Here is a 288,358-nt window from a genome sequence, read left to right on the forward strand (position 1 = left end):
GTGCTAGCCTTGAGTTGAAGAACCCAAGCCCAAAGTTCAAGCCCCACAACCAACAAAACAAAACAACAAAATACAAACAAAAAACAATTTGTATGGGTATGGGAAGGTGATTCAGTGGTAGAATGTTTGCCTCACATGCATGAGACCCTGAGTTTGATTCCTCAGCACCATATTAGCAGAAAAAAAAGTTAGTCATGCTGTGGCTCAAGTGGTAGAGTGCTAGCCTTGAGCTGAAGAGCTGAGGCACAGTGCCCAGGCCTAGAGTTCAGGCCCTAGGACCTTCAAAAAAAAAAAAAAACTACAGAGGGTAAGATTTGTAATGACAAAACCATCTACTATTGAGTTTTGAAACCCCAACTGATTAAATGGTTTAGTTAAATTTTAATTGGATATAACACTTTAGGATACAAAATAAGATTGATGGGCTACGAAGGTGGCTCAGTGGTAGAGTGCTTGCCTCTCATGCATTTGGGTTCAATTCCTCAGCACCACATAAACAGAAAAGGCTAGAAGTGGTGCTGTGGCTCAAATGGTAGGGCTAAAGAGCTGAGGGACAGTGCCTAGGCCCAGAGTTCAAGCCCCATGACCGTCACCCCCCCCTCAAAAAAAAATCCCATGCCAGGCACCGGTGGCTCATGCCTATAATCCTAGCAACTCAGTAGGCTGAGATCTGAGGATCACTGTTCAAAGCCAGCCAGGGCAGGAAAGTCTGTGAGACTCTTATCTCCAATAAACCACTAGAAAACCAGGCGCTCTGGCTCAAGCAGTAGAGCGCTCGCCTTGAGCTGAAGAGCGCAGGGACAGCTCCCAAGCCCAGAGTTCCAGTCCCATGACTGACAAAAGAAAAAAAAAAGAGTCCTCCTGCCTGGACTGGCTTTGAATCGTGATTCAATCTGAATCCTCAGATCTCAGCCTCCTGAGTAGCTAGGATTATGGGCATGAGCCACGGGCACCCAGCAAAATTTTTCTGTAAAAAACATTTTTTAGTTGAGATTAAATGATTACATAAATTTCATAGTATTATGAGATAGTGATACTTAGTTAAAGTAGCATACTTTAATCTTCACGAAACAAATTGTCATTATCATGATCTATAATATTTGTGATTTTTTTTTTTTTCGTTGGTCATGGGGCTTGAACTCTGGGCCTGAGCGCTGTCCCTCAGTTCTTCAGCTCAAGGTTAGCATTCTACCACTTGAGCTACAGCACCACTTCTGGTTTTCTGGTGGTTTATTGGAGATAAGAGTTTCATGGAGGAGCTGGGAAGGTGGCTCAGTGGTAGAGCACTTGCCTTGCATGCATGAGGCCCTGGGTTCAATTCCTCAGCACCACATAAGCAGAAAAAAAAGCCGGAAGTGGTGCTGTGGCTCAAGTGGCAGAGCACTAGCCTTGAGCTGAAGAGCTGAGGGACAGCGTCCAGGCCCTGAGTTCAGGCCCCAAGACTGGGCCCTAAAAAAATTTATTTTAAAAAGGGGGAGTTGATGCAAGGGCACTTCTCAGGCCTTAACACCTCTCCCATAGAAGCACAAAGCATTGAGTTCAAATCCTAGTATTGTACAAAAAGAAAAACATCCTTCCTGCATTTTTAATATGTTACCCAAGTAATTTAATATTCTGAATTTTAGTTCCTACTACCCATTTTCCAGGGCTCTTGTGAAAATTATAGAAAGAATTTACAGTAAGTATACTTTGAGAGCTGAACAGTACTTAGTAGTATTGGGCTTTTTTTTTTTTTTTTTGTCAGTTGTGGGGCTTGAACTCAGGGCCTGGGCATAGTCCCTGACTCAAGGCTAGCCCTCTACCACTTTGAGCCACAGCTCTACTTCCCATTTTCTGATGGTTAATTGAAGATGAGAGTCTCCTGGACTTTTCCTGCCTACACTGGCTTTGAACCATGATCCTCAGATCTCAGCCTCCTGAGTAGCTAGGATTACAGGCGTGAGCCACGGTTACCTAGCTAGTATTTGTGAATTCTATAAGCTATAATTCTATAATTCTATAAGACAATAATTATTTCTTCCACATCAGGTGATATGTACATTTCTTTCCTTTTGCTTAGTGTAAGCTGTTTCCTCTTTCCCTCTCATTCCCTCCCTCCCATAGAGTTGCTTAGTTCATTTTCATCAATGTTCAGTGTAGCTGATGGGTCCCTCTCTTTCCTTCTGTTTCTGTGTCTTTCTCATAGCTTCCCTTAGATGTGCACATATATATATATATATATATATATATATATATATATATATCATATATGTGGTCAAGAACATGGAGTCATTTACTAGTAATATGACAAATTGAGTGGAGGTCCTTTGTTTCTCAAGTCCTGTTTACTTTGTCATATCTTCTTTCATTTTGGATTTAACATCCACATATCAGGGAGACCATGTGCCATTTGTCTCTCTGCCTTTGGCTTACTTACCTTGCTCAAAATGATTTTTTTCTTTTTTGTAGGTCGTGGGTCTTGAACTCTGGGCCTGGGCACTGTCCCTGAATTCTTCAGCTCAAGGCTAGCATTCTACCACTTGAGCCACAGCGCCACTTCCGGTTTTCTGGTGCTTAATTGGAGATAAGAGTCACAGACACTTCTGCCTGGGCTGGCTTTGAACCGCTATCCTCAGATCTCAGCCTCCTGAGTAGCTAGGATTACAGGTGTGCGCCATCAGAGCCTGCTTAAAACAAAATTTTTGACAACAACAAACAGAATTTCTTACAGATAACCAAGAACAGAATATGTTTGGACATCTGTGCTAAAAAGCACATTAGATTGTTGGGCCTCGGTTTCCAGGTCCTGTGAAGATAGGCAGCAAGTCTGTTGGCAAGGCACATTAGAATATGAATTGATCATCAAATACCTTTTAAATCGCTGGAGTAGTAGTAAGCTTGGTAGAAAGGGTCAGGATCAGGTGAGGCTAAACCCTTAACCAACCACATGGCCAAGACAGTGAGCTTCTGAACAAGTCATGGTGGTAAGAAAACTTAGTGGAGCTTTATTAAGCAAGCAAGCAAGCCGACAGACAAACAAAAAGAAAGGGGCACACTCTAACAGAGTGTGGGTGCTCTTGAGGAAAGACAGTGAAAGACAATTTTAAATTATCCACAGGACATGAAAGAGACACACACACACACACACAGAGAAAGAGGTAGAACTACAAGACAAGGTAAATTACCTTTCTAGATAGAAGAGGTGGCTACCAGGTCAACAGAGGGAGTTTGCTTCGAGAGACAGAGAAGGACTGTCAAAGAAAATCTGAATCTATGAAGACTCTGACCATTTACCATTGCCTTGGAAGAAATTGTCCAAATCTTGCAATATTGTGGGGTCAAAAATGTTTTTGTATTTAAGTCAGTGAGTGCAATTATCCAATGGGTATTAAGGCCAAATTTTTAAACAGTTAAGCTTTTTAATTTTGCAATTGTCCAGTTGATACTGAGGCCAAATTTCTAAACAGATAGTTTTCTTTTAATTTTAGAACTGGTTTCAAACCAGAAGGGCTAGCCTTTGAGGGGGAAGCTAGAGGAGGGTCCCCGGGGTGCTTCTACATTACACTCTCAAGGGCACAGCAGGAAGGTGGGGCTAGTGAGACGGATTTTCTAGCCTATAAGGCATTTTGACTTGAATAGGAGAATATCTAAAGGCTGAAGGAGATATCCCAAGGGAGCGTTGTGGCTCTGGCATGACCAGTAGCATCCCATTGGAACCAGAAATGTACGGAAGGAGTCAGGACATGGAGGTGGGGGGAGTTCCGTAGAAAGTAGCAGGCCATGGTCCCATAGGATTTAATGGGGCATGATCCATAGGATATAGAAGGGGAGGAGTCTGGTGAGCATTAAGAGGTTATGGATGGAAGGTGCCCCTCTCCACCTGCAGTGCCTCTTTTAGAGTGAGGGTTAAATTCCCCAATTTAGGTGTCCCCAAAATGGGAAACAACAGGCCAAGGAGGCATAGGGACCCTTCATTGTGGTGCCACATCTAGACAGAGTAAAGGGCTAGTAGTGTAGACACTCACCAGACATAGAGGGGAGGGAAGACACTCACTAGATGTACAGAGGAAACAGTGTGGTAGATGCATAGCCAGCAATGGTAAAGGCAAGCCACTCACCCAATGTGGAGAGGACATGGTGGGATGGATGCACAGCCAGCAATGGTAAAGGTGAGAAGTCCAAGGTGGGGTTCCTCCAGCTTCTGGCAGTTTGGTCCAAGGAAGGGCAGTCAAGGAGGTCGACTGACTTTCAGAGAGAGCAGGGCACCCAATGATTCCTGACATGATCCTCTCATTTGGGCACCAAATGTAAGGCTTACCGAAAGAAAACATCCACATGGTTCAGGCAGAAAAGAGTTTATTGAAGGGAGAGCAAACTGCCAGCCCACACCAGATGGAGATGTGGGGAGAGAAAGTGGAAGGAAAAAGAGAAAAAAAGAGAAGGGGTCCTGGGAAAGTGGCTTAGTGGTAGAGTGCTTGCCTAGCATGCATGAAGCTCTGGGTTCGATTCCTCAGTACCACATAAACAAAAAAGGCCAGAGTGGAGCTGTGGCTCAAGTGGTAGAATGCTAGCCTTGAGCACAGAGAGGCTCAGGGACAGTGCCCAGGCTTTCAATTCAAGCCCTAGGACTGGGAAGAAAAAGAAAGAAGGAAAGAAAGAAGGAAGGAAAGAAAGAAAGAAAGAAAGAAAGAAAGAAAGAAAGAAAGAAAGAAAGAAAGGAAGGAAGGAAGAAAGAAAGAAAGAAAGGAAGGAAGGAAGGAAAGGAAGGAAGGAAAGAAAGGAAAGAAAGAAAGAAAAGAAAGAAAGAAAGAAAGAAAGAAAGAAAGAAAGAAAGAAAGAAAGAGAAAGAAAGAAAGGAAGGTAGGAAGGAAGGAAGGAAAGGAAAGAAGGAAAGAAAGAAAGAAAGGAAGGAAGGAAAGGAAGGAAAGAAAGGAAAGAAAGAGAAAGAAAAAGAAAGAAAGGAAGGAAGGAAGGAAGGAAGGAAAGGAAGGAAGGAAGGAAGGAAGGAAGGAAGGAAAGGAAGGAAGGAAAGAAAGGAAAGAGAAAGAAAGAAAGGAAGGAAGGAAGGAAAGGAAAGAAAGAAAGAAAGAAAAAAAGAAAGGAAAGGAAGGAAAGAAAGGAAAGAAAGAAAGAAAAAGAAAGGAAGGAAGGAAGGAAAGGAAAGAAGAAAGAAAGGAAGGAAGGAAGGATGGAAGGAAAGAAAGGAAAGAAAGAAAGAAAGAAAAAGAAAGGAAGGAAGGAAGGAAGGAAAGGAAAGAAAGGAAAGGAAGAAAGGAAGGAAGGAAGGAAAGAAAGAAAGAAAGGAAAGAAAGAGAAGGAAAAGGAAGCAGGGGACTTTTGTTGAGCCAGATTACATAGGGAAAGGCAGGAGGTGTGACCACAGTGGATGTGATCTCAGAGCCTGGGAAATCTCTCACTGTCTGAGAGAGGCATGACTGGAGCAGTTCAGGAAGTGACCTCAGTGGATGAGGAAGTGACTTCAGAGAATGGGGTCCTTGACCCCCTTGCTGACTCAGCCAGGTGATTGACAGGTGATTACTGGTTTTGTGCAGGTGAAGAGGAACAGGAAAGGGGCTGTTCTCTTGGGCAGACCTAATAAGAATAACAAGCACCAGCACTGTGCCAAGAATCCAGACTTAAATCTCATATACTTTTTATTTTTTAAAAAAGTATGTATCTGATTGCAAAATAGCATTGAAACCAAATTATATCCCAAGCAAGGGCAGTTTTAGAAATACTAATGACATCACCCACTTTACCATAAGCTTTCCAGTGTCCATCTACAAGAAAAAGAGACAAAACAAAGATGGGCCATTTGGTCCATCCTATAGAATGGGCATATACCCAGGCTGGGAAGGTGGCTCAGTGGTAGAGTGCTTGCCTTGCATGCATGAGGCCCTGGGTTCGATTCCTCAGCACCACATAGGCAGAAAAAGCTGGAAGTGGTGCTTTGGCTCATGTGGTAGAGTGCTAGCCTTGAGCTGAAAAGCTCAGGGATAGTGCCCAGGCCCAGAGTTCAAAACCCATGATAAAAAAATTAAAAAAAAAAAAGAAAGAAAGAAAAGGAAAAAAAAAGAAGTTATTTTCCAGATTCAACATAAGGCATGTCTTTACTAGTTTGAGGAAATAACACAAAACTAAGGTGTCCAGAAAGTGCACTGAAAGGGTAGGGTACAGGAACTACTTAATGCTCCAGAAGTTAGGCTGCCCAGGGGACATGAAAATAGATTGGGGGGGGGGGAGGGATATGGGAAGGGATAGTAAGGGGAAACAAAGGAGGAGGCAACAATGCTTGATAAGAAATATACTCATTACCAGGGCTGGGAAGGTGGCTCAGTGGTAGAGCACTTGCCTTGCATCCATGAGGACCTGGGTTCAATTCCTTAGCACCACATAAGCAAAAAGAAAAAAGCCGGAAGTGGCACTGTGGCTCAAGTGGTAGACTGCTAGCCTTGAGCTGAAGAGCTGAGGGACAGCGCCCAGGCCCAAAGTTCAGGCCCTACAACCAGACCCCCCCCCCAAAAAAAAAAAAGAAAAAAGAAATGTATTCATTACCTTGCCCATGTAATTGTAAGCCATCTGTATGGTATTTTCACAATAAATTTTTTTTTTTTAAAGAAAATAGATTGGTGGGCTGGACTGTGAACTATTTGGGGCTACAAAAAGAAGTAGTGGGGGGTGGGGGCTGGAAATGTGACTTAGTGGTAGAATGCTTGCTTTGCATGCATGAAGCCCTGGGTTTAATTCCTCAGTACCACATAAATCCCAAAAGCTGGAAGTGGCACTGTGGCTCAAGTAGTAGAGTACTAGCCTTGAGCACAGAAAGGCTCAGGAACAGTGCCCAGGACTGAGGGTTGGGGGAAAGGGAAGAAGTAGGGGTCTGAGACCTATGGCTCATGCCTGTAATCATAGCTATGCAGGAGACTGAAATCTGAGGATTCTGGGTCAACACCCTGGAAGGAAAGCCCTTGGACTTTTATCTCCAATTAAACAGCAAAATGCTGGAAGTGGAGATGTGGCTCAAGTGGTGGAGTGCTAACCTTAAGTAGAAAAAGCTAAGAGACAGTGTCCAGGCCCTGAGTCCAGTATCCTCACACAAAAACAAACAAACAGGGCCTGGGAAGGTGGCTCAGTGGTAGAGCGCTTGCTTTGCATGCCTGAGGCCCTGGGTTCAATTCCTCAGCATCACATAAGCAAATAGAAAAAAGCCGGAAGTGGTGCTGTGGCTCAAGTGGTAGAGTGCTAGCCTTGAGCTGAAGAGCTGAGAGACAGCGCCCAGGCCCAGAGTTCAGGCCCCACAACCGGACCCCAAAAAACAAACAAACAAATAAATAGGATTGGTTTTATTGAAGTTCTTTGGTTTACTGTGCTGATATGTCCATGAATCTTACTCAGATGAAGTCCTGTCTTATACTTGGAAGTAAGTAATGAATGTTCCTAAAACATGTAGAAAAAATAGTTTCTCCTTCCCCTAGGTTCTTGGTTCTTTCTTTCTGTTAGCTCCCAATATCATATACAATATTTTTATTAATTCATTTTTGTGCCAATACTAGGGCTTGAATTCAGGGAATAGGAGCTGTCCTTTAGATTTTTCACTCAAGGATAGCATTCTACATGAGTCACACCGCTGCTTCTGGCAGTTTGTTGCTTAATTGGAGGTAAAAGTTTCACAGACTTTTCAGTGAGGACTGGCTTCCAACTCTAATCCTCAGAACTCAGCTTCTGAATTAGCTGGGATTACAGTTATGTACTAATGGAGGCTTGCTCATATATAAATCCTTTTTGGTTTGTTTGTTGTTTGCTAGTCCTGAGGCTTGAACTCAGGGCCTGGGCACTATCCTTGACCATTAAAAAAACAACAAAAAAAAAAGAATAGCCAAGTGCTGGTGGCTCACACCTGTAATCCTAGCTACTCAGGAGGCTGATATCTGAGGATAGCAGTTGGAAGCCAGCCTGGACAGAAAAGTCCCTGTGAGACACTTATCTCCAATTAATGACTAAAAAAAACCAAAGTGGCACTGTAACTCAAGTGGTAGGACCCTACCTTTGAGCACAAAGAGGTTCAGGGATAGTGCCCAGGCCCTGAGTATAAGCTCCACAACAACAAAATTATAATAATAATTTTATTGTTATTATGGTGTAGTACAGAAAAGTTATTGTTTCATAAATCAGGTTATTGAGTACTCAAGCCTAGCACTCTATCACTTCACTTATACATCTGGCTCTTTTGGGTGGTTAATTGGAGAGAAGAGTCTCATGGACTTTCCTGCCTGGCTAGCTTCAGAGTATGACTCTCAGATCTCAGACTTTTGAGTAGCTAGGATTACATGTGTGAGCCATTGGAACCTAGCTACAGTTTTGGTTAATCAAATTTGTTATGCTTTGCCTTTGCTGACCAATTTTTTCAATTAGGAGTGTGAACCATTCTAACCTTATGATGAGTGAGGAAATGTATCGTAACTTTTCGGTTCTCTATTTTCTATTGTTAGGATTACATACCATGGACATGCCAGTGAAATCATGATGGTCATTTCAGCCTGATTTTCCACGAAAGATTATCTGAATTATCATAATATTAAATATTATAGAGCCTCAGGAAATAATGAAGTATAATTATTATATTGACCTTTATATAGATTTTCCCTTTAGCTTAGCTTTTGCCTTCAAGGCTAAGCACTTTACCACTTGAACCATTCCTTTATTCCATTCTTTTGGCTGGTTAATTGGAGATACGAGTTTAAAGACTTATCTGCCCAGGCTGGCTTTGAATTGTGATCCTCAGATCTCAGGAGCCTGCACTAGGCTCACATAGATTACTGAATGGAAAAAATTAAGTTGTAGCAAAGCAATCTATTCTTTCTTTCTTTCTCTTTCTTCCTTTCTTTTCTTCTTCTTCTTCTTTTTTTTTTGGTTGGTTGTAGAACTCTGGGCCTGGGTACTGTCCCTTGAGCAGTCTTCTGGTGGTTAATTGCAGATAAAAGTGTCACAGACTTTCCTATCTGGGCTGACTTTGAACTGCAAACCTTACATCTCAGCCTCCTGAGTAGCTAATATTATAGACATGAAACACGAGCGCCCAGTTTAGCAATCTATACTTTCTTTATATGACGATTAGAAGGAACTGGTAATGCTGCGAACTCTGGAAGGAAAGCTGGAGTATTTGGGAAACATGCTTTTTTTTCTTTTTCTTCAAGGAAATTGCCTTTCCTTCTTCCATGTTCATATTTTGAAAAAACAACCAAACAAAACAAGACACGCTTGAATAGAAAAATTCACCTTTACAGCTATTCACTAGTGTTATAAAAAGCTACTATGACATGATATGGTGGTTAAAGCCTGTAATTCCAGCGACTCAGAGGCTGCTGCAGAAGTTTGAGAGTTGGAGGCCACCTACTACATAGGTTGTCCTAGTATGGGGAAGAGGACTAGACTATTATGGGTATATAATTAACAAAAAAATGTATGATTTGGAAAAATTTTAAGTTAGTCATAACCAGCTTCTATTTGTATTTAGCCAGTTGTTTCCCCAAATTTATTGAAAATTAAGTAAAAAGCATAGGAAGAAAGTTTGATGAATTCAAAAGTGAGATGGTGTGGCTTATTATACCTGAGCCCAGCACTCAGAGGTAGAGGAAGGAAGATCTCAAGTTGGGAGCTAATGTGCTTATGTAGGTAATTTTAGGCCAATAAAACAAAACAACAACAACAATAAACCCAATCAAAGCATCTATGATTTTCTTCAGCTTGCAACAAACCTACAATTGTTCTAAAAATATAACAATGGTCATCCTTAGATATAAGAATTATTCTTCATGTTTTTTACATTCTCCTAAAAATTAGACAGAGAAATGGCAAATAGCATATAATCTGTAATTATTGTTTGTTGTTGAAAATCACTCTGTTGCCAGGCATTGGTGACTCACTCGTATAATCCTAGTTACACAGGAAGCTGAGATCTGATAATCATGGTTAAAAACCAGCCTGCACAGGAAATTCAGAAATTTGAGGAGACTCTTATCTCCAAGTACCCACCAAAAAGCCAGAAGTGGAGCTGTGACTCAGGATTAGAGTGCTAGTCTTGAGCACACAAAGCTTAGGGAAAGTGCCCAGGTGAAGAGTTCAAGCCCTTGACTGGCACAAAAAACAAACCAACAGACAAAACAACAAAACTCCCTCTGTATTTATATTTATACCTTTGGAAGTAGGAATATTTTTTCATGTGTGAGTGTTATAGTTTGTATCTTCAATGTCTCTTAAAGGCCAAAATATATGTTAAATATTTGGCTGCCAGCCTGTGGCACTATTGGGAAATGGTGGAACCTTTAAGTGAGGTTATTGGGGAGGTACCTAAATCTCGTCCTCTTCCTCACTTTACTTCCCTACAACCACAAGATTGAGTAATTTTACTACTATGTACCCCTTGCCACGCTGTTCTTGACATAGGCCCAAAGTCAACAGAGGCAAATGCCCAGAGATAGAAAGTTCTGAAATCATGAGCCAAAATAAATCTTTCCTCTTTATAAGTTGATTTACCTCAGATATTTTGTCACAGACCTGGAGAGCTGACTCAGTGGGCAAAAATTTAGCTTTGCGATAATTAGCCTCAGAGGCTGGGAAGGTGGCTCAGTGGTAGAGTGTTTACCTCTCATGCATGAAGCCCCAGGTTGGATTCCTCAGCATCACATAAACAGAAAAGGCAGGAAGTGGCACTGTGGCTCAAATGGTAGAGAACTAGCCTTGAGCTGAAGAGCTGAGGGACAGCGCCCAGGCCTAGAGTTCTAGCCCCACGACTGACCAAAACAAAACAAAACAAAACAAAAAACAATAATTAGCTTCAACTTTGTATTGCTAGAAAGGACTTCTGAGGCCAAGGGCTGCTGGTTCACGCCTATAATCCTAGCTACTCAGGAGGCTGAGATCTGAGGATCATGGTTCAAAGCCAGCCTGGGTAGGAAAGTCTGTGAGACTCTTACCTCCAATTAACCACCAGAAAACTGGAAGTAGCATTGTGGCTTAGAGTGGTACAGCACTAGCCTTGAGCTGAATTGTTCAGCGACAGTGCTCAGGCCAAGAGTTCAAGCCTTATGACCAACAAAAAAAAGAAAGAAAAAGAAATGACCTCTGAAATTACCCAATAGGAGCTTTTTTTTTTTTAATTTAAAAATACTCCAGTGAGTATATCTCAAGGTTACCCTTGAGTTGTAAACACCCCTTCCTGGGAGATAAATTTAGGAACAAGAGGCCTGAGAATGTGGCTTAGTGGTAGAGTGCTTGCCTAGCGTGCATGAAGCCTCAATACCACATAATCAAAAAAAGCTAGAAATGGTGATGTGGATCAAGTGTGTTAGCCTTTAGCAAAAGAAGCTCAGGGACAGTGCCAGACCTGAGTTCAAGCCCCAGGACTGGCAAAAAAGTAAAAAAAATAAAAAAATTAGGAACATGAAAATTCTGGTAGATAAAGGGAAGATAGGCAAATGGAATTGCATCAAACTAGAAATCATCTGAACAGCAAGGTGACAATTCATAGAATTAAATGATAATTTACAGAACAGGAGAACTTTTTTTTTGTCAGTAGCGGGGCCTGAACTCTGGGCCTGGGCACTGTCCCTCAGCTCTTCAGCTCAAGGCTAGTGCTCTACCACTTGAGCCACAGAGCTACTTCTGGCTTTTTCTGCTTATGTGGTACTGAGGAATCGAACCCAGGTCCTCATGCATGCAAGGCAAGCACTCTACCACTGAGCCACCTTCTGAGCCCCAGAACAGGAGAACTTTTATTTTACTTTTTTTTTGGTGTTGGTCATGGGGCTTTAACTCAGGGCCTAGGTTGCTATCCCTGAGCTCTACCACTTTGAGCCATGGTGCCACTTCTGTTTCTGTAAGTGGTTAATTGGAGATAAAAGTCTGGAGGAAGCTGAGCGCCGGTGGCTCACACCTGTAATCCTAGCTACTCAGGGGCTGAGATCTGAGGATCACGGTTCAAAGCCAGCCTGGGCAGGAGAGACCGTGAGACTGTTACCTCCATAAACCACTAGAAAAGTGGAAGTGGCGCTGTGGCTCAAGCGCTAGAGTGCTTGCCTTGAGCTGAAGAGCTCAGGGACAGCACCTAAGCCCAGAGTTCAAGTCCCACGACTGACCAAAAAAAAAAAAAAAAAAAAAGAATCTGGAGGATTTTTCTGCTCCATCTGGCTTTGAGCCTAGATTCTCAGATCTCAGCCTCCAGAATAGGTAGGTAGGTTTATGGGTGTGAGCCATTGGTGCCAAGTGGGAGAAAATATTTGTAAAGGATATATCTGATAAAGGATTAATATACAAAATAAATGAGGAATTCAAATAATTCAATAGCAAGAAAATAACCTACCATTGCTGTGACTCTCACTTGTAATTCCAGCTACTGAGGAAGCTGAGATCTGAGAGTTTTGGCTCGAAGCCAGCCAAGACAGACAAATCAGACTTATCTTTAATTACCCAACCAAAAGGTGGAAGTAGAGTTGTGACTCAAGTGGTAAAGTGTCAGTCTTGAGGAAAAAAGCTATGGGACAGTACCCCGACCTTGAATTAGAGCCCTAGTACCAGCTCAAGAAAAATAAATTAGCTGGGCATTGGTGGCTCATGCCTGTAATCCTAGCTGCTGTGGAAGCTGAGATCTGAGAATCTCATTTCAAACCAGCCAGGACAGACAAATCAGACTTATCTCCAATTAACCAGCAAAAAGCCCAAGTGGAGCTGTGTCTTAAATAGAGAGCACTAATCTTGAGCAAACAGCTGAGGGGACATTGCCCAAGCCTTGAGTTCAAACCCCAGGATTGGTGCACAAGTGCGTGCGCGTGTGCACACACAGACAGACAGACAGACAGACAGACACCCCCCCCAAGAAAATTTTAAAAAAAGAACAGTAAAGTTTGAGGGTGTGGCTCAAGTGGTAAATAACTTGTTTAGCAAGTGTGAAGTCTTGAGTTCAAATTCTAGAACCAGTAAAAAGTAAAGATAAAAATGAGTAAAGTGGCTAAGACAATTCTCCAAAATAGATAAATGCCAAATAGCATATGAAATAATGCTGTCTTAATAATACTCAATATTTTATCAACAAAATGTAAACAAATACCACAGCGAGATACCAAAGTGCACCTGTTAGAATAGCTATTATCAAAAAGAGAAAAAATAACAAGTGCTGGCAAGGATGTGAAAAAATTTACACACTTGTTGAGAATGTAAATTTACATAGCACTTGGGAAGTAGTATGGAAGTTAGTGCAAAAGCTAAAATTAGACTACCATATGATCCACTGCTGGATGTCTATCTAAAGGAAGTGAAGTCAGTGTGTTGAAGTGGATCGGCACACCTACATTCACTGGAGCACTTTGCACAATAGCGAAAATACGGGGTCATCCTAAGTAGCCGTGAACAGCTGAAATAATAACAATGTGTGATGCACATGCAATAAAAACTGTACTCAGCCTTGAAAAGAAAGAAATCGTGTCTGGGAACGTGGCTTAGTGGTAGAGTGCTTGCTTAGCAGGCATGAAACCTTGGGTTTGATTCCTCAGTACCACATAAACAGAAAAAGCTGTAAGTGGCACTGTGGCTCAAGTGATAAGAGTGTTAGCCTTGAGCACAAAAAGGCTGAGGGACAGAGCCCAGGCCCTGAGTTCAAGACCCAGTACTAGCAAAAAAAAAAAAAAAAAAAAAAGAGTCAGGCGCCAGTGGCTCACGCCTGTAATCCTAGCTACTCAGGAGGCTGAGATTTGAGGATCACAGTTCAAAGCCAGCCTGGGCAGGAAAGTCCGTGAGACTCTTATCTCCAATAAACCACTAGAAAACCAGAAGTAGTGCTGTAGTTCAAGTGGTACAGCGCTTGCCTTGAGCTGAAGAGCACAGAGAGCGCCCAAGCCCAGAGTTCAAGCCCCACGACCGACAAAAAAAAAAAAAAAGTACTCTTGGTGGATGCCACTGGCTCTTGCCTGTAATCCCAGCTACTCAGGAGGGGGGGGAAGGGGAAGAGTAGAATTGTTAGGGGTTGAAGTGGTGGTTAGGGGTAAGAGATTGGTCAAAGAATAGAAAATTTCAGTTATATTAGTAGATTTTTTTTGGTAATATGGCAGCTGTAGTCAATAACTATGTGCTGTAATCTTGAGAATAACTAAAGGAATAATAGATTTGATTTTGTACCTATACTGAGACTTGAACTCATGGCCTTGGCTCCCTTACTTGGCTTATTCTCTTGTTTTATCTTTGTCCATGCTGTAGCATTTATCAGAACCTCATTCCTTTTTATGGGTAAATAATATTCCACTGTATGGATATACCACAATTATTTGCCCATTTATCATTTGGTAGACATTTGATTATTTCTGGCTTTTGGAAATGATAAATAATGCTGTTAAGACATTTAAATGTTTCCAATTCCTCCTTTTTCTTTCTATTTTTTGGTGGTAGTGGGAATTGAACCTAGAACCTCATACATGTTAGGTGAGCTACTAATTGAGCTACATTTCTAGTCCTTAAATATTTAGTTTTAAAAGTACTCTTGCTGGGCACTGATGGCTCATGCCTGTAATCCTAGCTACTCTGTAGGCTGAGATCTGAGGATGGAAGTTCAAAGCCTGTCCAGGCAGGAAAGTTCAAGAGACTCTAATCTCCAATTAAACACCAGAATACCGGAAGTGGCACTGTAGTTCAAGTAATAGAGTGCTAGCCTTGACCTGAAGAACTCAGGGACAGTGCCCAGGCCCAGAGTTCAAGCCCCATGTCCGACCAAAAAAAAAAAAAAAGAAAGAAAAAAAGTACTCTTGGTGGATGCCAATGGCTCAAGCCTGTAATCCTAAATACTCAGGAGCAGTAATCTGAGTTCAAAGCCAGCCTGAGGGGGAAAGTCCATGAGACTCATCTCCAATTAAGCACCACAAAAGCCAGAAATGGAGCTGTGGCTTAAGTGGTAGAGTGCTAGCCTTGAGCCAAACACTCAGGGACAGTGCTCAGACCCTGAGCTGAAGCACCAGGACACATGCCCTCCTCCCCTCCCCCCCCAAAAAGAACAACCCACAACAAGTATAATTTTTAAATTGTCAAAAAAACTTTTTCAGGGGCTGGGAAGGTGGCTCAGTGGTAGAGCGCTTGCCTTGCATGCCTGAGGCCCTGGGTTCGATTCCTCAGCACCACATAAGCAGAACAAAAAAGCCAAAAGTGGCGCTGTGGCTCAAGTGGAAGAGTGCTAGCCTTAAGCTGAAGAGCTGAGGGACAGTGCCCAGGCCCAGAGTTTAGGCCCCACGACCGGACCCCAAAAAAAAGCAAACAAAAAAAAACTTTTTCTTGAAGCCCAAGGTCAGGTAAAATTCTCACTGGTCACATGAAAGTAGGAAGCAGTTTTGTTTCATGGAAAAATGATATGAATGAATAAAGTAAATATTACTGACATTAATGTTAATTAAATATAAAATAATGCTAGGGAATTAGTAGTAGTATAGATCTTCCTTCAATTGAACCTAATGTGTCCTTAAAATCTATGACATTTTATTTGGAGATATCTCTACTTAATGGATCTAACTATAAATTTAGGAGTTGTTAGGACATAAAGTATGGAGATAGAAAGTGAACTTTTAGCTGATTATGGTCTTATTTAGTAAGATGTCTCTATTATGAAAATAATTAACAGGATGTCCATGTCAAATACTACTCTAATACAAAATGTCACAAAGACAATGTATTGAAAACACAAAATGTGCTATTATGTTCCCGAAAAGAAAAATGGATTCAAGTTCATGCTCTAGATCTTTTTTCAACACAGAAAGTGTGTTTATAGCGCTTATGAGTTAATTTTCAACTTCTACTAAATTGTCCTCTGTAAACGGGTGTCTATTGGAGTTTACAAAAGTCTTTATAGAGCCTTTGATGCTTAACTTTATTAAGCTATTCATGTGTGTCATCCCCATCAGGCAGAAGTTTATATGTCCATTTATTAGTGGGCGGTGGTGAAGTTGAGCCTTCTCATTCATCCATTTGGGTGGGAAAGGCAACCAACCCCACGAGCTGTAATTCCAGCCAGCTCCGCCAGGGCGAGATGCTGAGGCTTCGCTTTCATCTTTCCGTGGTCTTGGAAATCAGCAGCAGGACGTCCGCCCCCCAGACGTAGGTGTAGACGAGGAACAAAAGAGAAGCCCCTCGTGGACGAGGCCCCGGGGCCTCCCTCCCCGGGCCTCGGCGCCATTGGCAGCGGGCTGGGCTCCTGGGCGCGGACAGCGGCCCTCAGGGCTTCAGTGGCCGGGCGACGCGCTGCGATGGGGCGGGCGGCCGAGCGCGGCCTCCCTCAGCCGCCGACGACCCGGACGTGGCCGCGGGCGAGGCCGAGAAGGGCCGGCGTCAGGGCGGCGTCCGGGGGGCCCCAGCCTCCCCGGGACGCGAACCCCGCGCCCGGGAGCCCGCGGCTCCTCCATCTTGCTCGGTGTCGGCGGGGAGAGGCGTCGGTCCCCCCCGCCGTCGCGCCGCCCCCCCCCCCCCGGGGCTCGGCGCCCCGCACGCCGGAAGCGGGGGGCCGTCCTCTGGGTCAGCGCGCAGAGCCCAGGAGAGGCTGCCCGGGGGCGAGCTTCCGGCCCCCCAGGACTGGTTTGAGCGGGCCCCAAGTTCCAGCAGCAGGTCCGACAAAATGGAGGACGGCGTCTCCTCCAGCGGCAGCCTTGGCGGGAGGTGGGGACGGCTAGTTCCCCACGGGGCGAGGCCAGGGCGGGAGCGCCTCCGCGGCCCGCAGGGCGCCCGGGAGCCCATTGTGGCCGCGGCCCCGACCGCCCCTTCGGCCTCGCTGCAGCCCGGGCCCGGCTTCGGCCCTCGCGGGGCGCTGCCAGGACTGGACAGGGAGGACGTTGGGACATCGAGGCCTCGTCTCTCCACGAGCAGAGTCGTTGGGAGCGGCCGAGCCGGGGGCCCACATTCGGGTGCCTAGACTCGGGCGAAGCCCCGAAACCCGACCTCAGTCACTCAGCCGGTCCTAGCCCGAGGACACCCCAACTCCGGGCCTGAGTGCGACCCGTGAGGTCGGCTACGCAACTCCGAGTTCTGGCCCTGGCGGACTTGGTGGGTGGGGGCAGGGAGGGGCGGGGGCACGGAGGGGAGGGGACGCGGCTGAGGCCGGAGCCCGCGGAGGGGGGAGTGGAACGGCAAGGCCGGGGGTGTGGCCCGCATGTGACGGACAGGCGTGTGGATTATCCCTTGGAGGAGGGGGTTCCTGAAGGAAGGCTGGCCTAGCCAATGGGTGTGCCTGAGGCGTCGAGTTCCGCCTCTGCCTCGAGCCAATGAGTGGGCGAAGGGCGGGGTTTGTCCAGGATCGGCCGCACAGCCGCCTTCACCACCTCCTCCACCTCCTCTCACCAGCGCTAAAGCCGGGACTGGACTGAGCGGAGTTGTGCGTGTCGCCGAAGGGGGGTGGGCCGGGGGAGGGGAGGTTCGTTCCGCGGAGCCGCAGCCAGAACCGGGTGAGGCTTATCCCCACTGTCTTTCCAGCGTTGGGCCTCGGAGAGTGGGGGTGGCTGGGAGCAGCGCAGCCTCGGGAGGAGGAGGCGGAGGCGGAGGCGACTGGGGAGGCGGAGATGGGTGAGGGCAGCCTCCCGAGCCTCCCACCGACCCGGGCTTAACACCCCGCGGCGCGGCCGTCGTGGCCGCTGCCGTGTCGGGGCCTCGGGGTCTGCTCGGGGCCACGCTTATGTCACTGGCGTCTTCGCGTGCGGCCCGAGGGCTGCGAGTGTGCGGGCGCGGCCGGGTGGGCCGGGTGAGGCGGACTTCGAGGGCGGGGGTCGCAGGGGCCGCGGAGCGGGGCCGGGGGCCGCGGGGAGGTCGCGGGGGTATGTTCCTTTCTTCCTTGGGGGTGGGGGGGCGGAGGACGGGCAGTGTGGGCCCTTCTGCTCTCAGGGTTCCTTTCGCACCCTGTCGGCCCGAGCCAGGGTCCCCAAGTTTTGCGTGGCGAGGGTGTTTGCTTGTGTCCCGCCGGGTCCCCTTCTTCGCTCTTCTCCCTGGCGCTGCGCTGCGCGGCTCTTGATCCTCACGTATTGTTTGGCTGGGTCTCTAATGGCGGACGGGGAGGCAGCGCTGCCGGTCGCCGACTGCAGGGGGGGGGGCAAACCTCGGGCCCAGGGCAATTGCTGGGGGCAAATATTGGCGACGTGGGTCCAGCAGTGACGTGAGCCACCTTGAAACTCCAAATTGGTGTGGAGAGTGCTGGGGATGACGCTTGGTGGGCAAATTTAGGAGGGAATACAAATCCCTTACTGGCGTCGGGGCAACGTTTGCCCTCCCCCCCCCTTCTTTCCCAGGAGCAGGCTTGGTGTTCTCGGGCCCCTTCCCTTCTGGATTTTGCTTCTCACATGAGTTTTGGACACCAAATGCATATTTTGTGTCATTTTGTTCCACTTACGTAGGAGGGGGCTGTTGTGCGTGGGGTGCGTTTAATAATAGAAGGGCCGAACCTCCTTGACCTCATATTCCTTTCTCTGCCTCCTTCTGGTGGAATAGGTTTGGTGCTCCCACCAGGTTGGGTGTTATTGATTCTTTTTTTCCTCCCCCCCTAGTGTTTTTTTTCTTCCATTTTTCTCTTAGGGCTGGGGATCACTTTCAACCCTGTCTGGTGCATCTTTGGCCGAAAGTGAGAAGGAAAGCACCCCCATTGTGAGTCCATTGCTCATAATTTACTGGTCTGTTTGGAGGACGATGTCAGGTTGGAGGGGTTCAGCCATGAGGACTTGGCCCTCCCGTTGTTTTGAGGGGGAGGGGCCTTCTCGGGTGGCAGCTGCCCTCGGGGCGAAGCCCGGGTAATGGCTGGTGAGGCAGCTGGGAGTGGGCGCTGCTGTTTGCACCGCTGCAGACATCGCTCCTGCTGCTGCAATACCAACCTCAGCAACCAGACGACGGGCTTCTGCAGCTGCTCACGTTACCGGGGAGGAGGGGTAGTGCGAAGGAGGGCATATTTCTGGTGCCCTCTAGAGTTCCAAAGTGGGAATTAATATTATTTTGTTTTAAATGGTATGCGTGCAACCATTTTTTTTTTTTTTAAACATATCTCTTCCGTCACAATGGCAAGTTGATTTAAAGCATTGGGAAGCTAGAGAGAACCTCTTAACTTTCGGTTTATGTGTGATCTGAAAGACAAATTTTGAAAGTATGTCTTATGGTTTGTGAGTAGCTAAATCTTTTAAATGGCTTTGCTTAGGAAAGGGCATGGCATCCACAACACGTTGAGTATTTACTACCTTAACCTCACCAAGTAGAATGCTGATCAGAACTAGTGTAGTATTCTAGTTTCTTAGCCTACCATTTTCAGTGTTAGTCCTCACTTAACAGTAACCCCAACTGAGTAACATGAGAATTATTATTTAACACCTATAATTTGGTGGTTTTAAGGTAACTTGTAATGTGCTAGACAGTGAAAAAAGATAAGTAAGGTTTTCCTTGAGTTAAATTGTAACTAGTCACAAAATATCAGTGAAGTCAGCACTGGATACATCTTTTATTTGTTTTTACTGACTACTAAGGTTTGAAATCAAGATCTTGGACCCTTCCTTCCTTCCTTCCTTCCTTCCTTCCTTCCTTCCTTCCTTCCTTCCTTCCTTCCTTCCTTCCTTCCTCTTTCTTTCTTTCTCTCTCTCTCTCTTTCTTTCAGCCTGGGCGCTGTCCCTCAGCTCAAGGCTAGTGCTCTACCGCTGGAGCCACAGGGCCATTCGTGTTTTTGAGTGGTTAATTGGAGATAAGAGACTCAAGGATTTTCCTGCCTAGGCTGGCTTTGAACAGATCCTCAGATCTCAGCCTCCTGAGTAGCTAGGATTGCAGTCGCCTGGCTACATTGTATTTCTTGAGCCCCTTGACAATTACTGTAAGTTATTGTCAGAGATGAGTCATAAATGTAGGAATCTCTATTGGACGCCTATGTGGGGGTGGGGGTGGGGGTGGGGTGGGGGGGCAGGCAGGCCTGTAAGAGATCTCTAACCAGAAGAAAAAAAAAGTTGAAGTGAAGGTTTGAGGCAGGCTATAGACAGCCTTGTCCTCAAAAAGTTGAGTAACACTCGAGTTCAAGCTCCAGATCCTGTACACAAACCCCCAAACGGGTTCAAAAATAGTTGATTGAGCCTTGTGCCTGTGCCTCATGCTTCTAATCTTAGCTCCTGAGGAGGCTGAGATCTGGATCCTGGTTTGAAGTCAAGTCTTTGGCTGACAAATCCAAGAGACTCACCTCCAACTGACCAGCAAAAAGCCAGAAGGGAGGTGTGGCTCAAGTGGTAGAGCACCCACCTTGAGTGAAAAAGCTAAGCAAGAATGGGAGGCCTTGAGTTTCAACTGTAGTACCCACAGGCACACAAACACAGATACACAAATAGTTTATTGAAGGTAAGGGTTTGCTGAATATATATTGTGAAATATAATGACAAATAAACACACACCATTCTAGGCATCAGGCACTTTAATATGTTTTCTTACTTAATTTTTGTCTGTTGTGGGGCTTAAACTCCAGGCCGAGGTGCTGTCATGGAGTTCTTTTTGTTCAAGGCTAGTGTTCTGCCACTTTGAGCCGCAGTACCACTTCTGCTTTTCTGGTGGTTAATTGGAGATTGTCCCAGACTTTCCTGCCTAGGCTGGCTTTGAACCATGATCCTCTGATTTTAGCCTCCTCAGTTGCTAAGATTATAGGTGTGAGCCCCCAGTGCCTGGCTTTTATTTAATTTTAGAAAGCATCCTACAATAGGATAAGATCGCATTAATTGAGCCCTTATCCAGCTCCATTCTAAGTTTTTTCTTTTTAAAATATTTCTAATGGAACTTTTGAATTTTATGAGTTAGAATAGTATATTGAGCCTCCATGTACCCATCCTTTTCTCCTCTCTCCCCTCTTCCCTCTCCCCTCTCTTCCCTCTCCCCTCTGCCTGTCCCTTTTTCCTGTGAGTTGTTGGGCTTGAACTCAGGACCTGGGTGCTGTCTCTGAGCTTTTTCACTCAAAGCTAGCACTCTACCACTTTAAGCCACAGTGCCACTTTCGGTTTTCTGATTGTTAATAGGAGATGAGTCTCCCAGAACATCCTGCCTGGGCTGACTTGAGCTGTGATCCTCAGATTTCAGCCTCCTCTAGGATTACAGGCATGAGCTACCATCCCTCCCCTCCCCTCCCCTCCCCTCCCCTCCCCTCCCCTCCCCTCCCCTCCCCTCCCCTCCCCTCCCCTCCCCTCCCCTTTTTTCCCCCTCCTCGTCCCCCTTCTTCCCCCCCTTCCCTCCTTTTGCTTCCCTTTTTTGCTAGTATTGGGGCTTTTTTTCCCCCCCTGTTTTCAAGGCTAGTGCTCTACTACTTCAGCCACACCTCCACTTCTGGGCTTCTCTGGTTCATTGGAGATAGGACTCTCATGAACTTTTCTGCTTGGTCTGGTTTTGAACCTCAGTCCTCAGATCTCAGCTGGGGTTATAGGCATGAATCACCATATATATTTTATATATAAAATGTAAGTGTCCGGCTTATATTTTATTTGATCTATTTATGTATTTTTGGTGCCAGTATTGAGACTAAACTCAGGTCCTCCCACTTTTGCTAAAAGCTGGTGCTCTACTACTTGAACCATAATGCCTCCACTTTTGGCTTTTTGCTAGTTTATTGAAAATAAGAGTTTAGCTAGTAAGTTTGCCAGGGATGGCTTTGAACTGTGATCCTTAGATTTCAACCTTCTTAGTATCTAAGATTACTGACTCACATGAGCCACTGGCTCCCAATAAAATATATTTTTTATTTTTGTTGGTCATGTGACTGGGCTGTCCCTGAGCTCTTTTTTGCTCAAGGCTAGTGCTCTACCACTTTGAGCCACAGTTCCACTTCTGGTTTTCTGGTGGTTGGATATAAAGAGTCCCAGGGACTTTCCTGCCTAGGCTGGCTTTGAATCTCCATCCTCAGATCTCAGCCTCCTGGGTAGCTAGGAGTACAGGTGTGAGCATAGTGCCTGGACATTTTCTACTTTGAGTGTGTGTATGTGTTCCAGTATATGCCAGTCCTAGGTTTTGCACTCATGTACTGTTCCTGAGTTTTTTTTTGATATTTTTTAAAATAAGTTTTTTTATTGTAAAAATACTGTACAGAGGGGTTACAGTTAGATGAGCAAGGTAATGAGTACATTTCCTATCAAGCATTGTTGCCTCCATTGTTTTTCCCCTACCATCCCTTCCCTTCTCACCCACCTCCACAACCTCCCCTCCCCCCCAAATGGTAAAGTTTGTTTTCAACATAGTGTCTTGTATATCTCATTGTTATGATGGGCCAACCTATATCCCTATTTAAACATTTTGTTTTTTTCCCTTCCCCTCCCCAAATTAGACTGACATGAAATACAGTGAAAACAGGGGTCTGAGTTTTTTTTTCCCCTTAAGGCTAGCACTCTACCACTTGGGCCACAGCTCCACTTCTGGCTTTTTGTGGTTAATTGGAGTTAAAAGTCTAACAAACTTTCTTGCATGGTCTGGCTTTGGACTGCAATCCTCAGATATCAACCTTTTGATTAGCTAGGAAGACAGGCTTGAGCCATTGGCATCCAATCATTTTCTACTTATTTTAACCTTCTGAATAAATTATTTAGATATTCCACAAGAGCTGATATAAGAATATTCCAGACTTGAATAGGTAGGGAGCTAGTCTTTGTGCAGTAGTATTCATAATAGATTTGTAAGATTGTAATATGCTCATTTAAGGTTCAAAGGAAACATAACGTTGTAGAAATAAAGGACCTCATTGTCTAATCAGATGCTCTGGTTTTGCTGTGAGTATATATGTCTATAGAGTATATATGTCTAATACTTGTTTTAAACACAAGGTGCCGGGCGCTGGTGGTTCATGCCTGTAAACCTAGCTACTCAGGAGGCTGAGATCTGAGACTCATGGTTCAAAGCCAGCCCGAGCAGGAAAGTCCGTGAGACTCTTACCTCCAATAAACCACTAGAAAAACTGGAGGTGGCTCTGTGGCTCAAGCGGTAGAGCGCTCACCTTGAGCTGAAGAGCACAGAGACAGCGCCCAAACCCAGAGTTCAAGCCCCATGACCAACAAAAAACAAAAAACAAAAAACAAAACCCCAAAACAACAACAACAAAAAAACACAAGGTATATATTTAGAAGTGTATGTTTCCTATCTAGGTATTGAAAACTGTCCTCACTGCATTTAATATTAAAAGAATTTGCTTTATTGTGTTGGATGACAATTTAAAAATTATTAATTAAGTAGTTGTACAGAGAGCCTACAGTTCTGTAAGTCAGATTATAAGTACAACGCATCTTAATCAATGTCACTCCTTAAATTATTCCCTTCCATTTTGCCCCCTCCAATCCCTACCCTCAAGTTACATAGGTCAATTTCTATATAAAGTACACTGAGTATAATGACTGCATTTACTCACCCTTCCTCTCTCCATGTGTAGCTTATCCCTATCCCAAACATGTTTTTGTAAACATGTAGTATTCATTTTGTTGCACAGTTCATTAGTTGTTCAGAAGAGTTTCATCTTTAGTCAGTTTGTGTCTATATTCATAAAACCCTATTTATGTTAACATATATGTTTGAATTTTAGATCTGGCTTCTGTATATAAGAGAAAATGTGCTGTTTGTCTCTTTGAGCCTGACTTCACTTAACCAATTCTGTTTTAGGTCCATCCATTTCTCTGCAAATGACATAATCTTTTTTTTGATAGCAGTCCAGGAGCTTGAACTCAGGAGGTTTTTTGCTCAACACTAGCATTGTCACTTCTAGATTTTTTGGTGCTTAATTGGAGATAAGAATCTCATGGAGGGCTAGGACTGTGGCTTAGCAGTAGAGTGCTTGCCTAGTAAGCATGAAGCCCTGTGTTCCATTCCTCAGTGCCACACAAACAGAAAAAGCTGGAAGTGGCTCTGTGGCTCAAGTGCTAGAGTGCTAACCTTGCCCAGGCCCTGAGTTCAAGCTCCAGGACCGGCAAAAAAAAAAAAAAAAGAATCTCATGGACTTTGCTGCTTGTGCTGGCTTCCCATGGTGATTTTCAGTTCCAGCCTTCTGAGTAACTAGTATTGCAGGCATAGCTCTTGATGCTTGTCATAATATTCTAATAGATGAGTAAAATTCCATTGTATGTATGCACCACATTTTCTTGGACCATTGATCCATTGTAGAACATCTGAGCTATTATGAATAGTGTAGCAGTGAACATGGATGTGCAAGCATTTTTACTGTATGTTGACATAATATTCTGGATAAGCGCCCAAGAGTAGTATTGCTGGATCATGGATAGCTAGTTCTATGTTTAATTTTTTTGAGGAATCTTGAAACCTTTCAAAGTGTTTACATTCCTACTAACAATAGATTTCCTTTTTCCCTACATCCCCATCTGCATTTGTTATTCATGTTCTCTGTGATGGCTAATCTTACTGGGGTGAAACAGAATCTTAATTTTTTTGATTTGCATTTTCTTTATGGCAACCAGTGTTGACCATTTCCTCATGTGTTTATTGGCCATTCTGTTTCTGAAAATTTAGCTTCTTTGCCTGTTTGTTTATTGGGTTATTAATCTTTCTGGGGTTTAGTTTAATTTTTTGTTTTTGTTTTTTGTCAGTTGTAGGGCTTGACCTCTAGGCCTGGGCACTGTCCTTGAGCTCTTCAGCTCATGGTGGATGCTATACCACTTGAGCCACAGCACCACTTCTGTTTTTCTGGTGGTTAATTGGAGATTCATATACTTCCTGCCTGGGCTGGCTTTGAACTGTGATCCTCAGATCTCAGTCTCCTGAGTTGCTAGGATTACAGGCGTGAGCTACTGGCGCCTGGCTGGGGTTTAGATCTTGAATTCCCTATATATTCTGGATACTAGGTCCTTGTCAGATGTATACCTGGTAAAATATCTTCTGCCATTCTTTCTTTTTGGCTTAGTAACTGTCCTTTGCTGTGAAAACTTTTTAGTTTGAGCTCTTTAGCTCAAGGTGAGTGCTCTACCTCTTGAGCCACAGTGCCACTTCCTACATTTTCTTTTATATTTTAAAATCCATGAAACAGTGAAGCCACAGTAAGTGAACTAATATTGAATTGATATTAATGCAAGATGACTGACAGGGATCCATTTAGTTTTGTACATAGGAATGTTCAATTTTCCCAACACCATTTGTTGAAGAGGTTGTCTTTTTTTCGAACATATTTGGCTCCCATGACAGTTATCAGATGACTGTAGGTATATGGGTTTATTTCTGAGTCTTCTAGTCTTATTCTGTTGGATTTCATGCCTGTTTTTTTTTTCCCCCACCCAGTATCAAGCTTATTTTTGCTACTGAGGTTCTGTAGTAAAGTCTGGAATTACGATACTTCCCCGCATTGCTTTTTTTTTTCTCTCCAAGATTTGCTTTGGATAGTTGGAGTATTTTATGATTTCATATGAATTTTTGGATTTTCTGTCTTCATGAAGAATGACATGATTTTGATAGGTATTGCATTAAATTTGTAAGTCATCTTTGGCGCAATGATATTTTCATATTAATTCTGCTGGTCCATGAACATGGGATGTCTTTTTACTTTCCAGTGTCTTTGATTTCTCTCTTCAGAGTTTCATAGTTTTTTGCTGTAGAGATTCTCAACTTGGTTAAGTTTTGGTTAGGTTTACTCCTAAATATTTTTTTTTAAGGCAATTGTAAATAGAATTTTTTTTTCTCTGCACATTGTTGGCATACAGAAAAGCTACTGATTTTTGTGGGTTATATATCCTGTTATTTTGCCAAAATTATTTATTAGTTCTAGAAATTTGTGGGTGAGTCTCTAGATATAGGATCATTTTAGATATAGGATCATTTTATTTACAAATTGGGTTTGTTTGACTTTCCTTGTTTAGATCCCTTTTATGTCTTCATCGAATTATGTAAGAATACTTAGGCATATTCAGCTGCCATGTGGGATTTTTGTTTTAGTGGTACTGGGCTCTGCATTTGTCACACAGGCATTCTACTGCTAAGCCATATATCCAGTTCCCTATGTGATTCCCCCTTCCCCCCCATCCCTCCAGACCTGGGGCTTGAACTCAGGGCCTGGACACTGTCCCTGAGCTTCTTTTGCTCAAGGTTGGCACTCACTTGAGCCACCATGCCACTTCCAACTTTTTTTGATTATGTGGTACTGAGGAATTGAACTCAGAGCTTCATGCATGCTAGGCAGGCACTCTACCACTAAGCCACATTCCCAGCATTGTCATTTTTTTAATGTGTGTATTTTTGTGACATGGTCTCCAGGCTTATCTGGGACTCTTTACTATGTAGTCTCTTCATTCAGTGTTCTCCTGCCTCAGTCTTTGGAGTGCTGAGACCACTACTCCTAGATGCTCATCTCCTTCCCTCCCTACCCCTTCCTGCCTCTACCTCCTACCCCTCCTTACCCCTTACTCCTTACCCCTTCTTGGGAGTTGAACTCAGGGCCTTGTGCTCTTTCTTAGCTTTTCCCTTACAAGCTGGTGCTCTAGCACTTGAGCCACACCTCCATTTCTGGCTTTTTGCTGGTTAATTAGTTGGAGATGAGAGTCTCACAGACTTTTCTGCCAAGACCTCAATCTCATGATTAGCTAGGACATGAGCCACCAGTGACTGGTTAGAGTTACAAGTTTTTATATGTGTAACTTGTTTTTGAACAGCTGTAATTTTAGATTTCTTGTATTAAAATTGAGATGGGAAGTGAATCTTTATGAAGGCCAGCACCAAATACTTGATTGATCAGCTTAGAGTGTTAAAAATTATATTAAATCTCATTTGAACACATCTATTTTAAAATATATTAGTATTTGCCAGTCTTGCAGCTTGAACTCAGGGCCTGGGCACTGACCCTGAGCCTCTCTGTGCTCAAGGCTAGCACTCTAGTACTTGAGCCACAGGTCTATTTCTGGCTTTTTGGTGATTTATTGAAGATATGCGTTTCATGGACTTTCCTGCCAGAGCCGGCTTTTAACTGTGTCCTTTAGATCCCAGCCTCATGAGTAGCTAAGATAATAGGTGTGAGTCACCAGTGCCTGGCTTAAGAAACCTATTTTAGGAAAAATAGAGTTAAAAAAAAAGATTAGTTAGCATAATAAATTAATCACATGACTATCTGTGACTAGTCACATGACTGCCTTTGTTTTCTTTTCATAATCTATTGAAAACTAGGAGTAGAATTATGATGTCTAATTTGGAAATGTGTGACTTATTTTTACTGATCTGATCAGTGTTCTATTGAACATGTTTGCAGTTTGCTTTTTTTTTTTTTTTTTTTTTGTGCCAGTTCTGGGGCTTGAACTCAGGACCTGGGCACTGTCCCTGAGCTTCTTCCACTTGAGCCACAGCTCCATTTCTGGCTTTTTCTGTTTATGTGGTACTGAGGAATTGAACCCAGGCTTCATGCATGCTAGGCAAATACTCTACTACTAAGCCATCTTCCCAGCCCTAATTTCCTTCTTTTCTTTTCTTCCCCTGCCCCCCCTCCTTTTTTTTTCTTTTTTGGCAGACCTGGGGCTTGAACTAGGGCCTGGGAACTGTCCCTAAGCTTCTTTTGCTCAATGCTAGCACTCTACCACTTGAGCCACAGTGCCTGGCCTTTTCTGTGTATGTGATACTGAGGAATTGAACTCAGGGCATCATTCATGCTAAGCTAGCACTCTACCACTAAGCCACATTCCCAGCTGCATGTTTGCAATTTCAAGAATTAAGAGGAAACTTTGGGAATTGATGAAGTGTCTCATGCCTGTAGTCCAGTCCTACCTAATTCATCAGCCAAGCAGGAAGCATAAAATAGGATGATTGAGCTCCAGGAGAAAAATTGAGAATCTTAATTGGTCACTAGAGGTTCATACCTATAATCTTAGCTACTTAGGAGGTTGAGATATGAGAGTTGAGATTTGAAGCCAATCCTCTAAGTAAAGTAATTCTTTTTTTTTTTTGGTCCAGTTGTGGGGCCTGAACTCTGGGCCTGAGTGCTGTCCCTCAGCTCTTCAGCTCAAGGCTAGCACTCTACCACTTGAGCCACAGCGCCACTTCTGGCTTTTTTTTTTCTTTTTGCTTATATGGTGCTGAGGAATCGAACCCAGGGCCTCAGGCATGCAAGGCAAGCGCTCTACCACTGAGCCAACTTCCCAGCCCCAAGTAAAGAAATTCTTACCTCCAATTAACCAACAAAAAGCAAGAACTAGAGGGATAACTCAAGAATTATTAGGTACTGATCTGAAGAATTACAGTTGAGGTCAGCCTATGCAGAAAGTATGAGACCCTATCTTAACCAATTGCTAGGCTTGCTGGTGTGTGCCTGTCATTTTCAGTTACATGGGAAGCAGGTAGGAGGTATACCAGCCTGGTTAGAATCCATCTCAACAGAAGAAGTTTGTTTGGCACGGTGACACATGTTGGTTATCTCAGCTATAGCAGGAAGTATACAATAGGATCCAAGTTCAGATAGGAGTTTGGCAAAAATTGAGAACCTATCTCAAAATAACCAGGGCAAGAAAGGGCTGGAATCCAGGCACTAGTGGCTCATGAGATCTGAAGATTGTGGTTTGAAGCCTAAACTACTAAACAGTCTGTAGATCTGTGACTCAAGTGGTAAAGCTCTAAACTCAGGGACAGTGCCCAGGCCCAGAGTTCAAGCCCTGTGAATAGCTGATGTGTATGTGTGGGGTGGGAGTTGTGACCTGTCATCAGCCAAGCAGGAAGCATAAAATAGGTTGATTGAGCTCCAGGAGAAAAATTGAGAATCTTAATTGGTCATCAGGGGTTCATACTGGTAATCTTAGCTACTTAGGAGGTTGAGATATGAGAGTTGAGGTCTGAAGCCAATCTACGAAGGAAAGGAACTCTTACCTCCAATTAACCAACAAAAAGCCAGAATAGCTCAAGAATATGAGGCCCTGAATTCCGAGTCTCTGTATATGTTCCGCTCCCTAAAACTCCAAGAATATGAACAGTGGAAAAAAAGCTGGAGATGACTTTTAACTCCCCGTCTCTCCAAAAAAAACAAGAAAAAAAAAAAAGGTTAAATTTGAGGCTGGAATTGGTGGGACACTCCTGTAATCTTAGCACTGGAGGAGGTTGAGGCAGGAGGATCATGAATTCAAGGCCATATTGCCTTCCACATTAAGATCCTGTCGCAAAATGAAATAGAGCAAAAGAAAACAACAGAAAGAATAACTTTGGATATTAGGAGAAATAACTAGTAGGTCTGTTGTTTTTAAAATGATGCATTTATGTTTCAGTAATATTTTGTTTTCTTCAAATGGTACCAAATTATTGCCAGAGAACTTACATTTCTGTTTTATATCAGTGGTTTACTGTGTGTCAGGTTTCTCCTCTAAATTGTAAGAAAATTTTTTCTCTTTCTCAAATGTTCCTAGTGAACAAATTTGTTTTTGTGAATAAATTAGACCAAAGGATTAATTAAGAACATCTCTAAAGTATTGAATATTTAACTATTCTCCTGGTTATAAAAGTTGATGGTAAGCCATCTTTTAAGGGAAATTTACTTGGAATAGAATTAATTGTTGCAACTTCACATAATAAAAACTGAACAAAAATCTGTTGCAGTGAAATTTTCTTTCTGAATATACATAATTATACATTTAGATTAGATAATAAAAATACTTATGTGGAAAATGTAAATAAAGTGATTCACAAGTTAAAGGTTGCAAGCTGGGTGCCTGTGAATAATGCCTGTTATCCTAACTACTCAAGAGGCTGAGATATGAGGAATGTGGTTTGAAGCCAACCAAGGGCAGGAAGGTCTGTAAAACTCTTATGTCCAATCAATTAAAAAGCTGGAAGTGTTGTTGTGGCTCAAGTGGTAGAGCACTAGTCACCAGCTTTTGGCTACTCTCAGCTTTTTCGCTCAAGGATAGTGCTTTTTGGTATTTAATTTGGAGATAAAAATTTCACAGACTTTCCTGCCTGAGCTGGCTTTCAGCCCTGGTCCTCAGATTTCAGCTTTGTGAGTAGCTAGGATTACAGAGGTGAGACATGGCCCCTTACTTTAATTATATTTAAATCATTATCATAGTTGGTTGGGCATAGTGGCACATGAATATAAACCCACCCTCTGGGAAAGTAGAGGCAGAAGTATAACAAGTTTAAGGCCAGCTTCCACTTTATAGACTATCTCAAGAAAAAAGCACACAAAATAGAAATTTAGCTAATTTAAGCTTTGTATTGTGCCTTATGACTTGGTTATTTAACTTTTTAAAAAAAATTTATGGTGGTCCAGAAGCTTAACCTCAGAGCCTGGATGTTATTCCTAGATTTATTTATTTATTAATTAATTTATTTAATTTATTTTTTGGGTCTGGTCATGGGGCCTGAACTCTGGGCCTGGGTGCTGTCCCTCAGCTCTTCAGCTCAAGGCTAACGCTTTACCACTTGAGCTACAGCGCCACTTCTGGCTTTTTTTCTTTTTGCTTATGTAGTGCTGAGGAATTGAACCCAGGGCCTCGTGCATGCAAGGCAAGTGCTCTACCACTGAGCCACCTTCCCAGCCCTGTTCCTAGATTTTTTGCTCATGGCTAGTGCTTGACCCAGCTTTTTGGTCGTTAATTGAAGATAAAAGTTTCGTGAGGGCTGAGAATTTTGCTTAGTGGTAGAATGCTTGCCTAGTATGCATGAAACCCTGGGTTCAATTCCTCAGTACCACTTAAATAGAAAAAGCTGGAAGTTGCACTGTGGCTCAAGTGGTAGAGTGCTAGCCGTAAGCAAAAGAAACCCAATGGCAGTGCACAGGCCTAGAGTTCAAGCTCCAGGACTGGCAAAAGAAAAAAAGTTTGATGAACTTTCTAGGCCAAGCTCGCTTTGAACCATGATCCTCAGATCTCACCCTCCTTAGGATTACAGCTGTGAGCCACCACTGTCTGTTCTTTTAAACTTTTTAAAAAAAATGTTTGTCCTATTTAATGTTGCATATTCCAAGTTCTTTTTGTGTTGGTGCTTGAACTCATCCTCATGTTGTCCTTAGCTTTTTGGCTCACCACCAGTATTCTCACTAGAGCTATGCCTCCAGAATCTCACTCTTCTTCTTGCTTGGGCTGGCTTTGAATGGTATTCCTCAAATCTCAGCCTCCTGAGCAGTTGATATTATAGGCATGAGCTACCAGGACCCATCTTCTCTCTACATTTTTAAAAAGAACACAAGGTATTTGTAATAGCATCCTGTGTCCTAAATCTAATTATTCTCTAAAGAGGTAAGGTTGCACAGTTTATCAACAGTTTGGAGATTCTGGAATGTGGATGGGGTTTTAGAGGCATGTTGGGGTCTTGTGGAAAGGTATCTAGTGAGGATTAAGATTAGAAGGGGGACTGGGAAGGTGGCTCAGTGATAAAGTGCTTGTCTCACATGCATGAGGCCCTGGGTTCGATTCTTCAGCACCACATAAGCAGAAAAAGCTGGAAGTGGTGCTGTGGCTCAGGTAGTAGAATGCTGGCCCTGAGCTTAAAAAGCTCAGGGACAATGTCCAGGACCAGAGTTCAAGCACCATGACCATCAAAAAAAAAAAAAAAAAAAAAAAGATTAGAAGGGCTGGGCGCCAGTGGCTCACCCCTGTGATCCTAGCTACTCAGGAGGCTGAGAGCTTGAGGATAGAGATTCAAAACCTGCCCAAGCAGGAAAGTCCATGAAACTCTTTTTTTTTTTTTGCCAGTTGTGGGGCCTGTACTTTGGGTCTGGGTGCTGTCCCTCAGCTCTTCAGCTCAAGGCTAGTGCTCTATCACTTGAACCACAGTGCCACTTCTGGCTTTTTTAATTTTTTTTTTTGCTTATGTGGTGCTGAGGAAGCAAACCCAGGGCCTCATGCATGCAAGGCAAGCACTCTTACCACTGAGCCACCTTCCCAGCCCAATGAAACTCTTATCTCTAATAAACCACTAGAAAACGGGAAGTGGTGCTTTGGCTCAAGTGGTAGAATGCTAGCCTTGAGCTGAAGAGCAAGGGACAGCGCCCAAGTCCACAGTTCAAGCATTACAACCACCATCAACAACAAAAAGAAGATTAGAAGGGCAGTTTTTAATTTGATGTGTGCTTAATTAAGCATACATTTAATTTAATTTTGTGGTTTTTCTACTTTACAAAGCCATTTTGTTCAGCTGAATGTTGCCTAAGCTACTTGGAACATGAGGAATTTAGAAACAGAGTTAGAGTGAAATCTGCCTTGTCCATTAAGGGACAGTTGGGAGATTCTAAAACTGGGTTGTGGTTTTGGTTGTACAAATTACATATAAATTTTATTAAACTTAAATTTTACCTCAGCAAATCTGTTAGACAATTTTGATCCCAGGCAAATCACTTACCCCTAAAATTTAGTGTACCCTTGATAAATAAGTATAGTAATGGCCACTTTTTTTTTTTTTTTTTTTTTGGGTCCAATCGTGGGGCCTGAACTTTGGGCCTGGGCACTGTCCCTCAGCTCTTCAAGCTCAAGGCTCGCGCTCTACCACTTGAGCCACAGCGCCACTTCCGGCTTTTTTCTTTTTGCTTATGTGGTGCTGAGGAATGGAACCCAGGGCCTCATGCATGCAAGGCAAACGCTCTACCACTGAGCCACCTTCCCAGCCCGCCACTTTCTTATTAGATTGCTAAAGTGAGGTAAGGATTAGAATTTAAATAGGGCATTTAATAGTGTAACTCAGTGTTAGAGCATTTACCTAACATGCAAAAGTTGTACTTCTATCACCAGCACTAGAGTGGGGGAAAAGTATAGATAGGTTTACACTGACCATTATAGGTGCATAGTTGGTGACTCCCAACTATGGACCTTTCTGTATGGACTATTATCAACTTACTGTGTGCTCTTTTAGTTTCTAGCTTCTGTTATCTTTTATCAGTCTGTAATTATGGAAAGTGCTCTCTTATCAATCATTGACATGTATTTTAGACTATTACATATTTCTTTTTCTTGCTGGGTACCAAGGACTCTTACTTGTAATCTTCGCTACGTAAGAGGCTGAGATCTAGAGGATCATGGTTTGAAATCAGTTCCAGCAGACAAAGTGTGAAACTCTTGACTCCAAAATAACCAGCCTGAGGTAGAGATATGGCTCAATTGATTGAGCCAAGAGGGCAGAGGCTAGTTCAAATCCCCCTGTACGTGTACAGCATGTGTGCGTGTGTGCGTGTGTGCGTGTGTGCGCGTTCTGCTTCTGTATTTGAACTCTGGGCCTGGGCACTGTCTCTGAGCTACTTGAGCCACAGCTTCACTTCTGGTTTTTAGGTGGTTAATTTGAGATAGAGTATCTCGGACTTTCCTACTGGGACTGGCTTTGAACTGTAATTTCAGCCTCCTGAGTAGCTAGGAGTAAAGACAGATGGGTCCCTGACCTCCCTTTAGTTTTTGAAAGAAATCATTCTGATTAGTACTTGAAAAATTATACTGAATCTACTCTTTTCAGGTCACTGGTGACCTAATTAATTTGCAGCTCTTCATCTTCTGATATTTAATTGTAATTCTGTTAGCTTTTATTATTATTATTTATTATTATTTATATATTATTGTGAAAATACCATAAAGAGGGGTTACAATTATATGGGCAAGGTAATAAGTACATTTTTTATCAAGCATAGTTGCCTCCTCCTTTGTTTCCCCTTCCCATACCTTCCCACCCCCCCCCACCCCAAGTTGTAAAGTTCATTTTTTGACATAAGGTCTTGAACATCTCATTGTTGCAATGGGTCCACCAGTATCCCTATTTAAACAATTTGTTTTTTCCCTTCCCCTCCACAAATTATACCAACATCATATACAGTGAAAACAGAGGTTATACCGTGGGGGAGGGACATACAAAGGAACAAAGAAATCATCTTATAAATATGTTAGAAACAATCGCAAGAAAGAAAAAACATTTGAATCCTTATCTTGGGTTCATTTCACCTAACATCAACTTATCTGACTGTTTCTGCTTGTCTCAGACATATACTAGTTATTGCAAATAAGGGAAACCATGGGACCTATGTTTCTTTGGGCCTGGCTTACTTCACTTAATATAATCTTTTCCAAGTCTTTCCATTTCCTAACAAATGGGCAATGTCATTCTTTCTGATGGAGGCATAGAATTCCATTGTGTATATATACCACATTTTCTTGATCCATTCATCTACTGAGGGGCCTCCGGGTTGGTTCCATATCTTAGCTATGGTAAGTAATGCTGCAATAAACATAGTCGTGCTGGTAGCTTTACTATGGTCTTGTTTGTGATCATTTGGGTGAATGCCCAAAAGTGGGATTGCTGGGTCATAGGGGAGCTCTATGTGGAGTCTTTTGTTTTTGTTTTTGTTTTAATTCCAGCCTCTGAAACCAACATAGAAGTTATTGCTCAGATAAATAAACCTAAGTCTACCAGAGAAAAGAAAAGTGGATAAAGAAAGAAACAAACAAAACCCCCAAAAGTGAGCAACTTATATGTGGAGTCTTTTAAGGAACCTTCATATTGCTTTCCAAAGTTGTTGAACAAGTTTACATTCTACCAACAGTGCAGTAGGGTTCCTTCTGTCCACACCTCCTCCAGCATCTGTTATTAGAGTTCTTGATTATAGCCATTCTAACTGGGGTGAGGTATTGTTTTGATTTGCATTTCTTTTATGGCTAGGGAGGCTGAACATTTCTTCATGTGTCTATTGGCCATCCTTTCCTAATCAGAGAAGTTTCTCTTTAAGTCTTTAGCCCACTTATTTATTGGGCATATTATTATTATTATTTTTGAGACAAGGTCTTGTTTTGTAACCAGGCTGGCCTCTGACTTGAGATCCTCCTGCCTTAGCTTCCCAAGCCTTTGGTAACTGCCCAGCCCTTAGTTCTGAGACAGTTGAAATTTAGTGTTTTGGGTTTTAATGATTAAAATTTGAAATTTAAATTCTTTTGGTTTCTAGGACTTTAAACTTAATATGGTCTCATTTTTTTCTCTTGTATGTTTTATTTTTTGGTCAGTCATGGGGCTTGAACTCAAGGCTTGGGCACTGTCCCTGAGCCCTGCTTTTTCACTCAAGCCAGTGTTCTACCACTTTGAACTACAGCTCCACTTTGTTTTTCGAGTGGTTAATTGGAGATAAGAATTTCATGGGGACTTTCTGCCCAGGCTGGCTTTGAACTGTGATCCTCAGATCTCGGTCTGCTGAGTACCTAGGATTACAGGCATGAGCCACCAGTGCCTGGCTTTCTTGGATTCCTATTTATTTATTTATTGTCAGTTGTGGGGATTGAAATCTGGACTTGGGTGCAGTCCCTCAGCTCTTCAGCTCAGGCTAGCACTCTACCACTTGAGCCATAGCACCACTTCTGGTTTTCTGATGGTTAATTGGTGATAAAGACTTTCCTGCCCAGGCTGGCTTTGAACAGCGATCCTCAGGTCTCAGCTTCCTGAATAGCTAGGATTACAGGCGTGAGCCACCAGTGCCTGGCTGGATTTTTATTTTTATGTTTTCTAATGTATTGTTGTTTAGGAGATGTTATACTGCAGGATTACTTTTACATATCTCCAGTAATAAGTACATTTCCTTTCATACAGTGTTATCTGTTTCCTCATTCTTGCTCATTCCGTCCCTCCCATCTCCACCCATGAGTTGCATAGTTCATTTTCATCACTGTTCAGTGAAGTCAGTACACTCCACCACTGCACTCCTCACCCTTTTTCTTTTGATTTTGCACCCTTCCCCTATCCTCCCACAGATGTGCATGTGAGTACATATAAAGAATACAGTCATCAGAAAAAGAAAAAACAAATTAAGTAAAAAGTCCTTTGTTTCCATATCTTTGTTTCAGTATGTGTATTATTTTATATTCATATGAAGAGTTGCTTGGGTATTGCACTTTAGTGATTCTCTCCTAAGACAATCCTCTTTTGGTATCACTGTATGTGAGTATCTAGAATTCTGTGTAATTGGGCTGGGAAGGTGGCTTAGTGGTAAGAGTGCTTGCCTTGCATGCATGAAGCCCTGGGTTCCATTCCTCAGCACCACATAAGTAGAAAAAGCTGGAAGTGGCGCAGTGGCTCAGGTGGTAGAGCACTAGCCTTGAGCTGAAGAGCTGAGGGACAGTGCCCAGGCCCAGGGTCCAAGCCCCACGACTGACAAAAAAAACCAAAAAAAACCCAAAAAACAAACAAAAAAAAGAATTCTGTGTAATTTGTCATATCCCAGTGCATTTTAGATCTAACTTCTGCATATCAGAGAGAACATGTGCCATTTGTCTCTCTGATCTTGGCTTATCTTAACATGATTTGTTCTAGTTCCATCCATTTCGCTGCAGGTGACATTCTTTCTAATGGATGTGTAAAATTCCATTGTATATAGGTACCATGATTTTTGGATCCACTCATCTATTGTGGGACATCTGAATCTTGGCTACTATGAATAGTGTAGTAGTGAACATGGTGGATGTGCAGGTGTCCTTATATCCTGGCTCTTGATGCTCAGGGTAGATGCCAAGGAATGGTATGGCTGGGTCATAGGGAAGGTTTATGTTTAGTTTTTTTTTTTTTTTGCCAATCCTGGGGCTTGAACTCAGGGCCTGGGTACTGTCTCTGAACCTCTTCATGCTCAAGGCTAGTGCTCTACTACTTGAGCCACAGTGCTACTTCCGGCTTTTTCTGTTTATGTGGTACTGAGGAATTGAACCCAGGGCTTCATGCATGCTGGACAAGCAGTCTACCACTAAGCCACATTCCTAGCCCCTATTTTTTTTTTTTTTTGTCGGTCGTGGGGCTTGAATTCTGGGCCTGAGCGCTGTCCGTCAGCTCTTTAGCTCAAGGCTAGTGCTCTACCACTTGAGCTACAGCGCCACTTCCAGTTTTCTGGTGGTTTATTGGAGATAAGAGTTTCATGGACTTTCCTGCCCGGGCTGGCTTTGAACCGAGATCCTCAGATCTCAGCCTCCTGAGTAGCTAGGATTACAGGCGTGAGCCACCAGGGCCCGGCCCTAGTTTTTTTTTTTTTTTGAGGGACCTACAGATTGCTTTCCAGAGTGGTTATACTAGTTTATATTCCCAACAGCAGTGCAGTAGGGTTCCTTTTTTCCCCCACATCCCTGCCAGCAGTTGTTATTGTTAGAATTCAAGATGTTGGCCAATATAACTGGGGTAAAGATGGTATCTCAGGGTTGTTTTGATTTGCATTTCCTTTATGGCTAGGTATGATGAACATTTCCTTATTTGTTTCTTTGCTATTCTTACCTCTTCTGAGAAGTCTCTTCTTTGCTCCCTTGCCCTTAGTAATTGATGTATTAAGTTTGGGAGGGGTGGCTAGATCCTCAGATCTCAGCCTCCTGAATAGCTAGGATTACAGGCATGAGCCACTGGTGCCCAGCCCTTTCATCCTTTTTTTTTTTGACAGTTGTGGGGCTTGAACTCTGGGCCTGGGTGCTGTCCCTCAGCTCTTCAGCTCAAGGTGAGCTCTCTACCACTTGAACCACAGTGCCACTTGCTGTTCTCTGGTGGTTTATTGGAGATAAGAGTCTCAGAGACTTTCCTGCCTGGGCTGGCTTTGAACAGCAATCCTCAGATCTCAGCCTCCTGAGTAGCTAGGATTACAGGTGTGAGCCACCAGCGCCCGGCTGCCCTTTTCATCCTTCATTCATGTGCCTGGAAAGCATTTTTTTACACCATACATTGTAAGTAAAGTTACATTTAGAAAAGTATAGTGTTAAATAGGTGGTTAGAATTGGCAAGTTACAAAAGTAACTTAAGATCTAGGAATTCCAAATAGGTTTTGAATGTTAGATCTAGGTGAATATCCTCCTCCTTGGTTAACTTAGGTAATGAATACCTAATCAATGTTTAGATTGTCTTGTAGGACTAAGGGTTTTGTGGTTGAAACAGTCTCGATGTTATAGTCTAAGATTTGAAAACAACTATTGCTATATGGGAATTCTATCTCGAGGTATAGAAAAGCTATATTTTGAGAGGTGGAATTGTGTTTAGTACAAAGTTGGCAACTGCAAGTGGACACATGTCCCTCAAAAACTTGTAGCCTTGAGGGGCTGGGAAGATGGCTCAGTGGTAGAGTGCTTGCCTTGCATGCATGAGGCCCTGGGTTCAATTCCTCAGCACCACATAAGCAAAATGAAAAAAGCCGGAAGTGGCACTGTGGCTCAAGTGGTAGAGTGCTAGCCTTGAGCTGAAGAGCTGAGGGACAGCGCCCAGGCCCAGAGTTCAGGCCCCACGACCAGACCCAAAAAAAAAAAAACTTGTAGCCTCGAATACACTTAATACTGTTAGGAACTGAGCCATGAGGGTAGTAAAGCAAGCAGGAAAATAGTCTCAAAAAACCAGATCAACTGTATTGGAAGTTGAAGAGGGTCGCCATGGTGACTTGAGGAGAGTCAGGAGGCCTGAGGCCTGGTACACCATGGCAGCTGAGGTGCTAGGGCCTAAATAGGGTAATGATTGGAGTCAGGGTCACAGGGAGCTTGAGAGTTCAAAGTCTCCTGAGTTCATGGCACATGAATACATGTACTACTGGACCTAATGTTCATGTCCTGGTCCCTGCCTCTAGGAATTTAGGCATGCCTATCATCTAGGGGTATGATTTTACCTTCATCCACCAAGATGTCAAGATGATGCCAGTTAGATCCAGTATCCGTATTTCACTTTTATGATTATTTTGTTTTGAGAAATAGATGACTCTAGAAAACTGTGTCTTGAGGAAAGACCTACTTTCCTTGTTCTTCTTAGGATACTGAATTGATTGATATCTAGCAGTCCACCAGAGGGACCTGGTCTGGCTTTTCATTGTTTTCTTCTTTTTTTAAGTATGCTGAAGAATCCAAAAGGATCTTAGAGAACCTACAGCTTAAAAGTCTACACATTTTATAACCGATAGATTTAATCTGAACTGTAACCTCACCTTTTCTGAAAATGGTTATGTTGATCAGGTTCCTGTTTTACAGCAAGTCAATATTAACTAGTATTTCAACATCTTATTTGCTTATTTTTTTGCCAGTCTTGGGTGAGTGCTGTCTTTTATGTTTTCTTTGCTCAAAACTCTATCACTTAACCCCACAGCTCCATTTCTAAATTTTTGGAAGTTAATTGGAGCCACTCCCATGCTGGAGTCCAAACTCGGTCCTTGTGGATATTAAGCAAGTGCTCTTAACCCATTGTTGTTATTGTTAATACACTCTTGCTTTAAAGCCCAGGATGGCTCTAATCTCTCCATTCTTCTTAGCATTACAAGTGCTGGGACTACAGGCTTGTATCACCCAGTATAACTTATTTTTTAAGAAAATCTCCTTTGAGCTTAACCACAGTGTCTTACACCTGTTATCCTAGCTACTCAGGAGGTTGAGATCCTACCATAGCTGTGCAAAGCTAGCCAGGACAGGAAAGTCTGTGAGACTCTTATCTTCAATAAACTACTTGGAAAAACCTGGAAGTGGGGAAAAAGCTGGAAGTAGAACTGTGGGTCAAGTAGTTAGATGCTAGCTTTTATTTTATTTTTCTCCAGTCATGGGGCTTGAACTCAGGGCCTGGGTTCTGACCCTGAGCTTCTTTTTCTCATGCACTCTACCATTTGAGCCACAACACCACTTCCAGCCTTTTCTGTTTATATGGTACAGAGGAATTGAATCCAGGGCTTCATGCATGCTAGGCAAACACTCTACCACTAAGCCACATTTCCAGCCTAGAGCGCTAGCTTTGAGCAAAAAAGCTTGGGTACAGTGCCCAGGCTGAATTCAAGCTCTAGGACTTGAGCCTATTTATGTTTGATACTTCTTCCTTTAAAGCTTTTGTAGTTTGTGTATTAGTTTTAAAATTATTACCATTATTTTGTGATATAGCTTGCTTATAGTTGCCTTACAGCTTGCTTGGATTGTTTGACTTGGTTGTTTGCTCTACCTCCAACCCTGTTTTTCACTAGTTATTTTGGAGATGGAATCTAGCAGACTTTTCTGCCTAGGCTGGGTTTGAATCAGGTTCCTCTGGATCTCAGTCATCTGAGTGCCTAGGATTACAGCAGTCCTTGCCTTGATTTGGTTATTGTATTGAATGGCGGTTCTTCTTCTTCTTTTTTTTTTTAATTAGAGTTGCATTACTGTTTAAGATTTAATTAAAAAAAATTTTTTTTTGGTCCAGTCGTGGCCTGAACTCTGGGCCTGAGCGCTGTCCCTTAGCTCTTCAGCTCAAGGCTAGCGCTCTACCACTTGAGCCACAGTGCCACTTCCAGCTTTTTTCATTTTGCTTATGTGGTGCTGAGGAATCGAACCCAGGGCCTCATGCATGCAAGGCAAGCGCTCTACCACTGAGCCACCTTCCCAAATCCCTTAATTAAATATTTTTAAGCATGTTTTTCATTTATATAGTAGAAATAGGAATGATTCTACTTCATGGGTTTGCTATAATATTCAACTGATATGAATATTTGGCCCAAAATAAATATTAACTATACTTGTATTAAATAATTTTTCCAGATGCTTAAAACATTTTTTACGTACTTTAAATCTTTTGCCTTGATATGTAAGTTTTTGTTTATATTTTTGTCTTTTCTTTTTGAACTTTCTTTGTTTCAGCCATATTGGTTTTATTCTTGTGTTTTTTTTTTCAGCCTTTAACTATAACAAATATATGAAGTAAATGAAGAAGTCAAGTAGCCAGGTGCGGGTTGTTTATGCCTGTAATCCTAGATACTCTGGAGGCTGAGATTGTGAGGATTGGGTTTTAGAGCCAGGCAGGAAAATTCATGACACTCTTACCCTCAGTTAATTACCAAAAAAGCCAGAAGTGGAAATAAAAGGCTAAGGGATAACAGTCTTGAGTTCACTACCAGTACCAGTACAAATACACAAAAATAAAAAGAAAAAAGAATAAAAGAACATTTTTTTAAATTTAATTTTATTTTATTTGAGAACATACTGTACAGAGGGGCTACAATTACATGGGCAGGAAAAAGGACATTTTTTTTTAAAGGACATTTATTTTGCCACGTTTTGGAGACTTCAGTCTATGTTGGGTGGTCTATTACTTTTCAGTATGAGATAAGGTAGTTTGTCATAATTTGGAATTTGTGTGGAGGAATCTCACTCAGAAGTGAATAGAGAGGAGGGGCTTTCTCAGAAGTGTGCCACATGACTTAACTTCTTCCTACTGGGCCCTTTGTCCTAAAGGTTCCACTACCTCACCTTAGTGGAGAGGAAAACCTTCAATACAGGTACCCTAGGGAAGGATCTAAGTTACTGAAATTCTCTTGGTCAATCTTATTCCCTTTCCCTCTAGTTTTTCTTTGTCTTCCCAGTTTTCTCACATCTGGGTCTATCTTGCTATATCAGATTTCAGTGTGTCATTTCCTCAAATAATTGTTCTCTGATCAACAGACTAGTTAGCTATTCAGTCTGTTACCATTCTACTTTTTAATGGTTTTGCAGCAAGATATACAGTCACCAGTCCCATTACAGTCCCATAGCTAAAGTTATGATTATTCATATTGGTCTTCCCTTTATCTCCTCTAGAGGCTCGTGTGTGTGTGTGTGTGTGTGTGTGTGTGTGTGTGTGTGTGTGTGTGTGTGTGTGTGTGTGTGTGTGTGTGTGTGTGTGTGTGTGTGTGTGTGTGTGTGTGTGTGTGTGTGTGTGTGTGTGTGTGTGTGTGTGTCGATCAAGGCGAGCACTTTACCACTTGAGCTGCAGTGCCACTTCCGGTTTTCTGAGCGGTTTACTGGAGATAAGTCTCAGGCACTTTCCAGCCCTGGCTGGCTTTGAACCGTGAGCCTTAGATCTCAGCCTCCTGAATAGCTCAGATTACAGGTATGAGCCACCTGGACCGGGCTTGTGTGTGTATTTTAAAGTTAGTATACAGGGGAAATTGTGACATTTCAATGAATGTGTACAAAGTATCTCAATCCCCATGCTCTCTATTACTTACCATTTATATTGTTTTAAAACTAGGCTTTAGGGCCTTTAATAACAACCCCTGTCTGTTTCAGACACAGATGTCTTATTCTGTGAAAAATGAGGCTACTGTGTAGAAACAGTTTTAACTTCCCACCTGTCATCTTCAGGTCTATGTATATTTTCTTTTCTTTTTTTTTTTTTTGGGGGTGGGGTGGGGGAGGAGGTCCGGTCGTGGGGCCTGAGCTCTGGGCCTGGGCGCTGTCTCTCAGCTCTTCAGCTCAAGGCTAGTGCTCTACCACTTGAGCCACAGTGTCACTTCCAGCTTTTTTCTTTTTGCTTATGTAGTGCTGAGGAATCGAACCCAGGGCCTCATGAGTGCAAGGCAAGCACTCTACCACTGAGCCACCTTCCCAGCCTGTCTACGTATATTTTCTTTCTAATTGGTTCCTTTTATCTGTCTGTGAGATCAAACTGATTACTGTTCAGGGTTAGTGATTTTTACCTCCTTATTTATGTGGCCTCATTTTCTGTATTTGCTCAAGAACTATGGTTTTACTGGGAGCTGGTAGCTCATGCTTGTAAACTTCTCAGGAGGATCTCTTTTTGAAGCCAGCCTAGGCAGAAAAGTTCCTAAGACTCTTGTCTCTAATAAAACACCAAACACTGGAAGTAGAAATGTGGCTCAAGTGATAGAGTGCTCGGCCTAGAGTGGAAAAGCCAAGTTTAGAGCTAACGTCCTGAGTTTAAGTTCCAGTATTGGCATAACAGCAACAAAAAACCCTGTACTAGAAATTATTTTACTTTTTTTGTTTGATATAGGACCAGCCCAGGCTAGCCTCAAATTCACTGTTCTGTTCAGCCTGGGATTACATACTTGTGACTTAGAAATTATTCTAATTCTGTCCTCTCTCTCGATTCTTCTGTGTAGTAGTATATATTAGGTATTCAGAAAATATTAGTTGAATATAGGGGAGTGATGAAGAGTTTGGACTTTGGAGGCTTGGGTACTCATCCTAATTGTAACTTGGGTAATTGTTTAGCATTACTATACCTAATTCTTTATTCTTTTTTTGTGGGGGAGGGGGACTCAGGGCTTCTAGCTTGATTCCTCTTTCAGCTGATGCTCTACCAACATGAGCCATGCTACCGTTTGGCTCTTTAATATTGTTATGATACTATGATACAGTTGATATACGGAGGGGTTACAAATATATAAATCAAGTAATGAGTATATTTTTTTTTGTACAGTGTCACCCTTTCCCTTACTCTCCCAGTTTTTCTTTCCTGTCCCTACCCACAAAGTGTATAGTTCATTTTCAACATAGTGTCTAGTGAGTATCACTACTGCATTTGTTGACCCTAGTCTGGCTTTCCTTTTTTTTTTTTTTTTTTTGTTGTTGTCGTTGTCGTTGTCTGTCGGTTGTGGGGCTTGAACTCTGGGCCTGTGCCCTGTGCCTCAGCTCTTCAGTTTAAGGCAAGTGCTCTATTACTTGAGCCACAGTGCCACTTCTGGCTTTTTCTGCTTACGTGGTACTGAGGAATCAAACCCAGGGCATGCATGCAAGCCAGGTACTCTACCATTGACCCACCTTCCCAGCCCCTAGTCTGGCTTTTTGATGGATATGTTGGAGATGGAATCTCATGAGCTCTTGCCTGGGCTATTTTTGAACTTTGATCTTGTGGGATACAGTCTCCTGAGTAACTAGGATTATAGATGTGATCACACATAGCCAGGAGAAAGCTACAAATTCTGAATCATTAACATGAGAAAACTTAATATTAAGGTTTATTTGGAGATTTAACTAAGAAATGGGTTGTTTGAGCTTCCTGCAACAATCAACCACAATCTTGGTGGCTGAAATCAGTTTCATTGTAATCAAATCAAAATGTCAAGACTTACCACCCTTCCTCTGGAGTCAATGGGGAAGAATCTCTATTGCTTCTACATTCTGGTGATTGCTTCGTTCCCTGGTTGTGTCACTGTAATCTTAATGCCTCTTCAGTCACATTGCTGTCTCCTTTTTGCCCTTAAATTTTCTTCTAGCTTTCTTATAAGGGTACTTTGTGGCTGACTAGGTTTACGGTTCACTCACTGAATTTTCAATTTATTATTTTGCTGATTGTGGGGCTTGAACTCTGGGCCTGGGTGCTGTCCCTAAGCTCTTTTTGCTTAAGGCTAGCACTCTACCACTTGAGCCACAGTGCCACTTCTGGTTTTCTGGGGTTAATTGGAGATACGAATCTCATGGACTTTTCTGCCTGGGCTGGTTTAGAACAGCTATCCTCAGATCTCAGCCTCCTGAGTAGCTAGCATTACAGGTATGAGCCACTGGCACCCGGCTAAAATTTTTCTTTATAGTTATACTGCAAATATTTTATGATATCAAATATTTTTTTTCTCATATCATAAAATATTTGAAGGTTTCAGTGATTGAGATCTGTTAATCTTGGGGGCCATTTTTTAGCCTTCTATATGGATGGATGTAAAGCATTCAGCAAGCTGGGTGTAGTAGGCACACTTAAGACAATATCATCATTTGGGAGGCTGAACTAGATTCAAGTCCCACCTGGAACACATAGTGAGATCCAACAACATCATATAGCATTGTTTCTAGAGGAAGGATTTAACTTTTCTGGGTAGAGCCAAGAAATATTTATATTTTGAGGAAGAGTTAGTTATTCAGGGAGTTACTAGGAGCCAGACAATACAAAATAAAGGGGTTTAAGAGAAAATTGGTCAAAATTGGGAAATGATGTTTTATTTAATTCAGTGACTATCTGGGATACATGTATGTTATTAAAGGGATTATTTTGTTAGTTTTGGTTACTTTTTTGCTGAAAATTTGTTCAATTTTTCTGTTTCCAGTGTTACAATTTTAGAATTAGTAGTGTACCCCTTAAAAGAATATGGTGGTGGGATTATATTTTGCACATAATTACTGAAAATTGAGTATTTGTTTTCCTTGTTATCCTGTAGCAGTTAACCTGTAAGCCATGTAAAATGATTACTTGATTTGAAAATCGCAAGGATGTCATACCACTCTTACTTATAAGGAAAATGAAAGTTTAGATTAACAAATAAAATCACATATTGATATTTTTTACTGTTTCCATTTCTTATCAGGTTCTTTGGCATGGACACAAGTCCAATAGGATCAATAGAATTGACTGATCAGTCTCCTGTTTTATTAGGAAGTACAACCATGGCAACTAGTCTCACTAATGTAGGAAATTCATTTAGTGGACCATCTAATCCTTTAGTATCCAGATCTACTAAGTTTCAGAACTCATCAGTGGAAGATGATGATGATGTTGTTTTCATTGAACCTATACAACCTCCCCCACCTTCTACTCCAGTGGTTGCTGATCAAAGAACCATAACATTTACACCATCAAAAAATGAAGAACTACATGGAAATGATCCTAAAATTGTTCCTTCTTCAAAAGAGTTGATTTCTCAGAAGGGAAGTGTAAGTGAAACAATTGTCATTGATGATGAAGAGGACATGGAAACAAATCAAGGTCAAGAGAAAAATTCCTCCAATTTTATTGAAAGGAGACCTTCTGATAGTAAAAACAGAAACCATGATGTGGATTTTTCTACTTCCAGTTTTTCAAGAAGTAAGATAAATACAGGAATGAGTAATAGTGGCATCACTACAGAACCAGACTCTGAAATTCAGATTGCTAATGTTACAACCTTAGAAACAGGTGTAAACTCTGTGAATGATGGCCAATTAGAAAATACTGATGGGAGAGATATGAACTTAATGATTACACATGTAACATCACTGCAGAATACCAACTTGGGAGATGTTTCTAACGGACTGCAGTCAAATAATTTTGGTGTTAATATACAAACATATACCCCATCTTTAACTTCCCAGACCAAGACTGGAGTAGGTCCTTTTAATCCTGGTAGAATGAATGTGACAGGAGATGTATTTCAGAATGGAGAATCTGCATCTCATCATAATCCTGGTAAGCAGAAATGATATTCTCTCAATTTAAAATTACAGCTGATTCTTGTTTGCATTATAGTAATTGATGCTATTACTGTTTACTTTCTTTTTTTGTTGGTTGTGGGGCTTGAACTCTGGGCCTGGGTACTGTCCCTGAGCTCTTCAGCTCAAGACAAGTAAGTGCTCTACCTCTTGAACCACAGTGCTATTTCCAGTTTTCTGGTGGTTAATTGGAGATAAGAATCTCATAGACTTTCCTACCTAGGCTGGCTTTGAACCATGATTCTGAGATCTCAGCCTCCTGAGTAGCTAGGATTATAGGCATGAGGCATCTGGTGCCTGGCTGTTTTGTTTTTTCATATAAAGTATGTTAATTTCATTGACTTTCAAGTTTGAAATTTTAACTAACAGGAATTAGTCAACAGCATATTTTTCCATAGATGAGTAAATCACAAAATAATTCATGATCTTAAAAAATATTCTGTATGTATGGCATTTGATTTGTCATCTGTTTTTTGCTAATATATTTTTGCTATTTTACTTTGTGAATTAGAAGATATAAAGATTAATACCACCTTTAACAGTTGTAGAGTAAATAGCATTTGGATTTGTTTCTGCTTTCTGTATGTGTTTATTATGTTACTGTTTCTTTTTTGTTGTTGTTGGTCATTGGGCCTGAACTCTGGGCCTGGTGCTATCCCTGAGCTCTTCAGCTCAAGGCTAGTGCTCTACCACTTGAGTCACAGGGCCACTTCTGGCTTTTCTGCTTATGTGATGCTGAGGAATAGAACCCGGGGCCTCATGTATACAAAGCAAGCACTTTACCACTGAGCCCCTTTCCCAGCCCCTACTATTTCTTTTTGAAAGTTTTAGCAAGGATTGTAGTAAAGTGGGGAGAAAATAGAAAACGAGAAACATTTCTGTTCTTCATGTAGGAATTTTTTTTCATCTTTTTTTTTTAAAATTGGTTATGGAGCTGAGTCAGGGCCTAGGTGCTGTCCCTGAGCTCTTTTGTTCAAGGCTAGCCCTCTACTACATTGAACCTCAGCGTTCTGGTTTTCTGGTGGTTAATTGGAGATAAGAGTGTCATGAACTTTTCTGCCTGGCCTACCTTTGAACCAAAATCCTCAGATATGAGTAGTTAGGATTATAGGAGTGAGCCACTGGCATCTAGCAGGAATCATTTTTTAAAAAAAGAGTTGGTTAAAGTCCCCCCCCCCCTCCCACACCCCTCAATCTCAAGCTCTCAATTTCCCAGCTCTTTTGAAGAAAGAGAAACACATAGCTTTTTAAATTTTTAAACCATTTGAAGGAATTATTGACATGCCAAAAACGGTCATATTTTCTATATACAACTTGATAACCTTAAGGTCCTTCTGTTTAGTTTTTGACTGCCAGTTTAGTTTTAGTTTTTAAATTCATATTAAAACAGTTCAAGGCTAACCTGTGCTATGTAGACTTTCAAAAATAGTCTTACCCTTATGTCTTCGGATGCTTTTTTTTCCTTTTTTATTTTTTTGTCGGTTGTGGGGCTTGAACCTTAGGCTCTTCAGATCAAGGCAAGCGCTTGAGCCACAGCCCCACTTGCAGTTTTCTGGTGGTTACTTGGAGATAAGAGCCTCATGGAGTTTCCTGCCCGGGCTGCCTTTGAACCTCCATCCTGAGATCTCAGCCTCCTGAGTAGCTAGGATTACAGGGTGTGATCCACCAGCGCCTGGTTAGATCTCAGACTTGAAGCTAGGACGTTATCTAAACCACTGGTGCCTGGCTTTTATTTTTTAATTTTGATTTTTTAATTGATTTATTTTTTACAGCACTAAGGTTTGAACTGTCTCAAATTTGCAAGGGAAGTGATCCCTACACTAGTTACCCTTTTCCTTAACCCTTACCTCCTGCTGACTTATTTTTGCCAGTACTAGGATTTGAACTCAGTATCTATCACTTTAGCAATGCTCCCAGTCTTTCTGAAGTATAAATAGGCTCCTTTAAGTACATAGTCAGAGGGTAAGTCTATAAAACTGAAAAAGTTTAGGGAGCCAATATTTTATGCTCAAGCATAAGTTTTGATAGGAGACTCTTGTTTCCTTCACAAGATAGAATTCCTGGTTCATGTAGTAATTTGCTTTCTTGTTGATAAGTTTTTTTTTTTTTGGTCCAGGCTAGCACTCAACCACTTGAGCCACAGTGCCACTTCCAGCTTTTTCTGTTTATGTGGTGCTGAGGAATCGAACCCAGGGCCTCATGCATAAAATGCAAGCACTCTACCATTGAGCCACCTTCCCAGCCCATTGATTAGTATATTTACCCATTTATTAAAACTGATGAGTTATCCTGATGATGAAAACAAGATTGGAGGGTATATAGTTTTCCTGCCTGCCTCTGATTGCCTGCCTTATTATGTATCCTACGCTGGCCTCGAACTCACTGTGTAGCTCAGGTTGATCTGATATTTTTCCTCAGGCTCCTTAGACCTGAGATGACAGGTATGCATCAATTCACTTACCTTAGATTTTTTTAATTAAATTTTTTTTATAAGCCTGGCGCTGGTAGCTCACGCCTGTAATCCTAGCTACTCAGGAGGCTGAGATCTGAGGATCGCGGTTCAAAACCAGCCCGGGCAGGAGAGACTGTGAGACTCCAAGAAACCACCAGAAAACCGGAAGTGGCGCTGTAGCTCAAGTGGTATGGCGCTCGCCTTGAGCTGAAGAGCTGAGGGACAGTGCCCAGGCCTAGAGTTCAAACTCCATGGCCGACCAAAAAAAAAAAAATTATAGAGTGAAGTCAAACCTGAATAGCAATGTATATTGCTTTGAAACCATTAGGTTGATAGATAAAATAGATCAGAACCAATAAATTGTGCTCGTCAAGGATTTTGTAATAGGGGTTGGGAATGTGGCTCAGTGATAGGGTGCTTGCCTAGCATGCATGAAGCTCCGGGTTCAATTCCTCAGTACTACATAAAAAGAAAAAGCCAGAAGTGGGGCTGTGGCTCAAGTGGTAGAGTGCTAGCTTTGAGCAAAAGGAAGCTCAGGGACAGTGCCCAGGCCCAGAGTTCAAGCCCCATGACTGACAAAAATGCCCCATGACTCTATTATTACCCAAGCCTCTTGTTTTGGTATGCTATGCTGTGATGTTGGATTGATTAACTATATGTTGGCTTTAGTATTAAAAAAAAAGTCTCAGATTATGTGTAAAGGCCATGGAACTGAGCATATAGATGGAAAGCTCTGTGTGTGTGTATGTGTGTGTGTGCGTGTGTGCGTGCGCACTCGTGTGCGTGTGCGAGCGTGTGTGTGCACGCGTGCCAGTACAGGGGATTGAACTCAGGGCCTGGGTACTGTTCCTGGGCTTCTTTTGCTCAAGGCTAGCACTCTACCACTTGAGCCACAGTGCCACTTTGGCTTTTTCTGTTTATGTGAGGAATCAAACCCAGGGCTTCATGCTTGCTAGGCAAGCGCTCTTATCACTAAGCCTCATTTCCAGCCTTGGAAAGCTTTTCTTAAAGTTGTTTGGGCTGGTCACTGGTGGCTTTACACCTGTAATACTAGCTACTCAGGAGGCTGAGATTTGAGAATTGTGGTTTAAAGTCAGCCTTGGCAGGAAAGTCTGTAACATTCTTAGCACCTAAAGCTGCCTAAAAACCAGAAGTGGAACTGTGGCACAAAGTGGTACAGCATTAGCCTTGAGCAAAAGATCTAAGGGACAGCGCCCAGGCCCAGAGTTCAAGCCCTATGACCGACACCCCCCCCCCCAAAAAAAAAAACAAAAACAAAAAACAAAAGTTGTTTGAGAATAACTATTTTGTTTCAGACTCATTATAATTTGTCTAAGATTCTATTTAGTGAAGATTTTATTGTACTTTGATATGTGTTCCTTGCTTAATGAAGTATTCTGTAAATACATGCATACTTCCTAACTAGAAACTAGTAAATATTTTTCATGTTTCCTATATACTACTCACTATGCTTTATTATATACATTATATTGTTTAATGTTTACTATTCCTATGCATTTGGTATGATTTCCAGTTTGTTTGTTTATTGTTGGTTTTGGGGCTTGAGTTCTGGTCTGGGTGATGTCCCTGAGCTCTTCAGCTCAAGGGGAGCATTCTACCACTTGAACCACAGTGTTACTTCTGGTTTTCTGGTGGTTAATTGGAGATAAGAGTCTCACAGACTTTCCTGTCAAGGCTCCCTTTGAATGGTGATCCTTAAATCTTGGCCTTCTGAATAGCTAGGATTATAGGCTTGGGCCAAAGAAGCTTGGATGATTTCCAGTTTATAGACAGGAGTTAAGCATTTAGTTTAATTAGCATCATACTCTTACAAATGGTAGCTGTAGATTATGAATCTTTTCTTTTTGGGTGTGTACTGGTTTTGGGGCTTGAACTCAGGGCCTGCCCTTGTCTCTGAGCTTTTTTATTCAAATCTAGCACTCTGACTTGAGCCACAGTTCGATTTCTGGCTTTTTTGGTAGTTAATGGGTGCTAAGAATCTCATGGCTTTCCTGTCCAGGTTAACTGAAAACCTAGATCCTTAGATCTCAGCCTCCTGAGAAACGTGGATTACAGGTGTGAGCCACTGGTGCCCAGTTATCATTCATTCATTCATTTATTCATTCCTTTTTGTCTGTCATGGTGCTTGAATGCAGGGCCTGGGTGCTGTCCATGAGCTCTTTGTGTGGAAGGCTAGTGCTCTACCATTTTGAACCACAGGGCCACGTCCTGTCTTCTGGTGGTTAAGTGGAGATAAAAGTGTCACAGACTTTCTTTTAACTGGCTTTGAACTGTGATTCTCAGGTCTCAGTCTCCTGAATATGAGCCTCCAGTGCCTTGCTTATCTTTTTCTTCTTTTTTTTTTAACTGACACAAATAGTATTTTTATGATGTATAAAATATATTTGGAATTATTTATGGATTGTGAAATGGCTAAATTGAGCTAATTGATATTACATCTCTTAATTTTGTTTTGAGTCACTTAAAAATCTAAGTTCTTTCTTGGGTGCTAATGGCTTAGGCCTATAATCTTAGCTACTCTGGCTGCTAAGATCTGAATATCTCTGTTCAAAACCAAGCTGGGCAGAGAAATCTAAGAGGCTCTTTTCTTCAATAACCGTCAAAAAGCTACAACAGGAGAGTGGAGGCATGGCTCAAATGATAGAGCACAAGCTGTGAATGAACAGGCTAAGCCAGAACATAAAACCTGGAGTTCAAGCCCTAGTACTAACATACAAACTGTTCTTGAGACAGTAAGATTATAATACATGGTTAATGAGAGCCAGAAGTTTCAACACAAAACTCAAATACTTCTTTGCTAATTGTTGCTCTACTAATATTTTAAACTTTTACAAAAGGGGAAGTTAAAAATTAATCTCTAGTATAAATGTTAGTGTGTTTAAACTCCTATTTCACTACTTTTTCTTGTGCATTTTGTTTTTAAGATTCTTGGATCTCCCAGTCAGCATCATTTCCCCGAAATCAAAAACAACCAGGAGTGGATTCTTTATCACCAGTGGCCTCACTTCCTAAACAAATTTTCCAGCCTTCAGCCCAACAACAACCAACTAAACCAGTTAAAGTCACTTGTGCAAACTGCAAAAAACCTTTACAGAAAGGACAGACAGCTTATCAACGAAAAGGATCAGCTCACCTCTTTTGTTCAACTGCCTGCCTTTCTTCCTTCTCCCATAAGCCTGCTCCAAAGAAACTCTGTGTTATGTGTAAAAAGTAAGGTTTATCTTTCAGCATAATTCCATGTGGTTGAATATTGGTGTAAAATTTGTAAGAAAATTTTGAATAAGAATCTTGGATGTAATGACCATGTTTTAAGGATTGGTAAGCTACTTTAATTCTTGAATCAAAACCCAAGTTTGTAACAGCTTTGAAAGTTTACCAGCTTCAGGTGGCTTATTCATAAGGCTGCCTATTTGGTAGGGTTTGGGATTAGTTTATATATAGTCCTTTGTGATTAGTTTGAGAGAGAGAGAGAGAGAGAGTGAGAGTATGTGAGCGTGTGTGTGCATGTAGGTGCGTGTCCATGCTGGTCCTGAGGCTTGAACTCAGGGTATGGGTGCTGCGCTGTCCCTGACCACTTGAGCCATAGCTCTACTTCCAGCCTTTTGGTTGTTAATATGAGTTAAGAGTCTCACAGACTTTCTTGCCTGGGCTGGTTTTTCATGATATTCAATATCTCAGCTTCCTGAGTAGCTAGGATTATAAGTGTGAGCCACTTAGTTGTAATTAGTTTTTACTATAATTGCCATTGGAATCCTTCAATTTGTTGAAATACATGATTTTTTACATTATTTCTTTTGTTTTTATGATATTGGGGTCAAACCTAGGGGGTTCACACTGAGTGGACAGGAGCTTTACTGCTAATTATTATTATTACTTCTATTGACATTGCACATATTTTTCTTATTTTAATAGTTGTAAAAGGAGGCTTAATGTGACCATTTATTTGTATAGTACATCTTTATCAGAGACACATTCTGTGATTGTCTCATATTATTCTAAGAATTTAGCTTAATGTTAAGTAGTTTATATATGATTCTGTAATTAAAAATTAGATTTTACACGGTCTTCAGAGTGATACTATTTTAAGTCAGCGAATCTTTGGTTCCTCATCTAATTGTTTTCACTAGAAATACTTAATAGTTTTATGATTCAGGCACCAACTTTCTCTCTCTCTCTCTCTCTCTCTCTCTTTTGTTGGTTGTGGGGCTTGAACTCTGGGCTGGGGAGCTGTCCCTTAGCTCTTCAACTCAAGGCTAGTGCTCTACTACTTGAGCCACAGAACCACTTCTGGTTTTCTGGTGGTTTATTGGACATAAGAGTCAGGGATTTTCCTGTCTGGGCTGGCTTTGAACCAGATTCTCAGATCTCAGCCTCCTGAGTAGCTAGGATTATAGGAGTGAGCCACTGGCGCCTAGCTCTCTGGTTTTCTTTCTCCTTTTTTCATTCTGGTCCAGGGACTTGAATCCAGGGTCTGGGCATAATCGCTAAGTTTTTATGCTCAAGGCTAGTGCTATACCAATTGAGCCATAGTTCCTCTGCTGGGGTTTTTCTGGTAATTGGAGATAAGAGTTTTACGGACTTTCCTAGGCTGGCTTTGGATCTTTGTTGCTGTTGTTGTTGTTGTTCAGTCATGGGGCTTGAACTAAGGGCCTGTCCCTCTGCAATTCAGCTCAAGGCTAGTGCTCTACCACTTAAGCCATGGCACCACTGCTGGTTTTTTGATGGTTTATTGGAGATAATAGTCTCATGGACTTTACTGCCTGGGCTGGCTTTGAACCATGATCCTTATATCTTAGCCTCCTGAGTAGTTGTCAGTGCCTGACTGGCTTTGAATCTTAATCCACAGATCTCAGCCTTCTGAGTAGTTAGGATTACAAATGTGAGCCACGGGCACCCAGCCAGGTACCAACCAGTGTTTTGCTAGCCTTTGAAAGATATGAACTGGTCTTCCTACTCAGTTTTAGACATGCCTTTACTGATTAAAAATAATTAGACTATAATGAAATACCTGAAAGGTAAAACCATGTAGACTTAAAAAAAATGTACGTTGGGGCTGGGAAGGTGGCTCAGTGGTAGAGCGCTTGCCTTGCATGCCTGAGACCCTGGGTTCGATTCCTCAGCACCACATAAGCAAAAAGAAAAAAGCTGGAAGTGGTGCTGTGGCTCAAGTGATAGAGCACTAGCCATGAGCTGAAGAGCTGAGGGACAGCGCCCAGGCCCAGAGTTCAGGCCCCACGACTGTACTTTATTGTTATTATAGAGGTGATAGACCGAGGGCTTATAATTACATGAGTCAGGTATTGAGTAAATTTCTTTTGTACAGTGTCATCTGTTCCCTCATTCTCTCCCATTCTTTCCCTCCCATCTCCATGAGTTGTATAGTTCATATTTATTTATTTATTTTTATTTATTTATTTATTAATTTATTTATTAACTGTACTGATCTGGGGCCTGAACTCAGGGCCTGGGTGCTTTCCCTGAGTTTTTGGAATCAAGGTTAGTATTCCTACTTGAGCCACAGCTCCATTTCTGGCTTTTTGTTGCTTAATTGGAGAGTATCACAGCTATTTGGATTTTCTATACTATCTCTGGAAGCAATCCAAGAAGCTATTTTTAGATTTTGGCATTTAGGAAAGAGCATATGGTTGGTATGTGTATATTTAATACATTTAAGTAGGAAAACAATTGTTTTGAGGTTTTTAGGTTGCTTGACAAATAGACTTAATTACAACAATAATCTTGCAATTCAGAATTTGAACTTCAAATGTCATCAATAATGTCAACATAATGTTTCTATTTGGAGTTGGACAGCTTTGTCAAATGGTTGGTAAAATGTTTGGGAGTTGGAGTAATTCCTTTAAGGGAAAAAAAGATTTGAATTTCCACCTCTTAATATATGTTATGTTTTTATGGAGTGCTTCTTTCTTGCCCAGGAGAGAGAAATTAAACAGGAGCTATACAAATTTAAACCTTAATGAATTAGTTCTTGACATTGATTCCTTTTAATTAATAACTCTTTAGTCTTTCAATTTGCTGAATTTAAGGTTTTAATAGTATAGTTTTACTTTCTTTTATTTATTTTTATCTTTTATTTATATTTATATTTTTTATTTTGTTGCTTGTTTTAAGGCTTGAACTCAGGGCCTGCGCTATTGAGTTCTTGAGCTCTTGAGCCAGTACTCTACCACTGTGTGAGCCAAAGCTCTATTTTCAGCATTGTGGTGGTTAAGAGTCTAATGGACTTTTCTGTCCCAGCTGACTTCAAATCACAATACTCAGATCTCAGCCTCCTGAGTAGCTAGTATTATAAATGTGAGCTACCACTGCCCAGCTAAGTAGCTTTACTTTTCTTAGTCTTTTACTGCCAAGAAACTATATTTTATAGTAAAGGTTTAAAAAATGTTTAATTTCCACAATTCAGTTTGTGGAAATGAAGAATGTCAGTTGTTAATCTTATATTTGTTTTATTTTTTTAAAGAAATTTTATTTCAAGTTGTACCTCGTATTTTTCAGAGATATAACTACAATGAAAGGAACTATTGTTGCTCAAGTGGATTCAAGTGAGTCCTTCCAGGAATTCTGTAGTACATCTTGTTTGTCTCTTTATGAAGACAAGCAGAATCCTACTAAAGCAGCTCTAAATAAATCAAGATGTACAATCTGTGGTAAACTAACAGAGGTTTGTATTCTTATGATTTATCATTTAGATCTGACTAGGATTTACATTTTAATAACTATTATGTACTCCTTATCAAAATACATTTACTTAAAAGTAAGGATATATAAACATTCTTAAAAATATCTCATGTAACCCATTTTTCCATAGAGAGTTGACTTGGGAAAATTATGTTAATTATTTTTCTTGATGTTCAAAACAGACAAATCATATCGTGATGATTTTTTAATTTCTAGTAATAGGTTTATTTTTAAATAGTTTGCATAAGACTGATAAGTACTGTTACTGGGAATTAGGAATAGAGGGAATTTATTTATTTATTTATGTATTTATTTATTTCTTTTTGGTGCTGGTCTGGCACTATCCCTGCTTTTTTTTTTTTGCTCAAGGGCAGAGCACTACCACTTAAGCCACAGCTCAGCTTCCAGCTTTTATGGAGACTACTGCACCACAGTCCTCAAATCTCAGTCTGGAGTTACCATGGAGGGAAATTTTAAAATTCTTATTATTGATTATGATATTGAGTAAAAGGAAATCTGTGTATACATACCTCATTTGAATTGTTTCTCCCTCCCCCCCCCCCCTTTTTTTTTTGTCGGTCATGGGGCTTGAACTCTGGGCCTGGGCGCTGTCCCTCAGCTCTTCAACTCAAGGCGAGCTCTCTACCACTTGAGCTACAGCACCACTTCTGGTTTTCTGGTAGTTTATTGGAGATAGGAGTCTCATGGTCTTTCCTGCTGGTCTTTCCTGCCCGGGCTGGCTTTGAACTGAGATCCTCAGATCTCAGCCTCCTGAGTAGCTAGGATTACAGGCGTGAGCCACCAGTGCCCGGTCCCTCCCCCCTCCCTTTTTTTGGGGGGGGGGTCTGGTAGTGGGCCTGAACTCTGGGCCTGGGCACTGTCCCTCAACTCTTCAGCTCAAGGCTAGCGCTCTACCACCTGAGCCACAGTGCCACTTCCGGCTTTTTTCTTTTTGCTTATGTGGTGCGGAGGAATCAAACCCAGGGCCTCAGCATGCAAGGCAAGCGCTCTACCACTGAGCCACCTTCCCAGCCCTCCTCCCCCTTTTTAAATAAATGTTTTTTTTATTCGTTGTAATTCCTTTTATGATTTGTATGAAGATTTCCAGGAGGCTTATTTATTTATCAATATATCTAAGTTTGGCTTTGTTCTTTTTTTAAACATTTTTAATTTTTTTGTTCCAGTACTGAGCTTTTTTTCCTCCACAGGGTTGACACGCTGCCATGTGAACTATACCTCCACTTCTGGCTTTTTGGTTGTTAGTGAAGATAAGAGTCTCAGCTAGGTACTGGTGGCTCACATCTATAATCCTAGTTACTCAGGAGGCTGAGATCTGAGGATCACAGTTCAAAGCCAGCCCAGGCAGGAAAAGTCCATGAAACTCTTATCTCTAATAAACTACTAAGAAAACCGGTCGCACTGTGGCTCAAGTAGTAGAGTGCAAGCCTTGAGCTAAAGAGCTCAGGGATAGTGCCCAGGCCTAGAGTTCAAGCCCCACGACCGATCAAAAAAAAAAAAAAAAAGTCTCAAGGACTTTTCTGCTTGACCTGGCATTGAACTTCAATCCTAGATCTCAGCCTCCTGAGAGTAGCTAGGATTACAAGTGTGAGCCAGTTGTACCAGGCTATTTCCTATCATTTTAATAAATCTCTAAAGAAGTTTATGATATTGCTGTGTATTTTTCTCTTTTGTTCCTTCAAAGTCATATATGTGTTTTTATGTATATGAAAACATTCAAAGAATTATGAAATTATTTTAGTATTTTTTTTCCCAAACAAGTTTTATTGGACTTATTTTAATTGTTTTGGTCATTCTTGTTATTTACTTAAAAGTAGATCTTTTTAAAAAATATTTATTTTTTTCTTTTAGATTCGCCATGAAGTTAGTTTTAAAAATATGACTCATAAGCTGTGTAGTGACCACTGCTTTAATAGATATAGAATGGCCAATGGTCTTATAATGAATTGCTGTGAACAGTGTGGAGAATATTTACCTAGTAAAGGTGCCGGAAATAACGTTCTGGTGATTGACGGTCAACAGAAAAGATTTTGTTGTCAAAGTTGTGTCAGTGAGTACAAACAGGTAATTCATATACTATTAAAATTGGACATTGTTTTGGCTATACTGTGATAGTTTTATTATTAATAGAATTTATTAACCAGATTTATCTTAAGATTCTCATTTACTTGCATTATTGTCTTCATGTCATAAGTATTACCTATCTGAAATGAATAAATACATAGGTCATTGGAAATAAACTTATGATCTTACATATGATGGTAAATGAGATTAGCATGATTCCCATTCAATTTTCATTTTTATGAGATTTAGAGGATCTACAATTATTCTTCAAAATATTAAAACTTAGCTTGTTTATATTTAAATTTTCAGGCTAATTTCAATCTTTAAAATTTTTATTGTGAAAATACTGTACAGAGGGGTTACAATTACATGGGCAAAATAATGAGTACATTTCTTATCAAGCATTGTAGCCTCCTCCTTTGTTTCCCCTTCCCATCCGCTCCCATCCTCCCCCCCTTCCTCCCTTCCCCGCCCCCACCCAATCCTCCTCCCCAGTTTCAATCTTTTTTGTTATATCAGTCCTCTAGCTTAAACTCAGGCCCTAGACACTATCCTTGATTTTTTGCTCAAGGGTAGTACTGTACCACTTTAGCCACATCTTTACTTCAGACTTTGTGGTGGTTAAGTGTAGATATGAGTCTCACAGATTTTCTTTGAACCATGATTCTCAGATCTCAGCCTTCTGAGTAGATAGGATTATGGACATAAGCGTGAGCCACTGGCACTTGGCTGAAGACTGGAGTTTTAAGACAGGAATTACATTTAGGGGACATGAGGAATATATAGTTTAATACTTAATATTGTATAAAAATGGAGATAATAAAAACACATCACTTGTTACTTTTCTTCTTTCTTTTTTCTTTTTGTTGGTCGTGGGGCTTGAACTCTGGGCCTGAGCGCTCTCCCTCAGCTCTTCAGCTCAAGGTGGGTGCTATACCACTTGAGCATCAGCACCACTTCTGGCTTTCTGGTGGTTAATTGGAGATAAGAGTCTCATGGACTTGGCTGCCCAGGCTGGCTTTGAACTGCGAACGAACCTCAGATCTCAGTCTCCTGAGTTGCTAGGATTACAAGCGTGAGCCACTAATGCCCAGCTACTTTCTTTTTTGGTCAGTTGTGGGACTTGAACTCTGGGCCTGGGCTCCATCCCTGAGCTCTTGAGTTCAAGGTTAGTGTACTTGAGCCACAGCACCACTTTGGCTTTTTCTGCTTATGTGCTGAGGAATTGAACCTAGGGCCTCATGCATGCAAGGTAAACACTCTACCACTGAGTCACCTTCCCAGCCTTCCAGCTACTTTTCTTTTTGTTGTTGTTTTAGACTAGGGTATCTAGATAGCCCAGGATGGCATCCAACTTGTGATCCCTAAAACCTCAATTTCCCAATGCTGAGATTATTGACCTGCACTATACTTCCTGACATTGCATTTTAATATTGTATGTATTGTTGGGGTATCATGATGATCACATTTCTGTAGTGGGAATTACATATGTATAAATGCATGTTTCTGAAAGATTTCATGATCGGCTTAGTATTGGTAATCTGAATTAGCCATAGTGGGAATGTTTTCACAGCAAATCATGGTCTTAACCTGTGGCTCCCAAGATTTGGTGGTAACAGTATATGACAGTCTTGAGCTGTACAGTAATCTACTTGATCAGTTTACTATTGTTGATTGGTTATGTCCAGTTGCACATTACAAAATTGTGATGATGATTAACCTGTTAACTATTTTATGCTATATTGGAAAGAGATACTTTTAGAGTAGGTTTTGAGGAGTATGATTAGCTATGCTAGCGAAGTCTGTTAGATATTGTTTTTAACTTTTCTGGAGTTGTACTCATTTACATTGTTTCCAATAATGTAGGGAGGTGCCTGTTCTTTTATAGTCTCACCAACAGAACATTAATTGGTTAAAATTGCATCTTCAGTGTTACTTTAATTTGTATTCGTTATGTTAGAAATGACTGAGTACTGTGTATTATTGTATGTCCTTTTTCAGTTGCTTTCCTTTTGGAATTCTAATGATGTTCATGTTTGCCTTTTTTGTTGTTGTTCATGAGACAGGCTTCCTATGTAGCTCTAACTTGAATTCTTGGTACTCCTGCCTCAGTCTCCCCAGTTTTGGGGAGCCACTACAACTGGCATAATCTACATAATCTTAGTCCACAGGCCACTTAGGTTTTATTTGCATTTCTTTGTTTTTGCTTGTTTTTCTTTGTTACTGTCTTCAGACTGTGTAATTTTATTTTTGACCCTGTTGCTGGTAGTGAATGTTTTGACTTTATGCTGGGTCAGACTACCTCATCAGAATTTGTTACTGGGGTTGGAATAGGTGTGACTGATAGTGGTAAGTATCTTATTACTGTAGAGTGGAAGTTTAGGTTTCATAGTTAAGTTTTGATTTAAATACTTAGAGTGTTTGCTTGGATGGGAGATCTTGTAGTCAGTCCTTGATGACAATCTAGGTTTTCTTCTTGGCCTTTTCTTATGTGAGTAGGGCTAGAGTTAGTGGTGTTTGCCTTAAGTTACAGCTTCTATAGTCTAATAAAGTTTTGTTTCTTAGCCAGGCACTGGTGGCTCATGCCTTAAATCCTGTCTACTCAGGAGGCCAACATTGAGCATCTGTGAAAGTTGGTCTGGGCAGAAAAGTTCAAGAGGCTCTACCTCCAGTTAACCAGCAAAATGTCAAAATAGGAGGCATGGTTTTAAGTATTAGAACACTGGCTGTGAGAGGAGAAAGTTGAGAATTTGAGTCTGAATTCAAGCCCCAGTACCATCACATACACACACAGCAGAAAACTTGTCTTCCTGTGCTGGTTTCAAATTGTGATAATCAGATCTTACCTTCCTGAAGAGTTAGGACTATAACCATGAACCACCAGCACCTGGTACTAAGCTTCATGTTGATAGTACTTTTCCATTAAGTTATGTTCCCCCCCCCCCCCTTGGAATTTTTTTTCCTTGTTTTAAGATTTTATGCTTAGTCTTTGATTGAGCAAATTGTAATGTGACTTTGTGTTTCTGTGGTTTGCTCAGCTTCTATCTATATAGTTAGATCTTCTGCCTAAGTTGAGACATTTTTGAAACAGTATTTTCTTTGAGAATTTTTTTTTTTTTTCTTTGAGAATTTTTCTGGCCATCTCTTATTAAGACTTCAGTGACATGAATGTTAAATTTTTCATTTCAGCCCTGCAGGTCTCTTTAGCAGTTCTGGTTGTTTGTTTCTTGGGATGTTTTGTTTTATTCTCTGTTTTGTTGGAAACAAGATCTCACTATGTAGCACAGTATTGCCTGGAACTCTAAATCATCTTGCCAGGGATTACATTCTCAACAATTGAAGCTTTTTTTTTTTTTTTGTCAGTCATGGGCCTTGAACTCTGGGCTTGGGTGCTGTCCCTGCGCTATTCAGCTCAAGGCAAGTGCTCTACTGCTTGAGCCACAGTGCCATTTCCAGTTTTCTAGTGGTTTATTGGAGATAAGAGTCTCACGGACTTTGCTGCCTGGGCTAGCTTTGAACCGTGATCCTCAGATCTCAGCCTTCTGAGTAGCTAGGATTATAGGTGTGAGCCACTGGCGCCTGGCCGATTGAAGTGTTCTTAAGATAACTTTAATAATCTTTGCCAAATAGTTCTAATGTCTTTTGCAGTTTTGATATTGGCATTGTTTGACTTTAAATTTATTGAACTTCAAGGTTATGTTTGTTTGCTTTTGTGGTGTTGAGAATTGTCTTAAATTTGATTTGTAGTTTTCTTGTAATGATTTTTTGACTAAAATTTAGGTTTTATGTTATGGAGCTCTGGATCTTTAACCCTTCTATTTTATCTGGCTTCATTTGACAGTGTTCTGGCATGGGATAGAATGCCCATAGCCTTATTATTGCCAGATAGAATTCCAGCCTCTCTGCTTGACCTCCTTTGTTATCGTAAAATGTATGGAGTTCTGATTCTTTTCTGCCCTTTGGCTGATGATACTAACCTGACTGAGAGGACTAAGAATTCCTCAGTGTTCCGGGATAATATCTACTATTCTGGATAACATCTACTGACACAAAGTGATTCTATTCTAATGGATATAGAGTGTGTTCTTTATCATTATTTTTGTTGTAGTGCCAGAGATTGAGCCCAGATCATTGCAGAGGCTCTGCTACTGAGCTGGATCCCATAGCTCCATCATTATTAAAGTTATCTTAAAATATTTTCATCTTAAGAATGATGGTTGCTGGTGGATTTCGCCTGTAATCCTAGCTACTCAGGAAGCTGAGATCTAAGGATTTCAATTTGAAGCCAGCCCAGGTAGGAAAGCCCATAAGACTCCTATCTCCAAAAAAGCAAAAATGAAGCTGTGACTCAGGTGGTAGACTGCTAGCATTGAGCAAAAAGTCTTTGGGTGCTGGGCTCCAGTAGCTCATACCTGTAATCCTAGCTACTTAGTAGGCTGAGATCTGAGGATCATGGTTTGAAGCCAGCCCAGGCAGGAAAGTTTGTAAAACTCTTACCTTTACTAAACTACCAAAAAAGCCACAAGTGGAGATATGGCTCAAGTGGTTGAGTGTAGCCTTGAGCAAGACCAGAGACAGCATCCAGGCTATGAGTTAAAGCCCTGGGAGAGAGAGAGAGAGAGAGAGAGAGAGAGAGAGAGAGAGAGAGACACACACACACACGTTGAGTGTTAGCCTTGAGCAAAATAAGACCAGAGACACACACACACACACACACACACACACACACACACACACACACACACACACACACACACACACACACACACACACACACACACACACACACACACACACACACACACACACACAAAGTGGTTGAGTGTTAGCCTTGATCAAAATAAGACCAGAGACAGCATCCAGGCCATGAGTTAAAGCCCTGGGACTTACACACACACACAATTGTGATTTAGAAGCCCTGGGACTTACACACACACACACACACACACACACACACACACACACACACACACACACACACACACACACACACACACACACACACACACACACACACACACACACACACACACACACACACACACACAATTGTGATTTAGAATTCCTGTAACCTATGTTCAAAATTTAAAATTAAATACATTGTTGACCATGTATACCTTTTTATTGATAAAGAAAATCACCAACAGGTTTTGAGATCATTATGTGAGATGTGCAATAATATTTTCTTTTTTTATTTTTTGATGGTCTTGGGGCTTGAACTCGGCCTTGGCTCTGTCCCTGAGCCTCTCTTTGCTCAAGTGCTCTACTATGAAGCCCCATAGTACCACATCTGCTTTTTACTGTGTAATTTATTGGAGATAAGCATCTCCGCCCAGGCTAGCTTTGAATTGTAGTCCTTAGATCTCAACCTCCTTAGTAGCTAGGATTGTAGGCGTGAGCCACCAGGGCCTAGCTAGAAAAATTTTTACATACCCTGGGAACAGAAGTTGTGTGGTGAATTTTAAAGTATATTTCCTAAGTCAGATGGCAGTGGCTCACACCTGTAATCCTAGCTATTCATGAAGCTGAGATCTGAGGATTGTGGTTGGAAGCCAGCCCAGACAGGAAAGTCTGAGAGATTCTTATCTTGAGTCACCACCATCACCAGAAAAAGCTGGAAGTGGATGTGGTTCAAAGTGGTAGAACACTAACTATCCTTGAGTGTAAAAGCTCAGGGATAATGCCCAGGCCCTGAATTCAAGACCACAATGACAATGATGACCATCACCAGAAAAACATGTTCCTTTGACTTCACTCTTTCTCTGTTTCTTGAGCTTATATTATAAGTGGGGGAGAGGGTTCATTGTCATATCTCCACACATTTAAAATGTATTCCAATGAATCTCAACCCTCTGTGTCACACTTCTTGTCCCTTCCCCACAAAAATAGCATCAACAAACTCTGTTGTTTAACTTATGTCCTTATGTCACAATTAGTTTGTAAAATATATATTTGTTAATTTTATGATGTATCTAATTAGATATATCTAATATATTTAGATACTGCTATTGGCATATTATTGGCATATTGGTTTTCATTAGTTCCCCTCTTAGAGTATAACATTTTGTTCTTTCATGGAAAGCAGAAAACATCTTTTAAAACTTTTCTGTAAGGAAGAAGCATATAAATTTATATTATGTACTGGAAGCATTATTTTGCAGATGATGAGAATTGTAATCTTAAGATACTTTAGAAAGTTTTGAGGTTTTATATGTTTTAAAGAGATCTTTGAATATATTAAGTCATTTAAGAAAAGTGACTTTCAGGGGCAAACCATCTGTATTTCCTTTTACCATTGTAATACTATGTTTTATCATTTCATTACTTTTTCTCGGATAATTAAATTGGTAATAATAAATTGGTAATTCTGTATATTGAACAGCAGTAACAATAGAACAGGGGCCTGGGAATGTGGCCTAGTGATAGAGTGTTTGACTAGCATGCATGAAGCTCTAGGTTCAATTCCTCAGTACCACATAAACTGAAAAAGCCGGAAGTGGTGCTGTGGCTCAAGTGTTACAGTGTTAGCCTTGAGCAAAAAGCAGCCCCAGAACTGGCAAACAACAACAACAACAACAACAACAACAAAACCAGTTTCCCCCCCAAAAAACCCCAAAACAAAAAAACCAAAAACAACAGGACAGGACAGATAGCATTTTTTTTTTTTTTTTTGTGGTGGTGGTGTTGAGGTTTGGACTCAATCTGGGCGCTATTCCTGAACTTTTTTTTTTTTTTTTCTAAATTTAAATTTATTTAACTTATTTTTAATTTTTATTTTTGCCAGTCCTGGGGCTTGAACTCAGGGCTGAGCACTGTCCCTGAGCTGCTTTTGCTCAAGGATAACACTCTTCCACTTGAACCATAGTACCATTTCTGGTTCTTTCTGTGTATGTGGTATGAGGAATCAAACCTAGGGCTTCATGCATGCTAGGCAAGCACTCTACCACTAAGCCACACTCCCAGTCCTGTTTTTTTTTTTTTTTTTTTTTTTTTGTGGGTAATCAGATATAAGAGTCTCACAGACTTACCTGTGTGGGCTGGCTTTGAACCAGGATCCTTATATCTTGGCCTTCTGAGTAGCTAATATTACAAGTGTGAGTCACCCATGCCTGGCTTTAATAGGAATTAAATTTAAAAAAAAATTGTTATTATAAAGGTGATGTACAGAGGGGGTTACAGTTTCATAATTCAGATGAGAACATTTATTTTTGGACAGTGTCACACTTCCTTTGCTTTCTCCCAGTTAGACATTTTTAAAAGTTGGAATGAATTTATAAGTCTTAATAGAGTATTAAAAGGAACTTAAAATTTTTTAAATTGTTACTATAAAGGTGATGTACAGAGGGATTAAAGTTAACATAAGTCAGGTAAAAAGTACATTTCTTTTTGGGCAGTGTCATCCCTTCCCTCACCCGGTTTTTCCTTCCCATCCCTACCCTATGTTTATTTTCAGTGTAGTGTCCAGTGAGCACCTTTTCTGCATTTTTCATCCTTTCCCCCTCCATTTCTGTGCTTTTCCTTACACTGCCAAAGACATAAACAAACAGGACAAAAAGAAAAAAAAAGAAAAACAGCAAAAGAGAACAAACCTTGTTTCCATTTCCTGGAGTTCATTTTGATAAATATTTTGTATGATCAGATACACATAGACATTGTGCTTTTCTGTTAGTCTCCTAAGAGTATCCTCCTTTGATCACTGTTTATAAATGCCTAGAGACATGTATAATTAATCATACCCTGGTGTATTTTAGGTTTAACTTACACATATAAGAGGAAACACTTGCTATTTGTGTCTCTGAAATTGGCTTACCTCACTTGACATGATTTGTTCTCGGTCCATCCATTTCCTTGCAAATGACATATCATTCTTTCTAATTGCTGAGTAAAATTCCACTGTGTATAAGAACATTTTTTTAAAATCCATAATCTATTGTAAGGCACTTGGGCTATTTTGACAACTTGACTATAGTGAAAAGTGTGAGCACAGATATGCAGGTGTCTTGTGATGTGATATATGTTCCCACCAACAGTGCAGTGGTGTTCCTTTTTCCCTACATCCTTGTAAAAGGAGCTTTTGTAGAATACTTATTTACCTTTGAATCTAGCAGCCTTCCATTATGTATTTATAAAGTCTTTTAAAATCTTTTTTTAGGTAGGTAGCCATCCAAGCTTCCTGAAAGAGGTTCGGGAACATATGCAGGACTCTTTCTTAATGCAGCCTGAGGTAAGTAGGAAGGTAGAGGGGATTTAAGAACTTTAGTAGGTATTTTTTCAAGCGTGTGTGTGTGTGTGTGTGTGTGTGTGTGTGTGTGTGTGTGTGTGTGTGTGTGTGTGTGTGTGTGTGTGTGTGTGTGTGTGTGTGTGTGTGTGTGTGTGTGTGTGTGTGTGTGTGTGTGTGTGTGTGAAAAACATATGAATCTCAATTGCCTCCCTTGTTCCTTTTCTCCCTCTCTCCCTCTATTACTTTGTTCTGCATTTGGAAACTTTTCTTTTTGTTGTTATTATTGTTTTTAGTTAAAAGAATTACTTGGCTTATTTCCCATCTTAAGGTTTTGAGGCTGTGTCATCTGATGAACTTTTGCTAGGTGTTTTGGACTTTGGTCCTGAGGCGTGAACTCTGCCTGGGTGCTGTTATAAGCCCCTTTGCTCAAGGCTAATGGTCTGCCACTTGAGCCATACATAGTTTCACTTCCACCTTTGTGCTGATTAATTGGAGATAAGAGTCTCATGGATTTTCCTGTCCAAGCTGTCTTGGAACCATGATCCTCCAATCCCAGCCTCTTGAGTAGCAAGGATTACAGTCATGCCACTGGCACCTGGCTATTTTGGAAGTTTTTATTTAGTCTCACTATGTAACCTGAGCTTGATTTGAAATCAAGATCCTCCTTACCTCAGTCTCTTGAGTGCTGGTGTTACAGGCACTGACTGCTGTATCTGGCTTCTTTCATGTGGTTCTATGGCTCTTAGTTTGCCCTCAGTTGTTAAATTGCCATATATGCAAAGATCATTTCTCATACCTCATTTATTTGTGTGTTTATTTATGGTTTAGCTTTATTTTCTGTATATCAAGCAGCATCTCTTAAATTATGTACCATTTGGGTGTGTGTGTGAGGGGGTGGGAGATGGGAAGGGATGGTAAGGGGAAACAAAGATGAGGCAATAATGTTTGATAAGAAATGTACACATTATCTTGCCCATGTAATTGTAACTCCTCCGACTGGTATTTTCACAATTAAAAAAAAAAATGGTAGAGTGCTAGCCTTGAGCTGAAGAGCTGAGGGACAGGGCCCAGGCCCAGAGTTCGGGCCCCACTACTGACAAAAATAAATGAATGAATGAATGAAGGATGAATGAATGAATGAGTTCGGGCCCCAGTACTGACAAAAATAAATGAATGAATGAATGAATGAATAAATAAATAAATAAAATTATGTACCATTTTGAAATTAGCAAAATATAGGTAGGGATTTATGAAGATTTTGAAATTTATGTTCATTAAGTTTATAAGAGGTGGACCCCCCCCCCCAAAAAAAAAAAACAAACAAACTACTAAAATTTTGGAACTGGCGCTGTAGCTCAAGTGGTAGAGTGCTCGCCTTGAGCTGAAGAGCTGAGGGATAGCGCCCAGGCCCAGAGTTCAAGCCCCACGACCGACCAAAAAAAAAAAAAAAGTGGTAGAGCGCTTGCCTTGCATGCATGAGGCCCTGGGTTTGATTCCTTAGCACCACATAAGTAAAAAGAAAAAAAGCCAGAAGTGGTGCTGTGGCTCAAGTGGTAGAGTGCTAGCCTTGAGCTGAAGAGCTGAGGGACAGCGCCCAGGCTCAGAGTTCAGGCACCATGACCGGACCCAAAAACAAACAAGCAAAAGAAAACATTAGAATTTAATGGGGCTGGGAAGGTGGCTCAGTGGTAGAGCGCTTGCCTTGCATGCATGAGGCCCTGGGTTCGATTCCTCAGCACCACATAAGCAAAAAGAAAAAAGCCGGAAGTAGCACTGTGGCTCAAGTGGTAGAGCGCTAGCTTTCAGCTGAAGAGTTGAAGGACAGCACCCAGGCCCAGAGTTCAGACACCACGACCGGACCCCAAAAAAAAAAAAAAAAAAGAGAGGTGGAAAGATAGTTGTTGAAGACATTACATAGTTCTTTTTTATTGTTTGGGGAGGGCAGTTTTAGAAAGTATTTTCAAGCAGTTGTACAAAGTTTAACCATAAAAATATTTAATGTTAAGATAGATCTTAATATAATACTTGATGCATAAAACTATTTGATGTAAAAGATTGCAAGAATATGTAATATCTTTTGCTTTGCATATATTTCAAGGAAGAATAAAAGTACATTTGTAGAACATAGATCACACATAATCTAGCAAGAATATTATATATTTTATTTGAACTAAAAGTGAGATGGGGGGCTAGGAAGATGGCTCAGTGGTAGAGCGCTTGCCTTGCATGCCTCTGAGGCCCTAGGTTCGATTCCTCAGCACCACATAAGCAGAAAAAAAAGCCGGAAGTGGCGCTGTGGCTCAAGTGGTAGAGCACTAGCCTTGAGCTGAAAAGCTGAGGAACAGCGCCCAGGCCCAGAGTTCAGGCCCCACGACCAGACCCAAAAAAAAAAAAAAAAAAAAAAAAAGTAAAAGTGAGATGGAACTAAAAATTTTAGAAATCAGAATTGATAAGAACTAATAATTCTCACCCCTCATACCTCTTTTAAGAGGAACTCTCTTTGGATAGTCACGATTCTTTTTTAGGTAGTTCTCTTGTCTTCATTACTCCCAAATTCTAGTTGAGAGCGTCGCCTGTTTTTCAGCCCAGTGAAATTACTTGTTTCTGTTTTGTATCCCCCATCACCTAACTGCCTATAGTCTACAAGCTTTGGTAGCTGTTGGACCCACTTCATTTATTTTCCTTTCCTTAGAGAATTGTATAATCAGAACAGTTAATTCATATCATTTACCTAGTTTTCTAATTGTTTGAGATGTAAAGTTATGTCTAGTTTCTGTTTCTTCATCAGTTGGGAATTACTTAAACAGCTCTTTATTTTTTAATCTTTTATGATCTTGATAATTTTGAATAGATCATTTTGTAAGATGCCTGTGAGTTTGCGTTTGTCTAGTACTTTCTCAGAATTCATGAAGATGATATATTTTGGGGATGTTAGTCTTGTGATAATGTGTCTTTAGGTGCATATTATCAGGAGACACATGATTCTAATGACTCTAACATTACTGTATGCAACTTGCTTTGTTTGGTTAAGAGCATACTTACCAATTTCTCATAATTAATTTTGCTGCTGTTCCCTACATCTATGGTAAAATTTTTGGGGAGCTGGGGAGTTTATTTGAAACTGTGAATACCTTATTCAACCAACTTTAAACCCACTTTTATTTTTGTGTGTATGTATTTATGTATTGAGACATGTTTTTCCTGTATAGCCCATGGTGGCCTCCAGCTCTAGATTTTCCCGCCTCAGCTTCTCCAGTATTATTGGTATTACAGATATTTGCAACTGGATCCAGTTTTTTTTTTTTTTTTTGGGTCCGGTCATGGGGCCTGAACTCTGGGCCTGGGCGCTGTCCCTCAGCTCTTCAGCTCAAGGCTAGCGCTCTACCACTTGAGCCACAGCGCCACTTCCGGCTTTTTTCTTTTTGCTTATGTGGTGCTGAGGAATCGAACCCAGGGCCTCAGGCATGCAAGGCAAGCGCTCTACCACTGAGCCACCTTCCCAGCCCCTGGATCCAGTTTTGAACCCATCATTTTTAGTATCCATTGTCCATAAGAAAAGCTTTGAAAACTACCGAAGTAGAATATGTATGTGATAAGATAATTGTGCTGGGTGCCAGTGGTTCATGCTTAATTAGAGCAGCTAGGATTCTAGATGCTCAGCAGGCTAAGATTTGAGAAAGCCACCTCAGTCAGGAAATCCATTGAGACTCTTATCTCCAATTAACTACCAAAAATAGCCAGATGTGGAGCTGCTCCAGTGCTAGAGCACTAGCCTTGAGCACAATAGCTCAGGGACAGCACCCTGGCCAGGACCTCAGAGGAGAAGGGAGAGGGGGAGAAAGAGAGGAGGAGGAGGAGAAGTAGAGGGAGGGAGGAAGGAGGACCACCAGGATGGGAGGGAGGAAGTAAAGAACATAGGAAGGAAGGAGTTTAAAGATAAAACAAAAAACATTTGGCTTGGTGGGTTACAGTTGTAATCCTAGCTACTTGGCAAGTGTTGGTAGTAGACAGAAAGATGGTAGTGTGAGGACACCCCAGGCAAAAAGCTTGAGACCTGTTCTAAAAATAAAGCAAAAAAGGCTTGGGGCATAATTTAAGCAACCAGCCATCTGCCTAGTACAAGGCCCAGATTTGAATCCCCAATATAATTCCCCCCTTTAAAAATTTACAGAATATAGATAATTTAGGATTTTTCTGCCCTCCCACCCTCCTTCCCTCCTTCCCCCCTTCCCCCAACCTCCCCTTCTGCTCTGGGACACTGGTCCCTGAACTTTTTTTCTCAAGATTAGTACTCTACACTTGTCACAAACATCTCTATTTCCTGTTTTTTTGGAGGTTAATTGGAATGGGACTCTCACAGATTTTCCTGCTGAGAGTTGGCTCCAGACCATAATCCTCAAATCTTAGCTTCTGAAATAGCTATCTCTTTAGGTTTTATTTATATGTAGAGATAACTCTTAAGCTAAATTATAGAGAAGTAGCCAATGCTAATTGAAATATTTGAACCTAGTTTAGTAGTCATGAAACTAATAGGTAGGTTATCTAGGTAGGTAAAGATTTGTTACTCTGAAACTGATTAGATATTAAATGATTATTCTTGTAACACCAAACGTATAATGAATGTTGATTTGTGCTTGTAATTTTAGTGCTCAGGTGAGTGAGGCACAAGGATCAGGAGTTTGAGGTCAGTCTGGAATATATAGCAAGGCCATGTCTCAAGGGAAAAATATGGGGAGATGAAGCATATGATATTTTTTTTCTGGTCTAATTTTAAAATTATTTTTATGTTTCTAATTTTAGAAATATGGAAAACTGACAACTTGTACTGGTTGCCGGACACAGTGCAGGTTTTTTGATATGACTCAGTGTATAGGTCCAAATGGATATATGGAGCCATATTGTTCAACTGCTTGCATGAACAGTCACAAGACAAAATATGCAAAATCTCAAAGTAAGTCTTTCAGGTATTTAGAAAGTTAAAACTTTCAATAATATAATTGCTTTCAATTTTTGCTTTTATTTACCTTGCTTATACTAATTCCTTCTTTGGAAACTGTTTCAATAAATTTGATCATTCTGCATTAAAAATTTTTAAACATACTGATGTTCTCTTTATAGTTACGCATTTACCTCAATTGTTAGTCCGGCATTAAAGCAGATTTTTAATATATCAATGTTTGTTTAGAGACATAACAGTCTTTTGAAAAATTTTTTAAATATTTTGGGAATAGTTATGATAAAGTTGATGTACAGATTGGTTACTGTTTCATAAGTCAGCTAGGGAGTATGTTTCTTTTTGTACAATGCCTGTTTGCTCAATGTCAGTTTCTTTAAAAATTTATTTACTTGTTTGTTTAGCTTATCCTGGGGCTTGGGTCTGGGTCTGGGCACTGTTCCTGAGCTTCTTTTGGTCATGGCTAACACTCTACCACTTGGAGCCACAGCTCCACTTTCTGGTGGTTAATTGGAAAAAAAGTCTAACAGACTTTCCTGCTGGCTTTGAACTGCAAGCCTGCTATCTCAGCATCCTGAGTAGCTAGGATTATAAGTGTAAGCCACCAGTGCCTGGGTTTTTTATTATTATAGAGGGGATACGGTTATGTAAGTCAGATAATGAGTACATTTCTTTTTGAATAGTGTCACCTTTTCCCTTAGTGTCTGTATTTTTTAAGGTATGAAGTAATCTTAAATGTTTAAAATGTATTTTTTGTATGAAATAATCTTGAATGTTTAATATGAAATAATGTTGAACATATAAGTAATAAGAATTGGTCATAGGAGGTTCCGTTTAAAACTTTCAAGTCAGTTAATATTTAGACAAGTACTTCCATTACTTTGTAAAGGTACTAGATATGTGTCTTTTCTTTCCTAGGTTTGGGAATTATTTGTCATTTTTGTAAGCGAACCTCTTTACCTCAATACCAAGCCACAATGCCTGATGGAAAACTGTATAACTTTTGCAATTCCAGTTGTGTGGCTAAATTTCAGGTTTGTATTTATTTTCCCAACCCCTAATAAAATGCATGTAGAAAATAATCATTCTAATATGCTGTATCTTTATTAATTTTTATGTAGTTTGTTGAGGATCAAATCAGAGAATAGAAATGGAATGAGTCGCAGAAGACTTGGTTGTTAGCACAAATAACATTGAATTCATAGTTGTTATTGTGATGTAGATTTTGAAGGAAATAAATTTTAATGTCAAATTTAGACCTTGATGTGTAATATTTTCTACTAGATGATTTGAATAAACTCTTAATCTAAAAGGGAAACTATTCTTTAATAAATATAGTATGTAGGTAGATTTGTCCTAGAAACATGAAGCATCCTTGTTTCCCATATTAGAGATGAGCCATAACAAGAGACCATTAGATGTTTATGGTAGACCTTAGGGGTTGTATTGTCGTTGTTCTCCCATGGGGCTTGAATGCAGGGTCTAGGTGCTGTCCTTGAGCTCTTTCGCTAAATCTAGCACTCTATCACTTTGAACCTATAGCTCCACTTCCGGTTTTCTGGTGATTAATTGGTGATGAGTGTCACAGACTTTCCTACCTCAGCTGGCTTTGAACCATGATCCTCAGATCTCAGCCTCCTGATTAGCTAGGATTACAGGCATGAACCATCAGCACCTGGCAGGCCTTAGTTTTATATGGGATCAATTTCAGTTATTTTAGCTTTATAACTATAATGAAGTTTCTGACAAACTTCTTCGAAGTTGGAGTATGGATAATCTCAGAAGATATGTTACTGAAAGTATTCAGACTTCCTCTGTTGACCACTTGGAAGGAATAGTTTAGAGGGAATTCAAGCATTAGGTAGTACTAGTTGGTTTACCTCTTTCAAGCATTAGGTAGGTAGTACTGAGGTTTACCTCTTGTGTGAAAATGTCAGGTATTGCCTAAAGGTTCAAATCAGTGCTTCACGTGTTAATTCATCCAACAATTCTACTTTATTCTGGAAACTGTGTTCTATGTTTATTTATGAACCATTTTTTTTTTTTTTTTTTTTTTTGTCGGTCGTGGGGCTTGAACTCTGGGCCTGGGCGCTGTCCCTCAGCTCTTCAGCTCAAGGCGAGCGCTCTACCACTTGAGCTACAGCGCCACTTCCGGTTTTCTGGTGGTTTATTGGAGATAGGAGTCTCACGGTCTCTCCTGCCCGGGCTGGCTTTGAACCGTGATCCTCAGATCTCAGCCTCCTGAGTAGCTAGGATTACAGGCGTGAGCCACCAGCGCCCGGCTTATGAACCATTTTTTTTGGGTGGGTCCAGTTGTGGGGCCTGAACTCTGGGCATGAGCGCTGTCCCTCAGCTCTTCAGCTCAAGGCTAGGGCTCTACCACTTGAGCCACAGCGCCACTTCCGGCTTTTTTCTTTTTGCTTATGTGGTGCTGAGAAATCGAACCCAGGGCCTCAGGCATGCAAGGCAAGCGCTCTACCACTGAGCCAACTTCCCAGCTCTATGTTTATTTAAACTGAAAATAGAGTCTTTAAAATGTTTCTACAATAGTTTTATTTGTATTTAAATTGAGCTGTTTGAATTCAGGCAGATGAATGCTATCTTTGCTAAGTTATATCCTCTATATGTTTACATGACAATTCATTCATGATTAAATTCTGTTTTAGAACTTGAGATCATGTTCATAGACCTTATATATAATGTTTGTTTCTGGTTTGTCTTTTTTTTTTTTTGGTCAGTCATGGGGCTTGAACTCTGGGCCTGACCACTGTCCCTCAGCTTTCAGCTCAAGGCTAGCGCTCTACCACCTAGGCCACGATGCCACTTCTGGTTTTGTGGTGGTTTATTTGAGAGAGTTTCACGGCTTTTTCTGCCTGGGCTAGCTTTGAACTGAGATCCTCAGATCTCAGCCTCCTGAGTAGTTAGGGTTATAGGCATGAGCCACTGGCACCCAGCCTTGGTTTGTCTTTTTAACACCAGAAATTAAAGTATCATTAGATTAAGTAATTGAAGACAGTATCTGACTGACATGCTGCTTGTCAAATCTTAAATGTTTTTAATATTTTTTTTATGTTGTTGGGTCCACGGAGTTGATAATAGAAAATATCTTGACTACCTTTTTCATTTCATTAACATGTACCTGTAATTTGATGGGACTCATTACAGTGTGTGTGTGTGTGTGTGTGTGTGTGTGTGTGTGTGTGTGTGTGTGTGTGTGTGTGTGTGTGTGTGTGTGTGTGTGTGTGTGTGTGTGTGTGTGTGTGTGTGTGTGTGTGTGTGTGTGTGTGTGTGTGTGTGTGTGTGTGTGTGTGTGTGTGTGTGTGTGTGTGTGTGTGTTAGTTATTTTTTTTTTCTTTTGGTTGGTCCTGAGGCTTGAACTTAGGGTCTGGGCACTGTCCTGAACCTCTTTGTGTTCAAGGCTAGTGGTCTACCACATGAGCCACAGGACTACTTTTGGCTTTTTCTGAGTAGTTTATTGGAGATAAGAGTCTTAGGAACTTTTCTGCCTATGCTAGCCTCAAACCATGATCCACATATCCCAGCTTCCTCTGTAACTAGTATTATATTATAGGCATGAGCCCTGACACCTGGCCTCTAGCTATTTTTTTAACTTTATATCTTTATTAGTTTATTATCTATACTTACTTGTTTTTGGTAGTACTGTGACTGAACTCTAGGACCTTGGAGTTGCTTACCTGCTTGACTGATACTGCTCCATTTGAGCCACCCTTCCAGCCTGGCTTTTGCTATTATTTTGGAGATGGAGACTTGGAGTTTTGTCATGCCATTGATGCCCAACCAGATAATTTTATATTCAAAATTACATGATAGGATAGTGTTTTTAGTTTGTTCAGGCTGTTAGAACAAAATGCTTTAGAATGGATAGCTTGTGGCAGAAGTTTCTATCTTAAAGTTGAGGGTGCAGCTTTGGTGGATGTATATCTGGTAAAGGCCTTTTCATCATAGATTGTGCCTTCTTACATGTCCTGGCATGATATGAGAAAAAGAGATGTACATGGTTCATCAGACCTCTTTCTCCATACTCCCTTAAATCAGAACACTAATTAAATTAGGAGGTTGCCCCCCAAAGTATAACTCTTAATACTATTATCATCTTGGAGGATTTATATTTTAGCATATGAATTTTAGTGTCCATAGATTCTAATGTACTTTGTTTTGGAGAAACAGTCAGCTTTAATGAGGTTCAATTTGTTTTAATTTAAAAAATGTTATTCACCTGATAGTATATGTCTTAAATCTACTTGATTTATTTTTTTTTCCCAGAAAACACATGTAGTATATGTTAGGTTTCTTTTTCTCTTCATTGTACCTTGATTTTTTTTTGGGGGGGGGGGAAGGTGTTGGTTGTGGGGCTTGAATTCTGGGCATGGGCACTGTCCCTGAGATCTTCAGCTCAAGGCTAGTGCTCTACCACTTGAGCCACAGTGCCACTTCCGGTTTTCTGGTTGTTAATTGGAAATAGGAGTCTCACCATCTTTCTTGCCTAGGCTGGCTTTGAACTATGATTCTGAGATCTCAATCTCCTGAGTAGCTAGGATTACAGGATTACAAGTGCCCGGCTTCATTGTTCCTTGACTATTTTTTGTTAACTTATTTGTTTGCTAGTTCAGAACTTTGCAGCTAACATGTTATCTCCTTCAAGTGAGAAAATTATAATTGAATTATACTTTCTTTTTCATATTATTTTCTTATTTTAGGTAAATAGTAATACTTCTGTAAAAATAAATTTCAGTTTTATAAATTTCAAATTTTCAAATTTATAGTTTATATATTAAAAATATTTAACAAGGTAGCTTTTTTTTCTCTGCACATAGTAGATATTTATTACAAGTAGAAATAAAATACCAGGCTTATTGTGTTCTTTATTTTAGGCTCTAAGCATGCAGTCATCTTCAAATGGCCAGTTTGTAGCACCAAGTGATATTCAGCTGAAATGCAACTACTGCAAAAATTCTTTTTGTTCAAAACCAGAAATTCTAGAATGGGAGGTAAGTCATATTTTCTTACATATGTTATCTGGTGCTAAAATGAAAGTCCAGTAAATAAAATAATTTATGGTATTTCTGTCTCCGGAAATCTATTTTTGTTAATGTCGGTCATGGGGCTTGAACTCTGGGCCTGGGCGCTGTCCCTCAGCCCTTTAGCTCAAGGCTAGCGCTCTACCACTTGAGCCACAGTGCCACTTCTGGCTTTTTTTGTTTATGCGATGCTGAGGAATCGAACACAGGGCCTAATGCATGTGAGGCAAACACTTTACCACGGAGCCACCTTCCCAGCCCCTACTGTAAAAAATTTATGTATTTTTACTTTTTGTTGATCATGGGGCTTGAACTGGGAACCTAGGCACTGTTCCTGGGCTTTTCTTGCGCAAGGGTGATGCTCTACCTACCACTTTGAGCCACAGCACTATTGTTTTTCTGGTGGTTAATTGGAGATAAGAGATTCACGGACTTTTCTGCCCCAAGCTGTCTGAGAACATGATTCTCAAATCACAGTCTTCTGAGTAGCTAGGATTACAGATGTGAGCTGGGCTACCATAACTTTTTTTTTTTTTTTTTTTTTTTTTTGGGTCCGGTTGTGGGGCCTGAACTCTGGGCCTGGGCGCTGTCCCTCAGCTCTTCAGCTCAAGGCTAGCACTCTACCACTTGAGCCACAGCGCCACTTCCGGCTTTTTTTTTTCTGCTTATGTGGTGCTGAGGAATCGAACCCAGGGCTTCATGCATGCAAGGCAAACGCTCTACAACTGAGTCATCTTCCCAGCCCCCTACCATAACTTTTTATAACTGTGTTTAAATAAAAGAATAGAGGGGCTGGGAAGGTGGCTCAGTGGTAGAGCGCTTGCCTTGCATGCTCGAGGCCCTGGGTTCAATTCCTCAGCACCACATAAGCAAAAAAGAAAAAAGCCGGAAGTGGCGCTGTGGCTCAAGTGGTAGAGCGCTAGCCTTGAGCTGAAGAGCTGAGGGATAGCACCCAGGCCCAGAGTTCAGGCCCCACGACTGGACCCAAAAAAAAAAAAAAAAAAAAAAAAAAAAGAATAGAGACCTTTGAATTTTGAAATGTTTATTAGTCTTACCTTCACTGATTTTCCTAATTGCCACAAATTTTGTGTGTCATTCTTTTGCAGGACCATGTTAATCTTCTTTGTATTCCAGTTTAATTGTATGTGCTCTTGAAGTGAGCACTACTTTGCCATGTTCTTTTGCCACTAGCAATTCTGAGTGCTGATTTTTGTTTTTCATAAAGGGGACATTAGTAGATGTGTGGCCTTCACTGCCCACTATATCTTAAGGAGCTCTTACTTTTGGCTGTTATTTTCTTTCAATTTTTGGGATGTGTTGTGATGGGGTGAGAGGTATAGCATGAACTGTATGTAATGAAATACAAGGTGTGGAACTAATAGCAAACTGTTTTTGAGCCATCATTTATTAGTGATGATTAGTAACTTACTCAGTATCTGTGTCTTAGACTGAAGTGAACTACATGATTTGTGAAGTATTTAAAAAGCTCTAATTTTCTTATTTTAGTGCCTGGAAAATTATTTATTGTTTTGTTTGTTGTTCTCTTCAGAGCATTTATACCAGTCATTGTTTTGAGACTGCTTGGCACATTTAGTGATGATTTTAGTGACTAATAACTCTTTAAGTTATACTACCAATAATGTTCAAGTTCCAACAAGAAAGGGGATTGAAGAAAGAAAATCCATGCAGAAACAGTATTTATGTGGAATTCAAGATCCTACATAAACTGATTTTTCTTAATTCTTGAAAATTAGGTTCTTTTCACCATGTTCATCATTGCTACTCAAGTTTTGTACTCTTGATGTGTTGCTTCTGTTTACATGGATATTAAGTGTTGGAATCAGTTAAACGATACTATTATGGTGAATTAGAGTTGAACTTACCTCACAGAAGCTTGAGTCTGTAAAGTCCTCTTGTTTATTATTGCATTGTTGCCACTTGTGGTTTCTTTATTGTCTTTTTCCTCCTATAAGTTTTATATTCAAACTGGAACATGTTTCCAATGAGTTTGAATTCATTCCTAGGCCCCCCCCCCCGCCTTTTTTGGGGCGGGGAGGTCCGGTCGTGGGGCCTGAACTCTGGGCCTGGGCGCTGTCTCTCAGCTCTTCAGCTCAAGGCTAGTGTTCTACCACTTGAGCCACAGCGCCACTTCCGGCTTTTTTTTTCTTTTTGCTTATGTGGTGCTGGGGAATCGAACCCAGGGCCTCATGCATGCAAGGCAAGCACTCTCCCATTGAGCCACCTTCCCAGCCCCCCCCTCTTTTTTTCCCCCCTCTCTTTTTTGTTTTTGGGCTTGTAGGGCTTGGAGCTTGAACTCAGAGCCTGGCACTGTCCCTGAGCTCTTTTGCCCAAGGCTATTTGGCCCTCATGTGTCTGATAAGTGTTAGGTTTTCTTCCCTTTTAATAGAAAATACAGACTAACACTTATCTGCCTTCCTGAAATTTAAATTGTTAATAACTGCCTGAGTGGCCACTTGAAAAGTAGCTTTGCCTGTTGTGGGTTTGGGACTAGGACAAATAATTTAACAATTGCTAACTATATTTCGTTTGAGGGAACTACTTACTCTCAGGTTTTGCACATTCCATGTGATAGTCTGTGCCAAAATTCCATGATAGACCTGTTACTGTTAAGATGTACAAGGCACATATTTTCTCTCATCTAAAATACTAATGAACATGACAACATATGCAGTGTTTTATGCATATAGACACAAACTCACTAAAATATGGTATACTTAGGGGAGAAATCTAAAGGTGTAACTCCTGAAGAACTAATGAATGGTTTAACAAAATTAATACCAAGAAGTAGAACATGTTGGAGGAGGGCTGGGCACATGAATGAAGGGAGAAACAGTGAGCAAATACAAAAAATATGTACAAGTTGAACTGTGTAACTAGAGATTAGGAATGGGAAGGGGAAAATGGGGAGAATGATGGATGGGGTAACATTGATCAAAATGCATTGCATTTATAACCTTACTTTATGGAATTGTAACCTCTTTGTACAACTACTTCCCCTCTCCCTCCACCCCCTGATCCTGGGACTTGAACTTAGGGCTTGAGCTCTGTCCCTGAGCCTCTCTGTGCTCAAGGCTAGTGCTATACCACTTGAGCCACAGCGCTACTTCCAGCTTTTTCTGTTTATGTGTTATTTGGTACTGAGGACTCATACCCAGGCCTTCATGCATGCTAGGCAAGCACTCTGCCAAAAAGCCACAATCCCAGCCCTCTTTGTACAACTACTTAATAATAAAAAAGGAAGAATGAGACTTTCAAAGTTAAAAAAAAGTACCAAGAATGTGACTGTGAATTTACTTGTCTATACTCAACAAAGAATATGTTTTGAATGAAAATCTGTTTTTATAAATTTTATTTATTTATTTATTTTGGGTCTGGTCGTGGGGCCTGAACTCTGGGCCTGGGTGCTGTCCCTCAGCTCTTCAGCTCAAGGCTAGTGCTCTACCACTTGAGCCACAGCGCCACTTCCGGCTTTTTTCTTTTTGCTTATGTGGTGCTGAAGAATCGAACCCAGGGCTTCAGGCATCCAAGCCAAGCGCTCTACCACTCAGCCACCTTCCCAGTCCCCAATTTTTATTTTTTTAAGAGGGGGTTACAGTTACATAAGTCAGGTAATGAGTACATTTCTTTTTGGATAATGTCACCTATTTAGTTTCTACCAGTAAGAACAGTATTTCTTTGTAGTTATCTCCCTTTATTGTATCTCCCTTTATTTCCTTCTATATCAATTCCAGATTGTCATAGATTTGTTCTTTTTCTCTTTTTGGGTATGGATTTGGGAATGCCAGTCCTGGGGCTTTGAACTTAGGGCTTAGGCACTGTCTCTGAGCTCTTTTTGCTCAAGGATAGTGCTCTACCGCTTGAGCCACAGCTTTATTTCTGGCTTTTTTTTTTTTTTTTTGGCCAGTCCTGGGGCTTGAACTCAGGGCCTGGGTGCTGTTCTTGACCCTCTTTGTGCTCAGGATGGTACTCTACCACTTGAGCCACAGTGTCACTTCAGGCTTTTTGTGAATGGTTTATGAGTCTCGGGTACTATTTTGCAGGCTAGCTTCAAACAGTGATCCTCAGATCTCAGCCTCCTGAATAGCTAGAATTATAGGTGTGAGCCAACAATGTCTGGGACTGTTTCTGGCTTTTTGGTAGTTAATTGGAGATAAGAGTCTCATGGACTTTCTACCAAAGTGTCCTGAGTAGCTAGGATTACAGATGTGAACCACTGGTGCTCAGCTTGCCATCATATTTTTATGATAATAGCTTTCATCCTTTAACTGAGTAATTTTACAATGGTCGTAGTGTTGAAGCTTGTGAAATTTTGTTTGTTTGTTTGTTTTTGTTTTGGTGGGTTGTGGGGCTTGAACTCAGGGCCTGAGTGCTGTACTTGAGCTCTTTTGCTCAAGGCTAGTACTCTACTACTTAAACTACAGCTCCACTTCTGGAGATAAGAGTCTTATGGATTTTCTTGGACTTATCTTGCCTGGGTGCCTTGCTTCAAACTGTGAACCTCAGATCTCAGCCTTCTGAGTAGCTAGAATTAAGGTGAGCCACCAGCACCCAGCTGGAGCTGTGTTTATATTTAGCAGTGAATTGGTTCGTTTAAGTGCCTGTGGTTTGAAGAAAATGTATCTCCAAATATCTTAACATTAAATTGGCTTGTATACTTTATTTTTGTTTTGTTAATTTTTTAAACTTGTTCTTGAGCTGATTGTCAAATACTTACCAAGGTTCTCATTGTACATTTAGAACAAAGTGCATCAGTTCTGCAGCAAAACTTGTTCAGATGACTATAAGAAGTTGCACTGTATAGTTACATATTGTGAATACTGTCAAGAGGAGAAGACTCTTCATGAAACAGTAAATTTCTCTGGAGTTAAGAGACCTTTCTGTAGTGAAGGCAAGTGTATATACAGTATTGGTCATAATTTATATTGATCTTTAATGTTTTCTGTTTGTTATATTTTTATTATCTTTAGTAGTATAAAGCGGTTCCCATTAAAAACATGACATTTAGTGTTTTTTGCCAGACTATTCTGAACAGATGTTCAGAGTAGCTGCACAATTTTAATGCCACTGAACAAAACAAGTTTACTTTTTTTAACTGACTTGTTATTTTACATGTATTGCAGATTTCTGGTTCTTAATATTTTACCACTAAAAATATACTATACACTTTTTCCCATTGCAAGTAAATTTTAATAATAATGCACTGATATGCCCTGTCATCTTAAATTTCTACATTATGGCCTGAAAGATGATTTTCCAAGTGAGTTAGAATTCTTTCCCATTAGCTCCATTTTCCTTTCTCAGCTTAGTACCTAGCCTACGAAATTTCTATCTGTGAGTTGAACATCCTTACTTAAAATCAAAACTCTTGAGCATTAACATGATGCTTTTAAAAGTTTTTAGATTAGGGAAGCTCAAATCACTGAAGACTATGCCAGTATTCCCAAATACAGAAATCTCCAAAATGCAAAATTCTTCTGGTTTCAAGTACTTCAGGTAATTTAATATGTACCAGAAAGAAAATTACATTAAGCCACAGTTCAATAGTGGGAAAACTTAGGGGAGCATTGGATTCTGTTAAATAGAGCATCTTGGAGAATTTCTTTCTCACTTTGTTACTGTAGTGCCAGGAAGCAGATTGTAAAAAAGAACTCTAGTTCTAAATCTACTTTCCCCAGAGCTTAGAGTTTTTGTCATTATTAGTATGTCACAATTTTCATTTGTAATGTTGTTATGTATGTAAGGTGGTACCTCTTAAGAAACTAGCATTCCTATTTTTTAATTGGTACATTTCACCAACAGCCATGTTTCACTGTTATTGAAGAGCAAAGCTATAACAAAAATGAAAATCCTAAAATGTTAAAAGAATATTAAATGTACTTATTTTGCACCTGAATTTTTATCTAATAGCAGTCTTACCAAATCATAAATATGAACCTATTGGTGTTGATTACATGTTTATCAGTGATCTTATAGCATTTAAATTTCAATGTGTGTTTTACTAAAATGATTTGAGAGCAGCAGATACATAATTTACCCTGAATAAAATATAGGTTTCATTTGGAGGGCCTTAAAGATTTAGATGAATAATAACAGACTTAAAAGGATATACGTTAAAAAATTGAATGGCTTTTTTTGTCTTCCTTTCTCTTATTGCACCTAGTTTTCTTTTAAACCTTTCAGAAATAATGAGATATACATCTAGTTAAGTAAAAATCTAGCTAAGGGTTGGGAATGTAGCTTAGAGGTAGAGTGCTTGTTTAGTATGCATGAAGCCCTGGGTTCAATTCTTCAGTACCACATACACAGGGAAAAATAACACAGGGAAAAAAAGCCAGAAGTGGCACTGTAGCTCAGAGTGCTAGCCTTGAGCCAAAGAATGTCAGGGACATGCCAAGGCCCTGAGTTCAAGTCCCAGGACTGGCAAAAAAAAAAAATCTAGTTAAATAAAGCTAATAGAGGTAAACTTACAAAATGTTTTAAAATATAATTCAAGAATAGTGTATAAATGAGGATCTAGAGCTCAAAGCCAGCATGAGCTATATATGAAAATTTAAAAACTAAGTGCAGGCTGGGAATATGACTTAGTGGTAGAGTGCTTGCCTAGCATGCATGAGGTCCTGGGTTCAATTCCTTAGTACCACATAAACAAACCAAAAAAGTCATTACACAAAATTTTAAAAAGCTCCCCCAAACTGCAGGACACTGGTGGCTCACACCTGTAATCCTAGCAACTCAGGAGGATGAGATCTGAGGATCGCAGTTCAAAGCCAGCCCCAGCAGGAAATTCCATGAAAGTCTTATCTCTAATAAATCACCAAAAACCAGAAGTGGCACTTTGGCTCAAGTGGTAGAACGCTCGCCTTGAGCTGAAGAGCTCAGGGACAGCACCCAGTCCCAGAGTTCAAGCCCTATGATCAACAAAAATCAAACAAAAAAACTAAGTGGAACCTTAATAATATCTTAAAACAATGCATTTATTCCTTCAGTAAAGGAAGAAATTTTAGCTGACATGTCTCCTTAGGCAACATCATCCATTTTCAGTGGTCTACATTATCTAAAATGCTTTTTGTAGGGTACTTACTCCAGTGTTTAAGATTCTGTTGAAGTAGAATGAAGAACAGTCCTGAGAAATTAATCTTAAAGCGGTAATTTCTTGACTCCACATAACATATTTTTATATGTAATATATTTTAATAGATTCTGATCTAGTTTTTACAGGCTGAAATTATGGTAAATTTAGTTTCAGTAATGAAGGAGATAGAACTATATGCAAATTCATTGGATATTTAAAAAACTAATAAAATTGTAATGTTTGTCTCAGCTGAAAAATTTTTTAATTTTTAAAAAATATTTAATACTTATTTTTCAGGCTGCAAACTACTGTACAAGCAGGATTTTGCAAGGCGTTTAGGATTAAGATGTGTTACATGCAACTATTGTTCTCAGCTGTGTAAGAAAGGTGCAACTAAAGAACTTGATGGTGTTGTGAGAGATTTCTGTAGTGAAGATTGCTGTAAAAAATTTCAGGATTGGTACTATAAGGCAAGTAATGACTTTTATTACTTTGTCGAATCTTTTCAAAATTTTTGTAGCGATTACCCTAACAAATATAGTAACTCATTTATTTTTACCATAAACACACTTTCTGCCTGGCTCTGACCATACTGTATATTAAATTACTTTGTCAGTTCAGTTTTTTATAACTTCAAGTAGAATTTTCAACCATACATATATGCCCATGTGCCTTCCCCCAACTTGCTTGCCCTTTAGGCTGTGTCTGTGTTCTTCTTGTTCTCAGTGATACAGCTGTTTTAACAAAGTAGATTAATTATTTCCCCAGAATTTATTTTGACTTTATTTCACTACATAGAAACATTTTTTTTCTCCGTTATGGGGCTTGAACTCAGGGTCTGAGTGTTGTCCCTCAGCTCTTTCAGCTCAAGGCTAGTGCTCTACCATTTGAACTACAGGGCCACTTCCTGTTTTCTGGTTGTTTATTGGAGATGAGTCTCACAGACTTTCTTGCCTAGGCTGGATTTGAACTGCAATCCTCAAATCTCATCCTCCTGAGTAGCTAGGATTATAAGCGTGCACCACCGCCACCTGGCTTACATGGAAATATTTTTGATGATTCCATTATTAATGTTGAACATTACCAGTAATTGTTTTGAGTAGTTATTTTATAAAATACCTGGATTTTTTTTTGTTTATTTGTTTTGCTTTCTTTTTAGTAAAACTAGGGTTTGACACACACCTCTTATTTATACCTTCTGTGTAGTTGGGATGACAGGTAAGTACCTTATATCTTATGACAATTACCAGACTTATTTCTAGTTACAATAAAATCACTCATCCCAAACTGGCCACTGGTGGTTCACACTTGTAATCCTAGCTACTCAGGAGGCTGAGATCTGAGGATCATTGTTTGAAGCCAGCCCAGGCAGAAAAGTCCATGAGAATGCTCTTATCTCTAATTAACTACTCAAAAAAAAACCCCCAAAAAAACGAAGTGGTGCTGTGGCTCAAGTTGTAGAATGTTAGCCTTGAGCACTTTGAGGCTCAGGAACAGAGCCCAGGCCCTGAGTTTAAGCCCCAGAACTGGCAATCAAAACAAAAAAAAGATACCAAGAAGTTTTCTCTTCCTTCCTTCCTTCCTTCCTTCCTTCCTTCCTTCCTTCCTTCCTTCCTTCCTTCCTTCCTTCCTTCCTTCCTTCCTTCCTTCCTTCCTTCCTTCCTTCCTCCCTTCCTTCCTTCCTGTCCTGGGGCTTGAACTCTGGGCCTGGGCGCTGTCCCTCAGCTCTTCAACTCAAGGCTAGCTAGCACTCTACTACTTGAGCCACAGGGCCACTTCCAGTTTTCTGGTGGTTTATTAGGAATAAGAGTTTCACAGCCTTTTCTGCCCAGGCTTGCTTTAAACCGCTATCCTCAGATCTCAGCCTCCCAAGTTGCTAGGATTACAGGCGTGAGCCACTGGCACCCAGTTTTGGTACCTTAAGTTTTCAAAGTTCTATCATGCCTGCCTTTTTTCTTAATCTTTCTTGAGTGTCATAGCTCAAGAGATTGCCAGCACTGATGGCTCAAGCCTGTAAATCCTAGCTACTCAGGAGGCTTGTGATTTGAGATACTTAGGAGGCTTGAGATCTGGGAATTGTAGTTTGAAGCCAGCACATGCAGAAAAATCTGTGAGACTCTACCTAACTAGCAAAAACTTGGAGGTAGAGCTGTGACTCAAGTGGTAGAGCAAAAAAACTAAAGGATAACATCCTGTCCCTAAGTTTAAGCCCCCGTATCTGTACAAAAAAGGGAGTTGGGGGCTGGGAAGGTGGCTCCGTGGTAGAGCACCTGCCTTGCATGCATGAGGCCCTGGGTTCAATTCCTCAGCACCACATAAGCAGAAAAAAAAGCCGGAAGTGGTGGCTCAAGTGGTACCGCACTAGCCTGGAGCTGAAGAGCTAAGGGACAGCGCCCAGGCCCAGAGTTCAGGCCCCAAGACTGGGCCCTAAAAAAATTTTTTTTTAAAAAGGGGGAGTTGATAAGAGGGCACTTCTCAGGCCTTAACACCTCTCCCATAGAAGCACAAAGCATTGAGTTCAAATCCTAGTATTGTACAAAAAGAAAAACATCCTTCCTGCATTTTTAGTATGTTACCCAAGTAATTTAATATTCTGAATTTTAGTTCCTACTACCCATTTTCCAGGGCTCTTGTGAAAATTATAGAAAGAATTTACAGTAAGTATACTTTGAGAGCTGAACAGTACTTAGTAGTATTGGGCTTTTTTTTTCTTTTCTTTTTTGTCAGTTGTGGGGCTTGAACTCAGGGCCTGGGCATAGTCCCTGACTCAAGGCTAGCCATCTACCACTTTGAGCCACAGCTCTACTTCCCATTTTCTGATGGTTAATTGAAGATGAGAGTCTCCTGGACTTTTCCTGCCCACACTGGCTTTGAACCATGATCCTCAGATCTCAGCCTCCTGAGTAGCTAGGATTACAGGCATGAGCTGCCAGCACCCAGCTAGTTTTGGACTTTTACTTTAGCTTTTCAGTAAATGAGATAATCAAGCCACACCATCACTATTTCCTTCAAATCTGCCTCCTTTTCACCTCCTTTTGTTTAACTTTTCTCAACTATAATTAGTTAAAAAATAAGAAGAAATTGGAACCTTGAACACTATGGTTACTTAAGTGTGGTCTTTAGGTAAATATTTTACATGGGGACTTTAAAAAAAATTATATGACTGAGGTAGGTATTGAGTGCTGCTATTACTGAGCTTACCATGTAATACAACAATATATAGGGCCTGGGCGCTGTCCTTCAGCTCTTCAGCTCAAGGCTACCGCTGTACCACTTGAGCCACAGCACCACTTCCGGCTTTTTCTGTTTATGTGGTGCTGAGGAATTCAACCCAGGGTCTCATGCATGGGAGGCAAGCTCTCTACCACCGAGCCACCTTCCCAGCCCCAAGATTCGTAAGTTTTTGAGAAGTGTCTTGTCTAAAAATCTTCAGCTAATTGTTGTAGTTTGTACTAATAAGTATTTGTTTAATATTTATTCAGCAAGATAAATATCTGACCCATAGAAAAAAGAGAGCCTATGACATACTTGGAAGAGTATGTTTATTATTATGACTTATAAAGACTTGTAAACAAGTATATGAGACGACTAAAGACTTGTAACAAATCTGATAAATGATTAAATATTTGTTAATATCCTAGATGGCATTTGTTTTTGAGGGGAGGGGTAGTAGTACTGGTGATTAAGCCCACATCTAATCTATGCAAGTGCTTTACTTCTGAACTACTACCTCTTCATGCCCTTTGACTAAGAATTTTGAAAATTGAAGTTCATAAAACAGATTTCACAATCCCACAATATAGAACACCCCATTATTTAGAGCAATCACAATCACGCTTATTATGAACTGCAAAGTACTTAGGAATTTTGATAAAGCAACAAATATTAAGTTTTTAAACTAAAGATTGAATTTAAGAGTTACAGTAAACATACTTATGAAAAGAACTGTATTTGAAATGAATCCCATGTCTTTTGGTCCATTCACTGATTGATATGTTAAGAAATAGTAAATATGGACAAAATCTCAGGAAAATAGGAGTTCTTTAAAAACTAAAGCCTGTCCTGCAAGTGTAATTGTATGCATGAAGTTTGGGTTTTTTCATGTGAAGTCATAAATCAGTTGTTCCTAATCATATTACTAGATGCAGGTCAGCTTGAATGTCTTAAGAGAAGCATTTTGTCAAATAGGCTGAGTGTTTTAAGATACTTCCATTAAAATTCAGTGTATTTACAAAAGCTGTAAACCAGGCCTATTAGTGCTAGCTAACCACAGGCTATGTTCTCACACTGATTATATATAGAAAGAGGAGGCAGAGTGAACCTCAGTCCAGGCCCTGTGCCTGGTCTATATTGCAAATGGGGAGACATGAGATGAGGAAAAAGAAAAGGAAAAAAAAAAGCTTTAAACCATTAGAAAGTTAAAATAATTTAACATTATCAATTGTCTGTTGGCTTGCTTTAAAATTAACTTATACAACTAAAGTAAATATTTATTCATTAAAAGTTTCCAAATGGTATAATTATAGGAGACTTTTACCTGAATAATATTATGCTGCTCAAAATTATTTTATTTGCCTTTTAATGTTTGTGTTTGCTTTGTTTTGTTCTTGAGACATACCTCAGAATGACTTCAAACTTGAAGGTTTCCTGCTTCAGTTTCCCAAGTGCTGAGATTATAGACATGCACCACCAAGCCAAGCTTGAAAATTATTTTAAAATAATGAAATTGGTTATATCAGTTTGATCTACTAGTGTTCATTATCTTCACATTTTTTATTGGTCTTTGGCATCTAGTAAATATAGAAAAAGACTGTCAGCCTGGCAATAGTGGCTCAGACCTGATACTGTAAGTACTAAAGGAGGCTGAGTTTGAGAGGATCATAGAAAATCTCTGAGATTCCATCTCCAAAATGACTAACAAAAAACAGCATTGGGTATGTCTCTCAAGTAGCAGAGCACCTTTCAGCAAGCAAAGCTGAGCAAGAGGCTTTGAGGGGAATGGGAGAATGGTGAAAGGGATGTTATTGATCAACATGCATTGTACTATAAACTGACATGTTGTGCTTAAAGATAATAAAAATATAAGTTCAAACCCCTGTACCCAAAAGGGGGCTTCTCATTCCAGTTTTATATATTGTGGATAGTAAAATCTATCCATGTGTAAAATTTTTTATATATATATACTTTTTAAAAAATTTTCGGTTATGGGACTTGAACTCTAGGCCTGGGTGCTGTTCCTTAGCTCTTTAGCTCAAAGCTAGCGCTCTTGAGCCACAGCGCCACTTCCAGTTTTCTGGTGGTTTATTGGAGCTAAGAGTCTCATGAACTTTCCTGCCAAAGCTGGCTTTGAACTGTGATCCTCGGATCTCAACCTCCTGAGTGGCTAGGATTATAGACATGTGCTGCCGGCACCCATCAAATTATAATTTTTTATTAGACAGTTTTATCATATTTGTTAGTAATCACTAATCAGTCATGAATACTTAACAAATGTGATACTTTAATTACTGTAATTTTAAGTGTCTGAAATCCCTTTCTTATTAAAGGCTGCAAGGTGTGACTGTTGCAAATCTCAAGGAACTCTAAAAGAGCGAGTGCAGTGGCGTGGGGAAATGAAACATTTTTGTGATCAACACTGCTTATTACGTTTCTACTGTCAGCAAAATGAGCCCAACATGACAACCCAGAAAGGACCTGAAAACTTACATTATGGTATGTTGCAATTCTTGTGGTAACTCGTAAACAATCTATGTCAGAATTGCTTTTTTCTTAAATTTGAATCCATAGCACTGATGACAGCTTATTTTAGAGATAGTTTAATAGCAATTCAAATTCCATGTTTCTCCTGGAGAAAGTAGTCCCTATAATGTTTCTATAGCTACATTGGCTTTTACTTATTCACTTTCAAAGTTTTCGTATAGGAAATCTTTAAAAGTATAGTATACTTTAAATCTTTAAAGTATAGGAAAAATAAAGCTTAGTTAGGCTAGAGAGAAGCTAAACAATTATGGCAAGAAGTTTAGAAAGAATAATCACTTTGCTGTCAAGTGACATGTAATTTTAATTAGTTTTACTTGTGTAAATAAAGTGTTTTGTGTTGGGTAATTTTAAATGAAACTTTTTGGCAAATAGTGTCTTATGTGCTAAGTCTATGTTGTAAGTTCTAACACCAAAAACCTTTCATAACCTGTAAGTGTATGTGTGTGCACGCATGTGTGCGTACATGTATGCTGCCAATTTTGGGGCTTGATCCCATGGGATGGGTGCTGTCCCTTAGCTTTTCATTTTACCACTTGAGCCATACTTCCAACTTCTAGTTTTTTGGTGGTTAGTTGGAGATTAGAGTCTCATGGACTTTCCTGCCTGGTCTGACCTCAAACTGATCCTCAGATCTCAGCTTCCTAAGTAGCTGGAATTACATGTATGAGCTACCAGTGGCCTGCTAACCAGTAACTTTTGATTTTATTTAAATCAAAACTAAATCTAAGGACATAGTAGGTATCCAAAACAATGTATGTATATTCAGAGTAAAATGAGAAGAGTTAATTCTTCCTCTGTAACTTTACATTTATTTACAGTCTACTCAAATTTGAATTTTTTTCTTAAAATAGTTAAAAATTCTTTCGGTTAGTAACATTTTGAAAAATTCAAGAAAGTGCTATTTGTCTTAATGAAGTTCATTTGTGTTTTGTAGATCAGGGCTGTCAGACATCACGAACCAAAATGACAGTAAGTATTGCTTAAGTAGAGTACTAAGTTGTAATTTTGTAATGATTTGGCCAATTTAATCTGATTATTACAATAAAATTATACTTTCCTTTGAGACAGTAGAAGCATTTAGCTGAATTACTAGTACCAGAGACTTCCATATATACTTAGGAATATATAATGAATTAATTATAGCTTCTACCTATATTAGGGAAATAGATATATAAATGCTATTTGAGTTGAAATTTCTCTAATAAAATAGTAGTAATAGTATGTTTGAAATGATAGACTGTCTTTGTTAAAGAATATGAATAAGGTGACTATAAACAGTTGAGTAGTTGCTAGGTAGATAGGTATGATTAAGAGGAATAAAAAACTTGCATGTTTGTCAGAACTATACATAAGGATCATTCCTAAAACGGAAATTGGGTAGAATAGTAGAAAGTGAGGGTGAAAGGATAGTGATGATAGATTATTTATTTCTTAAGTAGAGGCCTAAAGATCTCCGTTGCTAGCTAGAATCTGTTCAGTGTTTTAAGTTTCAGTTGTACACATGTCCTCTTTTATTTAATCTTTTCCTTTATTTTTTTCCATAATGTACAGAATTTTGCTTTTAAATTACTAGCATTTAAGAAATCTTAAAATGTAATGAAGACTAAAAAGTCAATGCAGTACTTTTGATATACAGCTGCCTGCTTTGGATATACCTACTCTATGAAATTTCTATCACCTGTAAGCAAGTAAATGAAGTGCTTTAGGCATTTTATTTCCATTACAATAAGCTTCCAGCTTAGTTCTTTTTCTTTTTTAGAATAAATCTGTTCTTAGTTCCTCGATCTAGCAAGAATCAAATTCTTTAATTCTAACCTAGAAATTCTTTTTTTTTTTTTTGCTGGTCGTGGACTTGAACTCTGGGCCTAGGCGCTGTCCCTCAGCTCTTCAGCTCAAGGCAAGCACTCTACTGCTTGAGCCACAGCACCACTTCCGGCTTTTTTCTGTTTATGTGGTGCTAAGGAATCAAACCCAGGGCCTCATGCATGCAAGGCAAGCACTCTCCCACTGAGCCACCTTCCCAGCCCAGAAATTCTTTATATTACTTTAGAAGACTAAGAATCATCTTTAGTTGACTATAATATGTAGCCAGAGATTAAATCATTAACTATATAGTTGTTTCTTGACTTTTCCAAATGATTTAACTAACTAGTATTGCAAATACTGGAGGGGAAAAAAAATCCAGAAAATTCTAAAAATAAAAATTTGAGCCGGGCACTGGTGTCTCACGCTTGTAATCCTAGCCACTGAGGAGGCTGAGATTGGAGTATCTTCGGTTTGAAGCCACCTGGGGCAGGAAAGTCAGTGAGATTCTTATCTTCAATAAACTATTCAGAAAAAAACAGAAGTAGTGCTGTGGCTTAAGCAGTAGAGTGCTAGTTTCCAGCCCAGAGAGGCTCAGAGACTGTGCCTAGGCCCTGAGTTCAAGCCCCAGAACCGCAGGCCCCCCATCCAGTCCCCCTCCCCCAAATTGAAACTGTCATATGCAAAGCACTATGCTGAATTAATACACATGAAGTGATGTAAGCATTCCCTATGATAACCTCTTGCCATTTCACACTCAGTCTCTCTCTTCTGCAGTCCTTGTTTACTGATCGCCTAATATCTTATGCTTTGTAGACAGTCTTACGATTGTGTCTGTATTGAACAGGTAGAGTCCCTAAGCTAGTAAATGGCAACTCTTTACAAAGTCCCTAAATAACCACCATTTATATAACCTTTGCACTTAAGTATTCCAAATCATCTAGAGATGATTTAAATTGTGCTGTTAGGCAACTACATTGCCCTTGAATTTGAGCCTCTGCCTAGTTTGGTGCTCCAGGACCCTGTGGGAGAGTCCTTCAAGAAACTCTCCCTCAGCCATGTCCTTGTGGCTCATGCTATGCAGAAGGCTGAGATCTGAGCATCACAGTTTGAAGCCATCCTGGACAGTAAAGTCTGTGAGGGTGTGTGTGTGTGTGTGTTGTGTGTGAGGTGTGTGTGTGTGTGTGTGTGTGTGTGTGTGTGTGTGTGTGTGTGTGTGTGTGTGTGTGTGTGTGTGTGTGTGTGTGTGTGTGTGTTCACAGTTTGAAGCCATCCTGGACAGTAAAGTCTGTGAGGGTGTGTGTGTGTGTGTGTGTGTGTGTGTGTGTGTGTGTGTGTGTGTGTGTGTGTGTGTGTGTGTGTGTGTGTGTGTGTGTGTGTGTGTGTGTGTGTGTGTGTTTCCAGCACTGTGGGTTTTTGTTGTTGTTGTGTTTTGGATTATTTTTTGCCAGTACTGGAGCTTGAACCTCAAGGTCAAGGGTCTGTCCCTTAGCTTTTTCTTTTTCTTTTTTTCTTTTTTTCCCTGTTCAAGGCTTTGCTCTACCACTTAAGCAATAGGTTCACTTCTAGATTTTTTTTTTTGTTGTTGTTGTTGTTGGTTAATAGGAGAAAAGAGTCTTATGGACTTTACTACCTTGCTGGCTTGGAACTGCTAGTCTCAGCTCTCAAGCTCCTGAGTAGCTAGGATTACAAATAGGAGCTACCAGTGCCTTATCTATAAGGCTCTTATCTCTAAAAAGCCAAGGGAGAGTAAGAGGCTCTGAGTTCAAACCCCAGTTTTGGCACTAGAAACAAACAAAAAAATAGCAAAACAAAAAAAGTGTTCTCAAAAGTTTTTGTGAAGGGTAAGTCTGACAGGGGAATAATTTTGAAATACATTGAAAGTATATATAAAAAAACTAAGTATTATTTTCATCTTAAACCATATTGTATGCCATATTATATGACAAAATGATTAGTGAAAAGACGTCAGAGGGCCATTGTGGCTATTGCTTTGTCTTATAAAGCCCTCTCCCATTTTTCCTTTGAAATCATGTAACTATCTTACCTTTAATACTTTGTGCAACTTAATTCACTCTTCTTCAGCTTTTTTGATTTATAGAATCAAGATAGAATTGTTTTTTTTTCACCTCAGCTTTGTTACATGTTAGTCATTTTTCTTCCTGAACGCGTACAGGTGCAGTATATGTAATTAATAATACAGGCTTTAACATCGGAAGAATCTATTTGACTTCTAACACTGTGACCCTTGCCACATTATAGAGCACCAATTTTTACAGGTTTGATGTCTGCAAATGTCACCAACTTTAATTTCTCCCCTTTTTATGTGGTAGTACTGGGTTTGAATGCAGGGCCTTGGTGCTTGCCAGGCTGTCACTTTATAATTTCACCAATGCTTTTTGGAGATTATTTTGAAAAGAGATAATCCTCCAGATGTCAGCTTCCTGTGTATCTAGGATTAAAGACTTGAGCTCCTGTCACCTGACTAGAGCAATTTCTATGGTTAATTAACATAATGTAATACTGCTGAATTGCCACAGATACATTAAATAATTCTAGAACATTTGTAAGTTTTGAATTTCCTTGTTTTTTTTTTTTTTTGGTCGTTCGTGGGGCTTGAACTCTGGGCTTGGACGCTGTCCCAGCGCTCTTCAGCTCAAGGCGAGCATTCTACTGCTTGTGCCACAGTGCCACTTCCGGTTTTCTAGTGGTTTATTGGAGATGAGAGTCTCATGGACTTTCCTGCCCAGACTGGCTTTTAACTGTGAGCTTCAGATCTCTGCCTCCTCAGTAGCTAGGATTATAGGCGTGAGCCACTGGCGCCCGGCTAATTTCCTTGTTCTTAAATGAGGATATCAGTTTTTTTTTTCTTGGGAATATAAAATTTAAACCCCCTTAGTGCCTGACACTGACTGTTAAGTTTTTGTCCCCCATTATACAGTTGAGAAGAGTATAGCACTAGCTATTGATTCACTCAAGGTCTAATAGCGTTAGAACTAAGTTCCTTAGCTCTGTGTTCAAGACTTCCTGTCTCTGATTAATATATAGTAACTAATTCTCTGCCAGCATCCTTGGCTGTGTGTGTGTAAGTGTGTGTGTGTATATATAAGTTAATGAACTATTCACTTTTAGTACATACCTTTGCAGACTTTTAAAACAAAAGGACCCGATTCTTCTAGTCAATTCTATGCAAAGTCATGTTTTCTCCACAGCATTAAACCCCTAGCCCCCTGAAAAAGATTCTTTTAGTACAACTAGCTTTCATTACTTTTGGAGACTGTGAATTTCTTCACTTTCCTGGATCAGCATCTATGGAACTTTGATGTGTTTGCATATTCACTTGACATGTATGTTCCCAGTTGAGGTAGATCAGGGCAGTTGTTCCTTCTGGTTTCATCTTCCATGCTGTGAACTAGTGTCATGTTTTGTTTCTGATTCCCCCCCTTCCCCCATTTTTGTGCTTTTATTGGTGATTTTGCTGTCCACAAGGGCTGTCAAGTGTGGCGCTGAAATGCTGTTATTAAGCATCCCTGAATACAAAAAAGTCCATACAGTCATGAGTTAGAATGCTGTGAATTTAATATTAATGAAATAATAACAATCAAAGGAAGAATCATTGCACAAGGCCATTTCAAAAGCTACCTAAATGTATAGATTGATCCGATTATGTCCCATTTACAGAAGCATAGTGAAGAGCATTGTTGTGAGACTTTGGGTGCACAACAAGTTAATCAGGATTAGGAAAATGTTAACGCCTCATCTAGTGCTTGCTGAGGTGAGGGGGTTCTGTTGATCAGACACTATTAGAGAATATTATACTAAGTATCACACATGGAAAGGGTTATGAAAACTAGTTTTTAGTGCTAATCAGATTGTATGCATGTGTGCTCGCTTGTCTTAGAACTCGGGGCCTTTTTGCTTCTCCTGAGCCTTTTTGCTCAAGGATAGCATCTACCACCTGAGCCATAGCTCCACATTTAGCTTTTTTGGTAGTTTATTGGAGACAAGAATTTCATGGACTTTCTTGTTCAAATTGGCTTCTAACCAAGATCCTCAGAACCAAGATCTTGAATAGCCAGGAATACAAGCATGAGCTACTGGCTCCTGGCTTTTTTTTTTTTTTTTTTAAATAAAGGTGTTAGGAAACTTGTAAGTGGTCTTCACAGTCCCTGAAACTTTGAAGCTTTAAATAATCCAGTTTGCACAACTTTGTCATTAATACTGTGAACTTCTTTAAGTACAAACCATATGAAATACTGTGCGCAGAATCCTTGAGCACTTGATTAATAAAATTTTTTGTTGGAGTATGACAAAAAAATGCATGGGTAATGTTTGAAATATTCTGGGACTGATTCTATAACTGCATTATGCTAGAAGTTGAATACTACCTCCAGAGTGAAAACTTTGCCTTCCAAAGTTTTATTGTTCATTGCTTATTATTGTTAATTATTCATTGCTCCAGAGAACTGAAAATAAACACACCCTTGTATGGCAAGTTTTTTATGGCCCAACACTGTCTTTCAAAAGCCTGAGTTTCAAAATGTCCGAGATTAGTTACTTTTCTCATCACTGTGACTAATGCCTGACATCAATCTAAAGGAGAAAAGACTTATTTTGGCTTACCATTTTAGAGATTTCAGTCCACAGTGCTTGGCTTATTAATTCTGAGCCCATGCTAAGGCAGAACATCATGACATTGGAAATGTGTGGATTGAAAGGCTGTTCACCTTCATGGTAGACAGCAGAACAGGGGAATATAGAAAGGGACCATGACATGTCTCCTGTCACCTACTTCTTTCAGGTAGGCCCCACATCCTGCCTTTCACCACCTCCCAGTAAGTATTATGAATCTATTAAGGGGTTAATTCATTCATTAAGTCTGAACCCTCATGATTTTATCATCTTTAGAAACAACATCGCTGACACACACACAGATGTGCCTTACCAATCTCCTAGACCTTTTCTTTCTTTCTTTTTTCTTTTCTTTTTTTTTGGCTGGTTCTAGGGCTTGAACGCATGGCCTGGGCACTGTCCTTGAGCCTCTTTGCACTGGAAACTTAACCAGTAGCGCTCTACCACTTGAACCACAGTACCACTTCCAGCTTTTTCTGAGTAGTTTTTTAGAGATGGAGTCTCATGGATTTTACCTGCCCAGGCTGGCTTCATATTGTGATCCTCAGTGTTCAGCCTCCTGTGTAGCTAAGCTTACAGGAATGAGCCACTGGGACCCAGCTTCTTAGATCTTTCTTAATCTTTAACCATTATCACTGTGTACTAAAACCTTTGAAGGGTTACTACATGACAAGTGTAACTTTTAATGCTCTTGATTCTAACAAGGATATTACCACAGTGTACAATTGGAAGTGAGTCCTCTACACAACTTTTTTTTTTTTTTTTTTTTTTTTTTTTGCCAGTCTTGGGCTTGAACTCAGGACTTGGGCATTGTTCTTGACTTCTTTTGCCCAAGGCTAGCACTCTATCACTTGGATTGAGCCACAGCACCACTTCCAGCTTTTTCTGTTTATGTGGTACTGAGGAACTGAACCCTCAGCTTCATGCATGCCAGGCAAGCCCTTTACCACTAAGTCGTGTTCCCAGCCCACAACTTATTTTTTTGACAGCCTATGACAGCATCAAACATTTAACTGAAGAAAAAATGTTTCCCTAACTTACAATGACTTATAAGTCACTGAGTATGTAGGGAAAACAGAATTATTAAAAACAGCGAATGAGCCGAGTGCCGGTGGCTCATGCCTGTAATCCTAGCTACTCAGGAGGCTGAGATCTGAGGATCGCAGTTCAAAGACAGCCTAGGCAGGAAAGGCCATGAGATTTTTTTTCTTTTCTTTTTTTTTTTTTTGTCGGCTGTGGGGCTTGAACTCTAGGCCTAGGCACTGTCCATCAGCTCTTCAGCTCAAGGCAAACAGCGCTCCACCACTGGAGCCACAGCGTCACTTCCGGCTTTTTCTGCTTATGTGGTGCTGAGAAATCAAACCCAGGGTCGCATGCATGCAAGGCAAGCACTTTGCCACAGAGCCACCTTCCCAGCCCGGCCATGAGACTCTTATCTCCAGTAAATAAACCACTCAAGAAACCTGAAGTGGCACTGTGGCTCAGGTGGTAGAGCACTAGCCTTGAGATGAAGAGCTGAGGGACAGCACCCAGGCCCAAAGTTCAAGCCCCATGAGTAACAATAGAAAAAAAATACAACTGTGAATGACTAGAGAAGATTTTGATGATGTGAAGGAAGATGGTATTAGAAAGAGCCAAATTACTTTCATAGTTTAGCTTCATAATCTTTATTAGGTATGTAAAAGAGAATTGTATTTTTTAAAAACTTGCTTGCCTATGGTGTCTTTTGAATGAAACATAAATTTGTAGAATAAATAATTCCTGCTATTCAACCAGCCTAAGGCTAAGATTTACATTGATCCTCTACAGTTAAGACTGGTACACATAACAATAACACAATTTGATATTACTTTTCTTGTCTGTGTGTTTCCTCCTTAAGCCTTAGAAACTATATATTCATAAGCATCAAGAAGTAGTGGTAAGACTGTCAAAAAAATGTTTCTTTTTGCTTCTTTGTAGGGTTCAGCACCACCCCCTTCTCCAACACCAAACAAAGAGATGAAGAACAAAGCGGTTCTTTGTAAACCTTTGACAATGACAAAAGCTACTTACTGTAAACCTCACATGCAGTCTAAATCTTCCCAAACAGGTAACTTAGGAAATTTTGCCTTATTGTTCCCTACCCTGTACCATATTGTTTTGTGACAGGCTATGGAATAGAATCGTTGGGTCATATTCTTTTGATTTTTACTTATCTAACTTTGGCTGTTTTCTTGAATATTGCATATCATATATGATCAGATAGTCTTTTATAAAGGCCAGAAAAGTAAATGTGTGAAATGTATCAGTGAAATCCCTTCCTGTGTATAGAACTAATGTAAGCAAATTTAAAAAAAAGGTCCTAGATAATTGGGAGGCTGGGATTTGTGGATTGAAGTTCAAAGTTAGCTGGGGCAGGAAAGTCTGTGAGAAGTTTTTTTTTTCTCTCTCTCCTGGTCTTGGGGTTTGAACTCTATGCCTGTGTGCTGTCTCTGGTCTCCTTTTGCTCAAGGCTAGCACTCTTTATCACTAGAGCCACAGTGCCACTTTCTAAATTTTTGTGATTAATAGAAGATAAGAGTCTTACAAATTCTCCTGCCTGGGCTGGTTTTGAACCATGATCCTGAGCTCTCTACCTTCTTTTTTTTTTGGTCCGGTCGTGGGGCCTGAACTCTGGGCCTGGACACTCTTCAGCTCAAGGCCAGCACTCTACCACTTGAGCCACAGTGGCACTTCCGTTTTTTTTTTTTTCCTTTTTGCTTATGTGGTGCTGAGGAATCGAACCCAGGGCCTCATGCATGCAAGGCAAACGCTCTACTACTGAGCCACCTTCCCAGCTCTTTATCTTCTTAGTAGCTAGGATCACTACAGGCATGAGCCACCAGAAACTAACTCAGCATCTGTGGACTTTTATCTCTAACCACCAAAAAGCCAGAAGTGGAGCTGTGGCTTAAATGGTAGAATGGGAGCCTTGTTAAATAAAAAGGCTCAGGGTCAGTGCCCAGGACCCTCACACATATACATGCAAAAACACATAAAAAACTATCAAACATTTTCTTGAGATGGATGCTGGTGGCTCATGTCTATAATCCTAGCTACTCAGGAGCTTGAGATCTGGAGGATCATGATTTGAAGCCATTTTGGGCAGTCAAATCCCAAAGACTCTTATCTCCAGTTAACCAGCAAAAAGGCTAGTAGGTGTCTCTTTTACAACTGCCACCCCCAACCCCCCCCCCCCCCCCCCCCCCCACACACACACACACTGCAAGATTGGAAAGAGTGAAAGAGTACTTCTACTTGAGCCACAGTTTAACTTCTGGCTTTTGATGGTTGACTGGAGATAAGTCTCACAGATTTTCTTATCCTGGCTAACTTCAAATTATGATCCTGTGAGTAGCTAGGATGACAGGCATGAGCCACCTTAAAATTCTACTTATACTCTCTAGGAAAAAGCAGCTTCTTTTTTTTTTTTTGATGGTCATGGGGCTTGAACTCTGGTCCTGAATGCTGTCCCTCAGCTCTTTAGCTCAAGGCAAGTGTTCTACCACTTGAGCCACAGTGCCACTCCGGGTTTTCTGAGTGATCTATTGGAGATGAGAATCTGACGGACTTTCTTGGATTTTCCTGCCTGGGTTGGCTTGAACCTGGATCCTCAGATCTCAGCCTCCTGAGTAGCTAGGATTATAGGCGTGAACCACCAGTGCTAGCTAATTTTTGCTGTTTTTAAGTAATCAAATCTTACAGTAACTAGAAATTTCCACTAAATGAGTACTGGGGTAGTTAAATTTTTCTGTGTTGCTTAGCTTTTTTCAACACTGAACAATTATTTATGTACTGTTCCTGATATATCTATATTTGTTTTTAGATGAAAATTGGAAAACGGAATATGTACCAGTGCCTATCCCTGTGCCTGTGTATGTCCCAGTTCCTATGCACATGTATAGCCAAAATATTCCTGTTCCTACTACAGTTCCTGTTCCTGTAAGTTGAAATGTATTCTCTTCCATTTTTTAAACTCTATTCTAGGCACAGGGTGAGTTGCAGTTGCTAACTTAGTTTTTAGTGTAGATGGGGAGGCCATCCTTGGCTCTCTTCCCACTTGGATTTGGTTAAATCTCCATTAAGTCATGTTTTGTGTTTAATCAGTTCAATATTTATTCTTGATAGTTTAGCAAATATTTATATCTTCTCTGTGCATATTGTGGTTTATATTTAGGCTTATTTTCACAGGAAATATTTGTGAAGATAAAAGGTTTAAAACGGAAGCATAGACTAGACTTTTATTTATTTTTGGGGGGGGGGTCCAGTTGTGAGGCCTGAACTCTGGGCCTGGGCGCTGTCCCTCAGCTCTTCAGCTCAAGGCTAGCGCTCTACCACTTGAGCCACAGCGCCACTTCCAGCTTTTTTCTTTTTGCTTATGAGGTGCTGAGGAATCGAACCCAGGGCCTCATGCATGCAAGGCAAGTGCTCTACCACTGAGCCACCTTCCCAGCCTAGACTTTTATTTAAAACAACAATTTTAGCTGGTTGGCTTGGCGACTCATACCTGTAATTTTAGCAACTCAGGAGACTGAGATCTGAAGATCATGGTTCAAAGCCAGCCTATGCAGGAAAGTCCTTAAGACTCTACCTCCAATTAACCACCAAAAATCTAGAATTAGAGCAAGTAGAGCACTAGCCTTGAATACAAAAAAGCTCAGGGATAGTGCCCACACCCTGAATTCAAGCCCCAGGCCCAGCATGCATGCACATACCTATGTGTTTATGTGCACATTCATGTGCTTGCACACACATGCGTGCACGTGCATGCATGCACACACACACACACTTTTCTACCCAAACCTGAATTTTATCTCAAATTACTTGTAATACTTTGAACACGATGTACAATCTTAGATATTACATTCACCTGGAAGAAAGAAATATTTCAAATTTTATTTTCTGGCTGCCAGTGGCACTCACCTCTAATCCTTGCTGTTCAGGAGGCTGAGATCTGAGGATTTTGGCTCAATATTACTCACTGCAGAAAGTCCAGAAGTCTTTTTTTTTTTTTTTTTTTTGTTAGTCATGGTGCTTCAACTCAGGGCCTGGGGCACTGTCCCTGAGCTTTATTGTACAAGGCTAGTGTCCTACTACTTTGAGCCATAGTACCACTTCCGGGTTTCTAGGAGTTAAGTGGAGATAAGAGTCTCATGGACTTTCCTGCCCAGACCTGCTTCCAACTGCTATCCTCAGATCTCAGCCTTGTGAATAGCTAGGATTACAGGCCTGAGCCACCAGCGCCCAGTCAGGATCCTCTTATCTCAGTTAACCACCAAAAAAAAAACTGGAAGTGGGTACTGGCCTTGAGCACAAAAGCTCAGGGACTGTGAGGGCCCAGACCCTGAGTTCAAGTCCAGGACTAGAAAAAAAGAAACAAAACAACATCATCAAACAAACCAACATCATTAAAAAAAAAACCCTTATTTTCTCTCAGCTTTGTTATTGTTGTTGGTTATGGGGCTTGAACTCAGGGCCTGGACACAGCACCACTTCTAATTTTCTGGCAGTTAATTGGAGATAAAAAGAGCCTCATGGACTTTCCTGCCCAGGCTGGCTCTGAACTGCACACAGATCTCAGCCTCCTTAGTCGCTAGGGTTACAGGTGTGAGCCAGCAGCTCCCATCTTCAACTTTTATTTCAAAAAGTAATAACCTATATCCATTTTGGGCTTTCTTTGTTAGACTTCAAATCTTAGTTTATGTTCTTTCCTAGGCTTTAAAAAAATGTGATATAAATAAACCATGTATCAGTAATTATTTGCTTGGGAGAATATCTTTTGTTTTTTGGGTTTTTTTTTGGGTCCGGTCGTGGGGCCTGAACTCTGGGCCTGGGTGCTGTCCCTCAGCTCTTCAGCTCAAGGCTAGTGCTCTACCACTTGAGCCACAGCACCACTTCTGGCTTTTTTCTTTTTGCTTATGTGGTGCTGAGGAATCAAACCCAGGGCCTCAGGCATGCAAGGCAAGCGCTCTACCACTGAGCTACCTTCCCAGCCCCTTGGGAGAATATCTTTTATTGTGCAGTAACCTAACACTAAATAATTTGATTAATTAGGTGCCCGTTCCTGTTTTTCTGCCTGCTCCATTGGATAGCAGTGAGAAGATGCCTGCAGCAATTGAGCTAAAAAGCAAAGTTTCTTCAGATCCTCTTGATACAGATTTGCTTACAATGTCAGATATGATGACTGAAAATGAGGGGAAAACAGAGTCACCCAACATCAACAGTGAGCTACACTTTGTCAATGAGCATATCATTTTGTATGTGTGTGTGTGTGTGTGTTTGTGTGCATGTGTGCACGCGTGCGCATTCATGTGAGCATGCATTGTGATTATTACAGTATTCCAGATATATTTTGATGTTTATGATATTGGTATAAAGGAAATTACTATAATGAAAATGTTTTTTGTATTATGAGGTCCACACTATATCTACCAGGTATCCTCTAATGCCAAGCCTGATAACCAAAGCAATGATTTTGTGTGCTCCTTGTTTTGTGTTTGTTCTGAGACAGGTTCTTGCTATGTTGCTGAGGGGCTTGAAATCAGGGCCTATACACTGTCCTTGAGCTTCTTTTGCTCAAGGCTAGCACTCTATCACTTGAGCTACAGCACCACTTCTGGGTTACTCTGTTTATATGGTACTCACGAATTGAACCTAGGCCTTCATGCATACTAGGCAAGCACTCTGCCACTAAACCACATTGCCAGACCCTTAGGCTTGTCTTGAACTCATGGTTAAGTGCTCTTCCTGTCTCAGTCTTCTGAGTATGTGAAGAATGCAACCACCGTACTTGACTTACTCATCCTGTTTTAGTTGTAATAGAATTTCATTCCCAAAATCAACTCAGAATTACTCTTTTAACACAGACATAAAACACAGTAACAGATATAAAACTGTCTTTAGACATGATTCACATTTACTTTTTAGGATAATTTCCAAGTGAGTATTATGTTAAATAATTTTCATATATATGCCAGAATTTATCTTAACCTCAGTTGGTACATTGCTTGCTACATGGTATACGATGATTCTAAATGAGCGTGTTGTAGATGTTTCTAAATTTATTTATTTCTTCTTGTCTTTTGCTCCAGAATTTCATTTCATTCATGAGGTGCCTTTATGCTAGAGGATAGGTGTTCTCTATATATTTCATAATTATACTAGTATTAAGTATTTAGCAAAGGTTATGAAAGTAATTTGATGGGTTGTAAACTTGTTTAAAATTTAAATGTGACGTGGAAGCAAGGCATGGTGGCATATATATGTTACCTCATCATTCTGGAGATTGGGGCAGGAATATTGTAAATTTGAAGCAAGTCTGGGGCTATTATACAAGAACCCTCTCTGAAGCCGGACACCGGTGGCTCACACCTGTAATCCTAGGTACTGAGGAGGCTGAGATATGAGGATCATGGTTCAAAGCCAGCCAGGGCAGAAAAGTCCGTGAGACTCTTATCTCCAGTTAACCACCAGAAAACGGGTACTGTGGCTCAAGCGATAGCGCCCAAGCCCAGAGTTCAAGCTCCATGACCGACCAAAAAAAAAAAAAAAAAAAAAGAACCCTATCTCAAAGGAAAAGAAGGGCCAGGTACAAGTGACTCATGCCTATAATCCTAGTTACTCAGGAGGCTGAGAGCTGAGGATCTCTGTTCACAGTCAGTTTGGGCAGTAGTCTGTGAGATATCTTATCTCCAATTAACCACCAAAAAGCCAGAGTGGTGCTGTGGTAGAGCACTATCCTCAAGCACAAAAAGCTCAGAGACAGTGCCTAGGCCCTGAGTTGAAGCCCAGTGACTGGGGGGCGTGTGCACGCGCACACACACACACACACACACACACACACACACACACACACACACACACACACACACACACACACACACACACACACACACACACACACACACACACACACACACACACACACACACACACACACACACACACACACACACACACACACACACACACCGCCCCCCAACAAAAAAACCAACAAAGTAATGGTGTGTCTGTCTGTCTGTGACTGGATTGGTTACATCACTTTGTATGTGATAGGCAAACATTGTATCATTGAGCTATAATCCCAGTTCCCCAGTTTTCCTCCAAAAAAATATAACAGGGAGGAAAATATCATAAATCCTTCATAGAAGGTATAAGCATTTTTTCTAAAATATTTGTATTCAGTTTGTATGAATGTGTGTCTATTTCTATATCTTCTGCAATTGCCCTTTAGTATACTAAAGCGTGTTACTGTGTCTACAACAAAAATGTAAAGCAGCTGATTGAAATTTTAGCCATTAATTATAAATAAATGTATATTCAATGATTTTAGACATTAATTATAAGTAAGTATATATTGAGTGATAGAAACTCTTAGGTCAAAATTGGAGGGTTTTATTTATTTATTTTTTTTGGTCTGGTCGTGGGCCTGAACTCTGGGCCTGGGCGCTGTCCCTCAGCTCTTCACTTCAAGGCTAGCACTCTACCACTTGAGCCACAGCGCCACTTCCGGCTTTTTTCTTTTTGCTTATGTGGTGCTGAGGAATTGAACCCAGGGCCTCATGCATGCAAGGCAAGCACTCTACCACTGAGCCCCCTTCCCAGCCCACGAAACTCGAGGGTTTTAAAACTAGAATTATTTGTCCTCATCAGTTAATCTCTAACAAGATTGTCCTTTTATTCTACATATTGGGCCAAGTGTGTTGGTACACACATATAATTCGTGGTATGAAGCAGACCCCTGTTGGAGGATGAGTGAAGCCTGGTCCTGAAGGAAAAATGCGATACAATAAAAATAATAAAAATGCGATACAATAAAAATAACTGAACAATAAAGTTTGGTTATGACTTAAGTCATAGAGTATTTACCTAGCATGTGTGCAAGATCCCAAGTTCAGACCCCAGTACTACCATCTTCCTTCCTCCCACCAAAAAAAAAAAAAAAAGAAGAAAGAAGAGAAAGGAATATGAATTATTTTACTATCACAGCACACTTATTTTAGAAGAGTCAGTCAAAATTTATATAGTGTTAACATGTTTGTTTTTTTGTTTTTGCCTGTCCTGGGGCTTGACCTCAGGGCCTGAGCACTGTCCCTGAGCTTCTTTTGCTCAAGGCTACATTTGAGCTACAGTACCACTTCTGGCTTTTTCCATTTATGTGGTACTAAGGAATAGAACCCAGGACTGCCTGTATGCTAGGCAAGCACTCTACCACTAATCCACATTCCCAGCCCAGGTTAATACTTTTTATGTACTTAAAAGATCATCTAATTAAAATTATGAAGTTTATAGTAATTTACAGATAGCTGCATCCTTCTTTCTTTCATGATAAAGGTATTCTCTTATTGTATTTATACCTAAATAATTTCCTTTTGGCAGATTTAAAACAATATTTTGGTTTCTAATAAAATTATAAATTGATTACAGATGTGATTATTGAAACTGACATAATTGGTTCAGATCTCATGAAGAACTCAGACCAAGAAACACAGTCCAACATGCCTGATGTGCCATATGAACCAGATTTGGATATTGAAATAGATTTTCCCAGAGGTAATCCAAATATTTTGTTACTTTAATCTACTTAGGGAGCCTTAACTATACTTAAGATCGTTCACCATTTAATGTTCATGTCATTGCCTATTATGTTCATACTTGTATTTTTTTTTTTCTTTTTTTGGGTCCAGTTGTGGGGCCTGAACTCTGGGCCTGGGCACTGTCCCTCAGCTCTTCAGCTCAAGGCTAGTGCTCTACCACTTGAGCCACAGCGCCACTTCCAGCTTTTTTCTTTTTGCTTATGTGGTGCTGAGGAATCGAACCCAGGGCCTCAAGCATGCAAGGCAAGCACTCTACCACTGAGCTACCTTCCCAGCCCCATACTTGTATTTTCTTATGTGTGTGAGAGAATGTGTATGTGGAAAATATATTTATATATATTTAATATATGTATATGAACAGATACTAGAGATGTGCTTTAGCACTGAGATCTGTATCTACAATTCTGTTTTTTCTTTTTCCCTGAATAAAAGAATAGTTATTTTCTACAATAAAACATAGGATTGAGTTACAGGAATATAAGACAAACTCCTTTGAACTTTAAAAACAAACAAACAACACCAACCCCCCAAAAACCTTAGCCTTATGCCATGGCTTATATCTACGATCCTAGCTACTTGGGAGGCATAGATTAAGATGATTGTGTAAATGCCCATGGTAAGAAATTCACTACAAAAAGTTTTGAAATAGAGAAAAAATAATATATAGTCTAGGAATGTGGCTTTAGTGGTAGAGTGCTTGCCTAGTATGCATGAAGCCCTGGGTTAGATACCTCAGTACCACATAAACAGAAAAAGCAGAAAGTGGCACTGTGGCTCAGGTGGTAGGTAGAGTGCTAGCTTTGAGCAAAAGAAGTTCAGGGACAGTGCTCAGGCCCTAAGTTCAAGCTCAGGCAAAACAAAAAACAAAACCAAAAAAAACCCCCAGAAATAATTATTTATTTTTAAATTTAAAAGCATTGATGGCATTCATAAGAATTATTATTAAAGAATATTTTCAGGTGTTAGTAAAAAAAATGTGCTCCAGTTTCATTATTTTGTTGAACTGTGAATGGCTGTAGAGCACGTGAAAATATAAGACATTGTTTCAGGAAGATTTAGTAAATTGAGCTAGACTTTGCACTACTACCCTTTCTTTTCTTTTTCCCTTCCCTTCCCTCCCTCCCTCCCTCCCTCCCTCCCTTCCTTCCTTCCTTCTTTCCTTTCTATATTGGAGATAAGAAATCTCACAGACTTTTCCTGCCCGGGCTGGTTTTGAACCATGATCCTCAGATCTCAGCCTCCTGAATAGCTAGTATTACAGGTGTGAGCTACCAGCACTGGGCACTGCTACCCTTTAGATCTTCACAACCCTTTAGGATGTTTTTTGTGGGGGGTCGTAGTTGGATGTTGAGCTCAGGGTTTTGTACTTTTTAGTCAGGTGTTCTATCACTTGAGCTATACCTTTAACCCTTTTAGTTTTAATTTTTTTTTTAAAGGAGGTCATGCTTTTTTCTCTCCTTCAGAATAGCTGAAATTATTTTTGTGAACAACCACATTTAGATCTAAATTGTATAACTGAATTTCAAATTGTAATAAGTTTCCTTATTCTACATATTTCCTCTAAAATTCTGTATTGGTATTTGCCATATATATGGTGTTTTTGGAGTCTGAATAGATGTATTAGCACTCATAGACTTTGGTAGGTACAGTAAGTAAGACATGAACTTCCTCGCCAGGCAGGTTATCCTGCTTAAGTATGAATGTTAGATAAAGCTGTACTGTTATATTTGAACTAAAACTTTTTCTGATTTAATTGTCAGCTGCTGAGGAGCTTGATATGGAAAATGAGTTTTTATTACCACCTGTATTTGGGGAAGAATATGAAGAACAGCCCAGACCTCGGTCTAAAAAAAAGGTACAAAATTCATTCTTATGGTATTTTCTTAATGTCTGTATATACCAGTAACCCAACGGAACAAAGATACAGCAAGGATTTGTTGTGCCTAAGTATATGAGAAGATAGTTTTTTATATTGGAAAATACTTAAGTCTTGAACTGTGCTTGAACCATGACATTTAATTTTTCTTTAAAATTTATCTTGAGATAAACTCAAAATAGAAAGTACTTGCCAAGAAGTGTATTTTCTGATCTAGGCATGTAGGACCCTGATACTTTGAGTCAATAGAGCGAGGAGAGGGAGGGAGGGACAAAGAGAGAGAGACAGAGAGACACAAGGGAGTGATTTTAGTTTTCACTGATTTTAGTTTTTTGTGCCGGTCCCAGGGCTTGTTACTCAGTACCTAGGCGCTGTCCCTGAGCTTTAGCTCTGTAGTTCGTGAGCACAGCTGCTCTTCTAGCCTTTTTTGTTGTTGTTGTTTGGTGCTTACTTGGAGTTAAGAGACTCAGACTTTTTTGTCTCAGATGGCTTCAAACTATGATCCGCAGATCTCAGCCCCCTGAGTAGCTAGGATTATAGGCATTATTTTTAATGAGAGACCAACAAGGAAATAAAGGTACACAGTTTAATAATATCTGGTCTCTTTTAAGCATGTCAGCATAAAACATGTAAGAGCACTTATTAGATCAAATATAAATGTATTAGTAGTTGTAATTGTCTTATTATTCTATTTCCAACATAAGGCAAGATCTAAAGGCACCATAAGAAAGATGGCTTTGATAAATTTACCCCTAAAGAAAGAAAACTGAAAAAGAAGTACTTGGAATAGGATGAAGGTGAACTCTTATTTGACACCATACAAAGTAATTAATTAAATGGGTCATAGACCTAAATGTAACAGCTAAAAGTACAAACTTTTGTGAAAAAGTCTTCATGGTTCTATGATAGGCATACTTTTCTTAGCTAGAAAAGGAAAGAAGGATAATGGACAGGTACCAGTGGCTCACACCTGAAATACTAGCTCTACTCAGGAGGCTGAGCATCATGGTTCAAAGCCAGCTCAGGCAGGAAAAGTCTGAGAGATTCATCTCCAGTTAACCACAAAAAGCCGGAAGTGGAGCTGGCTCTCAAGTGGCAGGGGCGTAGCCTTTGAGCAAAATTACTCAGTGACTGTACCCAGGCCCCTAATTCAAGCATATATCATAATATACCAAAAATCAGAACAATGCCACCAAAAAATGGAAAGTGTGATAGCACACATGCATATAATTCTATTTGGAGGATGTTGAGCTTAGGGTCAGCCTGAGCTAAACAGTGAGATCCAGGAGCTAGAGATGTTGCTTAGCTGTAGAATGCTTTTGGGCATGTGCCAGTTCCTGTAGTACCACCAAAACAAAACAAAAAATGGTCATTCTTTATAAGAGTTGTTCAAAATTTCCTGCATTAATATTAGAGTTCTTTTATTCTAGATTGTTAGCTTAATATTTTTAATCATTTTCAATATATTCACTATTGCTTTAATGTACAAAGTGCTTTGTGTAGAAACATGACAATCTAGGAGTTGCATTTCATGAAATGTTCTAAGTAACTATTGTCAGATTCGTTAATACCAGGTAGCTTTTGTTTTGTTTTGTTTTGTTGGCTGTGAGGCTTGAACTCTGGGCCTGGGCACTGTTCCTAAGCTCTTCAGCTCAAGGCTATTGCTCTACCACTTGAGCCACAGAGGCGCTTCTTGTTTTCTGGTGGTTTATTGGAGGTAAGAGTCTCCTGGAGTTTCCTGCCCCAGCTGGCTTCACAATCCTCAGATCTCAGCTTTCTGAGTAGCTAGGATTACAGGCGTGAGCCACTGGCACCTGGCTGGTTTTTTAATTTTTTTTATTGTTACCATAAAGGTGATATATAGAGGGGTTGCGGTTACATAAGTCAGGTAATGAGTACATTTCTATTTGAACAGTGTCACCTCTTCTCTCATTTTCTCCCAGTTTTTCTTCCTTCCAATTCTCCTCTCCCATACATTGAATGGTTCTTTTTCAACATAGTGTCTAGTGAGTATCACTGCTGCATTTGTTCACCTTTGTCCCACCATTTCTATGTTCCTCTTTACCCTCCCCCAAACAGATAAACTTACAAGTAAGACAAAAGGTACAGATGTCAAAAACAGAGACAAAGGAGAAAACAACAATCAAAAGAACAAAATAACAAAAAGTCTTATTTTTCCATTTCTTGATTTTATCTATTTTTTTAGTTTTTATCAGTAGTGACCTGGGGCTGTGCATTGTCCCTGAGCTTTTTTGCTCAAGACTAGTGCCACTTCTAGTTTTCTGGTTGTTAATTGGAGATAAAAAGTTTTACTGACTTTCCTGCCCTGGTCTGGCTTTGAACTGTGATCCTCAGATCTCAGCCTCCTGAGTAGTGAGGATTATAGGCATTAGCCATCGTGGTTGGTGATAAACATCATTTTATATATATGCACATAGCTCTTGAGCCTTTGTGATCCTCCCCTAAGAATGTCCTCCTTTAACCTCACTGTGTGAATGTCTAGAGTTATGTATAATTTATCTTTTACCATCCATTGTGTTTATTCATAGGCACATTCTAGTTACCACAAATGAGGGAAACCATGCAACTTTCTTTGGATCTGGCTTACTTCAGTTAACATAATTTTTTCCATTTCTGTATGAATGGTACAATATTATTCTAATGGAGACATAAAATTCCATTAGTGTATATATACCACATTTTCTTGATCCATTCGTCTGCTGAGGGACATCTGGGTTAATTACATATCTTGGCTATTATACTGGCTAGTTTTAAAGCAAGTAAATATATTTCTTTTTAATTTGCCTTTGTTGAGTGATGGTTTATATAAAGTCATAAAGTACTGTTGTGTTAAGCAAGAATTTACAATAATTTTTTTAATAGGGAGCCAAGAGAAAAGCTTTATCAGGATACCAGTCTCATGATGATAGTTCTGACAACTCAGAATGCAGCTTTCCTTTCAAATATTCATATGGTGTAAATGCATGGAAGCACTGGGTCAAAACTAGGCAACTTGATGAAGATCTTCTGGTACTAGATGAGTTAAAATCTTGTAAGTGTTTTGATTGCTTTTTATTAAGACCTATTTAAAGGGTTCTGTTTTTACCTTTAATTTTTAAAATTGTAATTATAGCTTACAACATCTGAACTGCCTTGATTTAAAATACTTAAAAGAATAACTTAGATAAGACATAGTAATAATGATTATTTTATTTCCTTTTAGCTAAATCAGTAAAGTTAAAAGAAGATTTACTCTCTCATACCACAGCTGAGCTTAACTATGGGTTAGCCCATTTTGTCAATGAGATCCGAAGACCAAATGGGGAGAATTATGCACCTGACAGTATCTATTATCTTTGTCTTGGAATACAGGAGGTTGGTATTTTGATGGTTGCTTTCAAGGATAATTTGAATTTTTAAAAATCACTGTGGTAGTATTAGGAAAGAAAATTGTACCTGTAGAAGATTAAGAATAGTTTGCTGAAACTTAGAGCTTATCAAGAAAGAGAAGAATTTGTTTAAAACCTCAAAGTTCTTCAGAACCATACCAAAATCACGATGGCTTTCTAGTGGTTAATTGGAGATGTCTTTTTTTTTTTTTTTTTGGCGGGGGAGGGGGCAGGTCAGTGCTTTGGCACTGTCCCTGAACTTTTTTGCTCAAGTCTAGCACATTATCACTTTGAGCCACAGCTCCACTTCCGGTTTTATGATAGTTAATTGGAGGTAAGAGTAGAGTCTCACCGACTTTCTTGCCCAGGATGACTAATAACCATCATTCTCAGATCTCAGCCTCCTGAGTAGATAGGCTTGAGGTGTGAGCCACTAGTGCCTGGCTTTGTGTTTGTTTGTTTTTAATTATAAACAACTTTAAAAGTATCCAAAGCTCAGTGCAAATATATCTAAAATATACTCCAAAAATCAGCACTATAATATTACTTCAAGTGTGTGTACAGAAATAGAAGCTATTTTTGGAAGAGTTGTACATGTAATTCTGCCTGTTGCATTAATTGGTTATGTTCACATTGGAAACTAGAAATAAGATAATGCTAAAAAGTATGTGAGTCAAGTGCTGGTGGCTCACCCCTGTAATCCTAGCTACTCAGGAGGCTGAGATCTGAGGGTTGAGGTTTGAAGCCAGGCTGAACAGAAAAGTCTGTGAGATTCCTATCTCCAAAAAACTACAGTACTCGGAAAAATCCAGAAGGTGCTGTGGCTCAAGTAGGTAGAGCACTAGCCTTGAACACAGAAAGGCTCACGGATAGTGCCTAGGCTCTTGAGTTAGACCTAGGATGGGGAGGATGAGAGGTGGGGAGCATGATTTTCTTAGATATATACACCTGTAGAATAACTGATGCTTTTAATTATAAAGGTTAGAACTTGTGAATGTACATAGGAGTAATTAGCTACTTCTTCTGTACCTTGGGAAATTAAACATAATTTTGAGTGTTTAACTGTTACTATATATGAAATAGAAAGGTTTGTTTTTTCTCCTTCACAAAAAATTAATGTATTTTCTTTCTGATTTTGAAGAAGGAATGATGTTCATTGTCCAATATTTATATCATATGGAAGCTTTTGAAGAAGAGTGTTACATGAAATCAAAATCTTACATTAATTAGCCATAAGTATCATACTCATGTGTTCATTCCATCATATACTACCTTATGTATGTAAACATGTGCTCTTGACACCAAATTTATCACCACCAGAACTGTGGATGCTTTTTTTCCCTACCACATTATTGTTAGTCTCATGTATCTACTTTTTTGTTTTTTTTTTATTGAAAATGGTGGAAGATAAAGTTTCCTTTTCAACACTCAATCTTAATGATTCTCCTAAAGTACTGATAACACTGTATTTTTCTGAGATAAGATTCCTGGGAAAGTTTTATTGAATCATAAGAAAAGTGTTTTTGTTTGTTTGGTCATGGACTTGAACTCAGGGCCTGGGCATTGTCCCTGAGCTGTTTCACTCAAGGCTAGTGTGCTACCATTTTGAGCCACAGTACTACTTCTGGTTTTCTGCCTGGACTGGCTTTGAACCTCGGTGTTCAGATCTCAGCCTCCTGAGGAGTGGCTAGGATTACAGGTGTGAGCCACCAGTGCCTGGTTTATTTTTGATTTTTAAAGCTAGCACCAGATTGCTTTCTAAAAGGACTAAAGATCATGTTGTGTTTGTTGCCTTCACTTTTCTGTTATCCCATTGCCTCAGATGCTTACCCTTTTTATTTCATGAAAGTTCCTAGTTTATTCTAGATTGAACCTTTGGGTTTCTATTCCAAATTCCCTTCTCGGACTTATTTAAAATTTTTTATGTTGGGCTGGGAAGGTGGCTCAGTGGTAGAGTGCTTGCCTTGCATGCATGAGGCCCTGAGTTCGATTCCTCAGCACCACATAAGCAAAAAGCCGGAAGTGGCGCTGTGGCTCAAGTGGTAGAGCGCTAGCCTTGAGCTGAAGAGCTGAGGGACAGCGTCCAGGCCCAGAGTTCAGGCCCCACAACCGACCAAAAAAAAATTTTTTTTTATGTTGTCACTTATAAGTAGATATTTTTACTCTTTTACTAAAATAAAAATATAATAAGCTGACTTAATGACTGATTTTCTTTCTCTCTCTCTTTCTTTCTTTCTTTCTTTCCCCCTCCCTCCCTCCTTCCCTCCCTCCCTCCCTCCTTCCCTCCCTCCCTCCCTTCCTCCCTTCCTCCCTCCCTTCTTCCTTCTCTCTCTTTGTTTCTTCTCTCTTTTCTTTCTCTCCTTTTCTGTTTCTTTTTCTCTTTTTCTTCTTTTCTCTTTCTCCCACCCTTTCTTTTTCTCTCTCTTTCTTCTCTTTCTTTTTCCCTCTCCTCTTTCTCCCTTTCTTTTTTCTTTTTCTCTCTTTATCTTTCTCCTTTCTCTCTCCCTTTCTCTTTTTTCTTTTTCTCTTTTTCTTTCTCTTTCTTTCTCTTTCTCTCCCTTTTTCTTTCTTTCTCTTTTTTCTCTTTTTCTCCCTTCCTCTTCTCTTTCTTTTTTCTTTCTTTCTCTTTCTTTCCTTCCTTCCTTCCTTCCTTCCTTCCTTCCTTCCTTCCTTCCTTCCTTCCTTCCTTCCTTCCTTCCTTCTTTCCTTCCTTCCTTCCTTCCTTCCTTCCTTTCTTTCTTTCTTTCTTTCTTTCTTTCTTTCTTTCTTTCTTTCTTTCTTTCTTTCTTTCTTTCTTCCTTCCTTCCTCTCTTCCTCTCTTCCTCTCTTTCTCTCTTTCTCTCTCTTTCTCTCTTCCTCTCTTCCTCTCTTCCTCTCTTCCTCTCTTTCTCTCTTTCTCTCTTTCTTTCTTTCCTTTCTTTCTTTCTTTCTTTCTTTCCTCCCTCCCTTCCTCCCTTCCTCCCTTCCTCCCCCCTCCTTTCTTTTTTTTCTTGTCATGGGTCTTGAACTCTGGGCCTAGGCACTGTCCCTCAGCTCTTCAGCTCAAGGCGAGCACTCTACCACTTGAAACACAGTGCCACTTCTGGTTTTCTGGTGGTTTATTGGAGATAAGAGTCTCACACATTGTCCTGCTGGGCTGGCCTTGAACTGCCATCTTCAGATCTCAGCCTCTTGAGTAGTTAGAATTACAGGTGTGAGACACCAGCACCTAGCTCCAAACTAAAGATTTTTAATAGCTATAATGAGGTGCATTTGAATTTTGCTAGTCCTTCATTAATTCATTCTGAAAACATTAGTTAAGTGCGTTCTTACTTGACATTGGAGTAGACTTTGGAGATTAAGAAAATAATGGTGATAGCTTAAATTTATTGACTGTTTACTGTTTTTTGTTGTATTCATCCCCTCTCAAGTACTTGGGATTGAAGTTAGAGCCTTGTGCTCCTTAGATAGATACTCTATGTTTAGCATCCTAATATTATTGTCACCATTATTTTCTGAAATAGTTAAGTAGTAGTTTATCCAAGTAATATGGTTAATAAATTTTGAGTCTGATGAGTAGTTACTTAAAATGGACCTATAGACAGAATGGTAGTACATACCTATAATCTCAAACTCAGGAGGCTGAGGCAGGAGGATGGTGAATTTAATGCCAGTCTTGGCCACAGTGAGACCCTGTCTTCAAAACCAAACAACAAACAACAACAACAACAACAAGCCAATATAATAGACAATGCTTAATGTTATACCTAAAGTATATTGGTAGTGCAGAAATATATTGGTAGTTTATAGTGCTAATAAAACCATAACAAAAGCCGGGCGCTGGTGGCTCACGCCTGTAATCCTAGCTACTCAGGAGGCTGAGATCTGAGGATCGCGGTTCAAAGCCAGCCCGGGCAGGAGAGACCGTGAGACTCCTATCTCCAATAAACCACCAGAAAACCGGAAGTGGCACTGTAGCTCAAGTGGTAGAGCGCTCGCCTTGAGCTGAAGAGCTGAGGGACAGCGCCCAGGCCCAGAGTTCAAGCCCCACGACCGACAAAAAAAAAAAAAAACCATAACAAGCTGGAAGATATTTTAAATTGCTTTTTCTACTCTTTCTTTGTTGGTACTATGGATTTAACTTAGAGCCTTATACTTGCTAGGCAAGTACTCTACCACTTGAGCCATACCCTCTAACCCCTTTAGCTTTAGCTTTTTTTTTCAGATAGATTATTTTAATCTATGGTCACCCTCAGAACATAACCCTTTTACTTTCTCTTAATTCTGTACTTTGGATTGCAAGTGTACACTGTCCTACTTAGCCATTAAATTGAGTTTTGAAGTAAATAGAGAGCCTTACTAGGTAGAAAGGATGATAGAGAGGCCATGGCATTCCCAAAAAGACAAGAAAATAAGGACATAATTTCCTTTCTGTACAAAGGGTTTCATAATAATATTTCCATATAGGGGCTGGGAAGGTGGCTCAGTGGTAGAGCACTTGCCTTGCATGCTCGAGGCCCTGGGTTCGATTCCTCAGCACCACATAAGAAAAAAGCTGGAAGTGGCACTGTGGCTCAAGTGGTAGAGTGCTAGCCTTGAGCTGAAGAGCTGAGGGAGAGCGCCCAGGCCCACAGTTCCGGCCCCACGACCGGACCCAAAAAAACAAAAACAAAACAAAAATATTTCCATATATCATGTTTTTCATCAAATCCATTGTTTTTACTACTGTTTATTTATTTATTTATTTATTTTTGGTCCAGTCGTGGGGCCTGAACTCTGGGCCTGGGTGCTGTCCCTTAGCTCTTCAGCTCAAGGCTAGCGTTCTACCACTTGAGCCATAGCACCACTTCTGGCTTTTTTTTCTTTTTTCTTATGTGGTGCTGAGGAATCGAACCCAGGGCCTCATGCATGCAAGGCAAGTACTCTACCATTGAGCCACCTTCCCAGCCCTATTACTGTTTTTTAGTTCCCTTTGTCCTTACCTCTTTCTCTCCTTTAACCAGGTTTCAGTGGGTTACATTATATTGTTTTTAAATATGTGTGTGTGTATATGAGTGTGCTTGCTTGCTTTAATCATATTTATCCCCATTTACCTTCTTTTTTCCTCTTCCTACTGGTTTCCCCCCAAGAATCTACATTTTAAATACATGATGTATTTTTTTTCTCTCTAGATTCCACAAGAGAGCACAAACAATTTATCTTTCTGAGCGTGGCTTCTCTAAATCTATGTTCAAGTTGATTTTTCTGCAAAAACATGATTTTTTCTTTTTTATTTCTGTATAATACTCCTGTGTGTGTGTGTGTGTGTGTGTGTGTGTGTGTATACATTTTCTTTATCCATTATTAGTTGTTGTGTACCTAGACTGATTTCATAGCTTGGATATTATAAATAGAAGGATGCCGATTTCTAGGAACTGCTTGGTATAGCTGGGATTTAAAATGGAAGCAGAAATAGTGATGGGGTGATTTGGGGGGTGCGAGAGATAAGCACCATACTGCAAAGGTACTATATTCTTCAATAAGTTAAACGCCTTCAGTTTCTATTCAGGGTGAAACATGAAAAGTGGTCATGGCTTTTGGGTTGTTTGTTTTGTCTTTTGCAGTTCTGGGAGTCAGACCTAGGCCTTTTAGTGTACTGGGAAGTATTTTGTCACTAAGCTACCACCTTAGCCTAAATCTTCAATAGTTTTGAAGATGATACCTGGTTACCCCCACCCTTATCCTTTGGACATAGGAAGCTGAAGGCTGAAATGTTATCTCTGAAATGTAAATTATTTTCCAGAAGTAGTGATTTGTAGTTAAACTAGTGATATTTTTAACTAAAACTTTAATATCTCTGAAATGTAAATTATTTTCCAGAAGTAGTGATTTGTAGTTAAACTAGTGATATTTTTAACTAAAGCTTTATTCAAATGGCATTTAATAAAATAACAAATTTTAGACACATGAATGTGGTAAGTATACTTGGTAGCCCTCGTAGCCCTCAAACTGAATGTCTTATTTATTTAAATGTATTTTAAACTTTACAGTTGTTTTAGGTATGTATGTGATAGAACCTGCCAGAACATTCATTGACAGTACATAGTTGTAATGTATTTCTATTTCCCCAATATTCAATTAACTTACGTTATTTGTTTTTTGGAAGAACTAAGGAATTTGAGTCTTGGATCATTTGACAGGCACTGAATGACTCTGTCTGTTAACTTTCATGGGACTTTGATTCTGTTTCTCAGAAAAGCAGCACTATTTTTAAGTAGTTGCCTACTCATATGCTGCTTTATTGTACAAAACATTTTATTTTTTCGATTAAAAAACAAAAACAAAAAAAACATCCTGGTTCTTGAATCACAGGGTGTTAAGACTCTTACCTGGCTTTCTGTTGCTCATGGCTAGTCTTCTACCACTTGGGCCAGGCTTCCAGTCCCAACTTTAAGCTATATTCTCAGAAATCATTTCTACAGTTCTTTCCTGGTTAATTGGTAGATAGGAGTCTCGAGGACTTTTCTTCTTGGGTGTGCTTGAAACAGCAGTCCTCAGATCTCAGCCTCCCGAATAGCTAGGAATCAGTACTCAGCTCAAAACATTAATAAGAAACAGGGCCTTTTGATTACATGGCTAGTCTGAAATAAGGAGTAGTCTAACTAAAATGCAAGAAATTTCAAGAATTTGTCATTTTAAAATGTGAAGTTCCATATTTGTTTGTTTGTTTGTTTGTTTTCTGGTTGTGTGGCTTGAGCTCTGGGCCTGAGCACTGTCCCTCAGCTCTTCAGCTCAAGGCTAACGCTCTACCACTTGAGCCACAGCACCACTTCCTGCTTTTTCTGCTTTTGTTGTGGTCAGGAATCGAACCCAGGGCCTCATGCATGCGAGGCAAGCATTCTACCACTCAGCCACCTTCCCAGCCCCCCATATTAGTTTTTATTGGTTGAAATTGCATGTTTTGTTCTGGATATAGGTCATTGGTGGAACATTTGCCTAGCTTTCTGAGGCACTGGATTTGATTCCCAGCAGTGGAAGAAAAAACAAAGAATAAAGAAAAATCATCTTCGAATACATATTTCTTATTTTTTAATATTAGTACTAAAATATATATGTAGCTCACTTATTATTGTTGTGCTAGTCCTGGGGCTTAAACTAAGTGCTGCTCTTGAGGTTTTTGCTTAAACTTCTGCTTCAGCTCCACTTCTGGCTTTTTGGTGGTTAATCGGAGATGATGACTTCCTTGTCTGGGCTGGCATTGAACTGTGATCCTCAGATCTCAGCCTCATAAGTCTTTTCATGGATCCAAAGAAATCTAAGAAAAATGAGACTAGTAAGATTTGGAAATAAGTTTGCATTTGAGACAATTTTTATAATAATATAATATAAATTAATATAAATAAAATAAATTAATATAAATAATATAATTAATATATGCTATGGAATGCTTGAGTTTTGCTGTTTTATGGTAGTAAGGATTAATGCTGAGGTTTCATGGATGCTAGATAAGTATTCTATCACTGAGCTATATACCTACCCCTAAATCTTACTAAGCTAGGTACCACTCATGCCTGTAATCCTTGCTACTCAGGAGGCTAAGGTCTAAGGAATGCGGTCTGAAGCCTACCTGAGCAAGAAAGTGATACTTTCATCTCCAATTAACCACCAAAGGGCTGGAAGTAGAGCTGTGTCTCAAGTGGCACAATGCTTGGCTATAAGTTCAAGCTCTAGGACTGGCACACACATAAAAGGAAAAGAACAGAAAAGAAAAAAATAAATTTTACTAATGTTGCTACTGCTCAGATTGGCTTGTCAGGATTTCTAAGTAAATGCTGATCTGTCTTTGTTTCTGCAAGCACAGATTTCTTGTCTTCTGTAGATTTCTATATGTTCTTAATGGTTTATAAAAGCTTGAATTACAGTGCAGCCATATATGGGTAAGGTGGGTGAGTGTTTATATGATTGAGACTGCCTTTAATGGAAAATAGCAACATGATAGCATTGCTTTTAAAACTACAACTATTTTACTTTTTTTTGTTTGTTTGTTTGTTTTTTCTTTTGGGGTCCGGTCGTGGGGCCTGAACTCTGGGCCTGGGCGCTGTCCCTCAGCTCTTCAGCTCAAGGCTAGCGCTCTACCACTTGAGCCACAGCGCCACTTCCGGCTTTTTTCTTTTTGCTTATGTGGTGCTGAGGAATCGAACCCAGGGCCTCATGCTTGCAAGGCAAGCACTCTACCACTGAGCCACCTTCCCAGCCCTATTTTTTTTTGGATCCGGTCATGGGGCCTGAACTCTGGGCCTGGGTGCTGTCCCTCAGCTCTTCAGCTAAAGGCTAGCGCTCTACCACTTGAGCCACAGCGCCACTTCTGGCTTTTTTCTTTTTGCTTATGTGGTACTGAGGAATCGAACCCAGGGCCTTGAGCATGCAAGGCAAGCGCTCTACCACTGAGCCACCTTCCCAGCCCCACTATTTTACTTTTTTAAAAAAAGTATTTATTTTGAAACATCAAAAGCAGCAAATCATTTAATTGCCTAGTGAAACCTTTTTAGAAGACTGCTTTATTTGTTTGTTTATTTATTGTGCCAGTTTTGGGGCTTGAACTCAGGGCCTGGTTGCTGTTCCTGGGCAGCTTGAGGTTAGCGCTCTGCCACTTCAACCACAGAGCTCAGCTTCTGGGTCTTTGGTGATTAATTGGAGATAAGAGTCTCATGGATTTTCCTCCCCAGGCTGATTTTAAATCTTGATCCTCAGATCTCCACCTCTTGAATAGCTATGATTATAGGCAGGAGCCACTGGCTGCTGGCTTAGAACTGCTTTAGTAGAAATAAATTTGGAGCCTAGTAGTTTAGGGCTTGTTTTGAAGGTTCTAAATGCATGGAAATAATTTTCACTTTGTTACATCCATAGATGAAAATATTAAGGTCATTTCCTTCATTTTTCCCTATGCATTGTTTTATGATGAGAACAAAAAATTTAAAATGCTGTTCCAAACTTGGAGAGGTGACTTATTTTATTAGTTATGTGATGTATAAGTAGACATGAGTCTTAAAAATCTCAAGTCTTTATAAAAATTTAGTCATATTGATTAGTTCCAAATAGATTGAACCATGGTATTTTAACCAAGAAATACTATCGTCATAACCAATATTCCCAATAGTTTAGAAAAAAGTACTTTTAGAAATGCTATTTGGGTTATCCTGTGACCAGTCCCAAAGGAGGGAAGAACTTGTCGTCACATCACTCTAATGGTTTTCAATACTAATCATATTAGGTTAACTCAGATGATGACACTGTAGTCTTAGTTTTGATTATGAGTGTACCATTTTTCCTTTCCTTTTTACTTTCTTTATTTAAAAGTAGGGTTCTTTTGTATGTATCTTATTATTTATTAAGCCTTGCTTTATTTTTTAAAATCCAATTTGACAGTATCTGTTTTTAATTGCACACTTGTAATTAAAAGGACAGAGACAACAAACAAATTTTTTTTAGGGGCTGGGAATGTGGCTTCGTCGTAGAGTGCTTGCCTAGCATGCGCGAACCCTGGGTTCCATATCCTCAGTACCACATAAACAGAAAGGGCCAAAAGCAGCTGTAAGGCTCAAGTGGTAGAATGCCAGCCTTGATCAAAAGAAGCTCAGGAACAGTGCCCAGGCCCTGAGTTCAAGCCCCAAGACTGGCACCCCCCCAAAAAAAAATATCTTTAAGTAGTTATATACAAAGGAGTTACCATTCAAAAAAGCAGCTCACTGCCGGGCGCTGGTGGCTCACGCCTGTAATCCTAGCTACTCAGGAGGCTGAGATCTGAGGATCGCGGTTCAAAGCCAGCCCGGGCAGGAGAGACCGTGAGACTCCTATCTCCAATAAACCACCAGAAAACCGGAAGTGGCGCTGTAGCTCAAGTGGTAGAGCGCTCGCCTTGAGCTGAAGAGCTGAAGGACAGAGCCCAGACCCAGAGTTCAAGCCCCACGGCCGACCAAAAAAAAAAAAAAAAAAAAAGCAGCTCACGAACATAATGAATCTTGATTGAGGTTGCTTTTTTTTTTTTTTTTTAATTAAATAGGACACATGTAAATGTTTAGACTTAATAGAGCATTGCTGTACCAGCAACCATTGAAAAGTACCATTGTAGTAAGAAAGCTGTATGGGCAATAGTCAAGTTTTCTGTTCCAATAAAACTTGATAGAAGATAGATAGGTTGACCTTGCTTTTAGGCCTTATAAGAGACCCAAGTGTTCACATTAAATATAAATATAAATTTGTGTAATTATTGCTGACATTCGATTAAAATCTGTTGTTTTATAATCTAATAGTCAATTACCAATTTCTCCCATTCTTTGTGCCAGTGTTATTATTCATTTTTACATTTTTTTCTTTAAATCTCACTAGGTATATTTTCCAAACTTTAGTGTTTAATATGTTCTTTAATGTTGGCTGGGAAATAAGGTGATAGAGTATCTTAGCAAGTGGTGGTAACTATTGAGTTCAAACTCCAGTATCACTCAATTTTTGGGGGAGAGGGGGGTCTGGTCGTGGGGCCTGAACTCTGGGCCTGGGCACTGTCCCTTAGCTCCTCAGCTCCTCAGCTCTTCAGCTCAAGGCTAGTGCTCTACCATTTGAGCTACAGCACCACTTCTGGCTTTTTTCTTTTTTCTTTTTGCTTATGTGGTGCTGAGGAATCGAACCCAGGACCTCATGCATGCAAGGCAAGTACTCTACCACTGAGCCACCTTCCCAGCCCCTTAATTTTTTTTTTTTTAAAGCCAGGCACCAGTGGCTCATACCTATAATCCTAGCTACTCAGGAGGCTGAGATCTGAGGATCATGGTTCAAAGCCAGCTTGGGCAGAAAAGTCTGAGACTCTTATCTCCTATATACTACTCAAGTTAAAAAAAAAAGAAAAAGAAAAAAGGCCAGAAGTGGCCTGTGGCTCAAGTAGTGGTAGAATGCTTGCCTTGAGCAAAAGAAGCTAAGAAGCTAGGGCCCAGAATTCAAGCCTCAGGACTGCATGCCACATCTTCCCCCCCCTCCCCACCCATTCACCCCTCAGAAATAAAAAGAGTATACTTGGGCACCAGTGGCCCATGCCTTTAATCCTAGTCACTCAAACCAGAAAAGTCTGGGGGCTGGGAAGATGGCTCAGTGGTAGAGTGCTTGCCTCACATGCATGAGGCCCTGGGTTTGATTCCTTAGCACCACATAAACAGAAGCTGGAAGTAGCTCTGTGGCTCAAGTGGTAGAGCACTAGCCTTGAGCTAAAGAGCTGAGGGACAGCGCCCAGGCCCAGAGTTCAGGCCCCACGACCCACAAACAGGAAAAGAAAAGTCTTAGAGACTGCAGAAAGAAGGGCAGGAAGTTTTGTTCAAGAGTAGTGAAGTGTTAGCTATGAGCAAGCGAGCTAGCAAGTAAGCTGAGCAAGAGTGTGAGTCCTGGATTAAGCTTACAGTACTGGCAAATCAAGAGTGATAGAGAATACAAAGTGTGATAAATTCATTGTAGTTAACTGAATTTCTTCCAATGATTTTTGTTATAGTACTTGTGTGGAAGTAATCGGAAGGACAACATATTTATTGATGCTGGATATCAGATGTTTGAGCAAGAATTGAATAAAATACTCCGAAGTTGGCAACCAAGCATACTTCCAGATGGTAATGCTATTTAAATAAAAGTGATGCTAACGTTACTGGGATTGTTACATTTACAGAAAGTATGTTAAAAATAATTAGTAAATAATTGAGATAACATAGTTATTTAGAGTATTCATAAACATATCTGTTCATCTCTTGTTGAACTAGAAATGGAGTCAGTAAGTAGTGTTTATAAGAGCTTTGGAAGAAATGTGATGAACTTCCTCTGGAGTACAGAACTGGAAATGTATGTTTTAAGCTTTACAGTGGAGAGTCTGATGTAAATTTCTCTTAAACCACAGTTTCAGATGTTTCAAAAAAATGTGTATGTATATGGAAATCACCTATTGTTTTGAGGAATTTTACAGATTTAAGTCATTTTCTGATCATTGTCTTCTTATCCTATTGAAGAACAGGAGACATCAGTTTTGGATTTGGGTTTTGTTTTTTTCTTCTTCTTCTTCTTCTCCTTCCTCTTTTTTCTTTTTGGTGCTATGGATCAAACCCAGAGCACAGTAATCGTTTGCCACTGAGCTACATTCCAGCCCCACTTCCTTATTTGATAGGGGATAGTTTCGTAGTCTCTGTATTATTATATAGGTAATTCTGAAATTTATTCCAGTTGGCCTGTTATTTGTGGAGATTTGGGTTAGATATATTTATTTATTTCTAGATGGTGAAATAACTTATTTATGATAATTGTTGATAATTGTTTTAAAGTGGTTCTCTCTATTTAAGGGTCGATATTCTCTCGAGTTGAAGAAGACTATCTCTGGAGGATAAAACAACTAGGATCACACTCTCCAGTAGCTCTTTTGAATACCTTGTTCTACTTTAACACTAAGTATTTTGGCCTGAAAACAGTGGAACAACACTTAAGACTTTCCTTTGGCACTGTGTTTAGGCATTGGAAAAAAAACCCTTTAACAATGGAAAACAAAGCATGTCTTCGATACCAAGTGTCTTCCTTATGTGGAACAGATACTGAAGGTAAAGTAACAGATCTTTTTTTTATTTTTTATTTATTTTTTGGGGGGTCCGGTCGTGGAGCCTGAACTCTGGGCCTGGGTGCTGTCCCTCAGCTCTTCAGCTCAAGGCTAGCGCTCTACCACTTGAGCTATAGCGCCACTTCCAGCTTTTTTTTCCTGCTTATGTGGTGCTGAGGAATCGAACCCAGGGCCTTGAGCATGCAAGGCAAGTGCTCTACCACTGAACTACCTTCCCAGCCCAGTAACAGATCTTTTAAGATTGTCTGTAGTGGGAATATTCAAACCTTGCCTTAGTGAAACCCATCTTGATAAGAACCTACTGAATTTTCACAACATAAGACAAATTTTGTGTTCTTATAATGTCTCAGCTCCTTTTATTGGAGAAATTAACTGTACTTTGCCAAAAACTACAATATAGAAGTCTGTAAGGCACCTAGTTCCATTTTGCTAAAACAGCTAAGGTAGAGTAGCACTGTCTTTTTTCAAGATTAGTTTTAGGACATTTAATTTTTATTTTTTAAGATAAAATTTCTACTGGAAAAAGAAAACATGAAGATGATGAGCCACTATTTGAACAAATAGAAAACACAGCCAATCCTTCAAGATGTCCTGTGAAAATGTTTGAATGCTATTTATCCAAAAGGTGAGCATTAATAGAACTTGACCTTTTAAGATAATACTGTAAGTTGGTTGAATTTAACACTACTAAGAGGTGACATTTTTAACTGATCCTTTTTTTGTGTGTATGTTTTTGGGGTTTGAACTATGGGCCTGGGTGCTTTTCCTGAGCTTTTTTGCTCAAGGTTAGCATTCTAGCACTTGATCTACAGATCCACTTCTGGCTTTTTGGTTGTTAACTAGAGATAAGAATCTCATGGACTTTCCTGCCTGGGCTGGCTTCAAATCTTGATCTTCAGATTTCAGTCTCTTGAATAATTAGGATTACTGGCTTGAGCCACCGAGCCCAGCTCCTCTTCTAATATATTGAACATGAATTTGAGTGTATCACATCTCAGCCTTCTGAGTAGCAGGATTATAGGTGTGAGTACTGGCTAACTGGTCATTTTTAAGATTTCTTTTTCCTGGCTTACATCCAAGTTCATTCAGTTATAATTTTTAGTAGTATGATTATGAAATGTCCAGTTTATGTTTCATATCTTAGGATTAAGTATATGTTAATAATTAACTACTAAAAGATTACTGCTGTCATTTCTTTTTTTTTTTCCTTAGTAGTGGGCCTGAACTCTGGGCCTGGGCGCTGTCCCTCAGCTCAAGGCTAGCACTCTACTATTTGAGCCACAGTACCACTTCTGGCTTTTTCTTCTTATGTGGTGCTAAGGAATCGAACCCAGGGCCTCATGCATGCAAGGCAAGCACTCTACCACAGAGTCACCTTCTCAGCCCCTGCTGTCATATTTTAGAGCAGTTTTGTTGACTGTGTAAAGCAGGGGCACAAACTTTGTCTATAAAGGGTCAGATAAGAAATAGTTTTGCCAGGTGCCAGTGGCTCATGCCTGTAATCCTAACTACTCTAAAGACTGAGACCTGAGGATCATGGTTCAAAGGTAGCCAGGGCAGGAAAGTGTGAGACTCCGATCTCCAAATTAACTACCAGAAAACCAGAAATAGTGCTGTGGCTTAAGTGGCAGGGCACTCGCCTTGAGCTAAAGAGCTCAAGCCCCATGACCAACATAGGGCTTTTAAGTCTGTTGTATCTTTTGTTCTGCTGTTATAACCACAATAACAGCCAGACTGTGTGTGTGTGTGTGTGTGTGTGTGTGTGTGTGTGTGTGTGTGTGTGTGTGAATATGTGTATATCATATTCATGGAACTTAGCTATGTTATAATAAAACTTTCCACAGACAAGTAGCTAGTTATAGTTAGCTCACTCCTGTTGGAGAGAGATGTTTAAATATAGGATACAATAGAAGTAAAGATAAAAATGAAGCTTTCATTTAAGAAGTTTTGAAAGACATACCATATTCAGACACATCTTTTTTGGTGGTTGTGGGGCTTGAACCCAGGGCCTGGGCACTATCCTTGAGTCTTTTTGCTCAAGGCTAGTGCTCTGCCACTTGAGCTACAGTGCCACTTTCAGTTTTTGAGTGGTTAATTGGAGACTAGAGACTCATGGGGACTTTTTTGCCAGGCCTGGTTTTGAACCATGATCCTCAGATCTCAGCTTCTTGAATAGATAGAATTGCAGGCATGAGCCACTGGTGCCTGGCTCTACTTTTCATTTTTATTACTTATGGTTTCCCCAGTCTGAAACCAACAGATTCCAACCAAAGTTTTTTTTTTAATATTTGTGAACTGTAGATTATTTTATTATGTATTGTTTAAGCACTTTCCTAATTTTCAAAAAGTTATCTTGAACTTTCTTATTTAAATAACTTTACAAATCCCAGTTAAGTTCCCAAGATAGCTCCCAGGAACTTATTAATGTCTCCTCCATGACAGTGATATCAAGATCTTCCAATGGTAGTGGCTATTTGTCAGGTAGAAAATTTTAGTATTACCCTTTTGGTGTTTGAAATTGTTTCCATTGTGTAATACTATAAGCAAGGATTTTTACAGGTATGCTATGTTTCATCAATTTCTGTCATATGTTTTACATTTCCCTCAACCTGAAACTTATGTATATTTAGGTTGATGAATTTTTTAAATTATAATCACTGCCATTAAAATAATGGTGTCTCAGCTGGGTGCCAGTGGTTCATGCCTGTAATCCTAGCTAGTTAGGAGGCTGAGATCTGGGGATTAGGGTTCAAAGCTAGCCTAAGCAGGCTTACCTTCTATTAACCACCAAAAAGCCAGAAATGGAGAGCTGTAGCTAAAGTGCTAGCCTGAAGTACAAAAGCTCAGGGATAGTGTCCAGCCCCTGAGCTCAAGACCCAAGACAAGCACATGCCAATGCTCATGCTCACACACACTCTGTCTGTCTGTCTGTCTGTCTGTCTGTCTGTCTGTCTCTGTCTCTCTCTTTCTCACACACACACACACACACACAAGCGCACGGACTAGCGCGCGCACACACACACACAAAATGATGTCTAGAGTTTTTGAATTACAGTTTGTAATGTAACAGGAAGGTAATCCTTTTATCACAAAAACTAATTTTTGTCTATTTTAATGACTTTATTATAGGCAACAAGGCAGAGAGTCTGTCTGGCTATGTAATATGATTATGGGGTCTCTTGAAAGAAAGGATAGTATGGGAAATTCTTGTATATTTTGTGAAACTGACTTTTTTTCCCTTTCCCCCAAAGTCCACAGAATCTTAATCAGAGAATGGACGTTTTTTATTTGCAACCAGAATGCTCTAGTTCTACGGATAGCCCTGTCTGGTATACATCGACTTCACTGGACCGAAACACCTTGGAAAATATGCTTGTACGGGTTCTTCTAGTTAAAGATATTTATGATAAAGATAATTATGAACTGGATGAAGACACAGACTAAAAAGGAATGTTTCAGAAGCAATCGGGATAAAACAGCATTAGATACTCATGCTGCTAGATCTTTACTATGGAAAACATTTCAAGTTTACTCTTCCTGTTTTGAGTTTTGTAGCAGTGTACCCACACTGGGTATTACCATGTAAATAATCTGTGAGTGAAAGTTGCCATTATTCTATGTAGTGGTTTTAGAATACTTAACAAATACATTCAGATTCTTTTTTATTATTTATTTGATTAGGTATGTTTATAACTTTTTACATTACAAAATATGAATGAGAATGTGCCATGTATAATTTTTTTTCTTGTAGTACGAAACATCCATATTGCACAACTCTACTGTTGCAAAGCTTCTTCAAAAGAGTGGATGCTTTTATTGAGTTCTTGACCGGATGGTTGTGGGTAGCACTACTAAAAGTTTAGAACTTGCAGTGTCTTTCACAAATTTTTAAATAAACTGTAAACTAATAGGTTGGGGTTTTTTTTTTTGTTTTGTTTTTTTTGGGTTTTATTTTTGTTTGTTTTATGTTTTAGTTTGAAGCCTTACAAGGTTATGTAGAGAGATACCATCTTCTGTACCAAAAATAGACAAGAGAATGCTGTTGATATTGGTGTGCTGTAATGTGAATCTATGCTGGTGAAAACAACTTTTTGTTCCCCTTATTAAAACTTAGTGTCCTTTTCTCATTTGTGGCTTTCTGCATCACCCCAACCAATAATCTAATTATATATGTATGTAAAGAATGATGATAAGCTGAAAACAGGATTATTAAGACATTTTTCACTGTAAGAATGTCTGATGAAAATATAAGTTCTCTGTCAACCATACACATCTGAAGGTCCCCTTTATTGGTAAAAGATTCTTTTTATTTATCCTCCTCCCTCTCCCTCCACCTTCTTTATAGATAAAGATCATGCTGCAATTTTACTTACATAGTAGTCTAAACCACTTTTATTGTGCCTGCTCCCAGACATGATTGACACATTAGGTAAAATCATTTTTAGCAATGCTACTCTTGATAGCTGTTACAGAAAGTTCTGTTACTTTAAGGTAGCACCACATTTTAGTATATAGATCACCAGTGTAGTAATTTTATTTCAAATAATTGAAGAACAAAGAAAAACTGATGGAGAAAATCTGTCTCACAAGAAAATCATTTGATGTTAGATTGTTTGGCTTTTAAATTTTAATTACTTCTTATAGAAGATTGCATTAAAAAACCTACTTTGTGCTTCTGCATAGCAGTTTATATCTTCAGACATTTTCTTTTAGAATAAGGAAGTTTACTTACAATTTTACTTTCTAAAGACTAAATTATTTAGCCAGCTTTGTCTAGCATGTATACAAACATGTGATTTCCTTATTTCTAAGTTCCAAGTCACCCTGGTGACTTTGGTTATTAAGAATAGTTCAAGGGGAAATCGGCCTGTTTCCAATGAAGAAGGTAGTCAGTATCTACAAATCTCTTAGATATTTCTCTCTGTTAGGATAAATGTTAGCACACTAACAAACTTTTCCCCATCATGATTTGGAAAAATTCACAGGTATAATCACATTTTCAAACAATAATTAATTACCTGACAAATTATTGTCCTAAAAATTTTACAGTATTATAACTTGTTTTATAGGTTTAAATAACTTTTCTGTTCCTTAATTTTGTATCTGTTCAGTGATAATCATACTGGCAACAAATCTGATAACAAGTTACCTTAGTAAAATAGACTGCTGTCTATTTTGTGAAGAAAAGTTGGTAGCATTTAAAACATGATACAAAAATTTCCTCCAGCTTACCTTTTTCCAGAGCAAGTTCTTTATGCACTTTTCCTATAAATGCATAATATTGAGTAAAAGGTGGTTAATTCTAACCATCTTTTTGTTCTTCAACCTGGTGCTATGTTCCATCAAAACAGCAATAAACATTTTCCCAAATGTCACTTCTTTTGTATTTCACCAAATATCATAAATTTCTCCCATGGTACTACTATTAAGCACCATGTCTTGCTATTTACATTTTCTTCATTTGTATATTTTAGCTTTTTAAGGTGAAGCCTATATCAGTTTGATTTTGACATCATAGAAGATTTAGAGCTCCTGTCTTTATCATGATTGTAATCCAATGATAGATTAAGTTGATTCTCAGGGTGAAAAGAAAAAAAATATTTTGTGAGAACTACTTGTTTTGGGATACTTCATCTAGAACAGGTTTTATTGAAGCTTGGATCTCCTTTGTGTGTGTGGTTATAGCTGAGTGCTGAGGAAAAGGAAGTGAAATGGTAGTTTATTTTTTCTTGTGTTTTCTAATTATAGATAGCATCCTGTAAATACAGCATCCTGTAAATACAGCTTTATTGTCCTGAGATATCTATTGAAGATGCTATATTTTTCTGTCCTAAAGAATGATTTTGTCACTTAAAATCATTCAGTAAAAAAGATGATCAGCCATATTGAAGGAGGTGCATTTCCCATGCAAAATGAATCATTATTAATCATTTTTGAAGGCTTTTTACTGTATTCGGTAACAATATTATTTTTAGGCAAGAAGCTCAGTTTTCCCCATGAAAATATTTTTGCTTTAATAGTAATTTATGTTTTTATTTTATTAAATGGAGTTGTTACCAGTGTGTTAACCTTACTGAAGTAAGAGGAGGGTGCATACTGTACTATGCATTCAAATTGATCGTTGTTTTTCTGATGGAATTTCCCCTTGTCTTGGCCAGTTGTGATTTGCAAATGGATGCAATTCATTTATGCATAGTATTAAGAAATACAGTAATGGAGAAGCCAAAAAATTGAAAGTTTGGGTTTGCACTACATACTCTTAATGTGGGTCCATTTAATCTGCAAATATGTTGCAGTCTTAACTCACTATAGACATTTACATTTTTATTCTGCCAGTTACTTCCAAAATGTACTGTTATACATATGTCATTTTTGTTCTAAGATAACATTGATTGTAGGAGAATCTTGTTCCCCTCAAAATAGTCATGAAAGTGTACATGAAAGTATTTTAAAAGAATAAATTTCTTTAACTAAATGATAGTACTTTTGAATTTTCCCCCTTAATAAGTCGGTTACTCATAAAGAACATCTGAATTTGTTACTATGCTCTGTGTTTTTAGGATTAGATCAACTTTAGGGCTGTCTTCCAGTATTCAGGTACTTTGTGTTGTAGTTTCTGGGGGTATCTTTCTAACAGGAACTTAAACAATTTATAAGCTGATGTTCAGAACTCAGGGCAGGTTAAGTATATCAATCTGGGGCAGAAAATAGAAAAACACCTGTGGAGTGTCCAAATTTGTACTATTCCCTCACTTGGAAATTAGATATTATGAGGTACATGCACTAAGTGGTGATTCCCCCCGCCCACCCTTTTAGTAATGAACTAGGAGAACACTCTCCCAGGCAAGTGATGTCTTTATTAACTGAGTTCAGACAAGTTCATGGATTTAGACATTTTGAAAAAGTAAACAAGAGAAGCTAATATTTTACTTGCAACTAAAATATGAGTTGAATGATCCTAATCTGAAAATCTGTAATATAAAATGCCTAAAATCTAAAACATTCTTAGTGCCAACATGACACTGAGTTTTTGTATTAGAAATGTTCAACCAGTAAAGTCTATGCAAATATTCCAAAATCGGAAACACTTCTGGTCCCAGGAATTTTGAATAAAGAATATTTGACCTTAGAATCTTAAGACAAGGTTACATATTACTCTAGGAAATAGAAATATCAACTGACCTAATTTTCTTTTAAGCCCTGCTCAGATAACTCCTCAGAATTAAATTCAGTGGTCTGGGAAGTTGGCTCAGTGGTAGAGTGCTTGCCTAGCATTCATGAGGCCTTAGGTTCAATTCCTCAGCACCACATAAGCAGAAAAAGCCCGAAGTGGTGGTGTGGCTCAAGTGGTAGCTTGAGCTGAAGAGCTGAGGGACAGTGCCCAGGCCCAGAGTTCAGGCCCCATGACTGACACACACAAAATTAAATCCCGTGCATAAACCATAGACACACAGTTTAGTATTTGCTATGTATTTCATTTTTTGCCAAGGAACTGCTATTCTCCCTGGTAGTTAAAGGGGGCAGACAAAAAAAGATTACACTAGTGTTCCCAAAGTGTGTGTGTGTGTGTGTGTGTGTGTGTGTGTGTGTGTGTGTGTGGACAAAAAAAGATTACACTAGTGTTCCTAAAGTGTGTGTGTGTGTGTGTGTGTGTGTGTGTGTGTGTGCGCGCGCGCACGCGCCCACCCGCCTGCGTACAACGCATGTGGGTTGTTACTGGGAGCTTGGACTCAGGACCTCTAGGTACTCATTTTGCTTTATTGCTGACTGCTGGCACTCTATCACTTGAACCACAATTCCATTTCCAGCTTTTTGTTGATTAATTGAAGATAAAAGTCTCACTTTTATGCCCAGGGTGGGTTTGAACTGCAGCTCTCAGATCTCATCCTCCTGAGTATTTAGGATTATAGGCATGAGCCAACTATGCTCAGCTCAAAGTTTTTATCTTGTGGGGACTTGCATTGACAAGAAACAATATACATTTAACTCCCAGTGAATAGAACTATGAACAGGCATTGGTGGCTCACACCTATAATTCAAGGTACTCAGAAGGCTAAGATCTGAGGATTGAAGTTTGAAACCAGCCCGGGCAGGAAGTCTGTGAAACTTACCTTTGTTACCGAAAGCCGGAAGTAGAGGAGCCCAGGGACAGTGCCTAGATCCTGAGTTCAAGCCCCAGGACTGGCACCAAAACAAGGCTAACATTGTTTATAGTAGGAATTGCATACATAGGTCATTGCTACCTGTGAGTACGTAAAACTCAGGTTCTTCCAACTGCTGTTGCCTCTCTTTGCTAGAAGTGGTAAGCAGAACTGATTCTGATTATTTTAATGACACTGATATGCTGGCTTATCTGGATAATATCAAAGGTGTGTTAGCTAGAATACCCTAATCATGCATTAGCAATAATACTTTAAGGTATCTAGACAAATAATTCCAACACAAAATCCAGTGTTACCGCTTTGTTGTAAAACTTGACTTTCACAGCAGTTGTTTTTTTTTTTTTTCGGGGGGGGGGTGGTCCGGTCGTAGGGCCTGAACTCTGGGCCTGGGCACTGTCCCTCAGCTCTTCAGCTCAAGGCTAGTGCTCTACCACTTGAGCCACAGCACCACTCCCAGCTTTTTTCTTTTTACTTATGTGGTGCTGAGAAATCGAACCCAGGGCCTCTGGCATGCAAGGCAAGCGCTCTACCACTGAGCTACCTTCCCAGCCCCAGCAGTTGCTTTTATAAGTAAACCATTTGCAAAATTAACAGTATGCAAGATGAAATCTTCCTGCATTGAATCTGTATTTGTAGTTCTGAGTGTGTGTCAGCAGGTGGCAGTAGTTCTCAACATAAAGTTTCAATTTTGTTTATCCTAAAAGCATCCTTCAGCTGAAATCCTTGGAGGTTTTTGAAATGCATAATATTCTTTTGGGAGGTGAAATGTGTTGTTGATTATGTAAAATTGCCTGAGGAGTCTGGTGCAACCCCTCATAATCAATTTATTTCTATAGACATGTAACTGGAATAAACTATGCCCTAAAGTCCAGGTAAGTTCTAAAAACTTTAAAATCAGTTTTTGGTTTTGGTTTTGAGATGAGTCTCAATTGCTCAGGCTGTCTTTGAACTGTGATTCTTAGATCCTCCTGAGTAGCTAGGATTCCAGGTAAGAGCTACCAGTGCCTAGCTTTAAAATTACCTTCTGAGTTCAAGGACTTTGAAAATAAAGGAACCATTTGAAATAAGACCTATGGTGCATGAAGGAGTTCCTCCCTTGCTCCACTCCCCTTTTTTTGTGCTTTAGGTACTTGTGTTGGTTTTATGTACTTGTTCTGTGTACTGGTACAACTTGAGTTCCTCATTCTTCCGTTTGTAAGAACCTGGGGACTTGTGATAATGTGTAAGGGTGTGATGGTTTGGAGCAACTTAAGATTGAAACACAAAATAACAAAATATTTGTGACGTTTGTTGTTAAAATGGAGGTTTTTTAAAAATCTACTTAGAGATTGAATTAGTAGATCTGGATGGGCCCCAAAAGTTGCATTTTCAACATAGGTTAAAAACTCACAAATAATTACAGAGTCAACAGACCACTAATACTGTTATAGGAAAAAACAAAGTAGTATGACATAAAATATTATAAAGATATTTTCTTCATGAAGCTAGTTTTATGCAAGTGCATTCATTGGCAAATACATTTTTGAGATTTTTGTTTGTTTAAGTTTGTAGATCCTTCCATAGGAAACTTTCTAAGAGAAATGACAAGGGAAAGATAGGGTGTTGGTTTATGCCTCCAGTATTGTTTTTAGATACCTCTTCATCTACATCTAGGTCCAGATACTTAAGAACTATAGAGATACATGCCTCTCATTTTGCCATAATCATTAAATGCTTGTAACAAATATGCAGTACTAGAAACACCAATTTATTTGAGTGGTTACCCTAAATCACCCACGCACACACGTCTGCTGCAAGGGTTCATATGGAGCTGGATATGAGTTGCTTATTTTTGTAATTCTAGCCACTCTAAAGGGTTGAGGTTAGAAGCCAGTCTGGGCAGAAAATTCTATGAGACTCTTATGTCCAATTAACTAGAAAAGCCAGAAGTGATGCTGTGGAAAAAGCCAGGAGGACAGAGAGGAGTGGGGAAGGGGGGGGGGGGAGAGGGAGAGAGGGGAAGAGAGAGATCACTGCTATGGGAATAAAAGCAATAAGTTTTGGAATGTTTTCTGTGTGTCAACCTATGAGGTATTGTTGATGGTATCCAAATTTAACCATCTAGTAAATACCTAGGCTCATGCAAGTAGTACAAGTAGTAAATGCAGAGCTATGGTACACGTTTAGGTCTTTGAGCCTGAAAGCCTGTGTGTGTTCCTTAACTCCCACTTGACTGTCTAGTTCTGAGCCAGAAATGCAATAGGAAACCCAGGCTTCTGGTGAACCATTTTTCATGGATAGAACATGTTTAGCCAAGTTTATGCTAAGACAAAAATGTAGCTGATTACAGTGAAATCTTGTAAGCTTGAAAGTAGATGGGTAAGTGGGATGGCCTTAGCAGTTTCAGTAATAGTGACACTTGGAGCCCTTGTCCTGCCTGACTTACCCCCCCCCCCCGCACCCATGCCTCCACAGCTGTATGCATTTGGGTGTTGTGCCTTCTCCACAAGGCCAATGCTTCTACCCTTAGCTTAGGGTTCTGCAAACTGGAGAGGCAAAATCAATATGTTTAGGTTTTGAGACCTTTTGGCAACATTGTGAAGATATTGTATAGGTACTAATACATGTTTTTACAAACAAATTTCAAAATGTAGAAATAATTTACTATATGTATATATATATATATTCATTTTGCTTAACCAGTGTTCAAAGCTAGCAAATACTTTGTCTGCTAGCTTAGGTGTTTTTAAGTATTTTGTCTCTGAGAATATCCTTTTAGTCGTGTGCCAGTGGCTCATGCCTATAATCCTAGCTACTCAGAAGGCTGAGATCTGAGGATCTTGGTTTGAAGCAGGTCTGAGCAGGAATAGTTCATGAGACTCTTATCTCCAACTAACACACAGAAAGCTGGAAGTGGAGCTGTGGCTCAGGTAGTAGAGTGTCAGCCTTGAATGAAAGTTAAAGGACAACACTCTGTCCCTTAGTTCAATTTCTAGTACTGATACACACACACACACACACACACACACACACACACACACACACACACACACACACACACTATACCACACCACACATAAACATGGAAGAATGAAAGAAAATATTTCAAATGGCAGAATACTGATACTAAACCATGAACAAATGATTTTAATGGAGCACATTCATCTCTTGAAAGGCATTTCTAGAATTCTGCTAGAGTCTCCCCTTTGCAAAGTGTTGGCCTTTTGGCTTATCATTACATTGCAGATTAGTCATTTGATTCCAGTTGAGAGTTGCGTAGATCCTGGAGTCCCACAGTTGGGTTTTGAAAAATGGGAATAGTCTTTACACATTCATTATACTAAAAAATACATTGTTGGAGCTGTAGTTTGAGATTGAAAATACATTTGTCAGTGTGTATGGAAATGGTATTATCATCCCTGCTTTTTTCTCCTCCCACAGTTATCCAAAGAAAGTAAAGGCCACTCAGGAGAGTGAGCAGTAGAACCTGGAAAGTAGTTGTCCATTGTGTGATTAGGGACCCTCTGCTTTGTATTGTCCCATCCTACCCTTCTCTCCCCTTTTTGGCAATTTGTCAGATGGTGATTTGTTTGTTTGAAAAAAGCCAGACCCTCCCATGGGGTGGCAGCATATAGGAGGGCTGACATGGGTTATGGCAAGATCCAAGACTCCCTCTTCTGGGGGTGGTGGCCACTAGTTGACTCCCTTAACATTTTCACTCAAGGCTGGTACTTCCACTTGAACCATAGCTTCATCTCCAGCTCTTTTTGCTTCTTAAGATAAGAGTCTCATGGACTTTCCTGTCTGGGCTGGCTTCAAATTGTAATCCTTAGATCTCAGCCTCCTGAGTAGCTAGGTGTGAGCCACTGGCACTGGATTGTAATGAGTTCTGCATCTAAGTACTGATTATCTTGTAATTTTAGGTTTAATTCAGTAAACTTGCATCAACATCATCACCACGCCTAATTTCCAAAAACTAATTTCCAAAGCTATTCATCGTTTAGGAATAGTGGTTGAACATGAGTTTGTTTTCTCATTTGAGAATTTCTGCTTAGTCCTAAGTGTAAAGATGCTGTACAGAGGAGTTATGGTTGCATGAGTAAGGCAATGAGCACATTTCTTGTCAATCACTGTTGCCCCTTCCCTTGTTGTGCCCTATTTCCCCCCACCCCCATCACAATAAATCTTTAGCACTGCTAAACTATGTGTGTAGACAGGCCAGTAGGATTGTTGAACTTTTCTGACAAAAATTCATGGAGCTGAGATGAACCCTGGTGGCTGTAACTCTAGCCACCCAAGGGGCTGAGATCTGAAGGTCACAGTTTGAAGCCAACCTGGGCAGAAAAGTCCATAAGCCTCTAATTTCCAATTAATCATCAAAAAGCAAGAAGTTGAGACATAGATCAAGTAGTAGAGTGACGGCCTTGAGTGAAAAAACAAGCAAGAGTGCAAGACCCTGAGTTCAAATGTCAGTACTGGTAAAAAAAAATGTTTTTCACACTTAAAATAATTTGTTAAAACTAATTAAAGTATTGATGATTTTCATGGGAAAAGTGAAGTTTATCCTTGATGCTTTTGACTGCTGTTTCAGCAAAGTGATAGATCAGGTTTTTCACTCGAGACCTTTTCTTTTAATACTTAGAGATTTCACTGATTTAGTGTTTTTCCTATTTACTTGAAAATATTCTTGCTATAGTTAGCTTAGAGATTTATTTAAAGAAGCTCATTCTTTTTTTTTTTTTTTTTTTTTTTTTTTTTGGTCCAGTCGTGGGGCCTGAACTCTGGGCCTGAGTGCTGTCCCTAAGCTCTTCAGCTCAAGGCTAGCACTCTACCACTTGAGCCACAGCGCCACTTCCGGCTTTTTTCTTTTTGTTTATGTGGTGCTGAGGAATAGAACCCAGGGCCTCAGGCATGCAAGGCAAATGCTCTACCACTGAGCCAACTTCCCAGCCCCAAGAAGCTCATTCTTTGAACTGGGGTAGCTCTAATATCGAAAGTTGGAGGAGAGGGAATAGATCATTAAACTGCACTGAATCCTTGAACAACTAAGCATCACTCATGGAGTAAAGAAAAAGAGTGGGCATAGTGGTGTGTTCCTATAATCCTAGTACTCAGGAGGCTGAAGCAAGAAGATTGGCATTGGAGATCATCTGGTATGTATAGGGAGATCTTAAAAGAAAAAAACAGAAGGTAAATCACTTAAAAAAAACCTTACTTGTGTTTTTGTTTTATTCTGTTTTTCCTTTATGCACTGGTATAAGAGCTTGAATATAGGGCCTTTGGCATTTGCTGGCACTCTGCAAGTATTAGCCACCTGCACCAACCACATTTTCTGTACTCACTGTACTCACATTTTCAGAAAGTTACCTCCTAGATCCCTTTGTCAAAAAACAGCTCTAAACAAGGTGCTAGTGGCTCATGCCTGTAATCCTAGCTACTCAGCTGAGATGTGAGGATTGTGGTTTGAAGCCAGCCTGAGCAGAAAAGTCAGACTCTTCTCTCTAATTAAGCACCAGAAAACCAGAAGTAGAGCTTTGGTTCAAAGTGGTAGAGTTCTATCCTTGAGCAGAAGAGCTCAGGGACAGTGCCCAGACCCTGAGTTCAAGCCCCACAACCAACAAAAATAAATAAATAAATGTAGCTCTATTCATTCCCCCAATGAGAAGATGAGGAGATAGGAATCCACAGAAGCTGAGATACTCTGAAGGTGGGTAAAGAAGTTTCAGGAAATCTGAGTGTTATAATCTGCCTTAAATCCATCCTTGTTCTCTGCTCTGTGGTATGGATCTTACTGAAGATAATGTCGAGCCTTGTCTGCAGAGAGCACTGGAAGCATTTGTAAGAAAAAGAAGGGATAGACGTTGTATGACTCAGTTGGTAGATAGAGCACTAGTCAGTGAGCAAACATGTCAGGTACAGAGTTTGAGTCCTGATCTCAGATTTAAAGAAAAAAAAAGAAAAGGGGTTTATATTGGGCCTCATGCTGTGTTTTTCTTGTTTTCATGATGAGGCTGCCAAGGGGAGCCCAAGGGAAGCTTCCTAGTGAATTGTACTGGCAGCGCAGTGGCAGTTTTACCCATATCCCCGCCTCAGTTCTCCCATAGCTTGTGGGTCACAGCCCAGTCTCTCTGCCTTGGTGTCTTTTGGAACCCACGAGGTAGCTGTAGTTGCATGCACCAGCTACCTGCCCTCTTTAGAGTTCTCCTTTTCCCTCTTCATAATTTCCTAACTACTAGTGAATAGTACTTTATGTTAATTTTTTTGGGAGGGTCCGGTCGTGCGTGGGGCCTGAACTCTTGGCCTGGGCGCTGTCCCTCAGCTCTTCAGCTCAGGGCTAGCGCTCTACCACTTGAGCCACAGCGCCACTTCCGGTTTTTTCTTTTTGCTTATGCGGTGCTGAGGAATCAAATCCAGGGCCTCAGGCATGCAAGGCAAGCGCTCTACCACTGAGCCACCTTCCCAGCCCCTGTTAATCTTTTTTTGTTTACACTAATGTGTTGTCTCTGCCTCTTGCCTGGGCCCTGATGAATAGATATTATAAACATGAAGATATTATTGTATCTAAATGCATGACGTCATTGCATCAGGACCATGACAGAGGGGAGATCTGTGTGGATATGAGCACAGTATAGCGTCAGGTCTTCTGTGGTAAGAAGCCAGTAGATTGTCTAACAAAATGAAAAACCCTTGCTGGGCACCAGAGGCTCACACCTGTAATCCTAGCTACTCTGGAGGCTGAGATCTGAGGATTATGGTTCAAAACCAGCCCAGGCAGAAAAGCCTGTGAGATTCTTTTTTTATTTTTAACTAGTCCTGGGTCTTGAACTCAGAGCTTGAGCTCTGTCTCTGAGCCTCTCTGTGCTCAAGGCTAACACTCTACCACTTGAGCCACAATGCTACTTCCAGCTTTCTCTGTGTATGTGGTAATTAGGAATCAAACCCAGGGCACTCTACCACTAAGCCACATTCCCAGCCCCTGTGAGACTCTTATCTCTGGTTAATTACTCAAATCCAGAAATGGAGCTGTGGCTTAAGTGGTAGAACACTACCCTTGAGCAAAAAATCTCTAGGATTACAGGTATGAGTCACCAGTGTCTGGCTGCTAGTTTTTATTATATGCTTTTTAGTACTATTTATGTTTAAATTGTTTAAATATATTACTTTTTTTTCTGTTACTCATGGGGCTTGAACTCAGGGCCTGGATGTTGATCCTGAGCTTTTAGATGAAGGCTAGCACTCTACCACTTAGAGCTGCAGCTCCACTTCTGGTCTTCTGGTGGTTAATTAGAAGAGTTTTACAGACTTTCCAGTCTGGGCTATCTTTGAACCGCAATCCTCGGATCTCAGCCTCCTGAGTAGTTAGGATTACAGGCGTGAGCCATCAGCGCCTGACAATATATTACTTTTTGTGTGTGGGCACTAAATATATCATTTAAAAAATTAGTCATGATAGTCATAAGGTAGAAACAACCTAATGTCTACCAAAATATGAACACAAAGTGAGGCATATCTGTATAATGGAACACTATTCAGGGAGCCTGTCCTTAAGGACATTATGCCAGACAGAAAAGAACACATATCATAGTTTCACTTGCATGAAGCATCTGGTTCCCAGGCTGGAAAAGGGGAGCAAGGAGTGTGCTTAATGGGCACAGATATTCAGTTTAGTTTGTGTGTGTGTGTGTGTGTGTGTGTGTGTGTGTGTGTGTGTGTTTACTGGGGTTTGAACTTGGTGCCTGGGCTCCTGTCCCTTAGCTTTTTTGCTTAAGGCTTGTGTTCTACCACTTGAGCACAGTTCTACTTCTAGTTCTTTGTTAGTTAATTAGAAATAAAAATCACAGACTTGGCCCATCATAACTTCTTGTTATCACAGGAAGCTAAAGCACTCTGTCATTAAAAACTTGTAAGAGTCAAAGTATACTCTTTTCCCCTCAACCCTGAAGGGAAATTTTCTGTATTGTAAGACTCTGTGGTCTGTTGTGTCCTTGAGCCTATGTGAGTCTTGAATTTGCTCCTTCGGGGTGAAAAATGTTCATTTTGGCATAAATTGGAGAGTAGATTACACAGCTGCCCCTCCTCACAAGGATGGTTGGTATGCACCTAGGCATTGTTTAAAACATTTGTGTGTGTGTGTGTGTGTGTGTGTGTGTGTGTGTGTGTATGTGCGCGCGCGCGCGTTCATGTGCGCACCACTACTAGAGCTTAAACTCAAGGCTTGGACACTGGACAGCGTCTTTTTTTGCTCAAGGCTGGTATACTACCACTGAGCCACAGTTCTACTTCTGGCTTTTTGGTGGTTCTGACTTCAGTGATCTTCATATTTCAGCCTCCTGAGTAGCTAGAATTTCAGGCATGAGCCACTGGTGCCCAGCTGTTTACAATGATTTCTCCCAGAGTGGAAAGGAGGAAGAGAGTTCTCTCTGGCCGTGTAATGAATTTCTTTTTTTTTTTTAATTGTGAAAATAGTGTACAGAGGGGTTACAATTACATGGGCAAGATAATGAGTACATTTCTTATCAAGCATTGTAGCCTCCTCCTTTGTTTCCCCTTCCGGTCCCATCTCCCCCTACCCCCCCCACCTAACCCTCCTCCCCCCCCCTCCACCAAAGTTGCCAGGCCCAAAGAAACATAGGTCCCATGGTTTCCCTTATTTGCAATAACTAGTATATGTCTGAGTCAAGCAGAAAAGGTCAGTTAAGTTGATGTTAGGGAAATGAACCCTAAGATATGTCTTCAAATTTTTTTTCTTTCATGTGATTGTTTCTAACACATTTATAAGATCATTTCTTTGTTGCTTTGTATGTCCCTCCCCCACAGTATAACCCTTGCTTTCACTGTATTTGATGTTGTTATAATTTGTGGAGGGGAGGGGAAAAACAAATCGTTTAAATAGGGATACAGGTGGACCCATTGCAACAATGAGATGTACAAGTCGTTATGTTGAAAATGAATTTCTTTTTTGAATGAAGTCAGCTAGTGCCACAGAGGAGTATTTACCAAGAGAGGTGTTTTTATTTAATAACTGAAAACTCTGTGGCACATTCTAGTAGTCCTAATAGTTGGAAAGAATTTTACACAGTTATATTTCTGTGGAGAACCAAACCTTCTGAGATCAGATGTAGCTGTTAAAATCCTCATTATTCTTGCTTCTCCTCTCCCTGGAGTCTGATGATGCAACCCAGAAGCTTCTCTGTCCTAGTGAATGAAATGTCTGAGACTGTCATGTGCTCAAGCTTTCAGTCAAACAGAACAAAACGCTGAAGCCACCGTGTCATGAAAGGCTGATGGGGGCAGATCAGAGCTGGGGAGCAAAAGGGACATGAAAAAGATCTGTATGGAGACAGCAAACATTTACAGCTTTCTGGGCAATTCTCTCTCTCTCTCTCTCTCTCTCTCTCTCTCTCTCTCTCTCTCTCTCTCTCTCTCTCTCTCTTTTTGCCAGTCCTGAGGCTTGAACTCAGGGCCTAGGGCACTGTCCCTGAGCTTCTTTTGCTCAAGGCTAGCACTCTACCACTTTGAGCCACAGCACCACTTCTGGCCTTTTCTGTGTATGTGGTACTGAGGAATCGAACCCAGGGCTTCATGCATGCTAGGCAAACACTCTACCACTAAGCCATATTCCCAGCCACAATGCTTATTCTTATCAGGAAATATTCTGCTTTAGATTTTTTATTTTTAATTGAGTCATTGCTTTGTTAAAGCAGAATATACAATTATAATATTTTAATACAAAATATATCTAAAATTTTGTCCCTCATCAAAACTGGAAGAGAGAGAGGGAAGGGGTGACTTTGTCCAAAAGAAATGTACTTTACCTGACTCACGTAACTGTAACCCTTTTGTGCATAACCTTTATAATAACAATAAAAATTAAATAAAATTTCACCTGTCACCAGCATTTCCCCCATATGATCTTCATATCTTCACACTATTTATATAAAAGTATAGACATTTGCTGGGCACTGGTGGCTTACACCTATAATCCTAGCTACTCTGGAGGCTAAGATCTGCGAATCGCAGTTTGAAATCAGCCAGGGCAGGAAAGTCCATGAGATTCTTTGTCCTCAGTGAACCACCAGAAAGCCCGGAGCTTTGGTGCAAGTGGTAGAGCACTAGCCTTGAGCAAAAAAGCTCAGAGACAGTGCGTAGGTCCAGTTCCAGCTCCAGAACCCATTGCACGTGGGCGCCCATGAGCATGTACTACACACACACACACACACACACACACACACACACACACACACACACAGACACACACACACACACACACACACAGAGGCATTTTGCAGGGGCCGGTAGACTTGGACTCAGGGCCTGGATATTGCCCTGAGCTTTTCGTTTAAGATTAACACTCTATCACTTAAGCCACAGCTCCTTGATTTTATTGAAGTTAATTGGAGATAGGAGTCTCATGGAATTTCCTGTCCAGGCTGGGATTTTTTTTTTTTTTTTGGTCTTGGGACTTGACCTCTGGGCCTGGGCGCTGTCCCTCAGCTCTTCAGCTCAAGGCTAGTGCATTACCACTTGAGCTACAGCTGTTGTTGTTGTTTGTGGGGTTTTTGTGTTTTTGTTTTGGTGCCAGTCCTGGTGTTGTGCTTGGGTTGTTTACTCAAGGCTAGTGCTCTATCACTTGAGCCACAGCTGCACTTTCTGTTTTTTGGTAGTTTCGAGATGAGTCTTGCAGACTTTCCTGCGCAGTCTGGCTTCAAGTCACAGTCCTCAGATCTCAACTTCCTGAGTAGCTAGCTAGGATTACAGATGTGAGCCACCAGCACCTGACTTCCCTTATTCTTTTCTAAGCATAAGGTAATTGGACAGAAAGTACCATTTCTGTTTTTATCTTTATTGTTGTTATTGAAAGCACCCATCCCAGAAGACCACACAGATACAGTCACATACAGGAAAAGGAATTTATTGCCAGCCGAGGCTGACAAGGCCCCCTCCCCCAGGGGAGAAGGAGAAATGGCGCCTCTCCCTATTCAGGGGCATGCTTATAGGGTGAGAGGCAGGAGGTACTGTGTGGGCAGTTAGGTCTGGGCAGAGAGGATGTGACCTATTAGAGAAACTGGCAGGAACCCCAGGGAGAGTCCTCTTTTCTTTGTGAAGGTCAGGGTGGAATGCAGGTCTGGGTGGAGGGCCTTCTGCTGATGCAGCTGGGGGCTAGAGATACATGCTACCAACAGTTATTAAGAGTACTTTGGTGTGTGTGTGTGTGTGTGTGTGTGTGTGTGTGTGTGTGTGTGTGTGTGTGTGTGTGTGTGTGTGTGTGTGTGTGTGTGTGTGTGTGTGTGTGTGTGTGTGTGCATGCGCGCCAGTCTTGGGGCTTGACCTCAGGACCTAGGTGCTGTCCTTGAGCTTTTTTGCTCAAGGGTGGTGCTCTACCACTTGAGCATACTGTCACTTCTGACATTTTGCTGCTTAATGGAGATAAAAGTCTAATGGACTTTTTTGCCTATGCTGGCTTCAAACTGTGATCCTCAGATCCAGCTCTGCATAAAAACAAACAAACCCTGCATCCCAGGTGTTATGGCCAGCTCTTTCTCTTTCAACCTGGGCTAATTATATTTACTTATTTGGAGTTTTAGTAAAGACTTATTTTTGTATAACAGATCAAAGTGAAAACATGTTTTAAATCCCAGGCCCAAAGTCCAGGAGTCCCAAGGGGCCACTTGTCCTTATATTTCCAAATAAGAGACATAGTAAAGGGCAGAGAAAGGTGATATATTGGCATGGCAGCCTTGGGAAGACAGCACTTCAGTACATCTTCAGCCATCTTTAGGATGGACATTGCCTTCAGGTTAAATAGGAAGAATTGGGGAAAGTGATGAGAAAATTATGTATAATTAAACCAGTCCTAGGTCACAGTTGGCATGGCTATTAGCTCAGTCTTTGTCTCTGGAGTTCTGTTGTTATCACTTTACCATTAGCTTGGCAGGTGGTCTCACCAGTTTTTGGTTGTTTTCTTTAAAATGCTAAGAAAGCATCCAGGTGCTGCTGGTTCATGCCTTTAATCCTAGCTGCTGAGGAACCAAACCCAGCCCAGGCAGGAAAATCCATGAGACTCTCCAATTAACCACCAAAAGGCTGGAAGTGGAGCTGTGAGTCAAGTGGTAGAGCACAAACCCTGAACAAAAAGAGCTAAGGGATAGCACCTCGACCCTGACTTTAAGCCCCATTGCTGGTAAAGTAGGGATGCTGGATCTGGCCAACACCATCTTGGCCACATGGTCAAAGGTAGGGAGTTGAATCTGGCCCAGTCCATCTGGTCTTCATGGTGGAAGAAGGGAAGTCCCACCTGCCAGGTGATGGGTGTGCCTGTATTCCTAGAGGCAAGGGCAGGGACTTGGACAATAGGTTACTAGACCTGCCAAATTTGGGTCATGACCTCTTAAGCTCCCTATGACTCTGCCCCTGACTGACCCTGTTTAGGTGTAGACCAGCTCAGACACCAGGATGCCAAACCTCCTGTTCATGTCTCCATGTCTCTTGGCTCTTCTCTCGTCAACATGGTGTCCCACTTCCCATTGGAGTTGATCTGGTTTGTTGGTATTGTATTTCTGCTCTTTTCTCCCTAGCTCTCCTGGCCCCGGCGCTCATGGCTCAGTGTTAAGGATATTCACTGGGGTGCAGATCTTTTGTGATAGGAGTCCATCTGCAGACCACTGGCACTCCAATAAAGGCTCCAAAATGTAACTTCTCTGTTTTTTTTTTTCTGTATGACATATGAACAACACTGACACGCACACACAAGAAGGCATTGCCTATTTGAGAGGTGGTTTGCCTTCCACACATGACACTCAGGGGTGATTGTAAAGTGACTCCAGTAGAGAATAGTTCAGATCAAAGGGCACAGATACCAAATTTTTAGTTAACTCACAAGGCCCAGCAAAATCAGAAATATTTCTCTTCATTTGTAAGAGACAACCTAAAAGATGCATTTTTTTAAAGCACTTTTTGGAAGTCAGAGTTTTTCATCAAGTGGCTTTGGCTTGACTCCAGATGGTTTCTATTCATGTAGCAGCAGGACTGGATGGGGCACAGGGCATGAAAACAATATGCAGACCTCGCTTTTGTTGCCGTTCAATCCCTTACCCTTTTAACCAGCACAATCAAAGTGCATGGGTCAGCAGGGTCAAGCAGGATAACCAGAGAGAGAGATGTGAAAACGAGATTATGAACTGTGATTAGAGGCCAACTCCGGGTGCTGTCCGACTCTCCCAGCCATAGAATAGATGACAACTGCATTTTAAAATGTTTTGTTCAAGCAAATGAAACACAGCCATGTTAGAAAGTAGGGGAAGCAAAGTTTACAAACTGTTGAAAGGTTTTCACATTTTCATTTTTTTTTAAATAATTTTTTTGGTGAGGTGTCACATGGGTTCTCTGGTTAGCTGGTAAGCATTAAGGTCTTTTGTTTTGGAATAGATGAATGAAAATCAATCAGCACTCAGGGAGAAAGTCCACCAACCTGTTGGAACTCACCTGGCTATGGTTAGATGACTCAGTGCACTCTTAGCAGAGTAAGGGACTCAATGGACTATTTTGGAAATCAGTGTGGCCGTACATGTCCAGAAACACTGGGCATCAGTGGGTCACATCTGAAATCCTACCATTCAGGAGGTTGAGACTGTGAGAATTGTAGTTTAAAGCCAGCTTGGTGAAGAAAGTCCATTAGACTCATCTCCACTTAACTACCAAAAAGCCAAAAATGGAGCTGTGGTCAAATGGTAGTGCTAGCTTTGAGTGAAAGAGCCAAGGGACAGTGTCCAGGCTCTGAATTCAAGTACACACTTGAAATTGTGTGCACGCACATGCGTGCATACACACACACACACACACACACACACACACACACACACACACACACACACACACACACACACACACACACACACACACACACACACACACCAGAAGCCTTAGCCTTTGTAGCATTTACTCCAGCAATCCTATGTCTAGGAAGCTGTGCCAAAGAATTACCAGAACTTACAACCAAGAATTATCAAAGAATTATAACCATTACTGGAACTTCAACCAGATTCAAGACTGTGATGCTCCAGGGAGGAGGTTTCCAAAGTGAGGAGTCTTTTGCCTGGCCCTTGGGTACTGAGTTCTTGGTGTTCTTTCAGCAAAGAATTTAAGGACACAACAAAACAAAGACCAAGAAGGGTCTTTTTAGGTCCAAGACTGGGATTTGAACTAGGTACCTGAGGCTTTCGCTCATTAGCTAGTACTCACCAACTGAACCACACCTCCAACCCCAAGAAAGTTTATTAGTAAAGCAAAGGGGTAAAAAGATGGGAAGATAGTATACCACGCTCCCATCATGACATTTGTCTATCCTTGAAATAAATCTTTTTTTTTTTTTTTTTTTTTTTTTTTTGTCGGTCGTGGGGCTTGAACTCTGGGCCTGGGCGCTGTCCCTCAGCTCTTCAGCTCAAGGCGAGCGCTCTACCACTTGAGCTACAGCGCCACTTCCGGTTTTCTGGTGGTTTATTGGAGATAGGAGTCTCACGGTCTCTCCTGCCCGGGCTGGCTTTGAACCGCGATCCTCAGATCTCAGCCTCCTGAGTAGCTAGGATTACAGGCGTGAGCCACCAGCGCCCGGCAATAAATCTTTTAAACATAGTTTGAAGAGGAGCATTTTCCCAAGCGCTTGTTTCTCCTTGTTCAGGTTTCAGAACGCACCATTACAGTATTTTGGGCAAGCAGGCAGGGTCAGAGGGAGAGAATTGTTCTTTTCTTTTTATTAATACTGCAGCATATGAGGGCTTACATAAGGCTTATGTAAAGCTTAAAGTGCTTATGTGTTTGTAATCAGTATTTTACTCTGAATTATGCCTCATTTTCCCTGCCTTAAAAATAGCACACAATTGGAAAGAATTTCAATACTCACCAATATGATCATTTTATAAAGCCTATAGAATTAAAATTTTGAAAAAAATTCATTTGCATAGGAAATTTCCATGATATAGTAATAAAAAAGATAACAGGATAAATATATAGAATAAGCCTATTTTTGTAGGAGCATGCACTTAGAAAATAGCTCAAAGACAATAAATAAAAATGGTAACAGAGATGATCTAAAGTTTAAAGGAGAAATCTTTTTTTTTTTTTCTGGTCCTGGGGCTTGAACTCAGGCCCTGTGCCTGTCTCTGAGCCTCTTTTTGCTCAAGGCTAGTGCTCTACCACTTCAGCCACAGTGCTACTTCCAACTTTTTCTGTTTATGTGGTACAGAGGAATCAAACAGGGCTTCATATAAGCTAGACAAGCACTCTAACACTAAGCCACGTGGCCAGCCCAAGAGAAATCTTTTTAACAATAATCTTCATGCTTTGGTATTCATATTTTTACTGCAATATATCTTGATGGCTTTTTTTTTTCTTGCCAGTTCTGGGGCTTGAACTCTGGGCCTGGGCACTGACCTTGAACTCCTTTTATTCACCGCTAGCACTCTACAACTTGAGCCATAGCACCACTTCTGGCTTTTTCTGAGTAGTGTTGGAGATTAGTCTCATGGACTTTCCTGCCTAGGCTGGGTTCAAACCGTGATCTTCAGATTTCAGCCTCCTGAGTAGCTAGGATTAAAGGCATGAGCCACTGGTGTCCCCTGACTTGATGTTGTATTTTTTGTTGTTGCTGTTGTTTTGGTGTTTGTGATGGTATTGGGGTTTGAGCTCAGGGCCAATGTGCTCCCCCTTAGCTTTTCCTCTCAAAGCTGGCACTCTGCCACTCGAGCCACACTTCCACTTCTGGGTTTTTGGTAGATAATTGGAAATAAGAATGTCCCTGACTTTTCTGATTGGACTGGCTTTGAACCGTGATCCTCAGATCTCAGTCTTCTGAGAAGTTAGGATTACAGGCATAGCCACCAGCACCTAGATGATTGGTTTTGATGTGTGATTATTGAGTTTGGGATTTATGGATGGGATTCTCAGTTGTAATGCTTTCATATATTTCTTCTGTCACCACCCTGTCTTCTCCCTTCTACCATATGGATAAACAGAAATGAGACTTCCTGTCACTTTTTCTTCATGTCCCTCAGTCTTCTTTCTTTTTATGTTTCCTACTTCTTTCTTTCTTTTTTAAATTATGTGCGGGGTGAGTGTGGGTTTTTTGTTGTTGTTGTTGTTTATTTGCTGTTGTCAATCTTGGGGCCTGAACTCTGGGCCTGGGCACTGTCCCTCAGCTCTTCAGCTCAAGGCTAACACTCTATCACTGGAGCCATAGCACCACTTCCGGCTTTTTCTGCTTATGTGGTGCTGAGGAATCGAACCCAGGACCTCATGCATGCAAGGCAAGCACTCTACCACTGAGCCACCTTCCCAGCCCTTTCCTACTTATTTCTATGTCATACTTCATTCTGGATAATTTATTCTGCCTGAATGATTTAGTTTAGTAATTCTTTCTTCATTTGTGTGTCAAATCCATCCATTAAATTTTAAATTTCAATTATTATTAAATTATTAATTTTCTTTATGCCAGTACTGGGGCTTGAACCAAGGGCTGGATGTTACTTTTTACTCATGGAGATAGAATTTACCCAATTCTGCTTCTGGCTCTTTGCTGGTTAACTGACAATAAGGTTCTCATGGACTTTCCTGCCCAGGCTGGCTTCAAACTGAGATCCTCAGAATAGCTAGGATTACAGGCACAAGCCACTAGCATCTAGCAAGTTAATTTTGAGAACTTCTACTCAGTCATCACTGTAAATCTCATGTTCGCAGCACATATATGCCATCTTGACTTTTAGTACTTTATATCATGTTCGGAAGCATTTTGCATTCCAAATCTGATATCAAATCAGAAGTCTTTGTAAGTCTGCCTCTACAATGTCATGTTTCTGTTTATTCTTACCCACGGGTCTCATTTATTTGTATGTGTAATGAGTTTTTTTTTTTGTTGTTGTTTTTTATTTTGATCCGGTCGTGGGTCCTGAACTCTGGGCCTGGGCGCTGTCCCTCAGCTCTTCAGCTCAAGGCTAGCGCTCTACCACTTGAGCCACAGCGCCACTTCTGGCTTTTTTCTTTTTGCTTATGTGGTGCTGAGGAATCAAACCCGGGGCCTCATGCATGCAAGGCAAGCGCTCTACCACTGAGCCACCTTCCCAGCCCGTTTCCTTTCATTTTAAAAGGCAGAGGTTTCTGTTTTTTTTCCTCTAATTTTTAAGCTTCTTTGGGAGGACCTTTGACGCTGGCCATGAAAGCTAAAGTTCTCCGGTGTTAGTAGCTCCTTCCAAATCCTAGCTACACAAGTCCTGAGACCTGAGGATCATGGATGGAAGCCAGCCTGGGCAGAAAAGTTCATAAGGCCTTCAGCTCCAAGGAGTCAAACACTGGAAGTGGAGGTGTGGAGCTCAAGTGACAGAGTGCCAGCCTTGAATGAAAAAGCCAACTCCCAGTATTGGTGTGCATGCCCACACGTGCACGTGTATACACACACACAATCACTTCCTGGATTTGATTGCTCACTATAAAGATTATCACTTGATTGTAAAACCAATAGTCCAAGCTGGGTGCTGGTAGCTCATGTCCATAATCTGAGCTACTCAGGAGGCTGAGATTTAAGGATTGCAGTTCAAAGCCAGCTCAGGCAGGAAAGTATGCGAGACTTTTATCTCCAATTAAACACCAGAAAGCAGGAAGTGGTGCTGTGGCTCAAGTGGTAGAGCACTAGCCTTGAGCTGAAGAACTGAGGAACAGCGCCCAGACCCAGAGTTCAAGTCCATGACTGACCCAAAAAAAAAAAAAAAAAGAAAAAACAACAACATAAAAACAATAGTCTGAATTTTGTTAAATATGTTGTTTATTTATTTTAAGATTGTGTCTCCATGTTTGCTCACGTTTGTTTGTTTGTTGTTGGTTATGGGGCTTGAACTGGGCACTGGGCCTGGGCACTGTCCCTGAGCTGCTTTGTGCTCAAGACTAGGACTCTACCACTTGAGCCACAGTGCCACTTCCAGTTTTGGTGTTGTTAATTGGAGATATGAATCTCGTGGGGACTTTTCTGCTGGGGCTGGCTTTGAACGGCCATCCTCAGATCTCACCAGCCCTAGTAGGTAGGATTACAGGCATGAGCCACCAGTGCAAACCCTACAATGCTTTTTTGTTTTTTGTTTTTGCCAGTCCTGGAGCTTGAACTCAGGGCCTGGGCACTGCCCCTGAGCCTCTTTTGCTCCAGCCTAATACTACCACTTGAGCCACAGTGCCACTTCCTGTTTTTTCTGTGTATGTGGTACTGAGGAATCCAACCCAGGATTGCATGCATGCTAGGCAAGCACTCTACCACTAAGCCACATTCCCCCCAAAAGCCACATCTTCTCCCCTACCCCAATGTTATTAAAGTCACAATCACAGCTGGTCCTCCAACCTAAGTCCCAGAAGGAACTAGGACTATAAGCTCATGTCATGGCACACAGCAAATATGTTTAGAGATTGACAACTGGTGCCAGTTTGGTTTTTTTTTGGCCAGGACCAGCAGAGAGAGAGAGAGAGAGAGAGAGAGAGAGACAGAGACAGAGACAGAGACAGAGACAGAGACAGAGACAGAGACAGAGACAGAGACAGAGACAGAGACAGAGACAGAGACAGACAGAGACAGAGACAGAGACAGAGACAGAGAGAGACAGAGACAGAGATAGAGACAGAGACAGAGACAGAGAGAGACAGAGACAGAGACAGAGACAGAGACAGAGACAGAGAGATAATATGACTTTCTTGTTGAGAGCTTAGTACGCCCACATGGTATGACAGGTGTAAGGTCGACTGGATGTGTACAAGCTCACACTTTCCCCCAAGAGTCATGTGCCTAAGAAGAGAAGGAAAACCACCATACCTGATGCTAGACAGCCCCACAGTTCTTGCTCTTTGATGTTGGACAGGTGACCTAACTACTCTGTGTCTCAGTGTCCAGCTGCAAAGTGGAGATTACAGTAGAAGCTACCTCACAGGCCTGTCATAAGAACTCAGTGCAGCAGCACCTTTGAGTGCTTGTGTTATTTTTACATTTGGCTTGATTTGTAACTTCTCCCTATATAAAATAGTAATGGGAGTATTTATTTTGCCTAACTATTGTGAGGATTAAATAAGAGGATATTCAGGAGACAATAAATAAAGTTGTGCGTTTTAGAAGTTTGTGGTTATAAAAAATAATTTATGTTGGATCATCCTGTCAAATCTAAAGTATATATATATATATATATATATATATATATATATATATATATTGTGTTAGCAATTACTATAATAAATATCTGAGCGAAATCAACTTGTAAAAACTTGGCTTTGGAGGTTTCAGTCCATGACTGAGTGGCCTATTCCTTTGGGCCTGTGGCAAGACACATGAAAGAGAAAACCTTTGTCTGAACTTCTGGGTTTGTGCAAAATGTGTTCAATACGAGAACATAGACCAGTACCTTGTAATACAAAGAGGCGGCTGTTCACCACATGGAAGGAGCTGTTTATATGGTGGCCAGAAAATGGGAGAAAGAGGCTGGTCACGGGTGACTCACACTTATAATCCTGGCTATTCAGAAGGGGGAGATCTGAGGATGGAGGTTCAGAGCAAGCTCTGGTAGACAAATCTATCAGGCTCTTATCTTCAATTCACCAGAAAAAACTGGTTTTAAATAGAGATTTCTCACTGAAGGGTTATTTCATGCCCATGGTATGGCAGAGACACGGCCTACTGAGATTGAGTGCCAGCCATGAGCTAAAAAGCCAGAGGAGAGCAAGAAGCCCAAAGTGCAAACTCCAGTACTAGGAGAAAGGTGAGGAGGGGCTGGGGTCCTAATATTCCCTTTGAGAGCACACCTCGACAATCAGGCTTTCCACTAAGCCTACATAGTAAGGTTCCACCACCATTTCCCAACATCACCATGGACTGGGATCCAGATTTTAATACATGAGCTGGTGCCAGTGGCTCACAGCTTTAATCTCAGGAGGCTGAGATCTGAGGATCATGGTTCAAAGCCAGCCTGGGCAGGAAAGTCCAATGCAAATCTTATTGCCAGTAAATTACTGAGAAAAGGCTGGAAGTAGCATTGTGGTGAGATGGTAAAGTAGCTAGCCTTGAGCAAAAGAAGCACAAGGGCAGAGCCCAGCCCCGGAGTTCAAGCCCCAGGATTGGAAAAAAAAAAAGATTTCAATTCATGAGCCTTCTGGGGACAGCTATGTAAAATAACATTCTTTGCTGGCCCACCAAGTCTCCTCTCTCTCTCTCTCTCTCTCTTTCTCTCTCTCTCTCTCTCTCTCTCTCTCTCTCTCTCTCTCTCTCTCTCTCTCTCTCTTTCTCTCTCTCTCTCTCTCTCTCTCTGTCTGTCTCTCCTCACCCACCTCTTTCTCCTGGTGGTACTGGGGTTTGGACTCAGGGCTTTGCACTTGCTCAGCTTGCTTGCTTGCTGGCATATTACCACTTGGGTCATGCTTCCAGCCCAAGACTCAGACCTCATATGTGAAATGAATATGAAGAGTACCTCCAAAAGAGTCCTGTGTTGAAGGACTGATTGCTGGTGCTACTGAGAGATGCCTGGATTTTGAGGGTGCTGGCTTCATCAGTGGATGACTTCCTAGCTAAATGGGTTATTGGAAGGTGAGACTTAGTTGGAGAAAGCAAGCCACTGGGGGCATGACTTTGATGAGTGTGTGTTGGCCCCAACCCTTGCCTCTGCTTCCCGGCCATCATGAGGTGAGCAGCTTTGCTCCAGCACATGTTCCCCATGGTACTCTGCCTCACTATGAGTGTGGACTAAAACCTTTAAAGCTGTAAGCCCCAAATCATTCCCTCCTCCTTTGCACTGTTGATTTTGTCACAGATCCAAAGCTGTCTAGCAATGCTATAAATATAAAAAGGGAAATTACATTATTCCAGGAAAAACATTACTATTCTAAAAGGGAGGAATAGGAGTGCAGAAAGGAAGGTCTGGACCAAAGCAAGACCAAATGCATCATTGCAAGTGTTAAATCCTATAGTTCAATGTCCAGCATCCAGAGCATAGTATGGTAGGGTGTGGGACCAAGGGTTGCAACCCACTGGGCCTTTTTCTTAGGCTTGCTTTGATCAATGACCCACACTTTCTGCAGGTGTTACAAATTTCTGGCAGCTCTGTCATCTTGGAGGCCACCATTACAGCTTTCCATATCTTCCTCTGAGGGACTGAAGTTTCTTACCCTGCTATATGATCCTGGGTCCTGTAGGCTTTCCTTTGAAATCTAAATGGAAGCCTCCATGAGCTTATCACTCTTGCATCGGATAAACTTTCAGCATCATATAGGTGGTGCAAGACCAATAGTTTGATGTCTGCCAATTACTTGAGCTGTGTGTGGGCCTTCTTTTTTAATTTTAATTTTTAATTGCTATTATAAAGGTGATATACAGAGTGGTTGCAGTTACAGAAGTCAGGTAATGAGTACATTTCTTTTTGGACAATGTCACCCCTTTCCTCACTCCCAGTTTTTCCCTCTCGTCCCCATCCACAAGTTGTATAGTTCATGTTCAACATAGTGTCTTGAACCATGGTACCAATAGCCTCTAAATGCCTTGGCAGATGAAATGAATCCCTAAGAAATGTTATCTGCAGTGGTCCTGGGTAGGCAGGATGTATTGATTTCTCTCCACAAAAGATTCCTTTGGGGCTGGGAAGGTGGCTCAGTGGTAGAGCGCTTGCCTTGCATGCCAGAGGCCCTGGGTTCGATTCCTCAGCACCACATAAGCAAAAAGCAAAAAGCCGGAAGTGGCGCTGTGGCGCAAGTGGTAGAGTGCTAGCCTTGAGCTGAAGAACTGAGGGACAGCGCCCAGGCCCAGAGTTCAGGCCCAACGACTGGACCCAAAAAAAAAAATGTATAAAAAGATTCCTTGGAATGCCAGTTGCTAATGCCTTCTTCCTATAATCCTACATACACCTGAGTAGGAAGTTGAGGATCATGGTTCAAAGCCAGCCTGGGCAGAAAAGCCCATGAGACTTTTTGTTTTTGGTCGGTTGTAGGGCTTGAACTCTGGGCCTGGGGACTGTGCCTTAGCTCTTCAGCTCAAGGCAAACACTCTACCACTTGAGCCACAGCACCACTTCCAGTTTTCAGGTGGCTAATTGTAGATAAGAATCTCAAGGATGGGGCTGGGAAGGTAGAGTGCTTGCCTTGCATGCATGAGGCCCCGGGTTCATTCCTCAGCACCACATAAGCAGAAAATGCCGGAAGTGGTGCTGTGGCTCAAGTGCTAGAGTGCTTGCCTTGAGCTGAAGAGCTGAGGAACAGTGTCCAGGCTCAGAGTTCAGGCCCCACGACTGACAAAAAAAAAAAAAAAAAAAAAAGAGTATCAAGGACTTTCCTGCCCAGGGTGGCTTTGAACCACGATCCTCAAATCTCAGCCTCCTGAGTAGCTAAGATTACAGATATGAGCCACATATGCCGGCTTCCATGAGACACATATAATTAGCTAGGAAAAAGCCAGAAGTGGAGCTGTGGTTCAAGTGGTAGCATGCCAGCCTTGAGCAAAAAAGCCTTAGAAGCAAGAAAAGACAATAGCTTTCAGAAGGAAATCAGCCCTGTAGTCATGCAGATAGTGGTTTAGTGAGTCTTAAGGACTAGAACTATTAGATTAAAAAAAATTCATATTGTTTTAGGTCACTGTTGCCAATTTTCCATCACTATGACACGATCCCTGAGATAACCAACTTATAAGGAAAAAAGTTAATTTGGGCTCTTTCAGAGGTTTTAGTGTATGTTGTCTTGGCCCTGTTACCTTTGAACGGTGGTGAAGCATGAGATTATGGCAGGGCTAATCAGGGTAAAGCAAAGCTGCCCACCTCATGGAAATTAGGAAGCAGAGACAGAAGAGGAAGAAGCCAGGATCCCATATACCTTTCATGGGCACTCCTGAGACCTAACTTCCCTCAAGTCCCACTTCCTGCAGCTTCCATCAACCCAATAGCCTCATGGACTGGTGATGAAGCCTTTAGCATATGGAACTTTGGGGGAACGTTTAAAATCCAAACTATAGCATAAGTATACTGTGATTTCTTACAGCAGCAACAGAAAACTCATGCAGATGACAATGGGAAAAATATCTTTTGGTTCCCCTTAATTTCTTTTGGGTAAGAGGCTGTACTAGAACTTACACTTGAGGCCTAGGCATTGTCTCTTAGCTTTTCTTTCAAGACTGGTACTCTACCAGCTCTATTTCTGGCTTTTTGCTAGCTAATTGTATATCAGAGTCTCATGAACTTTCCTGCCTGGGCTTTCTTCATATTGTGATTCTCCTCTCTCAGAGGATATGAGTAATTAGGATTTCAGGTATGATCTACCAGTACCTGGCTCCTCTAATTTCATTCTCTCTTTATTCTGTCATGAGTATTGCCAGACAACCAATAGATATTTTACTTGTTTTGGATCCCTTGCCACTGTGGGTTCATAGTATTCTGGCCTAATAGGCTTGTCTGCCAGTCAAGAGCCTCAAGGCCAACTCAAAGACCATTGCACAATGAAGCAGTGGTATCAGTGGAAACCTGGTTTGTGATTCAGGAATCTGTGTGTGTGTGTGTGTGTGTGTGTGTGTGTGTGTGTACTAGGACTTGAACTCGTGACTTTGCAACTATTTGCTTGGCTTTTTGCTTAAGGCTGATGCTGTACCACTTGAGCCACATCTTCACTTCTGGATTTTAGTTGATTAATTAAAGAGTCTCATGTAGTATTTGTCTGCCCTGGTTGGCTTCATGAGCAACCCTGGGCACCAGAATTTTAAGAAAAAAAAAAAGTACAGTGATGATGATTAGATTAGATATGCTGATAAGTTCTTAGTTCGGTAGAAACTCAGTGATTAGGAGGGGTAGACGCGCTGGGTTCTTCGGCAGGAAGGGAGACTGCTGGAGAGCTAAGTTTAAGAGTCAAATGGAGATAATTGCTGTTAAATACTTTGTTTTCTTTTGAAAAATTTCCAAAAACATCTGACTGTGAACATATTCCTATGATCCCTTAGAAGGCCTGAAAGGAGCTGGATGCCTGTGGCTCAGACATGTAATCTTAGTTACTCAGGAGGTTGAGATCTGAGGATCGCAGTTCAAAGCCAGCTTGAGCAGAAAAGTCCCCGTGAGACTCTTAACTCCAATTAACCACCCTACTGGAAGTGGTGCTGTGGCTGAAGTGGTAGAGCACTAGCCTTGAGTATAAAGAGGCTCAGGGACAGTGCCTAGGTCCAGAGTTCAAGCCCCACAACTGACAACAACAACAACAAAAAAGCAAGGCCTGGAAGGAGCCCAACTTGTGAGAGGCCTTCATGAGATGGTGGAAAGAAGTTGCTGAGGAAGTGATCCTTCGGTGACTGTTCATCCCAGCAGACAATCTTCTGGGCTTTATTATTTCATTTATTTATTATTTTGTGTGTGTGTGTGTGTGTGTGTGTGGCTTGAACTCAGGGCCTAATGTTCTTGCTTAGCTTTTTCTACTCAAGGATGTCACTCTATCAATAAAGATATCCGCATACCCATGTTTATTCTAGCATGAGTCACAATAGTGTTTTATGTGAATTAAAAAAATCTGATGGTTGGATGAAAAAAAATGTATGTATGCAAATAGAGATTTTCTTTGGCAGTTACCAGTGGTTTGAACTTAGAGCCTAGAGCTTGATAGGCTGACATAACACTGCTAAGCCATGCCTCCAGTCCTGTTTTTCGCTGGCTATTATTATTATTAATAATAATTTTTGGTGCCAGTTCTGGGGCTTGAACTCTCTGAGCTTCTTTTGCTCAAGGTTAGTGCTCTACCACTTGAGCCACAGCTCTACTAGTTTTGTGAAGCTAACAGTCTTACAGACTTTCCTGCCCAGGCTGGGTTCCAACTGTGATCTTTAGATCTCAGCCACCTAAGTAGCTAGGATTACAAGTGTGAGCCATCAGTGCCTGGCTGCACTGGTTATTTTTATGATAGAGTCTTACTTATCACAAAGGCACACACTTAAGCTACAGTTGGCCTGCTTTTTCTAGGTTTAGGTATACTACCTAGTCCAGCTTCTCTTTTGTGAAGAGGGAGTCCTAAGGACTTTTCTTCCTGGGCTGGCCTGGAACCTTGATCTTCTAATCATAGCCTCCCACATATCTTGGAATGACAAGTACTCACAATCGATCTCAGCTATTGGTTAAGAAGGGGTCTTGAGAATGTCTATGCCCAGATTGGCATCAAACTGTGATCCCTTCTTAACTCACAAAGTAGCTGGGATTACAGAGATGGGTCACCAGTGCCTGGCTCATAATTAAATATTATTCAGCTATAAAGAAGAATGAAATTATGTCATTTGCAGGAAAATGGATGGCATGTATTCACTCATGTGTGGAATCTAGACTTAAAATGATGACGACGATGATGATGATGATGATGATGATGATGATGATGATGATGATGATGATGATGATGATGATGTAAAAGAGGAACTGTCTGGTGGTGGGGATCAATTCAGAAGAGAGTATAAGGGTGTGTGAACATTATACATACATACGAAACCCATAATGAAACCCATTGTATGGCAAAAGGAGAAGAGACTGGGAAGGTGGCTTAGTGGTAGAGTGCTTGCCTAGCTTGCATGAAGTCCTGGGTTCGATTCCTCAGTACCACATAAACAGAAAAAGCCAGAAGTGGTGCTGTGGCTCAAGTGGTAGAGTGCTCGCCTTGAGTAAAAGAGACTCAGAGACAGTGCCCAGGCCCTGAGTTCAAGCTCCAGGACAGGCAGAAGAAAAAAAAAGGAGAATATTTAAGAGATTACATAAGACAGGATCAAAGTACATTGTAAACATGTAGATAATATGACAAGGAAGCCCTTTTGTACAATCACTTTACACTAATTGAAAAAAATCCAAATCCATGCTATGATGCTTTCTCTTTATGTTTAAGAGATTTAGAGCTGCAGCTCTTTTGATTAGGTGCATTTTGAGTAAATTTTGTTTTTGGTTGTGATAGACCCACACTCTTTTGTATGTGGATATTCATTTTCCTCAACATTATTGGTTGAAATGACTATGTTTTCCCCAGAGACTGTTTTGTCCATTCTAATACTTCCAGTTTCAGCATTGTCTCTGACAAATAGTAGATCCTTGATCTACTTTTTGTATAAGCTACAAATAGTATTGACTTATGAGTAGATGCAATTTTTTTTTTTAATGAGTCTTTGCCTCCTCTGTGCCATAAAATAAAATCACTAGGTGAGGACAGTTCCAGGCTCTTCTTGGAGCCATGAGACTTTAACCTATACAATGCTTTCTAGATGACATCAAAGCATTTGAAAGCCAGTGGAGTGTTGAAGAATTGACATACTGAGATTCATGTTCAATACTTTAGAACTCGAGCTGGGGTCTGGGGGCTCATGCCTATAATCTTAACTACTCAGGAAGCTGAACTCTGAGGATCAAGATTCGAAACCAGCCAGCCCAAAAGCCAGAAGTAGAGGGGTAGCTCAAGTGGTAGGGCACCAGCCTTAGGCAAAAAAAGCTAAGGATGATGTCTAGGTCCTGAGTTTAAGCCCCAGTAGTAGAGTGTACATGTGCACACATGTGCATGCACACATGGGCACACACGCACTGTATGCTTCATAGATTCATTCATTTAATGGATGCTCATTGAAGTGTCTGTATGGCATATTCTTTTTTGTGAGCTTTTGGGGATGTGCTCTGAGTAAACCTGCCCTACAAAAGTAATGTTTTGTGAGGGAAATAAAGACGCTAATCAAAACAAGCTAGAAACAGTATGCTGGATTATATGGTTTGATGGAGAAGAACAAGGTGCATTGTCAGGAAGGACCTTCTGAAAGGGGACTTGGGAGCAGAGATAAGTTGGGGAGGAGGGTGTTTGGAGGGAAGCTGGTCCAAGCTGTGGTTGGAAGAGATGGGGAAGGGTCAGGGCTCAAGGGGCTCCAAGGGCTAATGGGTTTCGTGATTCTCTCAGCTCTTACTCTTACGGAGGTAAGAGTCATAGGGGAGGTTTTGTTGAAGAGAGTGCTGGAGTGGATTGTCAGGAGACATGGCACAGCAGACTCAGCTGAGGGAGGATGGGGCTGGCCTAATGTGACAGGACTGGGCTGGATCGTGGATGTGGGGTGGGGGTGGGGGAGTGTGCAGACTGAGGCTGACATTTTTTTTCCTGCTCATAGTCATATGTCTCAACATGAAGGTGTATTTACTCTGTGTGTGTGTGTATGTGCACGTGTGTGCGCACACGTGCTTTCTCTCTCTCTCTCTCTCTCTCTCTCTCTCTCTCTCTCTCTCTCTCTCTCACACACACACACACACACACACACACACTGGAACTGGGGCTTGAAAATCAGAGTCTTGGGGCTGGGAAGGTGGCTCAGTGGTAGAGCACTTGCCTTGCATGCCTGGGGCCTGGGTTCGATTCCTTAGCACCACATAAGCAAAAAGAAAAAAGCCAGAAGTGGCGCTGTGGCTCAAGTGGTAGAGCGCTAGCCTTGAGCTGAAGAGCTGATGGACAGTGCCCAGGCCCAGAGTTCAGGCCCCATGACCGGACCCAAAAAAAAAAAAAAAAGAAAAAGAAAAAGAAAATCAGAGTCTTGCACTCCTTCTTGGCTTTTTTGCTCAAAGCTGGCACTCTATGACTTGAGACACAACTCCACATCTGGCTTTTTGCTGGTTACCTGGAGAGAAGAATCTCAGATTTATGTGGCTTGGATCTGTGATCCTTAGATACCAGCCTCCAGAGGAGCTAAGATTACAAATGTAAGCCACTGGCACCGGGCCTCCTCCAGTAATTTTAGGCGATACACTATTCATTTAACTGTCATAATTTTTTGCCTGGACTGCCTCAAACTAAACTCTTCCTATCTCTGCCTACAGAGTAGCTGAGACTACAGTCATGAGCGTCCGTACTTGTTCTTTCATATTTTCATGTGACTTGAGTATACTGTCACACTTGTGATCCTCCCTTGCCTTGACCTCCTGAGTCCTGGGGTTACAAGCATATGCAACCACGCCTGGCTGCCCTTCAACCATGTTATACTGCATCAGTATGGCCTCATCAAAGCCAGCCCAGGCACTGTGGCTCAAGTGGTAGAGCGCTCAAGGACAGCACCCAGGCCTAGAGTTCAAGGCCCATAACCGACCAAAATAAAAAATATATATGGCCCTCATCAGGTATAGCCTCTCAATCTTAGACTTTGAAGTCTCTTTATAAATTACCCAAGCCTCAGATATTTTAAATAGTTCAGAACACCCAAATGTTTCCATTGGTTCATTTGTTCTTTTGTTCATTCATCTAGATATTTATTAATTGCACAGATTTTTGTCACATGCCCATTGATCAAAATATGGAAGACTCAAGTTATTCTCAAGTGATAAAACAGCTGCAGTCTGTCCACCACGAGCCTCTCAAACACACAGACTCTCAATGACAATTTTATTTTGTTCATCACATAGTGGCCATTATAGACGTAACTAGTCATATAATCCTCCCAGAGGTTGGAAATTATCTTCACTTGTAGACAATATGGTTTGGCTAAATACAGACTTCAGAACTGCTAAAGTTGACTAAGGGACTTGATAAGGGACTTTATTAACTGGCTGCTAATATATATATATATATATATATTTTTTTTTTATTTTTTTATTTTTTATTTTTGCCAGTCCTAGGCTTGAACTCAGAATCTGGGCACTGGGGCTGGGAAGGTGGCTCAGTGGTAGAGCGCTTGCCTTGCATGCCTGAGGCCCTGGGTTCGATTCCTCAGCACCACATAAGCAAAAAGAAAAAAAAAGCCGGAAGTGGCGCTGTGGCTCAAGTGGTAGAGCGCTAGCCTTGAGCTGAAGAGCTGAGGGACAGCGCCCAGGCCCAGAGTTCAGGCCCCACGACTGGACCCAAAAAAAAAAAAAAAAAAAAAAAAAAGAACCTGGGCACTGTCCCTGAGCTGCTGCTTCTTTTTTTTTTTTGGTCATGGGGCTTGAACTCTGGGCTTGGGCGCTATCCCTGCGCTCTTCAGCTCAAGGTGAACGCTCTACTGCTTGAGCCACAGCACCACTTCCAGTTTTCTAGTGGTTTACTGGAGATAAGAGTCTCATGGACTTTTCTGCCTGGGCTGGCTTTTAACCATGATCCTCAGCTCTCAGCCTCCTGAGTAGCTAGGATTACAGGTATGAGCCACTGGCGTCTGGCTCCCTGAGCTTTTGCTAGCAATCTACCACTTAAACCACAGTGCCACTTCTTTGTATATAGTACTGAAGAACTGAACCCAGGGCTTCATGCATGCTAGGCATGCACTTTACCACTAAGCCTCATTCCCAGCCCTCATATATTAAAAAAAAAAAATCTCTTTGGGTAGTCAGAGAGGCTAAATGAATTCACCAATGTAGAAGAAATAAGTGGCAAGAAGTAGCATCAGATAAATCTTCTGAACAATACTGCAGCCCAACTAAGCCCCAGTGGCTCACACCTATAATCCTACCTACTCAAGAGGCTGAGATTGCAGCTCAAAGCTAGCCTTGGCAGGAAAGTCTGTGAGATTTTATTTCCAATTAACCACCAAAAAGCCAGAAGTGGAACTGTGGTTCAAGTGGTAGAGCAACATCCTTGAGCAAAAAAGCTAAGGTCTAGCACTTAGGCCCTGAGTTCAAGTCCCAGTACCAGCACACACACATGTACACACATACACACACTTAATATGGAAGTGACAAATATAGGAAACTGAAGAACCAATACTTTTGTGTGACTTTAGGGTTTGAACTTATCAAGAATATATATATATATATATATATCCATACACATATCCATATTTCTTTTGAAATCAGCTTTATTCATAATTCATAACCAAAAGTGAATTTGTTAAGAATGTGGTTGGATGGATTTTGAATCATATGTGTGCCTGTTCGTCCACTACTATCACTGTAGCAATGAAGGCAGTTCTAAAGGTCAGGAGTGCATAAGGTAAAAGAAACACTCAGACTCCTGCTAGGACCTGTGAAACTATGGCTTTTTCTTTAAAAAAAAGAAGAAAAATTCTGCCAGGTGCCATTGACTCACATCTATAATCCTAGCTACTCAGGAGGCTGAGATTTAAGGATCAAGGTTCAATTCCAACCCTGAGCAGAAAAGTCTGTGAGACTCCTAACTCCAATTAACCAGCAAAAGCCAGAGGTGGAGGTGTGGCTCAAGTGGAAGAATGCAGTCTTGGGGCTTGGAAGATGGCTCAGTGGTAGAGCGCTTGCCTTGCATGCCTGAGGCCCTGGGTTCGATTCCTCAGCACCACATAAGCAAAAAGAAAAAAGTCGGAAGTGGTGCTGTGGCTCAAGTGGTAGAGTGCTAGCCTTGAGCTGAAGAGCTGAGGGACAGCGCCCAGGCCCGAGTTCAGGCCCCACAACCGGACCCCCCCCCCCACAAAAAAAGAAAAAAAGAATGCCAGTCTTGAGTGTAAAAGCTATGTAAGAGCAAATGTTCTTGAGTTCAAGTCCAATTACTGACATGAAGGAAGGAAGGAAGGAAGGAGGGAAGGAAAGAAAGAGGGAAGGAAGGAAGAAAGGAAGGGAGGGAGGGAGGGAGGGAAAGACAGGAAAAGGAAAGTTCTGTTCAGATTACTCTGCCAAAGTCTGAACATTCTGGTTTTAGGGCATGGCACAGACCCTGATCTTCAATCACCTGACCAAAACCTTGGAGGAGGAGATCAGCTCTGTCTTTATTTACCTTTAAGCAGAGGAAACAGAAACAAGCCCGATCCTGGCAGCTTCAACATCCCCAGCCTACTGTGAATGACATGCAAACATACTTGGCTTTTCTATGGTTGTCTGGCCTACAGTCTATTTTAAGAGCACAGTTGTGAGTGCAATGAAGAGACTGAGCACTCATGGCACACACACATGACATACACACATACACATGCACTCACACCTGAACATACATGATAGGGCTGAGACTATGGCTTAGTGGTAGAGTGCTTGCCTAGCACGCACGAAGCCTTGAGTTTGATTCCTCAGCACCACATGAACAGAAAAAGCCAGAAGTGGTGCTGTGGCTCAAGTGGTAGAGTGCTAACCTTGAGCAGGGGAAAAAAAGAAGTTCAGGGTAAGAGTCCAGGCCCTGAGCTCAAGCCTCAGGACAGGCAAAAACAAAAACAAAAACAAAAACAAAAACAAAAATAGAAAACAACAAAAAACCCCACCATACATGATAAAGGGCACAAGGCAGGTGATACCATGTTTTCTTCCCCTTGCTGGGCGACTTCTGAGGACAGGGAGGGAACCCTTGTCCAGGAATGTATGGAACAACACTCTGCTTGAATCTGTCTCCAGTGGCCCAGTGCATGCTTTCATTTGGCCAATTTCCCAGACACTCTGGGGTAGTTGAGCCATAGCTCCACTTCTGGCTTCTTAGTGGCAAATTGGAGATAGTCTCCTGGACATTTCTTCCCAAGCTGCCTTTGAACCTGGATCCTTAGTTCTCAGCCTCCTGATTAGCTAGGATTATGGGTATGAGCCACTGGCAACCAGCAAAAGCTGACTTTTGAGGGTTATTTTTCCTAGGCTGGTTAGTTTGCAAGTCTTTTATGCCCAAATGTGTTTGGCCCTTGCCTCTGTGTTCAAAGAGGCAGGAATTCATTTATTCAGCACACATTTATTGAGAATCTTCTGTGTGTTCTATACTATAAGAGTGACAGCTAATCTTGACGGTCACCTTTGTTGGATTGAGAGATGCCTAGCTTAATAGGACATGGTTTCCAGAGAGGACCAAGGGAGAAATGGCGGGGGTCCCCAGATGGAGCAGAAGGCGGGGAGGAGGAATTCTCTCTGCTTCCTGGCTGCTGAGCTGAGCAGCTTTACCTCTGCCTCACCACTCCGGATGCACAGAGATGACTGGACCGGGAAACTTCTGAAACTGTAAGCCAACATAAACCACTCCTTCCCCGAGGTGCTTTGCTCAGACACTCTCTCATGGCAATGAAGCCTGAAACTACACTCAACAAATAAAAATACCATGAAGCCAGAGAAAAGGACTACACAATAAAAACAAGTCCTGTCTGTGGTTTGTGAGGAGCAGATGGAGGAGGGGGTGCCATTGAGATTGTCATTCTCTGACATGAAAACCTCACAGAAGTCCTGGCTTTCTGGGTTATATGAGGAAGGAAGGTTCCGGCAAGGCCCTGAAGGGACTGGGGTTTCGGGCTTGAGAGCTGTCCTTCACATCTCTGGCCCTGCCAGAGGTGTGTACAGACAGGTGTGCATGAGTGGGTGTGGTCCTACCTTTGCAGAGAGAGGTCTGTTGGTCCTTTCAAGCCTGGAGTTGGGCCTTATCAAGCTGTATCTCTCTTTTCTTTCTTTCTTTCTTTCTTTCTTTCTTTCTTTCTTTCTTTCTTTCTTTCTTTCTTTCTTTCTTTTTCTTTTCCTTTCTTTCTTTCTTTTTCTTTTTCTCCTTCCTTCCTTCCTTCCTTCCTTCCTTCCTTCCTTCCTTCCTTCCTTCCTTCCTTCCTTCCTTCCTTCCTTTCTTCCTTTTTTTTCTGTTTTTGCTAGTCTTGGGGCTTGAATTCAAGGCCTGGGCACTGTCCCTGAGCTTTTTTGATCAAGGATAGCACTCTACCACTCGAGCCACAGCACCACTTCCAGCTTTTTCTGTGTATGAGGAATCAAACCCAGGGCTTCATGCATGCTAGGCAAAGACTACCCACTTAGCCGCATCCCCAGTCTTAAGCTTCTTGTATAGGTTTCTCTAGGGCTACTGTAACAAATCACCACAGACTTAATGCTTTAAGCAACACAAATGTTTTCTCTTAACCATTTTGGCAGCCAGAAATATAAAATGTATCCTCTTAACCCTTCTGGAGTCCAGAAATCAGCACTGGGCTCAAATCAAGCTGTCATCCACACTGTGTGCCTTGCAGAGGCTCTGAGGGAGACCCCACTTCCCAGACTTTTCCAGCTTCTAGTGGCTTCCGTGTTCTTGCTATCACCATTCTGCCATCTTTCTTTCTTTTTTTTTTGTCAGTTGTGGGGCCTGAACTCTGGGCCTGGGCACTGCCCCTCAGCTCTTCAGCTCAAGGCTAGCGCTCTACCACTTGAGCCACAGCGCCACTTCCGGCTTCTGCCATCTTTCAAGTACATCACTTCACTCTCTTTTTCTGGGTCTCGCTGCCTTCCCAGCTCTATGAAAATCATCTTCTCTCTTTTAAAGACCCTTATGGCTATGTCTTCCCACCCAGTAACCCAGGGTGATCCCATCAAGGGTCCTTGATGAGCGCTATGAGGTGGTCAGGATTAGGGCCCATTATTTAGCCTGTCACATCTCTTATACTGGCCGAGAAGTTGACCAGAAACCCCAGGATAGCTCATAAAGCTAAAAGGCTTTAGCAAGCTGCCTAACTGGATCTAGCTGCCAGCTTTGAGTTTGGCTCAAGTGGTAGAGCAAGTACTGAGGCCCTGAGTTCAAATTCTAGTACCACCAAAACACAGACAGCAAATTGCATTCACACACAAATCACTGTCACCTTCAATCTCAGCAGGCCAGCAGAATGCCTCGTAAGTGCTAAGACCCAAGTTCCTATCTTAGGACTGCCGAATGCCAGTGGCTCACACCTGTAATCCTAACTACTGAATCCCTATTCAAAGCCATTCCTGGAAGACAAACCCAAGAGTCATTTCCAACTAACCAGCAGAAGGCTGGGAGTGGAAGTATGACTCAAGTGGGAGAGCTCTAGCTGTGAGTGAAAAAGCTAAGCATCAGTGCCCAGGCCCTGAACTCAAACCCCAGTACTGGATTAGATGTACACACACACACACACACACACACACACACACACACACACACACACACACACACACACACACACACACACACTAAAATATACATAAAGCTGCATTTACACTTACATAGAAGCGCTGCCACCTTGGGTCTCAGTGGGCAGCAGTAAACTGTCCTTCAGGTTGCACTATACCTGCCTTGGTTTCCCCAAAGCAGGTGATGCTTGTCATACACAACTCCTGTCCCTCCTGTCCCCTCTGCATGTGCCCCCAATGCCTGCCACCTGCGGAGACCTTTCCTTTCCTTCCTATCTCCAAGATCCTCTGTACCAATGGTTATGGCTTGTGCACTGTGTTCCTTCTCATCATGGTCTGAGAGGGGCCGGCGGGAGTGTGGTGTGGCACCCCAGGCCACCTGAGTGCTGCCACTGAGTTTGCCACTATCCTGGCTGCACAATGGCCCAGGGTTCCTTGTTCAGGGCTGAGTCTATCTCTTCTAAATCTGTTGTCATCTTAGGTGTTTTTTTTTCCTTTTCAAGAGTTATATTATTATTTTGTGTTGGTACTAGGGTTTGAACTTGGGACCTGTGTGCTGCCCCTTAGCTTTTTGTTTTTTGGGTCCGATTGTGGGGCCTGAACTCTGGGCCTGGGCGCTGTCCCTCAGCTCTTCAGCTCAAGGCTAGCACTCTACCACTTGAGCCACAGCACCACTTCCAGCTTTTTTCTTTTTGCTTATGCGGTGCTGAGGAATCGAACCCAGGGCCTCAGGCATGCAAGGCAAGCGCTCTACCACTGAGCCAACTTCCCAGCTCATGTCCCTTAGCTTTTTATGCTCAAAGCTGATGCTCTACCGCTTGAGCCACACTTCACTTCCAGTGTTTTGCTGGTTAACTGTAGATTAAGACTCTCACAGCTGGGTGCTGGTGGCTCTCTCCTGTAATCCTAGCTACTCAGGAGGCTGAGATCTGAGGATGGAGGTTCAAAACCAGCCTGGGCAGGAACGTCCATGAGACTCTTATCTCCAATTAACCACCAGAAAGCCAGAAGTAGTGCTGTGGCTCAAGTGGTAGAGCATTCGCCTTGAGCTGAAGAGCTCAGGGACATCGCCCAGGCCCCAGAGTTCAAGCCTCAGGACTGACCAAAAAAAAAACAAAAACAAAAAGTCTCACAGCCTTTCTTTTCTGGGCTGTTTTTGAAGCTTCAGAACACACTGCAAAAGGATTTTAGACAAGCTATGCACGCAGTCCTCTGTAATCCCAGCACCCGTGTGGATGAAACATGAGGACTGAGAATTTGCAATCCGTCTGGGCTACACTGTAAATTCAAGGGCAACGCACATAATGAGATTCTGTCCAAAAATAAAATAAAAAGGGAAAATGAAACAAAACAAAGAACAACAACAAACAAGCTAGTGACACTAGAAGGGGAAATCCCTGGAAAGATCTTTATTTAAGTTTGGGAGGAGCCTGAGAAAATTACCCAACAAAGCAATTACCTGTATCCTTCCTCTTTCCCTCCCTCCTTCCCTGTCCCTTTCTCCTTCCCTCCCTTCTCCTCCCTCTTCTTCTCCTCCTCATCTCTCTGTCTATTGTTTTTAGTTTTTGGAGCGGTCTCACTGTGTACTCTAGGCTGGCTTGGAATTTATGATTCTCTGTCTAAGTCTCCCAAATGCTGGGATTACAGGCACAGGAGCCTGGCTTTAATGGCTATAATGTCTGATGCTTTTGTAGAAAAATATCCTTATGCTAAGATAATAAAAACTGTTATTTTTGAAATTTGCTCAGGCAGCCTATTGATATAACCAATTAACTTCAGAACTAGTCACTTAAATGTAAGGCCACTTTTTATTATATAGTTTAGAAAATGTTTATTTTCAGTTACAGTGTAATCTGGGAAAGACATGGTTATTACACATACCCAACTAAGTTTTAGTAAAAGTTGTGTAAACATCGGAGTTAACATTTATACAATTAACATCTTTACATACAGTACTTCCTAGAAGCAGATCACTCTCATCAGTGCCATTTATATACCTGACCATGAAAAATCTGTAACATTCTTAAATGGAGAAAATGTCTTTAAACATTTCCTTCTTCCTTCCTTCCCTCCTTCCTTCCTGCATGCCTGCTTACCTTCCTTTCATTTTTCCTTTTCTGTTCCTTTTCTCCTTCTGTTCCTTCCCTCTTTCCCTTTCTCCCTTCATCTCTTCCTTCCCTTTCTACTTGACCTTTCTCTCTCTCTCTCTCTCTCTCTCTCTCTCTCTCTCTCTCTCTCTCTCTCTTTCTCTCTCTCTCTCTCTCTCTCTGCTGGGGATGAAACCTAGAGCTTGTTCCTGTCAGGCTCTACCACTGAAGCACACATCACACTCATGCTCTGCTTTTAAATGCGTAAGTCCATACATTAATTTTTTTTCTTTGTGTCATCCTGGGGCTTGAACTAAGGGGCCTGTACACTGTTCCTGAGCCTTTTTTTTTTTTTTTAAGGCTAGTGCTCTGTCACTTGAGCCACAGCTCCATTTAACAGCTTTTTGGTGGTTTACTGGAGATAAGTCTCACAGATTTCTGACAGGGCTGTTTTTGTACCATGATTCTCAGATCTAGCCTCCTGAGTAGTTAGGATTATAGGTATGAGACACTGGTACCCAGCCATACATTATATTTAAAGGCTATTTAGAATATTCTGAACTCATGGCAGGATCCATTGACAAAACAAATGTACTCTCTTAAGTCAAGCAATACTTTCTACAAATGTATTTACTGGGATAAAGATCTATAAACTAATGTTACAAACATCAGAAGAAAAAGGTCAAAAGAAAAAATACATGAGTATAAAAAGACTTCATGCATTAACGCTAAATAATTCAAGGAGGTATTAGTAACTATAAGCTTGATTGAAAAAACATGTTAAGTTTTAATAAAATAATCTTAGATTCGTAATTCTTTCTGGCTTTTTATTTGTTTTGTGTGCGTGATGGTCTTGAGGTTTGAACTCAGGGCTTTCACACTGACCCTGAGCTCTGTTTTTACCCCCTCAAGCCAGTTCTCTACCACCTGAGACACACCCAACTCCATTTCTGGCCTTTTGGTAATTGGAGATAAGAGATTCATGGACTTTCTTGCCTGAGCTAGGCTAGCTTCTATCTGTGATCCTCAGATCTCTGTCATAACTAGGCTTACAAGAATGAGGCCACTGGAGCCCAGCATTATTCTAGGTATTCTAAGAATTCTATGATCTAGTCATTTAACCAGACTAAAGAGACTTAGAATATACCATCAGTGTTAGCTCAATCTCTCTCTCTCTCTCTCTCTCTCTCTCTCATTTCCTTTGTTTTCTTATTTAAGGTATCTCTTTTGGTTCAAAATTATGAAAACACACACACACAAAGAAGCCATGCACTGGTGGCTCATGCCTATAATCCTAGCTACTCAGGAGGCTAGATCTGAGGACTGTTGTTTGAAGCCTGCACAGGTAGGAAAGTCCATGAGAATCTTATATCCAATTAACCAGCAAAAAGCCAGAAGTAGAGCTTTGGCTCAAGTGGTAAAGTACCAGCCTTAAGAGAAAAAGGTAAAAGACAGAGACAATATCCTGACTCTGAGTTCAAACTCGTGTGTGTGTGTGTGTGTGTGTGTGTGTGTGTGTGTGTGTGTGCATGCACGCATGCTTACATACACACATAGCTTATGGATTTTTTTTTATTAAGTCAACAGGTAGGAAAAACTATGCCTGGAATTCTGCCCATTGGGAGAACAATTTCTATTTTTATTGCTTATTTCAATGCTTAAAATGATGGTTAATTATGGAACAATTCCAGACTGCCCATAAGAGGTGAGGAACTTGGCTTCCTTAGTCAAGATACCTCAAGTAGCAGCACAGTACCTGACAACATAGAATAGATTTAGTAGTTTGCTAAGTAAGTGATTCTAACTTCACATTCCTACGCATTTGTGAAACAGACCTACTAGACTCTAGGTCAATCAAACAGTCCTGATATTTTCATGATCTATTGTAATAGAATTCAATTTAAAATAAAAATGAATACTATTAAGAGTTTCTCACTCTCATCTCCAACCTGATCCAAAGTCAAATTGTGGATAAACAGGGTCAAGCTTTGGTGGCTCACACTCATCATCCTAGTTACTCAGGAGGTTCTGAAATCTGATGGATACCAGCTTAGGTAGAAAAGTCCATGAAACGGTTATCTCCAATTTATCAGCAAAAAGCCAGAAGTGGAGCTTTGAATCACATGATAGAGCACCCGCTTGAGTGAAAAAAAAAACTAAGGGACAGCAGCTAGTCCCTGAGTTCAAGCCCCAGTACCAGCATGCACACGGGTGCGTACACACACACACACATACACACACAGACACTGCGGATAAACACAAAGCTTGTATTGATAGTTCACATTTACTATAGCAGAAGCCAAAGAGCTAAGTAAGTACCCACATCCCACCCTATGAATTGTTCTGGGTTCTTTTATGACTGCCACTGCATTTTCTAAAAGGACTAAAGATCTCTCAGAGTGCTCTTGTGCTAGGATTTTCTCATAGCCTTTTAAAATTTAGGCCTTCATTACATGTGAGGAGTTAGACAAATTATGTACCTAGAAAGGTCTAGATACACACCTGGTGAGGGAAATAACAAATTATTCAAAGAGCTGAATTGTGCTATAAGGAAATGAATAGAAACTAGTACTTTATAAGCCCATGTGATGGTTGAAGCAAAATGTACTAGTGAACTGTGTTTGTGATTTTTCCAAAATTAGTTGTACGTATAAACCTGAGCATTGGAAATCATACTCTTCATCAGATTGTTAAATGGCTCACTCTTTATGATACAAACAAAACTTATGTTGTGAAGTGTGGCCTCAGATGAATTGTTAGAAGATGAATGGACTGGTGGCTCATGCCTATAATCCTGGCTACTCAGGAGGCTGAGATCTGAGGATCATGGTTCAAAGACAGTCAGTCCAGGCAGCAAAATCTGTGAGATTCTCTTTCCTAATTAATCACCAAAACTACTGGAAGTGGGGTGTGGCTCAAGTAGTACAGTGCCAGCCTTGTGCATAAAAACTAAAGGACAACACCTAGGCCTTGAGTTCAAGTCCTAGTACCAGCACAAAATAATAATAATAACAATAATAATAATAATAAAAGTGAAAAAAGTGACTGCTGATCAAGGACTGCTACTGATATTCAGTGGAAGTTGGACATGATGAAAAGTATAAGGCTGGTCATTACCATTGTTTCTTTGTTCATAATCAGTGATTAAGACCCTACAGCAGTGTGTGCCTATACAGAAAACCCTGCTACCCACCAGCCATGCCCACACACGTGGATAGCCTTCTTTCCAGGATAGCTGTGTGTGTGTGTGTGTGTGTGTGTGTGTGTGTGTGTGTGTGTGTGTGTGGTGGTGGAGTGGGGGTGGGGGACACCCACCAGTCAGCACACGCTGTTACACAGGCAGTAAAACCCAGACATTTTTATTTGTACCTTGGAAAGCAAACAGGCTGCCCACAAAGAATAGTTAGGAAACTTGAAGTGTTTTATTTTGTTCTGTTTTCTTAAAAAAAAAAAAGGAAGGAAGGAAGGAAGAAAAAAGGAAAAAAAGAAGGAAGAAGGAAAAGAAGTCATCATTGGTTCATCTGTATAAATAGTTTCCCTGGCAACAGTAGTTAACTTTTAATCTCTCATCCAAAAACTTCACAACTTCAAGTATTTGAAATTCACTTAAATCCCCTCCCCCCACACTTTTATTTTATATAATACATTCTCTGGTGACTGGCTGACTCATGAAGTTGAAGGATTTCTTGGAAAGGCAAGTTTAAAGTCTTGACTAGTTTGTATTAGGACAAGTTAGCAATCTCTTGGTCAGTATGCATAGTTACAGTGATTTCTACTGAAAGACAGGAAGTGGGGAAACAGGCACGCCTGTAACCATTCAGATCAAAGCACAAACAGCATTTAAAAAATAAATACCTAGCTAGCTAGGTGCTGGTGGCTCACACCTGTAATCCTAGCTACTCAGGAGGCTGAGATCTGAGCATCGTGGTTCAAAGCCAGCCCAGGCAGAAAAGTCAGTGAGACGCTTATCTCCAATTAACCACCCAAAAAGCCAGAAGTGAAGTTGTGGCTCAAGTGGTAGAGCACCAGCCTTGGGCAAAAGAAGCTCAGGGACAGTGTTCAGGCTTTGAGTTCAAGCCCCAGTTCTGGCACCAGCAAAAAAAAAAAAAAAAAAAAACAACAAAAAACAACAACAAAAAAAACCCTTATGGCATACCTGCCACCCTTTGATGTCACTTCTTCAGCTGTTGGAGGGTGCTCTGAAGCCGCTCTACACTTGTGCCTGCCTTTCACCAGCAACCTATGTGGCCCTGTCCGGCTGACTCCACCTCTGGAGGGTGACTGCTCTTTGTCACTTGTCATGCAGCCTCAAGTTTGATATCTCAGACTTCTCATGCAATTTTCAGAAACTCAAATGCCATTGTATGGACTCACTCTTTAAATCTTTTTTTAGTACAGTTTGGCACATCTCCCAAATGAAATTCAACTCCTAAGTTAAAAAGTATGGAGCCAGAGATAGAGCTAAGTGTGTCTGGGCCTCTGGGCTAGATGGAGAGGCTCTGGGGAGCTCAGGAATGGAAGCCCCAGCTGGGCCCAGCCAGAGAGCCGCAGACACCTGTGGCTTGATGGCATGCACCAGAACAAGTTATTCACAGAGACCAGGGCTCCCTAGGCCCAAAAGCAAATTCAGCTAATTGGCTCTTTTGTAAAGACCAGCAACCCTGCCCCGCCCCCCACTCGCCCTACCTCTTAGTCTCAGGAACATTGGTGTCACCCCCACACTAACTCACAGTGCTAAAAACAGCAAGCATTAAACACGGACACCTGATCCATTCTGTTCCATCTTCTGCCTCTGAGAACTCCAGCACACGCTCAATTGCAGGCTCGCTCTCTACCTGCTGATTTGAACTGCACTTTGGTTTGCATTTTGAGAATTCGGGGTGTTATAAAGCTGTCTGGAGAGACCACCATTAGATGGCCAAGTCACCAGGTCTGGCCCGCCCATTGCTGGCCTTGCTGGACCTGCCAGGGTCTAGCGGGACCAAAGGAGGTGCGTGCATCTCTGCTGCAGTGGTCACAGCCTGCTCCTCGTCTTCGAGTGTCACTGCTAAGGTGCCTTCCTCCATGCTGCTGCCACTGCTGTCTGCCAGCAGCAGTGGCCCGCTGCCCCCTGACCCGGCCTCCTGGGGGAGAGGCTGGCTGCTACTGCCTGCGGGGCTGGGGACTGCAGGACTGGATGCTGTCGGGGAGGCCTTCAGTACTGGAATCTGCTGCTCAGCTGCTTGATTGGCCCAGTTCTGTTCTGTCATCAACAGGTGGTGGCCATTGTAGAGCTGGGTGGGGTGAGCTCTGCTTTGTGCCTCGTTCAGAGGTAACGTTTTGAAGTCTGCTGCTGGCACTGGGGGGGCCCCGGGACACCCTGCTTGTCCCAGAGGAGGGGCAGGGTGTGAGTAGCAAGGTGGGAAGCCCACAGCCACACTAGGTGGGCCGGGGTGAGACACAAGTGGCAGTGGCTCGGCCATCCCCAGCCTGGCTTCAGAGGCATCGGGGCCCAAGTGGTTGGTGACCCCCTGCTTGAGCTTTTTCCAGCCCAGGTGGTAGATCTCCAGCATGTTGAGCACTAGGGATGCACAGGCCACTGCCAGCATGAAGATGATAAAGATGGTCTTCTCCGTAGGCCTGGAGATGAAGCAATCCACCGTGTTGGGGCAGGGCCAGCGATCACAGCGGTACAGTGGCTGCAGCTGGAAACCGTAAAGGAAGTACTGGCCCGCGATGAAGCCCACCTCGAAGAGCGTCTTGAAGATGATGTTAAAGACATAGGTGCGCAGCAGCGCCCCGGCGATGCGCACCTTGCCTCGATCATCACGAACCGGGGGTCTGTCCAGGGGGACAGTCCCACCCAGTGGCTCCCGGGCCCGCCCGTGGTGTGGGTTGTCTCTCCTTAGCAGCTCCTCCTCCCTCTCTTTCTTCTTCTCTTCCATGCGCACGATGTGCAGCACGTGGCCCAGGTAGATGAGGGTGGGCGTGGACACGAAGATGATCTGCAGTGCCCAGAAGCGGATGTGTGAGATGGGGAAGGCCCGGTCGTAACAGACGTTCTCACAGCCCGGCTGCTGGGTGTTGCAGGTGAAATCGGACTGCTCATCGCCCCACACCTCCTCTGCTGCTGCCCCCAACACCAGGATTCGGAAGATGAACAGCACCGTCAGCCAAACCTTGCCGATGACCGTGGAGTGTTCCTGCGCGTTCTCTAGTAGTCGCCCCAGAAAGCTCCAGTCGCCCATTGCTCCAGATTCCTAACCTGGAAGAAAACACTGTGTGTGAATTACGGAGGTGAGGCCAGGATGGATGGTTCATACCTGTAATCCTAGCTGCTTGGGAGTCTGAGATCTGAAGCTTGAAGGTTTGTGGTTTGAAGCCAGCCTGGGCAGACAGACTCAAGAGATTCTTATTTCCAATTAACCACCAAAAATCGGAAGTGGAGTTGTGGTTCAAGGGGTACAGTGTGCCAGCGTTGGGCACAAGGGCCAAGTAAGAACAGCAAGGTCCCAAGTTCAAGCCACAGTACTAGCACAAAAGAAAAGAGGGGCTGGGAAGGTGGCTCAGTGGTAGAGCGCTTGCCTTGCGTGAAGCCCTGGGTTTGATTCCTCAGCACCACATAAGCAGAAAAAAAAAAAGCTGGAAGTGGTGCTATGGCTCAAGTTGTAGAGTGCTAGCCTTGAGCTGAAGAGCTGAGAGACAGCACCCGGGCCCAGAGTTCAGGCCCCACAACTGGACCCCCCAAAAAAACATAAAACAAAACAAAAAAAAAAAGAAAGAAAAAAGAAATGAAATATTGAGATAGAACCTTAGTGTGAATCTCAAATCATCTCAACCTGATTTATCATGGTTAATGCAGTGTAATACTGTGGAAATAGTTGTTATACTATATGTCTATGGAATAATGAGAAAAAACTTATGTATGTTTACTATGGATACATTTTCCCCCAAATTTTTGTGGCTCCTGTTGGTTAAATCCACAGATGGTAAGGGTCAAGCATATTCATACCAAACTGAGACCTACTCTAAGGCCGTTATGAGGAAGCAAACAGAATTGGTAGGGAGTGGACTACTTACCCTGTGATTCTGTATTAAACAACAACAATAACAACAACCCACTAACTAAAACCATTCATCTATCCTGTGCAGTTTCTGTGTTCTCTGCTGGGTGGGGTGGTGGGTGTGGGCAGATGTAGCAGTGTGGTGCCTGGGGGGAGCCATGGTCATCCTGCCAGGACTAGAGCTCCAGTCCAGCACAGTGAGGCCTACAGCAGCTGGTCACTTAGTAACTATGAGGGCACCTTGTGTGTCCCTAGTGCTGTGCTAGGCCTTGAGGAAATACACACCTGGCTGCAGGTATGAGAAACAGGAAAGGCCACTGGGCCCTAGTGTTCTGGGCTCATGATCAGGCTCACAGGTGTGACTACACCAGAGGAGGGGCTAGGGCGAGGTCAGTGTCCCTGGGCTGGAGCCTGCGCACTGGGATGGTGGGTTGATGGTCATATGCAGTGATGGAGGGAAGGAATCCACGGACCCTCTTTGAGAAGGTGGCAGCTCAGTGTTCTTATTACCACTGCACAGTGAGGAAAGTCACCACAGCGGAGAGAGCTGCACAGATCTCTAGTTTAATCACAGGGCCTTCTCTTTCCCTTTTCCTTTCTCCCTTCTCTTTCTCTCCCCTTCCTTTTCCTCCCTTTCCCTCTCCTTCCCTCCCTTCTCCTCCCCTCCCTTTCCTTTCCCTTCCTTCTTTTCTCCATTCCTGGTATTGAAAATAGGACTTCAACTCAGAGCCTCTTGATCTTGCTTGGCTTTTTCACTCAAGGTTGACACTCTACCACTTGAGCCATAGCTCTACTTGTGGCTTTTTGCTAGTTAACTGGATTTGTCTGCTGGAGTTGACTTCAAACCCTGATCCTCAGATTTCAGCCACCTGAGTAGCTAGGATTACAGGCAGGAGCCAGGGTCTTGAGCTCTTGCTTGGCTTTTTTGCTCAAGGCTGGCACTCCATTACTAAGCCATATCCTCTACTTTCAGTATATTTTGCTAGTTAACTGGAGATAACTCTCTTGGACTTCTCTGCCAGGGCTGGCTTTGAAGCACAATCCTCAGATCTCAACCTCCTGAGTAGCTAGGATTACAAGTGTAAGCCACTAGCTCCTGGCTCTATTTCAGATTTTAAATATTTTAAAATATGAATCTTTCTGAATAGATTTGAAAGCAAATCACTCTAATTATTAGCTTGCTAATGAAAATAACAGATAAATGTTAATTATCTTTGAATATACTTAGCTTGTGTGGTTGAACTCTTCAGAGAAATCTACTTTTTTTTTTTCTTTTTGCACTCTTCTCCCCTACCCCCCATTGTGGGGCCTGAACTCTGGGCCTGGGTACCGTCCCTCAGCTCTTCAGCTCAAGGCTAGCGCTCTACCACTTGAGCCACAGTGACACTTCCAGCTTTTTTTTTTTTTTTTTTTTTGCTTATGTGGTGCTGAGGAATTGAACCCAGGGCCTCATGCATGCAAGGTAAGCGCTCTACCACTAAGCCACCTTCCCAGCCCAGAAATCTACTTTTCGTACACTGAACAGTCTCCATGTCCCATATTATGAATGACACTTCTTTGTATGTTCTTAGAAAGTACATTTACTCTAGAAGCTGGATTATTGTTCATGAAGCAATCTTTTCTTTCCTATGAGGGAGGCTAGGGAACCCTTCTTATTACCATCAATTCTAACTCTTAATTGATCCTTACAGCTGTTCTCAAAAGGACAGGTATTCAGCTTCATGACTATCACAAAGGCCCCCTTGGTATTGTTTTCATGTGGTTTGAGTGGCTGCTCCCAACTTGTGTTCATGTGTTGGAGATGTGATTCCAATGGTGGTGGTACCTTTAAGGGGTGGAGTCCAGTGAGAGATTCTTAGGTCATGGTGGGTGTGCCCCTGAAAAGGACTGTAGATCAAGAGTCATGACCTGGAATGGGAACTTGGAACATCCATCTTAGGGTTTACTTTGCCAGCATCCCTATAGGATCTCACTTTTTTCTGCTTAATCTATATTTTATGTTTTAAAACTTATTTATTGTTATTGTAAAGGTGATTACAGAGGGGTTACAGTTATATAAGTCAGGTAAAGAGTACATTTCTTTTTGAATGTCACCCTTTCCCTCGCTCTCTCCCAGTTTTTCTGCTCTTCCCCACCCCCACTCACAAGTTGTATCGTTCATTATCAACATAGTGTCTAGTGAATACCACTGCTCATGTTTGGTTTATGCAATGCTCTCCAAATGCAGCCAGTGGTGTCTGATAGGGTATCAACTGACGTGAAAGTAAACCAAACTATGAAAAAAAGGACTGTAGAGCCCTAGTGTTTCTTTCTTTTTCATACTTCCTGTTTAAGTTAAGCTCCTAGATATGCACCTGTGCATACCTCCATTATGACTGGGGAGTAGGGCACTCATCAGAACTGAGCTGATGCCCATGCCATATCCTCGAACCTCCAAAACCAGTACAAAAACTATTTCTTCCTAAGTATCCCACTATTGCACTCTGGCAATAGAATGTATTGCCCTTCCCCATCTGTTGTCTGGATCATTCAGCCTTGAGCAGGTGCTGTCAAGTGTCTGGGCATCACTGCATAGAACAGGACAGTGGTAGTGAACAAGACCTATTAGGACTGAAATACAGGTACCGAAATTCAACCATTATTCCCTGCATGTGCTACTTGTCCAGCTTGGAAACCAGCCCTAGTCCAGGTTCTTGGCTCCAATTCCCTCAGGGGTGGTGAGCACAGGTCCACACTGCTGCGCTGGGTGTCCTCTTCTCTAGGCTACACCCTGATGAGTAGCTGTGGTCCTCTATTCTAGAAGGTTCCCTCCATCCTTTACAACTCCACCTGCTAAGTCTCACATGGGTCCCAACACTAGAGTCTGGTCTCTAACCTGGGCACTGTAGGTCCTGTCTCCCTTAGCCTTGATCCTGAGGCTGGATCACCCTTCCAGGTATGTGCACCCCTCATTTGTAATCTCTCCAGGTAGGACAGGGATATGCATGTCTGGGTGCCTGGAAGAGGCCAGTGCAGGTATTTACTGCTTCTTACAGCTGCCCATCTTGCTCAGATGTACACATGCTTGCTAGCAAATATCGACAGAATGTGTTGGAACAGAGGGCTATGGATAGAGTGAGCGATGAGGTGCTTCTGCATGGCAGACTGGACAGTGCTCTTGGCATCTTCCTGAAGGGCAGCAGTGTGGGGTCAACCTCTCCAAATACCATTGTGGGCACCAATGAGAAACATGGACAGTTAAATGATATGTTGCACCCTCAAATCAGATGAAGAGGGTGAGGAGACCAACTATGGGGTCAATGGTTGCTCTGTGCAAGGACAGCCCTTTCTACAAGAGCCACTGGGTGGAACCATGGGGAATGGCATGGCACTCAAAGCACCGGACTGCCACCCGCAAGAATGCTACAGGCTGTCACTGGATGCTTTGTCTAGGATCTGCTAGGCACTGTGACTCACACGTATAATTCTGGCTACTAAGGAGACCGAGATCTGAGAATCAAGGTTGGAAGCCAGCCTGGGCAGAAAAGTTTTTTAAGACTCTTATCTCTAATTAATTGCCAAAAAAAAAACCACAAACAAACTGTAAGTGGAGCTGTAGCTCAAGTGGTAGAGCATGAGCCTTGAGCACAAAAGTTCAGGAACAGTGCTCAGGTCCTGAGTTCAAGGCCCAAGGCTGTCACAAAAAATAAAAAATCATTACAGAAATAAAGCCAGATATAACTGAAAAGCTGTTTCTTTTTTTTTGGGGGGGGGGGCGGTTGTGGGGCCTGAACTCTGGGCCTGGGCGCTGTCCCTCAGCTCTTCAGCTCAAGGCTAATGCTCTACCACTTGAGCCACAGTGCCACTTCCGGCTTTTTTCTTTTTGCTTATATGGTGCTGAGGAATCGAACCCAGGGGCCTCATGCATGCAAGGCAAGTGCTCTACCACTGAGCCACCTTCCCAGCCTGAAAAGCTATGTTTCATTTATAACTGCTAAAGTACAAATACTTTTTATAATCCATAGTTATGAGATGTGTATCAATCCATTAAGTTAAATATAGTTTTAAACACATTAGTGACTTAAAGGAAAGCTGATACTATAATGGTGAATGACAAGAGCATATGCACTTCTGCATTGCCATAATACCATATTTATCATTATTCAAGATTCATGACCATGGGCTGGGAAGGTGGCTCAGTGGTAGAGTGCTTGCCTTGGCATGCATGAGGCCCTGGGTTCGATTCCTCAGCACCACATAAGCAGAAAAAAGCCGGAAGTGGTGCTATGGCTCAAGTGGTAGAGCGTTAGCCTTGAGCTGAAGAGCTGAGGGACAGCGCCCAGGCCCAGAGTTCAGGCCCCACGACAACCAAAAAAAAAAAAAAAAAAAAAGATTCATGACCATGATGTCTACATTTTGTGCTAATACTGGGCCTTGAACTCAGGTCCTCAAGCTCCTTTAAGGCTAGTGTTCTATCACTTAAGCCAAACTTCCAGTATTTTTGTGGCTAATTAAAGAGTCTCAGGGACTTTCCTGCCCAGGCTGGCTTTGAACCTTGACCCTAGGATTTCAGCTAGGATTACAGACATAAACCATCAGCATCTATCTCACTTTTACTTTTGAAGTAGTTCTTTTTGGGGGGGAGGGGGTGGTCAGTTGTGGGGCTTGAACTCAGGGCCTAGGCTCTGACCCTGAGCTCTTTTGCTCAAGACAAGTCTCTACCACTTTGAGCCACAGCTTTACTTCAGTTTTTGAGTGATTAATTGGAGGTAAGAGTCTCACTAGGACTTTCCTGCCTGGGCTGGCTTCAAGCCCTGATCCTCAGGTTTCAGTCTCCTGAATAGCTAGGATTACCACAGGTGCCCAGCTTTCTAGTTGCTTTTTAAGTAGCTGATTGGCTTCTCACTGTTCATTATGGCTTCTTTTCCTTTCTGTTCTTTGTGGCCACAGAAAGTGCACTAGACAAACACAGTAAACTATGCAGCTGGCCAGTTGTGAGGAGGTAAAGGCCGAGGAGGAGGTGTCACTAGCACTGACAGGGGCTGTGGGTGTGGCATGAATGTGAAGGAGCTCTATGCTCTTGAATGAGAAATCCTCTTATCTGGGTAGAGAGCAGACCCTCAGACTTCAAGAGCAAAGAGGTGTGTCACGAGAAACACTGCAGAGCCTCTGGCTACACTTCTCAGCATGGTTGGTTTGGTTGTGTGAAATGCATATGAATGCAAATGTGTGTGTGTGTGTGTGTGTGTGTGTGTGTGTGAGTGTGTGTGTGTGTGTGTGTGTGTGTGTGTGTGTGTGTGTGTGTGTGTGTGCTAGTACTGGGGCTTAAACTCGGCCTTGACCACTTGTTGGCCTTTTTCTCTCAAGGCTGGCATTCTATTACTCTACTACTTCTGGCTTTTTGCTAATTAGACTTTCCTGTCAGGCTCTCTTCAAACCATGCGCCTCAGAACTCAGTCTCTTGATTGGCTCGGATTACACAGGAATGAGCCACAGGTGCCCAGCTTTTTCTTTTCTTTTTCCCTAATGGTATGGGGGATTGTACTTGGAACCTTGAGCTTGTGGGGCAGGCTCTCAGTTATATGAGCCATGCCATCAGTCCTTTTTCTGCCTTGGTCATTTTCAAGTTAGAATCTCACTTTTTGTCTGGGCCAGCCTGGATCACTGCTTGTGCTTTTCCATGTTGCTAGGGATGACAGGCATTAATCACTGTGCCCAGGCATCATGCTTCCCACCTAACTGTGATAACAGACATATGCCACCATGTCCAATCACTGGGTGAGATGGACACACATGCACTTTTTTTTTTTAAGCCTGGGTTGGCTTCACACCTCAATCCCCTTACATCTACCTCCTAAGTATCTAGGATTACAGGTTTGAGCCACTGTGCTTGGTTTATATGGTCATATCGTGCAGAGCAACATATTGGTCAATGATGCAACAGGGTCCTTTAAGACTGTTCTGCCCGGTGATGAGGCAGTCCACCCAGTTTGTGAAGGCACACTGGGACACCATATTATGACAACAGCAACCAATGGCAGGTCTCAGAACATTTCCCCATGTTAAGTGAGATGTGGAGTAACTGATCTAAAAACCAGGTAGTGGGGTTAAAGATAACCTGGATGTGGGACATTATTCACCTCCATGATATTGCTCTTTGTGTGTGTGTGTGTGTGTGTGTGTGTGTGTGTGTGTGTGTGTGTGTGTGTGTGTGTGTGTGTGTGTGTGTGTGTGTGTGTGTGTGTGTGTGTGTATTGGTACTGAGGCTTAACTTCAGGGCCATGGACTTTTGCTTGGATTTTTTGCTCAATGCTAACTAGTGCTCTACCGCTTGAATCATAGGGCCACTTATGGCATTTTTTTGATGATGGTTCATTGCAGGTAAGAGTCTCATGGGCTTTTATGCCTAAGCTGGCTTGAACTGTGATCCTCAGATCTCAACCTCTGAGTAGGCAAGATTACAGGAGTGAGCCACCAGTGCTCAGCTTCATCTTTTCATTTTTTATCTAAACAAAAAAACCTGAATTTATAGTACTGAGTATCAACCAGGTTTTTGCTTCATTTAAACAGTCATCTTCCTTTCAACGATCCTACAATTCTCACCTGGACCTCTGGGCCCTTAAGATTAATCAGTGGCTATTAACAGCCTGAGGTTCCATAGTCCCTTCTGATGGCCTGCCTAGAACCAGGCCTAGGATCTTCTACTAGGTCCTATATCTTAAAATTTTAAGGTATCAATTTTTTTTTAAAGTAAGGTATAAGTTGGGTGCCAGTGGCTCACACCTGTAATCCTATCTACTCAGGAAGCTGAAGTATGAGGATTGTGGTACAAAGCCAGCCAGCCAGAAAAGTCTCTGAGACAATTATCTACAATTAATTACATACACATACACACCAAACCAGAAGTGGAACTGTGTCTCAAGTGGTAAGTGCTAGTCTTGAGCGAAAAAGGTTAGGGACAGCATCTAGGCTCTGAGTTCAAGCCCCAGGACCAACACATACACACACAAAAATAAGGTATAGTCTGTTTTTAAAAATCTATTTGTGGCTGATGTGGTGGCTCATGACTGTAAATCTCAGCTACTCAGGGGGCAGAGATTGGAGGATCAAGATTGGAAGTCAGCCTGGGGCAAAAAAATAAGCAAGACTTCAGTTTAATAACCAGTTGGGTGTTGGCAGTATGTGCTTGTGATCCCACTTACACAGGAGACATAAATAGGGGGCTCACTATCTGAGGCCATCCTTGGGCAAAAACAAGACCATATCCCTAAAGACATAAAGGGTTGGGGGCATGGCCTAGCAAGCACAAGGCCAACTCAAGTGCCACCAACACAATAATTTTTAGAGGTTGGAAAATTCAGGAAATAAGAGAGCTATATGGATATGTAAGTTCAGAAGGAGGTCACGAATAGGGATTCTACTATTAAAATGAATGGTTAGGGAAAGGTTTGCGAAAGAGAGGAACTGGAGAGGGGATTAGGGGAGGAGGTTCTGGATAGAAAAAAATGAGAAGGGAACCCCATGGAGGTGGATATTGGTGTGGCCTGGTGTGATAGAAGATTCCATGTTAGAAAAGCAGTGATTTTTTTTCTTTGTGTATTGGAACTGAGGCTTGAACTTGGGGCTTGGGCATTGTCCTTTAGCTTTTTCACTCAAGGCTAGCTCTACCACTTGAGTTTCTGGGTTTTGCTGGCTAATTAGATACAAGAGTCTCCTGGACTTTCCTGCCTAGGCTGGCTTCAAACCTCTATTCCCAAATCTCGGCCTCCTGAGTAGCTAGGATTACAGGTGTGAGACACAGGTGCCTGATTAGTTTTATTATCATTTTCCCTCAGTCCCTTTCTTTTCTTTTCCTCTCTACCCTCCCCTCTTCCTGTGTCTCTCTATCCAGTTCTCTGTCTCCCTAACCATCTCTCTGTCTGTCTGTCTGTCTCTCTGTCTCTCTCTCTCTCTCTCTCTGTTCTGGGAGTGAATCTAGGGCTTTGTGCATGCTCAGCAAGACATCTACTAATGGCCCATATCCCTAGTTCCCCTCAGTGCTGCAGAAATTTGTTCAGAAACCTTTTTTGAGACAGTTTCCCTGCATAGCTCAGGCTGACCTAGAACTCACAATCCTTCCCCCACCACACTTGAGATGGTTAAGTGATCCTGGGGTTCAAGTGATCCTTCAACCTCAGCCTCCTGAATAGTTAGGAAGTTTAGAAATGTCTGGTAGGTCCAGCAGCATCTAATTTCAACATGGGGTCAGCACGTGCATGGGAATCTGGAAGGGACTTGAGGGCAAAGGGACGCAGAAGACACCACTGCCACCTCACAAGGCAGCCCAGTCCTGAGAAAGCCAGCAGTGGGCTTTGAAGAGGAGTGACTAACCACGTCCACACTCTTCAGAGCATTCAGGAAGGATGAGGTAAAAGCCCTTTGACCTCACAAAGAGAGGATCCATGGATGATCTTCCAGCAGCCAGGCTGGCAAAGAGGTAGGAGCAAAAGAAAGTCTAGGTGAGGGATCAAAGAGACAGTAGGTAGAGAAAAATAGAGTCCTTGCTCAGAGATCCAGAGCTAAAGGATGGGGTCACAGGGTGCCAAAGAAAGGCACAAGATCCAATGAAAGTGTTTCCAAGAGAAAGGAACCACGGATGGTGGACAGCAGAGCATGAAGTCAGAAGGGACACAGAGGATGGGGGGTAGGGAGGAGATGTAGGGAACAGCACTGGTATGGGAAGAAACCTCCCAAAAGTCTTGACAACACTTTTATGAGTGAGGTCCAGAAGGAGGTCATTTATTTATTTAGTGTCAGAAAGCTTGAACTCAAGACATGGGTGCTGTTGACATGGGTGCTGTCCCTTAACTTTCCGATCAAGGCTGTTACGCCACCACTTGAGCCACACCTCCACTTCTGGCTTTTTGGTAGGTAACTGGAAATAAGAATCTCACAAACTTTCCTGCCTGGGCTGGCTTCAGCCCTGGGCCCTCAGATCTCAGCCTCCTGAGTAGCTAGGATAACAGGTATGAGCCACTAGTGCCTGGCAGAAGGTGATGATCATTTAGGCCATGGGGATGATGAAAAAGTCCAGAGGAAGTAGAAAGGAAAGGAAAGGTTGGTTCTACTGGGCTTCCCTGGCAGCCAGATGCTGGGACATAGACAGTGTGCAGCCTTTGAACAAGGAAGGAGTGATGTCACTGCAAGAAGGCCTCTCTAGGTAAGGACTAGATGCTGTAGCACTCCAAGCCCTGGTGTAGTTCACATACAGGTGGGGAGACTTGACTTAAGCCAAGTCAGACTTACCCAGTATTGTACTTGATTCCCTTTTATAACAACATCTTGATGATTACCCACTTACTGGGTTTATTAATTAATTAATCTAATTAATCTATTAATTAATTAATGTGGAGTCAGGATGGGCAAGTTAACTTTGTCCTTGCTATTTGTGATTGTCTGCAACTTTGTTAAGTGCAATTTTGAGAGCTATAATTATGCTTGGCAGGAAAGAGTTCTGTGTTGAACTGATAATGTCTGCTTGGGTTTGGAATGGGGATGATGGTACCTCAGGTAGTAGTTTTTGCCATCTCTGATTTGGCACAGATCTCCTCAGACATGGAAGGGGGGAACGCTGAACGAGTCATAAATAGGATGCAATGATAAATGGTCTTGTTTAGTTATCTAATTATCTAGTTAGTGAGAAGATTCTCTTCCATTGGCGTCTTTCATCCCTTACCTATTTTTCAAGATTTTGGAAGTGGATGTGTAGCTCAAGTGGTAGAGAGACAGCCTTCATAGAAAAAAATCAAGGGAGAACATGAAGCCCTGAGATCATGACCCAGGTCTGGTAAAAGAATAAAAAATGAATTTTCAAGATTTCACACTTCAGAGTGTAGACACTCTACAACTGCCCAATCAGCTAACATCAGATCAAAAACATATTTTTTTTTCTTTTTCTTTTGTGCTGGTTCTGGGATCTAGAATCACATTCAATGCTTTGCTTTTTTGCTTAAGGCTAGCACTTTACCACTTGAGCCACAATTCCACTTCTGGCTTTTTGTGGTTAGTTGGACATAAGAGTCTCACAGACTTTCCTGCCCCAGAAGCCACAGAGCTCAGCTCCCTGAGTAGCTATGATTACAGGCAAGCACTACTAGCTTCAAAAATTGTGTTTGAAGAAAAATTGTGCCTTTACTGAACATGTGCCTTTTTCCTTGTCATGATTCCCCAAATTATTCACTATAGCAACTATTTTCATAGCATTCAGATTGTGTAAATAGCCCAGAGAGGAAGAGGTACGCACAGGTTCCGTGCAATACTGCACCATCTCACACAGGGACCTGGGCATTCTTGGGTTGTAGCTGTTGTCATCAGTACTCAGTGGAAGCCCTAGGATGGCTAACTTGATAAATCTGGTAGGACAGCTCTCCCAACTTACTCCAGATCTGTCTCAACCATTTTGGGCTTTTGGATGCTTAAATATCGAAACAATCCAAATCTGGACAAAGCCAAAGCTGAATTCCACTTGTCAAGTTCCACAAAAATCTAAGGTATGATTTTGATTAGAAATGCATTAAATTTAGCCAGGCGCCGGTGGCTCACGCCTGTAATCCTAGCTACTCAGGAGGCTGAGATCTGAGAATTGTGGTTCAAAGCTAGCCCTGGCAGGAAAGTCCGTGAGACTCTTATCTCCAATAAACCACTCAAAAACTGGAAGTGGCGATGTGGCTCAAGCGGTAGAGTGCTTGCCTTGAGCTGAAGAGCGCAGGGACAGCGCCCAAGCCCAGAGTTCAAGCCCCACGACCGACCAAAAAAAAAAAAAAAAAAAAAAAAGAAGAAAAAAGAAATGTATTAAATTTATATGTGAACAAATTTACCTCTCTACCATCCAGCTTTCCCCTAAATTCTGCAATGCCCTTTAACTGGGCTTTGGATCTTGACTCTGAAGGTGCAAAATATTCAGGGTTATTCTTAGGTGCTCAGAGTTGGTCTGCATTGTTCTAAATCCTTCTTGAACTCTTCTCACTGTTATTGTTGGTACATAGGAACACAGCCAAAACAGGTTTATATCTCATCTGGTGTCCAGAAACTTGTTAGAAAACATTTTTAAAAGTCTGGTAGGAGGTTCCTTTGGATTTTCTAGCAAGATTCAATCATATCACCTGAAATTAAGTATAACTTTATCTCCTGTTTCCTAATTTGACCTTCTGTCTCCCCTTTCCTTTTTCTTCTCTTTTCCTTTTCCTTTTCCTTTTTTTTTGTGTTGGTTTTGGAGCTTGAATTCAGAGCCTCTCACTCTTGCTTAGCTTTTTGCTCAAGGCTGGTACTCTGAGTTTTTTTGCTTGTTAATTGGAAACAACTCTTACAAACTTTTCTGCCCTGGCTGGCTTCAAACCTGGATCCTTCAGATAACCTCATGTATAGCTAACATTATAGGTGCAAGCTTCTGCCTATTTTTCTTCTTTTCTTATACCCGCTACGACTTTTAGACAGTGGATGTAGTGACATCTTTTCTTAATTTCTGTCTTTAGCATAAATGCTTCATTCTATATCAATTTTTATCAGGCAAAAAAAGTTTAAGTCCACTCTTTTTTTCTTTACTACTAACATGGTTTTATTTTCTAAAGCATGATTGAATGATGGATTTAATATAGCACTTTTTCCACCAGCTACTGTGTTTAGACATTGATCCCATTTGCATTGCTGGATAAGGGTCTCTCCTTTTTTTTTTTTTTTTTTTAAACTGAAGTTCATTCTTTTATTTATTTTTGGGTCCAGTCATGGGGCCTGTACTCTGGGCCTGGGCGTTGTCCCTCAGCTCTTCAGCTCAAGGCTAGCGCGCTACCACTTGAGCCACAGTGCCACTTCCGGCTTTTTTTCTTTTTGCTTATGTGGTGCTGAGGAATCGAACCCAGGGCCTCATGCATGCAAGGCAAGCGCTCTACCACTGAGCCACCTTCCCAGCCCCAAGGGTCTCTTCTTTGTAATTTACTTCTATGTAGATGAGATAATTCAATTTGCTATGACTTTATTTTGAGTTTTTGTTTGTTCGTATCAAAGATTGGTCTCAACCTCTTTTTGTCATAGTATCAGATTTTTTTTTTTTTTTTTTTGGGTCCGGTCATGGGGCCTGAACTCTGGGCCTGGGCGCTGTCCCTCAGCTCTTCAGCTCAAGGCTAGTGCTCTACCACTTGAGCCACAGCACCACTTCTGGCTTTTTTCTTTTTGCTTATGTGGTGCTGAGGAATCGATCCCAGGGCCTCAGGCATGCAAGGCAAGCGCTCTACCACTGAGCCACCTTCCCAGCCCGTAGTATCAGATTTTTAACTGCTATTTTAAGTCTGAAAAATTTAGTACTCTAAAAAAAAATCTCATGTAAGAACCTTTTAGTGCCAGGCACTGGTGGCTCACGCCTGTAATCCTAGATACTCAGGAGGCTGAGATCTGAGGATTGAGGCTCAAAGCCAGCTTGTGCAAGAAAGTCTGGTCTGTGAGACTCTTACCTCTTAACTCTACCAGAAAATCAGAAGTGGTGCTGTGTCTCAAAGTAGTAGAGTGCTAACCTTGAGTGAAAAAGCTCAGGGACAGTGCCCAGGCCCTGAGTTCAAGCCACATGACTGACAAAAAAAAAGGCTTCTAGTAAGGTGCCATTGTATCATGTCTATAATCCTGGCTACTCAGGAGGCTAAGATCTGAGAAAATTATAGTTGGAAGCCAGCACAAGTAGACAAATCTGTGAAAGTCTTATCCTCAGTTAACTAGCAAAAAGTGGGAACTGGAGGCATGACTTAAGTGGTAGAGCACCAGACTTGAGTGAAAAAAAAGATGAGCAAGAGCACAAGGCCCTGAGTTCAAACCTCAGTATGCCCTCCCCTCTCTTTTACTCTCTCTCTCTCTCTCTCTCTCTCTCTCTCTCTCTCTCTCTCTCACACACACACACACACACACACACACACACACATACACACACACACACAGAATCTTCTATAATAGAGTTTAGGGCTAATATCTTTTTTTTTGAAGTGTCTGGAAAACTTTATTAAAATTTGATTTCATTAACTGTTATCCATCTATGTATAGCTGCTATTCCTTCAGTTAGTTTTGATCATTTGCATCTTTTACAAAATTTTTTATTTCAAATGTGACATAAAATGACTAATGATATTTTCTTACAATTTTTAACGCTATGGTATTTGTACTTAGATTTCTTTTTTTGGTTCTAAATATTGCTCATTTGAGGATTTAAAAATACTAACCTTGCTAGAAGCTTTTGTTTTCTTAGTAAACCAACTTTGATTTTAAAACAGAGTAGCAATTTACTTTTTTCTCTCCAATGTTTTCTATGTATGTTATTCATGACATACGGAATAAGGCTACAAGAAATTCTATGAGGTGGGAATGTGGCTTAGTGGTAGAGTGCTTTCCTAGCATGCATGAAGCCCTGAGTTCAATTCCTCAGTACCAGACACAGAAAAAGCCAGAAGTAGGACTGTGGTTTGAGTGGTAGAGTACTAGCCTTGAGCAAAAGAAGCTCAGGGACAGTGCACAGGTCCTGAGTTCTAGCCCAGGACTGGCAAAAAAAAAAAAAAAAAAAGTTCTATGGATCTTAGTGTCAATTTTATTTGCCAATGTTATTATAAAATATACAAAATAAGTACTACATAATATATTATGTAGTACAATATGTGTAATACATACTATATTTTTATAATGTAATATATGTGGCACATATATTAACATATTATAATAGAAAATATTATAATATGGTTTCAGGGATTTTTATCTCTAATTTTTAATGGAGAAGTGCATGTTCTAATACTTTGGCCTGTGTGTTTGTGTGCCAGTTCCGGGGCTTGAACTTAGGGCCTGAACTTAGGGCCTGGGTGCTGTCCCTGAGGTTCTTTTTGCCCAAGGCTAGTGCTCTGGCACTTGAGCCACAGCTCCACTTTGGCTTTTTTTTTAGTAGGCTAGCTTTTAGAGAGGATCTTCAGCTTTCCTGAGTAGTTAGGATTACAGGCGTGAGCCACAGACACTTGGTTGTGTCCTAATACTTTTTAATAATCTAATGTTATGCTCTCATCCATAATTAAGTGATTTAGTAACACTACAAAAACTGATTTTCTAATTTCTTATTAATAGTTCCAAATCACCAGTATGATTACATATTTTTATTGTCAGAGAATAAGTCTCCAGACATACAAAATCATTTTTTAATTTATTTAATCGGTCATGGGGCTTGAACTCTGGGCCTGGGCACTGCTCCCTCAGCTCTTCAACTCAAGGCGAGTGCTAAATCACTTGAGCTACAGCACCACTTCTGGTTTTCTGGTGGTTTTTGGAAATAAGAGTCTCATGGACTTTCCTGCCTGGGCTGGTTTTGAACCTCGATCATCAGATCTGAGCCTCCTGAGTAGCTAGGATTACAGGCATGAGCTGCTGGTACACACAAAATCATTTTAAATTTATAATTTAAAAATTTTATATAATCTACATTTTAATACCCTCCCCCCATTTTTTTCAGTGTTAAGAGTTCAAACCCAGAGCTTTGTATATGTAAGCAAGAGCTTTACCACAAAGCTATACACCTAACCATGAATTATACTTTAGTGTGTGTGTGTGTGGTTGTGCACAACTGTACCAGTAGTGGAGCTTGAACTCAGTGCCTTGTGCTTCAATTGGCTTTTCTACTCATATTACTAATGAAATAATAACACATGGGAAGCACTTTTAATAATGCAAGCTACCTATATATTATTACCTTCCTATTATTTTTTCTTTCATGTGGGAATTTTAAGCATTTATGAGTAACTGAAAAGTCCAGTGCCTAAGTCTTCATGTGGCTAAAGCACAGTAAACAATATGAATGCTTTTCATCTCTAGTCAAAGAGAAGAGTAAATCAGGTTTTACTTTTTGAACTTTAGCATTAAAAGCTTTGTGAGAGCTACTTTCATCTTATTTTATTTTGGGGGACCAAGTCTTGCTAAGTTGTTCAGGAGAGCTTTGAACTTGCACTCAAGCAATCCTCTGGTCTCAGACTCTAGACTGGCTTGGACTCCAGGTGCCCACTGTGACTGGTTGCAATGAGAGCTAATTTCAAGCCGGTCTGGTGGCTCTTGCCTGTAATCCTAACTACTTAGGAGACTGAGATGTGACGATCATGTTTTGAAACTGGCTTAAACAGAAAAGTTCACGGGACTCTTATCTCCAATGAACCACCCAATGGAGGCGTGGCTCAAGTGGTAGAGCACCAGCCTACAGCAGAAAAAGCAAAGAGAGAACATGAATCCCTAAGTTCAAGCCACAGTACTGGCACAAAAACTAAACAGTGTTCACTTGAAAAAGCAAAGTCTTCAATGAATTATATTCAGCAAGGGCAAACAACAGTATACTTTACTTTTAATCCAATCTTTCTTGTTGAAATACTTGAGTGAAAGAAATACTCTTTCTGAAGATCAGTACTGAGTCACCATTTCCACAATTAGAATTCTAACCCTAAGCTAGAAATGAACAGCTGGCCAAGCCTCAGTTCAATTAAGGGACAAAGCAGACAGTCCGGGAGTGATGGGAAAGGCACTGCCCTCTACAACTATTTCTATCCACCAGCCTTCTGCTCTCTGTATGCCCTCCCTCCTCCTTTCCCTCCTGGGTCCTCTCCTTCCATCTCTCAGTTGCCAAATGGCACCGTAAGAGAGTTCGGTGAAAGACCTATGAATCCCTTTGAATTGCTCTCTATGAAAGAAGTTTTGGCTCTTCAAATAAAATGGAACTTTACTAGTACCCTACTTTCTAAGGAATGGCTTAGGGCAAGCAGGAAGATCCTGGGGTGCTTTAACATACTAGTATTCTAAGCAGGCTTTCATCATGTCAAAAACAACAAACTCAGACAGATGTTAGTGGCTCATGCCTGTAACACGAGCTACTCAGAAGGCTGAAACCTGAGGACTGAGGTTCAAATCTAGCCTGGGTAGAAAAGTCTATGAGACTCTTATCTTCAATGAACCACCCAAAAGCCAGAAGTGGAGGTGTGGCTCAAGTGGTAGAGCACCAACCTTAAGCAAAAAAGCCAAGTGAGAACAGAAGGCCCTAAATTCAAGCCCCAGTACTGGTGTGTGTGTGCATGCACGCACGTACATGTACACACACACACACACACACACACACACACACACACACACACACACACACAAATAAACAGCAACAGCAAAAACAAAGTCAGGAAATCTGAGCACATTTTTTTTTAGTAATGGTCTCATAAATACAGTTAAAAGGTAGCATTTCTAGATAGCCCCAAATGACTCCATTCAGGAAGAAATATGGGATAATAGCATTGTGGCACTGGGACAACCTTAGAAGTGTTCTAGCTTATCTTCCCTTTTTTACAGTCTGGGAAATGGAAGCCCAGAGAGGGTACTGAGATCCTCCCAAGGCTGCACAGCTCACAGTGCCCCAATTAGCAAGGAAACCGATCACTTCTCACTTACTTCCCACTTCCAGCTTTCTCTCCCTATGGCTCCATGGAGCTATGTACTGGGCCAACTGTTCAGGTTATTCTATTCCATTCTAGCCTACTAGAAACACATGCTAGAAACACAGGTGACAGTACTTATAAGTTTTACTATTCCATGAGAATCTAGAGGGGTGCTTTAACCTTTTATAAAACTTCTTAAATATGAACCAATGAGCTCATCCATCACATAGATTAGAAAATACTTTTAAAGTAAGTACAGGTATTTTCATGTGTGTATGCCAGCAACATGGTTTGAACTCAGGGCCTTTCACTTTTAATTGGCTTTATTTGTTCACAGCTGGTGTTCTAAAACTTGAGCTATGCCTCCAGTCTGTCATTTTGATGATATCAGAGTCTAGGGGACTTTTCTATTCCAAGCTGGCTTCCAACCTGAGTCTTCTTTCAGTTTTCAGCTTCCTGGGCAGCTAGCATTATAGGCATGAGTCACAGATACATGGCTCCAAGTTGAGACTTTTTTTCCCACTCTTACTAGGTAAACAACACCCCACAACTTGATAATTATGGCATTTTATTATTCCATCTATATCACAGACATAAGCTATCGGTTAAATGTCTTCAATTTTATTACAGAAAAAAATATATATAACTCAATTTTCTCACTCAAATTTATTTCTACTAATGTATAACCAGAACTCTCATCTAGGTTCTGAGGGGGAAAAATAATTTATTTTTAAACCTAATGGGAAATGGAATTTCATGAATAAGTGAGCAATAATTTGTGGAGGCAATGACGAACTGAGTAGAAAAAATTAGTGATTAAAAATACTTAGTACCATTAGTTTGTTAACATAAAATTTAAAAGCTGCTAAGTCTTCAAATTAATAAACAATTTTCTAGAGTGCAGGAACTAGTCCTATCAAAACCACACTTCTGGATATGTAATGGGGTTTTTATTTTAATTTCTTTTAAAATTTTTGTGTGCTGGTACTGGGGCTTGAACTTCTGGCCTCGTACTCTAGCTTTTTCTGCTCAAGGCTGACCCTTTACCACTTGAGCCACATCTTCACTTTTGGCTTCTGAGTGTTCAATTGTAGATAAAGAATCTCACAGACTTTTCTATTCAGGCCGGCTTCAAACTCATACCCAGCTTATATAGTACAATTTTTAAAAGCAGGCAGTAGTTACTATGAGGGAGAATCTTTTACAACTTTAAAATGAAAACTAAACTGAAACATTATTATTCTTTCATTGCCTAAGCATTATACTGAAATTGCAAAAATCATACAGTTTTTATATAGATAAATGTGCTCTTACAGTCATCTGTACAGTGAGCATTTATTAAACATTTGTATTTGTGTGTGTGTGTGTGTGTGTGTGTGTGACATTGTGTTGTGCACTGTAAATGTTCAAGTAGTTACAATAAGGTCCCTAGCCTCAGAGGACCAATTTGGACTGGATAAGAGAGGCAGATTTGTGACAAATAGGTCAAAATACAAGTATGCTGCTCAGAAAGATAAAGAGAGACTCCACATTAGTAAGCTGCAACTAAGGTTAGCTGGGTCTCTTCACACCCAGAGCCTACAAACCAGGCTTTCCGTATGGACTAAAAGACCTCTCAGAGGCCTTTCAGTTTTTTGGAATGTCCTGATATCATTTTAACTTATTGCAAAGACTACTTAATGTAGGGAAGACTTCTCCTTCTCCCTCCCTCCCTCCCTTCCTTTGTTCCTTCCTTCCATCCTTCCTGTGCCAGTATACTAGGGCTTTAACTCAGGGCCTATATTCCTGCTTAACTTTTCCACTCAAGGATGGTGCTCTACCATTTGAGCCACACCTCCAGTTCCAGCTTTCTGGTAGAGATAAGTGTCTCACAGACTTTTTGGCCCTGCATGGTTTCAGTCTGGAGGCTCAGATCTCAGCCTCCTGAGTAGCTAGGATTTCAGGCATGAGCCACCAGCAGTCAATTATTGTTTGAATTTTTCGTCTGAATGAGGCGGTCCCTATGAGAAAGACCTAACTTTAAGTTTCACACCTACTGTATAAAAGTTACTATAAGAAAAAAAACCCCACTAACTTAAAAGTGAGTATCACTTGAGGAAATTGGGTGTGTTCTTTTTCTTACTGGTAAAGAATGAAATATTACCATCATTTTAAGACCACTGTTAGCCATGGACTGGTGAACAGACAGCTCTGTCCAATACATCGCCCTGGCATAGCTTTGTGAATTACTACAGGAACACGTGCACTGCCCTTATTCCATGCTTATCTCAACAGAAACCCAACTGCTGAACCAGTAGAATTTGTGCCAAATTAGCTGATGTTTACTTTGAACACACTGGCATTGGAAAAATGAATCCCCTCTTTTTCCTCTTTAATCTCTTAATGTTTGTCTTGCAATGCATTTTATCTTAGTGTGGATGGGCTTGCAACAGCAAGTCACCACGGTTGTGAGTTTTTAGGTGAGAGCCAGGGCATAATTCACTTCTCAGCTGTTTGTGCCATCTTTGCTAAATAGCCTATTTTGGAGACACCTTGATTAAAACAAAGTGTTCCAGTCACACATTTTCACGAACCACGAGCTCCGCATAATAGGATGAATCCCGACCACTAGTGCGAGGAGCAGACAACAAACGGGTCACTGCGTCCCCAGGTTCCTGTCTCTTAAAAGAAGAATCACTATAGAAGGTAGCTCAGAGTTTCTCATTCTTCCGCGAATCCTTCGCACAGACACATCCTCTCCAGAATACCGATCAAGAAGTCAGATCGTGGCACTAAGAACTAAAAACGACTTCCTCTAAAAGAAAAGAAAAAAATTTAAAAAGTTTCTAAACCAACACTCTTTGTGCCCCGGGCGATGCTAAAGCCAGCGCCCTGGCACTGCACCGGCCGCAGCGGCGACGGCGGCTGCAGCCTCGCAGGTGGTTTCCATAGTGCCTCGGGTCCCTGCCGTTCGGGGCTGGCCCCAGCTCCTCACCCCAGAGCGATGACCTCCCCATGAAGAAACAAGTGTACGCCAGCTTTGGCCAGCCAGTCCAGAGGAGCGCGCGCTCCGCCGGCGCCTTCGGCAGCACAGACACCGAAGGTCAACTGTTCCCCAAGTTTCCAGCGAAGTTTACCCCCCAAGGCCGCCCCCCCGCCCCGGTTCTGGGGCTCCCCACAACTCCTCGAAGAAGCCCTGGGGGCCTCCACAGCCGCCCCCCCCACCCCAGGAAGACTGCGACCCCGCGTGTCGCCCGCCTGGCCCAGAGCTTCCCAGGAACCCCGCGCCCGCCGTGGCGCGCACAGCCCGCCTTACCCCGCTCTGCCGCGGCGGCCACCCCGGCGCTCCTCCCCGAGCGGGGCTCCCGGCTGCTCTGAACCACGACTCCTCTCACCCGTGCGCCGCTGCTTCACGCGTGCGCCCCGCGCCGGCGCCTGGCCTCCCCGCCCCGGCCGCCATCCCCGCCACCCCAGCGCGCGCCGAGCTCCGCACCCCCAGCCGCAGCCCCGGCCCCGGCGCCACGCCCCCCGGCCCCGCCGCGGGGGCGGTGCCAGCCCCGGCGCGCCCCATCCCGCATGCACCCGCCGCGCGCGCGCTCCCCGTACCCCTGCAGCCCACCTTGCAATCACTGTGCATCCCGAACTTGCATCCTCCGCCCCTCACCTACCGCCACTGCGCCCCTGCGCCCCTCACCGGCACCCTGCGCTTCCATTCCCGCACCCCACCTTGCACCTGCATTGCACCCCTGCACCCCTCACCTCACCTCCATCCCGCGCCCCACCTGCATCCTACACCCCCACCGTGCACATGCTTGCAGCACCTGCACCTGCACCTGATCTCCCCCACCCCTGCCCGCGGACCGCGCGACGGCCCACTGGGGACGTGGAGCCCGGACCAAAGTCTCCCGCCACCCCCACCCGCGCGCTGGGTGCCGTTGGGGGAGCTGGGAGCCGCGCGCAGCTGCCTGAGACCCCGCGGGCCCAGCGGGCGGGGTGTGGGTAGAGGGCCTGGCCCGGCCTGCGTGGGACGCGACGCGGACCGCTTCGCGGGCGGTGGGAGCGGCCAGCCAAGGTCCAGGCACAACCTGGGCAGAAGTTCTCAGCCGAAGAAGAGCCGGCGAGCGGGCGCTGCGGAGGGGGCGCCCAGGCGACAGGAGCTATAAATAGTGGGGCGAGCCTGGGTCCTGTCACACACACTTAATTTAGCGAGCAGGCAGACCAATTCTCATTTTTAAAAAGTAACTTGTTCCAGGGCGCTTGAGATTTGGCTAGGCTCAAGATGCTGGGGACGTGTGTCCCCGTGGGCCACGGGCCGCCCACTCCAAGCTCCAACTGTCCTGGGGACCGAATGCCAGTGCGTGGCCTCACCTGCTGGTATGCACGGGGGTGGAGGTTTTGGTCTCTGAAACCGCAGGATTGGATTTACTTAAAAGGATCTAGCTGGGGCGTGGCGGAGAAGGGGATATTTAATAAATAGTCAAATTTAAGGCGGGTGCCCTTGGCTCATGCCTGTAATCCTAGCTACTTGGGAGGCTGAGATCTGAGGATCACGGTTCAAAGCTAGCCCGGGTAGGAAAGTCCATGGGACTATCTCCAACGAACTACCTGAAAACTGGAAGTGGTGCTGTGGCTCAAGTGGTAGAGCACTAGCCTTGAATTGAAGAGCGCAGGGACAGCGCCCAGGCCCAGAGTTCACCCAGTTAAATGCCAGTGCTCTTTCTAATGGCTGAAACTGATCTCAAAATAATCCTTATGAGTAATACATGCATTTTATAAATGGGGCAAAATTTGACTTTGTTTTCTTCCCCCAGTCTCCATAAGAGCAATGCACTTGCTCTACAAAACCAGCTTATTTTGTTGAGATCTTTCTTGGATTTCAGGTTTTTCCAAAAAGAAATCAGAGTGTGAAGGCATATTTAAAGTGTCTTTTTCCTTTTGCAAGTTAGAGGAATATGTAATATGTAGTGTTTATGTGAACTTAGGTTTTATGTGTGTGTGTGTGTATGTTTGTTGATGGTTAATTGGAGATAAGAATCTAAAAGACTTTCTTGCTTGGAGTTGGCTTCAAACAGATCCATAGATTTCACCCTCCTGAGAAGCTAAGATTACAGACATGAGCCACCAGTGCCCAGCTTAGATAGCCTAGACTTAGTTTTTTTTAAATTGTGAAATATCATAGAAGCTTGTGTGTGTGTGTGTGTGTGTGTGTGTGTTTTGGGGTCCGGCCATGGGGCCTGAACTCTGGGCCTGGGCGCTGTCCCTCAGCTCTTCAGCTCAAGGCTAGTGCTCTACCACTTGAGCCACAGTGCCACTTCCGGCTTTTTTTTTTTGCTTATGTGGTGCTGAGGAATCGAACCCAGGGCCTCAGGCATGCAAGGCAAGCGCTCTACCACTGAGCCAACTTCCCAGCCCCCCGGCTTTTTTCTTATGTGGTGCTGAGGAATCGAACCCAGAGCCTTGAGCATGCAAGGCAAGTGCTCTACCACTGAGCCACCTTCCCAGCCCCGCTTTTTTTTTTTTGTCGGTTGTGGGACTTGAACTCTGGGCCTATGCGCTGTCCCCGCACTCTTCAGCTCAAGGCCAGCGCTCTACCGCTTGAGCCACAGCGCCACTTCCGTTTTTCTCGTGGTTTACTGGAGATGAGTCTCACGGAGTTTCCTACCTGGCCTGGCTTTGAACCGCAAACCTCAGATCTCAGCCTCCTGAGTAGGATTACAGGTGCGAGCCACCAGCGCCCGACTAGCTTTTTTTTTTTTTTTTTTTTGGTTCATTGTGGGACTTGAACTCAGGGCCTGGGTGCTGTCCCTGAGCTCTTCAGCTCAAGGCTAGTGCTCTACCACTTGAGCCACAGTGCCACTTCCAGTTTTCTGGTGGTTAATTGTAGATAAGAGTGTCATGGACTTTCCTGCCCAGGCTGGCTTTGAACAGCAATCCTCAGATCTCAGCTTCCTGAGTAGCTAGGATTACAGGTGAGAACCACTGGCACCTGGTTTATGGAAGGTTTTAAATAATACTTTCCTCTGGCTGGGAATGTGGCTTAGTGGTAGAGTGCTTTCCTCACATGTATGAAGCCCTGGATTCAATTCCTCAGCACCACATAAACAGAAAAGGCCAGAAGTGGTGCTGTGGCTTAAGTGGTAGAGTCCTATAGCCTTGAGCACAAAGAGGCTCAAGGACCAGGACTGGCAAAAACAAAACAACAACAACAACAACACACACACACACACACACAAAACTTGAGTTTCTATTCTCTGAGAAGCACAAAATAGTTTCTATTTACTTTTCTCCACAAGTATGTGCATTTCTTTTTTTAATGTTATTTTCTTGTAAAGATGCTGTACAGAGAGGCTACAGTTACAATGGACGTTCCTTAATACTTGTAGTGAAACATTGTCTTTTATTATTAACAGTGGAAATATAAAACACCAGTGTCTCACACCTGTAATTCTAGATATTCAGGAGGCTGAGATCTGAGGATTAAGGTTTGAAGCAGCTAGGGCAAGAAAGTTTGTGAAACTCTTACCTCCAATTAACCACCAAAAAGCTGGAAGTAGATCTGGGGCTCAAGTGGTAGAGCACCAGCTTTGAGAAGAAAAAGCTGAAGGACAAGGCTCATGCCCTGAACTCAATCCCTAGGACAAGCACACACACAAAAAAAAAAAAGAAAGAAAGAAAGAAAGAAAAAGGGCTGGGAAGATGGCTCAGTGGTAGAGCACTTGCCTTGCATGCATGAGGCCCTGGGTTCGATTCCTCAGCACCACATAAGCAGGGGGAAAAAAGCCGGAAGTGGCGCTGTGGCTCAAGTGGTAGAGCACTAGCCTTGAGCTGAAGAGCTGAGGGACAGCACCCAGGCCCAGAGTTCAGGCCCCACGACAGGACAACCCCCCCCCCCAAAAAAAGGAAAGAAAAAATATAATATTGCAATGATTCTCAACTTTTTACTTAAAATGTTATGTAGCTAAAACATTTGTTCACCATCTTCATAGTATTATTCAATAGAAACCCAAATGTCTGAGGGATAGATATAGAAAATGGGACGTAGAGCTGGGAATGTGGCTTAGTGATCGAATGCTCACCTAGCATGTATGAAGCCCTGGGTTCGATTCCTCAGTACCGCATAAAGGCCAGAAGTGGGGCTGTGGCCCAAGTGGTAGAGTGCTAGCCTTGAGCAAAAGCAGCTCTGGGACAGTGCCCAGGCCCTGAGTTCAAGCCCCAGGACTGTTAAAAAAGAAAAGAAAAGAAGATGGGGAGTATACATATAGTGCAATGTTATTTTTTGTCTTAAAATGAGGAAATTCTAGCATGTCAGTGGTTCATGCCTGTAATCCTAGCTACTCAGGAGACTGAGATCTGAGGATCACAGTTCAAAACCAGCTCAGGCAAGGTCCATGAGACTCTTATCTCCAAGTAACCACCAAAAACCCAGAAGTGGGGTTATGAGTCAAGTGATAGAATGCCAGCCTTGAACAAAGTAAGCCAAGTGAGAGTGCAAAGCCCTAAGTTCAAGCCCCACGACTGGAACAAAACAAAAGCAATACAACAAGAACTGTATACTTAAAATGGTGAAATTAATCAATTAAGTTATGTCTGTTTTACAATTTTATATGATCTTGTGTAAATAACAAAATTAAGATGATGGTTCCTTATTCCCATTACATATTTTGTAGGTAGACAAGGTGTTAGAAGTGTGATTCAAATTTTAGTTGTAATGGTGGTTTGCTTCTCATTTCGTTTCAAGAAAGATTGTATGGAAGATAATTTCAGGAGGAAATAACATATAGGTGCATATACACATAAGCTAAATTACAGCAATAGATAGATCCCATTTCTATGTTCTAATAACATTTGTATCAAAGAAAGCACATTTATTTAAACTTCTTAGCTCAGGCTGCCTGGATACCAAGAGACCTTTCTCTCCCTCACTTTTCCCATTTGATGTAAGATATGCTTGCCGTGGCTGCCATCTAGTGGTCATATCACAAACTGCTTCCAAGGCCTGAGAAACTGAATGACTTTTTGTGCTTTGCATAAGCACAAATATTTGTATAACCACAAACATTTGTTATAATATTTAATATAACATCAAACTTGTTAATATTTGTATAACCACAAATATTTGTTAAATGAATCTGTCCTTTCTGTCCTTTTTCTATGTGGCAGATGTGAGCCACTAGTGCCCAGCTAAACCGACCCACCGTCCGTCTGTCCGTCCGTCCGTCCGTCCGTCCGTCCTTCCTTCCTTCTTTCTTTCTTTCCTTTTCCTTCTTTCTCTTTTCTTCTTTCCTTCTCTTTCTTCCTTTCCTACCCTTTTCTTGCTTTTTGTGCCAGTCCTGGGGCTTGAACTCAGGGCCTGGGCACTAGCTCAAGGCTAGTGTTTCTACCACTTTGAGCCATAGCACCATTTCCAGCTTTTTGATAGTTACTTGGAAATAAGAGTTTCATGGACTTTCCTGTCTAGTTTGGTGTCAATCCTTGATTCTCAGATCTTAGCCTTTTGAGTAGGTTTAAAGGCATGAGCCATTGACATCTGGTCTAAACCTTATTTCTTAAAATTTTCTGGTTTCTGATCTTATGTTATTGGCATTAGAAAATGTATAGGCTGTTTTCTTTACCAGCTCTTGCAAGATCATGAAAATATAGGAGGTAATTTTGAAGAAGCAGTTGCAATCAGAAGAAAAGTATGAACATGCAATGTTCAGTCTCTTATTTTGCATATGATATTAAAATGTGTTCCCCTCATATGGACTTTTCAGGCCTTGGAAATGTACACTGTGGGAATTCTCAGATGACTTGTATAAAATATTTGCTGGACAATCTATTTATTCCAGAAAATTAAGAGATTAGAAAACGGAGCAGACAGCTCAGTGATCAGAGGCTAGTAGAGTGCTGGAAGTCAGTAGAAGTACAGATTTTCTAGAACCACCAGGGGGCTGGGCACATCCTTTGAAACTGTTCTTTCTTTTGGTGCACATTTTGTATGTTGGATTTGTTTCATGTTGTTGAGACAAGTTCTCCCATGTAGCCCAGGCTAGCCAATAATTGTTGATATTCCTGCTTCTGCCTCCCAACTTCTGGGCCTATAGGCATGCACCACCACACCTGGCAGATATGTACATTTTCAATACTTAATTATTTGCAAGACTAGTCAGGATGAAAGTGTGATAAGCCATGTAAGCAAAAATATTCAGAGAACCCTGTTGTGGAGGATGAGCATACTTCCTGAGCTCTGCACCAATGTGAATGCAAATATTTGGAAGTCAATTAAGACAGAACTTAATTAATGCTCAATTAATACTGGTTGAATGCGACCTCTAGTAGAAGAAGGGTCTTAAAAACAAGGAGGAAAATAGTTGACAACACGAGACAACAAGGATATAGAAGTCCTGGCCTGCTCAATTATCCTCACACAACCAGCGCCATCTTGCTATTCTCATGCACTTGAGAATTGAAGACATGCTGACCAGATTTGATGTGCACAACTGCAATCCTAGCTCCTGAGAGGCTTAGGCAGGAAGATCTCAAGTTCTAGGCCAGCTTGGGCTATAGAGTGAGATCCTGGCTCAAAAGCAAACAAGTGAGCGATGAACAGGGGCAGTGGCTCAATCCTAGCTATTCAGGAAGTTGAGATCAGGAGGGCTGCACTTCCAGGATAGCCTGGGCAGAAAGATTCACAAGACTCCATCTCAGAGGAAGAAGCGAGTCACAGTGGTACATGCCTGTCATCTCAGCCATGACAGCAGGAAACATAAAACAGGAGAATCAAGGTCAGATCTGGCCACATGGAAAAACCCAGACTCTATCTCAAACATAACTTGTAAAAAAAAAGGGATTGGTGAAGTGGCTTAAGTGATAGAACCTGCCTAGCAAATGTGAGGCTCATACAAAACAAAAAATCACCCAGACATCCTTGGGATGTCACCTTCAAGTTTTCAAAGTGCCACCTTGCCTGGTTTTTTGCTTGATCTTTCTTGAGTGCCACAGCTTAAGAGGAAACATGGCTGGTACCAATGGCTCACACATGTAACCCTAGCTCAATAGAAATTTGAGGACCATGTTTTGAAGCCAACTAGGGAAGGAAAGACTGTGAGATTCTTATCTCCAATTAACCTCCAAGAAAGCAATAGTAGAACTCCCTCCCTCCCTCCCTCCTTCCCTCCCTCCCTCCCTCCCTCCCTCTGTTACTTCCTTCCTTCCTTCCATCATCTATCTTTCTTTCTTTCTTTCTTTCTTTCTCTTTCTTTCTTTCTTTCTTTCTTTCTTTCTTTCTTTCTTTCTTTCTTTCTTTCTTTCTTTCTTTCTTTCTTTCCTTTCTTTTCTTTCTTTCTTTCTTTCTTTCTTTCTTTCTTTCTTTCTTTCTTTCTTTCTTTCTTTCTTTCTTTCTTTCCCTCTCTCCCTCCCTCTCTCCCTCCCCCCTCTCTCTCTTTCTTTCCTCTCTCTCTCTTCTAATCTTGGGTTGTTAATTGGAGATAAGAGTCTCATGGACTTTCCTGCCTGGGCTGGCTTTGAACCATGATCCTCAGATCTCAGCCTCCTGATCAGCTAGGATTACAGGCATGAGCCACTGTCTCCTGGTTTAGGAATCATTTTGTTTGCATTATAGAGAGGAAGCAATGCAAGCATGAGGTGGTTAAAGGTTTACAAGTGTTTCTCACTGCTAGTGGGTTGCTTATGGGAGTAGGAACTCAGACTTTGGGAATGTAAATCTGCCTTTTTGTTGTTGTTGTTGCTGGTACTGGGCTTGAATCCAAGTCCTGAAGCTCTGGCTTGGCCTTTTCTGCTAAAGACTGATGCTCTACTACTTAAGTAACATCTTCACTTCCAGCTTTTGCTGGTTCATTAGAGATTAGAATCTCATAAACTTTGCTCCTTGAACTGGCTTTGAACAATGGTCCTCAGAGTAGCTAGAATTATACCTGGCTTTCAATTTTTTTCTTTTTGGTTAAATAGTAAATGTATCATTATTTGCTCTCCATTGTACCTGGCTTAGTAGCTAGAATTATAGGCATGAGCCATCTGTGCCTGACAGTATGCTTTCTGTTTGGCATATGGAAATAAATGGTTGGATCTAGTGTAAGACTCCTGGATTTGAGGCCTGAGGTTTAAAAATCTGATTTCAACTCCAGGCGGCACAGTTCTTAAAGTGCCTGCCAGCTGTGGCCTCTCGAATCTGTTGAGTGGACTGAAGTTCAAAGCAAATTTCTCTTGGGACACAATCCAAAGTATCTCCAGAAACTGCAGAACACTAACAGTATCAAAGGAAAAAACTACAGACAGTGGAGAAAGGGTAAACATAGCCAGAGACCCTTCCTGAATAAAAGAGGACCAGAGAAGACTCATTGAGTGAGCACTTAGCATGCCAGTCCCTGGGCTGAGATCTGTACAGTAGCTCATTAACCCTCCCAGGACCCCACTGAAGGTTTACAGGAATCCTGCTTCCCAGTGAAGAAATGGAGGCTCAAAAAGAAGAATGAGCTTTCCCAAGGCCACACGGTTATTGCATGGCTGAGCCAGAACAGCCCCAGCTCTGCTCTTAAGCAGCCATATACAAATGGCTTGCCAACCAGGATGCCTCTGGAGGCAATTTCCTCATGGTGCTAACATTTCCCAGAGTGAACTTCACCAAGCCTAGATGCAACAGTCCACAAGCAGCCTTACACTGGATCACTTCCAGCTCCCAGGTGTAAACCTGTACAGCAGGTCACTATAAGGAATGCCACAGGCAGTTGTAACACAATGGAAATTATGAGTGTTTATGAAGATAGCTAGACATAGAACAGGCCCTACAGGATAGGAATATACTCAGATCTATTGCAATCTTTTTTTTTTTTGGTGGTGGTGGGTCTTGAACTCTGGGCCTGAGTGCTGTCCCTGAGCTCTTCAGCTTAAGGCTAAGGCTAGTGCTCTACCACTTGAGCCACAGAACCACTTCTAGTTTTCTGGTGATTAATTGGAGGTAAGAGTCTCATGGACTTTCCTGCCCAGGCTGGCTTTGAACAGCGATCCTCAGGTCTCAGACTCCTGAGTAGCTAAGATTACAGGCATGAATCACTGTCACCTGGCTCCATTACAATTTTATAGGTCTACCATCCTTAGATGGTCCATTACTGATTGAAATGCCACTTTGTACCAGACCATGTCTCTACTATACCAGACATGTCAAGAATATTAGTTAGGGTGTTTGAAGGTACATGGGTCTCAGAGAGGGTGGTCAGGGAATTTCTTTTGTGCAGAGAGGGTGAAGACAACCTTTGAAAGAAAGGGTGTTTAGGGGCTTTTTTTGGTGCTGGTACTGGGGCTTGAACTCAGAGCTTCATGCTCTCACTTGGTTCTGTAGCTCAAGGCTGACACTCTAGTACTGGAGCCACACCTCTACTTCCTGCTCTTTTTTTTTCTGGTTAGTTGGAGAAAAGAGTTTCACAGAGTTTTCTGCTGGGGCTGGGTTCCAATTGTGATCCTCAGATCTCAGCCTCTTGAGTAGCAAGGTTTACAAATATGAGCTACCAGCACTGGCTTGAGTTCAGGTTTAATTAAGGCTGAAAATATTAGCACACTGTATGGAAGCATTAAACAAAACCTACCGGATGACCCAGTTGATTTTGGAAGCTTGTCAAGTGCATTTCAGGGCCATCCTGTATAAAGTGCAGGGGAAGCTGGGGGGTGGGGGCGAGGATGTATCTCCCAGTTACTAGATGGAAGGCCAGAGTCAGCCCCACAGGCTCTGAAGAAGAGTAGGGAGGAGTTGTGTGAACCCCGTATACCAATCCTGCTCTCTGAAGCAACTTTTGTTTTTCCAGGGAGGACCAGGAAGAGTAACTCTATTCTCAAAAGTTCCTTTTAAATGAGTTGGTTTGATTTCAAGGTGTTACAGAATTATAGAACAAACAGTACGCTGGTGGGAATCTAGGCAGGGTATACTTTTTTATTTATTTATTTATTTATTACTATTTTTTGTTGTTGTTGGTTGGTTGGGGAGCTTGAATTCAGGGCCTAGCTACTGTCCTTGAGCTTTTTTTGTTCTACCACTTTGAGCCACAGCATCATGGTTAATTGGAGATAAGAGTCTCCTGGAGGGGCTGGGAAGGTGGCTCAGTGGTAGAGCGCTTGCCTTGCATGCTCAAGGCCCTGGGTTCAATTCCTCAGCACCACATAAGCAAAAAGAAAAAAGCCGGAAGTGGCGCTGTGGCTCAAGTGGTAGAGCGCTAGCCTTGAGCTGAAGAGCTGAGGGACAGTGCCCAGGCCCAGAGTTCAGGCCCCACGACTGGACCCAAAAACAAAAACAAAAACAAAAAAAAAGAGTCTCCTGGACTTTCCTGCCCAGGCTGGTTTTGAATCATGATCCTCATGATCTTAGCCTTCTGAGTAGCTAGGATTATAGAGTGAGCCACCAGTTCCCAGCTTGGTTTGCTTTAAATTCACAATGGAGATAGGAAAGCTGATATGCATGGCTGATAAACTAGAGGCAATGAGCCACTGTAAGATTTTTTTTAAAGATTGTTCTTCATGTATGTGGACTTCTAGACAAAGCTTCATCTTACCTATAGGTGGCAAAGATGCTATGGCAGGAAATCCAGATGTTGAATGGGAATGGAATCAAGGGTCACCATCATCTCAGGGACAAGGAACAGTTTACTTATTGCCAGATTTCTTAATTCCACCTGTGTCCAGGAGACTTGACAGGAAAGATCAAGTGGATGAAAGGAAGGAAATACACAGAGACCTCAACAGATTAGGCCAGGACTGAATCATCACTACACAGGGCCTCCATTGTAACACCAGGGAGAGTCAGAGAAAAAAGAAGCGAGGGCAATGGGGGTTTTAGGGCTTAAATACAGTTATCAGAGTTTTTTGGATTTGTAAATGTCTGTGGCAGATGGTGCACTTTCACATGCAGGGTGAGGTTTTGCTGACAATGCAAGTACAGGGATAGGATTCTGGGGAGGAGATTTTCAAGAGGGTCCTCGGGGAGGGTGGCCCGTGGGCCATGGGAGCAACCTTGAGTTAGGAGAACAAAACAGATTCTCATTAGGGCCCTTCCCCTATGTCTTTGCTTTCAGTCACTCAAATTTCCTCAGTCCCTCTTTCTGCTTTTGCTTGAAAGACTTTTCTTCTTCAACTACCTCCTTGGTGCATTTCTTGGGCTGTTTCAGGGGCTTCTTGCCACTTTTGTGACTGGATATGGTGAGAGCTGAATCATTCTTTCTCTCTCTTTTTTCTTTCTTTCCCTCCTTCCTTCCCTCCTTCCTTCCTTCCTTCCTTCCTTCCTTCCTTCCTTCCTTTCTCCCTCCCTCCCTCCCTCCCTCCCTCCCTCTCTCTCTCTTTCTCTCTTTCTCTTTTTCTCTCTTTCTTTCTCTCTTTCTCTCTTTCTTTCTTTCTTCTTTCTTTCTTCCGGCCCTGAAAGTAGAACTCTGGGCCTGGGTACTGTCCTTGAGCTTTTGTACTCAAGGCTAGCACTCTGCCATTTGAGGCACAGCTCTACTTCCAGCTTTTTGTGGTTAATTGGAGACAAGAGTCTCACGGATTTTCTTACCTGAGCTGGCTTTGAAATGTGATCCTCACATCTCAACTTTCTGAGTAGCTAGGCTTACAGGTGTGAGCCACCAGCGTGGGATTTTGAGTTTGTTTGTTTGTTTGTCCTAGGGCTTGAACTCAGTGGCTGGGCACTGTCTCTGAGTTTTGTGCTCAAGGCTGGTGCTCTACCACTTTGAACCACAGTGCCATTTCTGGATTTTTTTAAGTACTTAATTGAAGGTAAAAGTCTCATAGACCTTTCTGCCATTTTGGCTTTGAGCCATGATCCTTAGATTTGAGATTCCAGAGTAGTTAGAATTACAAGTGTGAGCCACCAATGCCCATCTCTTTTTTACTTTTTGCTTCTACTTTTCTAATGGTGTATTTTCTTTTCTTTTCTTTTCTTTTTTGGGTCCGGTCGTGGGGCCTGAACTCTGTGCCTGGGCGCTGTCCCTCAGCTCTTCAGCTCAAGGCTAGCGCTCTACCACTTGAGCCACAGCGCCACTTCCAGCTTTTTTCTTTTTGCTTATGTGGTGCTGAGGAATCGAACCTAGGGCCTCAGGCATGCAAGGCAAGCGCTCTACCACTGAGCCACCTTCCCAGCCCTCTAATGCTGTATTTTCTCTTCCTTGTGTCTCCCTTTGTGTGTGTGTGTGTGTGTGTGTGTGTGTGTGTGTGTTTGTGCATGTATGTGTGTGTGTGTGTGTGTGTGTGTGTGTGTGTTGGTACTGAGTCTTGAACTCCGGACTTCACTTGGCTTTAAGCCATACCTGCACTTCTGGTTTTTTGTGGCTTAATTGTAATTAGGAGTCTCACAGCCTATCCTCCCTGAGCTGGCTTTGAACTGTCATCCCCAGATCTCAGCCCTCTGAGAACTAGAATTACAGGTATGAGCTATCAGTGCCCAACTTTCCCTTGTCTTTATAAAATCTTTTTGTCATAGACACTAAACTCCATAGATATTTGGGTCCCTTCTATATGAAGTTGAACTGAATACGCATAGAAACTGCACACATCCTCCTGTGACTTTAAATAATCTCTAGCTAGCTAATGACACCAAATACAATGTAAATACTACATAAATAGTTGTTTAGCTTATAGTTTAAGGAGTAATGACAAGAAAAGCCTGTACATGCCTGGCACTGATGTAATTTTCTTTCTGAATATTTCTCAGAAACATTTCTGAGTGCTTGTGCAGGAAATTGAATCCTGAATACAGAACCCATGGACACTAGTGGGTGCTAGTGGCTCACACCTATAATGCTAGCTAGAGGCTGAGATCTGAGGATACAGGTTCCAAGCCAGCTCAGGCAAACAAATCTGTGAGATTCTTATCTCCAAGTTATCAGCAAAAAGCCAGAAGAAGAGCTGTAGTTTGAGGTAAAGCGCCAGCCTTGAATGGAGAAAGGCCTAGCAAGAGTGTGAGGTCCTGACTTCAAATCCCAGTACCAACAGAGAGAGAGAGAGAGATGGGGGGGAGAGAGAGAGAGAGAGAGAGAGAGAGAGTGAGAGAGAGAGAGAGAGAGAGAGAGAGAGAGAGAGAGCACTCATGTTAAGCTGGAAATAACAGGTTAAACATGTTAAGTGCTAGGGATGTGGCATTTCCCTAAGTAGTGAATTTCTCAAATATTGAAAGAGTCCACTGCAAAACAAGCCTCCTCTTTCAGTTAGGAAGGAAATAAAAACAACAAAGCTGTGTTTCTGTGTGACCTCCTCTCCCTCTCCTCCAGTCTCCATGAGTCCTCTTTTGTTTTCTGGGAGGGTAGGGGGCTCGACTGTAGAATTTGCATTCAGGGCTCAGACTGCCATTTGATATTCTTACTGGATAAACTGGATCCAGGAACTCCATGTCCCCTGAAGACAAATTTAATTTCCTGCTTATTCAAGATTCACTTTATTTGAGGTGTGGGGACAGTTGTGTTTACAAATGGTTAGTGGTGATTAAGAATGGTGTCATTTTCCTTACAGATAAGATCATCCATGCTCTTGAGAAAAAAAAAAAAAAGGCCTCATTTTCCAATAGAATTCCTCTGTGGAGTCCCCAGGACACAAAATGAAAGGTGTCATGTGTGTAGATTTCAGTTTACAAAGACCAGGCCAATTGTTTGCCAATGAAAAGAAAGCAGAAGCCACCAGAATCTCAGGGACCTTGCTTTTTCCTCTAAAAGATGAGCAAGTTTAATCCTGTTATTCCTGTCAGAGAGCACCAAACACCCAAGTCCTAGAAGTTTCTAGAACTGCATAGGGCAGGTACTAACACACTGGTTCTAAAAGCTGTGGGGTTTTCATGGAGCCCAGGGTAGTCACAAGCTGCTGCTGCTTCTCCTTCTCCCTCTCCCTTTCCTTCTCCTCCTTCTTCTTCCTCCTCCTCCTCCTCTCACTTGTTTTGTTTTCAAGGCTGATTACCATTTAAGCCACACCTCCACTTTCAGCTTTTTGCTGGTGAATTGGAGATAAGAGTTGCAGAGTTCTTTTTCTACCCCAGATGGTTTTGAATGAAGATTCTCATATCTCAGGTTTCTGAGTAGTTAGGATCATAGATGTGAACCACCAGCATCTGGCAACTAACATAATTCATCAGTGTGAATAAATGCCTATCCATCACCATCAATTCACCAAATACCCAGTAGGTAGAAAGGCTCAAAGCAAGGCCCTGACTTCTCCTCTATGGGATTTGTAGTCAAACAAGACATTTGTTGCTGGGTGTGGTGGCTCACTCTTATAATCCTACCTTCTCAGGAGGCTGAGATCTGAGAATCTAAGTTTGAAGCCAGCCCAGGAAGGAAAGTATGGGAGATGCTTATCTCCAATTAACCAACAAAAAGCTAGAAGTCAAAGTGTGGCTCAAGTAGTAGGATACTCACCTTGAGTAAAAAGCTAAGCAAGAGAAGGAAGCTTTGAGCTCAAACCCCACTACTACCACCCCCCCCAAAAAAAAAGACATGGATTCAGAGATAAACACAATGAAAGATGAGCTTAGAGTACAGATTGGGGACCACGGTCCTTGAATGATAATGAATCTATTCTCTGGGCAGCAGAAAAATGGCTCTTCACTCTCATGAATATCCAGTTTTTAAGTGTTGGCCTTCTCTTCGAAGATGAATTAATTCTGTCTTTTTTTTCCCCCTGGTGTCTAGAAGCAGTAAAGAAAGGACACTAGCTGGTTGTCAGTGGCTTACACCTGTAATCCTGCTCACACTAGGCGAAGATCTGAGAATCCAGGTTCAAAGCCAGCCTGGGCAGGAAGGTCCATGAGGACTCCTGTTCCCAAGCAATTGGTAAAAAGCTGGAAGTGGAGGTGTGCCTTTAGTGGTAGAGTACCAGTCTTGGGCAAAAAGCTACAGTCTAGCATTTAGAACTGGCCTTGAGTTCAAGCCCCAGTACTGGCAAAAAAAAAAAAAAGAAAAAAAAGAAAAAAAAGGAAAGATCTTGCCTTACCTCCTAGGCACAAAGACTTGAGAATGTAAGGATGAGTCAAAGACCTGCTATGGAGCATGGAGGCTCAGGCAGAGGCTTGTGGCAGTCATAGATAGGCCTGTAGGAATAAGCATGGTTTCTGTAGGTTTCCTTGTAGGGGCAGGTACAGCAAGATCGTGTGGTGAGTAGTCAGAGGAGAGGAACGGACTTGCAGAAGTTTCTGAAGGTTACTGAGGTGTCTGCCAGGGTGTGGGAGAGGAGGGGCCAGCGGGTGGGAGGATGGGCTCAAAGGTGCTGGGGGAGGAGCTAATGTGCTCAATTCCTTTTCTATTCAGGACTGGATGATTTATGAAGAAAAGTGTTCAAGATGAGACACTGAAATCTGAAGGCCTCATGCTTCTCCATGCATAGCAGGCCGAACGTGGAAGGAAAAGCAGGTGGTTGGAAGAGAAGAAAAGGGAACAAAATGCTTGATGGGCAGAGTTCTCATGGCCAAAATCCAAATGCCTTTTTTTTTTTCTTGGTACTGGGGCTTGAACTCAGGCCTTGTGCCCTAACCTGGTTTTTTTGCTCAAGGTTGATGCTCTACTACTTCAGTCACACTCCACTTCTGACTTTTTGCTAGTTAATTGGAGATGAGTTTCATGGCTTTCCTGCTAGGGGTTGGCTTCAAACCTATATCAGCCTTCTGAGTAGCTAGGATTACAGATGCATAGATGTGAGCCACTGGCACTGGGCTCCAAATGCCCCCTAAATACCTCACCACTTCTGAACACGGTTACATTGGGAATGGAGCTTCAACATGAACATTGATTGGAAAAAACATAGCCAGCTATAGCCCCTTCCCTTGTTAAAATGAAACAAGAAAAAGTCAGAAGTCAGGTAGGAATAAATCAAGATCTTAACTTTAAAAATCCAGAGTTAGGTGACTTTTGCTTATGCTTTGGGATAGGATCTTGCCATCTAACCAGTATAGTATTGAACTTGCAATTCTCTTGCCTTGGCCTTCTGACTGCTGGGATTAGAGCTGTACACTACCATAAGATGTCTTTTGAAACCACCTCCCCCAAATAGATACTACCTTCTCAGGAGTACTGGCCTCTTTTGAAAGGCAGACTGGATAGACTTCTTTCTTTACCTTCCTTCCTTCCTTCCTTCCTTCCTTCCTTCCTTCCTTCCTTCCTTCCTTCCTTCCGTCCTTCTCCTTTCTTTCTTTCTTTCTTTCTTTCTTTCTTTCTTTCTTTCTTTCTTTCTTTCTTTCTTTCTTTCTTTCTTTCTTTCTTTCTTTCTTTCTTTCTTTCTTTCTTTCTTTCTTTCTTTCTTTCTTTCTTTCTTTCTTTCTTTCTTTCTTTCTTTCTTTCTTTCTTTCTTTCTTTCTCTCTTTTTTGTGCCAGTACTGAGGCTTGAACCTGGGGCCTTGGACTCTCTCTTGACTTTTTTGCTTAAGGCTGGCACTCTTAATACTTGAACCACATCTCCACTTCTGGCTTTTTGCTGGATAATTGGAGATAAGAGTCTCACAGAGTTTCTTGCCCAGGCTGGCTTTGAACTTTGTTCCTCAGATCTCAGCCCCCTGAGTAGCTAGGATTACAGGCATGAGCCACCTGTGCCTGAGGGACATACCTCTTGATCTCCAGACAGTGCTACACTGGAGAGGCTGGAGAGCACTGTAGGGCCCGTTCTACCTCCTGGACTCAGTATGAATACAGTCTTTTTTCTTCTTGTAAAGAGGAAGGAATGATGGAACTGGGATCTGGTGCAAGGAAGATCTGGGGAGTAGGGACTGGGTAATTTTCAGTTATCCTTATTGAAGGATGAATGCAGAGATGGAGCCACTTGGGGCTAAGTGCTTAGTGCTTAGTAGATGTTGTTAAATTAAGCAGAGTGGGAAGGGGACAGGAAAGTGTCTTTCTACATTGGAGGCTCCTGAGAAAATCATTGCCAGCATAGTTTTCTCACATCTAGGTCATTCTGATTGATATATTTCTGTCATCCTGCTCTCTGGCCATCTCATCCACCCCTGTACCTTAGCTTTTAACAGTAGTCCCCCTCAGCTCATGCTAACACCCCTTGGTCATGCCTCCCTGTGGTCTAGATCATGCCTGAGGCCTTGAAACCTGGGTTTGGTGGTTTTGTACTGCTCCCCATCACCTCCTGGCCTAGTTGAAGGCTTCAGTGTTATTATTTGCGAGGGCTCTTCTTCCTCCTTGGATGTTGAAGATGGGGCCTCCACATACTTTTAAAAAACATGTCTTGACCTGATTTTGGCACCAAATCAGAGAGAAGTCAGAAGGCTTGTGAACCATCCCCACTCCCTAGCAATTTCATTAATTATGGCCTCCCTTCCTCACGTTGAATTAGTCTCAGATCTAAAATTAGGGGTATTGGCTGCCAGCTGGTACTTAAGGAGCAGGACTGAGTCCTCTTGCCCTGGAGCTCATAGCTGAGGGCCCTGACTGTCTCCGATGTCTGCACAAAGATGAGGAAGTAACTGAATGGGAATTAGTATAAGACTCTGTTTGTCTTGGCCTAAATATTTCAGAATTCAAACACGCCAGTGGTGGGGTGTTTTCATTCTACTTCAGTCTCGCTGCTTACATACTTCCGTCTTCAACAAGTTACTGAGCTGATACTATCTTATTTTAAACCGTTTTTGCTGTGTGGAGAATGAAATCCAGGAACTCATATTTGCAAGGCAGGCTGTTCGTCTACCATTGAGCCGCTCCCCTCCCCTCAACACCATTTTGAAAACAAAGAATGCACTTACCTTACATTGAGTGTCAGTTGTTGAAATACTAGGGAAGTTTGAAATAATTTACCAGTTACATAAAAGCTTTCTTAGGCACAACTTGAGCTGTGAAATTTATGATACATTAAATTATATTAAATATAAAAGACTTTCAAACTCCCCAGCTAGGAGCTGGTAGCTCATGGCTGTCATCCTGCTATTTAAGAAACTGAGATCTGAGAATCATAGTTTGAAGCTAGCTCCTGGGCAAAAACATCTGGGAGATTCCATATGTAATTAACCAGCAGAAATGCTGGACTGGCTCAGGATGAAAATTCACATGAGAGTTTGAGGCCCTGAGATCAAATCCTAGTATAGGGAAATGGCTCATTGAAGCCTTCCTAATGTGCTGCAGACACTGCCAAGCTTTCTAATCTTGGTATCTGTGTGTGTGTGTGTGTGTGTGTGTGTGTGTGTGTGTGTGTGTGTGTGTGTGTGTGTGTGTGTGTGTGTGTGTGAAACTAAAGCTTGGATTTAGGACCTGACCATTCTCTTTTAGGTTGTTTTCACTCTACCTTTTGGCCATATCTCCACTTCTGGCTTTTTGCTGGTTAGTTGGAGATAAAGAGTCTCTTGGATTTGTTTGTCTAGACTGACTTCAAACCAAGATCCTCGGATTTCAGCCTCTTGAGTAGCTAGGTTTATAGACATGAGCCACTAGTGCCAGGCTCTAATATCTGTGTGTGTGTGTGTGTGTGTGTGTGTGTGTGTGTGTGTGTGTGTGTGTGTGTGTTTGTGTATGTGTGTGTCCTGGGGTCCTGGGGTTTGAATGCTGGGTTTGGACACTGTCCCTGATTTTCTACCACTTGAGCTACTTCTGGCTTTTTTAAAAAATGTAGTTTAGTGGAGGTAAGTGTCTCAAGACTTTCCTCTCTAGGTTTGCTTTGAATTGTGATCCTCAGATATCAGCCTTCTGAGTAGCTAGGATGATAGCTATGAGTATGAATATTTAAAAGTTTGTACAAATATTGTTCATTTATATTATAATAAGTTGTAAATCTTGATGGAAGTAAATCTCTTTGAACTCACTTTATGACTGCAAACTTGGAATAATATCACCAAACTCCAAGAGTTATTACTGAAGGATCCTTCACATCCATGCCAGGGGATCACGCAGAGGCAGACAGGCACAGGAGAAAGCTTATTACAAGGTTTAGTAGAGGAGCCATATTTCCCCCAGAGAGAGAGAGAGAGAGCGCATGGCACTCTTCACTATAGCAGGAGGAGTCTGGGGGTAGGAAGTGAGGTAGATGGGAGCTCAGGGGTCTGGGCAGAGAGATGGGGGGGGGTGGGGTGTAGATGTATGGTGGGAACTAAGGGCTGGGAGGAGCTCAGGTCTGGGTGGAGGTGAGGACAAAGGTGGGTATAATACTAACAATTATGAAACTTAAATAAGAAGTGAAAGACGTAAGCAAGAGTGAGAAAGCAGATTACAAACTTGAGATATTCTTATTGACATTGATGGCAAAGCCTTCAAATTGCTGCCTGATAATGATATCCAGGCCTCTGAAAGGGATCTCTCTTTCCAGTCTAGACTGGCTGTGGAAGGTAAAGAACTTGCTAGGATATTTCTGGATCCTTAAAATGGTTTTTCCTGGTCCGGAATGTAAATACAATCATTGATTTAATTGTACTGTCAAAAAGGGCTCAGAATCAAAGCCCTTACCTCTTGTATCCTGGGGGCTTCTATTTCAAAGTCTAGAAGGAGCTTGCCATTCTAGGAAAAATGGTTTGAGTGGGTTTTATTATTTTTTTGGTGTGGTTTCTCTTTTTAAAACAACATAGCCAGTCACCTCCAGTGACTCATACCTGTAATACTAGTTTACTCAGAAGGCTAAACTTTGAGGGTCACTCTTCAAAGCCAATCCGCCAATCCTGGGCATGAAAGTCTGTGAGGATCTTGTCTCCAATTAGCCAAAAGCCAGAAGTGGAGCTGTGGCTCAGGTGGTAGAGTGACAGCCTCGAGTGAAAAAGCTAAGAGCTAGCAGCTAAAAGATAGCACATGGGTCCTGAGTTCAAGCCCCAGTACAGGCACAAAAAAAATCTATAAACAAACAACAACAGCAACAATAAACAAAAGAAAAACCAAACAGGCGTTGGGACATTTTTTTTCCCCCTCAAGATTGTTAATGGTTGGGAATGTAAAGCAAGCAGGCCTCGATGAGGTGATCTTACTCTGCTATGAAGAATTTATATGAAAATTATCCTAAGATCCCAAGGAGCATGGGCATTCCTGTTATCTGCCAAATAAGCACTGAAACGAGGGGGTGAAGAGCTGAGTAGGTCACGCAAGTGACAGCTCTTGTGGAAAGCAAATGCTGATGGCAAACCTCACCTGAGTTCCTGCTTGAATGTTTGGAGGGAGAAGCTGGATGCATCCCTGCCTCCAGAGCCTCACTCATGAAAAGCTGAGGAGAGACAATACAGTATTCTAGTTTCTGGCATCTTCCTTATTTTCAAGGGTGAGCCCACGCAGATGTTGTATGAATGGCCTAGACCCTTATGTCCCCTTCCCTGGCCCTGTCAAGCTGATATAAGTGCAGGTTGAACAAAGCAAGTCCAGGCAAACCTAACAGTAAATATTATGGGTTTTGGTCACAAAGAGAAGTTTGTGTGTGTGTGTGTGTGTGTGTGTGTGTGTGTGTGTGTGTGTGTGTGTGTGTGTGTGTGTGTGTGTGTGTGTGTTCTGGTACAAACCTACCATGCTTTGGGTAGCAGATTAAAAAGTTGTAGATATTGCTGGGTGCTGGTGGCTCCCACCTGTAATCCTAGCTATTTAAGAGGCTAAGATTTGAGGATCCTGGCTTAACGGTAGCCAGAGCAGACAAATCCAAGAGATTCTTATCTCCAATTAATCAGCAAAAAATCCCAAAGTGAAGCCATAGCTCAAGCAGTTGCGAACCATCCTCAAGTGAGAAAGCCAAGCGGAAGCATGAGGCCCTGAGTTCTAGCCCTGCTACCACCAGCACAGGTGTGTGTGCGCATGCGCACACGCACGCACATGCACACACACACACACACACACACACACACACACACACACACAGATGCCTTCAAGCAGTTTGACAGTCATTAGTGGATTAAAAATAACTGTCCAATTTTATATGCTTCTTTGAACAGATGCTGCTTTTTCCAGGCTGGTGACATCAATGCTGTTGTTATTTTTATTTTATTTATTTGTATGCTGTTAATGGGACTTGAGCTCAGGGCCTGAGTGTTCTCCCTTTCCTTCTCAAGGCTGGTGTGCTACTACTTGAGCTATAGCTTCACTTCTGGCTTTTTGGAGCTCAGTTGGAGAAGAAAGTCTCAGCCTTTCCTGCTTGAACTGGCAGAGCTCAGCCTCCTAAGCAACTAAGGTTATAGGTGTGAGCCACTGGTGCCCAGATAGATGCTACTTTTTTCCAGGATGGTGGACTCAATGTTCTATTGTATTATATTTTTAAAGTGTCTCACTATGTAGCCCAAGCTGGCCTCCAAGTGGAAACCCTCTGCCTCAGTCTCCCCAGTGCGCTGGCATTGTAGGCTAAGTTCTAGTTTGTGATCAGATCTGACAGGGTCTGTATGTGGTTCTCTGGGAAACCTCCAGGGCTGCTCTCTGGAAGAGCTGCTCTCAGGGACAGGCTCCATCCAAAAAGCACCTAACATGTTCCTGCTCCACCCCCTCTCCCTCTTCCCACAGAATGTCCTAATAAGCAGCCTTGTGGCTCCTTCACTGTGACCCAACTAGAAACAGCACCTCCCTCGAGTAAGCAGAATCAGCTGTCGCTGTCCTGTATACTCAAGGTGATAAAGAGCCACTTAGGAGAGGAAGAGCCTAAGTCATTGGCTGGACAGTGCTCCTCCCTAGGTCTATGGACACTTCACTCATCTGGCAGGAGATCTTGCATCTGTGGGCCTTGGGCCAGGCTGCAGGAGGGAACAAAAGCTCAGAGTGCAGCCTGGATGGTTTGGCTGCCAGGACCTTGGCTCCTACCTTCAGCCCCAAACCTTTCTTTTTTGCTCCCCAAAGTATGCTGTCCCTGAGCTCTTCAGCTCAAGGCTAGCACTTTGCCCCTTGAGCCACAGCACCACTTCGGCCTTTTCTGCTTATGTGGTGCTGAGGAATCGAACCCAAGGCCTCATGCATGCAAGGCAAACACTCTTCCGCTGAGCCACCTTCCCAGCCTGCCTAGATTGTTTTTTGTTTTGCAAAACAAAACTAGTACACTTGCTGGGCTAATATTCCACCTGATTGTTTTTTGTTTTTGCAAAACAGTTACTACAGTTGCTGGGCTAGTATTCCATCACTGGACCACATCCCTAGCCCTTAGCCCTGATTGTTTTGTGAGTTTCAATCAAGCCTTTCTAATTCTGCCTTCTTCTCCCCGCTTCCCCTCCCCGCATTGCACCCTACTCATTTTTCCCCCACAGGTTCTAAATCAGTCTCTACTTACAACTCTATGCCCTAGGGACTTCCTGATTTCTGTTTCCTTCATTGGAACAGCACAGCTTTTCTCTGTATTTTCTGTCTTTTACCTTCTGTTATCAATCCACTGCCAAGTTGGGATTATTTGTAATATTTATATTGAGAATGGTTTCACTTGTAGTCCCTGCTGGCTTAGAACTCTCAATCTGCTAGGATTGTAGATACCCGGATCTCTTTCTCTGTTGTATCAAAATTAATTTGGCCACGTATTCCTGCACCTGCCTACTTCAGTAGCCTCCAGGATGTATGTCCCAGTCTTGATTGAGCTGTTCCCTCCTACAACAGTTTCAAAGTCAAAGTTATATTTTTTTATGGAGTGTATTTGGAAATTCAAACTCCAAAGCAATCTAGGAGCAAGGGTGACTTTTCAGGGGGAGAGCTGAGACTCTAGCTCAGAGGTAGGGCATTTGCTCTGATTATGTTGGTCTTCAGCTTAGAATTCCTGGGCTTCTTATGGCCCACCAAGCATAGTCTATCCTTTTATCTTTGTGCTCAAAGGCCTCCAGCAGCAGCAGCAGCCCAGCCTTCCCCCTCCCCAGCACATCCTGAGATCTAATGCATAACCAAGCTTCTTTCTTGTCAACACTCTGTTTATTCCTGGAATGTGAGCAGGCTGACCTTCCTCTGTTCCTGCAGAGTACCAGAGTCCAGGACTGAGCTCTAGGTGGCTTTCTAAATCCTTCAGAGCATTGTAGGATCATGTTTATGAGACTTTCCTACTCTTTCTTTCCCTCCCTCCCTCCCTCTCTCCCTCCTTCCTTCCTTCCTTCTTTTCCTTCTTTCTTTGTACTTGATGCCTGGTGCTGTACCACTTGGGCAATACCTCTGCCCTGCTTTTTGTTGGTTATTTCTGGAAATTGATTCTAGTAAACATTCTGCCTGGCTTGGCCTCTAACCTTGAGTCTCCAGATCTTTGTCACTAGGAATACAAATGTGAGCCACTATTTCCTGGCTGCCTAGAATCATTCATTCTTCTTTCTTTCTTCCTTCCTTCCTTTCTTTCTTCCTTCCTTCCTTCCTTCCTTCCTTCCTTCCTTCCTTCCTTCCTTCCTTCCTTTCTTTCTTTCCTTCTTCCTTTCTTTCTTTCTTTCTTTCCTTCCTTCCTTCCTTCCTTCCTTCCTTCCTTCCTTCCTTCCTTCCTTCCTTCCTTTCTTTCTTTCTTTCTTTCTTTCTTTCTTTCTTTCTTTCTTTCTTTCTTTCTTTCTTTCCTTCTTCCTTTCTTTCTTTTTTCTTCTTTCCTTGTTTTCTTGAGTGTTCTCTCTCTCTCTCTCTCTCTCTCTGAAGCTATCCTTAGATTCAACTGGGTTTTCTTATAAACCTTCTGGGTGTTCCTGTTCTGTTCATCCAGAGAATAGAACACACAAAAACCCCAGAAGGTAAAGGTAAATGAAGCCATTTTACAAAATCTTGAACTCATATATGTAACTCACTTCTAGTTTGTTGTCTTTGAGAGGAATATATCTTCACAGTACTATGAGTATATTTATGTTCCCATTCAGAATGCAAAGTGAGCCAAGAGGAAATCATTTTTAAAAAGGTGTCCACTTCCTTTTCTTATAAAGACTTAACTGGCCCCTTCGTGGAGCATTGGAGTGTGCTTTTATAAACTTGAAGGGAGTCAATTTGTGTGTGTGTGTGTGTGTGTGTGTGTGTGTGTGTGCGCGCGCGCGTGCGCACACACACAAGCGCCAGTAGTGGGGTTTGTGCTCTCCCTTAGCTTTTTTGCTCAAGGCTTGTGTACTACTACTTGAGTCACAACTCCACTTCTGGCTTTTGGTTGGTTAACTGGAGATAAGACTCTCAGAGAATTTTTTGCCTGGACAGACTTCTAACGTTTATCTTCAGATCTCAATCTCCTGAGTAGCTTGCCTGGAAAATCAGCACCCACTTTGTAATGAATCGTAATTGGAAATGAAATCTCTTGGACTTTTCTGCGCAAACTATGATCCTCACAATCTCAGCCTCTTGGGTAGCAAGAAATACAGGTATGTGCTACTGGCACCTGGCCCACTTTTTTAAAGTGCCATTTACACAGCTATTAGGAGTTTGCTGATTGGAAAATTCTGCTAATAGTTCATATGCTTCTAGATATAGGGGATTCTTTTGCTTCTGAGTGGGATATAAATAAAAATCTCTAAATAAGATTACTGAAAAAAAGTGAATTTATACCAGTATTGTGAACTAAGTTTCCAAAGGTATTAATAATTCTGGAACTTAGAGAAATATAATCTTGGAGGAATTTGCCATGATTGCTAAGACTCTATCACTTTTCTTTTCTTTTTCCAGTACTAGGACTTGAACTCAGGGCTTGGGTGCTATCCTTTAGCTTTTTTTTGCTCAAGGCTGATGTTTTATCATTTGAGCCACATCTCCGCTTCTAGCTTTTTATGGCTTAGTTGGATATAAGAGTCTCGTGGAGGGGCTGGGAAGGTGGCTCAGTGGTAGAGCTCTTGCCTTGCATGCATGAGGCCCTGGGTTCGATTCCCCAGCACCACATAAGCAAAAAGAAAAAAAAAGCCAGAAGTGGCGCTGTGGCTCAAGTGGTAGAGCGCTAGCCTTGAGCTGAAGAGCTGAGGGACAGCGCCCAGGCCCAGAGTTCAGGCCCCATGACTGGACCCCCCCCCCCCAAAAAAAAAAAGAGTCTGGTGGGCTTTTATGACTGGGCTGGCTTTGAACTGTGATCCTCAGATCTCAGCCTCTTGAGTAGCTAGGATTATAGATGTGAGCCATGTTATATAATCTTTCTTGAGAATAACTTTTTTTGGGGGACTAGGCCTGGGACTTGAACTCAGGGCCTGGGCACTATCCCTGAACTTCTTTTGCTCAAGGCTAGCACTCTACCACTTGAGCCACAGTGCTACTTCTGGCTTTTTCTGTTTATGTGGTACTGAGGAATCGAACCCAGGACTTCATGCATGCTAGGCAAGCACTCTACCACTAAGTCACATTCCCAGCCTTTCTTGAGAATAACTTTTATCTCTACTATTTTATTTGGACAGGGTTATGAAAATACTCTCAATATTTTTGAATTAGGAAAGATCATGTATGGCCTGTCCTGTGAATTTGAAGCAGAGAATTCTCTGGTATTTCTCTCCTAAATAACTTGACCAGACTTGAACATGGTTGTTTTTCATGAGGCAGGGTAAAACTCAACTTTGTGCTCAGACTTGTCTTATTCGTTTAATGTTTACAGGTAATTTATATGGGCTTTGGAATTTATTTAGGTGCATCATAGTGCTAATAAAATAAGATAGAAATGTTAACAGTGTTTGATGTGTGTCTGAGTTCAGAATACATAACATGATGAGAAACACAGCCAGTATCTTCCAAAGCACACCCTCCATGGTCTCTTGCATTGGAAAAAGAGATCCTTCTTCTCTATTAAAAAATTATGCAAACCAAGCACCAGTGGCTTATGCCTGTAATCCTAGCTACTCAGGGGAGATCTGAGGATCGTGGTTCAAAGCCAGCCTGAGCAGAAAAGTCTGTGAGACTTATATCTCCAATTAACCACCAGAAACGGGAAGTGACGCTGTGGATTAAAGTGGTAGAGCACTAGCCTAGAGCAAAAAAGCTCAGGGACAGTGCCCAGGCCCAAGCAAAAACAAGTATGCATTTATATCTATCTATCTATCTATCTATCTATCTATCTATCTATCTATCTATCTATCTATCTATCTAAAACATAAAAATTCTACCATCTAGTTCACATCATCACTGTGCAGCCATCACTATTATTGATTTCCAGAACTTTCGCTTTTTCCCAAATTGAATTAAAAGCTTTACCCAAAACAATAATCTCCCTTCCTGGGAGTGTAGCTCACACCTGTAATTCTAGGTACTCTGGAGGCTGAGACTGTGGTTTGATGCCAGCTGGGGTGGACAAATCTGAGAGGCTCTTATGTCCAACTAACTATCAAAAGGCTGGAATTGGAGATGTGACTCAAGTGGTAGAGCACTAATCCTGAGCAAAAAAGGTAAGTGAATGTGAGGCCCTGAGTTCCAGTCTGGCACACGTACACACAAAATTAAAACAAGAAACTTCTCTTCCTCTAGTGCCTGTAACCATTCAGTTTTCTCTCTATAATTTTGACTATTCTAGGTTCCTCACATATGGCATTTTCCTGTCTGACTTGTTTCATTCAGCACCATGGCCTCAAGGCTCCAGCATGACAGAGAAGGTGCCAGAATTTTCTTCCATTTATTTATTTGTTGCTGGCAGAAGGGTTGAACTCAAAGCCTCTTAGTCTCACTCAGTCATCTTATTCATGGCTAGTAGTCCACCACTTAGCCACTCCTGCAGTCCAGCAATTTTGTTGGTTAATCTGAGATAGAATATTGAGGGCTTTTCTGCCCTGGCCAAATTCACACAATGATCCTCCAGATTACAAATGTGAGCCATTTGTGCCTTCTTTAATATTTCATTTTATGGATAGAATATACTTCATTTTTACATGTCTCCATGGGCTATAGTGAATCATGATGCAAAATTAGGCTTACAAACCTGTTCAATTATATTTTAGAAGAGCCTATTGTTTGGAAAATGTACAGCAAACAGGAAAAAATGCTTTCTTTAGCTACTGTGATTTAAAATTTCCCCAAATTCATTTTTAAGTTTTGACAACCAGGTGTCAGAATGTGTATAGAGTCTGATAAAGTCTGATAAAATTTGTAAAAATCTGATAAATTAAAACCAAATAATGCTGACTCTTTAAAGAGTGCAACTATAATGTTGGATAACAATTTAATGTTTTTGTGTGTGCTGGTACTAAAACTTCAGCTAAGGGCTCTGAGCTCCCGCTTAGTTTTTTTCCTTCAAGGCTGGTGAACCAAAACTGTGCTTTCAGATTTTTGCTGGTTAATTGGAGATAAGAGTCTCATAAACTATTCTGCCTGCCCTGGCTTTGAACTGTTATCCTCAGATCTTAGCCTCCTAAGTAGTTAGGATTACAGGTATGAGCTCCCAGCACCTGCTTAATTTTTTTTTTTTTTTTAAAGGGATTTCCCTCCCCACCCCCAACCCCATGGATGTGTTGAGAAAGAAGTCACCTGACCTTATGGCATTTATGGCCTGAGATGGCAAGATTTCAAACAAGCAACAGAATTGTTAGTGAAGCCCAAAGAAAAGCCTAAATAGGAGGCTGTAGAAAGCCACTAAATATAACCATGAGGTTATAGAAAGTTGCTAATGCTGTACTTTATTTGCTTATATTATTGTACTGTTTGTGAGAGGAAACTGTATGCTTATGTGGATTTGTGCTTTTCATTTCCTTGCTTTAATAAAACAAGAGTGGAAATACAAACCCCAAAGCAACTGGAGGTTTTTTATGGAGTGGTAAATGTAGCTGTTCAGGTGGAGAAATTTAACTTGTTGGCCGGTACGCCAGGGGATCAGAAGAGGCAGTGCCCTGAAGTTACTCCTCTAGACGGCAGATGGCAGAAGAGAGGCTTTCTAGGTCACTGGACAGAAGGACAAAGGTCTTTCACAAAACCCTTTATCCAGTTACAACATCAAGTGTCCAAAAGAATACTTGGCAAGTCATTTAGATTTTTAAAGAAACAAAAAAAGAGCAAAGTAAACAGTAGTCTCAGATCTTTTCCTGGCATGGATTAACTTTCATGAAGTTCCTGAAGACCAAAGATTAAAAAAACCAAAACAAAAACTTTATTTCATGTGCTGGTCTTGTATAAGGTTCAGTGTACCTGTCATATCCAGAATGTATCACACTGTGTGGTTCTGTTTGTTGTTGTGCGTGTGTGTGTGTGTGTGTGTGTGTGTGTGTGTGTGTGTGTGTGTGTGTGTGTGTATGAATTCACGGCCTGGACACTATCCCTGAGGTCTTTTGCTCAAGGACTCTACCACTTTGAGCCACAGATCTACTTCCAGTTTTCTGGTAGTTTACTGGAGATGAGTCTCACAGAGTTTCTTGTCCAGGCTGGCTTTGAACTGTGATCCTCAGATCTCAGCCTTCTGAGTAGCTAGAATTATAGGCATGAGCCACTAGTACCTGGCTATATTCAACATTTTTATTGGCTGATGTGATCATAGAGAAATCATACTCAGTAAACTGAGAGATGCCATAAAGTTGTAAGAAATTGCTAAAAACTAAAGACAGGGTTTAAAAAGACCTGGGTGAGGCAGGGAGCTGGTGCCTTATGCCTGTAATCCTAGTTATTCAGGAAGCTGAGATCTGAGGATTACAGTTCAAAGCCACCCTGGACAAGAAACTCTGTGAGACTTTTATCTCCAGTCAACTTCTAGAAAACCACAGAAGTGAAGCTGTGGCTCAAGTGGTAGAGTGTCAGCCTTAAGCAAAAAAAGCTAAAGGACAGTTCCTTGGCCTTGAATTCAAGCTCCACGATTGGTGTGTACACACACACACACACACACACACACACACACACACACACACAGACACACACACACACAGACACACACACACACACACACACACACACACACACACACACACACACACACACACACACACACACACACACCTGGATAAGCTAGGAGGATAGGCCAGAACTAGAAAGATGAGCCCAAACTTGCAAGGTGAGACTAACCAGGGAAAATGGACAGCCCTTCATATAGGATAGAAAAATCTTTTTGAGCTAGTTACTGGTGACTCATCCCTGTAAATCCCAGTTACTCAGGAAACTGAGCTTTGAGAATCCTGGTTCAAAGTCAGCCCTCAGAAGACAAATTCAAGAGACTCTTATTAACTAGCAGTAAGCTGGAAGTACAGCTGTGACTCAAGTAGTAGAGTGCCAGCTGTGAACAAAATAGCTAAGGGAGAATGAAAGACCCTGAGTTCAAGTTTCAGTAACTGCACAAAGAAATAGAAAAAAGAAAAATTGATTTGACATGTGTAAAAGAGTTATCTGTAAAAATAGAGACAAGTTGTCTCTTAACAAAGAGGTGGTTATTGATTAAAAACAAATACCTAACTATATATACTGACCTTGAAAGATTTCCAAGGTGTATTGCTAAGAAATGCAACAGCCAAGTACCAGTGGCTCACACCTGTAATCTTAGCTACTTAGCAGGCAGATATCTGGGGATTTGGGTTTGAAGCCAGCCTGGGCAGACAAATCTGAGACTCTTATTTCCAATTATTTAGCAGCAAGTTGGAAGTGGAGCTGTGGCTCAAGTGGTAGAGCATTGACCGAGAGTGGAAAAAGCCAAGCAAGAGCTTGAGGGCCTGAGTTCAAGCCCTAGGACTGGCATACAAAAAGAAAGAAAGAAAGAAAACAGGAAAGAAAGAAATACAACTATTGTGTATGCTTGTGACTATATGTTATAGAACCATAGATACATGGTTACATCTTACAACCCCTTGTAAATTGACAATATCTTGGGTTGAAAATCTACCCAATTTATGGTAGCTTCCTCTTGTGGTATTCGCCGATAGCCCCTATAATATAAAGGCTAAAATGTTGTCTGGTTCACAGCTCAGGCCCTGTTGGGTAATAGTTGCTGGAGCCTAGTAATTGTTGGTGCTCCATAAATACTGGTTGAGGAAAGAAATCAGAATGGGAATGAAATTACAAGCTACAGGATCCTAGAAGTGCAAGCCCCACATTCCATGGGTGGTAGGAGCAGCTGCTGTTGGCCTTTGAGCTTGAAATCTCCCTGAGCTCTGCCTTCCACAGCTGCTTTATAGGAGAAGGCTGACAGCAGCCTACTCATTCTTTTGCTTTTCTTTTTTCTCCCTTCCTTCCCTCCCTTCCTCCCTTCCTCCCTCCATCCCTCCCTTTCTCTCTCCTTTCCCCCTTTCTTTCCCCCTTTCTTTCTTTCTTTCTTTCTTTTTCTTTCTTTCTTTCTTTCTTTCTTTCTTTCTTTCTTTCTTTCTTTCTTTCTTTCTTTCTTTCTTTTTCTTTCTTTCCTTCCTTTCTTCCTTCTTTCTTTTTTTTATTTATCTATTTTATTTTATTTTATTTTTTTTCTATTATACCTCTTTTTTTCCTTCTTTCTTTTTTAAAAATATGTTTTTTATTGTAAAAATATTGTACAGAGGGGTTGGTTACATGAATAAGGTAATGAGTACATTTCCTATTGAGCATTATTGCCTCCTCCTTTATTTTTCCCCTACTATCCCTTCCTCCCAACTATTCCTTCTTTCTTTCTTTCCTTTCTTTTCTTTTCTTTCTTTCTTTCTTTCCTTCCTTCTTTCTTTCTCTTTCTTCTTTTCTTTCTTTTTTCCTTCCTTCTTTCCTTCCTTTCTTTTTCTTTCTCTCTCTCTCTTTCTTTCTTTCTTTCTTTCTTTCTTTCTTTCTTTCTTTCTTCTCTCTCTCCCTCTCCATCCCTCCCTCCCTTCTGGCCCTCCCTCCCTCCCCCCTTCCTTTCTTCCTTCCTTCCTTCCTTCCTTCCTTCCTCCTCTTCCCTCTTTCTCTTCCTTTCCATGTTACTGGGATTTAATTTCAGAACTAGGCAGGTACTCTACCCCTTGAGTCCTGCCTCCAATTCTTGGGACAGTGTCTACTTGTGCCTCTCAGGCTAGCTTTGAACCTCATGATCTTCCTGAGTGCTGGGATTATAGTGTGTACCACTACATCCAGCTTCAGCCCAGTAGTTTCTATTGTTGTTGTAAAGGTTAACATATGCAAGAGCTGTGCAGGACTTGGTATAATCTGTGTTATGTAGAGTAGATCCTAACCACACAAATGTATACCTTTCTCTGCTTCTGAGTTTACACTCAGCCATTCTTCCTTAGCTGATGTGGTAGCTCTCTCCTTCCTATCTTAGGCTTTTTTTCAGACTTTATATTAACATGCAGTTTCTCAGTCTCCTAGTCATTTGCTTGAGGTTTGCTGGAGTCATCGTTATTAAAGATGTCATCCACCATCTTCCCAGCTTGAATTTATTGAGCAGAAACAGGCCCTAATAATAGCTTTAGTGTTGTCCTAGGTGGAGAACTTGTACATAAATTACCTTATTGGATTGCCCCAAGCTTGGGAACAATTTAGCAACCCTATTAAAGGTTAGGAAACTGAGATTGGGATAAGCAAGGGGTCTCCTATTTATTCACCTTGACCCTCTCAAAACTTGCTGTAGGTTCTTTAGTGACCAGGGGCACCGGAGGAACAGGGCCCCTGTAGGACATTCCATTAATTCTCCAAGTGGATCTGGTCCACTGGTGTTGGCTATCTTTTAACATGTGTGCGTGTGTTTGATACCATGCTTCCGGGTTAGTTAGTAAATGCCTTCCCCATCTTCATTCTGTTCAGTAGGCAGGAGACCTTCCCAACAGGTCTGTGCCTCCTTCTACAAACTGCCAATTGCTGCTTCAGGACAGTCATTTCCAGACCTGAAGCTCTAATTTTCAGCATGCAGCCAGACTGTTCTATCAGTTGTATGAAGTGGTTGTGGGTAGTCTGTAATTACTTTGGTCCTGTCTTTTTAATACCTTGAAAGTGATAATCTTCTTGGTTCGTAGGAGTGAACCTAGCTATGTAAAAAGCTGTTTTTTTTTTTTTAACAGATGATGTGTAGGGCCACCTTAGAAAATCGATAGAGACTAGGTAGCTCTTCTATATTTTCTGGATGAGTGGGCTATTTTCCTTTTAATTCTGTTTCAGTTCATTTCAGGGTAGCATCCAGGAAAGAGCAGAGTGTAAGCCATCACTCAGACCACAGGTTGACCTGACAGGTCTGTATCCTAGACTCTGAGCACTTGTGTCTCCTGAATTTAGCCTTGGTTACATACAAAGATACGCAAAGAAGTCTCATGGGAAAGACACTACATAGGATTTTTGTCATGTACCAGCCAGTCTTTCACCATGAAAGACTTAAAAAAAAATTAAATAGGAAGAACGTTTTATTTTGCAGTATGGTTGGGACCAAACTTAGGGTCTTGTGTGTGGCTAACAAATATTCTGCCAATGACCTACACTCCCAGCCCAAGAACATTTTAATTAATTAATTAAATTTTATCATGCTGGTACAAGGGTTCCAACCAGGGCCTTATATTCTCACTTAACTTTTTTCTGTTCAAGGCTGACCCTCTACCACTTGAGCCATCTCTCTCTCTCTCTCTCTCTCTCTCTCTCTCTCTCTCTCTCTCTCTCTTTCTCTCTTCTCCTCCTCCTCCTTCTCCTTCTTCTTCTGCCAGTCCTGGGTTTAAACTCAGGGCCTGAGCTTCTCTATGTTCAAGGCTAGCATTCTACCATTTGAGCCACAACACCACTCTTGGCTTTTTCTGTTTATATGGTACTGAGGAATCGAACCCAGGACTTCATGCATGCTAGGCAATCACTCTACCACTAAGCCACATTCCCAGCCAGAGCCACATCGCCACTTTTGGCTTTCCCCTCAGTAACTGGAGATAAGAATCTCATAGACTTTTATTCCCAGGTTAGCTTTGAACTGTAATCCTTAGATCTCAGCCTCCTGAGTACCACTGGCACCCAATCTAAGAATGTTTAAAAGTATCAGTTTCTGTGATTCATCTTGGACTCCAACTCCAACTGACCATGTAGCTCTAACTTACATTCTGTGAAGAACATTCCAATCTACACACCATGTTGTTTTTAGGATGGTGCTCTTTTAAAACTATTTATGGTATGGATTTGGAAGGAAATAACATTTTATTATTTTGTCTCTATCAATTGTTTTAATCACAGAAACTTTAACTAAGGTGGAAAAAGAATTTAAAAATAGTGGATAGATAACCTGTTTAGGTAGCCACAAGGAATGACAAAATATAAAATATGGGTATATACACACATATGCACACACAAAACACAGTAGAGGATTTTAAGATCTGCTATTAAAAATACATTGGAACTGGGAATGTGGCTTAGTGGTAGAGTGCTTGCCTAGCATGCATGAAGCCCTGGGTTTGAGTCCTCAGTAGCACATAAACAGATAAAGACGGAAGCGGTGCTGTGGCTCAAGATGTAGAGTGCTACCTTGAGCAGAAGACGCTCAGGACAGTGCCTAGGCTCTGAGTTCAAGCCCCAGGACTGGCCAAAAAACAAAAAAACCAAAAACATTGGAGGAAGTGGTGCTGTGGCTCAAATGGTAGAGCACTACCCTTGAGCTGAAGAGCTCAGGAATAGCACCCAGGCCCAGAGTTAAAGCACCATGACTGACTAAAAAAAGCAAAACAAAACAAAAATTGGACTTTTAGCTGAGTGCTAGTGGCTCATGCTACTAAAAGAAGCTGAAATCTGAAGATCTCCATTCAAAAGCCAACCCAGGCAAACAAATCTGAAAGACTCATCATCACTCAAGCAGCAAAAAGCTGCCAGCCTTGAACAAAAAAGCTAAGCCAGATTCTGAGGTTCTGAGTTTAAGTCTAAGACTGGCACACACACAAAAATAATTTAAAAATGAGTCCACCATATTTTAAATGATATTTGAGATTTTATAAAAGTGATCAGCATGCAATTAAAGCCGTGATTTATTTACAAAATGACTGTGCAGTGCTATTTGTGGCCAGGAACATGTTCATTCACACAGTGAAGTTTGTTGAGCACCATGTTTTAGAAACCACCCTAAGCATGATAGTAATATTAAGGTTCTGCTTTCCTGCAGCTACTGTTGATCCAAACTCTACTTAAAAAAAAAAACTTTTTTAGTGCTGATCTTTTGCTCTACCACTTGTGCCACTGCTTTACTTCAGGCATTTTGCTAGTTAATTGGAGACAAGAGTCTCATGGAATCTTCTGCCTGAGCTGGCTTCAAACTCCAATCCTCAGATCTCAGCCTCCTGAGTAGGTAGGATTACAGGAGCAAGCTATCAGTAACCCCACTGTATACCATCTTTAACAATAAAAATGTCTATTAGTTTGAGTTCCAGTATAATTGGATGTTGATGAGGGAAGCCAAGAATTGTTCAAAGCAGAAAAAAACACAAAGCTTAATTTTTAATGAACAGAATTCAGAATCTATCTTTCCATGAGTTCTTTGAAAATAGGAAATCCCTTGACCCATCCCAATTTGTTCCCAACCATTAAATTGAACAATGACATTCAGATTCTCAAGCAGCCCATTTAAATCAGTGTGTTGATGTGTGATCACATACTACAGGGTAGGGATATACCACCAACCAGGCCCTGAGTTCAAGCCCCAGGACTGGCTTATAGATGGCAGTTGGTGGTATATCCAATCTATGTCTTTTTTTTTGGGGGGGGGGGTCCGGTTGTGGGGCCTGGGCGCTGTCCCTCAGCTCTTCAGCTCAAGGCTAGCGCTCTACCACTTGAGCCACAGCGCCACTTCTGGCTTTTTTCTTTTTGTTTATATGGTACTGAGGAATCAAACCCAGGGCCTCATGCATGCAAGGCAAGCACGCTACCACTGAGCCACCTTCCCAGCCCTATCCAATCTATTTCTAATGAAGCATTACACCTAATTTTTTTGGGGGGAAGGTTGCCCATACTGGGGCATTGTCCTTTAGCTTTTTTTCCTCAAGGCTGGTTCGCTACCACTTGAGCCACATCTCCACTTCTGGTTTTTGCTTGTTAGTTGAAATAAGAGTGTCGTGGGGCTAGGAATGTGGCTTAGTGGTAGAATACTTGCCTAGCACAATGAAGCCCTGGGTTAGATTCCTCAGAACCACATAAACAGAAAAGGTTGGAAGTGGAGCTGTGGCTCCAGTGGTAGAGTGTTAGCCTTGAGCACAGAGAGACTCAGGGACAGAGCCCAGGCTCTGAGTTCATGCCCCAAGACTAGCAAAAAAAAAAAAAAAAAAAAAGAGTGTCATCGATTTTTCTGCCTGGGCTGGCTTTGGACTGTGATCCTCAGGGCCCAGCCTTCTGAGTAGCTAGGATTATAAGAGTTAGACATGGACTCCTGGCCTAAGTCAAAAATATTGAAGTGAAGTCATATGCTACCATAAGCTATCATAAAGAACTTCTGATTTGTCTCATTTGAGAGGCTGTAATACCTTGCATACCACATACCACAATTAATACAGTGGGCTGCCTTTCAAGCATAGTGGTAATTCTCATAACCAAGGTGTCATCTTTTATATTAAGATAGAAGATCTAATGATACATTACTTACATATCACAATCTGAGCCTTTGAAATAGGAATAATGTATAAAAGTTTCTAGAACATCTTGTGATTAAAAGAATCTATTTTAAAGTTTTCCTTAAAAAAAATACAACAGAGTTTAAAGCATTAGGTCCATTGTTACAGATTACAACTTTCAAAGCAAATAAAAGAAACATCAATTCTCTAGATTTGCATGGGAGAAACTTGGTGAAGGGAGCTCAAAGGAGGCACTTGAACTTTCTCAGCATCCTCTTTAGTACCAAAGCCTTTCTCTCTTAGAGAAAGCGGGGAAGTGGGGAAGGAGGCAGAGAGAACAAAGGCTAAGGTCTTAAAATGTGCAAGTATCTTACAGGAATAACCCCCACCAGCACAGGGGGTTGGTGGAACTAACTTGAGTAGAGACTAATATAGGCTTAGAATGAGGCCTTTGTTTTGGAGTTTTGTGGAAGGGAGCCCCATGGAGACATCTGGCGATTCATGTGAGGTCCTCGGGACTTCAAAATGGTTGCATTTAAGATGAGAATCTTTGTCTTGGGAAATGCTGGTGACTGAGCTCTGACAGCCAGGCCCGAGTTCCCTCATCTTTTCATGTGATCTTTTAGCCAAGAGCCTGGCAAAACATTTAGACTGGCCTTCTGGACTTTCCTGAACAATATCTAATGAACAAATAACACAATTCTGTGATATTTAGCAGAATGCAAATTCCTGACACTGAAATCATGAATATAGTAAACACAGTCTTTTCTGTGGGTCTGGAGATAAAGCAATCCACCGTATTGGGACATGGCCAGGCATTACATTTCACCAGACGTTGCATAAAGAAGCCATTGTACATGACGTAGAAGACGTACATGAAGACAGCTTCAAAAATGACCCGGAAGAAGACACTACTCGTATAGGTCCACCACAGGGACCCTTCGATGCGGACCTTCTGGGTTTTGATCTCTTCAATGTCCTTATATTCATTCTTTATCTCTCCCTTTATAAACTTCCTTTTCTTCTCGTGTCTCCGGTAAGCCACATGCATGGCCACCAGAAGTGCTGGCGTGGACACGAAGATCAGCTGCAGGGCCCACAGTCGGATATGAGAGATGGGAAAGTGATGGTCGTAGCAGACATTTTTGCAGCCAGGCTGGAGGGTATTGCAGATAAAATCGGCTTGCTCATCTCCCCACACTTCCTTTGCGGCTACTACAAGGATCATGATACGAAAAATGAAGAGGACCGTGAGCCAGATCTTCCCAATACTGGTGGAGTGCTTATTGACACCCCCTAGGATGGTCTGTAGCGCGCCCCAATCCATTCTACCTTCTGAGCGGTGGACACTGAAAAAGACAAACGAACATAACATAGGAATCATTGGTCTAGACAGAAGTTGGGGAATTTCTCTGGGTCTAGGTGAATAAGTACTCTTAAACCTCTTCCTGAGCAAACACTGATACAACTCCTTGAAATAGCAAAAAATAAAACCAATTTAACTTACTACCCAAACTACCTGTGTATTCTAATAAAGATTAGCTTGATCACCTGTGTCTTACACCCAATCTTTGCGTGTGTGTGTGTGCATGCGTGTGTATGTGTGTGTGTGTGTGTGTGTGTGTGTGTGTACCTGTGCTTGGGCTTAAACTCAGGGCTTCTGTGCTCTTGCTTTGCTTTTTCTGCTCAAGGCTGGTGCTCTACCAGTAGTGTCATACCTCCACTCTGGCTTTTTGGTGGCTAACTGGAGATAAGAGTCTCATGGACTTTTCTGCCCAAGCTGGCTTCAAACTGGGATCCTCAGATTTAGATCCTGAGTAGCTAGGATTACAAATGTGAGCCACTGGCTCATGGCTAGTCCACCTAATCTTAAGGACATAAGAAAAATGTAGGGTTCAGGGGTGCACCGTAGCAAAATTCTTGTTAACTTAAAAGCATGAATAGTCTCTCTCTCTCTCTCTGTTTTTTTTTTTTTTTTTGCCAGTCCTAGGGACTGAACTCAGGGCCTGGGCACTGTTCCTGAGCTTCTTTTTGCTCAAGGCTAGTACTCTACCACTTTGAGGCACAGCACCACTTCTGGCTTTTTCTCTTTATGTGGTACTGAGGAACTGAATCCAGGGCTTCATGCATGCTAGGCAAGCACTCTACCACTATGCTACATTCCCAGCCCATGAATGAGTCTTGATCAAAGTCACTGAGTCCTCTTGGTTTTTCCCAACTCCTCTTGGTTTTACTCAGTTACAGCCCAGTATAAAACAAATTTTACACTGTTGTTGGGACTGCCATAAGAAACCAAGCTCCAGGTAATATAATTTGTAACAATGTTGTATCAAGTCTCTAGGCAGAAACTCTTAAGATCTCAATTAATTTTTAAAATATAATTTTATTGTTATTCAATTAATTTTATAATATCCTGGGACTTGAACTCAGGACCTCCTGCCCTTGTTTGGCTTTCTTGCTCAAGGCTGGCACTTTACTACTTGAGTTACACCTCCACTTCCCTATTTTTGGAAATAAAGGTCTCATGAACTTTTCTGTCTTCTAACAGGGATCCTTAGCTCTCAGCCTCCTGAGTAGCTAGGATCACAGGCATGAGCCACCGCCACCCAACTTTTTTTCTTCCTTCCTTCCTTCCTTCCTTCCTTCCTTCCTTCCTTCCTTCCTTCCTTCTTTCTTTTCTTTTTTCCTTCCTTCCTTCCTTTCTTTTTTTTTTTTTTTGAGGGCTTCAAATTCACAACCTTCCTGTCTTGTCTCCAGAATGCTGGGATTACAGGCTGAGAATATAGCTGTGAAATGGTTATTGCCAATGGTTACATGAGTTTGACTCATGTTTCCTTCCCCTGTATGAAAGTTGCAGACTGGACCTACCATTTTCCTGTGGAGGAAGGTCATGGGGTTTTATATGTGAGTTTGAAGTTTGAAGTGGTGTGTTTTTTATTGACTAGTCAGCATTTACAGTATCTGTTGTAAGTGCTGTAATTGAGAATTATTATTGTAGTCTATGGTTTTAACTTAGAAGCATTTTTTTGTTGTTGGTGGGGGTGGTGGTGATTATGGGGCTTGAATTTAGGGCCATGTGTTGTCCTTAAGTGGTAGGCTAGAGCTCTACTTCTGGTTTTCTGGTGGTTAATTGGAGATAAGAGTCTCATGGACTTTCCTGCCTTGGTTGGCTTTGAATCAAGACCCTCAGACCTCAGTCTCCAGAGTAGCTAGGATTCTAGGCGTATAAGCCTAGAATCTAGGCAATAAGCCTTTAAAAAAAAAAAAAAAGACACACTGAAGCTTAGCTACTCAGGAGGCTGAGAATGGAGGACTGTGGTTCAAAGGCAGTCCAAGGAGAAAAGCCTGTGAGCCTCTTATCTCCAGTTAATGAGCAAAAAACCAGAAGTGGAGGTGTGGCTTAAGTGGTAGAGTGTCAAAAAGCCAAGTGGGAGCTTGAGGCCCTGAGTTCAAATTCAAGATGGGAAAAAGAAAAGAGGCAAATTATTTTTTAAAAAAATGACAAATTCTGCCCAGTGGTTCCCAGTTACTGGCGCAATGAAGCACCTTCATGGTTGTGGCTCAGAACCAACACTGACTGAACAAGTCACAAAGTCCTTATTTGAAGTGGGTGTAGGGAAGCCTGGGGAAGATCTTCCATGAGCCAGTGGCCTTCTGTTTCATGCCAGGGTTTGAACTGTCCTCACTGATTCATAGCTATACCAGTCTGTCACAATCAGCCCCTCTTCTAAACAAGACCCGCCCTCTCCAAGTACTGATGAGTCACCTGCTACGCACCCCTTCCAAGCTGTAATGGATCCTCTTTCTCTTACTTAAAGCATCCTGCTCTTCTCCTTTTAGGCAAGTTGTATCCTGTTTGCCACTGGACTCCTGAGCAGGCTTGGGACTGAGGTCTTTCATTACCTATAGTGGCTCTGAAGGGGTGAGCCAAACCCACTCAATGCCACCTTGGGGAGAGGAGGCATAAAAGCCATGTGCAGGGAAGTTAAGTCAAACTTCCTTCCCTTAGCCCTATTCAGCTTGAAAACTCAAACCACCACTGGAATAAACAGTGGTTTAGCAGGTTCAGCCTTGACCCATTTAAATCCAGACTATCCTGGAGGCCCTTAGGGGAACTGGTTGTCCTGAGAAAGGTCTCCAATTCTAGTACTGTCCCCAACAGTAAAGCCCTGGAAAACAACAGCATTCAGACTTTTAACGCAACCATCTAATGGAATCAAACCTTTTCCTTCTTCTTGGGCATTTACAAAGTGGAAAAGTTACTGAAAGTTGGAGGAAGGGTGAAGCTATACCTCTCTGGCCTTCTCTAAGTCATCCAACACAGTTTCTCAGCTGGGTGCTGGTGGCTCATCTGTAATCCTAGCAGCTCAGGAAGCTGATATCTGAGGATCACTCATGGTTGAAAGCCATTCCAGGGCAAATAAATCAAAGAGACTCTTCTCTCCAATGAACCAATAAAACAGCTGGAAGTGGAGAGTGGCTCAAGTGGTAGAGTACCAACCATGAGTGAAACAGCCAAACCAGAACAGAAGGTCCTGAGTTCAAGACCCAGTACCAACACATAAAAAACAACCATAACAATCAAAAACAGGTTCTCACACTCTTCCACAGACTAGCGCAATTACCACCAATTGAAAAAAAAATACAGTTTCAAGTAAGCCCTCTATGGCTGTTTTTTAATCTTTAATTTTTATCTTTTAGTTTTCATATACTTATTGTAATTTTGAATCTGGGTCTTCTGTGTTTTCCAGGCTGGCTTTATACTCTGGGGCTCAAGCAATTCTCTTGTCTCAGCCTCCAGAGTGGCGAGGGCTCCAGAAGATGCCCTGTGTACAACTACCTGTTTTCAAAGTCTTCACAGAAGAAAGTAAATTAAAATTTGGTGTCTCAATGGGACAGGGTAATGGACTAGACAAGCGATTTGACCCCTACCTGCCTAGGGGTCACCTGTAATTGCTTGAAACATGGTCACCAGGTGATTGAAGAGCTGGCTGTTTAGGAAAGGCGCTGGCGAATCACCCCACTCCGGAAAATGAGAAGGATTCTCCATAACCCTTACTTACCCACCCCTTAGCGAACTGGGGGGCCACTTCCAGAAGCTGTCCCCCCCACATAACCCTCCACCTTTATCACAAAAGCCTGAAACCTTGCCTGACTTTAGCAACATGGTTTCAAAACGGAGTCCTGAGGGTAAATGGGCGTATTGCTCTCCCACCACCCAAGGTCCTTCCAGAAAGATTCCAGCTCATCTTCTGAAGTGCAGCTTCTTAGGGAAGGTGGAAAATGTGCTCGGGAATCGCGCTGTTTCCCACCCCCTCCCAGGACCCTCCCCGCTCCCCGGCCTCCAGCGAGGAGCCCGGAGGGGCTGATGCAATTGTCCCGGGGAACTCGTTTCTCTGCGGGGCAACACCTGCAAGCAAGTGTCCGGCGCGCGCGCGCACCAGCTTTCCTTCCAGCTGGAAGTCAACTCTTTTCAAAGTGCCCAGGGAAAAGCAAAACAACCCAGATCTTGGCCCCGATGGAAGCGAGCCGGCCTCCCCTCCGCCCCCGGCACCACCTAGGTCGGCCACCCAAGTGAGTTCAGGTAATCGCAGCACCCCCGCCCCCGGCAGAAGCAGCGCGAGGAGGTAAAGGTCGCGTTCCTCCCCGGGACGCTTCTGCTCAACCAGCGAAACCGTTTCCTTTCTAAACTTTTGGTTAATTTAAAACTTTTTTGGTGGCAGCAGATAAAGCATCGAGGTGACTGCGGGAGAATTTTCCCGAAAAGAATAGAGGCGCCAGGCGCGCCGGCCGGCCGAACCCCGTTTGTTTCTCCAGCCCGCGCGTGCGCGCACCCCCATTTCCAGTTCAGGGGTTGTGCCTCCACGTCCCTGGCCCAGCGCTCCGTGTGAATTCCAGGGCCCAAAGACGCGCTCTCCTTCGCAATCCGCGCTGGCCGCCGGGACCCCTCGTCTAGCCCAGGGGGAGTGTCGGGCGGGTGGGGTGGGGGGTGCGTTCTTTGGGACCGTGCGGCCGGGCACCCAGCGTCTGATCGTTCCTCCCCACTCGAGTCTCCCAGCCTCGGTCGCTTCGGTGACGCGATCGGGCGATGGACGTACCGCGGGGACCTAGGCGCACGGACTGGGGGGCTCACCTGCGTCAGGAGGGCGTGCACGGCGGGGCTGGGTGGTTGGCGAGGGGTCTCGGGCGGCGGCTCCGGGCGCTGGCACTGCGCTGGGGCTGAGGCCCGGGCTGGGGCTAGTGCGGGCTGGAGCGCCGCCGACTGGCCTGCGATTCCGGGACAGCGGAGCGCGCCGGGCGCTGCGGGTCGTCCACACCTGTGTGGGCCAGCGGCGCCTTTTAACCGCACCCCGCAGCCCGCCTCCCCTCCCCCGAGCGATTGAGAAAGTCACCGCGGGGCGGCTCCCCAGCGCCGCGGGCGGGGCGCCCGGCCTCCCCAGCCCGCCGAGCCTCGGGCCTCGAACCTCCCAAGTCCCCAGAGGCGCCCCCCCCCTCCGGAACGCCCCGTCCCCTGGGCGGCCACGGGGCGGAGGCCGCCAGAGCTTGGGAGGACACTCGGCCCGAGGCTCCAGGTGCTTGGCTTTTGGAGGAGGGGGTAGCATGGAGGATTTCGTGATTTCGACTGCTTTCTGCGCCTGGCTGTGATAGTCCGAACAGAATGGGCGCGCAGGCGTTCCCAGGACGGGAGTTGGGTGCAGGCGGTAGAATTCAGTGGCCCGCGAGGCTCTCCCCAAAGCGCCCCAAGGCGCAGGGCCGCTGGACTCCAGTTTAGGAATGGCAGGGCGAGGAAGGGGGCGACACTAGTGATGGCAGCGTCCCCCCACCTCCCCTACCCCTGCTTCTATCTCATTGTTTTCTCCATTGATCTCCGTACCAGGGTGCCCAGGGCTACGGAGTGTGGAGGTGACACTTGTCAAAGGTGGCAGCCGCGTCTCCACCTGTCCTCGACTTGGACGGCCATCTGCGGGCCCTGCTCCTCCCGGGCCCGGCCTGCCTCCTTCCTTAGTGGGGAATCGCCACGTTACTTTTTGGGGCATGTGGGAGGGTGGTGTCCAGAGGATTCAGAAAGGAAAGAGTATGGATGGCGGTCCCCGTGGTGTCCCCACAAGGGGAGACCCTGATGGGGGTGGAGGGCTCAGGAGGCGACCCGGGGCACGCGCGCCTGGCACAGCTCAGTCCCTGCTCCGCGGAGCTGGTGGTCGGGTTATGAGATCTCCGAGTTTTCTGAGTTGAGTATTTTGCTATCTCGAGGTGCTAGTGATGGGAAGTGGATCTTCACAGGGCAATGGATGAGGAATGAACATGTCAAGAGCAAGCCGTGTTTGGGGACGTGGTGTCCAGGCGCGCCCCACTCTCCTTAGGGAAGTCAGTGGGAACGTGCGGGCCGTGTGTGGGAGCTAGGGCTTTCTCCCTCGGGCCGGTGGGTTTTAGGTGAATGAAGGATAGTGATTCATCCTGACCAAGCAGTTCTGGCCTTCCTTCATGAAATGACTTTTTTTATAATCACTAAGGCGAAGACACTGGCTTTTCCTGGCGAAGCTGGTGTTCACTGCCGTGGGCCAACTTCTATTGCATGAAGGGACGCGAGTTCTTCCCCTCATCTCCCAGCTCAAGTGTCTATTCCCAAGGAGACAGAGTCCCCCGGAGCTGGCCCTTGGGGACCGAGGTGCTGACTCAGCTTGGGAGAAGTTAGCAGGCAGGAGCTGGGAGGGGTAGAGACAACTCCCTGGCCTGTGCACTCTGCGTGGAGGTGAGTGGTCACTTGGAGGTGAGGGCAGCGGGCCTGTGAACTCCGCCTGAAGTTTTCCAGAGGCTTTGCTGTTCAGGAGCCTGTTGGCATTTTGGTTGGGTTCGATGAGGATTCTCGAACCACTGTGATTTGCTAATTGGTCAAGCTAGTTTGAAGATTGAAAATTGACTCACTTCCCCCCACCCCCCCATGGGGGAAAAACATACCCCAAGTTTTAGTGCCTGTGTTGTGACTACAAGTTCATCTCCGCTTTGCTGATCTCTCTGGCTTGGTGCTACAGGTTTGATCATGATTGTGTGTTTTGAGTTAATTCTCACAGCCCTTAAAAAAATTTTATAATTAGAACTAGTACAGCTCTTAATTCATGTAATTCAGCATTTGATTTTATTTTGTCTCAAGGGCTTTCTATTGCTTTTCTCCTGTGTTGGTGTTTTCTTTCCAGTTACACTGGGAGGCATCTCTATCCTAGAAATTAATCAGTTAATTGATTAAATAAATTTGTATCCTCCAGAGTAGGGCAAGGTTTGGTTATTTAAAATGAACTGTAGGGTCTGGAGATTTGGCTTAATGGTAGAGTGCTTGTCTAGCATGCTTAATGCCCTGGGTTCAATAAAAAGAAATGAGACTAAAAAAATAAAATAATCTCCAAATGAGCATAGATGTGTATACCCGATTAGCAGGGCACACCACAAAATTAATGTTAAGTAATAAATCCTGCTTTAAAAAGAAATCATTTTATAACCTGCATAGATAGACACCTACATATTTGGTTAAAAAAGATTCATTTGGTATATATAAGCATGGGAAATAATCCGTAATTTTCTTTTCTTTCTTTCTTTTTTTCACCTTCTAATATATTGGCCTTATAGAAGCTCAGCCTTCTTTGACATCCCAGATTCCCAGAATCACAGTGACAAGACAGACTGAGCTTCAGACATAGTTGGAGCTTGAGTTGTAGCTGATGTGCTTACTTTGTCTTATTAATCTGTAGGGACTAACCACAAAGTGAATAGTTCTTGGTTCAGCTCTATTAAACAAAACAAAACAAAATAACCAAACAGGAGAGGCAAGAGGAGGGACTGGCCTGACACTATTGATGATTACCCAATAAGAGCCTGACAACCACACCTCATCATGTCAAAGTATCAGAAATAGGAGTGATCACTATTTGTACGTGTATGGTTAGCACGAAGGAGGTACTTCCCAGGTGATTGCGTTGAACTGAACTTTCAATGCCAACGCTGATGTGATGCACTTGGAAGGTTAGAAAGTGAAAATGTTAATGTTTCAAGCCATTTGATATTTTAATTGGACAGTTGCTTTAAACTTCATCCAAAAAGAAAGAGCCGGCAAGAAATCAGTGCAAGAGCAATGGTATTTCTTAACATTTTGATAAATGATTGTCAGCTGCCTATTGGGGGAGCCTCTCAAATTTCCCTGGGGGAGACTTCTCTGAATACACCTTAAAATGTCTCAGTAACATTTCTGACTCACAAATCACAGGGAGATGACATTGTAAGACCAGAAGAGACTTGTGGACACGAAGTTGCTGTACTATTACTTGGCAGTTTTAGGGCAAGTAGGATTCATTGAATGTCTCAAGAACCATTAATTATTGGGCTACAACCTCTTTTCTCCATTATGATGTTGAAATATCAATCATACAGTTGGCAAAAAAGGGAAAATCTAGCCCTTCCCAAAATAGCAGTTAGAACTGAAGAGCCTCTGGCATCGTAAGGTAATTAATAATAAACTTAGGATAATGTGATTTCGAAGGTGTGGCTCTGCTGTAATTTTTAAATCGGTGTGGGTGATTATTAGCCAGATCATTACTTCACTGCAGTTTCTGCCTGTACCATTCAATCAGATCCTTACAATGGTTCCTGAAAAATGTTAATGTCAAGGCACGTAGGGGGAAAAGCCAATTGTTATATACTAAGGACAAAAAAAGAATTCAGACTATGAATTTAATTGTCCTTTTCTTCCTTTTCAAACCAAGAACATTTTATTTAAAATTTCATGTTATATGTAGTGACAGCTATAAGGGTTTTTTGTTTTGTTTTGGTTTTGGTCCGGTTGTGGGGCCTGAACTCTGGGCCTGAGCACTGTCCCTCAGCTCTTCAGCTCAAGGCTAGTGCCCTACCACTTGAGCCACAGCGCCACTTCCGGCTTTTTTCTTTTTGCTTATGTGGTGCTGAGGAATCGAACCTGGGCTTCAGGCATGCAAGGCAAGCGCTATACCACTGAGCCAACTTCCCAGCCCCGCTATAAGGGTTTTTTATTTTCTCTATCCTGTTGGAATCTTCACACATAAGCTATTCTAGGAAAGTTGAAATTGCTTCATGTGTCTCAGTTACAAGGTGGTGGTAGGATGAACTTAGTCTGTTGCTTGCAAATGCATCCTTGTAGCACTTTTATGACTTTTTAAGCAGTAGTAGAGAAATTAGAAAGATCCTTCCAAGTGTATTTGTGTCAAAAGCACATTTTGAGGCAGGCTGGTAGCTCACGCCTATATTCTTAGACACTCAGGAGACTGAGATTGGAGGATCATGGTCTGAAGCTAGCCAGTGCAGAAAAAGTCTGGGGGGACTCTTCAGTTGACTAGCAAAAAAGCAGGAAGTGAGGGTGTGGCTTAAGTGGTATAGCCCCAGCCTAAAGCAAAAAAGCCAAGCAAGAACATAAGGGCCTGAGTTCAATCTCCAGTACTGCCACCAAAAAACCTCCCCCAAATCCAAAAGCACATTTTGATCTGAAATGAATTTACAGCTGTAACTCCCTAGGTTGATTGTTAAGAGAAATTTATTTCTCTTGAATATAAAACTTGGGGGGGGGGGTGATGGGAAGGTATGGGAAGGGGAAACAAAGGAAGAGGCAACAATGCTTGATAAGAAATGTACTCATTACCTTGCCCATGTAATTGTAACCCCTCTGTATGGTATTTTCACAATAAATTAAAAAAAAAAGAATATAAAACTTAAATCCTTTAAGTTATAGTGGCCTGAGAACCTGAAAACTGAAGCATTCACAAAAGAGACTTCTACATCCTAATTTTTGTCTTGCCTTGATTTGGACTTTTTTTGGTTGTTTGTGGGGCTTGAACTGAAGGGCCTGGGTGCTATCCTTGAGCTTTTTTGCTCAAAGCTAGTGATATACCACTTTGATCCACAGTGCCACTTCTGGTTTTGGGGTGGTTAATTGGAGATAAGAGTTTCATGGACTTTCCTTCCCTGGGTTGGCTTTGAATTCGGATCCTCTCAAACTCCTAAGTAACTAGGATTACAGGTGTGGGCCATTAATACCCAGCTAGGTTAGACTTGTTGTGAGTTATTTTTTTCGTTTTGTTTTGTTTTGTTGGTCGTGGGGCTTGAACTCTGGGCCTGGGCTCTGTTCCTGAGCTCTTCAGCTCAAGACGAGGGTTCTACCACTCAAGCCAGAGCACCACTTCCTGGACTTTTTTGAATGCTCAAAAACATTCATATTACAAACTGTTGTAGGAAAAAAAATATATTTAGCCACAAGTTTGACAGGGACTATTGATTCCCTGGCTATATATGCTAGAATATAACATCTGTGTGTAAAATGCCCATCTACAATGTCCTGAATTAAAAATTCTGGAAACTAGTGATTTAGTGGTCAGTTTGGCTTTTGAGGTTTGAGTTAGGAGATGCTCTGTAATTTGCAACGCCTTCTTTTGAGAACTGGCTATGGCTTTTGGACTTAGATTTCACAATTGGATTTATCTGTCATCTATTAATTTAAACTTCTCCATAAACCGTTTCCACCCTGGGAGAAGTAATTAATTTAATGTAATTCTTAAAAACAAAAACAAAACAAAAACTTACCAGTGTTAAAAAAAGTTCTTGCAATACCAAGAGTGGTCAGTAGATGGCACCGGGAAAACTTGTGAATCGGAGTAGTGTGCACACAATTGATTATCTAGTCTAAAGTGGTTCATTCTGATCTCATTAATGGGGTTGGATATAATTTCTTTCATTTTATTTATTTAATTTTCATTTTAAAATGATATAAAACAGGATAAAAGGCAGGATATTTGGATGTGTTGCTTTTGGTAAGGGTAAGAAAAATTTTAGGAAACATGTTTCCTGTGTCTGCATTCCTAAATGTCTCTCTCCAAGGTAAAATGTATTTCTTGCTGTAGTTCTGTGTTATAAACAAATAAATCCATGACTGGAATCCAGTGGCTCATGCCTGTAATCCTAGCCTTGGATTATCCTCAGACTCCTTCAGAAGACTCAGAAGTCTGATGGTAAGTAAGTAGGAAGCCCTTTCCAACCTGAGAAGAATTTCTTTTTCTTTTTCTTTTTTTTTTTTTTTAAATATTTTTTATTGTGAAAATACTGTACAGAGGGGTTACAATTTCATGGGCAAGATAATGAGTACATTTCTTATCAAGCATTGTAGCCTCCTCCTTTGTTTACCCTTCCCATTCCTTCCCAGCCTCCCCCTGCCTCCCCATTCAATCCCCCCCCAAGTTGTAAAGTTTGTTTTCGACATGACAACTTGTACTTCTCATTGTTGCAATGGGTCCACGTGTATCCTTATTTAAACGACTTGTTTTTCCCTTCCCCTCCACAAATTATACCGACATCAAATATAGTGAAAGCAGGGGTTATACTGTAGGGGAGGGACATACAAAGCAACAAAGAAATAATCTTATAAATGCATTAGAAACAAATGCATGAAAAAAAAACATTTAAATACATATCTTAGGGTTCATTTTCCCAACATCACCTTATCTGACCCTTTCTGCTTGACTCATACATATACTGGATATTGCAAATAAGGGAAACCATGGGACCTATGTTTCTTTGGGCGTGGCTTACTTCACTTAATATAATTTTTTCCAAGTCTTTCCATTTCCTAACAAATGGGACAATGTCATTCTTTCTGATGGAGGCATAGAATTCCACATTTTCTTGATCCATTCATCTACTGAGGGGCATCTGGGTTGGTTCCATATCTTAGCTATGGTAAATAATGCTGCAATAAACATAGTTGTGCTGGTAGCTTTAGTGTGGTCTTGTTTTGTAAACATTTGGGTAAATGCCCAAAAGTGGGATTGCTGGGTCATAGGGGAGCTCTATGTGGAGTCCAACCTGAGAAGAATTTCTAATCAGTCTACCAACGTATAATGTGAGATATATTTGTGAGATATAATGTTCTGGGATCACTGGGCTGTGAGCTTTATATAAGGCACAGCAGTCAGGGTGCTGATGTTGGGGCCCAATGTCCCTCTTCTTCTTAGGGGCATTTCACCTGTGACCCACAGAGCAACAATGTCTTATTGCCCTGGAAATGGATTAGAACACTGTATTCCATAGCTTTTAGCTGTTATTGTTGCAGTTGTTATTGTAATTTTTTTGTTTTATTCCAATAATCGGTCTTAAACTCAGTGCTCTCCTTCCTTCCTTCCTTCCTTTCTTCCTTCCTTCCTTCCTTCCTTCCTTCCTTCCTTCCTTCCTTCCTTCCTTCCTTTCTTTCTTTTGCTCAAAGCTAGTGCTATACCACTTGAGCCACAGTTCCACTTCCAGCTTTTTGGTGGTTCATTGGAGATAAGAGTTTCATGGACTTATGGCTTTACTGTCTGGGCTGGTTTTGAACTTGGGTCCTCAGATCTCAGACTTCTGAGTAGCTAGGATTACAGGTGTAAGACACTGGTGCCTGGTGAAGCTCACATTTTGTGCTAGCTACATGACATTTTATGTTAGGCTTTGGAAAGACATGCCTGCTTAAAATGTACACAGACAGGGGGGAATAGATGTTTACAGATACAACATATTGAGTGACTGAATTTAGATTATATAATGGATATATAAACATACACATAAATCAAGGAGCCTCTGAGCATAATCCAATGCAAACTTTTCTATGCTAAATTCTGTTTTTTTAAAAAAATTTTTTTTTGGGGGGTCCGGTCGTGGGGCCTGAACTCTGGGCCTGGGTGCTGTCCCTTAGCTCTTCAGCTCAAAGCTAGAGCTCTACCACTTGAGCCACAGCGCCACTTCCGGCTTTTTTCTTTTTGCTTATGTGGTGCTGAGGAATCGAATCCAGGGCCTCAGGCATGCAAGGCAAATGCTCTACCACTGAGCTACCTTCCCAGCCCTGTTTTTTTTTTTTTTTAAATTTTGTTTGGCAGTACTGGGGTTTGAACTCAGGGCCTGTACTTGCCTGGCAAGCTCTCTACATATCTCCAGCCCCAAATGTTTTATGAAAAAAATGTTATTATTATTGTTATTATTTTGGGGTACTGGGGATTGAACTCTCAGAGCTCTGGTTATGTTAGGCTTGCTGGCTCACAGCTGGTGCTATATTGTTTGAGTCATGCCCCTACCTGGCTTTTTGCTGTCTATTTTGGAGATAAAGTCTCATAGACTTTTCTGCCCAGGCTCACTTTAAACTTTTGTCCTTTGGCACACATTTTTTAAAAAGTGGTACTGAGATTTGAACTCAGGGACTTGTGCTTACGAGGCGGACATTCTATTGCTGAGCCATGCCACCAGCCCAAGTTTTGATCCTGAGTAGCTAGGCTTATAAGAGTGAGCTGTTAGTGCCCAGCTGAAGAAAGTATTCTTTTTATTTGTGCCAGTACTGAGACTTGAAATCAGGGCCTAGGCATTGCCCCTGAACTTTTTTACTCAAGGCTGGCACTATACCATTTGAACGAGAGCTCCACTTCCAGTGATTCTTAATTTTTTTTTATTTTTCATGGTTAATTGAAGATAAGAATCTTACAGAGTTTTCCTGCCCACACTGGTTTCAAATTATGATCTTCAGATCTCAGCCTCTTGAGCGGCTAGGATTACAGCTGTGAGCCAGCAGCATGCAGAAATAGTCTTTCTATTCAAAAACTATATGGAAATACACACATATATATGCATACATAAATGCAGAAATACATATAGATGAATATATATACACATATAAATATATACATATATGTACTGTATATCATACATGTAAAGTGCTTGGGATTTAGCTTAGTGGTGCAGCATTTGCCTAGCATGTGCAAGGCCTTGGATTTAGCACTGTGAAGAAATATACATGCATGCATACATGCATACACATGAGTATATGTATTTGTACATATGCATACACACATATAAAGAAGTAACAATTTTTACTTTTTAAAAAATTTTATTTTCTTGTAAACATGCTATATGGAGAGGTTACAGTTACATCAGTAAGATTATGAGTACATTTCTTGTGGGGCATTGTTACCTCCTCCTTTGTTTTTCTCCCACAACTTTTACTATGTTTTTCAGATGTAAATTTTTCCTAACTTTTCATGGTTCAACATGAGTTGTTGAATCTGTAGATGAGGAGCCCTTAGGTCCTACTGATACAGATACTGACTATACTTAATCATTGTTCCCATATTTGAAAGACTTCTTAAAAAATATGGGACTCAGAACTGGGTTCTGCTAGCTCACACTTGTAATCCTAGTGATTCAGGAGGCTGAGAGCTGAGGATTTGGGGTGGCTCAAAGCCAGCATAGACAGAAAAAAGTCCATGAGACTCTGATCTCCAAAAGCTGGATATGGATCTGTGCTCAAGGGGTAGAGTGCAAGCCTTGAGCAAAAATGCTAAGGGATAGTAATGAAGGCCCCAAGTTCAAGCCCCAGAATTGGCATGACAAAACCATGGGGCTCAATGATAGAATTCAGCCTAGTGTGTATGATACCCTGGGCTTGATCTCTAGCACTACAAAGGAACAAAAAATTTGTGTGTATAGCAAGACTGGGCAGAAAAGTCCGTGAGACTCATCTACAATAAACTATTCAGAAAAAGATGGAAGTGGCACTGTGGCTCAAATGCTAGAGTACTGGCCTTGTGTAAAAGAAGCTCAGCCCCCAAGCCCAGAGTTCAAGCAAAAAAGAAAAGAAAAAAGAAAAGTGTGTGTGTGTGTGTGTGTGTGTGTGTGTGTGTGTGTGTGTGTGTGTGTGTGTATGTATATGTGTGTGTGTGTATGTGTATGTGATCTAAAGTCTTACGAATTGTTGGTTTCTGCAAGCACATATATCAGCAGGACCAGTCCCCAAAGTCTCCCATCTCACTTTGAATATCAATAAAATATTTAAAATGATCTTGTTCTAATGGCTCATGTTAGTAATCTTCGCTATTCAGGAGGCTGAGATTTGAGGACTGATGTTCAAATACAGCCAGGGAAGGTAAAGCTGGGAGACTCTTATCTACAATTAACCATCAAAAAGTTGAAAGGGAGCTGTGGTTCAAGTGGTAGCATGCCAGCCTTGGGCAAAAAAGCTCAAGGACAGCACATGGGCCCTGAGTTCAAGCCCCAGTATTGGCCTAAAAGGAAAAATTTTTTTTTCCTGTCGGTCATGGGGCTTGAACTCTGGGCCTACGTGCTGTTCCTTAGCTCTTCAGCTCAAGGCTTGCTCTCTACCACTTGAGCCACAGCACCACTTCCAGTTTTCTGAGTGGTTTATTGGAGATAAGAGTCTCACAGACTTTCCTGCATGGGCTGGCTTTTAACTGTGATCCTCAGGTCTCAGCCTCCTGAGAAGCTAGGATTAAGGTGTGAGCCACTGGCACCTGGCCTAAAAGGAAAATCTTGACCAGTAACTAAAAGACATCAAACACATACCAGAAGTGGACAGAAAATTCAGGATGGACAGGATGAGAAGATACTCAGCACAAAAACTCAAAGTACAATTAAAGGGGACCCTCATCCCTTTTATCAACAGTTTGGTGTTTGGCTTCTTCCTTCTAACACACACACACACACACACACACACACACACACACACACACACACACACACACCACACACACACACACACTGTGTGCATGCACAGGGTTCCTTCTAACACACACACACACACACACACACACACGCACTGTGTGCATGCACAGGGTTGGACATTCCAGCAAATCAGTATGTCCAGATCTATCAGCTCAACTATCACTTGTTTGACAGTTCTCCTATTGAATGCAAGAAAATTCTTACGAAGGGATCAGTACAACCTGGCTTCACTGAGGGGGAGTTGGCAAGAGGAGCAGGCATGCATGGAGACAGGCTGACTTACAGATCCTGAAGGAAGATCCAAAGGTTATGAGGAAGACAAACAACAAACAAACAAAGACTCCCTGTTTTCATAAAGGAACTTCCTTTTCTTATATCAATTGTTTGCAAAAAATTAAAAAAAAAACAAATTGTTTGCTTTCCCTCCTCCATTCACAACAGTCAAGCAGCATCGCCCTTCTTTACAGGAATGAATAAATGTTCTGCAAATATTAAATAATGTCTCCTGGTGATTATTTATTTATTTATTGTTTATTTTTGTGTGGACATTGAGGCTTGAACTTAGGGCCTCTTGCTCTCACTTGCCTTTGTCTGCTCAAAGCAAGGCTCTAACACTTGAGTCATACCTCCACTTTTGACTTTTTGCTGGTTAATTGGAGATAAGAGTCTCATGAACTTTGCTGTCCTAGGTGACTTTAAGCCACAACCCTCAGATTTCAGCCTGATGAGAAACTAGGATTACAGGCATGGGCCATCAGTGCCCCTGATTTCATCTTTAATAAGGAATATGTGTTGGGTGCTGGTGACTCATGCCTGTGATCCTAGCTACTCAGGAGGCTGAGATCTGAAGATCGAGGTTGAAAGCCCAGGCAAGAAAAGTCCGTGAGACTCTTATCTCCAATAAACCACCAGAAAACCGGAAGTGGCTCTGTGGCTCAAGTGGTAAAGAGCTAGGCTGAAGAGTTGAGGGACAGTGCCCAGGCCCAGAGTTCAAGCCCCATGACCAATAAAAAGAAAAAGAAAAAAGGAACATATGAGTTGTTGATACATCTTGTAAATCTCTATATATTACTATTATAAATAAGTCTGAAGAAACATCATTAGGTATATAAGATACATACCATTGGAGTGTTTCTATAGGGAAAATTCCTTAAACTGAGATCTCAGGATCAAAACAGTTGTGTGTTTACAGTTTGACCAGGATTGTAGGAATGGGTATCTGATGATAGGAGGATGATAGTTAAGCAGGGTGAGGGCTCTAGCACTAGGAAAGAGGCCTTGGGCGTTCTCTGTGTCATGGCACAGGCTACTGCCAGCCTTGTCTTGTCTGATTTCCTCCCTTGGACCCTTGGCCTTTGCCCTGAGACATGGTGTTTGAGGCCAGAACCTTGGAAAAGACTTCTACTATGGAAGCATGCTGTCCACCCTCCTTCCCATATCCTGATTTCCTACTGGAAGTATGGTGGGGGAGACGTTGCTCCTTGCTTTCACAATCTGGCCTATGGCAGGACCTTTGTGCCCGTTTCCTCTTCTTAGCTATGAGGGTGGGCACATCTTCCATATGGGATGGACAATGCCTGCAATAGCACCTGGTTTGAGTGAAAAAGCTTAGAGGCAGCACACAGGCCTTGATTTCAAGCCTCACCATCAGCAGACACAAAAATGTGTTTGGTGGCTGGGTTTGGGCAGCATCCCCATTCAAGGCTAATATATCTGAAAAGCACGGAGCACATGAGGACATTTGGTTCTCACCTTGTGATGGGCTTGGCTCTTTACCCTTTGCTGGGATCAGAGAAGATAAGGGAGAACATTTTGAAAGCAAAGGGAAAGAAGATAGCCAGGGCAAACAAAGGAAAGCAGCTGGCAGGAAGCAGAATGGATAAAGGAGATCTGAAAGAATTTATCAGAGGTCTTTTATGTGGCTTCACTTGTGAGAAGAGAGATGTCTGACTGGTGGATGTTTGAAAGAATTACTTTTTTTTGGTTGGTTGTGGGTTTTGAACTCTGTGCCTGGACAGTGTCTCTGAGCTCTTCAGCTCAAAGCAAACGCTCTACCACTTGAACCACAGCACCATTTCCAGTTTTCTGGTGGTTAATTGGAGATAAGAGTCTCACGGACTTTCCTGCCTCGCCTGGCTTTGAACTTCCATCCTCAGATCTCAGCTTCCTGAGTAGCTAGGATTACAGGCAGGAGCCACTGGTGCCAAGTGACCTTTTTTTTTTTTTTTTTTTTGTAATGCTAGTATTGGGGCCTGAACTGAACTCAGAGCCTTGCCCTTTTGCTAGACCTTTTCCCCTCAAGACTGACACTCTACCAGTTGAGCTACAACTCCACTTCTGCCTTTTTTCCTGTTAATTAGTGATAAGTGTCTCATTGACTTTCCTGCCAAGATTGGCCTCAAACTGATACTCAGACCTCAGCCTCCTGAGTATCTAGAATTACAGGTGTGAGCCACTGGTGCTTGGCAAAGAATGACTTTAGGAATCACAGAAGTTTGAAGACCATGCTGATGCTGGGGAGGTCTTGAAGATGCTCAAGGCAGGCAGGCTCAGGGGGGAAAGACTTAACAGTCCACTAGGCTGAAAATATTTGATTTAATCTAGTGTGTTAAAAGCCTACTTTTAAATTATCTTAAGTAATTATATAAAGGGGTTTCAATTCCACATGTCAGTGTATACGCATCTTGATCAATGTTACCTTTTTCCATGGTTCTCCTCTCTATCTGTCCCAACCTTTTTTTCATCCTGGAGCTGAACAAGACACAAATGGTATAATGACTTCTAGAACTGTTTCAGAGACACAGCTACTTGAAGGAACTTGCTTGAAGTGACTTGTGCCTGTGATTGTTTGTGTGAATGTAAGGATGGCTCAAGAAACTCTGAATTAGACTTTTGTGTGTGTGTGTGGCTCTGAGGTATATGAAATGAAATGACTGTACTCAGATGATTCTGTGTGTGTGTGTGTGTGTGTGTGTGTGTGTGTGTGTGTGTGTGTGTGTGTGAGGGCTTGAACCCAGATCCTTATACTTTTACTTTGCTATTTTATTCAAAGCTGGCACTCTACCACTTGCGTCATACCTCCACTCTCTGCTTTTTTCTGGCTAATTGAATCTCTTGAATTTGTCTGCTCAGGCTGGCTTTCAACCAGATCCTCATATCTCAGCCTCCTGAGATTCATAATTAAAAAAAATAAGCTAGGAAACAGGTGCGTATCCAATAAATAATACTCATGCATCAGTTGGGCTGACAAGTGCCTTCACATTTCTGAGACTTGTGAATGATGAGTCTCTGTTGACTGTGGCTTTATCTTTAAAGAGGTTCTTGGCTGTCGTTTCCCAGTTAATTTGATTCCTCATCTTGGTGAATTTTTCCCTCTGGGCTCTGCCATCTGAATGGTTTTAAGGCATTCTGTTACTTCACCGATTTTTCCCTCCATGAAAATGACCTGAAAAGGCCTTGGCCAGCCCCGCTGTATTCATCAATCAGCATTCACCTACATGCTCCTTGTGGTGAGAGAAACCATGGCAACTGCAGTGCTGGTGGATGGGGAAGTTGGTCCCTGGGCTTCTGATCCCTTATGTAGGGAGGTGAAGACCTTCTCCTTCTTAGGAGCTGTGCCACACAGATGGAAGAGAACGTACTGATATTATAGTCCCCAATTAGTTTAAAATGCATTTGCTGATGCTCACTATTGGAAGGAGCATCTTGGGGTTAGGCAAAGGGTGTGAAATTGGCTCTTCTCTGACCAAATGTCCTGTGCCTTAAAAGAGGAGCAGCAAGAACTCAGGAAATCACAAAGCAAGCCAGGGGAGGCTGGCCAAGAAAGAATGGTTCTGCTTGGCTCATGGGCTGCAGTGAGAATCAACAATGACCTTGAACTGATGAGAACAAGCTCAGAAGGGGATGGGTAGGTGAGATATCCCAGGTAGGAGAGAGCGGAGACAGGAGAGGGACAGCAGTGGAGGGCAGCAGGGCTTGGGAAGACAGGATCTGCAAACACTGATGGTGCAGACCAAACACAACAACCAACACCCAAGAAAAGCCTTCTGTCTTTAGTCAAAGGAACAGTAAGAGGAAATACTGGAGAGCAGAAATGTTTTCAGACAGTTGAAACTGTATTTTAGCCGAATACCTCAGAAAAAAAACTGTCACAACCATGAGCTATGTCAGCAAAGGGATGAACTAAATAGAACATCAACACTGTGCCAGATGAAGCTGTAATGGGGGACCCAAGACCTACCAGGGTGATATCAGAGAAATTATGTGAGGAGTCTGGACTCTACTTCTTCCCCTTGGACTATGTCAAGGGAGACCGAGGGGCAGAAAGTCAAAACCTTCACCAGTGCCCACTGGTGTTGGTGGTGGAGATTACCATGAGAGTGGAAACTGCATCCAACAACGAAGACCTCCTTTTCTACCACCACCACCTTAGTTGTTAGTGAAGTCCCTGTGCAAAGTCAGAGACAGCCAACTAAGATAGTAGGTTTAAATGAGCCCCACAGTTTCATAACATAAACCTACATTGTCCAAGTTTCAGTTGAAAATCCTTTGTTATATCAAGAACCCAGAAGATCTCAACATGAATGGAAAAAAAATCATCCATAGGTGCCAATGCTGATAGATTAATCTGATGTGGACTTTAAAGCAATTATGATAAAATTGTTTCCATGAACAGTTGTGAAACAACTGAAAAAAAGTTTGAAACAAATGAAAAAAAGTAGAAAGCTTCCATAAAGAAATAGAAATAAGGCTGGAAAGGTGGCTCAGTGGTAGAGTGCTTGCCTTGCATGCATGAGGCCCTGGGTTCGATTCCTCAGCACCACATAAGCAGAAAAAAAAAAAGAAATAGAAATAAATAGAAATAGAAAAAAAAGATGACGAGAGCTGGAGATGTAGCTCAATGGTAGACTGCTTGCCTACCATTTATGAGGCCTATGTTCAATCCCCAGCAACACACACACACACACACACACACACACACACACACACACACACAGAAATGCAAAGCTCAGTAGGTAAGCTGAACAGCAGATAGGTATAATTTGTGGATTAAAACAAGAAGGAGAATACAAAGTGAAAAAAGTAAACCAAGGCTCAGAGACCTGTATTACTATGACAAAAACTCTAATATTTCTGTAATTAGAGATGAAGAAATTTAGATGAAAGGAAACAGAACTAAAAAAATTACTTGATGGGACACAATGAAGGAAGAGGTGACATTGTCCAAAAAGAAATGTGCTCATTACCTAACTAATGAAATTGTAACCATTCTGTATATCACCTTTATAATAACAATAAAAAATTAAAAGTACTTGAAACAATAATTTCTGGAACCTTTCCATATTTTAAGGGTCTTACATCTACAAGGTCAAGAAGTGAACCCTAAACTAGGCACTGGTGGCTCACACCTAAAATCCTAGCTACTCAAGAGGCAAAACTAACCAAGGAAGAGAACTCTGAAAGACTCTACTTCCAAATAACCTTCAAAAAGTCAGAACTGGAGATGTGGTTCCAATGGCAGAGCACGTGAGAAGCTCTGAGTTTAAATCTCAGTACCTCCCCAAAATTATAATACTAACTAATGTGGCTCTAATGTATAGAATATAATAAAGACAATTGTAAGTGGAGAAAGGTAAAGACATAATGGTAGATAAGGTAAAATGTCACTCAAAATGGCAACATGGTGACACCAGTAAGTGTGATATAAGCTATGTATTTATGATGTAATAGCTAGAATAACCACAAAAATAAGCTATAAATCACATTCACAAAAGCTGGTAAGTTGAGTGCCAGTCATGTCTGTAATTCTAGCTACTCAGAACGCTGAGATCTGACAATTATGATTCAAAACCAGCATAGGCAAGAAACTCTGTAGTACTCCTAATTAACTACCCCAAAGCCATTAAGTGGAGTTGGGGCACAAGTGGTAGAATGCCAGCCTTGAACAGAAGTAGCTAAGTGAGAGCATGAGGCCCTATCAAGCCCCAGTACTGGCGCGCATGCACACATAAAAAAAAGTGAAATTCTAAAACACAGCAGCAAATCATGGGGAGTTAGGAAAAAGAAAACAGCGATAAAAGGTAGACAAACAGAAAAAAAGACAATCCCTTGAAATACCAACAATAACATTCAGCATCATGAATCTAAGTGTGTCAATTAAAAGGCAGGTTGAGCCTGGCGTAAGTGGCTCACACCTGTAATCCTACCTACTCAAGAGGCTGAGATCTGAGGGTCATGGTTTTAAGCCAGCCAGGCCAGGTAAGTCAGTGAGATTCTTATCTCCAATAAACCACTCAGAAAACCGGAAGTGGCTGTGGCTCAAGTGGTAGAGCGCTTGCCTTGAGCTGAAGAGCTGAGGGATAACACCAAGGCCCAGAGTTCAAGCCCCAAGACCTACCAAAAAAAAAAAAAGGCAGGTTTGAGCCAGGGGTCAGTGGCTCACATCTGTAATCCTAGCTACTCAAGGAGGCTGAGATGTGAGGATCGGAGTTAGAAAGCCATCCTGGGCAGGAAACTCCTATCTCCAATAAACTACCAAAAAGCCATAAATGAAGCAGTGGCTCAAGTGGTAGAGTGCTAGTTTAGCAAAAGAAACTCAGGGACAGCACCTAGGTCCTGTTCAAGCCCCAGACCCACACAAAGAGAGAAAGAGAGAGGGGGGAGATTGATAAAACTGATTTTCAATTGTATCTACACTCATTTCCAATTTAATGAAACAGGGTAAAAGTAAAAGAAAGGAAAAGCTATGTCATGCATGCATTAATCAAAGGAAAGCCAAGCCTTCAGAGTAAAGAAAATTACCAGACACAGAAGGAATATCATCTAATATTGAAAGTGTTAGTTTATCCAGAAGATATAGTAATCATCAATGTATATGGACAGAATAATAAAGCTGAAAAAATGCAATACAAAAATTTTCCTAAAAACAATCTGAACAGTTTTTGGGAGTTACAAAGTTGCCCATGTATGGTCCTAGTTCATATTCCTAAAAGACTTATACCAAAGTATTTACAAATGAGCTAATCAGTCTAGAATTTGCCTCAGAACGATCCAGATGAAAGGAAAAGCAGGTGAGAATTAGAAGATGAATGACCATAGAAAAACATCCAAGCTGGTAGATAGACATGTGGATTCTTTTTTAAAAAATTAAAGAAATTGTTAGCCAGGTGCTGGTGGCTCACGCCTATAATCCTGGCTACTCAGGAGGCTGAGATCTGAGGATCGCAGTTCAAAGCCAGCCCAAGCAGGAAAGTCTGTGTGACTCTTATTTCCAATAAACCACTGTAAAACCAGAAGTAGCACTGTGGCTCAAGTGGTAGAGCACTTGCCTTGAGCTGAAGAGCTGAGGGACAGCAGCCAGGCCCAGAGTTCAAGCCCCATGACTGACAAAAAAAAAAAAAAAAAGAAAACAAAAGAAATTGTTACTATGAAGGTGGTGTACAGAGGAGGACTTACTAGTCAGGGGAAGAGTATATTTCCTTTTGGACAATGTCACCCATTCCTCAGACATGTGGGTTCTTAACACTAAAGTTGCTGAACATGGAGCTATGGGACACAGGCAGGTTGCTGATTAAGTCCGGGACTTGGCAGGCACTGAAACACGTGAATCTTGTCTTTGCCTCTTAGCCTATATGGCTAATATCTCATAGGGTAACTGTACAGGTGAGGTTCTTAGGTAACTTTATTCAAGGATGGGGAGAGGAAGAGCAGACAGCTGGAGGCACAGTATGCACAGCAGGCACAGTATGGTGGGTCAGGAGACTGATGATGCCAAGAATCCAGAAAAAGATTTAAGAGCTGTGGGTATATGACAGTTGAGAAGAAGCCATTAGATTTTTGTGTTCAGGATGTCATTGGTGCTGATAATGTTTTTGGCTTAGTGCAAAGGGTGAGCCCAGATTCAATGTTGAGAAATAGGTGGGGAGAGAGGAATGGATGACCACTGCTTCCAGAACATTGAGGAGAAGGTGGGGTGCGAAGGTTCTGTAGCTCAAAGGAAGGAACAGCTAATGAGGTTCAGGAACAGAAAGAAACAAAAGAGGAAGAGAAGAGAAGTTGAAGAAACAAGGAGAGTCGGTTTTATCTCTTGGCTATTGCAATTGTTGCTACTATAAAAATCTTAAGAGCTTTTTCCAATCTCTTGGTTTATTCCCAGAAAGTGATTACTGGATCATATGGTAGCTCTATGTGTAGTATTTTGAGGAAATTCCAACTGTTTTCCACAGCTGCCCTATTTTACATTTCTACTAGGAGTGAAAAAGCAACTTCTCTCCAGCAGTTGTTTTTTAATTTTTGTTTTCTTTTTTTATTGTGAAAATACTGTACAGAGGGGTTACAATTACGTGGGCAAGATAATGAGTACATTTCTTATCAAGCATTGTAGCCTCCTCCTTTGTTTCCCCTTCCCATCCCTTCCCATCCTCCCCCTCCCCCGCTCCCTCACCCAATCCTCTCCAGCCCCCTGCCCCCGTTTTAATTTTTGTTTTGTTGATAATTGTCATCCTAACAGGTGTCATGTAGTTTTGACACATACGTAATAAAGAAAATATGCTTTCTACATAGAATGGAATATTATTCAACCTTTTAAAGGAAGGAACTCCTGCCTCATGTTACAACATGGACACACCTGGAAGACATAATGTTCAGTGAAACAAAGGACAAATGATTCAGGCTTCCATTTGTTTGAGGTATCTAAAATGGTAAGACTCGTAAATAGAAGACTACAATAGTAGTGTCCAGGGCTGGGGTGGGGTTTGAGGATATGGGGAATTGTTATTCAATGCCTGTGTCGCTTCTGTGGTATAAGATCATGCCTGCAGCAAACAATTCAGTATTGCCCACCTCAAAATTTAAGAGGCTGGATCCTATGTTAGATGTCCTTACACAAAATAATAAAAAACAAGGGCACAAGGAAATATATGGAGCTGACACATTTATTATCTTGAATTGCTTTGCATCCCAGGTATTTACATAAGTTAAAACTTGTCAAATTGCACAGAAAAGGAGGGACAAAGGGCAAACAGATGCAGCAGTGGTACTCACTATATTATGTTGAAAATGAGCTATATAAATTGTGGGTGGGATTGGGAAGAAAAACTAGAAGAGAGAGAATGAGAGGAGGGGCAACACTGTCTAAAAAGAAATGTACTCAATACCTGACTTGCATAACTGTAACCCCTCTGTACATCACCTTTATCATAGCAATAAAAATCAAAATGTGGGGCTGGGAAGGTGGCTCAGTGGTAGAGCGCTTGCCTTGCATACATGAGGCCCTGGGTTCGATTCCCCAGCACCACATAAGCAAAAAGAAAAAAAGCCGGAAGTGGTACTGTGGTTCAAGTGGTAGAGCGCTAGCCTTGAGCTGAAGAGCTGAAGAGCCCAGGCCCAGAGTTCAGGCCCCACGACCGGACCTCCCCCCCCCAAAAAAAAATCAAAATGTAAAAAAGACAAAAAACTTGTCAAATTGGCTTCAGTAAATATAACAGGTTTATGTATATCAATGATACTTCAATAATGTGCTGGGGCAGAGAGAAAGAGAGAGGAAGAGAGAGAGAGAGACAGAGACAGAGAGACAGAGACCGAGATAGAGAGATCGATCTCCCAACCACTGACTGAAGTTCTGAGTGAGAGTAGGGTCCAAAAGCAGAGTGGAAGGAAATCCTTCTTCTATCAGATTGGGACTGACCAAAGATTATGCTTCTCCTACTTCCAGGCTCAGACTTTTTAAATTCCCACTCAACCAGCTGTTTTCATTTTTATTTTTAAAAATTGTTATTATAGAGGTGAGGTACAGAGGGGATACATATACATGAGTCAGGTAATAAGTCCATTTCCTTTCATACAGAGTCATCTGTCCCCTCATCCTCTCCTTTTCCCTCCCTCCCATCTCCACCCATGAATGGACTTTCATCAATGTGCGATGCGCTCCACTGGTGCACTTTTCACCCTTTTCCCTCAGATTCTGGGGGCTCCACTCCCCATACACATGAATACACTGTATATGAAGTAAAGACTACAGAATCATTAGAAAAAAACAAATTAAAGTCTTTCATTTCTATATATTAGGAGTTCATTTCAGTCTATATTCTATCTTATATAAATATGGAGAGGCGCTTAGGCATTGCACCGTTGTGATTCTGTCCCAAGACAATCCTCTTTGGGGCTCACTGTATGTGAGTGTCTAGAATCCTATGTTATTTGTCATATCCCAGTACATTTTAGATCTAACTTCTGCATATCAGAGAGAACATGTGCCATTTGTTTCTGATCTTGGCTTATCTCACTTCACATGATTTGTTTTAGGTCCATCTATTTCTCTGCAAATGACATTATTTTATTCTTTCTAATGGCTGTGTAAAATTCCCTTGTATATGGGTACCATAGTTTTTGGATCCACTCATCTATTGTGGGGCATCTGGGCTGTTTCCGTATCTTGTCTATGGTGAATAGTGAGGCAATGAACATAGATGTGCAGGTGTCTTTATTATACCCTGGTTTATGATGTTCATGGTAGATGCCCAGGAGTGGTATGGCTGGGTTGTGGGGAAGCTCAACCAGCTATATTTTTAAATATATGTGTTTTGTTGTAAAGATACTGTACAGAGGGGTTAACAGTTACATGAGTAACGTCATGAGTCCATTTCCTATCTAGTATTGTTACCCCCTCCTTTGTTTTTCCCTTACCATGCCTTCCCTCCCCAACTCCTCCCTCCCCCCACCAAGCTGTAAAGTTAATTTCAACGTAGTGTCTTGTACATCTCATTGTTACAATGGGTCAACCTGTATCCTTGTTTCAGTATTTTGTTATTTCCCTTCCCCTCCCCAAATCAGAAAAATGTATATACAAGATTCAGGGCACCAGAATCAAATACAGTGAAAACAGAGGATACATCATGGGGGAAGAACATTCAACCAGCTATTTTTAAAAAAAAGAGCGTCATAAGAGAATCATGAATTATGAAGGCTGACTAGGCCTATTTTCAATGTGAAAAGGGAATTGTGATTTTCTTTTAAACATTGGTTCTTGGTATTTATTTATTTAATGAGGATACTGGGGCTTGAACTCAGGGCCTGGGCACTGTCCCTTAGCTTTTGTGCTCCAGGCTGGTACTCTGCCACTTGAACCACAGTCCCTCTTCTGCCTTTTTGTGGGTAATTGAAAATAAGAGTCTCATGGAGCTGCCCAGGCAGCTTTGAACTAAGATTCTCAGATATCAGCCTCCTGAGTAGATGAGATTACAGGCACCAGCATCTGGGTAGCTCTTTGATTTATAGAACCAAAACATTTATAGATGAAATGATATATCTGAAATTTATTGATGAAGAAAGTGAGAGTTGCTTTTTTTTTTCCCTAGGGAAAGGTTGCGAAACATTTTTTTAGGGATCAATTTGCTAAACAAACCCTTCTGTGTTCCTTAATGGAAGTCCTGTTGGCTAACGTCCCCTGCCAATCATCCCTTCCCACAGAGGCTGTTAGGTATGTCTCATTACTCTCAAGAGTGACCAGTCTGCACCTACGCATTCACACCCACACATAAGATGTTGATGTTCAATCTGGAAATTCCAGATGAGAAAGAGGTCTTTCCATCGCTAAGCTTGAGGCGTAGTGCTTTGTCAATCACCATGGGCTGAAGGCTCATGGGGCAAATCCTTTGAGGCAAGCTTTGTCTGAGGCTGCTGCCTGGATACGGATTGAACGTGTTGCCCAAAGCTTTGTGAGCTGGAAGTCTGGTGCTTCTGTGATGACATTGAGATAGTTTCTACCTTTAAGAGGGGGAGCTACTCAGGAACTGAGATCTGAGGATAATGGTTTAAACCAGCCTAAGTAGATAGGTCCAAAAAGCTGAAAGCAGATCTGTGGTTCAAGCGGTAGAGCACCAGCCTTGCATGAAAAAAGCTATGGGAAAGCACTCAGGCCCCGAGTACAAGCCTCAATACCAGTGAGCGCGTGTGCACACGTACACACACACACATACACACACACACACACACACACACACACACACACACAGAGGAGGAGGAGCTTTGTAGAAGGAAATCAGGCTATCAGAACATGCCCATGGAAGGGATTAATGGCAATCTTTCAGGAACTTCCTAGAGTAGGTTGTTATAAGCAGGACTGACACGTCTGTCCCCTGAATCACTTGTTTACTTCCTGCTCAACAAGTGACCTCTCCCTCTTTCATGTGACCCACCATAGAGCCATTCACTGTGTTATCAGGATCCAGAGGTCCTCACCAGAACCCACACAAAGCTGTAAGCTTTAAAACTGTGAGCTAAACAAACCTCTTTATGTTACTTAGTTTCAGAGGTTTTAGTATGGGCTAGACAGGCATTTAAGACTTTCCTAACAATTTTCTCCTCCTCATTCCTTTCTCTTCACTCTTCTTCTTTTCCTCCTCTCCTCCCTCCCTGCTCCCCCTCCTCCTCCTCCTCTTCCTCTGCTTCTTCTTCTTCTTGACATCTCATTGTATAACACATATTGGCCTCCAACTTGCAATTCTACTGCCCCAACCTTCAGAATTCTGGGACTTATAGCAGCTCCTAATCTATGAACACTGACCTGACCCTGGAGTTCTACAAGTGGCCCACTCTTCTCTAAGCCAAGGGCCTAGGAGTCTACTGAAGAGTCTCTGCTCATTTGACCTGGCAGTGCAAGAATTCCTGTTGAAGTCCAGGTAAATGGGGCCTCCCGGCAAAAATTACCCAAACCACTGATGGCCCCATTGCTACATCAATGGTAGGCAGGGGCCCAGAAGGAGCAGAAACTCAAACACAGGGCAGGTTAAGTGTGGGGACGAGCTTTATTAAGGTGGTCACCTTCATGTTTCCAATGTTCATAAGAACTTGTACAATAGGCCAGTTTTAAAACACAGGCTCTTCTGTTACAGTACCATCTACATCCAGAAAGCAGTAAAAATACATTGTACAATGAATATGTTCCACCTTAAAAGTTTTGTTGATAGACAATGCAGAAACAATATTTACAGACCCTTTGTAAGTTGAAATTTTAGATACTCAAGATTTACTCATAAAACTAACATTTATGCAGGTTTTTTTTCTTCAGGTAAGAAAGGCCAGTCATTATAAAAATACTTTGTATAAATTCAGAGTCAGAACTAAAACATTTAATCCTATTAAAATACCTTTTACTATAAAAAAGTACTGATTTCTAAATCAATTGCTCTTTTTTTTTTTTTTGTGATGGAACTAGGGCTTGCACTAAGGGCCCGAATATTGTCCCTTAGCTTTTTTGCTCAAGGCTGGTACTTTACCACTTGAGCCATAGCTCCACTTCTGGCTTGCTGCTAGTTAGTCAGAGATGAGAGTCTCACAGACTTTGTTGGCCAGGATGGCTTTGAACCATGATCATCAGATCTCAGCCTCCTGAGTAGTAAGGATTACAGGCATAAGCCACCAGGCTCAGCTTAATAAATTGCTTTTCACAATATTTATCAATATTCAAGGAACACCCATTTACATATGTGGATGAGGCCATCCATATACAAGGGATTTGTTAAAGGAACCTCTGGGCTTATCACCATCAGGAATTTGATTTTAGAGATGGTCCATGTGTTCAACTATGTTTCATGTGAACGATGCAAAGTATTCTATGAAAAGTGAACTCAAATGTCTATCTATGACCATCATTTATGAAGACAAACTCTCCGGCTTAGAGAGAGAATTGTCTCCATGGGAAATCACGTTTGTTTAGGATTCAGCTACATTTTACCTTGAACTGTTTAACTTGGGAAACTTGTGATGGCATTTTGGCCACTATCTGAAATCAGCTCATTCATTTCATTCTGCTTACTCTCTTTGAGAGCATGGTTGGGGTGAGTTTTCTGTGTCTGGACTCTTTTGGATCTTCTAAAGCAGACTTTCAGTAGCAGATAGCACAACTCAGCAACATTGAGCAACATGCAAATCACAGACGCAGAAATCATAAAAATGGTGAAGACAGTTTTCTCAGTTGGCCTGGAAATGAAGCAGTCAACAAGATTGGGGCAGGGATCAATGCCACATTTCAGCACCCAGGGCAGGTGGTACCCATTGTAGAGAAAGTAAAACACATACATGAAAGCAGCTTCAAAGATGATTCGGAAAAAGATGCTGCTGGTGTAAGTCCACCACAGTGATCCCTCGATCCGCACTTTTTGTCTTTTAATATCCTCTAAGTCTTTGAATTCATCCCTCTTCTCTCCACGCCTGAACTTGCGAGCAGCTTCTTGTCTGTGGTAGGCCACGTGCATGGCCACTAGCAGTGCAGGGGTGGACACAAAGATTAGTTGTAAAGCCCAGAGCCGGATGTGGGACACTGGGAAGAAATGGTCATAGCACACGTTCTTACATCCTGGCTGCAGTGTGTTGCAGACAAAGTCCTCCTGCTCATCACCCCACACTTCCTGGGCAGCCACCACAAGGATCATAACTCGGAAAATAAAGATGACAGTGATCCATACCTTGCCGATGCTGGTGGAGTGCTTGTTCACACCCCCAATGAAAGTGTGCAGCGTCCCCCAGTCCATGGTGCCAGCTTATTCCTAGGCAATAGGGACAAAGAAATCAGTGGAGTCTCTGAATTGGTGAGACAATGCTACAATGAACTATACATTACAGGTACAGATGAGTAAATTGTGACATAACTTCCACCCCCTAGTCTATGAGTAGGAGTTTTTCTATCAGGAAAGCCTGTTCCAAATATATTCTGTTGCTTAGAGGGGAGGCAGATTCCATATTAGGTTGCTAATCACCATCAACAGAAATACAGGTAAACAAATCTGTGTTGAAATTCCCTTTCAGTCCTGCTGTGTAAGCTTGGCTTTTACAGAAATCATATAATCCTAGTTGGTATAATCCTAGTCAGGAGGCTGAGATCTGAGCATCTCAGTTTGAGACCAGTTTGGGCAGAATAGTCTGTGAGACTCATCTCCAATTAACCAGGAGAAAGCTTGAAGTGGAGCTATGACTCAAGTGGTAGAGTACCAGCCTTGAGTGAAAAAGCCAAGGTACAGCTAGCTCCCAGGCCCTGAGTTCAAGTCCTAGTACCAGCACAAAATACAAACCAACCAACAAGAAAGGAAGGACTCACAGAACTTTCAAACAGTAGATTTTATTCACTGAATGGCTTATCCAAGAAAAGATTTAGTAGGATGGCCTAACTGGTTTTACTCAGTAGAAACGGGAAGAAACCAATAATTCTTTCCTTACTTTATACACTATACACAAGCTTATTTCTCTTTATTTCTTTAAAAAATTATCTGTAGCTGTAGTTCCAGTTCAACATTCTAGTTTATGAATACAATGCACCTTAATCAATGTTCCCCTCAAGTTACCAGATTCCATTCTCACATAAACACATTGAATATTATGACTGTACTCTCCCATCCTTTCTCTCTCCATTCATCTACCCACCTCTCTTTGACCTTACCTCCTGCTTCCTGGTCTTCATTTATTAAACTGTAAGCTAGTTGTTTACTCATACTTATTTCTAGCTTGAATTATACCATTGTCTGGAATCATGTGTTATTAGAAAAGCTCATATTGTGAGCTATTTTCTTCAGAAAGAGAATCACAAGGTTTTATACACATTATTTCCTTGTTCCCCAATTTAAACAGGCCCTAGATGGCTTTCCATCAAAATTTGGATCCCTTTTACAGCAGGAGCCATTGTAAATGGGGAGCAGCTGCCACCAATCCCCCAGTTACCCTCTCTGCTAAGGACTGATTTAGCATCTCTAAAGGGAAAGGATTTCCATACATCTCTGGAAACTTTTGCTGCAATCCAAACTGTTTGTTTTCTTGTCCTACGAAAAGATTAGTCTTTAGTCAAGAAGACTAAACACTTGCTGGATGCTAGTAGCTACTGTTATCATAGATTGAGATGTGAGGATCATGGTTCAAAGCTAGCCTGGGCAAAAAAAGCCCATGAGACTTTTTATCTCCAATTCACTAGCAGAACCAACAACAAACTAACCAGAAATGGAGCTATGATTTTGGTGGTAGAGTGTTAGGTGAAGGGAAAAAGCCTAGTGAGATCAAGAGGCCCACTACAGGGAATAAGCAAACAAACAACCGTGGTCAACATTCATAGACTGAATTTATCAGCCTAGACTTTAGGAAAGCATAGTAATTGATTAAATTAAAAAGAAAAGAGAAGTTAAATTTTGTAGCTGAAGCAAAGCAACAAGCTGAGGCAAGCAACAAGGGTTTATTAACGAACTTGTTCATTGTTACGAGGGCAGGTAAAGACTGGAGAGGCTTCAGGTAGCTTGAGGAATGAGGTTGAAAGCCATAAAAAAGTGGGAGATGATTCAGATCCTCACACCCGTGGAGTGGCCCAAGCTTGTAACAAGATCAAGAATTTAAAACAGAATACAAGCGCACCTTACAAAACCAAAATCAATATAAAAAGGTAAAAATGTCAGGATGGGAAAAATAAAGAAAACTAAGATACTTGAGCCCAGCTGAGTGCTGGTGGCCCACATCTGTAATCCTAGCTACGCAGGAGTCTGAGATCTGAGGAATGAAGTTCAAAGCCAGGTCAAGCAGAAAAGTCTCTAAAACTCTTATCTCTAATTAGCGGCTAAAACACTAGAAGTGGAGCTGTGGCTTTTGTGCTAGAGCATAAGCTTTGAATGAAAAGCTAAGGAAAAGTACTCAGGTTCAAGCCTGGCACTGGCATTTGTATACCTCAAGAGAGTATGAAATATTCTCTTTTATATGCCTGTTATTACATGGGCAAAAGAAGCTTTCAGTATCCACACTAAATAACCCGTTGATGTTAAAAGATTAATCCTAATTAATAAGAATTATACAATTAATTTTTAGTCTCTGCTGAAAGACATTATAATGCATTGTTCTTTGCTGTTCTGTCCTAGAGTCATTTTAGAATGTTATCAGTGGGGAGAGAGGAGTTTAACCACCTTGAACTTTAGACCTAGTTTACAGTAGCTGTTCTCTTATGGGATCAGCCTGTGTGTTTATAAATTGATGTCTTCTCATTAGCCAATAAACATAAACATATCCTATAATGTACCTAATCAGTCAGGTATTTTGTTTTGTTTTGTTTTGTGTGCCAGTACTGGGGTTTGAACTCAGTGCCTGGACACTGTCCCTTAGCTTTTTTGCTTCAAGGCTACTTGAGCCACAGCTCCTCTTCTGGCTTATTAGAGATGAGAGATTCACAGACTCTCTTGCCCTGGCTTCCCATTGAGATCCTCGGATCTCAGCTTCTTGTATAGCTAAGAATACAGATGTGAGTCACTAGTCCCTGACCTGCTTTTTCTGTGCTTTTTTTGTATTAAAAAAATATGTAGTTTTACAAGAGTTTCAGCTCAACATATCAATTTATGAGGACAATGCTTCTTGATTAATGTCACCCCTCTCATCAGTCTCCCTTCATTTTTTTAAAGAAAAAAAAAGGGTTATCCAAGTCATCAAGAAAAATGAGGTTAAACCCCAATACAGACATATTTAGCCCACTAGTCACTGAAGACAATCAGGCAAGAAGCAAGTCACCTGATTCAAAGGATCTTCTTGCAAGAGCAACAAAGGCCCTGTTATTTATAGTAGAAGAAAAGATCCAAAAGGACTAGTGTTTTCTGCTCTTTGTAATTTACCCTGGCTGGGTTCAGCAAAGCAAGTGCTTTCAGTGAGGAGGAGGCAAATTTCCTAGCAGTGAAAAATGCCTTTTGAAATTCTTTTGTTTTGATCTCATTATTCCTGAGGGGCTCATAACAAATCCTCCCGAGTACCTGTCCTGCATAGCATTCTCTAAGGCCAAGAGTGAGGAAGGAAGGGTCACTCATAAACATTAGGAGACAGGCCAAGATGGTGGTCCTTGTTGGGTTTACTGAGCCCTAAATTTGCTCCCACAGGTCTGCAGTCACTGGGAAAGTCTGGAGGACTTCTGGAGACTTCTGCCACAAGGGAGCTATGTGAGATACAAGTGGCAGACAGCTGAAGGTATAGCCAGGTCAGCACTGAGCTCTTTCTGCTCTATTCTGTCAGTGGGTCCAGGCACCCAGGCCAGAGGGCATGCAAGGAGTGGGGACACAGCATCCCAGGTTTTAGACTACCCTTGTGGAAATGTATGACCTGCTGGATGCCAGTGGCTCATAACTATAATTCTAACTACTCAGCAGGCTGAGATCTGAGGACCCAGGTTTGAAGCCAGCCAGGGCAAGAAAGTCTGTGAGACTATTATTTTCAACTAACCAGCAAAAAGCCAGAAATGGACATATGACTCAAGTGGCAGAGCACCAGCTTTGAGCAAAAAAGCCAAGTAAGAGTGTGAGGTCCTGAGTTCAAGCCCCACATACTGACACAAAAGAAAAAATAAAAAGAAACGCATGATTAGGATATAATTTTCATTAGTACTTTGATTAAAGAGTGGAAAACCCAACACTTGTTTGGAAATTGTCAATAATTTAGAATTAATTTGTAAAATTACTGCATCCATTGGAACCCTTTGTAATCTTAGTAAAGCAAATCCTTCTTTCATGTTTCAGTTGGCCCAAAGCTGATGGGAGGAGCTTCTTCAAACATAAACACACATTTAGCTCTCTGTAAAGCAGAATTTTGTTTCAACTTCTCTGGTTCTTACAAGGAACAAGTAGACATACTTAGCCCTTTGTGCTCCTTCGATAGCTCAGTTGATAGAATGGAGGACTGGAGGGAGCTGTCACCTTCTAAGAATGCAGTTACATTTAAACTTAGGAAGGTAAAATGGACCTGGTTTAGTGATACATCTAATTATAGTGCCCAACTCCACTGTCATTCTTGAAACTAAAACTCCAGTCCTAAATATTTAGCTCCAAAAGTTAGTGCCTACAGTGACATTACTTCTGATGAAACACATAGTATTTTAAACATTAATAATTCTTCCCTTTAACAATTCAAATCACTTAGGTCTATTGACGTTCTAACAGCAGTGCCATCTCCCTTGATCATTTTATTTATTTTTCATTTACTTGTTTATATATATATATATATATATATATATATATATATATATGTCTGTCTATCTATCATGCTGGAACTGGGGCTTAAACTCAGGGCCTTTTATTCTTGTTTAACTTTTTAGCTAAAGGCTTATACTCCACCACGTGAGCCACACCTTCACTTTTGACTTTTGCTGTTTAGTTGGAGAAAACAGTCTCTCAGACTTGTCTTCCTGGGCTGGCTTTGAATGTCAATTGTCAGATCTCAGTCTTCCGAGTAGTTAGGATTACAGACATGAGCCACTGGTGCTCAGCTCTTAATTGTTATCCTTCCTCCCCTTTTTGTAAGGAATTTAATCACAGCTGCTTAGACATGCCATTTTAGACAGAACCCAAGCTAAAGCCCTAAGCACGAGAGCATTATCCATCAGCATGCAGCAAGAAGTGGGAAAGATCTTTCTTTTTGTAAGATAGCTTGGAAAAAAATCATTTTGCAAATATTTGCTAGATCTGAGAGGAGAACACACTCTTCACAAGGTCCATGTGAGTTCTACAGAACTTCAGATAAAAGGAAAACAAGGACTGGGCAAAGCTAACAAACCTGAGCCTTATTTCCACGGATTCTCAGTGTGGGAGATCCAAGATCAGGGCAAGGTACCTGCTTGATTGCCTGGAAGACAGCAGCACTCAGTGACTGTGAATGTAAATCTTTGCTCTGTTTCTTGCAGTAAATGAGGAAACTGCCTATAGAACAAAAAATAGTAGTTGTTGCCACACTTTTTAAAGTCTTCTAGCCCATGTTCATTGAATTAACTTTATGAGTACTTTTCCTTTATCCCCAGAATGATTATGGGGTAGGTTTGGATGGTCTCCGTTTCCTAATGCTAAAGAAAAATCAAAGGTGTTCTTTGGTGTAGATCTTTCCTCTGCCAAAACAATAACAACAATAATAACTATGAGTCCTCTAACCCAAATCTCTCATGCTTCAAACATGAAAAAAATGGAATAAGGAAGAATTTGGGAAACTAAATACGCCTTTAGTTTCAAATCAGCAGCTTAACAATAAACTCTCAAGGTCTTTCTTTAATCTGGAAGAATCAATATCTTTTGTCTCCAGAAATCTCAGGCAATCTGATAGTTGGTTTTTAAATTTTATGATGCAAAACTTCAATGCTTTCAAAGTAACATTTAATGATAACAATGGACTTAGGCCTCTCAGACTTCTTCACAATTATTAAGAGTGAAACTTTCCTTTTGACTGTGAGTTAACATACAAGATGGGCCATTTATAGAATTACACATCTCTTGCTGTACTTAAGAAATCAGTGTTTCAAGTAGAATTTCCACTAAGTTTAACTTCTCTAGATCTGTTAGCAATATCTGTTCACTTGCAAAGTTAGCTTTCCAAATATTTAAATTCTACCCATTTAAATGACTCTAGCAATGAAAATGGAAAAGGTCCTCTGAGGCCCAGTTCCTTATGGCTGGGACAAATAAACAAAACTTTTATCTATTATTGTATAGCCACTGGGAAGCCTATGACTTACTATGCCAAGAAGCTTGAGTCAAAAATCATTTCCACCAAATTTTCTTCCTCTTAATGTGCATACAAATGACTCAAAGCTTCTGGAATATTCAGACTGAATCAAAGATGCATACTGGTCAGGTACAAGTTCGAATTTTCTTTCAGCCTACTGAAATGGCTGAGCCAGATCTTATATAGTTCTTTTCCTTCTCAATGTAGAATTGTAAAATGAAAATGTAAGATGCTGGTGGCTCATGCCTCTAATCCTAGCTACTCAGGAGGCTGAGATCTGAGAATTGAGATTTGGAGCCATTCTGGGCAGAAAAGTCTATGAGACTGTTATCTCCAATTAACCAGCAAAAAGCTGGATGTGGAGCTGTGTGTGGTTCAAGTGCTAGAGTGCTAGCCTTGAGCAAAAGAGCTAAGCAAGATTATGAGCCCCGAATTCAAGTCCCAGTATTAGTATCAAAAAAGAAAGAAAGAACAGAAAGAAAGCAAGCAAGAAAGAAAGAAAGAAAGAAAGAAAGAAGGAAAGAAAGAAAGAAAAGAAAAAGAATAATCTCCATTACCTGTATCAGAATTTGTCTTAACAACTAGTGGAACAGTTGAACAGAGTCCAGTGTCTTCAGGGTCTTAGACTCTGTAGTGACAGTGAACATCTCAGTTATGTGACAGGCTAGAGCCTTGGGGTTCTCTCTTTATAACCCCCCTCTCAAGGTTCAAACAACATCAGCAAAGACTGCCCAATAGAAACAGCAAGACACAGCTGTCCCTCCACAGAAAGCCTTCTGAGCAGCATTCTACAATTCTGAGAAACTGCACTGGGGCAAGACATTTCTTCTAGTACACTGGTTAGATTCTTCTAGAACTGGGGCAAGAAAAGCCAAAAGTATACTTGAAGGAAAACAAAGATAGAGAGTTAAACTTAACCAGGCACCAAACTGACAGGCTAGGAGGGGACACTAAGGAGACTGACCCAAGCATCTCTGACCAGGTGTCCATAGCAACCTGAAGGCCACACTCACCCTGATCTCCGGCAAAGGAAGGCCAGCCCAAGTCAGCAAAACAGAATGCCCAACACCTGGGATGTCTCCTGCAGGGCCATCTGACAGGTGACTGCACCTTTTAATAGGACGTGTCACCGGTTCCTTCAAATTACTGTTGTCCACACTCTGTCACCTACTCATCACAAGTTTCTTGGATTGAAATTATGCAACCCATACTGATCAGCTCTCTCCTGAACTTAATCTGTTGGCTCCAAGTCTCAGGATTTGACTGAAGTTAAACATCGTCTCTGGACCTGGCTTTCTGTTTCCCCCCAAAGGAATTCGGTGACCAGTCCCAAAGTAAAAATAAAAATCCAAATAACGCAGCAAAGAGAATAGGGGAAAAGGGCACATAGTTCTTGCTCTGGCCACTTCCACACACTGCGTATACCAATGAAACCTGTCGCACAAGTCGGAAGGGACCCTGCGGTGGAAGTCAAACCAGTTTATCCTCGTTCCTGGAAGCCAGCTTTGCGGGAGAGGGGTGCCCAGAGTGGCGCCCACTGCTCAGCCCGCCCGTGAGCTCGGAGGGATGCGGATAGAGAGGCAGATAAGGATGCCGGCAGCCCCAGGGCGGCGAGCACCCAACCTCAGCCACCCACCTGCGGACAGTCACCAAGGGGCTGGCCTCCAGCGCCCTGCGGAGCTACAAGGGCCAGGAAGGGGACAGATCTCCCAGCTTACCGGCTCCGCTTCTGGGGGGGGGAACTCCCCCTCCCGCTTTCCCTAGGGCCAGGATGGCGCCCCTCGCTCGCGCCCCTCGCTGCCCGGCGCCCGCGTACCTGCTGGGTAGGACCGGGGTGCTGGGCGCGGCGGCGGCGTCCTGGGCTCCGGCTGGCGGGGCCGATCGGCTGCGGGCCGCGGGATTTACAGACGGGTGAGGAGTCGGAATCGGTGTTGGGCTCCCACCTGCAGCGCCTTTTTAACCGCGCCCCACCCCGCCTCTGCCTGACGCGTCTCGGGCGGGCTGCGGGAAGCCAGCGCGCGGTCCCTGACGCGCACGACCCGGGGCGCAGGCTGGGCCCTTCCCGCGGGGACAGGGGCGCACGGAGGGTCTTCCTTGGGGGTGCGGAGGAGCCTGGGGTGCAGGGCGTGCTGGGGCTCCTGCACACGGGAATGGGAGCAACAGCCAGGGCTGGTCATGGGCACCCAGGGCCCACCAGCAAAGCATGTGAGCAGGCTAGCCCGGCCGGGGTAGGGTCTGCCAGGACCCCCAGGGCAGCACACTTTGGATGGTTGATCTCATCTGCCTTAGCAGGGGTTTGGAGGAAGCAGCAGCCGTTGGAACAAGCTGATGTGTTTTTGAGAGGAAAGGTCCTTCGTCCAGGACCCCAGCGGCCTCGCTGGGGTGCTCTCTCCTGGACAGCAGTCTGGAAGGCCTTTATGCATCACTGGCCACTTGGAGAAGCAACAACGGTTAATTTATTAGTTACCCCCATTTTTTTGAAGGTTAACCCGGGAGCAGGGTGGCCTTCTGCAGGCCTGCCTACCACCAAGAGACCCTGCGCTTACATACAGGGCCCAGAAAGCCCAGGGCTGGTGCACAGGGTGGTTGCTGCACCGGCTGGTGGGGTTTAGGGACCCAGCTTTACAAGTTCTGACCTATCCTGCAAGATATATGGAATTTGCTTATTGCACAAAATTGGTTAGTAATTAACCATCATCTACCAGTTGGGTCATTCTCTCATAAAACAGGACTAATGGGGGGGGGGAGCCAAAAATACGTTTTCTGGGTCATGGAGATTGAGCTAAGACTTTATTAAAAAACCTGCTTTCCCCAAATACTTCAATACTAGGTTACCAAAGGATTAGTTCTGGGCCAAACAAGTTTATAATGTGTCTCGTGTACCTTGAAATGGCTTTGAGCCAAGGATGGAAGGACAGAACCTGAGGCTTAGGTGTAGCTTGAGCCTTGAATCTTTGCCCCTTCTCCTGTCTCTCACAGTCTGGCCACAGTGGACCTTCCAGTTTTGTCTCCATCATACCTCTAGGCACACATTCCACACAGGCTCCATCTGTTTTGCCCAGGAAAACAATTTTTCCTAAGCAGATGTTAATGTTGTCGGGGTGGGGGGGGGGTCGGTGGGATGGAAATTATAAACAATTTAAACTGTTCTTGCTCCTCCCTTCCCTTCCCTTCCCTTCCCTTCCCCTCCTCTCCCCTTCTCTTCCCTTCCCTCCTCTCTCCTCCCCTCCCCTCTCTTCTTTTCCCCTCCCCTCTCTCCCCTCCCCTCCTCCTCCCCTTTCCCTCCCCTCCCCCTTTCCTTCCCTTCCCCTCCCCCCTTTTCTCCCCTCCCCTCCCCTTCCCCCCTTCCTTCCCTTTTCTCCTCCCCTCTCTTCTCCCTTTTCCCTTCCCTTCCCTTCCCTTCCCTCCCTTTTCCTTCTTTCATTACTTTGTCTCCTTTTTGCATTCCTATAGTAATAGGTAAAGTACTTTGTATATAGTAAGTGCCATTATGCTATTATTTATGTATTATCAGCATAGCAGAGTCCTGCTTTTGCTTTCCTAAAGCCTGTCACGTCTCAGTCCTGCAGCTGGTCCCTTACAAAAACAGTGCCCAAGGGGCTGGGAAGGTGGCTCAGTGGTAGGCATGCATAAGGCCCTGGGTTCAATTCCTCAGCACCACATAAGCATACAAAGCTGCAAGTGGTACTGTGGCTCAAGTGGTAAAGCACTAGTGTTGAGCAGAAGAGCTGAGGGACAGTGCCCAGGCCCAGAGTTCAGGCCCCATGACTGAAAAAACAAAAACAAGCAAACAAAAAAATAAACAACCAATGTCTGAGCTTTTTCACGCTGGGCAGTGAAAGTCATTGTAGGAGCAATTCAGGACAGGACTGTCAGGGCAAAGCAGTTTCCAAGAATGTATGTGCTAGCCTCAATCAAGAAAGCTCAGAAACAGTGCTCAATCCCTGAGTTCAAGCCTCACTACTGGTGCATGTGCGCGTGTGCGCGCGTGCGCACGCACGCACACACACACACACACACACACACACAACCCCACAACAAACAAACAAAAATACCTCTTGTACTCTTGGTTATAAGTGATAACATGCAATTCATTTGATAACTGTCCTTCTCTGCAGCGTAGTAGTCATTTCTGAGGATGTAAGTTTAACAGGTACAAAATGTGTAAAGTGCAAATTCTGCAATGTAAGGAGATATGAAGGGATGATGGATGAGAGGCTCTTGAAAATCTACAAATTTACTTGGTGGTCTCTTCTGATTTTACATAAAGAACTGACGGGGTTCCCGTGGTTGCTGGTGCATGCGTACAGGATAGAACTTCAATTCTATTGATCAAGCTTACACCATCTGACACGAAAGCTCAGCTTTGGATTTTTTTTTCTGGTACTGGGGCATGAAAGGATAAATTCAATCATATTTAAATATCTCAAATGTCATATTTATGTACACACACATATGTACTGATTCTAGGGCTTGAACTCAGGGCCTGGGCATTGCCCTTGAGTTTTTTCCCCCCCTCAAGGCTGGAGCTCTATCATTTGAGCTATAGCTTTACTTCTGGCTTTTGGCTGGTTAACTGTAAATAAAGAGTCTTAAGGATGGGCTGGGAAGGTTGCTGAGTGGTAGAGTGCTTGTCTTGCATGCATGAGGCCCTGGGTTCGATTCCTCAGCACTACATAAGCAGAAAAAGCTGGAAGTGGCTCAAGTGGTAGAGTGCTAGCCTTGGGCTGAAGAGCTGAGGGACAGTGCCCAGGCCCAGAGTTTAGCCCCATGACTGATAACAACAACAACAACAAAAGTGTCTTAAGGAATTTACTGTTCAGTATGACTTCAAATTTTGTTCCTCAGATCTCAACCTCTTGAGTAGCTAGGATTATAGGTGTGAAGCACCAGCACCCAGGTGGACTCTGTCTTTGAACTGATGTGATCTTAGATGCCTAGCAGGGAAGAAATGAAATGGAAAATAACATCTGTCTACTTACTCAACTCCAAAGCCCATACTACAGTTAGTAGCATGGCCCTCAACGGGACATGCTGTTATCAACACAGCTTATCATTGTTGATGGTGACTTTGAACATCTGGGTGAGATAGTGTCTGTCAGGTTTGTCTATTTCAAGTTTCTCCTTTCCCTATATTTCCACACAGTGAAACATGTGCCTTCTCCCAATGTATTCACGTATTTGTTTACTTCTACTAGTATGGACTTATGGATATTTATTGCATATTTTGGAACCACTGAGATCTCTTTAATTTGGCTCCTGTGTCCATTTTGATACATATAATAATTGAGTGTGTGTGTATGTGTGTGTGTTTGTGTGTGTGTGTGCATGTATGTTTCAACACTCTGCCTGGTACTGGAAGTAGTTCCAGCTCATTTGGGTTATTTCCAATCCAGCCCTAAAATCAGCCTTTCTCTGAGTTGTGTCCTTCTTTTCCTGGAGCACCAATGTGTGTCCTGTGTGCTTTTTCCCCATTAGTTGTCTTCCCAAGTAACTGTAGGCTCCTTTCCGAGAGGGACCACAGCTTTGCTGTCTGGATCTCTTGTCCCTTGTACAAACACCAGTGTTGAACTTGATGTACTTCAGGGTGGGTGACAGCAGGTATCTGTTGAATGAATGCCCTCAAAAATTTTGTGGGTTGGACTACTGAAGATATTAGGAGGAGTCTGATTGGTGAATGAGGAGGACAGTTCTAACCCATTTTATCAGGAACATGATAGCTACAGAAGACTAGAGCATTGTGCTGACTCAGAATGGTTAGACTCCAACAGGGAGATGTGACATGTGCTGATCTAGGGGAAGGAGCTGTAAAACATAGAGGTGTTTCACACCCACCAATCAGAAGTTAAGGAGTCCATACCGGTCCTTTGCTCTGCAAGCTCAGAAACAATCTTCAAAACCTGAAGAGATTGGATCCTAGGCCATAATGCCAATGTTTTAATTTTTTGTTGGAGATGAACCTGCCCTGTTGGGAGCTGGGGAGGCCAGATCACTTCTACACAGCCTGATACTGAGCCTAGAATCAGGCTCACAAAAGGCAAATTGTTCCCAGAGTTATTTCTTTTATTATTATTATTATTATTATTATTATTATTATTTATTGTGAAAATACTGTACAGAGGGGTTACAATTACATGTGATAGTGAGTACATTGTAGCCTCCTCCTTTGTTTACCCTTGTATGAAGCAGTGGGAGCCTGATAAATTGCCTTTTTTAAATGAAAGTATATGGAATATCATATAGGCTTCCCAAAGATCTGGATTGTCCATCTTTGGTTTCTGTATTGTTGTTGTTGTTGTTTTTGCTTTGTTTTTTATCATCCTGGAGCTTGAACTCAGGGCCTGTATGCTGCCCCTGAGCTTTTCTTTTTTTTGTTGTTGGTTGTGGGGCTTAAACTCAGGGTCTGGGTGCTGTCCCTATGATTTTGTGCTCAAAGCTAGAACTCTACCACTTTGAGCCACAGAGCCACTTCCGGTTTCCTGGTGGTTAATTGGAGATAAGAGTCTCAAGGACTTTGCTGCCCAAGCTGGCTTTGAAATGTGAGCCTTAGATCTCAGCCTCCTGAGTAGTGAGAATTACAGGTGTGAACTACCAGCATCTGGCTCCCTGAGCACAAAGCTAGTACTACTTGAGCAAGAACTAGCTCTACTTCCAGCTTTTTGGTGGTTAGTTGGAGATAAAAGTCTCATGGACTTTACTGGCCAAGCTGGCTTTGACTTGTGATCCTCAGATCTCAGCCTCCTGAGTAGATAGTATTAACAAGTGTGAGCCACTAATACCTGGCTTTGGCTTCTGGCTTTTAAAATTATATGGAAACCATAGATCTCAACTAAACACATCTTCACTTCTCATACTCATATCAAATTATAGCTAGTTGGGTCATAATTTCCTTCTAACATTTGTACCTAGACTTTGTCTTCTTCTATTTCCTTCCTTCCATCCTTTTCTTTCTTATTGGTGTTTGAACTTGAGTTCCAGATAGACACTCTTAATACATAAGCCACACTCCCTGACCCATTTATATTGCATTGTATTGTATTAATCTATTCTATTCTTTCTTTTTTTTTTTTTCTGATTCTGGGGCTTGAACTCAGGGCCTCACTAATTTACTCATGGCTGGCTCTATTACTTCAGTCCTACCTCTAGCTCTTCTTTTTGCTAGTTAATTAGAAGTAAAATCTGGTGATTTTTCTGACTGGGTTGTCTTAAAATCTCAATAGTTAATTTTCTGAATAGGTAGGAATATAGGCACGATCCACTTTATTTTTACATGAAAATTTAAAAATAGGCAAGTATTTAATAATCTGTGAGCAACTTCTTTGGGATATTTCTGTGATAGGTCACAACTCATTTTTAGGTGTCATTTTCATGACCTTAAACACATCCTGGGGTGACTTACTGAACTTTCTTACTTCTATGAAGATTATATAACAAAGTATTATTCCACAGAATGTTATTTCACAATAAGAAGACATATGAGACACAATAAAGCCAAATTCCGCTGGGCAAAGTGGCCCATGTCCTACTTACTTAGAAGCCTATTATCAGGATTGTAGCTCAAGACCAGTCAAATTTTTCAAGACCTCATCTCAATAAAAACTGTGTGTAGTGGTACAAACCTGCATCTCAGCTGTGAGAAAAGTATAAATAGAATGATCAAGGCCCAAGCTGGCCCAGGGGAAAAAAATGAAACCTTATTTAAAAAATAACTAAGCAAAAGGGCAAGTGCTGGGGCATGGTCAAATAGAATGCCTGCCTAGCTAGTATATGGCCCCTAGTTCAAATCTTAGTACCACAAAAAAAACCACCAAAAATGATCAATTCTTTTCTGCACCAAGTCAAAGGAGGGAGAACTCAATGAGGTGGAAAGATCTGTCCAAAGCATCACAACCTAACCTATACGGAGAGGTTGGCTAGGAGAATCTGGAATGAATGTGATGTGTTGGTGGCAGAGGAGACAGGCTAGCCTGGCTAGAGTGTGATATGGCTGCCTGCAAGTACTTTGAAAGTTCCCTCTAAATCACATGTCGGAATGTATGCTTCAATGGCCATTGACAGTTGTAAGAGGTGAGACATTCACAAAGGAACTAGGCCTTCTCCCTCGGGTGGAATCAATTTGCTCTGCTTGCCTCCCATCTTCAGTTCTGTGAGGACAAAGTAAGCTAGTCACTGCCATCTTGGAAACCAGAGTTTGACATTGGACTTGGTACCACCCCAAACTGGGAGCTAGTAAACTTGTATTCATTATTGATCACCTGGTCTGCAGGAGTCTGTTAAGAATTCAATGTCTCCATGAGATGAATGGCTCTGCCCTTCTCTAGGCTGGTTCCACCTAGTGTGAGCTGAGGCCAGGCATGTGCTATCGGAGATAGTCACAAATGCTGAACAGAACAGACAGGTAAGTGTCTATCAGATGATCAGAGGCCAGTAGTAGAGGCTGGCTGAAGGTGGGGGACAGAGGACTTCCTGGGGGCTCTGTAGCCTGGGCTCTGAGGCTCCTTACGAGAAACTCCTGGTAAAGGGGGAGGTGTCACCAACTTGGAGGGACCATACTGAGTCACACATACAGTTAGGAGCTCAAATGAGCTAGATCCGTGGTTTCTTCTAGCAGCACAAGGACATGCTGACAAAAAAGTTGACTTGGGAGTGCCTGAGTATGTGCAAGCTTTTGGCAGCCCACACTTGAATCGGGCAGAAATGTGTGAAATGAGCTGAGGAGACTGGGGTGATTTTTTTTTTTTAAAGGGAATTAAAACTGATATACAAGTGTGACTCAGATTGTAGAGGGTCAGCCAATGAGTGAAAGCAAGTGTCAGATACCGACTTGGAGTCCTGGTCTCAGCCAACAGCAAAAAAACTTGATATGCACAAAAATCACTTTTTCATGGTTCATCTATGTGTGAATGCATCCATGGAAAAAGTATGTGGTTTTCTGGTGTGCATGTGACTATAATTTCTTTTTACCCAAATGATATACTGTATGTGTTATTTGCAAATTATGCTTTTACTTGATGATTTTGTTGGAGATTTATCCATGTTGATTTGTGCAAAGTTATGGTTTTTAATATCAAACTACTGTTATAGCAGATAAATATGCCACATTTTATTTTAGTGAAATAAAAAAGACTGGGTAATGCTCTGGACCCTAGGATCCAGCCTTGCCTCTGAGTCTCCTTGCTCACCACTCCTATCTTCTCCTTTCCTGGCCTTAATTTTTCTCAAATATGCTACACTATCCCTGCTTTGGGGACTTGACTCCCACAGAGTCTTCATGCCCTTGTCCTCTTCTTGATAAGCCTCCTGTACCTGCATCCAGCCTCCTTCCCAGGTACCCAGGTGCACACCATGTTGCATTCATTTCAGACAAGTCATTTCAAGGACTCCCTTCCCCAGTATATAGCCCCATGCCCAAACCCTGGGAGTAAAATGATCACTTTCAAGTAGAATTAAGTAAGTATGTATTTGCTGGTTGGAGGAGTGATTTCTTTAATGTTAAATAAAATTTAGGCCTGAGGAAAACTTTGTGCTTGAGTCTTTACTTAGAGAACTTCACTAATTTAGTACAAATAGCAATCAATTTATCAATCAACCAATTATAGCAGCCAAGCCTCAGTCAGTCATGGGTGGTCCATGGATTCAGACGCCAAACTGTGATTAGTTAAGCTGGCTCTGTGTATCACTTCGCTTCCTGCCCGTAAATGTCTGGTGCTGCAGCTTTGTGGTTTCCAGAAACTGTCCTGGTCCTAAAGGCTGAGAACTGTGAACCCAAGCCAGCTTGGCTCTTTAAACTAAACTTGTTGTAATTTGTTATTTTTTGGTGATATTGGGGCTTGCAAATGCTCTACTCCTGAGCCAGACCCCCAGACCTTTGTGCTTCATTTTGTTTTTAGATAAGATATTATGATTTTTTTCCCCCCAGGCCAACCTCAGACAACAATCCTCTTATCTCTGCTTTCCTTGTAGCTGAGATTATTGCCATGTATCACCACACCCAGCCTTTAATTTGAATTTTGATGGAACGTGGGTGGTAGAGAAGTCAGTGAGATAAGCACTGAGCCTTGTAGAAAATCAGCAGGTCCAACACTAAGAGAGCAGGAACATTGTAGAAAAACAGGATTGGAAGGGAGATGAGTGTAGCAGAGATTGGCAGGTGAGGCAGTTTCCTGAAAAGTGATGTGTGGGTGAATCCGAGTTATCTAGAAAGAAAAAACTGATTGGAAGTATGTACTCATAGATTGATCTTTAAAAAAGAATTGGCTTATGCAATGTGGGGCTGACAAATGAAAAGTTTACAGGGTAAGCTAGAAACCCAGGAAGGAGTTGGTGATTCAGTATAGTCTGGAAGCAACAAGGGGCAAGTCCTCAGCCTCTTTTCCTACAGTCTTTAACTGCTTCAACGAGGTCCACCAAATTATAGAGGGCCATCTGTTTTACTCAAAGATTTAACTGTTATTCTCATCTAAAAAAATAGACCTTCACAATGATATCTAGATAGGTATTTGACCATATTGGGGTACTACAGCCTAGACAAGTTTGTACCATGGGTCCATTCATGCTTCAGCAACTGCTGATTGATCCCCATCATGTGCAAGACTTTAAGGGCCTGAAGCGCAGAAAAAATCTTCTTAAAGGGCTCAGAGTCGAGTAGGGGAGCCATCCAGTGATCAACCAGGTGCAGAACATCAATGAAGGCTTCTGACAGGATCAAAGGCCACATGTACCATGGACAGGTCAAGAGCATGAGCGCAAAGGAGAGGTTTCTGGAACCTCTAACTTTTAAGTGGGTGCTGATGGCTCACACCTGTAATCCTAGTTTGATGCTACTAGGGCAGACTCTTATCTCCAATTAACCAGCAAAAATCTGGGAGTGGAGGTATAGCTGAAGTGATAGGTCACAAGACTCAGTACTGGGATAAAAAAAAAAGACCCTAATTTTACATATGGTATCTAAACTAAAATGAAACACTACAAGATTTTTGTATTTTTTAGGTCCCAGACATGAGGCTTGAACTCAGGACATGGGCACTGTCCCATCTCTACTTATGACTTTTTGCTGGTTGATTGAAAATGAGAGTCTCATGGACTTAGATGTCTAGGCCAGCTTTGAACCATGGTCCTCAGATCTCAACCTTTTGAGTAGCTTGGATTATAGGTGTGAGCCACTGGCACCCAGCTACACAGTAAATCTTAAGCCATCCTGTATATATAGAGAGAACTTGTCTTAAAAATAAAAATAAATAAAATTATTTTTATGGGCAGGAATGTCCAATTAACTAGCAAAAAGCTGGAAGAGAGACAGCTCATGTGGTACAGCACCAGCCTTGAGCATAAAAGCTAAGAAAGTACAAGGTTGTGAGTTCAAGCCCCAGTACTGGAATATACACAAAAATATAAACAGAAGATATTTAGGGTATTTAAATAGGATTGAACTTTTTTCCAGCAATAAAGAATATATTGAAGACATTTGTCTATGAGTGTGTCCTTTGGAAGTAATCACCCACTGCTAGATGTCACATTCATTCTCTGCAAATGTGTTCCTTTTTGAGCAATGAATTTCTTGCATTGTTTTCTTTCCTTACTTTTTTTGGGGGGGGTCTGGTCGTGGGGCCTGAACTCTGGGCCTGGGTGCTGTCCCCGAGCTCTTCAGCTCAAGGCTAGTGCTGTACCACTTGAGCCACAGTGCTACTTCTGGCTTTTTCTGCTTAAGTGGTACTGAGGAATTGAACCCAGGGCCTCATGCATGCAAGGCAAGCGCTCTACCACTGAGCCACCTTCCCAGCCCCTTCTTTCCTTACTTCTTTTCTTGGGCTTTTCTCCAAAAGTCTCATGCTATGACAATTTTAGCATATCTGTGTTATCAATGGAAGTTTTGAGGGCTGAATGTGACATGTAGCATTTTTTTGAGTTGGGACTCAGGAGACAGAAGCATTGAGAAACACTATGAATACATGAGTGTTGTTGTGATAGTAAGTGAAAGATAAGAACATTTATTGAAGTGGAAAATAAGTTAATAACTTATTTTCCATTTTCTCTTGATCATGAGAAAACATTCAGTCTTCAACAGCTCACAGTACTTCCCAGAAAAGGACATTACACTTGACCTTTTCTTTTCTTTTTTTTTTTTTTTAACCTGGTTGCAGTGTGTCGGGTACACAAAAGTGGAGCTTTTATGAAAGCCCTGGTCTTCAAGGGGACTGAGTTCTGGGTTTCTTACTCAATTTAGAGCAAGTCTGTGTTTTTTTTGTTGTTGTTGTTATTATTTTTTGTGCCAATACTGGGGCTTGAACTCAGGGCCTTGTGCTTTTGTTTTTTTCTGCTCTAGCCTGGTACTCTATTACTTGAGCCACAGCACCACTTAAGGCTTTTGGCTGCTTAATTGGAGACGAGTCTCACAAATTTTTATGTATGAACTAGCTTTGAACTGGGAGTCTTAGATCTCAGCTTCCTGAGTAGCTAGTATTACAGGTGTGAACTACCAGTGTCACCTAGCAGGGGCCTTTTACTCCAGTGGCAAGGAACAATCCGAAAGAGCATTTTCAAACAATTTTCACTTCAGAGACCACAGCGTTTCTTCTATAGGAGATGATAGAGGATGAGGAAGGAGGCCTTGCCCCTAGTGAGGCTAGAAGTCCCTTAGAACTCCCACTCCCATCCTCCTGAATTTCTCCTTTAAGAGCTTCCATCCACTGGGTGCTGGTGGCTCACACCTATAACCCTAGCTACTCAAGAGGCTGAGATCTGAAGATTATGGTTTGAAGCTAGCTAGTAGCTAGCCCAGGCAGAAAGACTTATCTCAAATTAACCAGCAAAAGTCTGGAAGTAGGAATTAGGGTTTAGCTCAGTGGAAGAGCACTAGGCAAGTGCAAAGTCATAAATCTGGTCTTCAGTTCTGCAAATAAATTAATAATCTGGAAGTGGAGGTGTAGCTCAAGTAGTGGAGTGCCAGCCTTGAGTGAAAAAGCCAAGCAAGATGTAGAGGACCTGAGTTAAAGCCCTATTATTGGCGCGCGCATGCGTGTGCACGCACACACACACACACACACACACACACACACACCATCAGAGCACCAGCAACAAAGGTGCCTTCCCTCCCTGAGCTTTTCAGCCAACTCAACCACCCTCCAGTGGGGAGAATTTATCAATTATATTTTATTGTTTATTAAGAAATACCATGGGCCAGGTGCTGGTAGCTCACACCTATAATCCTAGCTACTCAGGAGGCTGAGATCTGAGGATCCTGGTTTGAAGACAGCATGGGCACATAAATCTAAGAGACTCTTTATCTCCAACCAACCAGCAAGAAGCATGAAGTGGAGGCTCAAGTGATAAGAGCACCAGCCTTGAGTGAAAAAACTAAGCAAGAATGTTAGGCCCTGAATTTAAGCCCCAGTACCAGAATAGAAAGAAAGAAAGGAAAAAAGAAGGAATAAGGAAAGAAAGAAAGAGAGAAAGGGAGAGTGAGAAAGAAAGAAGGAAAGGAAGAAAGAGCAAGAGAGCTTCCAGAGTCCCAGGTATCACAGAGGGTCTATCCAGGCTGCAGCTGGAATGGAACTCAGAGTGGACTGAAAGCCAGGCATTGAGGCTCAAAGATGTCCTACAGGTTTCTTGTACTTTTGGTATTTTTGCATATTTCACAGTATCGCTTTATTCCTTTTGGTTGTTTTCCTTCCTTCCTTCCTTCCTTCCTTCCTTCCTTCCTTCCTTCCTTCCTTCCTTCCTTTCTTTCTTTCTTTCTTTCTTTCTTTCTTTCTTTCTTTCTTTCTTTCTTTCTTTCTTTCTTTCTTTCTTTCTTTCTTTCTCTCTTTCTCCCTTTCTCTCTCTTTCTCTTTCTTTCTTTTTCTTTCTCTTTCCTTCTTTCTCCTTCCTTCTTTCCTTCCTTCTTTTTATTCTTTCTTTTTTTTGTGCCCATCCTGGTGCCTTGAACTCAAAGTCCCTGAGCTTTTTCCTCAAGTCTAGCACTCTAATTTGAGCCACAGCTCCACTTTTGGGATGTGTTTGTGTGTGTGTGTACCTGTAGTTAATTGGAGATAAGAATCTCATGGACTTTCCTGCCCTGGCTGACTTTGAACCATGATCCTCAAATCTCAGCCTCCCAAATAGCTAGGATTACAGATGTGAACCACCAATGGCCAGCTGTGCGTGTGTGTGTGTGTGTGTGTGTGTGTGTGTGTGTGTGTGTGTGTGTGTGTGTGTGTGTGTGTGAGACAATACTGGGGGTTGAATTCAGGGCCTAGGAGCTGTCCTTTAGCTTTTTCACTCAAGGCTGGTGCTCTATCACTTGAGCCACAATTCCACTTTCAGCTTTTGGTTGTTAATTGTAGCTAAGAGTTCCATAGACTTTACTGCATGACTAGCTTTAAACTGTGATCAACAGGTCTTGGCCTCCTGAAGGTAAGATTATAGGTGTGAGCCCAATAGCACCTGGATCATTTTCTTTTTCTTTTTAAAGATCATTATTCTTAGATAGCTGTACAAAGTTGAAATATGTTAGTTGAAAGATTTAAGTTTTAGGTTGAGTGCTGGTGGCTCACACCTGTAATCCTAGCTACTCAGGAGGCTGAGATCTGAGGATTGTAGTTTGAAGCCAGCCTGGGCCAAAATATCCAGGAGACTTTTTAATTCTCAGCAAAAAGTTGGAACTGGTGGTATGGCTGAAGTGGTAGAGCGCCAGCCTTGAGTGGAAAAAGTTGAGGAAACGAAGCAAGGAGGGATGAAGGCACGAGGGAAGGAAGGGAGGATGGAGGAAAGAAGGGAAGGAGGGTGACAGAGAGAGTAGGGAAGGAAAGAAGGGAAGAGGGAGGAGAAGGAGAGAGGGAAAGAGAAAAAAGGATGAGAGGAAGAAGAAGAAACAAGGGAAGGAAAGGAAGGAAGCAAAGAGGAAAGGAAGGAAAGGAAGGAAGGATATGTTTGCTAGTTGAAAAAAATGAAGTTGTAGCCATTCTGCTTTCAGAGCTCTGTCTTCTTCCACCCTTTATAGCAATGTCTGCTCTTTGCTCCAGCCTCCATATACAAGGTTGTTGTTCATTTCCAGTCCATGGGGCAGCTTATTAGGAAGTTCAGAGGCTTTCTATTTTCATAGCATATGTGCAAGTAGCTCCTTTCTAGAAGAGAATAATAATACAAAGTCAGCTGACCCCGAGGCAGGTCATTTAGAAAACATTGTCACACGGGCTGGGAAGGTGGCTCAGTAGTAGAGTGCTTGCTTCACATGCATTAGACCCTGGCTTCAATTACTTAGCACCACATAAACAGAAAAGGCCAGAAGTGGTGCTGTGGCTCTGAAGAACTGAGGGACAGCGCCCAGGCCCAGAGTTCAAGCCCCATGACTGACCAAAAACAAACAAACAAACAAACATTGTCACTTTCCATGTCCCTCATTTGTAACTTATTTTTCTTGAGGAGAAATTTGAAGGTGAACACAGTTACTCATCTACTAAACCTTCATTCAAGAAAAGGGCTGAGCCAATGACTTGCAGAATCTGACCTGATTTCAGCCTTTGGCACAGACAGCTGTACCTTCCTGAGCCCTTGGTGAGACTTTGACCCAGAGCCCAAGCTGTTTATCTCCTTAGACTGTTGTATCAAAGCTCCACAGCTTCAGTAATTCAGGCAGATGGAATCTTCCGTCTTAACTGATCAAGAAGATTGTGGTTCACTGTTTCTCTTTGAAATCTTAACTCAATACTTGGCATAGCTAAACTTGGCCACATCATTTCTCACTTCAGCCCTGGGAAAAATCAGCATCTGTCTTTAGGCTGACAAGGATTAGGATTATGTCACTGATGTGGTGCTATTCCAGCTGCTATCAACAACTCAGCTCAACATCAGTTACTCAACAGCCTTGTATTTGGGTGACATCAAGCTGTGACAGTCTCTGACAGGTCACGACAAACTCTCAAGCTGTCATTGGAACAAGGAAAATAATAGTCCATGACAGGTGAATGCTGAAGAATTTGATGTGATTTGTCTCTTGTGGCCAGTTTTCTATGAGACCTGGAGAATGGGAGAAGATGGAAATAAAGATTGTGTGTGTGTGCGCGCATGCACGCACATGCACATGCGTGCATGTGGGCGCTGGGGCTTGAACTCAGGGCCTGGGAATTATCCCTTAGCTTTTCCTCTCAAAGCTGGTGCTTTACCACTTGAGCCACTCCTCCACTTCTGACTTTTTGGTGGTTCGTTGGAGAAAAGAGTCTCACAAACTTTTTTACCTGGACTGGCTTTGAACAGTCTGGCTTTGATCTCAGTCTCACTCACAGGAGTGAGCCATCAGTGCCTGGCTTAGATGTTTAACATTAATTATTGTTTACAATGCTCAATTTTTAAGCAAGGAAAGGAGGGAGACAGGAGAAAGGTGGTGATAACAAAAAAGCAAAGAACATTAGTGAAGTGTCACCACCACCTTCTCTTCAAGTCCCTTGCCTCAGGCAAGGCTACTGACCCCTCTTCTCTTCTAGGAATCATTGGGCGTTGCTTCCCTGTCCAAGTCAAATCGCCTGCTACATGGATGATTTCTCTAGAAATCTTTTCTAGAAATAGCTCTAGAAGTCTCTCTTCTCTTTTTGTTACCTTGACTCAGGCCTTTATTATCCGGCTTTTTCAGTCATTTACTGTGTTCAGCAATGGTTTGTAAGGTCTAAAAATGTGGGAAGTCCTTGGATGCAGTTGAGAACCCTGATTCCTGCAAGTAGGATCTTCCATGGCCAGGCAAGTGAGAGGGACATTAACAGATAATCCCGAGTGCAATGCAGATTTCTACAATGGGGATCGCACGCAAAAGGAGGCATCAGGACACCCCATAGGTGAAGGAAATTAGCCTGTAGGCTACAGAGAGAGTAACTCATTTGGGTGCTAGTGCAATCCTAACTACTGAGGAGGCTGAAATCTGAGGATCGCAGTTCAAAGCCATCCTGAGCAGACAAGTTCATTAGTCTCTTATCTCCAGTCAACCACCAAAAGTCAGAAGTGGAGGAGTGACTCAAGTGGTATAGCATCGGCCTCCAGTAAAATAGCCAAGTGAGAGCACAAGGCTCAGAATTCAAGACCCAGTACTGGCTCAAAAATAAGATTTAAACAAAAAGAAAGTCACACTTGAAGTGACATCAAAAGGAAGGAGGACATCAGGACCTCTTCTCTTCCCACACTTGTGCCCTCCATCTTGCAGTATTTCCTTTGGGCAGAACAGCCTGCATGTTCTAGAGACCAGTCTCTGCCTTTAATTCCCAATGCTTGCATACAAGTCATGTTTTCAACATATACAGCCCCATTACTACTTACCAGTTGTCCATTTATGCTGCTCCTTGATTTGGAATTTTCTCCTTCCACCTCAGGAAGTCTTTCCCACCCCCTCTCCCTCCCTCCCTCCCTCCCTTCCTCCCTCCTTTCCTTTTCTCTTTCTTGTGTGCTGGTACGGGGCTTGAATCCATAGCCTGGGAACTATCCCTTAGCTTTTTCACTTAAGGTTGGTGTTCTACCACTTGAACCACATCTCTAACTTTTGGCTTTTTTGGTGGTTCATGGAGGTAAGAATCTTATACATTTTCCTGTCTGGGCTGGCTTTGAACCATTATTCTCAGGACTCAGTCTCCTGAGTAGCTAGGATTATAGGAGTGAGATACCGGTACTTGGCTAATTGATTCTTATTAACTGTCCTTAACTTGTCTTGAACAATCTTACTAATACAATTATTTAGTATTCAGACTATTCTACCATGTTACACTGCAGTTCATTTGTATTTTTTTTTAGAGTAAAAGAACCTTAAGGACAGTAGCACCATTATTGTCTTTCTTAGCACTTAGCATCCAGTACTAGAACTAGCTCAGCACCCACCACTAGCAACAGCACCCAGCATCTAGAACCCAGTACCCAGGGCTAAGCACCCAGGAATACAAGAAGCATCTAGTGTCCAAGAAAATGCTTCTATACAGCAGGCTTTTAGTGACTACTGAAGTACTTTCCTACTCAAGCTAAGAAAGCAATTTCCTTTGCCCCACAGGGGACTGCAGGGGAAACAACAGCTGCCTTTCAATGCTGTTAAAGATACTTCCTTTATGAAGAAAATCATCATTCTAAATGTATAACCCTATGAATGCAAGACTACTGTAAATGCTTTTGCATGTACTTAAATTACTATCCTATAATCACAAACACATAAGTCTATTCAATTTAGTATGGTAAAAGGAGTTATGCTGAATATTTTCTAAACTGTTGTATTAAGAAGGTTAAGAGAACATATACAAATTTTATTCTGTGGGCAAAATGCCATAGAAGCAAAGAATCTGGTTTACCAGCCAGGCACTGGTGGTTCACACTGTCATCCTAGCTACTCAGGAGGCTGATCTGAAGATCAAGGTTCAAAGCCATCCCAGGCAAAAAAGTCTGTGAGACCCTTATTTTCAATTACTCAGCAAAATATTGGATGTGGATATGTGGTAGTGTGTCAGCCTTGAGTGAAAACACTGAGAGAGAGCATGAAATCTTGAGTTTAAGCCCCAGTACTGTCATACACACACACACACACACACACACACACAAGAATCACACACACACACACACACACACACACACACACACACATTTGGTTTACTGGGCCCACTGAGTCATTTAGTGGCTTCATAGATGGCAGTGAGCCTGCCTCCCCTGAAGTAAGAGGTAGGTGGCAATTTTGGAGACCTCTTAAGAGGTGAATCTCAGAAGATATTGTGACTTCCCTTCCCCTCCCTCTTTCTTTCCTTTTTGTGTGCCAGTTCTGGGACTTGAACTCAGGACCTTGAATTGTTGCACAATATAATCTCCACTTCTGTTTTCTCCCTCCTCCTCCTCTTCCTCCTCTTTTTCCTCTTCTTCTTTGTGCTGGTCCTGAAGCTTAAACTCAGGGCTACAGCACTGTCCCTTAGCATTTTTGCTTAAGGCTAGTGCTCTACCACCTGAGACACAGTTCCATTTCCTGCTTTTTGCTGGTAATTGTAGATAAGAGTTTCACAGACTGCCTGAGCTAACTTTGAACCATGCTTCTCAGACTTCAGCCTCCTGGGCAGCTGGGATTACTGGCACCCAGCTGTTTATTTTCTAAAAAGAAAACAACTCTGGGTTCAGGATGGTTCATTTCTTTCTTCAGATAACAACTATTTATTGGCTGTAGCTGTGCCAGCCAGACAGAGGGACTTGCCCAGGCAAGACGTTAGGACAAGCTTCCTGATGCTCGCTCACACTGCCTCATCCCAACAGGGCACTCCGGTGGACACCGCCTGGGAGGTAGGCATGGGGGACTGGACGCTGTCATTAGCCACACTTCGGATCCATGTCACACTTTGCTTCTCCAGTTAGATCAATGGTTGAGCTTTGAATAAAAAAGCCAACTCTGTACTCTTCACTTTGAATCTTCTAGCACATGTTAAATATTCAATAAGATCCAAGGAAGGTTTCTGGGCTGAACTTCTCCATTTTCTGCAAAGCTATCTTTCCTGTTCTCTTGTGTTATATAGTTTGTCTCTAATATAGACAGATTTTCAGATCTTTTTTTGGTTGGTTGTGAGGCTTGAACTCTGGGCCTGGGTGCTGTCCCTCAACTCTTCAGCTCAAGGCTAGTGTTCTACCACTTGAGCCACAGCACCACTTCCAGTTTTCTGATTGGTTTATTGGAGCTAAGAGTCTCATGGATTTTACTTCCCAGGGCTGGCTTTGAACCGTAATCCTCAGATTTCAGCCTCCTGAGTAGCTAGGATTACAGGAGTGAGCCACTGGTGCTTTTAGATCTATTATGTAACATTATTAGGACTAAAGTCCTTCAAAATTCTACTAATGTTGTAGAATTTACTATTAAATGCCACAAATATCAAGGATTTGGACACAAGATTTTGGCTGTGACATTCTGTTCAAGGTTGAGTTATAGCTTTATCTGGAATGTGACTTTTTTTTTTTTTAACACTTCCATGTAGGTGAAGGCAGGATACATTTGAAACTCCTCTGCCATCTTTGATGATACCTTTCTTCCGTTGTAGCTTGGCGTGTGTGTGTGTGTGTGTGTGTGTGTGTGTGTGTGTGTGTGTGTGTGTGTGTGTGTGTGTGTATGTGTGTGTGTGTGTGTGTGTATGCTGATACTAGGGTCTTGACCTCAGGGCCTCCTGCTCTTGCTTGGCTTTTCTGCTCCAGACTAGTACTCTATCATTTGAGACACATCTCCTCTTCTGGATTTTTGCTGGTTAATTGAAAGTTTTTGGACTTTTCCTTTTTTCTTTTTCTTCTTTTTTTTATTTTTTGGGTCCAATAGTGGGGCCTGAACTCTGGGCCTGAGCGCTGTCCCTCAGCTCTTCAGCTCAAGGCTAGCGCTCTACCACTTGAGCCACAGTGCCACTTCTGGCTTTTTTCTTTTTGCTTATGTGGTGCTGAGGAATCAAACCCAGGGCCTCAGACATGCAAGGCAAGTGCTCTACCACTGAGCCAACTTCCCAGCCCGAGTTTTTGGACTTTTCTATCCAGGCTGATTTCAAACTGAGATTCAAATCTCAGCCTCCTGAGTAGCTAGGATTATAGTGCTTGCCCTAAAGTCACAGTGACTTTATGTGTGTTCTGGGATGTTCTAATAATACTGACATCAGCTAATAAAGCACTTCTCAGAAGCTATCCCCATCCTTAAGCCACACATGAGCTCGTTATTGTCAAGTAGGCTTAGTGGCAATAGAAATAGGAAGATGGAAGAAACTACAACAGATGTGACGTTCTCTAAGCAGAGAGCCACTTCCTAAATCTAAACAATAACATGGACTGGTTTAGTTGATCAGGTATCTTCTTCTTGCTTCTTGTTTTTACCAGTTTAGTTTGAGCTTGTTTGTATTCTGGGGCTGTTCTCTGGTGTTTTCAGTGTTTCGGTGTGATTCAGAGCTTCAAGCTTGGGTGTATTCTAGTACTGGGGTTTGAATTCAGAGCCTGGGTACTCTCCTTTACCTTGTTCACTCAAGGCTGGTGCTCTATCACTTGAGCACAACTCTACTTCCGGAGTTTTAGTGGCTAATTGGAGATAAAATCTCACAGTTTTTCTGCCTGGGCTAGCTTCAAACAGATCCTCAGATCTCAGCATCCTGAATAGCTAGGATTATAGGCACGAGCCACCTGCACTTGGCAGAACTTCAAGCCCTTTGAGGAGGAGGAAGCCAGTTATACTGGAGTACTTTCTTGCCTAACTACAAATTCTATTTTGAGATAAAGATCCGTGGATAGCAGTGTGGAGACAGTTTGCCACTGCCACTGGGCATGGTGTTTGGGGCCAAGTACTTCCAGACTCAAGAGCAGTGTGTATTAATTTGAGAAGACAGGGATATGAATATAAATCAACACATATGACAATAAAAGTTTCTTGATGGATTGTAATTACATTATGCAATAGGAGACCTGGACTGAATAGCAGGTTATGGCTTCCTAAGAGAAGAAATGTAAAGGCAAAAAAAATGTGAGGCAACAAATCGGAAGTGAGACAGAATACTTAAATGGGCTGAGGAAAGAACATAGGAATGCTGACTACTTGTCTGGTTGCCATTATGCCAAAGCTCCTATAAAATAGTCTAGCTCTGTTGGGCATAGGTTTCTCTCTTCTTTCCTTCCATAAATCAAGTTTTCTATGGCTTCTTTCTTACTGGTGATATTGTTTTATTATCTTTATTTATTTATTTATTTTTGGTTTGAACTCAGGGCCCGGGGCATTGTCCTTAAGCCATAGCTCCACTTCTAGCTTTGTTGGTGGTTAATTGGAAATTTGAGAATCACAGCTTTCTTGCCCAGGGTAGTTTTGTATTGCTTAGATCTTAGCTTCCTGAGTAGCTAGGATTATCCATGTGAGCCACTAGTGCCCGATGATATTGTTTTATCTCCACAGTTGAGTTCCCTGAAAGAGTAAGGGACACCAACTCACCTGTCAGTTCTGTCCTTCACAACCATCCTAGCGGAGTTGGATGAGCTTCTGGGATGGCTTCCTAGGCCCTCATTCTTCCGGTTATCCCTAAGGATTTGTGGGGCACTTGATTCCAAGATGCCCCCTTCCTCCACTACCTTCATGTGGATACCCAAAGCTGTAGAGGCTCACGTCCCTCATACAAAATGACAGTCTTAAGCCAGGTGCTGGTGGCACATGCCTGGAATCTTAGCTCCTGTGCACATCAAGATTCAAAGCCAGCCAAGATAAGAAAATCTGCTAGACTCTTATCTCCAATTACCCAGCAAAAAGTCAGAAGCAGATGTGTGGCTCAAGGGGAAAAGTGCCTGTCTTGAGTAGAAAAGCCAAATGAGAGTGTGAGGCCCTGAGTTCAAGCCCTACTACCAGAACACATACACAAAAATGACCTAGTCTTTGCAAAGAACCTAATCACATCCTCCTTCTACTTAAAAATCATCCTATAAAACCTAAAAAATTCAAAATTCTGTATAGTCATATTATGTTGCTCTCAGAACAGTAACAAGAAAAAGTCTACATTTTATCTTTCTCATTTTATCATACATACTGATGAAGTAAAAATAATTTTTTTGTGCCAGCACTGGGGCTTGAGCTCAGGGCCTTACTCTCTAGCTTGGCTTTTTCCCTCAAGGCTCATACTCTACCACTTGAGTCATAGTTTCACTTTCAGATTTCTGCTGATTAACGGGAGATAAGAGTGTCTCAAATTTGTCTTCCTGGGTTGGCTTTGAACTACAATCCTCAGAACTTAGCCTCCTGAGTAGCTAGCATTATAGGTATGAGATACCTGGCTTATCAGATTTTTTTGTCCATGTTGGATGCTCAGATGCAGATATGAGGGTCAACTCTAGCCTATTTGTCTCTCTGTGACTTATGAACATTATGGCCTGTGGTTAAAGTGGATATTTAAAATACCATCTGCACTCTGTTCTTAGAAGTTAATGCTTCATTGTAACTTATAGATACATTTCAATAATTTCTTCAACCATTCTTATGCATTGATTGGTAGCAAGTCAGAAGATATATGCATCTTCTCAATTTTATTTTAAGCTTTTCAACAATCCTGGAAACACAAAATGCAATGCCCACTCTGAAGTTGAAACAGAAACTCACAAGTGATTTGTCTAAGATGCACAGCTAATAAATGCAGAGGTATGTTAGGACAACTGGTCTTAGGGGAAGGATCCACATTATCAAGGAAGGAATTCTTGATCTGGAATCCATAGAGAAGGTACAATGACGAGCTTCCGGTGGTTCATGAGCTCCATGAAGCTGAGCACAGAAGCTTGTGTGCATGTACTCATGCGCATTTTTCTAGAGGAAGTATATACAGCATTAGCTACATTCCCCAGGGATCCAAGGTAACATAGTGTTTGACTTCTATGCAAGTCCTCATAGCATTGGTGGCTGAGAGTGGTACTCCCTGGGGAAGATTGATCTTTCTTGTTTAAATTTCTTCAACCTGTTCCTAAAAAATAGAAAATGAAACACAGTTGAGTGCAGTGGCCTATACCTGTAACCCTAACTACTTAGGAGGTTTGAGATCTGTGGATCGTGGCTCAAAGCCAGCCTAGGCAGACAAATAGGAGAGATTCTTATCTCCAATTAGTCAGCAAAAAGCCAGAAGTGGAGGTATGGATCAAGCTGCAGAGAGCCAGCTTTGAGCAAAAAAGCCAAGTGGGAATGTGAGGTCTTGCATTCAAACCAGTATACATACACATGCAAATTAACAGAGAGTTTATTTAGCTCAGAGTTTTGTGCCAGCCCTATTCTGATGAGGACCACTTAGCAGATGGCATCACAATGAGATTTGTACAAAGCCAAGA

General features: G+C 41.9%; 5 protein-coding genes, 1 non-coding gene and 1 pseudogene across 12 annotated transcripts; 3 read left to right on the plus strand and 4 right to left on the minus strand.

Annotated features, from left to right (window-relative positions):
• Positions 1–17,671: 17,671 nt before the first annotated feature.
• Positions 17,672–128,475, plus strand: LOC138814188 (zinc finger MYM-type protein 2-like). Its single transcript, XM_070003155.1, is given in 26 exon segments — positions 17,672–17,731; positions 44,900–45,756; positions 51,177–51,462; positions 54,766–54,792; positions 54,794–54,882; positions 54,885–54,931; positions 56,818–57,030; positions 65,183–65,254; positions 70,052–70,202; positions 71,124–71,239; positions 75,098–75,214; positions 80,003–80,153; positions 82,635–82,807; positions 87,884–88,049; positions 89,032–89,066; positions 96,492–96,621; positions 98,377–98,492; positions 100,605–100,773; positions 103,977–104,102; positions 105,907–106,001; positions 108,906–109,074; positions 109,246–109,397; positions 120,900–121,014; positions 121,732–121,983; positions 122,505–122,625; positions 125,252–128,475. Coding segments are annotated over 25 exon segments (4,128 nt in total). The 5' UTR covers positions 17,672–17,731; positions 44,900–44,909; the 3' UTR covers positions 125,445–128,475.
• LOC138814421 (U6 spliceosomal RNA) lies at positions 76,305–76,408 on the minus strand. The gene has a single exon (XR_011367999.1). It is a non-coding gene; the product is annotated as a U6 spliceosomal RNA (small nuclear RNA).
• LOC138814367 (small nucleolar RNA SNORA51) lies at positions 86,585–86,707 on the plus strand (annotated as a pseudogene).
• A 40,473-nt stretch (positions 128,476–168,948) lies between the features above and the next one.
• Positions 168,949–192,847, minus strand: Gja3 (gap junction protein alpha 3). Its single transcript, XM_070001998.1, has 2 exons — positions 192,731–192,847; positions 168,949–172,209 (listed from the first exon to the last, which is right to left on the minus strand). Exon 2 carries the CDS (start codon positions 172,190–172,192, stop codon positions 170,876–170,878), a length of 1,317 nt encoding a protein of 438 aa, XP_069858099.1. The 5' UTR covers positions 172,193–172,209; positions 192,731–192,847; the 3' UTR covers positions 168,949–170,875.
• LOC138814330 (uncharacterized) lies at positions 192,290–193,577 on the plus strand. Its single transcript, XM_070003322.1, has 2 exons — positions 192,290–192,353; positions 192,436–193,577. The coding sequence occupies exons 1-2, from the start codon at positions 192,290–192,292 to the stop codon at positions 193,575–193,577; spliced, it is 1,206 nt and encodes a 401-aa protein (XP_069859423.1).
• A 32,871-nt stretch (positions 193,578–226,448) lies between these two features.
• On the minus strand, positions 226,449–233,909 carry Gjb2 (gap junction protein beta 2). The gene is made up of 2 exons (XM_070003164.1): positions 233,706–233,909; positions 226,449–228,921 (listed from the first exon to the last, which is right to left on the minus strand). The coding sequence occupies exon 2, from the start codon at positions 228,897–228,899 to the stop codon at positions 228,219–228,221; it is 681 nt and encodes a 226-aa protein (XP_069859265.1). The 5' UTR covers positions 228,900–228,921; positions 233,706–233,909; the 3' UTR covers positions 226,449–228,218.
• Positions 233,910–256,892: 22,983 nt separating this feature from the next.
• Positions 256,893–266,537, minus strand: Gjb6 (gap junction protein beta 6). Of its 7 annotated transcripts, XM_070003158.1 has the most exons (4): positions 266,406–266,537; positions 265,147–265,217; positions 263,654–263,796; positions 256,893–258,651 (listed from the first exon to the last, which is right to left on the minus strand). In XM_070003158.1, the coding sequence occupies exon 4, from the start codon at positions 258,634–258,636 to the stop codon at positions 257,851–257,853; it is 786 nt and encodes a 261-aa protein (XP_069859259.1). In that variant the 5' UTR covers positions 258,637–258,651; positions 263,654–263,796; positions 265,147–265,217; positions 266,406–266,537; the 3' UTR covers positions 256,893–257,850. The 7 variants fall into 7 exon arrangements, with proteins under 7 accessions (XP_069859259.1, XP_069859261.1, XP_069859262.1 ...); XM_070003160.1 differs by lacking the exon at positions 265,147–265,217; XM_070003161.1 differs by lacking the exon at positions 266,406–266,537 and having other exon boundaries at positions 263,654–263,722; positions 265,147–265,318.
• Between the last annotated feature and the right edge of the window lie 21,821 nt (positions 266,538–288,358).

This window comes from Dipodomys merriami, unplaced genomic scaffold (assembly GCF_024711535.1).
Source record: "Dipodomys merriami isolate MVZ:Mamm:240054 unplaced genomic scaffold, mDipMer1.0.p SCAF_6, whole genome shotgun sequence".
Taxonomy (NCBI): domain Eukaryota; kingdom Metazoa; phylum Chordata; class Mammalia; order Rodentia; family Heteromyidae; genus Dipodomys; species Dipodomys merriami.

Bases quoted from the DNA above. Each gene is read 5' to 3' on its own strand.
- Gjb6 (XM_070003163.1), bottom strand. From the start codon at position 258,636: ATGGACTGGGGGACGCTGCACACTTTCATTGGGGGTGTGAACAAGCAC.
- Gja3 (XM_070001998.1), bottom strand. From the start codon at position 172,192: ATGGGCGACTGGAGCTTTCTGGGGCGACTACTAGAGAACGCGCAGGAA.
- Gjb2 (XM_070003164.1), bottom strand. From the start codon at position 228,899: ATGGATTGGGGCGCGCTACAGACCATCCTAGGGGGTGTCAATAAGCAC.
- LOC138814330 (XM_070003322.1), top strand. From the start codon at position 192,290: ATGCTAAAGCCAGCGCCCTGGCACTGCACCGGCCGCAGCGGCGACGGC. The intron at 192,354-192,435 runs GTGGTTTCCATA...CTCCCCATGAAG, and splicing joins CGGCGGCTGCAGCCTCGCAG to AAACAAGTGTACGCCAGCTT.